This window comes from Helicoverpa armigera, chromosome 9 (assembly GCF_030705265.1).
Source record: "Helicoverpa armigera isolate CAAS_96S chromosome 9, ASM3070526v1, whole genome shotgun sequence".
Lineage (NCBI taxonomy): Eukaryota > Metazoa > Arthropoda > Insecta > Lepidoptera > Noctuidae > Helicoverpa > Helicoverpa armigera.
The window spans coordinates 12,764,885-13,053,242 of NC_087128.1; the positions used below are offsets into that span (position 1 = coordinate 12,764,885).

At 40.6% G+C, this 288,358-nt stretch overlaps 9 protein-coding genes and 5 long non-coding RNA genes across 15 annotated transcripts in view; 6 read left to right on the forward strand and 8 right to left on the reverse strand.

The window, feature by feature from the left end:
• Positions 1-226: 226 nt before the first annotated feature.
• LOC135117310 (uncharacterized) lies at positions 227-818 on the reverse strand. Its single transcript, XR_010276792.1, has 3 exons — positions 647-818; positions 376-438; positions 227-298 (listed from the first exon to the last, which is right to left on the reverse strand). It is a non-coding gene; the product is annotated as an uncharacterized LOC135117310 (long non-coding RNA).
• A 20,053-nt stretch (positions 819-20,871) lies between these two features.
• LOC110379454 (somatostatin receptor type 2) lies at positions 20,872-151,017 on the reverse strand. The gene is made up of 6 exons (XM_064036165.1): positions 150,776-151,017; positions 126,486-126,520; positions 90,956-91,014; positions 38,662-38,698; positions 23,728-23,780; positions 20,872-22,590 (listed from the first exon to the last, which is right to left on the reverse strand). The coding sequence occupies exon 6, from the start codon at positions 22,547-22,549 to the stop codon at positions 21,302-21,304; it is 1,248 nt and encodes a 415-aa protein (XP_063892235.1). The 5' UTR covers positions 22,550-22,590; positions 23,728-23,780; positions 38,662-38,698; positions 90,956-91,014; positions 126,486-126,520; positions 150,776-151,017; the 3' UTR covers positions 20,872-21,301.
• On the forward strand, positions 35,199-36,058 carry LOC135117316 (uncharacterized). Its single transcript, XR_010276800.1, has 2 exons — positions 35,199-35,683; positions 35,857-36,058. It is a non-coding gene; the product is annotated as an uncharacterized LOC135117316 (long non-coding RNA).
• Positions 136,057-141,582, reverse strand: LOC126054839 (uncharacterized). The gene has a single exon (XM_064036122.1). The coding sequence runs from the start codon at positions 141,580-141,582 to the stop codon at positions 136,057-136,059; it is 5,526 nt and encodes a 1,841-aa protein (XP_063892192.1).
• A 44,455-nt stretch (positions 151,018-195,472) lies between the features above and the next one.
• On the reverse strand, positions 195,473-208,513 carry LOC126054325 (uncharacterized). 2 transcript variants are annotated; one of them, XR_010276762.1, is made up of 2 exons: positions 207,954-208,513; positions 195,473-203,799 (listed from the first exon to the last, which is right to left on the reverse strand). It is a non-coding gene; the product is annotated as an uncharacterized LOC126054325 (long non-coding RNA). The 2 variants fall into 2 exon arrangements; XR_010276761.1 differs by having other exon boundaries at positions 207,805-208,513.
• Positions 208,514-214,855: 6,342 nt separating this feature from the next.
• LOC135117325 (uncharacterized) lies at positions 214,856-217,072 on the reverse strand. The gene is made up of 3 exons (XR_010276804.1): positions 216,870-217,072; positions 216,706-216,754; positions 214,856-216,507 (listed from the first exon to the last, which is right to left on the reverse strand). It is a non-coding gene; the product is annotated as an uncharacterized LOC135117325 (long non-coding RNA).
• Positions 217,073-221,572: 4,500 nt separating this feature from the next.
• Positions 221,573-225,652, forward strand: LOC110379457 (brahma-associated protein of 60 kDa). Its single transcript, XM_064036258.1, is given in 8 exon segments — positions 221,573-221,892; positions 223,509-223,629; positions 223,632-223,931; positions 224,063-224,145; positions 224,289-224,792; positions 224,861-224,956; positions 225,040-225,150; positions 225,223-225,652. Coding segments are annotated over 8 exon segments (1,539 nt in total). The 5' UTR covers positions 221,573-221,751; the 3' UTR covers positions 225,406-225,652.
• Positions 225,653-228,400: 2,748 nt separating this feature from the next.
• On the reverse strand, positions 228,401-236,528 carry LOC126054327 (uncharacterized). The gene is made up of 2 exons (XR_007510852.2): positions 236,343-236,528; positions 228,401-228,769 (listed from the first exon to the last, which is right to left on the reverse strand). It is a non-coding gene; the product is annotated as an uncharacterized LOC126054327 (long non-coding RNA).
• LOC126054323 (aquaporin) lies at positions 228,576-231,184 on the forward strand. The gene is made up of 4 exons (XM_049839549.2): positions 228,576-228,717; positions 229,803-230,317; positions 230,549-230,629; positions 230,858-231,184. Exons 1-4 carry the CDS (start codon positions 228,684-228,686, stop codon positions 231,032-231,034), a joined length of 807 nt encoding a protein of 268 aa, XP_049695506.2. The 5' UTR covers positions 228,576-228,683; the 3' UTR covers positions 231,035-231,184.
• Positions 236,529-236,574: 46 nt separating the features above from the next.
• Positions 236,575-250,352, forward strand: LOC110383467 (lens fiber major intrinsic protein). Its single transcript, XM_049839561.2, has 5 exons — positions 236,575-236,678; positions 244,690-244,837; positions 248,247-248,794; positions 249,392-249,472; positions 249,548-250,352. Exons 2-5 carry the CDS (start codon positions 244,825-244,827, stop codon positions 249,674-249,676), a joined length of 771 nt encoding a protein of 256 aa, XP_049695518.2. The 5' UTR covers positions 236,575-236,678; positions 244,690-244,824; the 3' UTR covers positions 249,677-250,352.
• A 4,494-nt stretch (positions 250,353-254,846) lies between these two features.
• On the reverse strand, positions 254,847-257,225 carry LOC110383466 (ubiquitin-conjugating enzyme E2 S). Its single transcript, XM_049839565.2, has 2 exons — positions 256,709-257,225; positions 254,847-255,555 (listed from the first exon to the last, which is right to left on the reverse strand). The coding sequence occupies exons 1-2, from the start codon at positions 256,854-256,856 to the stop codon at positions 255,083-255,085; spliced, it is 621 nt and encodes a 206-aa protein (XP_049695522.2). The 5' UTR covers positions 256,857-257,225; the 3' UTR covers positions 254,847-255,082.
• Positions 257,226-258,372: 1,147 nt separating this feature from the next.
• Positions 258,373-268,842, forward strand: LOC110383465 (uncharacterized). The gene is made up of 3 exons (XM_021344257.3): positions 258,373-258,633; positions 267,780-268,097; positions 268,168-268,842. The coding sequence occupies exons 2-3, from the start codon at positions 267,832-267,834 to the stop codon at positions 268,775-268,777; spliced, it is 876 nt and encodes a 291-aa protein (XP_021199932.3). The 5' UTR covers positions 258,373-258,633; positions 267,780-267,831; the 3' UTR covers positions 268,778-268,842.
• A 7,071-nt stretch (positions 268,843-275,913) lies between these two features.
• On the reverse strand, positions 275,914-277,581 carry LOC110378407 (putative 115 kDa protein in type-1 retrotransposable element R1DM). Its single transcript, XM_021337642.3, has one exon. The coding sequence runs from the start codon at positions 277,579-277,581 to the stop codon at positions 275,914-275,916; it is 1,668 nt and encodes a 555-aa protein (XP_021193317.3).
• A 9,096-nt stretch (positions 277,582-286,677) lies between these two features.
• Positions 286,678-288,358, forward strand: part of LOC126054396 (uncharacterized) — a 5,299-nt gene continuing 3,618 nt past the window's right edge. Inside the window, exon 1 of the mRNA XM_064036123.1 lies at positions 286,678-286,808. Coding sequence (XP_063892193.1) covers positions 286,678-286,808 — 131 coding nt within the window. The remainder of the gene's footprint in view (positions 286,809-288,358) is intronic.

Sequence of the window (288,358 nt, forward strand, 5' to 3'; positions counted from 1 at the left end):
AATACGCAACGCACACCTGCGGACCGCCACGCGGCACAAACAAACTTGAGACTTTGCCACTTTTATTTTCGAAATAGTTTATTGGTTTTATAGTTTATGAAATATTATTTGTACTGATGAATTTTATAATCTAGAATAGCTCGATTGAGTTACAATAAACAAATAATCGTTTACAATTTTTAAATTATTTAATCGACAACCAAACTTTTCACCATGTTTATCAATAAGGTATAAGTAATTGATTTATAAAAAAACTAAAATCTATAATTCGTCTTCCATGTATTGTATCTTCATTTTCCTGCAACAATAAAAACTAGGAATGTAAATAGTTTATTAAAACAAATATGTCTGTTGCGAGTGACAAAAAATACTTACCATATTATTTGTACTGGTATCCGATTGAGTCTGATAATCTGAATTAAATATGCTTTCATTATCCTGCAAGAATCAAAGATATCCAATAATATTATTTTGCAACAGCGAAACTAACGACGATGAAATTTACGTACATAATTTCTATATAACCAACATCAAAAAAAGAGAACCCAATCTATAACATTTTCGCATTAGAATATCATGGGTTAATACTTGTGTATATTACATTTCAATCAGATCATTATAACTAATAAATAAAATAAAAACTCACTAGTATCAAAACGAGTTCGTTGCGCAGGTTGCGCTATATTTTTCGAGCTCCGGCGAGTTTGCGCGGCGCAACAGCGAGCGATACGTCCTCCCTCGATAAGCGCTTGGCGCTGACTAAAGTTGAACACCGCGCGTCACAAGATTTATATTGATTTTTGCATTGTAAACAAAAATTATTTTAAAATATTGTTTTACTTTTAAATAGACCAATTTTTTTTTTCAAGCTTTGTAACAATACCACCTTAATTATTAAATATGTTTTATTTGAATTTGGATTATACTTTCATAGATAAAAAATATAGTTTTGTACGGAAAATTGTCAGTAACTCTCAGTTTTATAGAATTATTTTTGGTGTATTACTGTATGAATTGTAATAAATTGGTGTAAGCAAGCACAAGTACAAGATATAGTTGTATCTTGAACATTTTTATAAATGGTTAAATTGCTATATCCTCGTAGTACTGAAGCATCAAAAGATTCCCAAAAGCAACATTTTATGAAACATCCTTTGCAGAGACAAAGATTTTACTGATGTACGTGGACAAATTAAAATATTTATTGAAAACAGCCCCAAGATAAATGATCAAACTTTCTTAATCTTATTTTTGTTTTTTTTTTGTGACTATATCCAAAGCATAATGACGCATCAAAACTCGTATAAAACTCGAAAATTTGTGATAGCCCTCTTAAACACATTTACCTACTTTGTTTTCGTATAAATGATGTGACTGTTGTGAGTTACTTACAACTATTTGTTTTAGATAAATAATTATGAAATATTTATTTCGGTGTTCAAATAAATTAAGATGTTTGATTTTGTGATATCTCTCATACCATTATATATAGGCAAATTAAGCAAATCAATTTTAGATCTTCATCTGCGTCAAAAGGATTAGTTAACAGTTAGAATTAAAAAAATCTCTTAAAAAAACACAACATACTCGAAGAAAGCAACCATACATCCCGCGATAAGCAGGTAAGCGCCAGCCATTAGTTCCGCCGAAGCAACCTGTTGCCGAGGTGAACGACCCCACACGTCTCGCGTCTCAAGCTTGAGAACCACTGACTCAGCGTCTACCTGCCCAGCACGGGGATTATTTTATACGTATGACTTCTAAAACAGGATTATTGGTTTCGGCATTATTCATGAGAAACACCTGGTGCCTGGATTTGCTGATGTCGTGGTACTTGTCAAAGGATCTTTATATTATTCACTATTTGAAGTTAATATGAAGGTTGTTCATCTAGAAAATTGCCCAGATTGACAAATAAAAACCTGTGTAGTCGCACTGTTAAATACATACATACAACAAAATGAATTAGATATGGCGTCTGACGTCAAATCATATGAGTTAGCTCACCCCCAGGCAAACTAATTCCACATCAAAATAGCTGCTTATCTCGACTAGTCAAATGAGGGTTTAAATTAAAACTCTCATATGCACAAACAAGCTGAACATTTTGACGAGAGCTGATGATATTCACAACAATGGCATGCGTCTGATAAGCGCAGGAATAAAGAACTCCGTCTAGACTGACAATGTGGCCTCATGTGTTTGTACAGATACAGTATATGATAAATGCAGGGTGAGAATGTTATTAAGTGACGAGGTTTGATTTATTCAAAGTATTTTCTGAGCGGTGTACCAAAGTATGTGGATAAAACATACCTACTTAATAAACTTCGGTTGCTATAGGTCCCGTTTTTACCCAACTGCCAACAAGAGATAAGTTTTTAATAGTTTTTTCAGCAACAGTCGTATTTTTAAGCAACTTTAAATTTTACGAATTTTATCTTTCGTCTAAAATCGTAGTTAATACGTAATAAAAGTTCAAAGATCGTCAAAATCTTTATGTAGGTAGTTAGGCGGCGACGTAAAACGTGCAAACTTCAGGAGATTACAATCTGCTTCCAAATTGACTTACTTGTAGATAACAGTTCATAATCCCCGGCTGTAATGTTCGACGCCGCGCCATCTCGAGCCTAAACGTAAGAATCGATTAAAAGTTTTCTATCGATTCCTTGTGAGCACATTAAAATAGTGTTAGCTCTCTCGATCATTAAACAATAAAACTTTTTTATTTAACTTTGTTTTTGTTAAGTTGTAAATTGGAAAAAAAATCTGTGTAAACTTGACGTGTATCTTCGTCAATAGAGAATTCGTTAGAGCTAGATTGCGGCTCATTATGAATATTGGAATCTAAAGTGCCTATAACAAAATGTTGAATTCTTCACATTAATCATAGTCGAGAGCGAGTAAGATTTATTATCCGCTGTCAATACTTTTTTTAACAACAATTAAAACGATATAGTAATTTTAATACTGTTCAATTTATTTTAAGGAGTAGGTATCTAGTTATTGAAAACAGATCTAGGTATATTCTATACGCGTCGCAAGTTTTCCACACCGAGCTCATATACCCGAGAATAGAATATAACTAACTAATATTCCTTCATAAATCAGCAGATAACTCCCAACTAATTCTTATTTATCAGTCGATTGATCTCTCAGAGTTCGTAGATTGCACAGCCACTGCCCCAAATAAAACAAACCCGTCTAGAAACAGTAGCAACTGAGTTAGTGAACAAAAACTATCTATTGGGTCTATAGGCGATAGTCATTGAGTTCATTACTTAGAGAACACTTTCAGCAATATTTCACTAACGCCCGTCCATCAGACAAATTGATCGCTCGGTTTGAGGTCTGGTTCAGGTTAGCTTGTACTTTGATTGTTATTGGCTTCCACAATATTTATGATAAAAATCTGTGTTAGATATGTTATGGACCATGTGATTAATTCGGGCATTATTTATAATGCCCGAGCATTATGAATAATGTCTAGCTTTATCGGGCCAAGTGATTAATAACTATCTTAACTTCATTATTTGTCACATGGCACGGGCATTATTATTTTGCTACATGATAGTTGGGCAATTTGATAATAAAGCTATATTTTATGCGGTGCGAGGGTGGCAGTTGTTCTAATAAATAAATCCTGTTACTTGCTACATATTTTATCATTATTGTTTTAAATTATATGTTCTATTTTAATGGGAAATTATAAGTCTAGCCAGAAAATTATTAATTGGACAATTGTCGTCTAATTTACTAACTCGGCCTCGTTTTTCTTGATCTCATTTTTCTTGGCTCGTTTTTTTATGGTAGAATTTAATTTGGATTCAAAACATTGTATTAAAAACTGAGCTTAGTGACGAAAACGAATCGCTGCCCCTAGAGTGCAATTCAAAACCGCGTAGGCACGGAGGGTTATATTTAGTTTATTTTAAGTTAAATGTCAATAACATTAAAAAAAAATGAAATTAAATATGTTTATATTACTTTGCCCAAAAGGTCACGGACAATATGTATAGTGCCCGGTCAATTTGATTGTTTGAATAATTATTATCAAATTGCACTCTCATATTGGGCATTATTCATAATGACCGGGCATTATGTATACTGCCCAATTTATCACTTGGTCCATAACAGATATACTTAAACGTTAATTTTGTAGGGGTGTTCCTTGAATCCACATGTTACTAAACAGTTTTGACCTTCTTATTCAAGCTACGAAGCAGTACCTATATAATTAATTTCTGAAACCCTCTCTAGAATTAAGTAGATATCCAAGACCTCATGTCATACACAATGATAGGACTCAAATATAGTATTTTATGAGTAATCCAAAGAATCTTCTAAGTGAGCTGTCATATTAAAAACATCGTGAGTTCAATGTAGACAAATATCCAGCTCGTATTAATTAGGCAGTGAGGCGCGGGCGCCGCCGCCTCGCTTCAACTGAGCAATTATTTGAAGCACTCCGCTGATGAAACCGAAGCTACATGATACACAGTCATGGCAAACTAGGAACAGATTTTTTAAAAACTTATTGTCAAAATATAGGCTTTAAAATTAACTAAGCTATGCTAAATGCGTAGGTACTTACTTAGATACGAGGTAGAGCGATCGGGCTAGAATCTAAAATAGATTTTTGCTTTGAGTACTTTGGAACTTTTAAAATCATGACGAAGCGTAAAATACAAAGAGGCTTTATTCATACAGACTGATGCCTAATACTTTTTTGTCTCATCTACTAAGCCCTTGAATCTCTCTTCTGAATAAGCTTCATTTGCATTTAAGTGTTGCAAATATTTAAAAAAAATGGTTGCCCTCTCCTGCTATCAGTATGTCTCGTATCCAGCATCGCGTCTGATCACTCGTCGACAGCGGTAATTAAACCGCACTGTACGGAACCCGCGCTAAACAATAAACCGATAGCTGATCCCTAAAGCCTTTGCCATTCATTACAGCTGATCAGATCGATCTCGCACTTTCAAGACATTTAGACTTTAGACATCGATGTCCGGACATTCGTCTTAACTTTGAGAGAGTTGACAGATAATTAAGTTTAGTCTTCATATTTTACACTCAGACTTTTTCCCATTACTAAGTCCTGTTAGAGATATCTAGTTTGTTTGTTTGAACTCGCTAATCTCAGGAACTACAGGACTGATTTGAAAAAATCTTTTAATGCTAGATAGTAGGTAGATAGCCCTATTTCCGAGGAAGGTGATGTAGCGGAAGCTAGTTATATAAGACTAGCTTTTGCCCGCGACTTCGTTCGCGTGGAATAGTGACTTGCGGCAGATTTATGGTTTGACCAATAGATGGCGGTATATGTCCGGAATAAATTTTATTTTTATTTTTGTATTTCTTTGTAATAAAAACTATCCTATGTCCTTTCTCAAGTTCCTCCAGACTATGTCTGTACCAAATTTCACACAAATCAGTCCATTAGTTTAGGCGTGAAGAAAAGACAGACAGACAGAGTTACTTTCACATTTATAATATTAGTTAGGATGAAATCTTAAGGAGTCAAGTTATTTAGTTATTTACTTTAGAATTAGCAGCTTCAGTCCAGACTTCAAACCAGTCCAGTCCGCATCCACGTTGTTTCAATCCCATCCACATTTATATGCAAATATCTCATACATATGCAAATGAGGACTGCTTAGCTACCCGATCGTCGAGGAAGGAGTTTTGATTTCAGACATCTGTGTCATCACGAGAATAATGTGCTAACGGGATAATACTAATACTATGGAGGTCATATTTCTCTCGTAGTTGCCTGTTGTGCTGCACTAACTTTTGTATGTAGTCTATCGGGTTATCTGCTCATTAAAGTTAACATGGACTGCACTATGTTGGTTCTCGCTATAGTTATTGATAACAAAGGTCACTATTATTCTGCCGGGGCTGCGGGTTGTTCGAAAGAGATACCGCGGCCCTGGTACATAAAAGGCCTATGACGGAACACGACGATTTTAGTCAGTAAGAGTCTGACACTCCCTCACCGCTGCTAACCCACAGCGGGAGGGAGGGGTCATTTGATGATTTTACGTCGCTAAAAAAAAAAATGTCACTATTATTAACTAGCAAGTTTATAAAACTAGTTGTAATCAAGTAATTGAACAGCATCTCAGAAATCGGTTTACAACCCGTACATCCAATATACCCGTAAAGCCGTCTACTGTCCTGCGATTCTATAAAATTCGATCAACAACTCGCGTTTCACTTCGATTCGTAATGTCATTTCATACTTTAGGGGAGGTAGGGGAGGGATGGGCACTTTTTCACATTTATTGCATAAAAAATCAGATTTTACAGATAATCAACTTTTATTGCCATTTCTTATGTTTGGCTAGATAAAATCAAAGAGCTATCCTAAAAATTACAATCAGTTTCAACATTACGAGATATTTAAACGGTTTAAATAAAACCGTCGACACGTCAAAATTTTGTTTAGTCTGACATGCTTTAGTTGGTACTTACGTAGTGTTTAAAGTTACTTTTTGCTTTTTATAGGGTTTATCGTTTATAACATTTTGTCATAATAATTGCGTACTTTTTTGGGTCGGGGGTTTTTTTAAATTTATAATTTTATTTTATTTCATGGTTTTTTAAAGGAGCTCCTTAATTTTTCCTTCTTTTTATGATGGGTTCGCTATATGCGATCTTAGCCAAAGGAAGCTGTTTAACAATCCTCATGACAAACTGGCTCTGGGAGAATTGCACAGATTGAGAAACAATAAAGATGGACCTTTGTTGATCCAGGGTTATATACCATTCCAGGGTTTCATCCGCCACATCCCATTTCCAGCATTAGGTTCTCGTCAATTAGAAACATGAAGAAAACTAGTCAAGACAAATTAAACGAGCCCAAACTCGATGGGTTTACTAAAAGGCAGTTCAGGGTTACGTCTCCTATCTTCATGTCCTAACAGCAGACCAGCTCAGTGGTTTCAGAAGACATTAGTATTTCAAATTTTAGATCCCACATATGCTTGCAAGTAAACTGAGCGTGTAACATTCCTATCACACCTAACAAACGAGCTGATGACCTTGAAGATCTGAACCGATTTCCACCACACATAGCTAAGAACACTCCCGAATGACATTCCTTTTAAACAAAAAAAACCGCATTTCAATCGGATCATCCGTTTGGGAACTACGATGCCACATACACACACACACACACACACACACACACAGACACGTCAAACTTATAACACCCCGTCGTTTTTGCGTCGGGGGTTAAAAAGAATGGTTTGCGACGGGAAATTCCTAAAGATTTAATATAACGAGCAATACAAGAGGTATCAAAAGGTTAAAAAATAAAATTAACAGCTGATAAATATGGAGTCCCTAGATCAAGTTGGCAACGGTACCTGAAACAAGATTCTATAAAGGATTTTTAGCGCAGATTTATAACCTCACAAATTTTCACTGAAGAAGAAAAACAAAAATTTACAAATTATACATTACATGGTATGTCCAAGCCTCCCTACCATAGGGAGCATTGGACACTTTTGACTTAGTTTATAAAAAAAAAATCGGTAAAAAAACTTAAATAAAACGGTTTTATCTTATGTGCACTGAAAACTAAAAAATAAAAAATAGTTACTTACCTGTCAACCTACGTAGGTGGTCCCGGTCATATTAGACTAAAATAAAAACGTGGGGCCCATAAACTATTGCTGTAGTACCTCTTCTAGAGGTATAATAGGTGTGGATTGCATCGACTTACTATAATCGTAACTGGAGATTTTGACAATCAATCATTAATAATAGAAAATACACATACCTTTCATTAGTTTTCTCTTTATAACGATCCGAAACCGCAACAAAATATTTAAGTACTTTTACGAGTGTTTGTTCTTGACAACTCACAGAAATGACAGATAGTCTATGGATGAACACCGTTACCGGTCGGTAACGTAAACTAGCCAATAAAAAAAAACTATGATCAAATCAGAATAAAAGGACCCCCCTTTTATTCGGATTTGATCATGTCTCCCAACTGCCCATCTCTCCCCTACCTCCCCTATAGATAGACAGATTTTGGCAGATCTGTCAAAATCTCGAGTTTAATTTAGTTCAACTTGTCAACACGCTCGATAGTGTAGCGCTAGTGTAGTTTGACAATGTCAATCACGAAACTTTAAGGTAGAATTCCGTGGGTCGCGATTGTCGCAGCCGCGCGCGACAAAAGTCAACCTATGAAAATGTATGGCACCGCTGCCGAGGGCCGCGACAGTCGCGCGCGGACGACGAATTTCGTGAGCCGCTCGCGGCCGTACGCTTCTCAACATGGTCTAGCGCTTAATAACATCTATAGAATTTTAGTAAAACCAGAATTAAATTGTTGACAATGCCGCGAGCAGCTTACGAAATTCGTCGGCCGCGCTGACTGTCACGGGCCTCGGCAACGGTGCCATACATTTTCATAGGTTGACTATTGTCGCGTCCACGGAATTCTACCTTTAGATCGAAGTCGAAGTGAGAGTGATGTCGAAGTGAGTTGTGATATTTTATAGAATCGACATGCTGGTCGCTTAACATGTGTAACCCGGATAATTAAAGCTTCAGGAATGAAACAATGATGACATTAAAATTAAACATTATAATAGAATCCGACTAAAGTTGAAGGATCATAACAAGGCTTCATTGAAGGATATCTGACAGTGATACACAAACAGACAGAACCTTGGTTCTTGAATGAATATGTTATAACAACAGAGTGGGTGACGTTCAAGTCAGAATAACGTAGTAGTCAATGAAAACGCTTGTGAATTACATTACGAACTGGGTAAATAGAAAGACTGTTTTACAATGCATAGGCATCTAATATATCCACGGAACAAAAGTCCATACCTACTGTTATAAGCACCTACAAGTTCCCCAACTACCTACAAATTCCTAGCTGCGTTATAAAATGAACCTTAAAAGCTCGAGCGCTTGATTGTTATTCCAATGCGATAGCGCACAGTTCAGTGACCGCAACCGTGCCGCGGCCATGCTTAGGGTTGCTTCTTACAATTTATTAATATTTAAGTAGGAAAACAAAGTTACGCTTATTTTAAGATAGCCTTTTTTAAAACGGAGTTTTTAAATAAAAAGTAATAACAAGAATATTTTTCTTTAGTTAACTATTGTATTGCCTACTAAAATGGAGTATGGGTACATATTACAAAATATTACCTAATACGTAAGCATAGGTAAGTACTTAAATAAAGCTTTCGTCAAAATCAAAGGCGGTTTTCAACTATTTTTCGAGCACAAGTGCCATACCCATATGGTACAACTCCGTCGAGTGTTGATACATACCTAAAATTGGAACTGTCATTAAGTTGGACCAGAACTATACCTACTTACACTCGAGATGTGTTTTGAGTCAAAAACTCACAATACAGTTCATATAACTAAGTAGGTATCTAAAGTAAAATAAGTACCTAATGATCTCTGTTGTTAAAATCATAAAGTAGATAAGTATCAATTTATTAAAAAAAAAGAATTACTAGATAAGTTCATAAATATAAAATGTTTCTAAATCTTACAATAGTCGCATATAAACCAAAACAACTCAAAATAATCCATCAGTTTGTTAGGTAGCTTAAAAAACCTAATAAAAACCAACAGCACGAAATACCTAATAACTGAGCCGCGTGGGGCTACCGGTAACCCAGCGAGCGGTAGGCATTTATCGCGCGCAGTGACAGAGGCCTGGTAATATATCTTTTTTAATAATATACCTACCACTATTTTCTGTTGTTGAATTTTACACCAGCCTATTTCACGTCACGCAGAACAAATTAAAATGTTAACAGCTTCTTAAGTCTCTTTTTATGTAAAACTAGCTTTCGCCCGCGGTTTCACCCGCGTCCCATAGCCGGATGGTGACAAAAGCTACTCCTAAAACCTTCTCCCGGGTCTAAGTTACCTCTCCTCTAATTTTCAGCCAAATCGGTCATGCCGTTTTCATGTCATGTCGTTTCGACATGTTGTTTCGTTTGTTTTCGACAATGGAAAGCAGGTTTCATTTTTATATATAAGATGATTAAGAAACTCTCAAGTTGTTAAAAAAATCTCTGTATCTACTCAGTACAAGTAAGTTTCTGTAAAGACATGAAGCAGTCGATAGTATTCGGCCAGCGAACTACGTGAGGTAACATTGTACAGAAGCTGTGCAGTGTCACGTACCCGAGCACTTGTTTCCGATGTCGGCTAATTGGCTCTCTTCCACCGAACTAATTCCAATTATATCGCTGGAAATACTACCTTACGAGAACTAATTAGCTTTTACTTCGACAGAACGAAACATGGACACTATATTTTTAGACTTATTTCAACTATTTCATGACACAATTTTGTAGATAGATACTTGTGTATTTTGTGTAAAAATGTCGTGGTGGCCTAGTGGGCAAAGAACCAACCTCTCAAGTATTATGAGGGCGCGGGTTCGATTCCAGGATTTCCAACTTTTCTAAGTTTGTATGTATTTTATTATGTACCTACTCCTCTTATATTCTCTCTTATGAACTCTCGTATGAACTCCCGTATGTACTCTCTTATGAACTCTCACATGAAGTCTCTTATGTACTCTCTTATGAACTCTCACATGTACTCTGTTATGAACTCTTATGAACTATCACATGAACTCTCTTATGTACTCTCTTATGAACTCTCGCATGAACTCTCTTATGTACTCCCTTATGTACTCTCTTATCTACTCCCTTATGTACTCTCTCATGTACTCCTGTACTCTCTTATGTACTCTCTTGTTTACCCCCTTATGTACTCTCTTATGTACTCTCTTATGAACTCTCTTATGTACTCTCTTATGTACTCCCTCATGTACTCCTCTTATGTACCCTCTTACCTTGTGGACCCCCTTATCAATGCTATAAATACGTCCGTGGGCGTCCTGTATTACATCTATGCTTAACCATGATCCCTATGGGATATCATTTTGGGTAGTATTTAAACGCAAATCAAAAAATATCCTTTTTCTATGCAATAAGATTCCGAATTCCCATCAAAATTACTGATTGCACAGCAAAATATTCAACTCAAAATATCACTAAACACACTACAATTTATTTTCGCAGCGTACAGCGTTTTTTCCTAAAGCAAAAGCTTTTTCATCAATGCACAGCTAATAATCTTAATGCACATTATACATGTTAACTCTTTTTTTTTTTAATATAGCTTCTATTTTTATATTATTTACAGCAGTTTTTCTGAATAAAACAGCTTTTTATTAGTCACAGTCATCTTATTATTTATTAATTACGGCATAACGAGATCAGCAAAAAAATATAAAATTAAATACAAAATTGTAATTTATTGAATTATTTATAAGCGTTCACGCTTCCTTTTTTGCCCAATAGGCAACATTTTTAGCTTCTGCAGGTGGCGCCACGTACTTGAGTCGGATCGCAAGTCCGATGATATGCTTGCACATACATACTTTAGTTCTTAAAAAAAATGGGGCTGGTGCATTGTCAGTCATTGTCAGTATTTCCTTTTGGCATACATTTCATATAAGTAGTCATTAAAAGGCAGAACTATCATAATTCAGAATGTTTATAGTCAGAATCATTTTTTGGCATAGTTTTGGAATTTTTATTTTCCTGTAAGAAGCAAACAAGCCTGAAGCATGCAAGCAGGCATGCAGCATGTAAGCAGGCATGCAACATGGAAGTAAGCATGCAACATGCAGCAAGCATGGCTTCTGTCACGGCTCCGGCGCTTCGTGGCTCCGGCGGTCCCATGCGAGCTTATCGTCGCAGATGATTTTCACGCTCACCACCGCAGCTTCGGCTTACTGGCCGGCAGAGCCGGCCAGCCTCAACCGCGTCGGCGAGCGTTAAAACTACCTGCTCCTCAGCTCGCAGGCCGCCTCGCCCCTCCGCGCCTACGCGGTTTTGAATTGCACTCTAGGGGTAGGGCAAACAAGACTACGTGGAGTCGGTTTTGCAGCGATTCGTTTTCGTTACTAGCTTCAATTTTTAATACAATGTTTTTTAATTGAACTCTATCTTACTCGCTCGCGCCACTCTGCACCCCAGTGACGAAAAAGCGCGCGAAGCCGCGAACCTTTTCAGTTAATTTGTTCTGTTTTTAGAAATAATGCAATGTGACATAATTTTTTTGTTATAATAATCATTAAATTTGCCGAGCATGGCTTCTTGAAAATTAAGTCAAATATGATGAATAGGTTTTGTTGTACTTACTGGTTAATATGCGATTGGGATAGTTATTTTGCTATGAAATATGGAAAATTTGCTGTGCAGTCAGTATTAATGCTATGTATGTAGTATTTTTGTACAAGACTAAATTTAACTGTATTGCATTATAATAAAAAAAGCAATGTCATATTGATGTATAATTTCGAATTATCTGCAGTTTGAGTTTTGTTAAACATTTAGTTTATTTGTAGTGAAGTAAGTTATTTGATGTAAAAAATAATATAAATGATGAGTATTTATTGATAGGCGATTATTTATTTGATATGCAATTTATAATATCCCTATCATTTTACTACAGATTGACGCCACTTCTTTGAATGCTATACAATACTACAGGGTAATTAAGTAACTATATTCGAGAGAGCAGTAATTATTAAAGCTTCAAGTATTATAGTAGTGAAACGGGTGCCAACTCAAAGAGACAGCAAAAATCAGAATGAAGCTAATTCAGAGAGCCTAACTTAACGGCTCCAAAACTTTGTCTAGCAAAGACGTCTAGTTTAAATTCATATTAAAATGCGAGTCGCGTCGACATTAATCTCGTTTAAAATACGAGACTAATCTGCCAGAATCCGAGAACAATTAGAGACATAAGTGTCGATAACGCGCCTGCAATGTATAATTCAAAGGATTTCAGTTGGCTGGCAGATACTTCTTATTTGGCAGGAGAGAAAGTTTCTCGTTGAGTCGCTCACACATCGGCGCTCGCTTGAATATGCATGCTACTTTATAACTGCTTGAACGTTTTCTGATGCGCTCTTTTGTATAATCTTTGGCAAGAGATTTTGCAATTTTGCTCAAAATTTGTATACTCATTAAAATATCATTCAGGGCTACCTGTTTTCCTGTACCACCTGTGTGTCGGAGGGACTTCTTCCCGTACCCGGTTAAAGCCTATGTTACTACTTGTATTCTAATGTGTAGTTTATTCTCACAAAAGTTTTCTTAACCTAGCTTATTTTACACATTTGTGTTCCCAGAAAAGTTTCATTTATTTATTTATAGTCATGAAGTCGTATTGGTTTCATGTTTGTTATTTTACGTTATTTGATCATGTGAAGTTGTGTTATGTTCGAAATAAATACGTTATTTCAGGCAGTATAATAATTTATATAATGGCTGTAACATTGTACCTAATATCTAACTATGACGTATTATGTTTGTTTTTCTCAGAAGTGTCGAGTATTGGTTTAGCTTGCTCAAATAAGCCGTGTTAAAGGTAAAATAATATTAACCAAAGGTGTACTGTACAATATAACAAAAATACTAAATTACGTTGTAACTCATGTATTTTGTTTCATACTAATAGAGAAAATAGATTTAAAATATTGATAAGGCATATTCCCATATTTAAAGTTATTATACCTGAGTGTTCTATTAATATTATAATCGTAACAAACAGAAGATAGTTCTCAAGCAAATGTTTAGACATTTACATATTTGGCGGCCATTATTGTGAGCTATTGATGTTTTTATTTATCGCCAATTTATCCATCATACAGCGCGTTAAAGTAGCCACTGAATAGATTTATCTATCTGACGAATTGTAATCTTGTCAGTACATGTGTAAATCTTGTTTACTGGATCACCTATGTTGCTATTTGTGTAAGAACCCAAAACATCACCCTCTTGGAGATGGGTAAGCTACAGGTATACAAACAATATTCCTACCTACTATGAAGTTTTCGTTTCTTGTCCCCTTTCCAAGCCCAAGTATTATTCAGTCGGACTAGTGGTACACTAGTCACACTTCCAAAACTACTAAACATGTATGTATGTATACTTACGTACATTATACAAGTAAGTGTTACTTTACACATAAAATATACTTACGATATTCTCAAATATTTTCTTGACCTTTAATAGGAACAGCAAACATCTTCAAACACTTAACTCGAAGACATAAATAGAAGTTCTTTCCCCCGACTTCGCAAATCATGTAACATGTCAGTTAGTCGGAGTGCGAAGCGACAATTTCGCAATTTTGCATATTCATTGAGCGTTATCGACGAGTCGTCCGGGCCGCCGCCGCTTGTCGCGCGGTGATTGATCACCACTTTTTGTCGCGTCGTCTGTAGGGTGCCCCACCAGTCATGTGGGATCGCCACTTCAATGTTAGTTTTCAAAGTATTATGATGGATATGTTATATCGGCCTTCGGAAAGTTTTGGGCTTTTACTGTCTCTATGTTTCTTTTCGCCTACTCAAGGAAGAATAGTTTTTTTCTAAGCTTCAGTCGATGATAGATTAAGTTTCTTTATCAATTTTAGTATTCTCAGTGCTGATAATTTAGAGCAGTGGTTCTTAACCTTTTTGACATGAGGGACCACTTTAACTAAATTTTGTCTTGCCGGGGACCACCTCATCAGTTTACCTAAATTAGCACTAATTTCTTTATTATTTATTTAAAAAAAAAACTGAATTTTTGGGTGAGTTCTACTCAAAGCCAAACGCATGTCGGCAGTTGTGTAGGTAAGCAAATAATAAAGAAAAACTTGTCTATGTAGTTTCCAAATGCGCGAGCGAAGCGAGCGCGAAATTTTTTTCGGACTTAAACCAAATATTACGTAAAATTTAGCCCAAACGTACTTAACGTTTTGTTTGTTGACAAATGCAAAAATAAGGGCCATAATATAGTTTCTGAATACGCGAGCGAAGCGAGCGCGAAATTTTATCGGACTTAAACCGAATATTACGCAAAATGTAGCCCAAACGTACTTAACTTTTTGTTTGTTGACAAATGCCAAAATAAGGGCATATACTTTCTGAATATGCGAGCGAAACGAGCGCGAAATATTTATCGGTCTTCGACCAAATATTACGTAAAATGGCAATAAAATAACAAATATTACGTAGCCCAAACATACATTTTCATGAATGGGGGGACTAGGTATGACACACCCGATGTACGTCCATGCGAAAACCCCCGCTCGCAATTATAAGTCGATAAAAATTAAGTTAGATAACGTATAGCAACTTCGCGAAGCTAAGCTTCGCGGACCACTTGGAATGCCTCCAGGGACCACCAGTGGTCCGCGGACCACCGGTTAAGAACCACTGATTTAGAGAATTGATCATAAACTATAAACTTTTTTCCAAAGATGCTCCGCAACCATTTGATTGCTAAAATTGGGCATTCAATATCCCCATAACATAGAATGCTCGTTATGATTCAGATCTGTTCAAAAGTAGGACATGTCCCACAAAACATAAAACGTATGGTCCCGCTAACTCCATTCCAACATATTGATGGGGTATTTCAGTTTTTCCGATATGATAGCTGCGAGTCCACGGCGTTCTTTATAGCGATTTATGTCGTAGAGTACCATAACATAGACTATCAAAATATCAGTAGCATGAAACTTCACAGTAATAAACTTGAAAGAGATTTCTTACCCGAGAACTCTCAAAGGGGCTTTTTAATTTAGAAAATATTTGCTTTTCAGATTTTAATACACTTTTGCTTCCATCACATTTTATTACTTTTATCTGAGAAGATATGCAAACTATATATTTACTGCATACTTATAAAACCTTTTGATAAAATCTAGGTACATTTATTTTCTTTATCATGCAAAGGAAAGGGCTTTTATGGGTTCTATTTAGCAAAACTATGCGAGTATACAGGCGGTCCTATATCTGAGGGCACGGCAGTGCCCCAGCCAAGACTCGAGCAAAGCGGGCACGGCCGTACCATCTTTTCTCGAAGCGTTTCGCGGCTATTTCAGCCCTCTGTATCTTCCATATGAACAAAGCTAGGAGTTTAAGTTTTCGACGACCAAGAGTAAGTATTAGAACAAGCTCAGTCTCAAAATTACAAGACATTTGAATAAATAGTTTACGAGTTATGAGCGATCAAAGTTACACCATTTTGTCACTGACTCACTCACTGACCGATCATCAAAAGTCTAAGGTACTTCTAGCAAATTTAGAACCTTCAAATTTGGCACCAAGATAGGTTATTAGCTACATATAAAGGGAAAATTATAAAAACCTTAAAACTTAATAAAAAAATAGGTAACAAATTTATTTATGTACAAAATGTTACTATTTGTTTTATTGTTACGTAGTGTGGTGTATTGTTATTATGTACTAGCCGTTTTCATGCGGTTTCACCCGCATCCCGTGGTAACTACTGCCCGTACCGGGATAAAATATAGCCTATGTTACTCGTGGATAATGTAGCTTTCGAATGGTGAAAGAATTTTTAAAAACGGTCCAGTAGTTTTTGAGCCTATTCATTACAACCAAACAAACAAACAAAGTTTTCCTCTTTATAATATTAGTATAGATTAAATATACATACGTATGAATAAAAAAGCTAGGTTAAAATGAAATGAATAATGATAAAATCTTTCATATTAATGCAGTGCGATAAATACTGCATGCTCGCTCGATAGATGACGTTGTCCTGGTTTCGTTACATAGCTTAGTATAAGTAGGACTTAAAAAAATAAAAAATAATTTCATGTGATAGCGCCATCTACCTCTGAAATAAATCTCTTTTATTCTAAAAGATATTCGATTAAAAAAATCGACAATTTCGAAATTGTTTAGTTTCTTTTAAAAAAAATGTTGTTTACGTGCTACTTTAGGTCTACATATTTAGTTTGTTATATACTTAGAGAAGAAAGAGACCTACAAAAAATAAATTAGATCCCACCAAAAACATTAAATGTAAAAAAAAGCCAATCCTCTACGCAATTCCTCCACCGTAAAAAGTTTTGAGATCGCATAGAAGCCAAGTTCTGTTCAACTTTATTTGTAATAAATAAATCAATATTTTGTGACTATGTCAATAGTTTTGTTCACTTGTCTTGGCCATGAGCACAAGTTAAAAGTCGCTCCTTGAAATAATGTGTAAATACCATTGAATTGATAAATTCTATATGGACATAATTTTACGATTGGACTGATTATGGACTGATTGGAATTTGAGATCACCATAGACTAAACATGCGCCATAGCACATGCAGTTCATTGATGTTGGATGATACTGACTGTCGCGATGTCGGTCATTTAGTAGCAATTGAATAAATTAAAAGTATTTAATTCTGCGATATTAAACTTCATGTTTGACTTTCACCTCTCCAAGATATGCTGTATTATATTTGTAGTTTATTGTGCTCATGGCCAAGTCAATATTATTGTAATGTGAACAAAACTATTGACATAGTCACAAAATATTGATTTATTTATTACAAATAAAGTTGAACAGAACTTGGCTTCTATGCGATCTCAAAACTTTTTACGGTGGAGGAATTGCGTAGAGGATTGGCTTTTTTTTACATTTAATGTTTTTGGTGGGATTGTTATTAACATAAAAGATAAGTATCACTTTGCTTATACATGGTGTGTTTTAGTCCCGAACAAGCGTAATGGGTGATTGTGTATCAAACTATGGCAAGAATATCTTTAATATTAGGCTGTAACGTGACTGTAACAATGTGACATTGTGCTATAAAATCAACCTGTTCTAGACAATTGCTGGTATTAGAACTTCCGTAATTGACACTAGGAACCCTTATCTTTGATGGCCTTTCTTTTGTCCCAACTACCAAAAAGAAGTGACTTCTTCTACGAATTATACTCTCTAAATCAGCGTCCTTAATTGACTATACAAGTTGGTTAGAGGCGTATTTTTTTCCATTTAGGACAAAATGGTTATGAAATCGAAAGTCCGTACGCCATTACAATAAAACTTTTGAGTTCCAAAATCAAATATTCTGTCGGCCTCCGTGCACCCTGTACATTAGCATAGGGCCACAAATTCTGTGCCCTATTATTTATGGCGTGGTCGAAGATTTATGTAATAGCTGGAGTGCTGGAGTGCGCCCTAACGAGTGGAATGTAAGTGGATTCCGATGGGAGCTGCAGGCCGACACGCCGACAGTCCGACACGTGGTACATATGTCGTATGACGTAGTTTATGGACGATCCCTCCGTGATATAGAACTGTTGTTTGGGTGTTTGTCGGTTCTGTGTAGGGGATGAAGGGGGTAATTAAAACCTTTTTGCGAATATGATTTATCAAAGGGTTCGTAGTGTCTGTATTTGGTAGTATATAAATAGTGGTTGTTCTATTTGTCGATACTACCTATATTGTCTATAGTACGCGCCAAATAAACTTGCAATAAGGGTCATTCAACCGCCCTGCCGTCAGGGGCGCATCACCTGTCTGCCATTTTGTAACAATGTCCTTCCGTCATTCCGAATTTGGAATGCGCTTGTCTGCCCATATTTGAACTAAGAACGACTGATCATAATTTTGACCAAAGGTTTGTAATCCTTTGCGACAAGGACGCCTCTTACCACGATACACTTGTATTGATCGTGTTAGCGACACTGCCCATACATTTTTTTCGTATCGTTTTGAAATATTGGGATACATTAGTAGAAGGAGGTGAACAAACTTTATTGCACGCTTATTTGGCGCGTACTATAATAGCTATTTGAATGTAATTTGTGGCAGAAGAAAATACTAGAAACATTATGAACGATATTATGGCTAGACACAATAACATATTATTAGGGGAAATATTCATAATCGTTATAACCTTCCTTGTAACGACAATCCTCATTTGTGAACCGATTGCTAAGCTCATCACATTATCGAGTTATTTACTCGTATAGTCGGAGTTATTCTTATTTGTATAAGTAAGCCTGTCTAGCGTATTCGTCGGAAACATTTATTAGTACAATACGAAAAGCTTTGGTTGTACCTATATTTTTGGCAGGATCTGTTCATTCTGATAATAAAGTCGGAGTATATTTAGGAAATTATGAGGAAGAACCCTGGTCCGCTAGCTCAAGTATAAAGAATTCATAAACTAAACATCTTCCTCCTTGCAGCCACTTTACACAAGTTTAAAAACTCTTCCTTCGCGGCCGGTTTATGAATACTAATGATCTGCCGTTAAACAAGCTAATAAACTTGCCTTCAATTAACTCTGTGATTATTTTAACTTCTGTTTTAATGGGCTATGAAAGAAAAATCATCGTCAAGACAAGAATGAGAAGTTCAAACTTTTGCCATTTGTTTATTCTATTTTGTTTTGACTTCCCAAATTAATACATAGGTATGTTAGTTAGTAAATCTGCCAAGTTTGTATCAAGTCTTGCATACACAGATTCTTTAAAAATCTTTCTTTCTTTCTCCTGCCCTGTTCCCAAATATTACTTGGGGTCGGCGCAATATGTCATTTTCTTCCATTTTCCCCTGTCACTCGTCATACTGACACTCACTCCCTTCCTATTCATATCATCTTTCAGGCAATCCATCCATCTTTTCTTAGGTCTTCCTCTTCCTCTCCATCCATCTACATTCATACATTCATTCCCAAAGAGGGTTGACGTCAGGCAGGCGGCCGGTCGTAAAAACACAATGCCAAATCATATAGATTCTTTAAAAATATAATGTCATTATTTTTCCAGACCAATTAACTTAAAAAAGAGCTTTAAGAGTTTGAAAAAATAAGAGTATCATTTACAAAAACAGCATTCCGGATAGTCTTTGGTGGCGAAATGAGGTCGTAACCCGGAAGGATGACATACGACACAAAAAGGCGCAGAAGACTCACATCTTCATTATTACTATTAAGCTAAGCAGAATCATGTTTTTGAATTCAAGTTAAACTTCAGCAGTCCTTAAATATCTTCTTAGGAGCAAGTTTGCTAGGTAAAGCTAAGTATTTTCGAGTGTCCTAGAGGCAGTTAATTCATAGTTTAAATACTTGTGAAACTCGTGGAAGTACAATGTAGTGTACACCCACGCAATAATACAAGTTCCTATTCCGTGAAAACTACTTATAAAACACAAAACTTGGAATTGGACCGACACATTATTATCTAGTTCTGTGTGAAATTGTATTACAGTGCTACACTCGCAGCGGGAACAGTTTCGGAGTGGAATTACTGTCCCTAATTTAGTGACAAGGGTTCCCACACAATACATTGGGTAAGTCAGTCGGAAAGCGTTATTCTCGCGCTGTTGTATGTTTTGGCGAAGTTCGCGCGGTGGGCGTGAACTCTCGTGCCAGAAATAATAACGTATATTTTTGTACGTGTTAGTTTTATAAACATCTGATTTATGTGAGCGTTAAGAGTGCGGAGCTGGTCAACAGTCATTTGTTAATGTTCCCACGGAGAAGCTGCGGATACATCATCGTGAGACGCCTGCGCCGACTTCCATCAACAGATCTGCTCGCGCCTGACTCATAGCTAGGGCATTGTTTTCTCAGGTGATGTAGCATATACCTACCTTGTGTGAATGTATTGATATCATAATATCGGTGTTATTCGTATAAATACTTACGAATAGAATTGATCTTCTGCATCTATATAAATTTAGATGATTGAGCCACCTTGTTCCTACCAGCCTTGGTTTGGGTAACTAACCTAAATGGCCTGTCGTTTATTTGTGTTCTATCTATATTCAGGCTATACTGCCGAACGAGGTAGTTCGTAACTGCGCTATAAAGAGACTGTTAAACTTTACAACAGCCTAGTCAATGACTCTATCTACATCCCAAGTAGGCAGTCCTAGTCGAATAATATTCACTAGCAAAATATATTCGTACCACTTTTTATTTGAGGTTAGAAGTTGAGAATGGAGAAAAATAATATAACATAAGTACACGAACGTAATTTTATTACAACTGTGACATTATGACAATTTACGAATATTTACACGATATGTACATTTTTTACATCTTAATTACGCAGTATACAAACAGGTAACCTTACATTCGCTATGCGATAAAAAATTACATTTTAGTAAATTCATCGTTACAACCCTAGGCCGAATCGACTCCATACAATTTTGACTTTATACAGAAACAGAACAATTTCATCACAAATCGATCCACACTTCACACTTGACACGAAATATTGAAAGTTGAACCATTAGAAGAGGCGTCGAGGCGGCTCGGCGGCCGAGAGACAGGGCTCGCGTCTCTGCGGCCGGCGCGCCTCGCACAGTCCGCTAGCCTAGTCGATGGACACGATCAGCGTGTCCTCCTCCAGCAGCGCGCTGGAGGGCTCGCGCCGGCGAGAGGCCCGCACTCAGAGCCGCGTGTGCGACAGCCCGTTGGGCGCTATCAGCGGCGCCAGCGTGGCCGGCCGCGCCTCCAGCGCCAGCGCCTCGCTGCCCGCCGCCGACTTGGATGTGAGCGCCGTGGACGCCTCCGAGCGCGAGCCGCCCGCGCCGCCGCCCGCCGACACCCCGCGCGACTCCGCCGCCCGCAGCTGCGCGCGCGCCGCGCCGCCGCCGCGCTTGCGCGGGATCACGCTGTTCTCCACGTGCAGCGTCGCGTTCACGTCCTTGCCGGCGGCGCACGTGCACGCCTTCAGGAAACTCTTCTTGAAATTGTCCGAGAGGAAGGCATAGAGGATCGGATTCATGGCTGAGTTACTGTAGCTGAAGCACGCGGCTACCAGGAACACTGTGATAGTGATGCGGTTGGCGCACTCGTTCGGCGGAGAGTAGATGAGCGCTACTTGGAACGCCCAGTACGGCAGCCAACACAACACGTATACAGCAATCACAGTCAGAACTAATTTGGTCACTTTCCTGTGAGATCGCTTCTTTTCCTTGGACTTGTTCTTGGGGCCGACAGTCTTTAACTTTTGAATAACGAGACAGTAGAACACGAAGATGAGAGTGAGGGGCGCGGCGAAGCCGAGCGCGAACGAGTACAGTGTGAATGACGTCTGTCCCTTGTTGAACTCGCGCTCCGGCCACACGATGTTGCACGACAGTCCGTTGTCGGTGGGTATCAACGTGGTGTACATGAATATGGGCGTCATCACCAGCGCAGACGCCGTCCACGCCGCCGCCGACACGACGCGCGACACAAACGGCGTGCGCAGGCGCGGCGCTGCTATCGGGTGACACACCGCTATGTACCGGTCCGCACTCATGATGCACAGGAATATGGAGCTGGTGAACTGGTTGATGCCGGTGGATATCATGTAGGCCTTGCACATGAAGCGTCCGAAGGGCCAGGACCGCAGCGACATGGTGGTGATGAGGAAGGGTATGCCGATGAGGAAGCACTCGTCTGCGATGGCGAGGTTCACGATGTACATGTTGGTGACGGTCTGCATCTTGGAGTAGCGCAGCACCACGTAGATGACGAGCGTGTTGCCGAGCAGCCCCACCACGCACACGATGGCGTACAGCACCTGCGTCACCACGTACACCACCGGCAGGTTGATGTTGGGGCAGTTCTCGAACGTTCCGTTGTACGTGCCGTTCTCGTCGTACGAGAAGTTGCCTTCGTGGTACATCTCCACGTCTTCCAGCTCCATCGTGACGGATACAGTAGAAGGCTCCGGTGAAAGGTATTTACCTGCAACAACACAACCACTGCTCAGTTCTACAGACGAGTGCACGCGACTGATGACTGACGAATGCCCGGTCAGACATTAATGTTATCAATGGAGTCTGTTGAATGCTCAGGTTACAGGCGTCATGTGATACATAAAATGGGGAAATCCGTGATACAAAAAAATTGTTAATTTTATTTGTTCATACACTTTGTGACAAAGTAAACAAAACTAGTAAAATGTCACAAAGTTTTTCGAACATATGTAATTTAATTTGTTTAGTGAATAGTTCTCATAATGTAGAAATATCTGCATTGAACCAAATATATTTCGTCAATTGCCACCAAAACGTATTTCAAATTGTAAAATGTTTTTTACAATAGGTACAAATTACAGCAGATATCAAAAGCAATTTGAATAAAATGCGATTGTTTTTGCATGAGCAATGTCGATGTTCATCGTGAATTCAATATGAAAGTTCACACGAATGTCGCAGCTATTTTTCATTACTTTAAAAGTGACGTGATTTATCGATGTTTATCGACAATATGATTTCACGTAATGCGGGTATTGTCGGGCCTGGCGGGTGAAGCACGGTCGGTTATGATTGACGCGATTTCATTATAACATGCTACTGAAATGTATTTGTAATGGGAAAAGATGATAGAATGCGCGTGGGACGGACCTACGTCACCGACGGATATTGAACTAATATTATTTCGATATATCTATCTTATTATATAGTTTGGGTATTTTTATTTATGTATGTTAGTTCCGCTTCATGCCTCACAAAAGTTGTATCAAAATTCTTTGGAAGGGTGTCGAATAAAATATGGAGTGTGTCATATTTTTTGATATTGGCAATATCGACTTGGGACACTATTGGACGAGTATTTTCTCGGTTTCGACATTCAAGACTACATTATTTTGATGATGGTTAAGTTGGAATTGTCCAGTTTTTAAGTTATTGTAAAGAGTAGCTTAATGCTACTCTTAGTGAGAGTAGATTAATGCTCAATCCTTCTCCGTGTGAGAGGAGGCCTGTGCCCAGCAGTGGGACGATAAATAGGCTGTAACTAACTAAAGAGTAGCTTAGTTTTCAAGAAACAGTTGACTGTAAGAACTAATAGGTAACGGCTGTCTTTGGTTTGTAAACTTACATTTTGTGTCAGCAAATAATTATTTGTTGAGCTGTCGCGGCACCGCAGTACATCTGTAACAATGATAACGTAACTGTTAGTACAATACTAATATTTATTTCAAGTTTCAATTTTATCAACAATTTATTTCTCTCGTTTGAAACATTTTTATATTTCGGGAAACGACAACGCTCTACCATTTTGAGTTAAAACAGAAAATTCGTTTCTACATGAAAACAATTTTATTTTTCACATGGAACGGTTTGTTCAATCAGTGAAAATAGCTATTGAAATACCAAAAACTTTACTCGTATTTTCATATATTTTTCTTTTTTTCATGTATTGAAAAAAACTGTACCTACGTACAGTTTTTGCACGTTTTTCATTTGTTTTTATGAAAATATTTTTGTATTTCATGCATTCTAAAAATACGCGTAGTCCAGAAAAATCTGTAACGTAAAACTCATTACAGAGCGATGTTTTGTCTGTAATGAAAACATCTCGCCAGAATAATGATGTGTTAAAAGTCCATAAATATCGTAGTCATAACATCGCTTTGAAGCGTCTACAATATGCACCGAAACTAAACGCGCAATAATACCACTTTTACAAAGAAACAGTAATAATTATAAGTTATTTTCTGAATTCGGCTAATTTCATAACAACTCACTCAGCTCATGTGTCAGGCTTACGCTGTCACCGACTATACGACTCATAATATTTTAATTCCCACAGTTCGCATTGCAGTCAAAAGTTGACTTGGCATTTAAATGGCTTGAAATGGTTATTTGGCACTATGGCAATCAATACTGCTCTAAGGAGAACGGATCATTTTTAAGAATATAATATTAACCTTCTGCATTTAAAATGTCTAAGTTGAATACATAACAGTGAGTTCCGAGAATATTCCTGCCGGTTTCCCTTCAGCGGCAGCCTGGAGTCGGCGGCAATCTGTCAAACGCATGTGTTTACTCAAATATGATTAATGCGGGGAAAATATCTAGTTCAGATCTAGGCTGCGTGGCGACAGCGTGACTGCTGCGTGAGCCTTGCGGCGCGAAACGTGACTTGAAAACGTACTTTTATGAATGATTTATTTACTTTGCGGTGAATTTGTTAGAGGATTATTTCATGTTCAGAGAAAATGCTAACGCATGGAAAATAGAGCTTTGAACTATTATTTAAATGTGTAAAATGATGTGCGAAAAATTAAGTAGGCAGATTATTACATCTTTGAAAATATTTTGCTGATAGTGTAATTTTTTGTGATCCCTAGGTCTTAAATAAATCCTTAAAATCTAACAATAGAACTGCGAAACTGTACAAAGATTTATATTTTATTCTGAACACTTTGTGTTTAAACCCTCAAAAGAAGTATCGTCAGCATTCGCGACAAAGACATTAAAAAGCTTTGTTATCTCGCCATACAAAAGATAAAAGACAGCGATACTGACGCCCAAGCATTTTGATAATAACTGTCAAAAATGGGTCAATGAAAAATATATAAAAATGGAACATTCTGATATACTTCGTCGCCATCAGAGAAATTACTTAAGAGGTACTTGAGTTAGGTAAAATAAAGAGAGTCTAAAAGGATCCTTTTAATTCTATCAACTATGGATGTAGACGGGTATTCCAAAATTACTTGCGTATTATAATAAAAATAAGCAAATACATATATCTAAAATACACAATTATGGAAAATTTTCGATTTTTTATCGATTCGAACAAATATAAGTCCTTGCGTTTTATTCGTTTCAATTTTAATACCTACTTTCTTGCATTTCAATACCTATAGGTATTATTCAACAATCAATATATACCAATAAAATCAAGTTCGAAAACAAAACATCTAGGATTAGAACCGGCTGTAACTAACATTTGAGCCAAGGACAAATCCATCTATTATTCCAGCATCCTTAGCATAAACATTACAATTACACGATTTGTGTATTTTCCCGTCAGTAGCGTGTTGCACTTGTCATCGCTATCATTGCGGGCGCAGGCGCATGCGTCGGTGCCAAACCGCTATCATTTGCACCATACAAGTGTTTCCTACTCGCTATCATCGCCTGGCTAGTAAAGAGCAATATTTTGATCTAAACGATACAGCTGCTACTCGAATGCATCAGAAATGCATAATTTATTTTAACAAATTGAATGTTGATTGCTGATTTGTTTACTAAACAATGATAAAAATATCTTTTAGCCATACAAGAAATCAAATATAGAAAAATCTTTAAGAAAATAAGACAAAAAGATCTCGTCAGTGTAGTGTGTAAGTAGGTAATATACTCGAAGGGTATATGGCCTAGAACATAACATTAATGAGTCATACATACACCCAAATAAATAGATAACAGATAATTATATACCATTACTATAAAACGAATTCCCACTAAACAACGAGATGATAGACATAATACATATACCTATTTATAGATGTACAATGTGTATGTATGCGCGTGAGCACGCAGCCGAGCCGCAATAAACGTGATTTGTGCGCAAATTCGCTTTCACTATCAATCTTATTTAAGATCTATAGATTGTATCGTGGGAACACGGAATCTACTGGAATGCCTTGTTTTTGTGCTGGAATGAGAATAACGACTAGAAGTTTTCTCTTATAGTACACAAACGTACAAGTTTCCAGTGAAACAGATTTTGTTTTCCATGAATTTGAAATAACCCCCATTTCAGTTCAGATAAAGTTATTACTGTTATTGCTTATTGCTTATGGCTATTCAAGGGCAAATTAGCTGAACCCAGAGGCGGAGGAGATCTTTATGCATTGAAGTATTACCTAAATAATCATCGAGTCAGTTCTCTTGTTAAATCAGCAATAAATGAGTGAGGGATATATGACTAAGTGCATATTTAAATCTTTGAACACTCCCACAAATTATCGCTTATTGCCATTGTTAAAAGAAACCCAAAATGGACTCGCAAACTGTTTATTATCGGTTTACACCAAGCTCAGATTTTACGAGAGACAACCTTCAACGTCGGTAGCCGGAACAAGAAGAAGGAAAAATCCGTACAATCCTACGGTGTTGCCATCACAAAATTAGTGAGGTGCAAGTGAATTAGTCGATGTGACAAATACTATTATTAAATATTAAAATCGTCTATGTTTTCATAATCTAACATTCGGCTAATCCTGACGTCAAACGCGGCCTCGCGTTTAACAAATCGAAAAAAATAAAAATAAAAGAGAGAGCAAAATGTACAGAGAATTAACGTTAAAATTAACATTGGTTATGGGCACTCTCACCCAAATCGACTCACTCTTATAGCTAATGTCGAGAATGGGCACTCTCACCCAAATCGACTCACTCTTATAACTAATGTCGACTATGGGCACTCTCACCCAAATCGACTCACTCTTATAACTAATATCGACTATGGGCACTCTCACCCAAATCGACTCACTCTTATAGCTAATGTCGAGTATGGGCACTCTCACCCAAATCGACTCACTCTTATAGCTAATGTCGAGTATGGGCACTCTCACCCAAATCGACTCACTCTTATAACTAATGTCGAGTATGGGCACTCTCACCCAAATCGACTCACTCTTATAACTAATGTCGACTATGGGCACTCTCACCCAAATCGACTCACTCTTATAACTAATGTCGAGTATGGGCACTCTCACCCAAATCGACTCACTCTTATAACTAATGTCGACTATGGGCACTCTCACCCAAATCGACTCACTCTTATAGCTAATGTCGACTATGGGCACTCTCACCCAAATCGACTCACTCTTATAGCTAATGTCGAGTATGGGCACTCTCACCCAAATCGACTCACTCTTATAACTAATGTCGACTATGGGCACTCTCACCCAAATCGACTCACTCTTATAGCTAATGTCGACTATGGGCACTCTCACCCAAATCGACTCACTCTTATAGCTAATGTCGAGTATGGGCACTCTCACCCAAATCGACTCACTCTTATAACTTCACTCAAGGAATCGCATATATCGAAATAAATAAATAATCGAATATATGTCTCTTATACAATTTATGTATGGTTTATCGATATTTCCTTCTTATTATATTCAATGTGATAATATGTTTACTCTTTGCAATGTATCTCATACATAATTAATCAACAACTAATATAATTCTCTTTTTAAACTAACCATCTAAATCACTTAATCACTTCACATCTATGTTCAATATTATGTTTGTAAATTTTACAATTCATTCATAGTATAAGTATTATAAGTATAGTATAGTATAAATATAGTATAAATTCATGATCAATTGAAAGATTTAATACAATATATGTCACTTGAATTAATTCTGACCGCTTACTTATTACATGAAACACTTAATAAACGGTTCTATATCATTTTCTATCATCTAAATTGACCTATAACAACGCACCACACATTATCTGCATCTACTCTGAATCACTTGACATTGCATCATGATCATAAACTAGCCAGGGATGTAACCTATCGACAGCAAAGATAGACCTATACGGTTTACAGCCTTCCTTTCGGGTTATAGGGGTGTCTTCTATCTCATAACGATCATTACCGATGACTTTTGAAATTCGAAACGGTCCTACACACTTCGGTAGCAACTTACGACTTTGTCCCGGGTCTGTACGAATATCCTTCTCGACTCTAACTAGATCTCCTAATTTATATTGACTTGGTTTCTTATGAGCCCTATCAAAGCGCTTTTTCTGTTCTTGTTGACTAATTTGAATTCGGGACTCTGCATCGGACCTAATCACATCACGGTCTAAAGGAGAATAGGATTCCGAGACTACTGGGTTCATGAAGGCATCTGAGACGCCTGTTGTTTGGATACCAAATAACATTTCAGAGGGACTACGGCCAGTAGATTTGTTGACGGTATTATTCAGGGACCATTGAATTTGTGGTACGCACAAATCCCATTCATTTTCAGGTTTGCCATGGTTAGTAGATGTTATGGCTTCGACTATAGTTCGATTATACCTCTCTACTTGGCCATTTGCCCTGGGTGAAGCGACAGCGTTCAAAATATGCTTGACACCTCTGTCGTTAATGAAATCTGAAAATTCTTTGTTGGTGAAACTTGTACCACGATCGGATATTATACGACGTGGTACTCCAAACAACGAGAAATATTCGGAGAACACCTGAATAGTTGTACTGCTCTTGACACTTTTAACTGGTTTTATGTATATAAATTTGGTAAAGGCGTCAATTATTACTAAAATATGACAATTTTTCTTCTTACTCAAGGGAAAGGGGCCGCAATGGTCTGTATGAAGCGTATCAAATGGTTTGCTAACTTTAAGTATAGGATGAAGCTCTCCTTCTTTAGCCCCAGCCGGAATCTTATTATGGGCGCAGCTTAGACAAGAGTTGCAATACTTTTTTATAAACCGTCGCATTTTCTTAAACCAATAAATTTGGCTAACCCTATTGTAAGTTTTCTCAAAACCAAAGTGACCGACATCGTCATGATTCATACGAACTACTTGCCATCTCACTGATTTCGGAACCACCCATTTTAATTTAACTTCGTTATCTTTATCGATCACTATTCTATACAAACGTCCATTTTTTATGGTATAATTTTTATGAATCTCGATTACGTCTTTTGTATCGGGATCATTTAAGATGTTAATTATTCTCTGTACTTCTGAGTCCTGTCCCTGAACTGTGGCTAGCCACCCGTCCTCGTCTACAGCCAAAACTTCAACAACTTCGACGTCATCCTTTGATTCTGATATATTTGGGTTGCGTGACAGTGCATCGACATGACTCATCCTAGCCCCATCCCTATGCTCCACAACAAAGTCGTAATCCTGCATCGTTAAGTACCAACGTGCTACTCTAGGTATTAAGTCCTTTTTTATCATTGTGCTGCGTACAGCGGCACAATCCGTGACAACCTTAAATTGTTTTCCCAAAACATACACTCGGAATCTATTCAACGCACAAACTACGGCCAGAGTTTCAAGCTCATATGAGTGCAATTTGCTTTCGTCCGTTGTAGTTTGACGACTGTAATATGAAATGGGATGAAAAGGCTCTGAATTGACTCTTTGCATCAGGATCGATCCTATACCAAGTTTACTCGCATCCGTGTGGATTTCTAATTCTGCTCGAGGGTCATATAATGCTAAAACTGGCCTAGTGGTCAATCTGGTTTTTAATTCATTAAAAGCGTTTAGCTGTGGTTCATCAAAACACCACACGGCATTCTTTTTCGTAAGGCTTGTCAGAGGTCTAGCTATTACGGAAAAGTTTTGAATGAAACGTCTAAAATAGCTGGTGAGGCCCACAAATTGTCGTACCTCGTGAACATTCTTCGGTGTAGGAAAATCAATTACTGCCTGAATTTTAGCTAGTCCTGGGCGAATACCATCCGCACCTATCTCATAACCCAAATAATTTATACGAGTCTGAAAGAAATCACACTTTTTCAAATTTAATCTGAGTTGTGCTGATCTTAACAATTGGAATACCTTTTCTAACTTGTCTAAACCCTCTTCTATTGTCTGAGACATTACTAAAAGGTCATCCATGTATGCTAACGCCAAATCTTGTTTACCTTTCAGCATGGAATTAATAGTACGCTGAAAAACGCTAGGTGCATTAGCCAATCCAAATGGCATCCTTTCAAACTCAAATAGACCATCTGGCGTCGCAAATGCCGTGAAGCGCTTGCTTTTTTCACACAAAGGCACTTGATAATACCCTGAGGTTAAATCAAGGCTTGAGAAGAATTTATTACCTCCTAACCTATCTAACTGGTCCTCAATACGAGGCAATGGGTATTTATCTTTGAGTGTCTTTCTATTTAGCGATCTATAGTCAATACACAGACGTTTATCACCATTTTTCTTACTAACCAGAATAACAGGGCTTGAATAATCAGAAGTACTTTCGCGTATAATACCATTGGACAGTAATTCTTCTACGATTTTATTGAGGTGTTCACGTTCACTTTGGGAAACCCTATAAGGGTTGTATACGACAGGCCTATTATCAGTTAAGGTAATATCCATTTCAGTCAAATTTGTTTTACCTAACTCTGACAAATTCATCGCAAAACAATCTCTATACTTCTCTAATAGATTTAATAACTTTTGTTTCTGTTCTCCAGTCACCATCGCACAAATTTTTACCTCGGCTAAAGGTAAAGGCTCGTACTGTTTGGTTTCTGTAGTGAAACCTATATATTCCGTGTTAATTTCACTATATTGCTGACCGCGAGCTAATAAAGTTCCTTTGGCAATTTCTAAATCATTACCTGACAAATTGACTAACATTAAATAACCTTTGCCTGCTTCGAATTGGAAGAGCCCCGGCAACACAACATATTCATTGTTAGGTAAGATTCGAAGATTGTGTTGAAAAAATATTCCTCCTGAGTAATTATTATTCGTATTGACATCAATAGGCATAATAGTTTTGTGTTTAATAACATTATCACTATCGGAGTATACTTTTATTTTAAAATCAATATAACTCAGATCTGGAGTTTGTATAAAAACTAATTCTTCAGTTGTCTTCAATAGTATCACATTAGGTTTCTCGGTAAAAGATTGACCAACTAAAATTGACATGCTTAAATACTTATCATCTACAACTAGCACCTTTGTCTCTGCCTGAACCGGACCTATTTGTACATTGGCTACTAATTTACCAATTGGCTTCACTGAGGAGTTACCAAACCCCTGTAAAACTGGTAAATTATCGGTCGTCCAACAATCATTTATCAATTTAGCATCAGAATACCGTATAAGAGTACATTTACTCCCTAAATCTACGTATCCGTGCAGCACAGTATCTCCTACCTTGACTTCTTTATAGTATTTAGCATTATTGCTGAGACTATTGGTTATACACATAACACTCTTAGTTTGTTCCGTCGAACTAATATTTTTATTTGCTTCATCATTAATATTACCATTTTTCTTTCGACAATCCTTACTATCATGACCTAATTTAAAACAAATGTTGCATTTCCTAATTGGTTTGTTACATTTTAAACTTATATGTCCTAATTCATTGCAATTGAAACATCTAATTTGATCTGTATTGTTATACAATCTAGTTTGTTCATGTGTAATCTTATTAAGCTGTCTTGAATGTGTAGCAGCTCGGTTACGATTGTGGTTGGGTGGTGTGTTATTTTCGTGCTGTGATACCGTGCGCAAATAGTTGAGGACCTGTTCTGGTTCACTAAACATACAAGCTCCCGCTCCCATTCGTACAAATTTATCATCGATACCATGTATAAGGCAACCGACAGCCTTTTTACCAGCTATATCACATTTATTTATAAGAGCAATTTTGTCATAGTAATAATGTTCTAAAGACTGCCCAAACCTACACCTAAACTTTAACATGTTTGTTAGAAGGTCACCGTAGTTTTCATTTGATGGAAAAGCTAATTTCAATTTTTTAATCCATTCATCCCAGCTATATAAGACTGAGGGCAAACCTTGATACCATTTTTTGGCTAAACCGGTTAACTTGGGTAGAGCATAGTGGCAAATTTGACGGTCATTCCACGAGTAAATTTGCGCACACTCATTAACCTTGTTTATCCAGTTTTCAATTGTCTGACTATTGTCACTAGGGTCAAATTCTGGAACAACACTAAACGAGACCGGAAAGTTGTTTTGTGCCCAGAAATTTGGAGGTACAGGTGCAGAATTACTACTTGGAGTATTCATACAGTTTTGTTCGCGGTTGTTGTTCAATAAACTAATTTCAGGTTGATAACTTATAGCGGCAGGGGTATTTGACTTATTTATTACATTCTGAGACATTAACGGCGGAGTTTGGGTTAATTCCCGATTAACGTTTTTGCTAGGGGACCTATGCTCACAACGTTCAGAGTGCGCGTGTTTTCTACCGTGAGTTTTACGGTTACGAGAATGCTTATCGTCACGCCTACGTCTCCGTCTCCGCTTGCGACGTGACCGACGTTCATTGTCGTCAGTATCACTAAACGTAGAATCTGAATTCGAGTAACTACTACCTTCGACTGAATCGCGCCGCTTTCGGCCAGGCCTTCCCATTGTACTCACTAGTAATGCAATGTGTAAATGATTCAAAGCACAACAAAATATACAACCAAACAAATAAAGGATCACAACAATTTAAACATGCACATCAATTTGTAACAAATAAAAAAACCAACAATCACCAGACAATAAACGTAGCAATTTACATAAAAAAACAAATAAACTTCTATCTATATTGTTCAAATTACTATAAAACGTAAGCAGAATAATGATTTAAATATCTTAATTTTCGAAACACCAACTATTCCAAATCACTTTACGTAGCTTATATGTGGGTAGTTCGAAGAAATAGCAGCTAATACAATCTCCACTTGATAATGTCCAACTCTCGACACTAGTACAGTAATTAACACTTCGCACGTTCGCGCGCCTTTGTTCTTGAGATATCCGAATAGTAACAAGATAATGCTTCAAAGTCTGACCTTTTAAATCCAGGGTCCAGGAGACTGCAGCATCAGGCACGTGGATAAACTTTGTCACTTCTGACTGTTAAAAGAAACCCAAAATGGACTCGCAAACTGTTTATTATCGGTTTACACCAAGCTCAGATTTTACGAGAGACAACCTTCAACGTCGGTAGCCGGAACAAGAAGAAGGAAAAATCCGTACAATCCTACGGTGTTGCCATCACAAAATTAGTGAGGTGCAAGTGAATTAGTCGATGTGACAAATACTATTATTAAATATTAAAATCGTCTATGTTTTCATAATCTAACACCATCTACTTTTATGCCGAATAATAATTTATTTATAGCCACAATATTAATGAAGCAGCCTAATAAAAAGCCTTTATAAAACCTCAAGTAGTTACAAAGCCGTGTATTTGTCACCGAAACGCACATGATCCAACGTCATCCGGCCTCTTTGTGTGCTGTAGTTCTTTTTGTTTCAACTGTTCCCTTTGTAGTGGCTGCCAGTGTAATGTGTGTTTGTAGAGGACTTGCCGCCCTGTGTGCAACTGTAGTTTGCTTCGTCAAGATTACTTTTGGCTCGGAAGTGAAGCTGGGGTTCGTTTGTTTTGGCTGTGGAATTCATCTATTCGGTTGTCCATTTTGTGATTTATTGAGCTTTTTATAAGTAAGCAGTAAATCAAGTTAGTGCCTATATTGTGCTCAATATGAGGAAATAATTTAACTTAATGGCTTATTGGATATAGATCATTATGTTTCCAACTGTCAATATTATCTGTCGTGTTGGAAAATTCTACCCATTATTATTCTACATTGTAGGACTGAAAAACCATTTCAGAGCATCATTAATCTCTCATAGGTAAATCAATACATTCATATAAAAAAAAAAAAATGAAAAATGCTACCTTTACTTAACTTATCAATAACTTCAGAAGCGTGATTTGACTATCAATATCTGATGTCAGCATATTTTATAATATGAAAACATTATTTCTTCAGCATTCTGAAATCAAGGTTGACGCGACTTCTCGTATTAATATTAAATACATATTCGATAGTATGGCCTCGATTATCGGTAAGAAGAGTTTTCTGGACTCCCTGGAGGGTAGTTCGTATTTCGGGTTCTATAATATGGATATCATCTTGTACGGTTTACGATTAGAGTTTTGAAATAAAAGTACTTACCTTTGGTTTGAGTTTGAAGAGCTTTAACAGAAGGTGATAGAAAATTTTGAGAAACAAATCAGAACCTAAATACGCAGACAACAACGATGAATTACGGCATTTTGTTGAAATACAAATATTATTTCCTATTCAAAGTCTACCAGCCATCATCATCCACATTGAGGCAAATTGAAATGTATGCAAACAATGTTCCAGTCTGTGCGATTCCACAAACGTTTGTAGTGTAACAATGTAAACAAATCTATCTAAGAAATCATTGTTATTATAAGGTATTCTGAGAGATACGGCCCTAGAACCATTTGTAAATCAGTGGTTAAGCATAAACTATCAGCAACAAAAATTGCGGACTCCTATTAATAAAAGACATAAATTGAGCATAATAAGTTATTTATAATACGAAATGTAACAATACCAGAGTTCCTAGACGGTCATCCCGTTTCCATTCAGTCCTGATATTTGTTTACCATTTAATTGATCGTATCAGTTTGTGGCACAAAACAACTATCAAAAGGAATATAAAAATAATGTCGTTCCGCTACAAATGTTTACGAGTCAGTCCGAGATAAGGTGGGCGGTCGCGCTCCATTGGGACATAATGGGGATCTGCGCAGTTTGGTCAAACCAACTACATAGTTGGGAACTGATGATTATTTGGTATTACTCACCGAGTTATGAAAGAACAAAGTGGAAATGTAGTTTTAAATACACATATTAAGAATATTAGTTATACCTAAAGGGGAAGCAAAGGAGTAAATATAGAAAGAGGGGGACCTAGGGAACTTTTTTATTGTTTTGTTGTGGTCGTTTTATTTATATACCCAAACTACAAATCTATACTAATATTATAAAGCTGAACCCTCTTATTATAAAACGCGGTATCAAATAAGTATCGGCTTTTGTACTACCTTTAATCCACCTTTAAGTACGACCTTGAAAAAACGTTATTACAAAACGCAGTTTATCGCAAGTCCTATTACTATCTGTAGTACAAAAGATAAACCATCGAGCCCCCTAGTTTAACTACAGTACTTAGTCGACAAACGTCAAATTCCGACATTATTTACTTTTGAGGTTATTTGTTTTGTGATGAAAAAAACGAAAGTGGATATAAATATGTGTGATTTGGAATACTTGGATGTGTTAGAATACTATTGAGAGTGTCCGGGGACCCAACAGAATGCGTCATCGACAAAATCTCTTCAAATTACCTGACGACAATTTTCGATATAAATATCGAATTACGTTTTTCGAAATAATAGTCAATTGAATGCATGATGATAATCCAGGATGATCCTATGATGCTCAACTGGGCTCGCCATAAAGTAAGTAGCCTTTACAGTGCAAGTAGGTTGCCAAAACATCCTAATTAATTGTATAAGAGTCAAAGTTTTTATTATGGATGTTTGTTTATGTTCCACGCACTAACTACCACATAGATTTTGATGAAACTACGAAAATATATCAGATTATCATACAGTCTACTGTTTATTTACAGATTCAAGACTATTTTGGCGTTTTGCACGCCGTATCTCTGCCAGTAATATGCAATGTTTGTAAAAGACTGGAAGCTTGCTAAAATGTACAAAAATGCCTAGATGAGAAAGGGAACAAGATTGTGTGATGAAGAACAGTGTCCAACATGTATCAGTGCATTTGACTATATAAATAGACATCGGAATAAAATATAATTTTCTACTTTTATGTTGTTTCAAATGTTTCATTTTCTTTTGGTAATTTAATGCACGCGATATACTGTGTGTAAGTTATTGTGCACTTAATTTTGAAGAGGTTCTAATTAGATGCATAACGTCTTATTTAATCATTTAAATCGGGATGAAAATAATCCAAATTATTTCTAACCTAAAAACAAAACATAACTCGGATACGCGCATCGCGCTGACGTTCCGTTATACGCGCAAACTCGATAGTTGTTTAAAAGAGAATAATTGGATCATGTATATTGTTAAAAGATACTAGAAATATAAAATTACCTTTAAATAATAAAAAGTAATATTTTCAACTGCAGAGATATTTTTTTTATTATCATAGTTAATTATTTTTCATCAAAATAGACTTAACAAAATAATGTAAAAAGGAACGGCGCATAGAATTCGGAACGATTCAAAGAATGATTTAAATATTTGTTGCTTATAATCTGTGGATATTATTTGAACCATAGACAAATCGAAGTACTAAACAGTCTTCTCTTAGTCTACGTTTTGTAATAAGGATGTGAAGACTATCGTAAGTACCGTAACAAACCAAGACGTCTTCAGTCGGGTTTAAACCACTACTTGCGGAAGTTTTTATAATAAGAGGGGAAGAGTTTGTTTGAACGCGCTAATCTCAGGAACTACTGGTCCGATTTGAAAATTTCTTTCAGTGTTAGATAGCCCATTTATCGAGGAAGGCTATAGGCTACTTTTTATCCCGGTACGGGAAGTAGTTCCCACGGGATGCGGGTAAAACCGCTGGCAGAAGCTAGTACCAATATATGTATGTATAAATTAAAAAATATGATTGAAGTATACATACAAGCGGAATACCCAGCAGCAGTATTTCAAGACCAACACTGTATCAACCATGCCAAGACTCCATAAACCATGGGTTCACCGCCATACATCAGGCCACAGGCGACATTTCTATCAGCCCGCCGTATACACTGACTTATAGTCACTTACGTTAAGCTCTCATGTGTCATGCGCTCCTGGTATGAGCGTGGCGTCCCATGGGGGTTGCGGGAAACTGATGAGGCTTTAAGAAGAGAAAACTTTGTGACCATTTTGATGGTATAATTTCTTCCTACTTTTACTTAAAAAAATAACAGCATTTATATTGATTGCTAATCTGTTTCTCCTATGCTTAAGACAGGGCTTATACAGTAAATATAATTTGAAATGAAAACATTCATATATGCCAGAATATTTTCAAAAACATAACTATATAGAATAGAGCCTACCATTAGCTTTATTATTTTCTGTAATTTCCCAAACTATACTTCGAAGTAAGTTGTTAAAGCTGAGAGAAATGTGGCGAGTAAATTGTGGATTCCGAAAACCGTCTGGCGAAGTCTAGAGTGCCCTAGCAACATTTAACTTATAAACGATGTACGTGATCACTGGCGGGTCCCTAAGGACTGTTCATATCTCATTCCTGAGCTCGTTATCCCTAAAAACTGTAGACGAATATTTGGTAAAAATCACGAAAATTGTTCCATTTTTAGAATTCGCGTGATTTTTATTTTTTGCGGAAAAATATCAGTCCAGGCTCCCAATCGGGTTTAGGCATCGTGCGTTATTTTAACCTACGTGAGTGAATGAAAGCTTGTGTGTGTCTAATGCTCTTTGCTTGTTTTATTACTTTTTCACGCTCTCTCTGTGAATCTTTTATATATTTCTAAATGTCAAGTGACGTAGGCGGATGTTTGTAAAATTCATCGTGTTCAAGTTAGGTGTCGTAACAGTCATGACGTCAATTCATAAAAATAAATAATTACGTTTGTTTACAGAGCAATTACCGAAAGGTACGATTTCACCCACGCAGCCAAACACAATAAATAGTACCTCCCGTAGTACAAGGCGCTGTTTTCTTTTCAATTATACATCCAAAATACAAACTGATATAAAAAGCTGTCGGCTCGACAGTGTTCGGTAGTCTCTTATTGAATTTAAAATGTAATTTCACGTGCAAAGATTTTCGTATTTTTTGTTCCATTCTACGTCGCTTCGTCTCGTACCAATTTCAGAATATCGAGAGGCAGGAATTCAATACATTCGAGTAAAAACAGATGATTTTGAATTATTAAAGGATTTCTATTTAAAGCTTGGGAGAGAATTGGCCTGATTTTCGAGCAAATTGCTTTGTAAACTAGTTTGTTGCTGGCACCGGTAGACCGAGTTGACCTAGGTCTAATTAGTTCGTCTTAAGTTCATCAGAACAAACCAATTTGAGCAATTTTTAATACCCTTGAAGCTTAGAGGAAAGCGCAAGATTTAGGGGCACTTCGTTGTGGCAGGTTAATGCTACCGTTAGGAGGCATTACAATTAATATACGAGTAACTTATTAGGCCGTAAACGTCCTCGACTCATGATGCATGCTCCCCATTAACTGACGATAATAGCCTCACAATATACTTAAGGATTTAGTGTTTTGCACAGAAACCTTCACATTTGATACTTTAGTTCTGACAAGTGTTAACGTTGTTCTTCATGTAAACCATAATAAAAATCTAAAGGTTTAGTTTAAAGACCAATAAAATAGTTTTTTTTTAGTTATAAGGTAATGTTGTTAGGTACTGACCTAGCTATCATCCTCTTTGAAGTCATTACGGTGAAATCTGAAACAAAAGAATACAGTATAAGTTTTATTGTAGAAGCATAACTATTAAGTAAATATTGTTCAAAAAACACTTAGATGAGCATTTTGATTGTATTAATACAGTTTCTGCGGTGAATACTAAGCGCTATTGAGTAGAACTTCGACAGTTGGATTTGATCAGAACATTGAATCTGTGGCCACACGGAGTACCTTATCGAGTTAGCGTTTGCCCAAAATACGATAGAAGAAAAATCTTTTCTTTTTCTTTATCCTATTTTGTTATATATTCATGTTTCGATCATTCACATTATAATATGAAATCGTGACTACATAAAATGAGGGGTTTTATATTTGAAAAACTTTCACATAATTCGTGCATCAAGGAAAAAGCTACATTTATGCTGACCTTTTTACTACAAGACTAACAACAAGACATATTCTTAATCTTTTATTTATAAGAACAGTCTAAACAACTTAATTTCCCTCAGTGGCGATGCATCACAATTTTTAAATCACAACAGAGCGAGCGTGTGCGCAAGTAATTCCCCGAGCGCCGCCAGAGGGCGCCACGGTGCCCGCGCCATGAATAATATTATTCAAATTCGTACTGCGGTCATTATGGTGGCTCCCAGTTCCCACTGTTCCCAGTGTGCTCTGTACTTTACATTCCACTCGTGTATCTGAGGGTTTCATTAAAGAATTCATTTTTGGAAAATTATGGAATATTTTTTAACAGGTTAACGTTTATGGAATTAATAATTTTTTTCCGGTACGAGTTAGCTTGGAATTGGAGTTCTATAAAAATCGCTCGAAAGCAGACTACAAACAAAATTAGGTCGCAAATAATAACTATTTATATCTTCATTTCACAATGTAACATCTAGACCCCTTAGCAGCACTTAGTGAGATATCTATACTGAATTATCTACTGTCTAGCGAGAACACCTTTGTAAGTTAGCACTTACTGAAACTCAAACTCATTTGAGTATTTCCTTTGAGGAAGCTGCAGTTTGCAAGTATATGTGTTTATCTCATAATGATACCCTGCAGACCAATTAGGACACATACGCCACGATAATTGTGACTAAATTTAATTATTTTCTTAGTACTGGATGTAGGTAAACAATAGCTGTTCTGTGCGGTTCCTTCCGGAGGGAATTATTTCCCCCAGCCGGATCAAAAGTAACTTATGCTATGAATATCTACTTAATACGGTTTTGTAATTTTGGCGTGAAAACGCGACAAACAAATGTATTTATACCTAAATATCCGATACCTTAATATATTCATTCGGTGATCATATTATTAGCTCAGGCATATTTCTCAAAACTTCGATCGGGGTTAAAAATAAGTAAAGGAAATAAATTATAGATAGAATCATGTGGGAGGATTATCGGCAACATTTATAATTTTACGAAGAATATACTCAATTCCAAGAATTATTTTACCATTTTAGTATTGGTATAATTCTGAACATTCACTGATTTTTATCATAGGTAAGTTAGGTATAACAGAAGCTAATAAATTACAAAATTAAATTATTTGTGTATTACTTCCAAACAACAGAAATACATTAAACAAACCAATACACAATATAATAAAAGCTCTATACTACTTTTAACAAAAGTAAATGTTTCTATTCTACACAGTCTACCACAGCTAAACATGAACCATTCCAATCGTGCGAAAGTTTCTAAGCCACGCGTCAGTCTTTGAGCTTAACAGTAGGTACTAATTACCTTAATGTTGCTAAAACTTCAGTAACTCTATTCCTAAGTATTCTCGTAGTAGTTGTTAGGATTCCAGCCGTTTCTAAGCCTACCGACACTTGAGAGTAGCTGAACAATTCCGCGGTGTAATTAGCGAGGCTCGCTCATTTGAGGAGAGGCGTCGTCATCGTCATCAATCACCAGTCTGCAGGTGACGGTTGTGTTACAAACTGCTGATATAGGAAGTAAAGGTTTTTAACATTTTCAAAATTATCCAGTACGATAATTATGATACAAATAAAATGTGAATCTGGCGTTAATTCCGTCAAAATTGAATTATTGTTCTCTCCATGGCTTCCGTCATTCACCATAATAAATGCCATTTATTTAATTTTGTTGCCCCTTCCATGTCCCATTAATCCATCCACTACTATTGTATATTCACCATGATCTTAATATGCCTTTATAAAGAAAATGCCACCGTAATAGAAACGCTCCCATTTCACAAAATATTTTAAAGATTCAACGGCAACTAATTATGTAGTTTGGTATAGTACATCTCAATATCCCTAATATCTGGGGTAAGTGCAGCAAAAACTGCACGACATTAACGAGAAAGCTAGCACTCTGTTACAATAGTTAATGATCTGTCAAAGTCTGCGGAATAAAGCTAGTGTAATCGATGTTCGCGTCGTAATTACAAATCGGATCGCTCCTTATCCGCGTCGCATCTATCGCACGTCTCGCGTCGCTCTCGCCGCTAACTCAGCCAACTCCGTCAGTCAACGACCTTAGCTGCTCACTTAGCCCGACCGCCCGGCTTCACTCGCCCTTATTGCAGCCAACTTAATCCATCTTCCTTCACAATCACGATTATTCTTCCCTAAACTCATCCGATCTGAATATAACCACCGCAAACAATTTCAAACCTTATTTTTTGTACCATTAAACTCAATTTCCAACAAAAAATGGTCCCGCCTGGAAAATGTCAGTTAATTTAAAATGAACTTTATAAAAATGAGTGCAAAATTCAATTTCGCAGTGTTAGTGCAAAGTATAAGTTTCAATAAGGGGCCAAGTGCAGGGTTTGCAATAAGAACATTGCCAGCTATGTCCCGTTTGACAAGACTTATTGAAACACAGGATTTTCAGAATTTTCAGAGAAAAAACTTGAACGCTTTATGTTTTATGTGCAAAAGTCTGGAACAAAGTGAATTATTTTTATTGGTCTTCGCAGACGACAGTTTGTCGTTTTAACTTTGTTGAAACAGTTTAACGATATCCATCAGATTTGTTCTTAAATAAATAATTCCGATAGCTGCGAGTTATAGTGAAACTACACCTGGTTCATTACTGTAATAGTATAGTAAATAAAATCATTTACCATTTCGTACATTGCGTCATGTTGCTAGATAAATAGTGATTCAGATTATCTAGCATTTATATTACATATCTTTAGAATAGAGTATGGTAGCAATGCATATCGTAACTGTTTAATAATTACAATCAAGTAAAACCTGGTAAAGCACAAGGCTTGAAGTTACTTCCTTAATTGCTGTAGTGAAATTAGTTAAATGTGTAACTCTATAAAAGTTAAATAGTCATGTAATAATTGACTTATTATTCAGCAATACGTAATGAAGTCGAAATCAGAACTTATTACGACACAAGCCAGGAATCCTCTCCAAATTCTTACAGCGTACGCTGAAGGAGTCGACGCTACAGATTTAAATAAAACCAATACAAATGGCTTTAAAAATGGGCACAATATTCAGATATTGGCACACTCGGCTGAGTCGCGGCACAGCCAGTCTTACTCCCAATATCCGGACAAGAGGCTTATTTCCACGGATATCCGCGAATAAACCCGGATTTCCTTTCAAAGCGGTTTTAATTGGATTTATCAATAATACGTTCTTATTTTCGTCACAAGAATTGGGAATATTTATGAGTACCCAAATAAAGCTGCGTAAGATTTATAATATTTTCAAAGAGAACGTCAGGAATAGGCGCCATATTTATAAATTCAATGGATATTTCATGTGGAATGAGAAATAAAACATTCGATTGTCGAGTATTCAAAAACCAATAATTCAAATCAAGAACAACACTATATTCCACGTTCGATTTATGAAAATTCTCCGTTAGCGAAAATCCGCGTGGTTCGGGCATGATCGGCAATCTTCGTATATCTCCGGCGGAGCGTGGTCGTTGCACATATTTTATTCAGCGTCATGCATGTACAGATTGTGGGAATCTGCGGCCATCTATGACGTCACAACATACGTTCAATGTGAAACATTGTGGAATATCGTAGTTTGAAATATTTCATGTTGCGAATATCAAACATTGGTTTTAAATCAGGAATGTTGACATTCGTACTTTGTGACGATTTAAATTCTAAACGTATTTCCCAAAACTCTTGTTCCGCATGATATTGACACAAAATTACGTTTTTCCGCGCGCACAGAGGGTCTGTCTTCGACAGGCTGCCCAAGAAGATGTCTCAGGCAAGTAAACACGTGACAAAGCGACGGATTAACTGGGCCTTATTTAACATGCAGAACCCATATCAAAAAACATATTATTTGTATGAAAAAGCATAATAAACATAGTTGTTTTGTTATCATAGTTACATACCTACATAAAAATTGAAAGATTTTGTAAGAGAGTTTTTGTAATATTTATTTTGTTGAAGACAAAACAATAATAGATAAAGAAAATACAGCTGATTGAAAGAAATCGCAATCATAAGGCTCGTTGTTTGTTAGCGAATGAAATTATTTCAGAAGATAAATAAATAAAGTGCGTGTAAATAAAAAGTGAAATATTATAATATCGTAGCAAATGGAGCTTATTTTACTTAAAGATATATTTTATAATAACATTAAAGCTTCTGTAGGGTACAACTTGAGGGTCTCGTTCTAATTGAATTTTTATTATTTAATTAGGGAGTATGTATTCACAAAGAGAATAACATTTACAAGTAATTACAACTGAAACTAAGTAATATTTTTGTACTTTTCCTTGAACGTTCCACGTGTTTTTATCTTGGCTTTTATCATAGGATATTAAAAATTAATTTTGTATACCTAGATAGATAGGTATTATATTGGCTGGTTAGGTATTAACCTGCACCTATAAACTACCCCTCGATGTATTGACTGCGCGATGTATTGAATGTTCGATTTAATAACCATTCGATATTATGAATGTTCGAGTATTTAGAATTTCGATTTATAGTGGTCGATCAATTGGCATTCGATTATTTGTCATTCGATTGGGCGTAGTACACCCCTATATAGGTATTCTCTTATGTACTACCCCTATATATCAACTCTTCATATACTAATCCTTATGTACCTACTCATTTACATACCCGAATTTAAAGAGTTCCCAGTCATATTAGATTGCCCCTAACTCTTTTTAAACGTTTACGCAGCCATACTATAAGTGTACACTATCCAAGAGGTTTACCTTTGCAGTTTGTATCCTTCCTGAAGTTGAGTAAACCCTGGTCCTACTCAAATAGGAGCCTATCAGTTGGTCAACATTGCTCACTATGATCACGGCTATAATTAGATAGACGCGAACATTATCGCAATAATATTTACGCGTTGTGCCAACCTGTGAAGTGAGAAGTTTTACACCTTGTGCTATTTTTGTTGTTAAGGTAGGTATTTCGATGATCGAGAGTTTCATTTTGGTAGAATGATTTGATCAGACGGATACGAGTAATAAGAACGTAACTTTTCACCTAACTTTTAATTTAAGAATAATTTTATAAAATTGACTTTTAGGTGCAAATCTTGCGATGAACGCGTAAAATTATCAATATGCTATAAACATAAAAATGACTATCAATTAACAAAACGAAACACGGAAAATGATTTTAGAAAAAAACTCCTAATGGCTAAAACGTTACTCTACAAAAAACACAGTAGGTCACAATGATATCTCATTTATTATTGTAATGTGGTCAATGAAATAGTCATCAAGTCCAGCTGAACAGCCGCGGCCATGTTGCCTCATTAACATAAACCGTTTATGATGGAAAAACGAGATGATGACGAGGGTAGAGATCAGGCCTGGTAACGACCAATAATGACCCGCCACTGCGGGGTGTTGGACCGAGATTATAAAACAATTGAAAGTTGAAGCGAACTATAATACCCTCTAATTCTTCTTGTAGGTCTAATAGTTTTTTGGTGCGACTGCTGGAATAGTCCATAGTTCAAATTCAAGCATAGAGCAATGTACTAAATCTCAATTAGAAAATGTACAACAGTTTTCAGTACCTTCCCCAAGCAATCTCTTTATTATGTGTGTCACATCGTGTCAAAGATAATTTTATGTCAACCCACGTTAAAGAAATTCGATGATCTCCAAAAAACACTTAATTTAATAGAACGTAAAATGTCGGTTATGAAAAACAAGATTAACAAAACGTAATGTATAATGTATATTCACAGGTTTTCCAATCATATAATAATAATAATCATATTTTCGATCTGGAAATTATACAAATCTGTCTTGATTATTCCTAACCTTGAGAAGTTTTATCTAACTTGGAGTGACATCTATTAGGGAATCTTTTGGGCATGTAACAAAAGAATTAGGACTTCTCCAAAGTCTGGAAAGTAGTTAGACATTGATGAAATACCTTTGCAAAGTCTTTTTATATCAATGTAAGAGTGAAACTTAGATGCTTTGTTTTATTTTCCGTTGTTTATCTCCTGCGGTAATCATTTGACGCCTAGAAGTACCTTTGTTTCCATCTCCGAGTGACACAATATTATTTTATGCCTACAAGCCAATTCCGCGACACTGCATCAATAGTGTCGCCCAAACAACTAAGTAAATTATCATCCCTCTATATTTTACTGTTGTTGTGTCAATATAAAATGTTTCCTTCTAAATAACATTTTCATATACTCGGTGGTGAAAGAGGAAAACTCATTAAATTAAATAAGTTCGTCGCGGGACGCTTTGGGTTCGGATGTCGTTACCTATTGACTGCTAAGTGTGTTTGGAAGCTGTTATGTGAAATGTGTAAATAAAATTATTTTGTGATGTTATTTATTCGAATAAATAAAACGTAGAAGTTATCTGAAAGTCAAAGTGATATTTGCGTTTATTTTTATGTGTAATTGTTTATCATCGTATCAACAATACGCTACGTACGTTTTTACCTCCCGACAAAAAAGAGGATATGAAAACTTATACACAGACAGCCATGTGTGTATGTCCGTCTGTGTTTCAGTATTCTCTTATTAAGATCTTGCTAGACTTAGCTAACTTTGCTACAACGAAGTAAAATAATGGGAAGCTCGTATTATTTCTTCCCTTTTATATTAAAACTTTTTGCGACGAGCTTTTTTAGGGTTCCGTAGCCAAAATGGCAAAAACGGAACCCTTATAGTTTCGTCATGTCCGTCTGTCCGTCTGTCCGTCTGTCCGTCTGTCACAGCCGATTTACTCGGAAACTATAAGTACTACAGTGATGAAATTTGATGGGAATATGTGTTGTATGAACCGCTACAAAAATATGACACTAAATAGTAAAAAAAAGAATTGGGGGTGGGGCCCCCCATACATGTAACTGAGGGATGAAATTTTTTTTTTCGATGTACATACCCGTGTGGGGTATCAATGGAAAGGTCTTTTAAAATGATATAAAGTTTTCTAAAAAACATTTTTCTTAAAGTGAACGGTTTTTGAGATATCAGCTCTCAAAGTCGTAAAAAGTATGTCCCCCCCCTCTATTTTTATAACTACGGGGTATAAAATTCTAAAAAAAATAGAGGTGATGCATGCTAATTAACTCTTTCAACGATTTTTGGTTTGATCAAAGTATCTCTTATAGTTTTTGAGATAGGTTGATTTAACTGTAATTTACGGAACCCTTCGTGCACGAGTCCGACTCGCACTTGGACGGTTTTTTTGTTGTTTGAGATTTTACATTTATTATATTTTAATTCAATATTAATATGTGTATTATATTTTCTGTCATCGGCTATCATAGTCTAATGAATGATAAAATAAAAAATTAATTTTAAAACTACACCTTATTTTACAAGTTATACGTAATACCAAACCAAAATAGAACCACGTTAACCACAGACCTTTTAGTTTCAATTTACCAGTTGCGGTCCAAAACTTCACCTTTGTAACAGAGAGGAAACCCAACCCAGATACATAGTTCACTAGTACCATCTACTTCTATATGCAAAATATTCACGGCGTGAGTGTATCTAAGATGATCTTGATGTGAGCACAATGGGGCACAGATTAGCGCATTGTGCTTCCATTGTGACAGATATACGAGGGTCCCGGAGCCCGACACGGCATCATAAGTGCTCTGGAAATATACGCCGACTATGACTCGTTGGTATGCTTGTTTGCTCATATTTTGTCATGTCAACGAGGTTTTTGTGTAAGAGGTATTGTTGTGCGGGCCTTATGAATAACAAGTTGCGGTTTTTGTTGATAATTTAGGTATTCTGCTACATTTGTCAGCAGATAGCTGTTTTTCATATACTCATGGATCTATTCAGTACATCACAGTTTCGCTTAATGTATATTATATTATATTTAAATGGATTCCATGAAAACATAGAAAAGTAGGTACTCACTTTCAGACGTTTCCCTATAAAGATCCGCGCATTTTATAAACATTTACTTGCCATGCATATTGTCTTTGGTTTCGAAATTACCTATAAATATACCTTCTCATTTTCTCATTACCAAGCCAACCACAACTGACTCTAATCTCTTTGATAATGTATTTGAAACACGAACTAATGGGCTTTATTTACCAGTTATTGGAAATTGTCAGCCGGTCAGACAGCGGTGATATTTTGCGGCCGCCGGCCTGGCTGACGGCGGTGTACGGTGCACGTACATGAATTTTTAAAAATACACTTATTGCAATAAATAAGTTAGCTAGTAGGCTCGTGCATTTGCACTTTGGACGCAACCTACATTTGGCAGTGCATTGACACTAACAGATTGCATTCTTCGATGCAAATTATGTATCGTAATTTTTTTATATTTTAGTGTTCAATTAGACGTGGTTTGAATCGGACAACTTGCATTTTTATTTAGATTCATCCCGTCGGGCATTCAGTGACATCATTTTGCACTCCATATTGACATTCCACATTTAAGTGACAATTTGCACTACATTTGCATTGACAATACTTATGTAAGGGAGCCCCCTTACATAGTTTTTTGGTCCTTCGTAACTATTGCAAGTACGATACAGTCCGATACGTTGTTCGATAAGTCGCCGCGCGGGATCTGGGTCGTGTCGCGTCATACCGTGCCACGTGTGTTGCCGTGCAGGAGCATTCGGGGAAGAAACAGCGGTCCAGGGTCCAGAGCGTCGCACTGCACTGCATTTGCATACAGGGAAAGTTCCTGAATTTCAAGTAAGATCGTTCATTATTTCTCTTACGGCTTTGCAATGGAGGGTTTAATCGTGCGTCAAGCGGAGATCCTCGAGGAAATTAAGAGAATCCATTCTAATTTTAAGAAGGATTCAGTGAGCAGGAAGACCAGCGATTACATTCGTAAAAGGCTTGACAGGTTAGATGTACTATGGGCGGAGTGTGAAGAAAAGAACCGTGAGTTGAGTGCAGCAGAGGTGAAAGATCATCAATATTTCACCGGTAGCATTTATGAGGTCATGAAGGGCTGGTACCATGGAACGCGGCAGGAAATTGCAGCGTTCGAGATGAAGACTCTTGCTGGACCGAGTAACACCGGCCGTGGTAAGTTGAACATTGAGTTCGACAATACCCTGTTCGAGACATATGAAGAGGCAGAGGATAAGCTACTCGAGTTACAGCAGTTGCAACAAGCTAACTTCCGTGCATTCACTAGGTTAGTAAATCGAAACCTAAACGAGGTTAAGGAAAAATGGGAAATTGAGGATATGCTTAAGACTGTAGAGTTGCGGTGGTCTGCGATTGACAAACTGCATTTACGAATTGATGGCATATTAGAGGGTAATTCACAGGACTATTACGACGAGTTCTGCCGACAGGAAAATGCGTTCATAAACATAAAACGGGCGCTGAATACGAAATTAAACACTTCCCTACATCAACAGCAAACATTGCCAAAAATTGACATTCCTATCTTTAACGGCAACTATGCTTTATGGCCTACTTTTATGGATCTTTACGTAGAAGCGATTCATAATAATCCTACCATTGCAAAAACCCAAAAAATGCAGCATCTAAAGGGTAGACTTCGCGGTGAAGCGGAAAAGCTCGTGCAGCATTTACACATAGCACCCGAAAATTATGACACGTGTTGGGAAATTTTGAACCATAGATACAATAATAAGTTTCTGTTGTTTACCAAAAATTTCCAGGCATTTATGCGTCAACCTAATTTGCAAAAACAATCGGCGTTCGACCTCAAGCGGTTATATGACACTACCAACGAAACCATAAACGCGATACATAATTTGGGCGTGGATACAAGCTCATGGGATCCAATGCTAGTTTACGTGTTATGCGAGAAATTAGACTCCGAAACGTATTCGGAGTACATGCAATCCAGGTCGGATCCGCGCGAGATACCGACATACAATCATTTCATGGATTTCGTCGAAAATAAGTTTATGGCATTGGAACCACTGCACAGGAAAAAGCCAGAAAACGTCGATAAACCTGCATCAAAACCATATTTTAAGACGCCACATTCGTTCGTAAGAAATTCCAAGTCACAACCCAATAAAAGTTCAGCGAACTACTCTCGAAATTTCCATTTGTCAAACGCTGGACAATTCAGCAAGATTATTTGTCCATTGTGCAATACGAATCATGCATTATTTCAATGTTCTAAATTCGCTGATATGCTGAGTCCGGAAAAAATGGCATTTATAGAAAACAATAAAATATGCAAAAATTGTTTGTATGTGCATACTAAGGGTTACTGTGCATCACAGAAAAGATGCAGAGATTGCAACGAACAACATAACACACTTCTGCACAGTGATATTGTGAAGTCAGCGCAAACGCCCTTAGCAACACAAACAGCACCGAAACCGTCGACATCGACTTCAACGAGGTCAAATAAGAGTCTGCAAAACAACTTCGCATCAAATAATGATGATGAAATATTACTGCCGACAGCATTATTGCAAGTAGCCACAGCTGAGGGTGACTACGTTACACTAAGGGCTCTAGTGGATCAAGGCTCACAAATTACGTTGATAACGGAGAATGCAGCTCAAAGATTGGGCATAAAGCGTCAACAGATGAGTGCAAACATAAGCGGCATCGGTACTTTATCCAACAGAAGCAAAGGAAAGGTCCGTCTGTCATGCAGATCCCTATATAACGACTTTCAGTTTACAACGGAAGCGTTAATCATGACACGAGTAGTAAACAACCTACCTAACGTTACATTTGTTAAGAAACCTTGGGCTCATGTGACAGACATCACACTAGCCGACCCAGATTACAACTTATCTAGGCCTATTGACATACTTCTGGATGCACACGTATTCTCCGAAATACTTATGAATGGCTTGGTCAAAGGGGAAGCTAATGAACCCATGGCGCAACAAACTCGGTTGGGATGGATATTGTCTGGCAACGTCACAAAAACATTTAATTGCAACGTCGTAGTTAATGAAGTGAGCGACCTGTCAAAATACTGGGAAGTGGAAGACATCAATGGAGATGCATGCAATTCTATGACGTCAGAGGAGCGCTATTGTGAGGAGTTCTACACTGCAACTACCAAGCGGTTAAGTGATGGTAGATATGCGGTTCGGTTGCCAATGAAGCCTAATTTTAATCAGTTACTGGGCAAGTCAAAGCCACGAGCTGTAGCACAGTTTATGCAATTAGAAAGGAGATTAGGCAGAGATGACAAACTATCAGATAGTTACATCAAATTTATGAAGGAGTACCTAGAAATGGGACATATGAAAGAGAGCAAACCGGGCTGCAACACGGAATGCTATTTACCGCATCATGGAGTCCTAAAACTGGACTCAGTGACAACAAAATTGAGGGTGGTTTTTAACGCCTCTCAAAAAACTGACACAGGATACAGCCTGAATGACTTGATGGAGTGTGGCCCTAAGCTTCATCAAGATCTATTGACCCTATTATTAGGGTGGCGACTATACAAGTACGTATTTACTGCAGATTGTGAGAAGATGTACCGCATGATCAGTGTCCAGGAAGAAGACCAACACCTGCAAAAGATCCTGTGGAGGGACTCCAATCAGGACCCTTTAAAGGAGTTCCAATTATGCACAGTGACTTATGGCACCAAGGCAGCACCATTTCTAGCTCTTCGAACGCTGAAACAGCTTGCAGACGATGATGCACAAAGATATCCATTGGCAGCTGATGTCATTGCTAATGAGATGTTCGTTGACGACGTCCTAAGTGGCAGCAACTCCATCGAACGAGCACAAGAACTGCAAAAGCAACTCATTGACATGCTGAGTGGAGCGGGATTTACACTACGGAAGTGGTCAAGCAATGTCCCGACGCTGATTGAAAGCTTATCTTCGTCAGACCTTAATCAAACGACAATGCATTTTACAAACGACGGAATGACAAAGGCTTTGGGGGTCCAGTGGAATCCTACAACGGACACATTTTCATTTACAAACAAAATACAACCTGACAACAACAAACGAGTAACAAAAAGAAAGCTACTATCTGAAATCTCAAAAATTTTCGATCCACTGGGCTGGCTGACGCCTTTCACAGTAAAAGCAAAGCTGCTATTTCAAAGCGTCTGGCTATCGGGATGCGAGTGGGATGAAACTTTACCTGACAGCGTACAAGAAGAATGGAAGCAGTTTACGAGCGATTTACACAACATTACCGAATATCAAATACCAAGGTGGCTGGGAGATACAACAAAATCGTTCCAAGTACATGGGTTCTGCGATGCGTCCGAAAAGGCCTACGCATGCGCTATATACTTGGTGACAACAAATGACAAAGACGAGCCTGTGACTAGACTCATCGCTGCAAAATCGAGATTATCGCCTATCAACAAAAAATTGACTCTACCGCGACTCGAATTATGTGGAGCGCTACTACTATCTCGACTTATGAAAAAAGTCTTGATGGCCTTTAAATGGAACAACGTACACAAAAATACATATGCCTGGACAGACTCCATGATTGTACTAGGTTGGCTGCACGGGGACGTCGCAAAATGGAAGTCGTTCGTCAGCAACAGAGTACAGCAAGTGCATGACGTGATTCCAAAACAGCACTGGAGCTATGTCAAGTCCGAGGAAAATGCTGCAGATTGTGCATCACGCGGAATCAGTTGTTCCCAACTATTGCAACATTCTTTGTGGTGGCAAGGTCCCTACTGGATGAAAAATTACAACGAAGATACTTTTCTCGATCTTTGATCTCGCCCTTTTACACATACGGGTGTCGATTTTACTGGACACATCGAAATTAAGGCAAGCAAAGGCCGAAGCGTCAGAACATTGCTAGCATACGTTGCAGTATTTGTTTGTCTAGCAACGAAAGCCATGCATCTAGAACTGGTATCAGAACTCTCCAGTACAGCATTCTTATCGGCTTTCAAACGGTTTTGTGCACGTAGAGGTACGCCACGGGACATGTACAGCGACAACGGCACGAATTTTGTGGGTGCAAATCGAATCCTACGCCAACAATACAAATGCATTATACAAAACATTGACAATTTCGTCTTAGGCAAAATATCAGAAATGGGAGTTCAATGGCACTTCAATGCCCCGATATGGCCTAGCGCAGGCGGACTGTGGGAAGCAGCGGTGAAGAGCATGAAATACCATCTCAAACGGGTCATTGGAGATCAACGTCTGACATACGAAGAATTTACCACCTTACTGTGTCAGATAGAAGCTTGCTTGAACTCGCGACCACTGTGTACCGTTTCAGAGAACGTCGAAGATATCAACTGTTTGACTCCTGGACATTTTCTAACCGGTACATCACTCATGACAATTCCAGAACCCGACATTGACAACACCTACCGTTTAAACACGAGATGGCAAATGGTACAACAACTTAGCAAGGATTTCTGGAAGAAGTGGTCGCAAGAGTACCTTCAACAACTACAAGTAAGACAAAAGTGGAAACGACAGAATACTGACATAAAGAAAAATGACATTGTATGCATCAAAGATGAAAAATTACCTGCAGGAAAATGGGCACTGGGTCGTGTAGCGGAGTTACACCCTGGAAAGGACGGCCACACTAGAGTTGTGACATTACAAACGGCAAAAGGCGAAATTAAACGACCTATTACAAAACTGGTCCCCCTAGTGGAGGATGACGAACAACACAACCCTGACACTGACAGACTACCCAAAACCAGACGAAACCGCGGCAAAGGACTAACCTGGAACAGCTTAGTATGTTATACGCTGATGCTAGTTACAATTTTGATAACACCTACTGTCCACCAAGATATCACACTTACTCAACTGACAAAAAATCAAACACTTTACTTTGACAAGATAGCAGATCTGCAAGAAATTAGAGATGAATGGAAACTGGTATTCTATTACAACATGACAAACTATTGGCGCAATGTGGACACCTTGCAAGAATTCGTAGCTCATATAAAGCAAGCTCGTTGTGAAGATTGGATGATGCAATTCCATGTTCTAGTTAACCAACTTGAACAAAGCACGAGTGAACTGAATTACTATAACGAATTACTGAGGTCCCAGCGAATAATTCAACACAGGTTCAAAAGAGGATTGGTCGACGGAGTAGGATATGTTGCAAATTCGCTATTTGGAGTGTTAGATCAACGCTTTGCAGACCAATACGAACAGGATATCAACACAATCCAACACAATGAAAATCATTTACTCCAATTGCTTAAAAACCAGACAAGTGTTTTGGAAACCGAAAACAACATTGTACAGCGTAACGAAGCAACAATGGTGAAGCAGTTCACATTAATCAACGATCACCTCACGTCCCTAGAGAACAAGACGCTCAAAGATAAACTTGAGACTTCACATGCATTCTACATTATTACATCGGCGATAGCTGCAGAAAGAATGGCCCAAAACTTAAAAGATATTCAAGAATCACTCATCAATACCTTGACAAATATGTATCAAGGACATATGGACGTACATCTATTATCACCAACCCAAATGCAAAGCGAACTAAATAGAATAGCTCGACTACTACCTCGCGACTCTACACTACCTGAAGTCCGTAATGACATTCGAGACATCTACAAGCTGTTCAGAATTCATGCACGCATAACACAGCATTACCTGTTGATGGAAATAAAGGTCCCGATCTTGAGTGATGCCCTATACGAACTTAACAGACTTATTAGCATTCCTCAACGTATTGACATAAATCGGGTAATGTATGTTATTCCCAACTCTGCATTAATAGCATTTAATGCCAACCAATACTCATTTATACCCCTAGACCAGTCTGACATTAATGCATGCCAGAAATTACATGACCAATCTCTCCTGTGCAAACTAAATCACCCTATTTATAACACCGGTGATCGTCACAAATCTATCTGCGACGTACAACTGATTCGAGATAATGAAGAACACAGCGGTTATTGCCACACGGAAATAAAAATATGCGCTGACAAATGGGTCAAATTACATAAGCAAAACACCTGGTTCGGTATTGTTGTGGCACGTGCGAAGTACAATTAGTGTGCGGCACTCAAATGACATCGGAGACATTACGTCACTCGGGTTTGATAACGCTGAAACAAGGATGCACCTTGCAAGGCGATTCATTCACATTGCATGCATATATGGAACATACAAGTAACATTTTAGTGAATGAACCATATGCGATACTCGCGCCCACTATCTCTCCAATTAACAACATAATCAATACTTCGATTCGTAACTCATCGTTGCATATTGAAACGCACGAAGAGAGATTCAAGAAGATTGACACGCAACTACGCTCGATAGAAGAACAGTCTAAGCTAGACATTTTATCCTCTCACGACGTTCATCATTACGTCGCAATCTATGTGGTTGTTACGATTAGCATTGCACTGTTTGTAACATCGCTGTTCCTTTGGCGAAAGATGGCCACCCAAAGACAAGTGGCGGGTCCGCAAGACGCGAGAAGCAGAAGCAGACGAAAAGAAAATCAAGACATCGAGGACAGAACCTGCGAAATCGACAATCGGGACCCAAAAATGTCGTGTGCTAACCCTACCTCAAGTGAAGTGAAATTTGACACTGAAATTCATAGTGACGTGTGCTAATTTATTATTATAGTGATATTACATTTATCTGAGGGCACGGCAGTGCCCCAGCCAAGACTCGAGCAAAGCGGGCACGGCCGTACCATCTTTTCTCGAAGCGTTTCGCGGCTATTTCAGCCCCCTGTAACTTCCATGTGAACAAAGCTATGAGTTTAGGTTTTCGATGACCAAGAGTAAGTATTAGAACAAGCTCAGTCTCAAAATTACAAGACATTTGAATAAATAGTTTACGAGTTATGAGCGATCAAAGTTACACCATTTTGTCACTGACTCACTCACTGACCGATCATCAAAAGTCTAAGGTACTTCTAGCAAACTTAGAACCTTCAAATTTGGCACCAAGATAGGTTACTAGATACATATAAAGGGAAAATTATAAAAACCTTAAAACTTAATAAAAAAATAGGAAACAAATTTATATTTGCGGTTTTTCAAGAACATTGTGTATGAATTTTGACTGCATTGATAACTTTGTTATTTATTTATGTACAAAATGTTATCTACTATTTGTTTTATTGTTACGTAGTGTGGTATATTGTTATTATGTATTAAATATACATACATATGAATAAAAAAGCTAGGTTAAAATGAAATGAACAATGATAAAATCTTTCATATTAATGCAGTGCGATACATACTGCATGCTTGCTCGATAGATGGCGTTGTCCTGGCCTAAATCGCGCTATGGTTTCGTTACATAGCTTAGTATAAGTAGTACTTAAAAAAAAATCAAATAATTACATGTGATAGCGCCATCTATCTCTGAAATAAATCTCTTTTGTTCTAAAAGATATTTGATGAAATGAAAATTATTAGTTTTTTTTTTAAATTTTGTTTACGTGCTACTTTAGGTGTACATGTTTAGTTTGTTATATATTTAGTTAGTTGCATGTAAGTTAATTTAATTTGTTATATACTATAGAAGAAAGAGATACTTAGAGAAGAAAGAGACCTACAAAAAATAAATTAGATCCCATCAAAAACATTAAATGTAAAAAAAGCCAATCCTCTACGCAGTTCCTCCACCGTAAAAAGTTTTGAGATCGCATAGAAGCCAAGTCCTGTTCAACTTTAATTGTAATAATAAATCAACATTTTGTGACTATATCAATTAAATAGTTTTGTTCATATTACAATAATATTGTCTTGGCCATGAGCACAAGTTAAAAGTCGCTCCTTGTAATAATGTGTAAATACCATTGAATTGATAAATTCTATATGGACATGATTTTACGATTGGACTGATTATGCACTGAAGAACTTAGACAAGGACTTAAAAGACTTAGAATTTGAGATCACCATGGACTAAACATCCGCCATAGTACATGTGCAGTTCAGTGATGGATGATACTGACTGTCATTTAGTAACGATTGAATAAACTAAATGTATTTAATTCTGTGATATTAAACTCCATGTTTGACTTTCACCTCTCCAAGATATGCTGTATTATATTTGTAGTTTATTGTGCTCATGGCCAAGTCAATATTATTGTAATGTGAACAAAACTATTTAATTGATATAGTCACAAAATGTTGATTTATTATTACAATTAAAGTTGAACAGGACTTGGCTTCTATGCGATCTCAAAACTTTTTACGGTGGAGGAACTGCGTAGAGGATTGGCTTTTTTTACATTTAATGTTTTTGATGGGATAGACTTTAAATATAATTCTGCATAGTAGTCATAGTTCAATTCTATTTACATTAGTCTTTACTTAACCATTCTACATTTCTTATTTGTTATTGTTGTTATTCATATTGTTTATTTAAGAATTCTTTTTCTGTGTGTGGCAATATGTACGGTGCACGTACATGAATTTTTAAAAATACACTTATTGCAATAAATAAGTTAGCTAGTAGGCTCGTGCATTTGCACTTTGGACGCAACCTACATTTGGCAGTGCATTGACACTAACAGATTGCATTCTTCGATGCAAATTATGTATCGTAATTTTTTTATATTTTAGTGTTCAATTAGACGTGGTTTGAATCGGACAACTTGCATTTTTATTTAGATTCATCCCGTCGGGCATTCAGTGACATCATTTTGCACTCCATATTGACATTCCACATTTAAGTGACAATTTGCACTACATTTGCATTGACAATACTTATGTAAGGGAGCCCCCTTACAGGCGGGTAATCGCAGCTTGCGGTCACATGGTGAGCTTTGCAATTCACTGAGTTATTACTCTGCAATCACAGTTTTTAGAATTTCGTTATACCAGTATTAGTGAGTTAATCTATTGACTGTTATAACGTTGGTATCCTTTTTTTAAATTTACTAACTTGACTACTTACTAGCCATCAGAACTCTTTATCGTACTATTACTTACTGAGATAGTTCTACTAGAATCTTCTGAATAAACAAAACAATAAACATTAATCAAGTAATCCTTAAGGACAAAAGCAGTGTACAACAAAACCTCGAATATAAATTATCTTCAATTCTAACTTAGCTACAGCCTACACTTCATGTGGCTAACGTAGGTACACTTATCCTCACATCACATCACGTAGTATTATCACATATCCAGCGTAATATAATGTTGATACAAATTAGGATGTTAGTGTTTACCTACAAGCTACATTTATTGTCTGGGAGGCGCCATTAGTTATTGTCTGGTCGGTACCTGGGCGAGACAGCGTCTGGCCGAATGTGTCAATGTCGAATTAGATGGCGATTAGCCAGGCGCGCCGAGCGAGGATTATATGTCTTTGTTAGAAGGTACTTTATATGGTCTGGGTTAACAGACTGGGAATACAAGATCATATAAAAGGTATTTGCAGATAGTTTTATGGACGATGGAGTTTTGATTCACATTTTAACAATATACAACTCAGTATGGATGAACACACCGATGCAAACCAACAATAAAATATCCTAGGCAGAACTTTGAACTTTCCAAATGTCTACAAATGCACCATTATACATTTTTGAACAAGAGATTAACTCAGTCCATTAGTCTATGTCTACGACCTGCACTTATCTTAGTCTAATTGAATGCTCTTACTTAGCGTCATTCTGATCTATTAAGCCGTCTAATTCTTCACTTGCTCTTAACATTTCAAGCCGTTTATATTTGAGTAAAATATAGGCACGAGTATTTCTCAGCAAATACCCTACGTTACCTAGTTTAGAGATCCTGTCCACATTAGAGGCGAACAAATGAGAGGTTCTAAGGACGATGATTGAGGTCCGGGCCCCGCACAAAGCCCAGCAAGATTTAAGGGACGCACGGATATATTATCATTACGCTATGATTGTACGACTCCTTTATATGGCGAGCTCGTGAGATCTATGTCGGTTAAACTTATGTATTACATAACGAGATACGCTTTTACAAATATTATTTTTACCCATCTGCGCTTCTGTATTAACCACTACTTATTTTAATGTTTGCTATTATCCCTACTTATTTAAAATTACGAGCAGAGTTCATAAAGTCCACTTAGTTAAAAAGCTATTGAAGTACTCGATCGAGCTCTAACCCTACAAGCGCGTTTACTATTCTGGAATAGAATTTCAATAAAAACTTTGGCGGACAATCTATTTGCTTTTGGAGCACTTTATCGTGGTCGCTTTGGCAATAAGTCACCGTCTGTACAATCTTCTTTTACCGACGAAATTTATGTGCGCACCCACTTCATTGAGGCGCATCTGGGAACATACGCCGCGTCGCTCACGATAAATATTTCAATTTCCGTGCGGTGTCGACGCCGCGTGGCAACCGCACCACAAATATCCCGTGCGGCCCGCAAATGTTCCGCGCGGCCCGCAAATGTTCCGCGAGGACCGCCCGCAGTACCGGGTGCAACGCGCGGCCGCAGTGTGCGCCGCAATGAATTGCTGATCGCCGGAGCATTCGTTTTATACCTATTTATTGGCAATGTATCTCGGATGTGATTGGCTCTCGTTATTAATGGCGGTGAAGCGATATCGCTATCAACTGAGGACAGATGACAACCGATGACTTATAAGTGCATGCTTGAAAAATATACTGATAGAAGTTCAGTCTTTGGTCAACAAAATCTGGTACTTCTAATACTAGCATGACAACAAATAACTCTTTATACTGAAGCTGTTATTTATCAGATGTCAAATATCTATCTCGTGATTCAATTACAGCACGATTTGAATACGATAGGAGTGATTCTATTACTGAATCGAACACATATTATTATGTGAAGAACGAATTTTAGTACCTAACCTAATATTTATTGGTTGGAGACGTTATCTTAGTAGTCAAGGTTTTCTTCAGATGAATTCTTATAATTCCATCCGTATTCTGTCATGGAATAAGTCAAAATAAAAATATTTGATGTGTTCTCCGAAAAACACCAGAAAACCACTTTCAGCATTTATTTGAACTGAAACGTGTCTTAAGTATTCAGGACAAGTTCCTAGAAAATAATGTAGGTACAAGGATTAGAACCTTTACACCTTAACACAACCACCTCAAAATATATTCCATGTTCTGATACAAAGCAATGTTCTCAGTTTGTATCTCTGGTATGATTAATACAGACACGAGTCCTTACAAGGGTGCTATGACAAATTGTACCAATGTGTCTGACATGTTTGTAATACCCATGTATGGAGGAAATATATAATCAAAATTATATAAGACATAACTCACATGTATGAATGATAGGAAAAATATTTAGCGTTCATTCCGTGAAATAATAAATTTTCTTTGCCCTTTCTCAATTGAAATCTCTGCCATCATTTTAAGGCTACATCTACATTTGTTAGACGTGTTCAAAACCAACATCGAACTGATAAACAAAAGCGCACACTATCACAGCTCTACTATACAGTTTCATTTAGGAAAGTCAACAAATTAACGGCTTTCAAAAGCCTTTCTTGTTACCACCGTGTGGCGGTCCCACACGCCGGGAGCTTCAATTTATCGCGCCACGAGGCAGCAATCGCGCGAGCACGGTCGCGCGACGCCGCTCGGCTTCCATTAGCAGGCTCGCAGCTCCCATTATCGGACAAAGGCGTGAAGCGACGCGGATAACCCGCGATAATTAAACCGCCACATTTGTGGGCGCACCTTTACAATACGCTTTTGATGCAGGTAATGCAGGTATTATATGGTTTTACGTCTGTCTGGTAGTTTAGGTTTGATGTTCAGATCGATTCACCTATGTCGATAATTATATAAATTAAATAAGAATTATTAAAAAAACAAAATACCCGACTGCACACTAAAAAAAGAGTAAAACAAGCCCCACAATAATATTTAATTTATAAATATTGATGGAAAGCATCGCAGGCGGGGACCAACAGAGGCTTATTTATAGTCATTTCGGTTGTGCACCATTTAGCAGAATTTTCGTTGGTGGCGGTCAAGGTGGTCCCCGCCTGCGATGCTTTCCATCAATATTTATAAATTAAATATTATTGTGGGGCTTGTTTTACTCTTTTTAGTGTGCAGTCGGGTATTTTGTTTTTAATAATAATTCTTTTATTTATAACTTTTAGCTGTTTTATTTAACGAAAATGTTGTAGATGTAGAAGACTATGTATATGTAAGTACCATTTTAAATTATTTCGACGACATTTGGCTTTAGATTACGAGTGATGTTACTCCGCAACATAAATTTACCGCCAATCTGGACTGTTGGTAGTGAAGAAGAAAAAGAATTAGGTGAGTCATTACTGCTGAAGACCGTCAACGACGCGACGTGTGCCCCTATGCGTGTGCCCGCATTCGGGCTGTATACTCGAGCATATCCCCCTCCGCACCGCGCCGCGCGCCGCATGCCAGGCCACGCCCTATCTTTTTGCTTGCTAACGCATGAGTTGCTTTGCGTTGACGCAGAATTAACATGTTCCCGTGGGAATTTTGAGAAAAAACGTATCCTATATTAATTATTACTCCCGTGATTGAAATGAATCTAATGATACCGCATACATATTTTTTTAAAGGGAAATTTAGAAAAAATATCCCGTGGGACTTTTAGGATAAAATGTATCCTATGACACTCCCGTAATCAAGACAAATCTAACGATACCTCATACATCAAAATCCATCAAGCCGTTTAGGCTACAGGAGGTCACAAAGGAACAGACATACATACATACTTACATACACTCGAAAAACATTACCCTCCTTCTTTGGCAGTCGGGTAAAAATAGGACATTGAGAGACTGTATTGCAGACAAACAAAACAAATGCAAACGTCTGGTATCCTTGATAGCATTGTAAATCCAGTATGTATATAGTTTTCAAACTTTAAACTATCTTCAAACAGCGTACTCATGAAAACGCCTATGAAATTCATTTTCAATGGTAGTACAACTTTGCACTCTTCAATCAACAATAGACTTTGCACCGTTATGATAAGGCCGCTAATCGCTTGTGTCGCTCTCCAACTAGCGTGTATACAATAAAATTGAGCAGTTACGAGGTAAACATTGTTATGAAGTTCAAACACAGAACAATATTTAGAAGCGCTCGATGCAGCGCTGTAGCGAGTGTTAGCGCTGTCGGTGTCAAGTGGTAACGAGAGCTAATGAACATTATCGTCAGCGCTGCAGCGGCTAATTGCGTTAATAGCACAGGTCAGGCCGGCCGGCGCTAATTAGTCATTTGTTCGGCCGTTTATGATGCATGCAGCATATGTCCCGGGTTTGGTGCCAAAGTGTGCTATTGCCACAGGGGCGCAATGGCCGGTATTTGGCATCGGCTTTTATGACGGTTGCAGGGGGGCTCTTTGTGACAGAAAACGTCCGGGAAGTTTTATTGCTAGGCCTATATTGCGCGATAGGAATACTTTTTTATTCCAATTTTACTGCAGTGCATACTTATGACACAGTTTAAAGGCCCCAGTACACGTTGGCCCAAGTGCGGCCAATACACGCCATCACCAATGTGTACACGGGGTATTGGTGCAGGTTGGCGGACATTTGTCAAGGTTGGCGCGCATTCGGCGAGTTGTCGGTTTTTTGGACACACATCAAAGGAATCTTGGCCCAGCTTGGCGTGTGGTGTTTACACATTCGGCCAATGTTTAGTTCGTCACCGGCCGCTGAGGATAGTACCACTTTTGTGTTGCGTGTAAAAATAAATATAGTAGTGTAGTATAGTATAAATATGTAAAGTAGTGTAGTATAATATAAATATATATAATAGTGTCCAAATAAACAGCCGCAGCCATAACTACCTCGACGTCCATCGCAAGTGGTTTTCCAGGCAGCAATGAGCCATGCGCCAATGTGTAAACACCATTTGATCGTGGCCTACATTTGTGCATTGCACAGCTTGGCCCAACACAGGCCAACGTGTACTGGGGCCTTAACATTTTTGGCACAGAGGACCATTTGGTATCACTGTTTATTGGTGATAAAAATATATTTACTTTAAATCATCCTCTCTTCAGTAATAGTTACTTAAGTAAAAATATGGCCAACAAAATCTGACCAGCATGAAATAATGGTAAAATGACTTAGCGTTAATAAACAGACGTCAGTGATACTAGTGTTTCTCTTTGCAAACAGTAATTAAGTAGCAAATATAATTAGCTCAGACTCTAAGTACTCTTACTTTGTGAGGCCACAGATAATGTGTGCAAACACTGGAACTTACTAAATATTTATATAAAATATTTCTATGCTGTAAAGTGTGTTAATTATCCGCTTTCATATTCGTGCAGTTTCACCTGTTAATTTTAAATGCCATTTCATTTAAAAGTAGCTTATTAAATGTTATAATTTGTTGTCGATTTCAGAATTATTTCAATTTCAGAGCGCAGGATTAATATCTCTGTGCATTTATAAGTACATAATTATGTGGTGATCCGTTAAACCCAAAAAAAAACATTTTATGTTTATAGATTTTCATATTAATTTTGACAGATATTTTATACAATAATCTTTTAGCCATCAACCCAGTTCTGAGTGCTTTAAATTATATACAAACAACCAAATGCAAATAAAATAAAATTTAAAGCTAATAAACTCTGAACAATTTCATTCGGAATAAAAACGGCCGTATATCTGTTAGATTATAAACAAAGCTGTAAAACAAACATAATATCCGCAGGTAGCGTGGAGCGCAGCACTAGTGGGTACATCACTAGTGGGTACATCACTAGTTCTGTTTAAACTCATTATAAACTATAAATTGTGCGGCGAGTGGACGGTGATCGATTGTGCCGGGCGCCGCTCACACCGCGCCGCGCCTCCGCCGAGCTCCTAAATATTTAGCGTTATTTCTCGCCACCTCGTATATTATACAACGTTTACATTATTATTTATTAGATTTGCTTTCGGTTGGCGTGCGAGATTCGTCAGTTGATAGATTGGATTTTTAGCTGCGTGTCTGTTTTGGTTTCCCAGTGTTTTGTTTGTGTAGGTGGAAGGAATTCAAGCGTAACATCGCTCCGTGACTCATGTGTTCCAATGTTACCAACATTTGTGACTAAGGTGTCACGTATTCAGCAAGCGTGATGTTTTAATTCCATTATTTATTACTAGAGTAATTTGTCTGGGAAAATTCATTTCCAAGCAATGTTTTCAGTCTATGTATGGTTCTACGTCGGTGTGACAAACGAACATGGACATTAATGTACAACACGTCGCAGGAATACAATCAGTAGCATATAATGGACGCGACAATTAGCCACACTGTCACTACACACTGCCAACAGTGGGGACAACAGTGGGGACATAGGAACATCATCTACATACTAACTAAGAATTTATCATGTGGTTTTGTCACAACTAATTCAAGTTATTATAAGACTAAACAAGAGTAGCGTATGTCTCTCTCTGGCAACATGGAGTGCAGACTATCACTAAATATCAAGTTGGATGCAAATAACATTAAATCTGACACCTAATCTTTCCAAGGGCCATCAAATTGTTTGATATGAGTAGCAGATTAAGGAGATCAGCATTAGACAGTGACTCTATGTAAAAAACGAGCAATCAGCTCTAAAAATAAAAATGAAAGCCGACCACAACAGGTTGGTAGAAGGCAGTTGAATCAAGTCGTATAACGTCGTCAGGGTAGATCGTATACATCTAGCAGTCCACTACTGGACACAATTATATTAAATACAGTTGCTACATTTATTAAAATCAGAGATAATGAATGTACGGATGCATTTCTGCTAGAAACTTCTCTAAGAATAAAAAAGACCTTCAACTTTTTACACGCTTTTTATTAGCTTCACCTGTATGTTTGTTTGTAACCGACTTCTTTGGGCGCGATTTTGACCCACTTTAAACGGCCAGATTTCGTTCAAACTTTGTAGATTTATTGAGGACCGATGACAATACACTAATTTGATAAAATTATTCCATTTTTAACCGACTTCCCAAAAAGGAGGAGGTTACACATACACATCGATTACTCCGAGGTTTATAGACCGATTTACGTGATTCTTTTTTTGTTCGACTTGGAATAGCTGCCAGTTGGTCCCATTTTCATCAGGTCAGAATCTGATGATGGAAACCCTGAGAAATCGAGGGCAACCTTCAAAACTTGTAGGCATACATAGGGTAAAAACTTGACACTTGGGTGTACGCCTAAAAGCACTATTCAACTGTGAAGATTTGGAGCTGACCTGATGATGGAGACCAGAGAGGGTCGAGGGAACTCGACAACTGAATATGTAAACTACCTCGTGTTTGGGCTTAAATTATTTGTATTGACAAGACCTTTGCAACAGTGAAGGTTTGGAGCTGACCTGATGATGGAGACCAGAGAAAATGGAGGGAACTCGACAACTGAATATGTAAACTACCTCGTGTTTGGGCTTAAATTATTCGTATTGACAAGACCTATGCAACAGTGAAGGTTTGGAGCTGACCTGATGATGGAGACCAGAGAAAGTCAAGGGAACTTGACAACTGAATATGTAAAATACCTCGTTTGGACTTATATTCTTTGTATTGATGAGAACTTCCCACTTGTATGGATAGTGACAACTATTCGTATCACTGAAAAGCATTAAATAAATAACCTTTTTACAAAAAAAATAAACCGAGTTCCCAAAACACTAAAAAGCAAAAAAAAAACTAATTTTAGGTGCATCGGCCTAGAAGTCGGTGGCAAAATTAACTTAGTAACATCCATTAGACACCGACTTCTAGGCTTTTCAATTTGCAAAATATGATCTTTGTTAATTTATATAATTTTCATCTATAGTCGATAAGGTAAGAAAATTAATTAAAATTTTCTAGAATTTTTCTCTACAGTCGATAAGGCAGGACTCGATGTTAATTTTTATTTCCAATAATTATCTTTAGCCGTTTTCTCTAATATTGAAATTTTTTTGTATACTAAAGAGAATTTTAATTCTACAAAACAAATAATAGTTTTAAAACAAACTAAAAAGTAGAAAATAAATAATAGTTAAAAAAAAACTAAAAAACACGCTTTTTATAGAAAAACGAACTAAAAAATAGGAAATAAATTTTAATGAATTTAAATTAAGAAAACAGTGTTAAAAATTTCAATGAATATAAATTAATAATAGTGTGAATACAAAAAAAAAATATTTAAAAAAAGCGTGGGGTGCTTTTTAAGATATTATCGAAATGAAAATCACTGTACTCATATCTGTCAATAAAATATTTATAACTATTGACACCATGCACCCCACGCTTTTTTTTAAATATTTTTTTTTGTATTCACACTATTATTAATTTATATTCATTGAAATTTTTAACACTGTTTTCTTAATTTAAATTCATTAAAATTTATTTCCTATTTTTTAGTTCGTTTTTCTATAAAAAGCGTGTTTTTTAGTTTTTTTTTTTTAATACACTGTATCGTGTTTAGGCAGATTAGCCGGGTTCGGATCATATTTGTGCATGTATCGCACAAAGCCACGGGCTGCAGCAAATACATTAAGTAATTGAATCAAATCTGTTACACGTGGATGTTGCCGCTTAACTATAAATAATGGCAATTCGGTTAATGTCGGACATGTTAACGTCAAAGTGTATTGTGAAAATTGTTCAACATAATTTTGTAAAATATGCCTTTCTTGCGATCACTATATTTATTTACTAAGCTTTACACGATTAAGAAAAAAAAAACGTGAAACCGATAAAAATATTTTTGGAACACGGTTATTAATTTGAATATCTTGTAAGACATAATTTAGCATTACAATGAGATAGATTCTGGTTTCATGTAATTTCTTGACTCTTGCTCCAGGGTTAAACAAATACGCCGACTGCTGATCCCTCGCAGGAATCAGAGCCGCGTGGGCGTCGCGGGGGCGTGTGTTCCATAGTTCCACAACCAGGACTTGGTGATACCCCCTCGCTCCTCGAGGAACAACCCGCGTGGGACGACTAAACGCCCACATTAAATATAATAAAATAGATATTTAAATAACATCCGAAATGTTGGCCCACCTAGAGGTCTGTATACCTCCAAGAAACTGAAAGTGCGTGGGAGTAATACGCCCACATTACATCGTAATTTAAAGAAAATCATTCCATCAGCTTGTCGATGTTAATGCTAAAAGAAAAGAAACATTATTATTAAAACCCACGCAATGAAATTGGCATCAGTAAACCATTAGGCATTTGTTTGTATTATTTTTAAATATTTATCCAAAATAAAATAATATAATGAATAAATAATTATAATATTTTAATTTAAAATCGTTGAATAATCGCATAAAATCTCAATTACAAAACTTGAACTCAATTCAGAGCTTCATTGCAAATGATTCGACAACTGTAAGTTCTTACTTCAGTTATATAAACTGATCTGACATTCAAAATGTAAGTATTAATGTAAAACGATTCACTGCGGTCAGAAACGCGGCCAACCAATGCATTTGATTCGACATCACGTTGACTTGATAACTGATATTTAAAATCCTAGTTTATTCAAAGATTTTTACATAGAAGAACTGAAAGTTTAAATAAATCTGCTCCGAAGTAATATAAATGTCCCTAGTTCTTATTCTCCTTCTATTTAAATATGTATTTTAAGTAATAGTAGTTGTACGGGACAGTTTTTTAATCATTTGCTGAGCTTTAACACAACCGGTATTTTCAGGATAGAAATGAAAATACAAAAAAAGTCATTTTACAAAAACATTCAACACACACTTAAAAATAACTCACATACATATGTATTTTGCATATAAATACATACATAGGAAGTTAAGAGTGTTTGCGTACCCGCCTACCGAACCCAGCGGAGCGAACAGTAAACAACTTCTAACAAGCAATTATATTTTTTCACGTTCATAAACTTTGAAAACTTGTAATCAGTGCTTCAGTAAAGGTTGCAACCATCCACTGTAAGTAAGGAAGGTCATATCAATACAAGTTTATAATAATATTCGTAAATATAAACCTATTTTTTAGTATATTGCAGTTACAAAGGTATTAGCCCGGTGAAACTTTGACAGCTTACATGATAATCCACCGCGGTGAGAGCGTCCTCGAAATTGATTTAATCAACAAAATCAGATGCCTGATTGTAATTAATTTGATTGGCTATTACAATTAACCAGATTACCAATTAACTAGGGTCGCAATGACGTATGTGAAATATTGCACAGTCATTAAGGGACTTATAATTTCATAAAATCATCATTATTTTCGTAAATGTAAGTTATATACAAACCTATGGTTGTGTGCATATTTTTAATCTTCAATTTTACTCTAAAACTTCATCATATGGTCGCTTATAAGTTATACATAAACATGTTTCAGTAAATTCAGTAAAAACGGAAATAACTAAGATATCCCGCTTATCGGAATTCGACACAGTATTACAATAGAATGTAATCCGATTGTGGTGGAGGGCGAAGGGATAGTTGTATTTACCCTTATTTGTTACTTTATGTGTATTTCCCTTTCCGCATTCCCCTTGAGATTAGCTCATTTGGTAATTAAATTACTGAAAGTGCTTTTAACCTAATTATTGAGTGAATTCGTTGCAGTATGGTGGTATTATGTTGTCTAAATATTAAATTTTTTTAGCTCTTTCGTACGGATTCCGACATATTTCTTAGTACGCTACGAAGAGCAAGCACGCCTGAGGGAAATATTCGCAGATCGATGATTTATTCTCAACACATGCTAATATCTCAGAGTAAGGAAATGCTATACACGATATAATATAATATAAAAATATTTGTCTATTTTTTCATCATCATCATCATCTCAGCCATAGGATGTCCACTGCTGAACATAGGCCTCCCCCTTTGATCTCCACAGATACCTGTTGTTGTATTTTTTCATATGTCTTGAAAAATTTTACATTATTAACTACGAGATTTACGCATTCATATTATTCTAATGATCTCTAAACGTCGAATTTGTGGACATTACTCTGATTTGAAATTCTGAAAAGCTACAAAGTTTGAAAGTAACCATACAATTCCCTGCAATGTATCATCCTGTAAGTAGGAATGCAAATCAAAAGGCTTCGGTCACGGGTGACATTCCTCCGCACAAAGGTGGACAGATACTGCTGAACAGCATGACGTGGTTATGCAATACTAATGCCACTTCACATGCAATCTCTGTCCAGCGAGATGCACTTTGTATATTTTTCAACATTCTTTTCATTTCAAAACGCTAGATGGTTTTGGATTTTTGGAATCCAGGCTTAAATGGACATGTTTGAGGACCTTTACTCTTTAGTCAGGTAAAACATACACTATGAAATATTATAAAAAATTAAACCGATTTTTAATGCTATAAAATACTATTACAAATGCTATTAATCAAAGAGTGTGTTCGACCTATAAATCCTACCTTCCCTAAGTGAGTCGGTGAAAGTAATATTCAAATAAACCGTCAAGTATTCGTGTTGAACAGTTCAAACAGATCGAACCTTTATCAAAATCACGTTGAGATGTAATTTATTCAGAATATTAACCACTTCCTCAAATGAGGATATTGAAGCGTGATGGAGAGGCAGCCAGCCGTGGCTTCGTTTCTTTCACATATAATGATATTAATGTATGCTCTCCGTTTTATGTCATTAGAAATAAGATCGCTGCCAAATTAATGGACCTTACATTAAAGAAACGACAGTTTAATTGGAATATTAATTTCTTTGAGTAGATCTTCATGAATTATTTCATTTATTTACCTTTTACGTAAATGCCATACTTTTTCCTTACTGAGGATCCCTGACACAGTTTCTCTTTGAAGGTTATTAAGGTGAATGTCGTAAAAAATATTTCACATATTTGACACATTTAGACGAACTAATAAATATATTTTTACGTAAACTTCCTTTATACCTATAGACACTACAGTGACTTACTACAAATACGTGCTATCTAATGACCAGTGTGCCTTCTGATAAAGCTACTAATTGCGACATTATCTGTTGAATCTACCGTCAGCAAACATTCAGTCCCTTTTTACCCGGTTATACATTTATGCCGTGTTTGCATATTTCAAATATAAAATTCCGTCGTTGGGAATTCTTTGCAAATATCCCCGTGGGATAGCTGTGTTCATATTATATTTAGCTGGCAGCACAAACTCGCTCCGTCACCTGGCATTCCTCGCCGAATGTACGGCGTTCGGTATTCATTTGCATACATTCGTAATGTCGGTCGGTATGTGGATGTTATTGTCTCTTACTTCTGCTATTTACATTTTTATTGTTACGATAACGTTTTTGAGTTACAATTTGTTTGTCGTTTTGTTTTGTTGGAACGATATTTTAATATTGTTCGTTTATTTTTGTTTAATAAAAGGCCTTTCTAATTATATCGATCGTAAACGATTAGTGTGTGTTTCTATCACTTACGGCGATTCCTCTCATTAGGTCACATAATAGGCTTAGAACTACGGATTTAAAGTTTAAGTACTTCAACATGGCAAAAAAAATATGGAAAGCTTTATATAAATTAAATAATGATTTTATAGTGTAATTAATTTCACAAAATGCTGCCATCGCAGCGACAAACTACACGCTACCTCGTAATTATTCACATTTAAACAGAATGAGTGATGACATTTATTTTGTTCGTAATAAAATATTTTCGGAGCACATTCATTTCACGGCGACTGCTGGCCTATGATAAATGTTTTAACTTTAGTTCCAGCCCGCGCTGCCGACAAACAAACCGTTTTATGAACTGACGTAGCTGTACATATACTTGTTTAGGGAGAAAAGCAATTAATTCTGATTTACAAACAGTCTATGAAAATAAAATGAACCCTAAGCGGTCTTTCAATTGGGTCTAAACTTTTGCTACGTAAAATCGTAGCACTGCTACGAAATGCTACGAATGTCCATGGCTACGGACTACGAAATATGTAGTTACATTATACGTAGGTAAAGTGCACAGCCTAGTTTGAATGTTAATTGAGATGAATAAACCTAACTAACTGTAATCTACATCCTTATTACGAAACAGTCACCGGGGCATCGTCACTATCTCGTCACTAATCACCGGATCGTGTTATTAAGGCAAAAGGACGCAGGCCTCACAAACTTTCATACAGCTTAGAATTTTGTAATTTACACGAAACCTAGATTAAGAAGAAATTGCCGTGTTTAATATCTTCTTACTTAGTATGCTCTGAAAAAACATACATACACAGATTCTATGTATATTATACTATTAGCTAGATATTTGAAAGAAACCTGTGATTAGTAGTAACCAAAACACACATAATTATAGACTGTAGTAAGTTCATACTGGAGCAGACAAAGGTCAGTCCACTGTGCTGTTATTTAATAAATACTGTAAATAAAGGTCACCATGATTTCCTAGAATATAAGTGATTTGTTTTGTAAAACCTTAAAAGCCAGCGTGTTGTTTTGTTTCAGACTATAGGTACAGGCGGGTAGAGCCAGAAAGTTATTATTTCACAAATATATCATTACACAAAACATTTAGGTGTTTGGAACAGAAATATTAAATTAGACTAAATGGTCAAGACAAAGGTTTAGAGCTCTTAAATTTGTGAATGTTTTGACCAGACTGTTTTACCATCCATACTTCCTTACTATATCTAAGTGTACAGTTATCATAAAGAGGATAGATATGGTTGTTAGTTCGTATTGAAAAGGCCCCTGAACTACTTAACCACTTTGGAATATTCTATCGCTGTTAGGAACTTACACTACCGCCTGACGGCATAGACTATATTCTATCCTGTTACGGGAAGGAGTTAGTTCACTATTTATCTCGGTGAAACCGCGGCAGGAAGCTAGTTCTCAATAAAGGACCTCTGTTGAGCCTACAGCCTCACGTTAGCTTTATGAGTCGTAAGGCTCACGGGCGCTAGCACCGGTAGGTAGGTACACATTACACGAGGAAACATGGCTGACTGAATGTTAAGGCGCAATGGACGGCAAATGTCTGACAGTTAATGTTACTAACATACACTAGGATTAAAGTGGAAACATTACCTTTTGCCCTGGCTTACATTTGTGGCCGAATAAGTGAATATGTTAGTCATGAAATAAAATTACTCATTAAATCAACCTTCACATTAAAAACATTTTAAAAGCTAGATAAAGAGTAGACTAACTCGTTTAAAGAAGAAATAATGAATTCAAAGAAACATCTATCAGTCTATAAACCAATACCTTGTATAAATGTAGTGTTTCTTATTATAAATCATCCATTTTGACGCAGTAGGGCACCCCTATAAGTCCTCTGACGAAGAATTCTTACTTACAATGACCGACATCAACGTCTGCAGACTGTTAGCTTCACAAAATGGAATAATTTACTTAAACTAGACTTTAACCTTCTCGACCTTGAACATTTAACACCTGAAGAGCTCGACAAACCAGTCGTTTCTGTTTATAGTTATTGCTTGTGTTCCTGAATTCGTAACAACTCTTATATTTTCCGAATGACGGTGCACGATAAACTCAAACCGACTGAAATATTTAATGTCACTCGAAATTAAAGCTCTCCTACTTTGACTACAGGAAATATTTTGCAGCTTTATTTTTGCGACGAAACTGCAACATTTTTTTGATACACAACATGACCCACTTTTTTCGATATACAAAAATTCATCTCAAACGTTGCTATGAGAGTGGTTTTCTTACTATTTTTAAAAGTAGCTGAATTCGATGAAGTCTGAATGTGATGAAATCTCTGATCCAGATTAAAATAATAAAATCAATACTTGGTTAACACATAAATATTGTACATTCACAAAAGCCACGCACTCAGAATAATTTTCGCACATGGAAGTAACTCATTTCAATTTAATTATGTTGGTATCGGAAATCAATTACTTCGCTTCCAATAATTTTATTAAAATCCTTTGTCCGAATTAATTTTCACATTGAACTATGCATAGTTAAAGGTTTTATGTGTCCATTTTTGCGTCAAGCATATTTCTACTCGTTTTGGAAAATAATAAACCATTGTGATGAGTTGTTACCCAGAAGAATGCGTTTGAGGTTTATTGCATTTGAACATCATTCTTATTTCATAATGATACACGCATTCAGTTTACGAGACTCTCTTTGAAGATACAAATGCGATAAATGTCAAGAAAATAAACAGCAGTTTTCCTTAGGTATTCTTTTGTAATATAAGCTGAGTATTTCTAACGGTAAGTTTCCACTAAACAAATATATTAATTTCGCAAATGCGATACCAATACGGGCAAATAGTCTGTCAACACGAAAGTACTCAGAGAATTGGCAAAAACTATATTCTAAGTTATTGCTTAAGTTGTGGCAAACTTGTTACTTAATGGGAATAGTGCCAAGTATTAGATGCTAATCTTTTCATCTTTTCGTAAATACTTTGTGCGGTGGACTTAATGGAAAAACCTTTCCAGCTGACGTGTATCAAAGTGCTTCATAATTTTTTTTCAATATTGCTTTTTATATTTAAGTTTCTTGATATTGTTTTAAAGTAAGCTAAGTAGGTAAGTTGCTACTTGCTAGTTTAATCTTAGATTAGGTGAAGTCTACTTAGCAGTGACTTGTAACAATTATTTTGAAACAGTCAATAACGCCCAATCAATTAAGTACTAATTCCAAATCTCTTATTTTGTCATATAAGTGACGTCAACATTATCTGATTGACGTCATAAAGTCAATCTTATTTGTGTGTGAACAAGAATAGATGTTCATTCATTCATTGTTACCGCCGCGAGAGAAAATTGCGTCAAAATTGGAAGTAATAGTAATCTGGGCGATGATTGACTTTTGTTCCTAAATCTCTTACACTCTTATATGAGGAATTTTAAATAAACCTATCTGTATGTGTATAACCTCAAGACAAATATAAAAATAAATATGTGAAGCAGAAAGAAAATATATAAAATACAATAGGACAATTTATAATTTGCGAAACACAATCAAGCAATGCCTGTTGAGTTTTCTTTCTTACAAATCAAGGAATATTAGTTAGTAGTAGTAATACTTTAGGGGGGAAACTTGGGGGAACTCTTTATCGCACACGAACATAATTTTTTCTTTCATGAATTTGAAACACTTGTTAAGAATGAACTTATTTCCAGCGTATTCGTTTAGAATTACGAATATCCAAAACATAGAAAGTATCAGGCGAGTATCGTAAAACTACATCAGCGTTTCAGGTGCTGCGTGCATACGCGAGGGCTCACAATTTAATATTTCACAGATGCAGCACGAGTCAGGGGTGACACGCAACTCAAAATCATTTTACTTCAAAAACTTTTCTTTATATGTAGTTCAATTTTATAATACGAACAAAAATCCCACGAGAACGAAAGCTCCTAAATTATTATCAAATTCTTATAACAAGCAAAATTATGCATTTATAAGGTATCTTATTTACCTCTTGGGAAATTCTTTGAGCTATAGCCTACTAAATTACATAAATCTTAATAAAATAAATCGCTCACATAAGACTCATATATTCGTAAAACTAATATCTTGACTTACCCTAATTTAATTAAAGTGAAATAAGGGCACTATTTGTAAAGATATACAAAAGTAATGAATAGGGATCAGGCTTGAGAAATGGTCGGGATTTGTAGTGAAAAAGTGCGGGTATTCTGTTGTCTGAGCGTGAGTGATGGCAACCCTGGGTACACTGGGAACTGGGAACTGGGAACCGCGAGAACAATGCGAATACCGTTGTTTATGACGCCGCCGCACGCGCCGCTAATTGACTTGATCCCGGCAAAAATAAAATAGTGCGGCGCACCGATACCGAACAGCCGTACATAGTCGTTCTATATTTCAATGTAGGTACTTGTGTTCGTTTAGTTCAGTTATTCGTCTAAATACCTCTTTCTTTGAATAAATACATAGATACTAATGTCAGTGTAATTTACGGTTAGAAGAAAGATTTGCAGTAGAACTAATATCCACAAAAATAAACCAAGCAGATATTAAAATTAAAAAGTACTTGTCTTATAAGCTTATCACGGTCTTTTTTGTCCGCCATTTGAAACAGTTAGTTATCGAAAATGGGATCCCACCAAAAACATTAAATGTAAAAAAATGCCAAGTCTCTCAAAGTCTCTCAATGTCTTTCCATCGTAAAAAGTTTTGAGATCTCATAGAAGCCAAGTCCTATTCAAAATATTTTGTAGTTATAAATCAACATTTAGTAATTGTATCAATAGTTTTCTTTATATTATAATTATAGTGACTTGGCAATGAGCACAAGAAGAAACAAATAAAACGGCATATTTGGAGGAGTTGAAAGTTACACACACCGCATGCTTAAAAATTAATATCACAAAATTAATTTTCTTTTGGTTTATCCGTGTCGTCCCAACCGAATTTCGGCAACGGCAGTCAGTCTTAGTGTACTCTCGATTCATTTACGTTCATAAAGCGATGGCCCGTAAGGTATTCTTAATTATTGTATTGGAGCATGTAGTCGGTAATGACCATCATGATTCACACATAACAAATAATCTGATCACTGGTCTCGTCAGTAACATTTGCACATAATTCCAGGCAGCAAGCAGCTTTTAATTTGTGCTCATTGCCAAGTCACTATAATTATAATATAAAGAAAACTATTGATACAATTACTAAATGTTGATTTATAACTACAAAATATTTTGAATAGGACTTGGCTTCTATGAGATCTCAAAACTTTTTACGATGGAAAGACTGCATTGAGAGACTTGACATTTTTTTACATTTAATGTTTTTGGTGGGATCTCATTTATTTTTTGTAAGTATATTTCTTTCTTTTTTTTAGGTGACCTCATAATTTCTTGGACTTCAGCTACTGCTTTGCTTAGAACCCATTCTCTATCTCTATCTCTTTTGTTTCTTCTCTGAGGCTTCATTACTTCTAAGGTAGAAAAGTCTGGGCGATATATACTTCGGAGTACTAACTAAATAAATATATATCTAGACACACGGCAGTGTGTCCGCCAAGTTCGAGCAAAAAAGGCGACACACCGGCCGTGGGTTATATTACACGAACCATTTCGGGCCAAATTCGACCCCCCTGTAACTCAAAATCTATTTTATTTACGCATATCAAATTTCTAGTATCTGTTGAGACCCCCTCACTTATCTAAAATACAAAATTTCATTAATATACCTATTGTAGGTCTTGAGATATTGACGTCAGAAAATCGCTATTTTTACTATACACTGATTCACTGATTCACTTATTCACTGACTCACTCATCAAAAACCTAGACCACTTCCAATGGTCGTATTGACTTGAAATTTGGCATGGAGGTAGGTCTTTATGTCAAGGTAAAGGGAAAAATCTGAACATGGCCAAGTGTGAGTCGGTTTCAAAATAATGAAGGTGTTTTATACCCGGTGTAAATTTATACCCCTAAGGAACTAAAACGAACTAAATGTATCTATATTTATATAATATATCTTCGAATGGTACAAAGGTTTGTATTTAGTCAAAGTAAAGTAAAAATCTGAAAACGGCCAAGTGTGAATCACTTTCGAAAATAACGAATGTGTAACTTTGATCCACGAACATAATATATGATAACATGACATGTCAGTCAGTTGGTAAATCTAGTCCATTTAGTTAATCTAGTTCATTTCTTTGTAAGAAACATAGTGCATATTAAAAAATCTAAAAAATAGTATAAATGAGACTTTTCTTTAACTAACTTCATCATAAGAAAAAAATAAAATAAACAACCTTACAAAAATAAATGAAATCCCACCCAAAACAAAAATGTGAAAGACTGCCAAGTTCGATAATATGGGAATGCTTCGCCTATAAAAGAAGTGAGATCTGAATAAGTACCAAGTTCCATACACATACCTCAGTTAAAAATAGTTACTTTTTAATGATGATTACTTGGCAAGTTTTAATAGAAAATTAAATACTTGATTCATTGCGTTTAGTAGGTTTATAACAAGGTGTATGAAAACTTGCCAAGTAACATCATTAAAAAGTAACTATTTTTAACTGAGGTATGTGTATGGAACTTGGTACTTATTCAGATCTCACTTCTTTTATAGGCGAAGCATTCCCATATTATCGAACTTGGCAGTCTTTCACATTTTTGTTTTGGGTGGGATCTACTAACTTACAAACTATAACTAAACTAAATAACACGTAAAGTTCTCCGAATATCAATTATCACTACAATATTTTTTAGTTTCGAAATGGTTTTTCATAGACAGATGGCGCTATCAAATGAAAATTATCGAATTTTTTTTGGTATGGCATCTCACAGTTCAGCCTAGGAGGCCGTGTACTGCTTAACCGGACTTTTCCCTGTGGATGCCTAGAATTTAAGGCCTCCAGCCAGGGGCGTAAAACAACTTATAAACTAAGCGACTGCGCTAAGGGTACCCCCTGTGGGGTCGGACCTCGGCTTAGGGCGTCGCTGGGGAGGCAGCAAAGGGACAGGCTGGATCATATGATCATTATTATTAAATGGGGAATTTAAAGCTACTGGCTCAGCTCGCGGGCTGGCTCGATGAGCAAGGGTCGGGAGGACAGAGAACGGGACGTCGCGGCGGACCTCGGCTGCGAGGTTTGTACGAACGCGGTTTGTGTTTGTATAGGGTGCTAGTGAGTTTACTACTCTCTTGGAGGACAGTTATCTCATCGTCAGGTTCTAGAAGGGCATGCCTAGGGCGGCGAATCCTACTGATGCGGGAGGGAGTGTAATTACTGGCTGACACGATAAGTGAGTTATCGTGTTTCTCAGCGCGTTCGAAGTACCGTATGGCGGCACGCTTCATATACTGGCGGATGGTAGGGATTTTTAAGTCGACATGAAGAATCTCATTTCGAACATAATAGGGAGCTCCTGTGATTTTCCGTAAGGCACGGTTTTGAAGGGCTTGCATTCCGTGAAGGCGGCGATGGCTTGCCTGTGCGAACACAGGGCAAGCATACATCATGACGGGGCGTATGCACGATCCGTAGAGGCGTAACTTGGATTTAAGAGATAATTTGCTCTTTGAATTGAGCAAGAAGTGCAATCTGCCGTACACAAAGGCTGCTCTAGAGCGCACCTTACGTATGTGCTCGGCGAATGAGAGGCGCTGGTCTAAGATTACACCTAGATATTTGGCATGCTCCTTCCAAGGAATCGGCCTACCAAACATGGTGACTGACGGGGGCGCGGGAGGAAGCCTACGGCGGGGGCTCGAAAAGAGTATGGCCTGGCTTTTGTCGGGGTGGAGTTCGATTCTCCATAGCCTAGTCCAGACACCTAGGGTGTTGCAATAGGCTTGGAGATGTCTCACTATGGCGGCTGGGCTGCGGCCTGAGCAGTAGATTGCCGTGTCGTCGGCGAATAGGGCTAATTGAACATGCTTGTTCTTAGGAATATCGCTAGTGTATAGCGTGAAGAGGATGGGGGAGAGTACCGAGCCTTGTGGGACGCCAGCTTTATAGGGTGGGCCGAAGAAAGAGTGCCGTCTATGCGATAGCGAAAGGTGCGATTCGACAAAAGTCTCGTAAGATGACGACGAGACGGTCTGGGACACCGAGTTGGTAAAGCTTGTAAATCAAGCCTTTGTGCCAGACTTTGTCGAATGCCTTTGCTATGTCGAAGAGAATCGTGCCGGTGAGTTGGCCACGTTGGAATCCGTGGCTCACACCTTCCACGATGCGGTGGACTTGTTGGACACAAGAGTGATGGGTTCGAAAACCAAACTGTTCTAATGGAATAAGACTCTTTGCTTCGACGTAATCTTTGAGACGCTTATAGATAAGTATCTCGTAGATCTTGCCGAACACATTGAGTAAACTGATAGGGCGATAGCTGGACGGGTCTGATTTTGGTTTACCGGGTTTGGGAATACCGATTACGGTTGCCTCTTTCCATGCCTGTGGGAACAGGTTATGGGTCATGGCGCAATTGAAGATCGCGGTCATGAGCATTACGAGGGAAGCGGGTAGGATTTTGAACACTTTATTGGTTATTCTATCTGGGCCCGGAGCTTTACGGGGTTTGAGACGTTTGATGATCTCTGCCACTTCGTCTGGAGTGACGGGTGGCAAGGGATCGTCGGGGTCTTCTTGCGGTGGTAGGGAGGATCTGCGCTCGACCTCGGCTTCGACCTTTAGTAGGTGAGCCGGGTCGACCGGTTGGGTACTAGGCGAGCATTGAGCCTCGAGGCTGTCGGCCAGACATTCCGCTTTTTCATCGTCCTCGAAGGCGATGGAATTGTCGGGGCGTTTGATCGGCGGGGTGGAAGCTACTTCATCGGATTTGAGTTTCCTTTGAAGCTGCCAGAAGGCTTGATGAGTCGGCTCGAGTTCGCTCAGCGTCTTGTCCCAGCGCGTTTCACGCATCTCAGCAAGGCGTTCCTTTACAGCACGCTGTAAGTTACGCATGTGAGACTTGTTAGCGTCGCAGGGAAAAGTACTGTAGGCACGGACAGCCGCGTTCTTCTCGGTCACCAGAGCACGCACGTCATCCGGGAGCTTGAAGCGATGAAAGCTCGTCGCTTCAACTCTACGTGAACACTTGTCCACGGTGGATTGTACGTGCTCGGTGAACGAGCCGATCGCGCCCGTCATGTCAGCGACTGAGTTGATTTCATCGGGAATTGATTCTAACTGGGCGGAGGAGGATTTCAAGCTTTCGCTTAGCATTCTCCAATCCGTGATAATCTGGGTGGGAGGAGGGCGATCCGGGTCGAGTGGGCCTGAGCGCGAGGCTAGTTCCACAAGAACCGGTCTGTGGTCGGAGGTGAGCTCGTGTAGTACCTCGATCGAATGTAAACGTAAGTTTACGTTCTTGAGGAGCGCTACATCGAGAACGTCGGGAAGGTGGTCGACTATATTAGAAAGTGAGTGGGATGCATCGGAGCGATGACATCGAAGTTGAGGGATTCACACTGATTAAATAGCAACCTGCCTCTTGGAGAGGTAGTGTTGCTATTCCAGGCGGGATGTTTGGCGTTTAGATCGCCTGCTATTATTACAGAGTCGCTCAGGCCTAGTAAGGCTCTGAGATCGTTCGTGAAAAGGATCGGGTCGTAGGACTGAAAGGATGAGGACGTGGGAGGGCAGTAGGCCGATACGAGAGTGATCGACTGGTGCTGGGACATGGCTAGTCGACAGATCGAGGCTTCAATGCAGCTTAAGTCGGGGGGAGTGATCTCTACACAATGTAGCGATCTTTTATAATAGATAAGCGTGCCGCCTTTGTGGCGTGTGATCCTGTCATTTCTAATTAACTTGTAGTTAGCTATATTAGGGCCTCGTACACGCGGCTTTAGGAAGGTCTCTTGTACGAGAAGAATGTCTATCTTATGGGATTGTAGGAAGGCGGAAATCTCGTCGCGTTGGCCGAGAATACCGTTGGCATTATAATAGCCAAGCCTAAGGGAATGGGGTTTAATTTTGGATGTATTATCCATTTCTATTTCCTAAAGTGAGGCAGGTTTTGAACTGCCTGGGCGACGTCTGAATACTCCTGCATAACGGAGTAGAGTTTGATAAGGTCGCCATTGCTGGCGACTATCTCCCTCGAAAGTTGTTGAGCTCTGTCGCTCGTGAATACACTGAACGTGCTCAGTATAACGTTCATAGAACTGAGCGCTGATACTGGGCTAGAAGAGGGCGCGACGGATTTGGATGGCGCTTGCGCTTGCGCGGGCTTGGCGGCTATAGGAGCCGCGGAGGGCGCGGAGGGCGCGGAGGGCGCGGAGGGAAGGACGGGAGGGACGCGAGGTAAGCTCGCGGGCGCCGCGGTGGAATTATTCACCGGGGCGGGAGTTGGCTGGGGCTGAGTTGGCCTCGGGGTTGGAAAGGCTCTCTGATGGTTGAGAGGGTTCCATGGGGAGGGCCGTTGTGGGCTGAGACGCTCGGGAAGTTGAGCGGTAGGTAGCCTCGCTGATGGGCTTTCCCTTAGCTGGCGGGCGTTTGCACGCTTGGCCAGCTTGGGAGACGTTTTTGGGGCCTTTGGGCAGCCGCGGTAGTTGGCGGGATGGCCTGAGGCGCCGCAGAGTACACAGCTCGGAGGCTCGGAGCACAGAGTGCGGTCCTTGGGTCGCGGGCAGTCGGAGGTGCCGTGTTGGCCTAGGCATTTCACGCACCTAGGCTGGGCGAAACAGTTGCGCTGTGAGTGACCCCACAGTTGGCAACGGTGGCATTGGGATACAATGCCAGATCTATTTGGCTTCTCGATTGAGATGCCGGTTAAATTACACACCGATTTGATGTTAAAAATCGGGTGGATTTTGAAGGACACGGCTCGCATACTACGAGCACCATGTCGAAGGCGTGGCCGCTGCGGGCGCGGTGCATCCTATGGACTTGCGTCGCAGGGATGTTTTGTGACTTAAGGTCACTTAAAATGTCATCCGAAGGGATTTCCTTCGGAATACGGGTAATGACGACCCGGAGAGGTTTTTCCTCAGGGAGGGAGTACGTATGGAACGAAATGTTCCTCGCTCTTAGCGCTTTAGTTATTTCCCTATAGTCGTCTGACGTAGGGAGGACGATTTTGATACCGTTGCCGGTATTGGAGGCCGATCTGTAGTTGATCTTACGATCAACACACAGCTTGGACACTTCGGTCCATTTCGCCTTGTCCTGTAAGTATACAGGCGGCGGAGGTTTGCTTTTAGGTGCGCTTTTGGGCTTAGCGGCACCTTGGGAGGAAGCGACCTGCGAGGTCGAGGGTGACGGGGCGGGGGATGCTGTAGACACAGCGGGCGGGCTAGGGAGAGGAGATGCGGCAAGGGCGATGGTCTTGCGCGCCTTGTCGTTGTTTTTGTTCTTTTTCCTCTTACCTCCCAGTACGACGGTGAAGTCTTCGTCGGAGGAAGAGGAATCGGAGGGCTCGGCGGGTTGAGCATCCTCTGGGACGGGTGAGGCAGAGCGGGAGGACGAAGTGTCCATGCATTCGGCGTCGACGTTTGACGCAGGTGCACTCGCCTGAGTTATTTCCATTGTCTGTGAGACAATGGGATTAGAAACAATGGTCGAGTGCAGCTGGGCATTGACCATTGTATTGGGGATTACCGTTTCCGCTAATGCGGCGGTTTTCCCCGAAGAGACAATTATAGGCTCGACAATGGGGCGCGGCACAGCTGCGCCGGCCTCCTTTGTTGAGCCGTTATCTATAACACAATAGCGCGCTAGGCGCGGGTCCTTGATATCAAGGTTACTAATAATGTCGCCATATTTGGCGACGATGTCTTGGTCCTTGAGGAGGACCTCAAAGAAGAACTTAATTACTTCGGTAGTCATTTTCCCGTGAGGGAAGAGGGCTACCGAGCTAAAAGAGGTGGGGGCCTAATTATAAAAACCTAACAACCTATCTCCTATCTCCCCGGGTGGATGGGCCCGGGGATAACCCTCCCTGCCGGGTATAGGCAGGAGGTCAGTACCTATTGGTGAGCCCTAAGCTTGTAAACCGTTCGCCAGTCTTATTGTGCGAACGGGCCCTAGCCAGTCTAGTGCGAAGGGTATAGAGATACCCAACCGACACCAGGTGTGTAGCTGTGAAAGCAAACCAGATGCAAGGCACGACTAGGAGATCCCCCAAGGCCGAAATCCGAGCTCCCGTCCAATTGACTGCCTTGCCCTGAAGGGGTTCGGCGGGTGTGATTGGGTCAACACCCTCTCGGCTTCGTTGTCACCGTATGGTTTCAACCGAGAACCACGAAACTGTGGCTTTTACCCAGAAGGGGTCAACTGAATTTACTTGACACAAACGTTTTAGAAACAGGATAATCGTCCGCCGCTTTGAAAAAAGCAGCTTTAGATTGGTATATTTGTAGTCGGCAGAGCGACTACGGTGAGCGTTACGTCGGGCGTAACAAAGACAAAAGTCGTAAACGGGCGAGCGCGGAGCGACACGTCCGTACACGACGAGAGTCAGAAGTCGAGTCGAATTATCGAATTATTTTTAAGTACTACTTAGACTGCGCTTTGTAACGAAACCATAGCGCGATTCAGACAGGTACAACGCCATCTATCGAGCGCGCATACAATATTTATCGCAATAGAATGGAGTTTTAGCTTTATTAATTTAATGAATTATGAACTTTATGTATTAATTTGTATTAATGATAGTCTATGTATTACATTTATATTATTCTTTTCTATTCTATGTATGTATTCATCCAATTCAATAGGTACTTAAACAACGAACAAAGTTAACAATGCAGTCAAAATCCATACATAATGTTCTTGCCAAACCGCAAATATAAAATTGTTTTGTATGGCATATTATTTTTTAATGTTTTTATAATTTTTCCTTTATCTGTGGCTAATGACCTATCTTGGTGCAAAATTTGAAGTTTCTAAGTCTGCTAGAAGTACCTTAGATTTTTGATGATCTGTCAGTGAATCAGTGAGTGAGTGAGTCAGTGAGTGACAAAATGGTGTAACTTTGATCGACCGTAACTCCTAAACTATTAATTCAATTGGCATGTAATTTCGAACTTAAGCTTGTTCTAATGCCTACTATTATTCACCGAAAACCTAAACTCCTAGCTTTGTCCACGTCGAAGATATAGGGGGGGCGAAACAGCCGCGAATCGCTTCGAGAAAAGATGGTACGGCCGTGCCCGTTTTGCTCGAGACTTGGCTGGGGCACTGCCGTGCCCCCAGATAACAGTGGTATATAAAGTAAAGACATAGGTAGGTACTAGGTAGGTATAGCGATTTAATTCTATTCGGGGGCATGTGTCACGTATTGATTGCCGGTACCTCAGCGTGCGTGTCACACGCGCCAGCCGCGAGATTACGCGGGATGTAGGATGCAGCATCCCACGCGAGTGAGCTAACATGGGCTTAGTGCCAGGGACCGGTGCATGCTGTATAAATATGGGACTTGATGGTGATTAGCAATACATTCCTAATGCAGGAAGAGAATGTCTTGTTCATGAACGAATCTAAGAAGTACTGAAAAAGCTTTCAAAATAGCTAAATTTATGTATGTGATCTACAAGATCATTCAGATAGCCTGTCATAAATAATAACTATAAATAAGATAAATCTAACCACAAAAGTATGGCTTAAATAAACACGGTAGATATATCTTTATTTATGTTTCCACGTGGGAAAATTATTTTCCTCAGAAGACGTTGGAATATTCAACAAAACATACCACATTAGGTGGAATTTATTGCTACCTATCAATCGCTAGCTTCACAACATAATACTACAAATATATTCGTTCCTATATGTTCCTTGCGTGAAAACTAAAGGATTTAGAAAACATCTATCATAGAAGGGTCAAGAGAAGCTAAGCTTAAGGTCGGAAATAATTTTAGGTACGGAAAAGTTATCCTAAAGTGACAACAATCATGAAAGCTGTGATGTTTTGTCGACACGTGTCACAATTCGATTACGTAACATCTATTCACGACTATTTCTATTATATTTATAGAATCATGTATTGGTAGGTACAAAATTGTTAGGTATAAATTGCGAATATACAAATATTCTTAGTAGTTTTTCTTGCCATAGATCATAGATCCAGATTATTGATAGTTTACAAAACTGGTGACACACCTATGTAAACCTTTTATTGTCAAAGAGTTCAACTAACTACTTCTCTTGTCAGGCAATGTTGAAACTTCAATTTTTAAGATGGATTTCATTTCACTTAAAAATATGATTGATGTAGATCACGGAATGGTTATCTCAGTTCATCTCAGCCGAACAATAACCAAATTGTTGTACAAACAGATCATCGTTATAAAGGAAAGGTGAAAGAACTCGAACAAATAGAGATTATCATGACAAACATGCATTAGCGGTACCTCGCCGTACTTACTCTTTGTTTGCTAACATTTCAAACATAAAAGAAAGCGTTTTATTTCAACAACAGTACAACGTCGTCTAAGAAAATAATATTATTTGACATTGTTCATTATGTTCATGATTTACATCGTTGTTTTGCAAATAAAATGCTTCTTCGTTTAAAGTGAATAACGTTTCATTAGCTGCAGATAAAAGGAAATCTTTATTGTTCCTGTATCTATGGTAATATTGCGATAATAATGTTACCCTGGCGAGCAAGAACGTACTTATTTAAATAATATCCCGCTGGTAAATGTCGCGAGTTGTTACTGTTATCTGTTATTTATTGCAATAGTACCATTTAGGAAACTTAAGAAAATTTAAGAAAACAAGATACAACAGTAGTAATAAAGATTTCAATCACCATAAAATAAAAATGAATAGTGAACCACAAATGAGTGCAAACTAGTTGAGTAATAAACACCGCAGTTACTGCGAAGTGCAGTTAAATAAGTTAGCAGACAGTTACGAGAACAACTTGTGAATATTAAATAAACAGATAGTCCAGCTGCCTGACGGTTATACTTGAAAACCACTGCCTTGAGACTTAGTAGGAAAAAAACTGCAATAAACATATTGATGAGTACATTGCCTGTCTTACTGCTGTACAAAGATACTTACCTGCTCACGTAGAGAAGACAGATTGGCAGATTTATAATTTACATACAAGACTTTGTTCTATCATGAAGAAAAACTAAGTGGTTTTAAGTCAGTAAACTTGAACTTGACGTATGTCCGTCAGTAGTACCCCACTCGAAATCTCTTCAAAGTGGGATGCGTAATTTGAAGATTTCTCAGACGCAAAAAAATGCCAAATCACATAAGCTCATGAGGCAAAACCCTGCGGCTAACACGACCAGTCAATATAGCCTTCTATCAGCAAATAGACGTATTTTCGGCGCGTATTAGGTTTTCTCCGAAATGACGCAAGAAGTCGGTCAACAAACTGTTTGCCGTTGGAAGGGTCAGCGCACACGTCTCGGATGACATCAAATACAGTTGTTTTGTTTCACATGTAATTCGATAATTCGAAAGAACTTTTATATTAATGTAGGTAGCAATTAAGTAAGTCTTTGATTTACGGTCAGTTAAAGTTTAAAGAGATAAAACATAATTTTAGATTTGTCTAAGCCGTCAATATTTTAAATTAACTTCTATATGACTACTAAGAAAAATTGTGCAGGAATCAACGCACTAAATTCAGTATTTTAGTCGGCGATACAATCGGAACTCAAGTCTATGAACTCGTTCGCGCGCCTTATTGAGTTACAGACTGTTCGGTCGCTTACCGCCGCGATCTGCCGCCACAGGGCTGTCTAGCTACATTTGTACGATTTACTCACATAATGTTTTTATAAAAAAAAAGATTTTCAGATGTAAGTCTTAAAGGCATGTTTATTAAACAAAAACGTTATTGCTCTTAGTAATTAAAAGCATTACCTAACCATTAAGGCTAGATTAGGTACAACGATAAAATGCATTAGCAATAGTTGATCGTTAGTGAAGAAGTGTCAGCACTCATTAAGTTGATGAATATTACACTAAATACATATAACATGAACACCCGTGTCTCCCGCGGTCGGCCTCACCTAATGGAATAATTAACTAAAACTGAATTACAGATTTGTGCCGATGCCGTATCAAATATCTTCGGTACCCGGACCCTCCGGGCTTCCTTTAATTAACTAATTCATTAAGGTATTCGTGTTTCCTGATCAATTGATCAAAACAGACTTCACGATACAAAATCAATTTGAATTTGACGAAAATGCTTCAAAAAGTTGGCTTTTGGAACTGACTTAAGTACTTATTTTAAAATCGCAGCGGATTTTGTTTGATAAGCTTTTCATTTGCTGGGTTTGTAGCCGCTTTTGTTTGGCAAAATATCAATATCCACAATATGGCTTGACCTATTTATCGAGGCAGTCTTACCAAACAATTCAGTTTCAAGTTAAGCACAGAGCTGCACTCATGAATTTGAATCGTTTCTGATACTTGCATTCACCACAACAATCTGCCCTACCATTAAACGAACAACTGTCTTATCATTCGTCAAATAAACTTGATTGTTGAACCAAGTTAAACAAATATCAATAAAGCGAGCAGTAAACAGCGGCGTGACCTCCCGACCCTCGGCTCCATCCATCAGCTCGCACGACAGCCTCGGCACTCGTAAACGACGCCGTATTTATTCCGCGATAAACCGACTCCAATGCAAATTGCACTCCGAAATACGATGCACCAGTGATAAGGAGGAACTTCATAGCCACTAACGTTTAGCCAAGGTTACTTTCACGATGTTAAATATTATTTCTGTACAGTTTTCATGGAGGAAATAGCTCTTTTGCCTTAGATTTCTTTGACAGAACTTGTCTGACATTTCCACAAATCCTTCAGCAAAAATTTCACAAGTTTAACAACGCTAATAACCTCGGCACGTTTGCTAAATGGCAGTTGTATCTGCTAAAACCGCCAATCCAGTGCTCGAACTACATAATGAAGGGCTTTAAAAACTGTAAAATGGCGTAATGTGTTAGCACAAATTAGCGTCGTTCCGGCCATTAGGCGCTGTTGGCGGTGCGCCCGACTGCCCGGCGGTCGCGCGCGAGGTTCCACCTTACCGCTTAATGTGCACTTTTCATACACATTTACGTTGCAATTTAGTGCACTAGCGCAATGGCCAGAAGTCCCACTGCAGAAATAGGATTATGCTAATAAAGCTGAGCTATAGAGATATTTCTCTATAAAATATACTGAGTATCAGTCAGTCAGCTCACCATCACCTCTGCTTATTATTTTTCTGCCGCGAATTATTCTCCCTTTTCCCTAGGAAGATTTAACGTCTACAGCCTTTCGAAGTTCAAGTTTCCCGTCGATTGATCCCTTGAACTTTCGCCAGTGGTCACCCATTACTCACAAATTCTTACTTGATTGAATATATAGGTCATGACAAAACCCAATGGATATTTCAACAATGAGGCTTTTACCTTACTTTACCATGCGACACCATGACACAGAAAACAGAATGAACCATATTTTTATGGAAATTATCGGATATAGCCAAATGGACGTTCCAGTTCACGGATAACTAGTGGCTTCAAGATATTTATTGATAGAACGGAAAATACCGGATGTTTCGTAACTACTACGAATTGTCAGAAATACAGTTAACTACTGGTAGGAAGCACTACAAGGAAGGACATCGGATTTCACTGAAAATCAATAGTGGACATTATATTAGGTATGTTATCTTTTCTCGTAACATGTTGGCTATAATTGGGAATCCTTCTCGGAACAATCTAGTTATATTCACATCGTGATTTGTATTACAACAATCGCTCATGTGGCCTTTACTTTATCTAAATATTCAGTAACATTTTATATATTATTCTTCCTTATAAAAAGAGATGTATCAAGTTAACTGAAAAGCTAAGTATAAAATAAAGTCATAAAGTGTTTCCTTTTCCTGGCACAAGTAAACACTAAGCATATCAGCCTAATTATATTTGCTGGCGTTTTATACGCTAATATCACTAGGCAGTTAATAAATTCAATATTTTATGTTCTCGCTGAGAACGCTCGGCGACTTGTCTGAGCATTTTATTTACTACTTACATTTATGAGATTACGTTTATTATTCAGGTCTGAAACGCTCCTGTATCGAGGACAAGGTAGGCTCAGCATGGAAAATATTCCGCTATTGGATTATCTAAGTGAAAAGTGATTTGACACAACTTCAGACAGAATAAATCTAAGTTAACGTTAAGTTATGACCCAATTTGTTTAAGTTAAATGGAGACCTGTATCCTGCGACATCTTTTCGTAGAATAAAATTCGAAATGGTTCTTAAAAATATTCTTCCTTACGGCTATTCATAAAATAACAGTTTGACATATGGACGCGCTCGCCGGAGCACATAATGGTTAGCGCACACATTCCGCGTTAATATCTTTTCCGATAATAGAAAGTGTGTTTGGTGAGTTTTTGCGACGGTCGCCGTTGTGCTCGCGGCTTTATCCGCCATATCTTTTACGAGGTAACATGACAAAAGAGCCTTCGTCCTAGATATAATAATATAATTTTTAGAATCTGTTTACGTGACGCTAATATCGGACAGCGCTTTATATCGCTATTTATAGCCGGATATACGAGTTGACGCATCCTTGTTAATAAGCTCTTACGAATATCTACCTTATGACTTATTTAACCGTTAAATGTTCCATTAACATTAAGAAGTTTGTTATGCAGAGATAAACTATTTATCGCGTCATTAAAAGCTACACTTTATGATTTTATTAATCAATTAACTCGTATACTATGTCTAATCCCTTATGCATTATTTAAACGGATTATAATATCGTTTATACCCACAACACTTCATCGAACGCCCCATAAAGTCCTCACAGCATCTCCATGACATTATCCCATGACCGCAGTCTCCCTATGTCGGCGAGAGTCCCGTCGGCTTAAGCTGTGTACAGACGCTAACTAAACTGTCGACTAACGAGTGGCTCACCGTTGAACGTCTCGCCTCTAACCGTAACTAATTAAAGCAGAGAGGATTAGCATGCATTACGTTACGGGAACTGAGAGGTGTAATGTGACAGAGCAAGTCAGCTCAGAAGAACAAGTCTAAGAAGTTTGGAAGCTACATACATATGTACATACGTTATCACGATAATTGATGGTCGTATAATTTTATGGCGGAATAATTGAGAACAGAAGTTATTTTTATGATAGTATTACTTTGCGTTTATGAACTGTAGGATTATACTCTCAAATATTCAGATATCCGAAAATGTTCAAGAATATTGTTATCAATTCACAAAGTTTATGCCACTTAATGGGACAGAAATGGCTCATCATCAACGCATTTCGATACCAGTGATCCTTCTGAACTAAGATAATCTCCGCTCCGCTCAGTTCGCTCTGTTCGCTCAGACAGCGGTGTGCACTCAGCGTTATAGTGCACTTTAGTAGAACAACACGCGCTAATGTGAACTGGCCTTAACGCGGTGATACCATACTGAATGGAGTTTGAAGTCTGTCCCTAGGGCTAAACTACCCGACATTTGTTGGAAGTTGCTTAAACTTCTAGGTTAATTATGCTATTTTGGTACACTTCTTACTCGTTTCACCTTCATTAAACAAACAACTGCACTCTAAAGTCTCTCATATTACCGAAACCGAATAAATAATAAAAATACTGACCCAAATAACTTAAGAGCCGCATTGGTTATTTATAATATTGCTCCCCAAGTTAAATCCCTCCAATAGGTACTCGTATATATCAAAACAACTTTATCCGCAGACAATAAAACATCGACAGCAAATATTATTTTTTCTCGGAAAACTCGGAAGTCGGCAGAAAGTTCCGGCTTTTAACTGAAGATACGTTAAGTGGCCTAAAGTCCGCACCTGAGACGCCCTACAGAATTGAACACGTTTTTCATACTTTGTACCGTTCAATTAAGTTAAAGAATTTAGATGGAATTTTAATGTGTTTCATTATACCTTCTAGCATATCTCATTTCGTTTCCAAATTAAAATTGTTTCGGTTTTCAATTACCTATGTCAAGTTCTACCCAAAACCTGTACAAGGGCGAAAGTCAATGCCTTTTAATACGACTTTTATGGCAGAGACGCGTGTTAATCAAAAAAATCCTGGATGGATTTACATAGTACATATCACGCTGAAAACATACATTAAAAGTACTGAAGCTGTAAAGAGCTCACAAAGTCGTAACGTTTTATGACAGTACATGCGAATACTTTTGCGTGATTGTACCTACTGATGACGTCACGGACATTTGTTATATTTTTCACACACGACTGTATGTAAATCAAGTGGCTACGTGTTTAATTAACGTTCTACTATAAATCTTGTGTTTTACGAGTGAAAATCACTGGAGTAATTAGAGCGGCGTGCTGCGAAGCCGCGCTAGCGAGTAATAGGCAATCATTTCGCCTTGTGCCATGTACATCGCCGCGTCTGTGGGGGGCGGAGCATAGTACTCGGTGTTAAAGCGCCAATCATTAGTTTGTTACTGCAAAAAGTCGTTACTGTTTTCTTACGAACTAGTTGGTGCGTGCGTAAGTACTCCTCAGGTAGGAGCCTCCGAGGCCCTCCAGTCAAGACAGACTCATCTTATTTAACTAATATTCGAAATAAAAATCGCATTTACATTCTGAAGGGCTCTCATAAATGTCAAGAGTCCGCTTGACATTCAAAATAGGTCTCTCTTTGATTTGTCAGCAATTGAGCTCGAGCTAATCTAGTTAGCATTATAACTTCATTTAAGGATTCGACTTGAAAAGGTTTTATTTAATTTGTATACAAGAAGATTGACATTCGAAGAACTAGTCTAATCAAAGGGCATCACTAATGTTTTGAATAATCTAAGCTAAACATAACCAAGATTCAAATTCAAGACGTTCAATCTTTCAGGATTTTTAAGTGACGAGACGGCTCCCTTATTTCTAGTCAAATATTGTAATCATTCACAGTACAAAAAATAAGACACATGAAATCTGTAGGTATGCGGGTATCTATCTAGGCGGGTATCTATCTAGCGGGTAGGTATCTCAAGGACGTCGTACCTATATAATACAGAAGTCCACAAAAACTGTCCAAAACATGATATTATTCAAGCCGCTATTGTGACGAGTCTCTCAACGTTACCGAGAGGGTTCAGTGGTGTATTGTGAGTGAAACCGAATGATTTACTAGTAACTGGGTCAAACTGTACGTCAGATGACGACCACAGACAGACGGACGGACAAACGTGTGTGTTGATAAGTTTGCGGTGGCATGGTAACATATGAACTGATAGTCATGGGAAAGTTTTTGCAAAGGATCCACATCAATAATGGATAACTTTAATCTGATGCGAAAAGAAGAGGAATTCAAATCCTCTTCTTCTCGGAAAGTTAAACATCAATATAATAGTGATACTGATGAACCCAAAGTACTTGACAAATAACTTCGTGAATACTTGAAACCAACCCGCAAAATAAAAAGGTTTTAAAAATCCAAGTAAATAGTCTTATTAGTAGAACTAACTCGCAAACAAATGACTCGAATTTCCTGTGCAAGATAAGTTAAAGTAGTACTTACATCACATTCACAGCTTAGTTCAACAAGTAGAGAGTCCGATGTCTTGTTAACGAGTTAATCTGAAACAAACACAATTACATTTAATATTTGTTTTGTATTGATTATTACGATTCTTTTGTTACAGGTACGCTGACCGCTGAGGGTAAGTACCTTTGTATATTTTGTAACAAATAGCATGAGTGAGCTTTGTGTACTTTCATAATACATGTACATAATTTTATGTAACCAAAAAGCCACTAAAGACAATAATAGATATGATTGTTATGAACATTAAGGTACTTATTTTTTTAGCGACGTTAAAAATCATCAAATGACCCCTCCCGCTGTGGGTGAGGGAGTGTCAGACTCTTACTGACTAAAAACCGTCGTGTTCCGTCATAGGCCTTTTATGTACCAGGGCCGCGTTTTACGAACAACCCGCAGAACATTAAGGTACTTCAAAAGACTTGTTCATATTTCTATCAAACTTCACCAAAATCAAATTCTACCCCAATACATAGTTTAGCCCATATTGGGGTAATTTCCCGCGACCATTGTATCCTGGCTCCGCGCCAGCAGCCAGCAGCCTGCCCAGCCGACATAGATCCCACTCACATAACTTACGCAATAGACTCGAGAGGACTAACTTATCGACTTCCCATTGACCAACAGTTTTACATCATGTGTGACAAAATATGTAGGTATTACTTCAATATGAAGATAAAATTTTGATTCCGCTTTTCGGCAGCTTTGCCTGCTATGCGAAATCGAAAACTGTCTTAGTAGCAGTCCATGCTTTGTGATTAATTAGGTGAACTTACGACTTACTAACGGTGACTTTTGACTTTTGATACTTTTACGACGTTTTAATCTTCGGTCATTAAGAGCGTGTACGCTCGGCGCGCGATGTCAACTTTAGGTAATTCAACGCAAAAAACCGCGCAGACTAGCGTCGCGGCTGTGTGCGTGCCTATCATACTTCACGTATAGTCACACAAACCATTTTGATCCTTTCGAGTGAAATTGGTAGAACAAAAAATATATTATTTAGTAAATAGTTAATAGCGGGAAAATAGTGTAAGTCTATGGATGTCTAAAATATAAAAGCATGAAAATAAGTCGTTAATACTTACACTCTTTTGCAAAAAAATCGGGCACCTATGAAAACCTTTGTTTTGAGCACTTTCTGTATATTACATACAATTTTCAACAGTACTAAATAGTCGACTGATGATTAATGACAATGTTAAGAGTTTCTGTATTCTAACCGATTTCAAAAAAGAAAGGAGGAGGTTTCAATTAGATTGTTTTGTGATTGTTCTCAATTTGATTGTTCTCGATTTCTCAAAGACGCCTGGACCGATTTGAAAAATTGATTGTTTATATGAATGGTCCAGTCCATCCAGACCGAAAAATTGTGGTCAAATAACAACAATTGCCGGAAAGCCAAATATTGGTGAAGAGCTTGGGTTTACCATTGCAAATAAAGTTTTTAGTTATCTATCCTATATGCTTCAAAAGTTATTCGAGATCAAAAGTCAAAATTTGGGTACATCCAAAATGAAAAAAAAAAAAATATAGCTCGATTGGTAACAGACATCTGCAATAAGTGATTTCTAGCCTAAGGAGTCCGCCATATTGGATTTAGACTCGCGACACATTTTTTTTCGAGTTATTCATAGCAAGCCCTTTCATTTGATACCCATATCGTAGGAATGCATTAAAAACATTTTTTTCTCCATCTCGGGTATACCGCCATATTGGATATAGAATCATACATTGTCATTAAAACTGAACATTCAAACAAAACTTCAACTTAATCGATAAAAAAAATATGCTTCAAAATTGAGCTTTAAATAAAATAGTAATGTATCAAGATTTGTTGGTCGCGCTTGAAATGTACTCTATTCTCGGTATCCACGGCAGAGGTTATTCACCCTACGCGATGTGACGGAGCGACACGTCCTCTCTGTGAAGCCTTGCGGCGGTCTGGTTTGAGTTGACTCGCGTGCAGCGTTTTATAGTAGTTTTAAATAATTTATAAAAAATAAAACGAGAGATTAAATTATAATATAAAGTTTATGTTTTAAAGAAAGAGTTATATTACTATAGTAAATAATTGTTATATTAAATTAAGTAAGATAGATAGGTAAAAAAAGCATTTGAAATTCACAATTTTTCACATTGTTAAAATATTTTTTTCTGAAAGATAGAGACCTAAATCAAAAAATGTTTTCAACTAACTATAGGCATGGGGATTTCGTCTATGAGTAAAAAAATAAATATGATTAGATTTGCCACTGTTTTCATGAATTTAAGCTTCGAAATAGACGCTGAACGGGAATTTTATAAAACATCTGTTACGTTATAGGGGTTTTAAGTATTTAAACTACACAAATTGAAATTTATGTTCAATTAACTATATAGACAGTGAAATTGCCTTGCGTTATTAAAAAATAACATAGTTATAGGATAAGTAGTTACTGAGAAACAGTGGTTTGAAAAGTACCATTTTAGGCCAAATGGCGCGCGGTTGACGTACACGCTCTTAATGTTACAATCCTTCGTGGTCAAGTGTTACGCTCACATACAAATAATGAGTATCTGTATACTACCTTTAATTTATTCCTTTATAGACAAACCAATCACAGGGTCAGAATGCGTACTAAACTCGCAAACTTTTCGTTTATTACATTAGTAGGATAAAGGTCACTGTCCTAACAAGTGTGGGTAGAGATACCGACACTCAATCTACTTGTGCTGTATTATCGAAGCTAGACTAAGTTTTAATAATATAAAGTCTCTCGAGTCTGCTCTAACAAATAGGGTGTAATTAATTCCACTATGTTTGGAGCTGGAGGTAAACTTCTGACCGATACCAAGTTCTGAAACACTCATTTATCATGGATCGTCTTATATCGGAGCGCCGAGTAATTGGATTAGATCGCACATTGCTATTTCATCCATTTACATTATTAACTGAATCTATAACGTAAATAGAATCCGATAGCTCGAGGTACGGAGAGTAATCTTCTCACCAATAAAAACTCTTTGCATAAGTAAACATATTACTTTTTTATGCGAATTACTCACATGTGAACAGTAGACAGACATAAAAATAACATTCGTACCTATATAGTAAACAACAGCTATTGCTGTGAAGATGATAATTTCACAGTAACACATGTGCAGCACTCCTTCGCCTAGTCGGAGCGTGTTCGGAATATATAGTAAAAAGTGCCATAAAAAGTACATCAAGTGTATGCATGAACCATACATTACTATGTATGGATGGATGTGTTTGTATGATGTTCGTAAAAGTAAATATTTTATGTAACGAGCCGTCGACAATGGCGCTCACTTGAGCACATAACTACTTCTTAAAATATTATGCTCCTATTCATGCATTACGACTGTTTACTGAAAGGGAAGGTAGAAATGTACTCTCGTAGTAAACCCGAAAAAGTACGGTTTACGATACTACCTCGATACTAATAATAACTATTTGTGAACTCAAAAATTTTAGAGGGCCCATTGCTTTTTTTTCAAAAACTTCCTGTGGAAAAGTTTCTCCACTTTTATCCAAATTGTTCAATACTAAATCGTCCATATAATTGTATCTAAAAAAAAGAAAGGAATTGTGATCGAAATCCAATTTAAGCAGTATAGGGACAGTAACAGTAGCGAACACAACAGATTTCCACTCGAGTGATTCTTCACAAAAGTTGTGAAGGCGAGTGATATGAAGACATAGACATCAGCATTATATTATAGCGTTTAATAGCTCGTAAATAGTAACAGCTTGCCGGACATCGCTAACAATGGACTATTGACCCATTTGAAGTAATGACCGCATAACCTTTGCCTCGAGGCACAAGAGATGCCTCGGTTCAAGGCTGCTCCTCATTCATACTGTCTAGTCAGTTTACTTAATATTCAAGTAATTGAAGCATGTTTTACGCTCTACGGTTAAAGTTTTTTCATCGAGTGTGGACTAAATCGATTGATATTGAATTTTGTGTTTTTGGTCTGACTAAAAGTGATTTTGCTTAATTTCCAAAGCCTATATATAAACATTTATACACAAACATTGAAAATGTTTACACCAAAAATAGACATCCTCAAGCACTAAAAACAACATTTTACAATTAACAGCAAATTGCACAAAACAGAATTTTTACGACGACGATAAAGTAGCAATTTACAGTAACCGTGTATCGTTTCTACGACATAAACGTTGTGTCGTATTCAATACGACATAAACGTTGTCGTATCACTTTCATATTTATTCGCGAGCCTGTAAAAGCGAAATTAACATTTTTACGTTGTTTTGGAGACGAGCGTCACCTTGCTGCGTTTATAACTCAATTAAAGGTTTATTCACACCAGACAAGTTTTTTGATCCTGAATATTTATCTGCATAAGGGCATCGTAAAGTGGAGTGTTTCAGTAATGACGGGTATTGCCTACCGCTAGATAAAACTATGGAGTAGCTAAATTATAACTTGATAAAAGTCAAGAATAAAAACAGTCGATAATGGCTAAAAAATATCGTAAGTTTTTGCTTCAAATTCATAGAAAATATTACAACAACAAAGATGACGCGACCGCATTGCTGGGGGATCTTCACCGGGCCTCAATCACGGGGAACGTGTGACGTGACACAGTGTATCCACGTCATCGTTATGACGTCACTAATGTTTCACGGGACAGCTGACATCTGCTTAATTATTTTGATTTGCTGTGATACCTTGATAGTACAGGTTGGTACTTGATGGGTTTTGTTATGATAACAATAATTTTCTTAGAATCAATTTGATTTCCATACAGGACAACTAGAATTATTGAAGGGCTCAATATTTAGTTTAATAATTTCTAAATATTTCTATCCATCGCGCACGTAGTGCAGATAGTGTTAATCAAAATATGATATCAGTGACAACTGGACCGAACTGTGAGTTAGTTGCAAACTGTTGCAAGTTACGTCGTTCCGTGCAGATGACTGCCGTCTGCTGTGGTCCCGGCTTCGATGCCCGGCCAGAGCTGCCAATTACTGCTGTGCACCGATACAACTTTGTATTGCAGCAACACTACGGCGATACAAACTTGTCCAGCGCCGGCGACGAAATTCACCAAATACTTCAGCAAATTGGAAATTAATTTCTGATCAAGAATTAATGAAAAATTATTGAAAATAGCTTAGTTTGTAAAGAGACAGCAATAAAATAGGTTCACGAAATGAGACTTGAACTTTGAACTCTAACTTTGTAATAGAGTTTAAAGCGCTACATGTTAAGTACGAGACACGGGCTAAGTATGTAATTGTTCGTGAGTGTCGGCGTTTAGCGCCTCACGTGTAGGGAGAGGCTCAAGCGAAGCAATTCAATTAGATGACAATGCTAATAGAACGCCTTGCTGCGACAAAAAGCTCATAATTACGTCAGAGGGACCCAGTTCCCGGAGCGCGAATTATACGAACACCAGAATTTAACAATGATTTACCGTGTGAATAGGACTTTGATGTCGGGACAATACGCTCTAAACCCTGCGGAACGCGTAGACTATTAATTTCAGTATAATAATTGAACATAAATCCTAACTAAATACCGCGGATTCGGTGTTTGTATGGCGGGGCGCCAACAATAGCTAGTTTGGGTCACGACTTGGAATCGCGTTAGTTTGTCGCGAGCGTGACGCCGCCTAACGACCGACTAACTTCGCACATTTCCTATGGGATTTTTTATGCTTCCTATTCACGGGCTATCGTTTACGGTTACCGTCTGTCGTTTAATCGCACAATTTGAGAGCAATGTGGAGTTTTGAAACTATACGCAGAATAACTCCTACCACTTACGTTATGCGAGGAAAAAACATATCGAGTACTTTCATTCTTTCGTTGAGAAGCTTTACTGCTCCTGCACGTAGACTATTTGTCTAGTATCTTTACAGATTCGTGTGAGGCTTTAGACATAAACAATGGCTTATCCCATATCTTGTTCCCATAAGAATACGTCGCAGTCGGCATGGCGGCCCATCCATCTCTGTGGAGCTGCAATTTATCACGCGGCAGTACGAGACACAGTATGATAATGCTGTAGACCTTGTAATTTGTCTGCTCAACCCTCTTTACTTTATTATTCACTTATGCTGTTTACACTGTGTAATGAAATGTTGATGTTAGCATGCGCGCGAAACGTTTATTGCGCCCTGTCGTAAAACATAAGGAAAGCTCACTGCCCTCGCTCACCATGCAATGTCTGACTGTCCATGCAATCTGACTTTACGTTTACCTTACTGTTCAGCAATTGTTATTGAAAATTCACTTAAATCCAATTTAAGAATGCAGTAGGCTTAACTTGACGTTATCTAACTACATTTTTGATTAAGTATGCATAAACAAAATTACATTTCTTTTTACACCTCATTTATTTCTTCAAATAATCAAAATAAGCCGTAGGCTATATCAAACTTGTTTAGTTTTTATGAATTTTAAAGTTGGTACCTACGAAAGTAAAATATATTTACTATTTTTTTCTAGTACATTGAAGTTTTCAAGCAAATACGTTTAATAAAACGACTATAAGATATATTTTAACGTTGTTCTGCGAAATGATAGCAAAGCTTAAAACTTTAGTTTTGTATCATTAATTTTGACGGCGAGTACATTGCCGGAGTTTCAATGGCTGCTTGCTTTAAAAATATTAACTTAATGTCTGTTGTTGTGAATGGCTCCCATCCGCCCACAACACAACAACAACATAACAACTCTATCAAAAGTAACAGCTTTATTGATTCACCAGACAAAACTTTACACTACTTTATGTCTTAAGTTTCATAAAAAATCGCAAGAATACTGAAGTGGGCAACTTGACAATTAGAATGAAAGTCTACATTACTAACTATAAACACATTATATTCTAAATAATTCCAGGATTTGATCATCTCTCTAAACAATACACTGAATACTTTCTACACACATAATATGAGAAGTAAACAAAAGCCTGTTAAATCTTTTGACTTTTAGCCTACAAGTGTGCCTACACGCGCAATCATGAATGGAGGGTCAGAAACATTCTGACATTTAAATCTTGTTACGTCAAAAAGCCGACATATTCCGTTTACTGGAATTATTTGAGCAGGGGTCCCGAATGTCAGGTGAACCCGAACCCTTCCGACAGTTGCCGAGTGACCCCGAACTCAGAAATTATTTGAAAATAGAAGCTTTATTTTTTGCCAGTACGAATATTTCTATCTATGCGTAGGATGTTTTAGGTGATGAATGAAATATGATACAAGAAATATTTAATGGGAATGATTTAAGCTGTCACCAATTTAATTCATTTTGTGTTTCTTAAATAATAGGGTTTGCCCTCAAAATAGTAGATTTGTCACCAAAATGTATCACCAATCAATATAAAATCAATTCCACAATAAATTACCGAAAATCACGGAGATATGGGGTCAAGTACCAAATGAATGGTTTTGTATGTATTATAATAGGTTTGTCCTAAAAGTATTTAAGCAAACTAATTTAAAGAGATCACCAATAAATCATATATTATATCACTAGAACATTTCATGAAGGTCTAAAAATGTATGGTGGTCGTCATCATCCTTTCAACCAAAAGAGTCTACTACTTAACTGGCCATGTGCCTCCCCCAAGGGTCTTAATTTCCACAGGTAGTATAAATATATTTTAATTAAATTTCTAGCTGAATAGTAAATAAAACAATTAAAGTCAAAATAATCAATATTCATTGTTAAAATAACAATCACTGAATAATCAGCGCAGGTTTGGATTTTGAAGGGCGCCCCCTTTTCATTTTCTGGCCGATAAGTAAATTTTCTGGTGGGGGGTTGGCCAGCTTTAAGCGTATGACTAATCCGATAATATGCTTGCACATATAATTTTGTAAAACGCAGGGCAGTTGCATTTTCATGTATCCAAACAATATTGTGCGGTTGACCCACTCTTCATTTGCTGAACCATTGAACTTTGTAGTCATCAAAATCACTCTCCCTTCCCTTCCTCTTCCCTTTGAACATATTTTCATTAAAATTATAAACTGATGTATTAAATTGGTAACGAATACATTATTTTAATAACTGAACGAAATAAAATGTAACTACTGTATTGGTGACAAAATAACAAATAAAAAGGAGTCGCAGTCTGGGATCGATTAATCGATTTATTTGGTGACAGATCTACCATTTTGAGCACCAAGCTATTATTTAAGTAATAAAACTATTATTATAAGAACTAAGTTTATATTCATGTAATGCACTACAATTTTATTGGTAATCCATCTCATATTTTACACATTATATTAACAATAATTTGGTAATTCATACCTGGGAACACTCTTTGTTTATCTGAGAACGAAAATATTTCGTGGCGATAGATCTATTTATTAGGCGATACAACTTGATGACAGATATAAATTTTGGTGACAAAAAATATAGTTCCATATTGAATTTAATTATCTTTTAACTGAGTATTTTATCTAGGAGAAAATACGATAAAGTATGGTTTTTGGTCTTGAACGACGAATTTTTCAATCGTATTGAATCGTATTAAACGTGCCGTTAGCCAGCAAGAGGGTACACCTATGAATACTTTAAGTATCTCTATATCTTAAGTATCTTTGCACATTAATTTGTTAACATATATATCTATCCTTATACAACATTTTATCAAATTGTACTTAGCACCTGTTTACTCCGAAGACTGGCTTAGGTGCAATACAATAAATTAGTAGAAAGTTATTTTATTGCTTTTGTTGAATGGGTGTTTATTTATTTATATTGCAAATAATATCATGAAGACCGTTTTGTTTGACTTCTGTAGTAAGATCATAAAAGGAGAAGTAATAAATTGGACACAAAAATACAAACGGTATACTGTCAGCATTCATTCAGTCAGCAAATCAATTTTACGGTTGTGTTCCTAAAAAAAATATCGTAGATAGATTGTCAGTAAGTAGGTCGGAGAGACTGATAGCTTCAAATAAAATAACTTTATTCAGAGGAACGGGATCTTAATAAATAATTTTGTATTTGATTAGTAGGTATCCAAAAATATAAGAAGCTTCGAAGTAGAGATAATTATTTGGAAAAATATTGAATATCCAGTCTAAGTTAGCTTATTAAAGGCTACTGATACAAATGTTTTTTGAAGAAACGTTTATAAAAAACAACATCTAAAACACTTCATCGCTATTAAATACAGTACATAGTAATAACTACATACTCGTACATACGTTAAAAGCTTCAAAAACTGGCAAAAAATCGCAATCCTTTGGAGACAGAAAGTCCATTAGTGTTTCGCAAGCCAGTTGACATTCACACATCAGTGCGCTATAATACACTCTCACTCGGAAGTGACACAGAGTAGACAGCCGTGACAGAGGGCGCACTCACTCCGCGAACCCATCACGTCTGAGATACCGCCCACACACTCCGGCAGTTCGCGTGTCAGGTGCGCTCATATTTTATTCTACACAAATATTACGTACCAAATCACTGTTGACAAGGACTTATCAAAGAAATGTCAACTTGGTAAATATTATTATGTTCAAGATGTTTAGTTTTTGCTGTGATTACTACGCTGTGTGTATCTTTTATTTTATTATGTTATGTAGGATCTACTTAACTGAATAAGTAACTGCCTAAAACTTAACATTTAATTCCAAAGCTGTATACAAGAGTAGGTATGTGGGTAATAGCCCGTAAAGGTCCGAACTAATGACTTTTAAAGCCTGACATTAACAAGTTTTTTCCCAGTAAACAAGGTTCCACAACAGCGAGTGTTCGCAGAACCGACACTCGTTTGATCGAACAAAGCCGTTAATACACTAACCAATAGAAATTTTAATGAATTTAAGCATGAAACAGTGAAAAATTACAGTTTTATATATTTTGCATTTATGGAGATCGAGCAAAGCTTGGAGATCAATTCGGGACAGACGGATTACCAATATTTGATTGGACTTGTGTGTTAAGCTGGTTCTACTTACATCTGTCAGCCTTTCACAAGCGATTATTGTGAGCGAGTTTTTATGAAGGTATATTGCCCTTGAATACTAGTTACCATGCTGAACGTAATGAAGGAATCCTTAGCTTTACTAACTTTGACTGAGGACTCTTCAAACAATTAAACTTGTTTGCTGAAGTATTTAGGTTTTGAAGCGCTCGTGACCGCCCACACCCATGAAATCTAAATCCTATTTATTTAGACATTCCTCCAGATGATTGGTCGTCAACATCGCCAACATTAGGCTCAGCCAATCTCAAGTTTATTAAAATGGAATGTCGAGATTACAGCTTCCGCGGGAAAACAGCCTTATTCATGTTTAATTAAAAATTCTTTGAGTTTGGTCTGGTGGCGACTTCGCCCGGATTGAGATAACTCTGTGTTTGTTTGTGTAATAAGATCGGCGCGAGTTATAGCGGCGCGTCCGTCAGCGCCTTATCAAACGATCTGGGGTTATAAATAGTTTCACGTGGACTTGTGATACTTGTCTACGTATATAGCCTGAAGGCGCATTAGATACAACTCGATTATCTAGCTAGAAGATAAATAATTATACCTAAAGCGAATATAAAATGAAAGCCCATCTTGTGTCCTTTCGGATAATATTAATTATTCCATTTATAACTCGTGTTATATTGCATGTGGATTGTGGTTGTTAAACTCGATATATCAGGTGCTACACACATTACATACCTCTACATACAATATTACCATAACAATCTGTACTCGACACCAAATACAAGACTTAACTTGTGAGTGAGCGTCTAACAAACCGAAGTTCCCACGTCGCCGCCTCGGTACATGAGAACAGAATTTTACGAAACGCGAACAAATTGAAACGTGTGTGTGAAGGCGCGAGCGACGGTATTATGCCAATTAAAAGTTGTTCACGATGCCTCGCGACGCCCTCACTACACATGTGGAATTCCCCGGCTTCGCTCACTGTGCGAGAATAATGCCCATCTGCATATTGTTGTACTGATTGATCGAAGGTAACTGTGTCACCGCGCACCGTTCATAATGTCGTGTTGTCGAGTTTACTTCTGCCTCGTGTAACATTTTAACGCCAGAAAGGTTCTTGTAAAAACAGCTTAGATTAAATGGTAAGCTTTTTGCCAAAATGGAACTCAGACCCCGGGATTTCCAATTATAGAAGGCGTATTTGCTTTTTGTTGTTGTTTACTTTACAATAATGACGGAAACTTTCAACTAAAAACCAAAACAACTGAAAAACAAAATGAAACGCCTAAAAGCTGAATTTAAAAACACAATGTATCGGAATAGCGACTACAAAGTAAACAATTATTTTATTTAACTGTGACTCGTGTAGCAATAAACTGCGGAAGCGAAGTCGTAAAGACAGAAATCAAAGTGCTGGAAAGATTTCTACATTGTTCCAAGCAATAGCTAATGAAGGACTACTTCACATTGTAGGTATTAGTAGTTATAAATAGGTAAATAATTAGCGGAGGTTCTTGACGGAAGGTTATCATTCAGGTTGATTGTAATAGATTCCTTGGAAGAGGACTTCAAAGCGTCCTCGTGCCGCGGCCTGATGTCGTTGTAATTAATATCGCGTCTAAAAGTAGACTGTAGTCAAAGAAATCTGTCTGTTGCCACGCGGCTGTTATTTACTCGCCGTCAATTCAACAGGAATATTGACAACTGCTAGTTTTAATAGCTTTTATCCTTCAAAGGTTTCATTAAAATTTGCTTAACATTTCACAGTTATTGAAGATTCGTTTTTGCACAGGGACTATAGTACAATATCTACTTATGGATTTGTTCGTGAAAAATATAAAAGGTTACGATTGAGATCATTGATTGTTTGAGTCTGTGCCACTTTCAAGTGATGCAGACTAAACAGACAGACAATCAGACACTCGTACCTACATACATATGTAACGCGCATTATGTACACACAGGTAAAGAAAACACATTAGCTCAGTGTACGTCATACAGCTGTTAGCAACCGACTGTTTGAATACAATGGTCAAATGGAGCCATTGTGTAAGGAAAAAGATGACCAAAAGATTTTACAACGTTATTAAAAAAACATGACCTAAAATCATCACCAAGTTTCACGTAACGTTAATTAATTTTACCTATATGACCTTGAATTTCGAATTCTCAGTGGAGATTAATGTCTTTCCTATCACGTTCGTTTTATTTACAAACTGTGAGTAACAGTGGAGAGGTGAAGCAGCCAGTTATCGATATCGACAGGTCGCACAGCGCATCACTCACGCGCGTGGAGCACAGCGTGCAACATGCATCGTGTCGCCGAGGCGAACACGTCGCGAGTGTTGCTCGTATCGACGGCTTTATTGCTCATATAAAATGTTTTAAGGACATAAACTCGGTCAACTCGGAAGGTTACTTTTGTCGTAAAATTAAAGTGCAAGGTTTTCAACGTAAAAGTTTTTATACTTATTGTTTATGCAGCATATGGTTGTGAATCATATGACCACCAAGTTGAAGAATTTTTATTATCTTTTTATAACTTTAAAGATAACTTCCTTATGAAGCAATAACTCCTAATGTAAACCGTCATGCAATATTCGTCATCGCTCAATTTAACATTATTTCGTGAAACGACGGTATTTATATAAAACGTCAGATATTTTTGTTAACGTTTTAGCTGAAGAGAGTGGCTCCTCAAGCCGCCAAGTGTCGGAACTCGGCGTTTACATTAGCCAAGTTTTTATTGGCGGCACTTGTGAGCGCGACGGTACTCCCGCGTCTGTACAAACACTTGCGGCGGCGACTGTACTTCATTGTCTGCGTTAATGTTTTTATGAAACTCTGTGGGGACAGGGAACTCTTAGTTTTGAGGCTTTCAATAGCTCACGACGTGACGCCGGGACGTGCTCTGTCACGGTGGGGAAAGATGAGTCTTTTGTGGGATCCTTCTAAAAATAAAAAGCCTTTGTAATGACTTATAATCATAATCACTTTCAAAATTAAGTAAAATTTTTCATCATTATTTGTAATCAATCAAGAACAATTTTTTTTTATAGATTTCGATACAAAGTATAAGCATTTGAATTCGATAATTGCTAAATGGGTTAGATGGGCTTGTATCATTATGATAATCTGGGTTTGAGGGACAGTCTGATTTAGAGTTCAATAACATCTTAAAAAATGATTTATTATGTAACAGATAAACATGTTATGATCAAATATTTTTTACAATCTCTTAGGAATTAGTTCTTCAATGGACCGTCTTAATCCTTATGAAAAAGCAGTTCAATATAATTTGGTGTTTACTTTCTTTTCACTGGAACCAGTCTATCCTGAGCCTTCTAACCCAGACAAACGATGTAACGTAATGATTGATGGAACTTAGCGTCGGCAAGCGATAATTAATCAAATAAACAAAAACTATGTACCTAGTTCCCGTAATATAGTACGCTTTAAGTGCTCAAACAAAAGACGGAATCGTATTACGTAATAATATTTGCTTACAAAAATAATTTCCATGAAGTATATTGCACTTATTCAATAATTTAAATCTTCGTAGCATATGCCTACGCTACAGTCGTTGAGGCACACGCGTAGCATCGTAGCGCTACGCGCCTTACAACTAACTAGCTAGTAGCAGTCAACCAGCCGTCCATTTGTGACCACAATATCATGTCAACAAATCCAATTAAATTCAATTTTAATGAACACACATTAGGCTAATGGCAAATCCCTGAACATAAGAGAAAATAAACAGAGCGTTAAGTGTGATCCGGCTATATAATTAACGGAACGAGCAATTATGTTGATTAAAGTTAGGCGTAATGGCGGCACATTAGTGTAGTGTTCCCGCTCATTGACAATCGATCTCACTGGGACAATCCGTTCTGTACTGACGTACATTGTAAGACATTGTCGAGAGTTCTTCCAATAGGTCAAATATTTTTAAAAGCGATATTTGGTTAACTGGTGCATACTTTAAAGTCTGAGAAAACTGAAGCCAAACCTTATTTTTCTTTGTCTTAAAAGTACAAATATTTGTTGAGCTTGCGCAGAAATTCTGCTGGTTGAACGATGTCTCAATGAGCGGGTGTTTTTTGTTTAATATTGGGTTTATCGTAGCGATAACAGTGAGTATACGTGAATCGGCACATTCACTGGTTATTGAATAATAACGTAATCGTAAATACTCTTCAGTGGGCTGAAGCCGCGGTTTATCTCTAATCAATATGAAGCCTCCTCGGGGAGACGCGCCATATGTCGGGGATCCAATGAAAAGATATGTGCCATCACGTGTTATAAGATTTCTCAGAAAATAATTCAATTAAGTAAGGGGAAGTTGATCTACTTATATCAGCTTAACATATTCAATGTATTAAGAAGTTATCAATATTATTTTTTTCAAAATTACTTCAGAGGGTGAGGGTTTTGAGTTTATCCTGGTAAAAAAAATCTAATAGATCATCCCCTTTAGACCACAACGTGTGGACAATGTTATTCGAAGCTATGTTTGAACTTGCCCTTCTGACGTATGTCTACATAAGTACTTATTGAGATTTCCTCATCTCTTCAATGTTATTTGTTCTGCAGGCGTTGTGACAAATCTCATCAGAGGATAGGCAGAACAGCAAGTCTTTGTGTTTAATTGAGACAGCCGAGCGTGACCGAAGCTCTCACGGAAACGCACGAACCTATTACCGAGTATTGAGATATATTGCTTCCAATTTGTGTGTCTGTAGGCCGCTTTATTATATTTACAGAACAAACATACAAATGGAAAGTACGTGATGTTTTTTGTGTGTTATGTTACTTCGTCTCTTGTTTTCCTTAAATTTTCATATCCGTCAAAACGCGATCGAAGTGAATGTACGATTACATTTCTTCACTAACTTTCATAAGTCATGGCGAATATTTTTGAAATTGTGAGTATTTACATATGATAATACATTGAAATTTCTATTATATATGTTTGGTGGCGCACTATAGCAATAAGGTTGAAATGGTGAACGTTATGCCATCATGTAATGGCAATTCAATTTGATTGTTTTACTATCTATCTACACAAAGCATTCAGTAAGCTCAATAATACATAAGTCAATAATATAATCCTCATTAGCTTGTATTCCGCGTGAGCACACGGCTGCAGCCACTTAGCGCAGTCTTAGTAGCGAGTTGCCGCTCTATTTGCGGCTGATAACGGCTGATAACGCGCACTAAGCCGCCTACAGTTAGCTTCATTACGTGCACTTACTACTTAACTTAACTGCCTTCATTAGCTAACAGGATGGTCTCAATTTGAATGTTAAATAGAGGAAGCAAAGTTTGAATGTTCTTAAGATAGAATGAAAAAAACTTCCACTGAAACTGCATAGTAAGTGTGTTAATATTAAAAAAAAATGTTTCATTGAACTGCTAATTACATTGATAGCTGAAATTCGTTGTATAAACGCTGCAATAACAATAGTAGGCAAATTGTTTTAGGAGATTAGAATATTCCACTTCGTTTATTACTCGTACAAAGACCACACGAGAGGGCAACATGAAAACATATTAAGTTTACAAAGCAAACGAACGATTCATCTTGAATCCGGTATCTTGTGTGTGTGTCCGGGCCGGGTCCGGGCCGGGTCCGGGCCGTGCACGATCCGGCGCCGGCCTCCTCCGGCTGCAACTCAAGCAGCTTTATGCAATTAATTGGATTTACGGGTCACGGAACAAATCCCTCACACGAAATTTATTAGACGGAATTCCTCAGAGCTCACAGCTTTCAGGGCCGATTCTAGTTTCCACTTAGAATTTATTTCAAAATTATATTAGGCCTACGAGTTAGTATACTTAGTCATTCAGAAAATTAAGTTATACATTATGTCTTGAAAGTTTTCATCATATCGTAGAACTAGCAAGATATAATCTAACGAACCACAGTCTCTGAACTTTGCTTCTGAGCCTAAAGCATAAATTAAACCTTGCTTAAACAAATATGATTGTCGTTGATAACTTCGCGAGCTTAAGTATGAACATTATTGTCGCTCGTCAAATCAGATGTAGGGCAATGAATTTAAAGGCAATACCGCGCTCGGCTTGTGTTCAGATTAGTGATGTAAAATGAAAAAAAACGATTTGTATTTTTTCACTTTATTGAAAAAAAACATGAAAAAAAACTTTGCATCGTTGTTTTTTTTCTAAATTTGGTTTTTTTTCTAGCCTACTTTTTAGTTCAATTTTCAAAATTTCCCTTTCGTTGAGTTAATATAAATGAATGTTGCCAATATTTTCATGAAATTTGGTTCTGTTTTATCAGAAAAGTACCGTAGATTCAAGAATAAACCTAAGACTCTATTATGTAACCTTAAGTATTAATCTTTAACGGTAAATGCCCTAACAATTTAAGAGTTATTATACTCTTGAAAAAAACAAGGCCCAGAAAAAAAACTGTTTTTTATCTGGTTTTTTTTCAAGGTTTTTTTTCACACTAGAAAAAAAACGGTTTTTTTGCAACACTAGTTCAGATCCGACTGTCTACAGATTAGAGCGCAGAATAGAATCCTAATTTCCCGACACAGTACGTGCTCCGCACACTAGTGCCTGCTGCCAGAAGGATCAGTCGCCAGGGAAAGATAGTAATCTGTTTCTAATTGCTTAAAACTTTGCTAACAGCTTTCCTTACTTCGTTTTCTCGAGTTCGGGTCGTTAATTTCTCTATTTGTTCCTTATAGGAATCGAATACGATTCTCTCTGGCACTGGGTCTTCTAAGTCGTTGATGAAGTTACACTTCTGCAGCCATCAATATCAGTTCCCGCGGTCACGACACTCGCCGTGCCAAACAATACATCGCGTACACCTCCCCTCCTCCCTCCCTCCCCACTCACTCCCCCGCCCCGCGTACTAGGCACCCGCCATTGTTACACTTGTAATTGAAAAGTTACAAAGAAAGTTCAGCGCCTCTGAACAGCAAGGAAATGAAAACATAAAAAATGATTTAGTAAAGTTGTGCTGACCGATACTGAATGTCAACGAGCCTGCATTGTCATTGAAATGCTCCACTGATGCTGATGCCTACAGATATGCAAATGTCAGATATTATCATGCCTTAAACTTTTTGATTATGTAGTAACAAAATGTAAGACGTGACTTGAATTAAGAGTCATTTGAATTTTACTTTGTATCAAAGAGACGTATTGAAATAAATCACCATAATTCATAAATTCGTGCTAGCAATCTTCTTGTTACTCATTGATGTTAAATCAAAGATTGGAAAACTAACTACTAAGCTACTGAGATTTAAGGAGATATAATTTCCATAATTGCAAAAGGCTGCAATCAAGCTATGCATATTCATGATAGCTACGATCTCGGCGCTCATTGGTCGTATTTCATTTCGTGAGACTGTATTGTAGAAATGAACCAATCAGCATGCGTCGCTCCGCACGGATCGCGCTGCGTCATCACATGTGATCCTTCGTTTTATATTTCGGTTAGCTGCGATAAGGGAAGCGAATAAACCCGATCCAATAAGGATCACCGCAAACCGTTCATAAAGTTTAGGTTCGCAGTGAGCCAGTGAGGCAGCTCAGGCAATAGCTTATATATCGCCGTCCATTTGTGACGCCGGCTTATTGCGCAAATACTGAGCCTCGTATATCAGTGTCATGCGACAAAAACTATTGTATCAGCTCCATTCTATTTAACAACCGCTTCTTTTCTCAGCACTCGTAAGAACTGAGTGTTTTCCAATAAATGTAAACTGATAAATGGGATGAAAAAGATATAAAACCTTCCTATTACATATAAACTTAACATTTTACCACATACATATAGTCCTATATAGTACTTATACATTTTAAATATAGTCCTGTACACTTCCACCTTGAAAATATGATGCTAAATCATGCAGATCATGTAGTTGATAGTGAAATGTACTGACAAAGCGACCGGGGACTGTGCGTAATCGGCATCGAGACGTTCTTGGAACTGGCGCGGTACCCTCGCAGCACACTCGCGGTACACTCGCGGTAAATTGAGACGCTAGTGGTTGCTACCAATCGCACGTCTTTGGGGACTCGCGGTAATGAGTTCAGTACTCGGCGGTTGTAATTAACTCGTCGCCCTGCTTCAAGGTGGATGAATTAAACGTGAGTGTGTGAAGTTGTTACCTTGCCTTTTTGTGAACAGTAAAATTTACAAACTGTTTCATCCAACGAGATAACAAAATGATTTACACTTTTCCGGGAACAGCTAGAATCGAAGTTCTTCTTGAAGATTTGTGATTTTGTTTGAATCATCAATTGACATTTTAAACAACATCAGCAATATCATAACTGAAATACTTCATCCCTAAAGGTTGTCAGAACCTCCCACGTGTTTCAGAGACTACATAACTCTAGATTTGTGGAATCGATGGCGGCTGGATGCTCGGGATTCTGACACGCGGTATAAATCTCAAGATATCGGTTTGTCTGTAACTGGGTTGCTGAGGTCAGACGCTGAGCTCGCTGTAAATACTCAGATTAATTCGGTCAGACGGCTGCACTCCACATAATTGCTGTTATTACACAAGATGAAGGACTTCCAATAGTTAACTAGATTGCTATTTCGAGAGTTATGATTTCAACACAACTTTTACTAAGAAAAGGGTTTTGGATTTGTTCTTTAAATGTCTAGACATGAAAGTGGAACACGTCATAAATTCCCTTCCCTTGAGGGAGCTTTTGCCTTTGAAGACACATATTGTCAGAAACACTCATGTTTTCACAAATCTGAGAGTCCCGCGTGGCCCGATCGCATCAACACATCGTGTCTCGCGTCGGTGCATGAAACACAAACAGACTAAAAGCGGCGCCTGCGCACCACAAATATTTATCAATCAAACACTAATGTGTTTTAGATTCCCGTCTGTCTGTGTTGCTAGGCCGGGAACACACGATGTATGTGTGTCAGTCTGTGAACACTAGACGTTGTTGCTAATCTAGCTGTACAGCGATGATAGATTTGTTTTAGAATTTTCTTTCTACACGGTTAGTCGGTACATTTTTGCTTCATTTCAAAACTGAGCATCAAACAACAAACAAAAGAATATCGCCACAACAGCTCGTCTTTTAATGAAATGTCGTTCAGAACTTGTCGGGAAGGAATTAAGAAGCCTCTTGCAAACTGTTGAGCATCATTGCCATTCATAATTCTAACGATTTTCCCAAGTTCACCGGCTTTTAGAAAGTTTTAATGCAAATTAAAACAATTGCTTGTTTGTACCATTTATTGTCAAAGCTCTGTTTAGCAAACATTTAATATTGTACATCATTTGTCTTTGTATTATTCGAGGTTTTGCCGTGTAGGTACAGAAAGCAAATGGGCTCCATCTTTTGTTTTAAAAAACAATTGATAAAAATCAATATAAATTATCCATTACTACTCAATCTTCAAAAGTCATCAATGAATGCATTCACACTGCAAACAATACAATTTGCAAGGTTCGTAGGTGAACACACACGAACATGTCATAATGTGTAATTTATGAGTTTAATTACTTCGAGGGCTCACCCTCGAGGAGGGGAGGGGTGGTCACATGCAACCCCAAGACTTTACCATACGGCCAGACATATGAGTTCAACTGATCGGGAATTTATTTACTTATCTATTATCTTGTATAAAAAATCACTACTACAACTTTATGACCCACTTTTAATATTACCTACCTACTTAACAACCGATCACAATTTCAGTTGGTGACAATAATGACAGTCATATCATAAGTTAGGTAGCAAACACATGTTTGCTGCATGTTTGTTGGCTAGTATACTATACCCAACTAATAATAAACTAGTACTTGGAAAGCTATTGGATTGGTTCTGAGAATCCTGTGAATATTACTGGCCACTTGATTATGAAGATTGTGTATGATTATTGTAATTTGAGCTTGTTATACCATATTATGTGTGACATACTGGACGACCGTTTCTAAGTAAAAAAGTATGTCACATTCATACGAAGGTAGCTGATGACCCTTATATTTATTGCTTTCTTTCAATCTTAAACTTTAACCTACTACAAAGAGTCTACTATAAGTAACATATTAAATTCGTACAAAAAGATTAGTTTAATAAACTTTGTACAAATTATTACTCTCACTGATTATATCATGTACCTAAACGTGAATCATGTTCAGTGTAATTAGTACAAATAAGTTAATTTGTCGCGTGATTACCTGGTGTTTGCTCTGAGTTCAATCTCGGCAGTAAGCGTTACGGTTCGAGGCTCGTGTAAACAAGCGCCGCCATTACCGCGTTTACCGGTTATAATGTAACAGTTAATTTATTCCAACAAGCTGTAGTTTGTAACTCAGCCGGAATTTAATTCGGTCGCGACGACCGATTTTCACGACGATGCCTATCGACGATTTTCACGACGGTGGCACGAGGCATAAGCGATAGAGGGTTTCTTATTTTTGACAGATGCTTTACGATCTGGGTTACAGTTATTTAGTATTGGCACCAAATTGACGAAAACTAGGTATTACTTTTTTCCTAGATACTTCTGCTTTTCTTTTATATTTTATGAAATGTTAAGATTACTATGTAAACCATTTCAGATGATTTATTTTAAAAAACACCAGAAAATCAAGTATTCAGTGCAGACGTTTGAGAATTTCATTAACAGTATAACATCAAACGTAATGAATACTCAACAAATTCATATAATCATACTAAACTAGACCTACGTCTTTCAGCAAGCTACTGATCGCTTTCCGTCCATACCTTCCGACACACATCCCCAAATTATGCTCAGTCGGGGTAGCGCGCCCGCTCAGGCGACGGAGCGACGAGGCTTCGGTTACGTGCGCACTTTCTACTACTACCTACTACTTATAGATAGCTCTGCATATTGTCGGATAACTGAAGTGTTAACCTTTCATTCAGCAAAGGCTTTTAAAGCTGAATAGTTGATTTTAGTTAAATTTTGTTATCTGTTACCTGCCACTCGTAAATTGGGCTATGTTTTGACGAATAGGCCTTAACTACTATATAGCCTGCCACAATTATTATTTATTGGGTAGCAGTCATTATAGCTCCACACATTTATGGATCTATTAATATTGATACATAAGGTGAATTTTAATCCGCTTTTTAACTATCTACAAGTCAATCCTTAAAACCACTCTGAATAATATCTACTTAGAGTTAGCACCAACACTATTGCTAACGAGCAGCGGCAAACGATCCAAAATTCCTACCTTTAAATCCTAATTCACGCAGCGTTTACTGTGGATGGCACATTTCTGTCTGTCTGCAGGTTCCGTCTATCTGCCACGCGACCTGATAGCCTTTTATTTTCTTATAGCTGTGTTTAAACAGAATGCCAACCAACCTTGATTAAGAAACTTGTCGCGTCTTACAAATGTCGACTTTTTACCAGGAAAGACGTATGTTCTTAGCAACAACATTTGTTTTTTTTTTCTCTTTTTCTGGTAATTGGTATCACTGTTTCTTTAAAAAAAAGCAAGGGAAAATGAGGTACTTAGTTTCCTTTAAATCCTTGTACATAAAGATTTGTTATATTATAAACAAAATTATTTAACAAATTAATTTAACTCAAACAATTGTCCAGGAGCAGAAACACAATAGTTTAACAACTAGACCCGTGTAGACAGTAATGAGAATTTAAGTAGTAGGCACTTTTAACAAAGAAATCAAATTACTTGTTTCATCTTTTCAGTCAGTGTAAATATATTTATCTGTGAAAATATCTTATGAGCATCTCAATACAATACAAGTACTCAATAAGAAAATTTAAGAAAGACGGAGCGGCCTCAACTCCTCAACTATACAAATATAATTTATATTTCAGGTAGGTACTGATAATAAAACTTGATAGGTTCGAAAAGCAAATATTAAAGTTTCACTGGATTATCCACACAGTATTGCTAGATTGATTGGCCCACGTCAGTCTGTAGGTAGATAGGCCCGCAACAAACCAAATGCTATTATAGAACTGTCAGCAACAGACTCGCCTTTGACCATCCGTTTTGACACACTGAAGGATATGCAATCAATTCGACTCGACTATATTTCTACTATTAATTACATTCCATTTGCTTAATGGATTAGGGAGATATGATTTTGACTACAAATAAAGTAGTGTGGTGAGCGTTAGAAGAATCAGAACAATGAATTAAAATGTCGTTTCAATTATCTTCGTACAAGACTGAATAATGTAAAGCGGTAACTGAACCGGGCCGTTTCTCCGCGGTTTAAGTGTTCAATAGTAATTAATTCGAACAGGAGGCACTCCAATCAGCCGGGTGCTCCACTCTCAACTAATTCTATTTGCCGACGATGTCCGACAACACTGAGGAGGAACAAGCCTTACCTTCCTCCCTCCCCCCTCCCCGCCTCTCACAGCCGTCGCACCGCGTTTAGTTCCTCTGAAAATTATACGGAACGACTTTACATACAGGGGTTTAAAGATGCGGATGGTACCGGAGGACTTACTAACCTGGCTATGTATATTACGGTCGGTGGAACTCAAAGTAAACGTTTACGGTTCAGAGCCATTCCAGTTCCATCGAATATTCTAGAGCCAGGAGACAGTGTTAGTTAGGTACTTCGGTATAAGCTGATCTGGTCAACTTAGTGGAGTGCAGTCCGGCAACTCTTAAGGGGAAGCGAAGATAATCATCAGCGAATATTAATAAGAATGAAGTAGGTTAGTGATCTAATACATATGTTTTAGAATTATCTGACGTGTGATTTAGAGGTTTAAATGTCCCACATTTGTCCATTTATCATTCAAACAATATTTGTTCGTCCTTGAGACATAAATACCTACCGAAATATTTCAATATTTGTTCAAACTCCTAAGTATTTGTTTCGATTCCAAATCACTGGCATTCTATCTGAAAATTAATTTCACTTGAATTAAATCAAGAGCGCCGTTGAGCCTTTAAATGCGTTCTTAATTTACGAGTTTAATTAATATTATTTAGTGTAGACTCGAGATAATAAGCTTCGATGCTGCAGCGAGAGTTACGTCACTAATTTAATTATGTAATTGTTTTGGATGTAATTTATTTGGATCCAATTAAGGTTGTTACCAAGTTGGAGCGTGTAACAGTGTTGCTTGTTAAGAAGTCACGGTTCACGTTAGGACGCGGTTGAACCGATAGCGAGCACCGCCGCGCTCTCGTTAGCGCGGGAAACTCAGGTTACAAAGGTGCTACTTGCTGAAATTCTCAAACAACTTACTGTCTATGTAAAACTTACATCGTTCGCAAAGTCGTCAAGTGTGATCAACAGCTCAAAACAAATGAGTGTAAGCGGCAAACAGCCGATCAAGTAAGTCAAACTCGAGTGAACACGGTTATCACAACACTCTGGGAGGTCGTAAGCCTAAATCAACATTTGGAAGCAAAAGTGGAAGTTATTGTCGAAAAGCTTCAACAAATACAAGTGAAAAGTAAAATATGACGTCGCTCTCAATCTCGGCTCAACAGGGCAATGTATCACGATGTTTTCAAATCGTAACTTTGTGAGTTCCTTCATCCAATCTGTGTGACGCCAGTAAATATCGTGTTAATCACCCGAGCTGTGGAGCACTCGTAGTCGACTCGTAGCTGAGCACATAATGCTCACAACACAATTTAGATAATTGAAACCGAAGCTTGTTTTCATTTGTAGATTAGTTTAGAAGTGTGCAGGCGGAGATCGCTCCCGTCTCATTTGTTAAGTATTGGTTGCATCTGAGACGTCGCACTGCCGTCAACTGGACCGTTATACTCTTACTGCTCTGCGGTTTACAAATAGAATGAGCACTTTAAAATTCTTTCGACGTTCAATCCCTCTTAGCAAGAAACTGCTCCATGAGAGAAACTCTTCATCGATAAAAGAACAATGGGGCGTAGGAATCGAATAGCGTAAGTCTATAATAGGCCTTCTTAAACACAAGTAAACCTATGTATTACGTTTGACGTTAACCTGATCTACGTCAATTGTGATACAACACGGAACATGACATTCTGTAGATTACAAACTCATACATAACTATAATATTTCAGAGACTTAGTGTTAAACTGAGTGATTACTCGACTCAACAAATGATTTAATTTTCTTTGAATACATTTTCCAGTTCGATGTTTCTCAGTTATTCTTTTATACTTTGTTGAATGAAACAACAATACGAATGCAGCTCACTGTTATAATTTCATAATGAACAAAAATATTTTTCTTTTCATTAAATCATATTTGTTCAGCGAACAGAAATAAGAATTTTAATTAATAAATAGCACCTTTTTTAATAAATTTTTACTCTGGGATTGAAATCTGTTGGAGTGGTAGATATTGTGCTCAAAGAACGAAATGTAATAAGTATTGGTATATGCTAGCATTCACAAAATTTTATGCCGCATCGATTCTATGTAATAATTTTTGAAAAGATACTTATAGAATAATAGAAAACTGTTTTTCAATTGGCCCTTTACAATAACCAAATGCATAACTTATAAGTGGGTTCCTACAGCTCAAGACGATAAACGGTATCTCATTTGTAAATCTATGCTCGTAGTAGGTAGGTACAAGGGGGTTTAGAGATCGTTCCGTTGTTACTGTAGTGAAGCTAAATTATCATAACATGAAGAGAAACAGACGTTCAGTATAGATTACACAACGAGGAAGGTTGAGCACAAATCCCTTGTAATGCATGAACCTCAGCGCGGTACATTACTCCAGCCAGCCGTGATCGCGTATCGAACACATTACACGCGTTTGTTTCAATTATATCGTCACCGCGCAGTGGAGGGTAGAAGGTGAGCTATGAAAGCTGCACAATAATTTCTCGGTCTTATTCTTTTAGCCCCATGTAGGTACACAACTGTATTTTTTACACATTCGTGAATCCAGGAATACTACAATGCTAAAAATGAATTGAATTGCATGAAATTGAAGGTTTGTAGGCCTTACCAAGTAAGATAAAAACAAACCATTATTAATAAAAACCGGCCAAGTGCGAGTCAGACTCGCGCACCGAGGGTTCCGTACAAATCCTGTATAGATAAAAAGCGAGTCTCGCGCCAACCGTTCGTCAGAACAATCATAGTTATGGTAATTTCGTGAGAGTCAAAATAGTTAATATTTTTTATTTTATAATATAACTAAAATAGTAGGCCAGTAACTTGTAAAAGTTATTTTATTAAAGTTATTTATATACAACATTTTATAGTCATCATTCAGAAATCTGATTGAAAATAACTAATTATGTCTTAAAGGTCATTGGGCATATCTCACCCGCTTTGTAAAAAGTGGCGGACATGAATCAAAGTAGTTTTAAATCTTGGAGAATATTATGACGTTTCTTTGAATATAAATATTTTATTAAAACTCCATGGAGACGAATGAATAAAAGACAAGCAGTTTCAGAGGATTGTACAGGTTGCAATGCTAGTTTTTATTGTTAAAGACTTTTCATAAAGAAAGAAGATGCCAATTCGGATGACCAGGATCTGATGAGGTTCTGGAAACCCTGAGAAATCGAGGGCAACTCTTGAATATTGTAAGCACTCATCGAGTCAAAACCAGACATGTGAGGTGTATTTTTGAGGGTACTTGTAAACAGTGAAGGTTTGGAGCTGATTTGATTATGGAGACCACAGAGAGTCGAGGGAACTCCTGAACGGTATGTTGCAACTACCACGTGTTTGGGCTTATTTTATTCGTATTGGCGAAGTTTTTTCCACATAGATAGGTTTAACTGCCATTGTGGGATCGATAGCAAAAATCAGATATAGTTATGGGAACTCCTTTACAATTTATAACGTAACCTTGTGTTGGAGCTTATATTATTTTAGGAGATGAGAATTCACTACTAATGGGATCTTTTATTTTTTTAAACATACATAGAGTTCTCTCAACTTTCTCACGTCTCCATCATCAGGTAAGCTCTAAACTTTCACTGTTTGATAGTATCACCAGACATACATCTGAGAATCAAGTTTTAATCCTATGCATGCCTACAATTTCTGATAGTTGCCCTCGATTTCTCAGGATTTCCATCATCAGATCCTGACCTGATGACAATGGAAATAAACGGCGAGTATACTCTTTCACTACAAAGAATAAATTCCCCATTGAAATGAGGAAAATATTTGATGTTTACACCTGATTTTCTCTAGATTCCCATGGTTCACATAGATGCGACTAATGCCATAGTAAATCAGAGCCTTTATCATTATACTGTGCTATATTTCGTTCGTATCCGCCGTGGGTATGGTTTCCATACTAAGGTGCCCAATGACCTTTGAATGATTTAAAAATTTTCACAGTTTAGAGGCAATTATATTTAAGAAGTGTTTGATATGAATTTCAACTTTAATATCTCTACGCGTTCATGTAAAAAAGGGTAGGTATTAAGTTTATAATTATTAAAAAAATATTTTATGTCGTGTAAGCAAAAATAATATTTTAATATTTTATGTAACTTCAAATTTATCATTTTCGCAATTTTTCCTTTATCTGTACTATATAACGCTGCTTCGTGCCGAATTTCAAGATTCTGAGTTCACGGGAAGTACCTTGTAGGTTTTGATTCCCTAGCGTGTGACGGAAATTCGTCTAAGGTGTCGGTATAACTGCTGTATCTTTTAATCGCGTTAACTTAGAAGTTTGATTTTTTTCACTGCCTAAAGGGACAATAGACCTAGGTATTTGGTATAAATTTCAATTTGATACCTTTATTCGTTCGTGAGAAATAAGGTAGTAAGTTTCATTTTATTAAAATATTTTTTTTTATATTATATAACTAAAAAAATGAGATTTTCGCAATTTTTCCTATATTTGCATTATATGACAATGCTTCATGCCAAATTTCAAGACTCTGAGTTTACGGGAAGTATCCTGTAGGTTTTGATTCCTTTGCGAGTGTCTAAAATTTGTTGAAAATATCGACATAATTGGCTGTATCTTTTGATTGGCTTGGCTTAAAAGTTTGATATTTTCAGAGCTTAAAGGGACAATAGACCTGAGTATTTCATGTGAATTTCAGCTTGATACGTCCACCCGTTCTTGAGATAAAGGGTCTTGACAGACAGACAGACAGACAGACAGACGGACAACAAAGTGATCCTATAAGGGTTCCGTTTTTTCCTTTTGAGGTACGGAACCCTAAAAAATCTGCACCTGCTCTATTGTTCATGATAATCGGAGCGATTGAGATAATTTAGCATGCGGTAGATAAATTCCGATAACAATGTAATTAGTGTATTGATTTGACCTTCTGTATCGATTGCGCTGTGACCTCCGTCCCCTCCCCCTCCCCCCGGCCGACACCCCCCGCCGCCTGCGCCGCAGACGAGACATTGAGATTCATTCCCTAAGTACTGTTTTATGTCCTCCATAGTTTATGGGGACTTTCCAATTGTCTAGCACTATTTCGGCAGAGGAATGACACTTTTATGTGTAATCACCGGAATCGATAACAAAAACTGAATAGTCATAATGAAAACCGTTTTCCATGATGTTATATATCTTACATACATATATCTACTGTTATAATTAATCGACACGAAATATTCTCTCGCTCCTTGCAATATTATATCTATACATACTTAGGCAGATTATTTACCTTTTATGAAATTCTGACGAGGGTCTGACCTACTTTCTGTTTCTATTATTATTGTACAGACAATCATAACTTTACGACTTCATAGCCGGAAGAATTACGCACAGGCGTGTATTATGTTCCTGTATACCTGATACGGTAACATCATGGCCAGGTGTTTTGACAACAACAATGTAAAAATAATTAGATTTCAACTCGAAATAACTTGGAAGAATTATTATTGTGGTGTAAACTCATGAATACTCTACAAAACAGATAAGAATCAGCATTTAAAATGAGACAAACGTTTTATTTTGAGTGACAGATTGTATGTAAAACGGTGTGTTATTATTCGGAATGTTCGTATTTAGGTATAAATAATTCAGTGGGCCACTTGGTCTCACAAACATGTTTACTGCGGTGCACTCAATGCTCGTCTGCATCGTGAATAATGTATCGATGTAGATAAGGGATGCAACCAATTGCAACCGTTTTGTGCATCCGTGTGTTCACAATGAAGATGAATGCTGTTATTCCAGTATGTTTTTACACAAGCCAATAACGAGGATTCGTATAGATCAGTTTGTTTTGCACTTATTTAGGTTGAGACAAAAATACAAACACATTTGGGAGCAAAATGGTCTATTCTTTCAGTCACTGATGTAGCTTTACCGAAAGTACCTGGTCTACATTCCTTTTGATATCGGTAACGAAGGACTTCTCTTTTAAGAATATGTTTCACCAATAAGGGGTTTCCGATACAAAGAGGGATAAAGGAAGTTTAAATTAATATAATTGTTGCGTGAAAAAAAACTGAAACTTAAGAAGATAATAGCATCTACAACCTTTTATAATTAAAGTCGGAAGTAATTCGCTTAACAATAGATAACAATATACTTCGATAAAAAAAAACATCGTTAATCACTTTACTAAGCATTACAACAGTGTTAGCGTCATTATCTGTACATTGATCTGTCACTAATGCACTTATTGCACCAACTATCAAACAGCGAGACTAATGAGTGCACTCAGCGTGGCTCCCACACCGCCACTTAGAAACATGTCAATACAAATAAAAGTTCCGAGCGGGAACACAGCCGTACCGAAGATAAATCGGATGTAATGTGACAGACAATCACACAGTAAACACTTTCACTTGACAGTATATACGGGGCAAGATTATGACAAATTGTTTTCACTCAGGCACTAGTGTGGGAAACGCAGAACACACGATACGCTCCCTTTATAGCCCATCAAATGTAAGTGGACAATGTTTATAGTTAGGTCTATAATCCGGATATAAATAACTTGGCATACGTACTTTTCTAAAAAAAAACTAAATGATACCAAGCGCTTTGAAAATGATCCCCGACAAACACAACTTCAAAGTACCTCTTATGAGCTCGTTATGTAGTGTTCCTCCACGTGTGTAGATAATCGAATAATATCAATAACGATATAAGTTAGTTGTTAGCGTGTATTGAATAATTATCAGTCGCCGTCGCCGACAGTTACACAACTGCTCGCTAATTGTTGCTAACTGTTGCGATTGCTACACTTAGCAACATTATCTGCTGACAGTGCTAACTAACGATATCCGTGTTATTGTCGTGTCGTGGCCTCATCCGATGTACACATCCTAGAAAATTGATTTCTTAATCCATTTCCTTAACATTTTTATACAATCATTGCAGTCCTGACGGTTGTCTCTGGTGAACCAAAACTGTAGTATAGGCACAGAATTGATTGTTACCCAACCATAAAAATGTCGTTTTATTAATGAGTCATACGTTTATGTAAGAACTATAAATCAAACTACAATAACGGTATAGAAATAGCGTATTAACAGAGCTATTAATAATGTAACTGTTAACCGTATGAGGCATCGCGTAGTGTTGTGACTAAGTACAATACGTCACTCAGTGCCGGCTGATAGATGGTCGTGCGGTGGTCACTGTGTACATCGTTGACCTATTTAAATAATAACAAGACGTGGCGACAACCTCATTTGTTTGCGCTTGTTCCATACATACACGTAATAGATAGACCCAAGTCTAACTTGACTGACTTTTATAATATTTTAGTACTCACTTGAAACTCCAAAAGTAAGAACTATTCAGAGAAGTCTAAAAGCTTGTCAAAAATAAATATTTGAAATGTATGTTATTGTTATTTATTTTAAACAATAGACACCATTTTTAACCGACTTCCCAAAAAGGAGGAGGTTCTCAATTCGGCCGGTATGTTTTTTTTTTTTTATGTATGTACATAGATTACTCCAAGTTTATTTACGTGATTCTTTTTTTGTTCGACGCGGAATAGCTGCCAGTTGGTCCGATAGTCATCAGTTCAGGATCTGATGATGGAAACCCTGAGAAATCGAGGGCAACCTTCGAAAGTTGTAGGCATTCATAGGTTAAAAACTTGACACTCAGGTATATGCCTGAAAGCACTATTCAACAGAGAAGGTTTGGACCTGACCTGATGATGGAGACCAGAGAAGGTCGAGAGAAGTCGGCAACAGAATATGTAAAATACCTCGTATTTGGGCTTATATTTTTTGTATTGATGAGAACTTTCCACTTATATGGATAGTGACAAGTATTCGTATCACTAAAAAGTTGTAAATAATTATTTCTTCTTGTTGTTTTCTAATATCTTCACCTTAATTAGATATTAATGTGCAAAAAGCTCTTGGGACCATCTGGTTAAATGAACATTGCTAATTCCTATAGACATGCTAACAAGCCAAATATGAACGTAGGTTTTATAGTGATCCTTCTGTCATATTCATCTTGTGCCCCAGTGTCACAGCGTCCAGCAGAGGGTCTGTAAGGGTTGGGAGGTGCTCGGACGATAAATCTGCAGCAAGGCGATGTCCCTACAGGCGTGAAAAACGCAGCGTAATTAGTTTGCGTTAGAGTAATGGTGGTGTGAAGCTACATGCTCCACATTGATATACGAGCGAGACCCGCAGGAACCGATCTCGGGTACCTTCCAGTTAAATACGTCCTTGAACCTTTATTCGTTATCGCTTTCCACTTTGCGAAATAGTCGGCCGCTTCGTTTCTTAATTATTAGAGCTTTAGTATTGCATGTATCCAAAGATATTGATAACCCTTAATAACATTTTAGTTTTATTCATAGCTTACACAATAGTGAGTAACAATGTAGTTGGCTAATAAACTAGGAAACATCATTTGGGTAAATAGATGACACTATGTGTATTATGATTAGCAGTGTAAACAGTTGACCGTTACTGCATTTTCCCTGTATCCATACAAACTATTAGCAGAGCAGTGCTAATATTTGTTGACTCTAAACTAATTTACCGCGGCGGCCCCTGTGCAGCGCGATAACGCATACATGCACATATTTGCACAGGACTCGTGGAAACGCATAATGTTAGCACTTCACACAATGACCGCGGATAAGTACCGGCTCGAGTGGGATTATGGTTAATGTGGAGATACATTATATTTTATTAATTTAGCAAGTGAGCCGTGATTGCGGCCAGAGAGCCAAGCGAGCTAATCCTGCTTGCTGACTAACGCGTACCGTACACCGTATGGTGTTATCATTCATTAGTTCTATATACGCTTCATAGAAAGAACTTTCAGTGAAGGTAAGACACATAAATGTGTCAGGTTACTCTTACAGAGTAGAGGTAACAAAACCATTGAGCAGAGGTACTTACTCATAACATAAAAATTCAGTCGAAGTCGTAGAAGTACCAATACAATATGACGAGACGAGTTTATTTCCATTGAATATAACATAATTTTATAAAAACTCTTTAATAAAGGAAGCCTTGTTTGTCTTCATGTTATTTTTGGACATTCATAAGAAATGTTATTACAGATGTATTTTGTGGGTATCCCAATGTATTGTTTATATAAATAACAGTTGTCTGACAATAACAAATAGCTTTCATAAAACTGACTCGAGAAGAAGTTATTCGCGGGAGAAGATTCAGTAGCCAGCACACCGATCCAAAGAAAATAAGTAGTAAGTTAGAACATAACTTTATGCTTAAAAGTAAGCATCAGTTATAAAACGTTTCAAAGATATAGGTACGCATGAAACATTCAGTGTGCAAATGATGATGATATTAATTTCCCCCGGGCGGTGTGCTGACCTCCATCAAATACGAGATAAGTTGTAATCAGCAGTTGTAACACGGCATAATTGTGAGCGGTTTGACTGACGGATGAAATGAATCGCGCAGGTACAAACACCGGTATCTGTCTAATACTACAGATTAGCGCATGTAACACTGCGTGAACCTGATTGTAAATGAAAACACCTTTTTACATACTGGAAAAACAAGGCGAAAGAAAGAACCGCGGAGCACATCTTGTGTTTATTTACTTATTTATACAAAGTATAAGTAGGTTGTACAATGTATGTTAGCGGACGTCTTATCACCTTATCAATGAACAAATTCATGGGTGATGTGGACACAAACCTTACACTAACTAGCTATCACTCCCGGAAGCGTTTGCGCAGGTAAGATGTGCAAATATCTCAAGATACAGCCTTAGGCTGTAGTCACATTAGCAATATCGCTGGGAATATGCCGATTAAATTATACTCGAGAGAAACCAGATTATGAAGATATTTGTAATTACCGCGTAACTTTATCAGGACTAATTAAAGCGACCTCAATATATTGGTAAACACTTATTGATTACCCACAACATACTTGACTATTTAGTGTCAAAGTTATTCATGTGAAGGTCTTCGTTTGGCATTTGTTTATCTTTTAATTTCATACAGACAAAAACTCATTTAATTTATTGTAATCTGTGTTTGCCTTACGTAGTGACAGGTGTGAAAAAACATTGTGGGCCTCATTCAAAATATATTCTGTTGTGAGAATGTCACATTTGGCAGCTACAAATAACACGTATGTATGATGGCTTGTTCTTGAAAATAACATTTTAATTTAGTGCCGTGACTTATTATACGACTCATTACTATGTAGGTATCTGGTGGGTCGCGACATTTGCAACAAAATGCCATTAGCCGCACGCACGTGCGCCTGCTGCCAACTGTTCACCGCTACTATCGCGACCTGTCTAGTGTGAACGCTGCCTTATCTAAGACTAGCTTCTGCCCGCGACTTCGTACGCGGATCCTGTCCCTTATGCCAGCGACTACGGGGTCAGCAAAATCAAAGATCTTAATCGTCTGATATTGAATTTTAAGAGGCCGTTGACTTGAAAACAACGGAATACGCATTAGAAAAGTTCCATATATTTAATTTCTGTACTTCAACGGCAAAAGCACAGCAGACTAAACAAAACGCTGAGAACTGAACCGCAATAGACGCGACCATAGGGATAAAAGTAGTGATTCGAATTAGTCCGCATTTAAGTTATGTGTGGCAAAAATATTACACGTATTATTACGTAAAAAACATTAAATAGATGACAAAGTCGTGGTGACTTAGTGGAAGTCGTGGTGGAAGACGCACGCTCATACTTGAGAATTGGTTCTCTACCCACTAAAGGGTAGAGAACCAATCTCTCAAGTATGAGCGTGCGTCTTTGATTCCAGGTCTGGCAAGTACCTGCCAATGCAACTTTTCTAAGTTCGTATGTAGGTTATTTTCTACATATATTTTGGATACCAATGACCGTTATTTGGAAGGCATGTTAAACAGTAGGTTCCGGCTGTCATTGAACTTGGCAGTCGTTATGGGTAGTCAGACCAGTAAGCCTGACCAGTTTTACCAAGGGGTGTTGGGTTGAGCGGGTAACCGGGTTGTGGAGGTCAGATAGGCAGTCGCTCCTTGTAAAACACTGGTACTCAGTTGCATCGTGACTGGAAGTCGACTCTCCCAATTATGTATTGGGAATTACAAAGGCTCTTGAGAATGAGATATAAGCACCGCAGGACATCTGAGGCTGATGACGGGGAGTAGCTACCCGCGGGCTATATATACTGAGTTTTCCAGGGAGAGTATACTGCCCCCATCTCCGGACGGTCGGAGTGAACCATGACGGGGGTAGGTCTCAAGCCTCTGGCTTGGCTTGGCCGTCCAGAGTGGAGTCGCTAGAGCAGGGTTAGTAGCCCTGCTCGGAGAATGCCCCGTGGTAAGTGACCCACAGGGTGCGCGTAATCTGCGTTTAAAATCCGCCGAGGTATTCTCACACTTCAGCCGCTCATGTCCCTGTTGCCCTCTTGTTGCTATTCAGTGACTGATTCCCGGGGGCTTAGTAAGTGAGCTGGCGAAGTCTCCACCTGCAATTTTTACATGTATCTAATACATTGTCATCGGCAGGTGCCATAGTTCCCGTAGTTTCCCCATTCCTAGTCCATTAGCATCCCATCACAATAGCCCAAATAGTTTTCATCCACAGTTAGCAATGGTATAGCACAGAACCGGGGATTGTCTTTTTTTTAACGACGTCCACCGGGGATTGTCCTTGAGTTCATATTTCTATAGTGTATAAAGGGATAATCGTCGGTTTTGTGTCACCATACCTATTTCATGACATTCGTTTCTATACATTTCAAGTGTAGTATTGCTCTTGAAGTTCCACATCAGGTGTTCCAGATCTTGGCTCATCGCTCATGTCTGTCTTTAGACAACAGACCCGTGTCGGCGGCGCGCGTTGTTCCACGCGCTCCTCAAAGAGATGTCAGCAACCCCAGAGGGGCCCAGCAGGGCCAAGGCCTGCCGGGGCTGCGGGTTGTTCGAAAGAGGTACCGCGGCCCTAGCACATAAGGCCTACGACGGAACACGACGGCTTTTAGTCAGTAAGAGTCTGACACTCCCTCACCGCTGCTAACCCACAGCGGGAGGGGTCATTTGATGATTTTTTACGTCGTTAAAAAAAAAAAAAGGTGTTCCAGATCTTCGATGTATATACGTCAATAGAGAGTGCTTATTAGATTGAACCACTTTTGCAAAAACGTCTTATCTTTATATGCTATAGTCTAGCTGGGCTTCTGGGGTTCCACATCAGGTGTTTTACATCTTCAATTTTTATAAGTCAACAGAGAGTGCTTATCAGATTGAACAACTTTTGCTAAAACGTCACACCTCTATATGCTATAGTCTAGCTGGGCCCCTGGAGTTCCACATCAGGTGTTTTAGATCTTCAATTTGTATAAGTCAATAGAAAGTGCTTATCAAGTTGAACAACTTTTGCTAAAACGTCACACCTGTATATGGTACAGAGAAGCTGGGCTCTTGGGGTTCCACATCAGGTGTTCCAGATCTTAAAATTTATTATCTCAGCTGAAAATGCTCATCACATGAAACAATTTTTGCTATGGCACCATTTTGGTATCTCTTATAGTTTTGTTGGTCTGTTGGTGTTCTGCATCAGGTCTTCAAGTTTCGAAGATAAATTATAGCCTATATGTTGACCAGGCTTAATACTGATACAACAAAGAAAAAATCATTGAAATCCGTCCAGTAGTTCCGAAGATTAGCGTGTACAAACAAACAGACAAACAGACATACAGACATACAGACAGAATTTTTTTTTTGGATTTGTGCTCCATTACTGTTTCTAAACCCCACCCAATTATTATTTTTTTAATATATTCAATGTACAGACACAGTTTTTTTACAGATTTATTATATGTATAGATGACAGGTCGTGTAACTACATTAATTCAGTGAAGTTATAAATGCGTAATTATGTTACTTCGAATATGAGTGGCGTAGTAAATTACTTTATACAAGTAGGTCTTTTATACAAATATTGAAATTCGTGAATTAAAAATAATAAAATACCTAGACCGAATAGCAAAACGAATGTTTAGATATAAGCTACTATTCTACAAAACAATTACAATATGTCAAACTGAATAAATAACGACCCCATTACACATAAACATTAGTGAAGCTTTCGCAGAAATGACTACAAACTACAAGTTTCATTGACACATTTACGGTGAGAGCATGAGTCGCGTGTGTGTCATGATGGACGGTGGTCATATTGTCACTCACCGCTGGAGAACTGCAGCGAGTCACTGCCGCGCAATCTGGAACAAACAATATTAGAATTAATTTCAAACTGAAATGAGATGGAATGGGATGCTGTCACACCTACTTGCTTATTTATTGTTGTTGGAAAAGAATTAGCATTGAATACTACGCGGTAGGTAACACATAGAGTGTGAAGTAGTAGATAGATAAATGCATAGTATGCCAACATGAAAGTTTTGTTGTTGTTGTTGTTTATTAAAAAAAAAAAAAAGTTTAAATTAACCAATATTTTACTATAAAAAAAAATATTCAATCATCTATTGCAAAGATCAGCGAACCAACGGTGCCCGTATCGTCCAATAATCATCAATAAGTCGAACAGATCTCATCGCTACCCACACGTTATTCTCGTGTCACAACGATGCGTATTGTTTTCGCACACTTCATACAATTCAACAAATGATCGTGTGAAAGGAAACCGCAGCATTACCAATTTGTTGCGAGTTGCGACCGACTCTTCCCAAAACTGATTTGATTCAGTACCCGAAGACCTGACTGTCTAATTTGTTTATTACATGGCACTTCTGATTTACCTACTTATGAAAACTTGAATTTGTAAGTACTAAGTAAATAAATTGTGTTAAGTTTTTAATAAGTTTGTGGACTGTAAAAAGCTGAAGCATGCAGAAAATTGCTGAGTAACGGCAGTTTGTCATGCAACAATGGAAATAACTCGCGTTTCTACTATTGTAAGTTATTATTTGTGGCTATTTATTTCTCTGTACTTGTAGTAATATGTCCTTGTCGCTCGGGGCGCTTGTTCTACTTGAAAGCTTCTTAAATATACTTGTTACAGATTCTTGGAAATGAGCATATAACTTAATGTTCTTAAAATAATGAGAAATACGTTTACCGTTCAATATGTTTTGTCTGACATAATTTTATAGCAGATGTTGTACCCATTGCTTAATTCTGAACCCAGAGTTAAAAAAATAACCAAGACAAGCTTTTAAACAACACGTCTCTATTCTGTGGATATAATTATTGAATAATGCCGATATTTATTTATGTCCTCGACGCTCGAATGATTCCCATAATAAAACGGAAGCTATTTGTAACATTCGACGTCTGCGAACGTATTTATCAAGGTTATGTCAAAACAGTAGTTAGAGACCGTCTTCATCGGATTTATATTAATTAATGTTCGTTACGACATCGCCGCATGTAGGCTAACTCATAATAATAACGTCCCAAGTCGTGCTGACACCGTCTAGACACCCACTACTCACTGCAAGCATTTTTAACTTTTCTCGTGACGGGTTTATGTTCTTGGAGTTTTAATTAACTAATTGGCTTGATTACGGCCGCACGGAATTCTGTTTTACAAAAAAATTAAATTATAAATTTAAAAAAACCCCCGACCCAAAAAAAAGTACGAAACAATTATGACAAAAGGTTAAAAACGCTAAACTCTATAAAAAGCAAAAAATAACTTTTAACACTACGTAAACTAAATTTTGTCGTGTCGGGGGACCGCTATAATTCATTACTTTAGATACATGTTTTTTTTAAAACGAATGTTGTAATTAGGTAGGTATCATTTGATTTATGTAAGTATTTATGAAGGTAAAAAGCGGTCCCCCGACACGTCAAAATTTAGTTTACGTAGTGTTAAAAGTTATTTTTGCTTTTATAGAGTTTAGCGTTTTAACCTTTTGTCATAATTGTTTCACTTTTTGGGTCGGGGGTTTTTTTTTATTTATAATTTAATTTTATTTCATGCTTTTTAAAGGAGCTCCTTAATTTTTCCTTCTTTCATTTAATTAATTTTATCTTAAGATGGGGTCGCTATATGCTATCTCGGCCAAAGGAAGCTGTTTAACAATCCTCATGACAAACTGGCTCTGGGAGAATTGCACAGATTGAGAAACAATAAAGATTAACCTTTGGACATTCTAGATTTTCAGCAAAAATATAAATCGGTTTATCCGTTTCATTCCGGCATTCCAGGGTTTCATCCGCCACATCCCATTTCCAGCATCAGGTTCTCGTCAATCAGAAACATGAAGAGAACTCGTCAAGACAAATTCAACGAGCCCAAACTCGATGGGTTTACTAAGAGGCAGTTCAGGGTTACGTCTCCTACCTTCGTGCCCTAACAGCAGACCAGCTCAGTGGTTCCAAAAGACATTAGTGTTTCAAATTTCAGATCCCACATATACGTGCAACTAAACTGAGCGTGTAACATTCCTATCACATCTAGCAAACGAGCTGATGACCTTGAAGACCTGAACCGATTTCCACCAAACATAGCTAAGAACACTCCTGACTGACATACCTTTTAAACAAAAAAAACCGCATTACAATCGGATCATCCGTTTGGGAGCTACGATGCCACATACACACACACACACAGACACGTCAAACTTATAACACCCCGTCGTTTTTGCGTCGGGGGTTAAAAACACCCCTTCGTTAGTCGTAAAAATTCAACGAAATATTCACTTGTTTAACAAAAAGTAAAATATCTGATGCAGGAATTCGTAACTGGAATTTTAAAAGTCCATCCATTTCCAAGTGTCCCGGTGCTAGACCGGTTTTAAAATTGTGCACTTTTATGGGTATAACATAAACCCTTCGGCAGTATATTGTGTGGGGGATAGAAAGTCGTGCTCTGTTTGTAGTTCATATGTATGTTTAAGAGATGTGTTCCGCTTGGCGCGCGTCCAAGTCGCGGGGACAACACCGGCCGCCGCGAGGTGCACTCCGCGTCCAGCGACGTACGTAACGTACGACATCACGCAAATAATCCACTTTAATGCTGGGAACTGTGTGAAACATTCCACCAATAAATACAAGAATCAGAACAATACTGTTTGACAGTTGCAAAGAGCCCATTTCCCTAGTTTATTGTTTCCAAGTATTCATAGGCGGCGGCAGACGGAAATAGCGAATGGCTGAAACATTCCCAGAATCTCCGACAAACACAGGTGGTTTATTTCGCATAAATGTCTCAAACCGTCCACTAACAGGAATAATGTGAGATTTATTTGAATGGCTAATGTATCATTGTTATGAATGTGTTTGTGTGTGATCGTCACGTGAGACTACAGAAGTACAGTCCGGCGCGGCCGGGGCTGGGGCTGAGTTACTATACATTCACAGAATAACATATTCAACCTACAACATTTTTCACGTCCTATATCCAGCAACTGCACAATTGCGCATAACAACCGATCTCTTTTGCAACTCCAGTTAAACAGTGTTGCCACTTAAATAGCGTTTCTTTATGCAGATGTGCATACAGTTGAGCCGGCGTGCAGCCTGGCAGTGAAGAGTCGCAGGCGAGGAGCATTAATATTCAAAGGCAGAGTTGAGCAGTAACCAGTAGTGGCCACTCCAGACTTGCGAGCGCTCCCCCTGTGCAGCCGACCAGAGCGACTCGATCGCTTTGAGACTCGCTTTTCTTATACGACGAGATGTCTGGATTAAAGCAACTCCTTATTTATTTTCAGTTTGAATTTCATCGGAAATTTGTACCGATCTTTGTACAGAGGAATGGGAAATATTTTAAAAGAAAATGGAGAGCCTAACAACAGATTTTATTATTAAGCCTAACTAATCGGCTTAGCAAGAATTAGAAAAATAAAACGCTTAGGTATTTAGGCTGATACCTACTTAGCGAAAAATCCTTGATTATGAAATTAATAAAATAAGTAAATTTTACCCTAAATACACCCACTCAAACTAGTCTCGTTTATGGCGTGATATTTAAAGGGTCCTTTGCTGTGAGATGAAATCTGTCGGGAAGTGGGAGCGGCACGTGCGCCAGATTAAGTACCAGTACTGCGATTCTATAAAACTCGATCAACAACTCGCATTTCACTTCGATTCGAAATGTCATTTCATACTTTAGGGGAGGTAGGGGAGGGATGGGCACTTTTTCACAATTTATTGCATAAAAAATCAGATTTTACAGATCATTATCAACTTTTATTGCCATTTCTTATATTCGGCTAGATATAATGAAAGAGCTTTCCTAAAAATTACAATCAGTTTCAACATTACGAGATATTTAAACGGTTTTATTTAGCTCACCCTGTTTTATTATTTATTCTTGGATCAAATTTAGTAATTCAAATTACACCCTCTTCCTGTCAACCGATTGGTCTGAAATTTTGTATACACCTTTAATTAAATCCAATCTTGACAACTCACAGAAATGACAGATAGTCTATGGATGAACACCGTTACCAGTCGGTAACGTAAACTACCCAATAAAAAAAAAAAACAAAACTATGATCAGAAATCAGAATAAAAGGACCCCCCTTTTATTCTGATTTGTTCATGTCTCCCAACTGCCCATCTCTCCCCTACCTCCCCTATAGATAGACAGATTTTGACAGATCTGTCAAAATCTCGACTTTAATTTAGTTCAACTTGTCAACACGCTCGATAGTGTAGCGCTAGTGTAGTTTGACAATGTCAATCACGGTAATTAAGGTAGAATTCCGTGGGTCGCGATTGTCGCAGCCGCGCGCGACAAAAGTCAACCTATGAAAATGTATTTCACCGCTGCCGAGGGCCGCGACAGTCGCGCGCGGACGACGAATTTCGTGAGCCGCTCGCGGCCGTACGCTTCTCAACATGGTCTAGCGCTTAATAACATCTATAGAATTTTAGTAAAACCAGAATTAAATTGTTGACAATGCCGCGAGCAGCTTACGAAATTCGTCGGCCGCGCGCGACTGTCACGGGCCTCGGCAACGGTGCCATACATTTTCATAGGTTGACTATTGTCGCGTCCACGGAATTCTACCTTTAGATCGAAGTCGAAGTGAGAGTGATGTCGAAGTGAGTTGTGATATTTTATAGAATCGACATGCTGTATCGCGGTGTAAGCTTACTCTCACGCCAACTGAACGAGGCCAACATATCGTCTTATCAGTTGTATAGCGTCCCATACACGTGGAGGTGTTTAATACTATACTAAGATCAAATTACAAACGATTGATTCAAATTAGATCAGAGAATGATATAACCTGTCTACGGTTGCCAAAAATATCTAATAGAACTTGAAACATCTGTGAATATTGAGGAGATTGTATCCACCCGTACCTAAGTAAGTGAATTCCGAGTGGCTTGCGGCGCGCGTGCAGTACTAGCATGTTATCACAAAAAGCTCCGTACGTGTGTGCGCGCCCTAACGCGGCCGCTGTCTGGACAGCCGCGAGATTTATGGCGCCCAGACAAAAACTGTCGCCGCCTGAACACTGTGCAGAGGGTCGGTGCATATGCCAACCTTATCGAGACGTCCAGTTTTATAGAAAAAATACTATATTTAGAAAAGTACCACTGTGTAACATTAACTACAATTTTCATATTTATCGGCAATAAAAGCTAATACAAACACAAAAAAACATAGTACCATTTAAATGGCCATAAAGATAATATGCCTCGTTAAACAAACAGATATTAAATACCGCTCACAGTACATCACAGAGCTGCGTGAATTGTGAAATTATATGAAATATTTATTGTACTGAATATTTGAACATACGCATGATTGCCTGAACATTAATAAACAAATTCCGGCGCATTACCTCAACTGGTTAAATAATAACACTGATTTATAATGACGCCGTACAACAATCTATGCAAATTGTATATACAGACAGTTGACGAAACTGGTGTTATAGAATTATAACGATACTGTATTAGGTATTTATTGTAAAATATACCTGCTGCGTATAGATGATAAACATGTAGTTGCCGAAAAAAGGGAAAAATGCCACTTAGTTCTCCCTCGAAACCACGTTAAGATAAGCAGCCGCCAGCCCGCGCCGCACAATGGCCAATATTAAATCTTAGATTAGAAAAAAAAATGTAGGCAGCCATCTTAAGATAACTGAGCCTAGATTAATATCCTTGCTGTACAAAAACGTCTCGAAATACGAAGATGAATAATTTCGGAGTCGGACAGTTTTTGTATTCGTACTGTAGCCCTAATTAGTTTGTGAGCGACGCCGACCAACGCGCAACGTCTTAATTATTGTGACGCCTTCTATTCGTAAAAACTTCTCGACTTTTTGTATTTAAACAGCAACAAAGAATTATGCAAGTTATTTAAATTAAGCTCGGTTTTAAACGGTTTGTAGACTACGCGATTTCTTCAAAATATATTTGTGTCAGCCCTTGCCAACGCCGGTGACATTTGCGCATGAGTCAATAAAATGATCGGTCATGGAGTCACAGGATGGGGTGCGTTCTATTAATGCGCTCGACTGACCGTAACGAGCTCCAAACGTTCGGCGACTGGTCTTCGTACACTGATCGTGCTAAGAAATATTTCCCTAACATTTCTCAAACCTTTTTTCCTAAAATCACTTACTAGAGAGAATGGTACAAATTGCAAACTAGTAGCTAACTTAATCTGTTTTCAATCGTTGACTTCTAAGTGAATCGAATCCGCACGCCTAATTTCCTTCATGAGTAATTGTCTATAATGAACTCATGTGAATGAATGCTCAATTTTCCTTGTGTCGGTGCATTAGCGGCCATTGGCTAAACGAATTAATGAATGAGTTCGGATCTGGTTAATAAATGGCGCATTAATGGCGGAAATGGCCGCTACCCTCCGACCACAATATTGCGAACACGATACTCCAATACATGGGTACATATATAGTCCCTGTATTAATATTAGTTGCACATTATGTGAATGCTGTTCATTACTCGCTCTTCAATTAGCGCTCTCTAACTAATGGGTGCTAAAAGTGAGTACAAATAGGTGCTAAGTGGAATATAGGTAATTTGAGTGTATCAATTTGTGGAATATGATTTTTCTTTGATCAGTAACAAAACTGGAGTTAAACATGTAAAATAGCTAAGAATATTTTTATTTTTTTTTTCAAGTAAGCACAAAATAAGCATGGTTTCTGTTCGCAGCCGGCGGCCGGGGCTCGATGGCGCGTGTTTTGTTTGCGTTGCCCCATTTTTATTGCCCGATTGCCTTTACTGGCTTCACTTTCCTCTGAGAAAGGGAAATATTTCCAATTATTCCATATTGATTCGGCCCTATAAAAATAAGAACGATTTGAGACCGCATTTCGCTGAAAATCTTACAATAAATACACGTAATTTAATACGAAACGTTGTAGGTGTATTTTGTTAAAAATTACTCCTTCAGGGAAACGTTTCTTTTATTTTTTCCTAAAACGCAGAATAGTTGGTTACTACTTGCTAAAACACCTGACACAGAGGGAATTTCCCGAAAGCGATAGAAGGTCCCGATAACAAAAGGCTTCTTTCCCATGTCACCCTGATTGACATATTGTGGTGTTTCACTTTTACCCATTCCTACCTATGTCACTAACTGTGCGAGGTTTCACACGAAAATAAATAGTAATCCTACGATATATGTTTCTTAAACTCAGTGTGAAGAAGGAAAGAAAAAATATCATCGCAAATATATCATCATCAACATCATCCTCCTGCCCTTATTCCAATTTCATTTGGGGTCGGCGCAGCATGTTTTCTTCTTCCATACTCTTCTATCTGCCGTCATCTCACAAGTAACATTCTTTCTTACCATATCTACTTTCACACAATCCATCCATCGTTTTTTTGGTCTTCCTCTTCCAGTATGTCCGTCCACGTTCATACTCATCACCTTCCTCACAACATGACTCTCATTCCTCCGCTTCACATGCCCATACCACGACAGCCGGTTTCCACGCAGTTTTTCTGATACCGGCGCCACTTTCAAACTTCCTCTTATATATTTATCATAAATATATGATTTATGATAAATTCGATTAAAATATGTAAGTACTACATTTTATTCAGGGTCTCTCAAAATTATTGTAGTATTTTGGTTTTTTGTTTCGGCTTACACCTACTTCATTATTTTTGTAAACACATGGCATTGTGAACCAACAAGTTACACCATATAGGAACAAAGAAATACACTTACGGCAACAATTCCGGGATCAGCCGTAAAAGTTATCTTGCCATAAGGATTTAACTGCCCCTTGCTTGAAGGCGCCCGTGCGCGCTTGCCATCAAGTGTAGCTTTAATTACAGGTGTTACTTGTATTAGCGATATTACTGCTAATTGTGCGGGACGGACGTAGCTCAGAAGCAGGTACTATGGGGTGGCTTCGAGACGTTGACGCCCCGTCGGTCGCTGGTTCTTGGACGTCTGGGCGAGTGGACTGTATTTACGATGTGGCGAGAAACAGGAATTTCAGAAACAAGAATACGTTTAGACGGGTTTTAGACTTTCTGCTACTATAGGTTCAGGGATGCCGGTGAAATAATAAGTCTTCATATATTTTTCAGGAGTCTTGAAGGGACGAGCTTCGACGTACTTACCATACTACAATTACACTATTTACTTTTCACTATTTACTTGTTATACTATCAAAAATCTATACCGATGACTACGATTTGTACGGCGGCGCTTGCGCACCGAATGAGCTCGAAACTTTACCGTGACGAGCACCTCGATTTCTCGTCCCTCCGACCAACTCAGTTTTATTGACCTTTCAATTTAACAGCCGTATTACAAACAATTGGTACATGATATCATTGCAGGACACATAGCGTCAGACGCCCCATGAAGTGCGCTACTGAACTATACCACACACACCCTGCATACCTTAAGGGCTGAAATACTATAACCGAATAACTATAAAAAACTATGTGAAATCGGCCCTTAGGTGGAGACTATCTTGAGATAAAAAACAAACTATGGGGGTTATCTCAATACGAAAGGTAGTGTGTGTTAGGGCATTTCATGGGCTATCTGGCGATAGTAATCCTAACAATGTGACCTAAGCCCTAGTATTGTTAATTTGCATGTGAAATGAAAGTCAAAACACAAACATTATTTATTGTTCTGTAACTTAAACTATTGACAATATTTCTATAAATTAAGTTAGTTTTTATACAATGAGACCTAGGCTTTCAGTTAAACACTATTTCACTAATGAAAGTCTAGGTTTTTTGCTATCAAGAAATGTTTACATGGGTAAATCAGGCCTTAAACGGCAGAACTATTAGGTTAATTATACATAATTAGGTAGGTTAAGGTTACCGCTACAAAACTATTACAATTTGGTATCAAAAAATACTATAATTTACAAATTAAAGCACTATCAAAATCTGAACAGAATTCTATAACAATTTAGAAGGAGGGTGCACGTGAAAAACATACCTTGGCGCGGCTCACGGCACTTTTTGCTCATTACCCTCATCACAAAATTGTTAGAGTATAAATAGTTACGCGCATACACGAACACTCAGGCATTATGATTTTGCACTCGCGGCGCACGGATGCGTCTGTCGCGAACATCTCTCCCGCCGTGCGGCAGAGCGTAGGCACTATCACTTTCACTTTCACTATCACTATTTAGTCTATTAAACGATGACACGATGACACGATGTAGGGACTCGAAGCGTTGACCCGTAGCGATGACCCGCAGCGACGACTCGTAGCTCTGGCTCGCAGCGATGCCGCATCTCCGGCGAGCGACGGCGCGGCGATAGCGCGAGAGCGCCGCGACGCCGGTGATGCCGCACTGCCCGGTTACTTAGGCAGCGGCACGAGTTTCTTCGTCGGACGCTTTAGTATGCCACCTGCGGTGCGCACGTCAGCGGTCCGAACTTCACCATCAGCGCCCGGGTAGACGGCCACAACCCGGCCTCGCGGCCAAGTGTTGCGAGGCAGGTTGCCGTCGGCGATGAGGACGGGGTCGCCCAGCTGCAGCGCGGGGCCGCGGGCGTGCGGCTCCCGCCGGTATTGGAGCTCGGGCAGGTACTCGCGCACCCAGCGGCGCCAGAACATGTCGGCGAGTATCTGGGCGCGCCGCCAGTGCTTCTTGCTGTCGATGTCTCGCTCGTCGAACGTGCCGGGGCTCGGCAGGCGTGCCGAGCCGCCCAGCAGGAAATGGTTCGGTGTGATGGACTCGTCGTCGTCGCCGCTCACAGATACGTGGGTGAGCGGCCGGCTGTTGACGACGTACTCGACCTCGCAGAGCAGCGTCGCGAGGACCTCCTCGCGTGGGTGGCGCTCGTGCAGCGTGGCGCCTAGCGCGGTCTTAACGCACCGCACTAAGCGCTCCCAGGCGCCTCCCATGAAAGGCGCGGAAGGCGTGATGAAGCGCCAGGCGATGCCGCGTCGGCTGGCCTCCTCCTGCCAGGCCTCACGCAGCTCACGGTCAGCACCGTGCATGTTGGTGCCGTTGTCGGAGTAGATTTCGGTGGGACAGCCGCGTCGCGCTGCGAACCTGCGCAGCGCCAACACAGCTGAGTCCGCGCTGAGGCTGTGCGCGATCTCGAGGTGAACTGCCCTCGTCGTGAGACACGTGAACAGCGCCACGTATCGCTTGTGATGCTGACGACCGACGGTGACTGACAGCGGGCCGAAATAATCAAGCCCGGTGTATGTGAACGGCCTGCGGTGATGAGCTAGGCGTGTCTTCGGGTGGTCGCCGGTTGCCGGCGTCGGCGCGCGCGCGCGACGTATGCGGCAGTGCAGGCAGCGCGCGATGACTTGCTTGACTGTCGGGCGCAGGCGCACAATCCAGTAGTGCTGTCTGACCTCATTCACGACGAGCTCGGTGCCGCTGTGTTGTAGGCTACGGTGCGTCCAATCTATATATAGCTGTGTAATACGGTGATCGCCGTCTAACACAGGCGGACTCTTCACGCTTTTAGCGACTTTGTCTACAGCAGCTATGCGGCTTCGCAGTACTATAACTCCGTCGTTTAATTCTATGCGCAGCGGGTACAGCCGGCTACTACTTGCGACTGTTTCGTTACTCTCGAGACTGGCTATTTCTTGTTTAAAGGCTTCTTGTTGCACCACACGAACTAACAGCTTCTCTGCTCTTTGAATATATGTCGCGTCCAATATAATAAACTTGCGTGTGTATATTGGGGCGCGCGCAGCTTCGGCGGGCGCGCGGGGCGCTCGCACCGCTCTCGACCAATCAGGATCGTTTTCTTTGTTTTTCTTTGTTCGCTTGTAGAACGTTTTTTCTGTATGTTGTTTTCTACATAACGATATAAACTGTAGTACTCTGGCTGTGGCGCGCAGCAATCGCTCCCATCTTGAAAATCGAGCGGGGTCGGGAACGACGTCTATGAGGTTTGCTGCGCCCGCTTGTATGAGCGTGACTGTTTTTTCCTCGCCTGTCGGTTGACTGTCAGCTGGTGACTCGGTCGGCCATGTCGATGGGTCGTCGTAGAGGAACTTAGGGCCGCGGTACCACTCGTGGTCGGTATGAAAATGCGTCGGGACGTCGCGGGTGGCGGCGTCGGCTATGTTGCTTTTTGTAGGCACCCAGCGCCACTCTTCGACTCTGCTATTTTCCTCTATGGCGGCCAATCGATGTGCGACGAACGGCTTGTACGATCTGGCTCCTTTCCTTATCCATATCAGAACGGTTCTGCTGTCACTCCAGTAGGTCACGGAGGCGGGCTTGACGCTGTGTTCATATATCACTGCGGCTGCGACGCGCGTACCCATCACCGCGGCTTGTAGCTCGAGGCGCGGTATTGACAGCAGCTTCAGCGGCGCCACCTTCGCCTTCGCCATGACGAGGCTGACGTGTACGTTGTTATCACGGGTCGTTGACCTCCAGTACACCGCTGTAGCGTAGGCCTTCTCACTGGCGTCGGTGAACACGTGTACTTGTATTTCTGTAGCCTCGCTGTACCCAGGATAACAGCGCGGTATGTTTACGTTCTTCAGCTGTTCGAGATGACTTATCCACGCCCTCCACTGGCTTGACAGTTCTTCATCGAGAGGTTGATCCCAGTCGACTCCCCGCCTCCAGGCTTCTTGTAGTATTTGTTTCGCTCTGATTGTTATAGGCGAGGCGAGGCCCAGCGGGTCGTACAGCGACATAACTATCTTGAGCGCCTCTCTCTTGGTGGGCGTTTCCTTGTCGAGCAGGCCAGTAGGTAGGCGCGCGAGTTTTAAGTTGAAGCTCAGCTCGTCCGTGTGTGGCTTCCATATCACGCCGAGTACTTTCTCTGTGTTTTCTATATTTCCGAGATTAACAATCTGTGTTGTTTCTTGGCCCGGTACCAATTCACGCAGCACTTCTTCGCTGTTGGATACCCATTTCGTTAGGTCGAAGCGCGCTTTACTATGTATTTCTTGTACTATCTTGATTGTGCGCGTCGCCTCTTCTGTACTTCTGAAGCTATCCAGGTAATCGTCCATGTAATGATTCTTGACTATTGCTTCTACTGCTTCTGGGTGTTCGTTCGCATGGCGTTTAGCATTCCAGTTCTTAGCGAATATTGCTGTACACGGTGAACTTGCTGCGCCGAATATTATTGACGTCATTCGGTACTCTTCCGGCGCCCCCTCCCGCCGCTCTCCTCGCCACAGATATCGGAGAGCGTCTCTGTCTTCTGGCTTTACTTTCACCTGCATAAACATTTCAGTAATATCTCCGGAGACGGCGACGCGGTGACGTCGGAATCGCATCATCACGCCGGGCAGCGACTGCAGCAAGTCCGGACCCGTGAGCAGGTAGTCGTTCAGTGACATCCCTCTTGTCTTTGCTGCTGCGTCGTGAACTATACGAAGCTTCTCCGGTTTCATAGGGTTGAAGACGTCGAAGTGCGGTAGGTACCACGTTCTTCCCGGTGTACGTTCAAGGGGCGCTTTCTCTGCGTAGCCCTTTTCTATTAGTGAATCCATCTGCGCCATATATCTAGTCTTCAGAGCAGGATTCTTGTCGAGTTTTTTCTCTATTGATACGAGTCTATTCATCGCAGTCGCGTAGCTGTCCGGCATCTGTATCTCGTCACTCCTCCATAGCAACGCAGTCTGAAGACGTCCATCTTCCAACTGTACTATACTGCGTTGTAATATATCTTCTGCTCTCTTCTCCGGGTCAGAAGCTGGTCGGCACGGGTTGATGATGAGTGACTCGAGTGCGAAGTATTCACGAAGCTGCTTGTCTATGCTTTCCTCGGCGCCGTTCAGCTGATTGACGTAGTGCACCTGCTGTCCCAGAATCCTAGTGCGGGCTCCGTGCAGCACCCAGCCCAAGGGAGTTAACGATGCTATCGGCTGATGCTGGGGCCCTCTTCTGATGTCTGTTGCTAGGAGCAGATGCCAGTTGTCTTGCCCGATGATAATCTTCGGCGTCCCTGCGTTGTACGTCAGCTGATCTGCCAGATCAAACAGGTGCTTGCAGTCAGCGATGTCATCCTTGCTGATTGACTGCGGCGACAGGTGCAGGCGTGGTATGGTGCGCGCCCTGAAGGGTATCTTCTTCCTATGGCAGGTCGATAGCGTGAGGTCAACTCTCTTCGACATGGGCGTGTCGATAGTCACGTCGCTGATGGCGCCTATTTTCATCGGCTCGACTGGTCCCTCTGCACCGATCATGTCTGCTAGCTCTTCGTCAATCAGTGACACGGTTGAGCCGTCATCCAGCAGTGCGTAGGTGCGTACTTCTCCCGCCGGTCCGGACAGTTGCACCGGAACGATTTTCAGGAACGCTTGATTTGTGTGGTTGCGTGAACTTGCGACTATTTCTTGCGCTTCTTGTGCGACTTCAGTAGTGCTCGCCTTCTTCTTGTAGTGAAGCAGATGATGGTGTGATGCTGTGCAGCCCTCGATTCCACATCTCTTCTTCTGACATCTGTGTCCGTGCTGACGATGGCGGAGGCAGCGGAAGCACAGGTTGTGCTGCTTGGCTAGTTCCCACTTCTTGTCCGCAGAAGCCTTCACGAACTTGTGGCAGTCTAGCGATCGGTGACCATCCATCTCGCAGATGCGGCACTTCGATGCGGGCTTCTTGTCTATAGTGGTGTGTGTTCTCTGCGTCACACGTCTAAGTCCAGTAGCTTCACTGATGTTTTCAGGCGGTGCAAACGCGCTGCAGTAGCGAGCTTGTTCGGTGATGAAGTCGCTGAAGAGACCCAAGTCCGGCGTCGACTGGTACTTCTCAGTATATGTCTTGTACCACTGTACACGTAGCGAGTTCGGTAGCTTCTCTGTGAGGATGCGCATAAGCTCGGCGTTCATGAGGTAGTGTTCCTTTTTCAGCGCTCGCAGTGTGACGATGCCACTTCGTACACGGCTGGCGAAAGTGCAGATGTCCTTCGGTGCTTCTCCGCAGCGTGGCAGCCCGCGCAGTCTGTCTGTCTCCGCTTGCGCTATTGAGTCGGGGCGGCCAAACTGAAGCTCCAACTCCTTCATGATGTCATCCGGCCTGGCGTTGCCGATGAGCTCGGAACTAACTGTATCAAGCGCTCTTCCTCGCAGGCTTCTTCTCAGCCTCGCCGTATTTTCCACATCGTTGAAATATGGTCGCGTTGTCTCATAGATGGCGCGGAACGATAGCCATTCTGTATGCAATCCACTAAAGTTCGGCAGCGTCATGATGACTTTCGATGCAGCAGGGTTGTGGTACACCGGTTTCTCTTCGCTTCTATTCCCGGCTAGCGATGCGATGGCGGAGGTGAGTTCCGTGATAAACGGACGGAGCCCTTCACCCCCTGCGGTATCTTCAACTGGTTTCTTCATTGATGGAAGGGCTTCAGTATCTATGGTCTTCGAGGGGGGGGGCTCTGGCTTGTCCAGGGTACCCCGCAGTCTATGTCCTCCCTCGGCGGCGGCGTCTCTTCCAGGAGCAGTACTTATTCCACGCAGGACCGGATTCACTATAACCGCGGAGGGCTCGGGCAGGTCCAGGGTATCTGGTGGTCTATGTCCTCCCTCAGCGGCGGCGTCCTGCGGGTCTGGTTCCGGAGCTTCCTCCAACCAGGAACGGATGTACTCTTCATTGGAATTTCTATCATCCATATAATCGTCGTCCGATTCTTCCTCGGCCCTCTGAAGTGCTATTTGCGCTAGCTCCAACTTAATCTTCAATAAGTCTTCACGCGCATTTCTAATTTTTCTATTTGATGCCGTCGATCTGTGCGACGGTGCCTTAAGTTCGGTACGGGCGTCAACCCGGGTAGTCAACGGTACAGCTCGGTTGTATGTCTTGTCGCAAGCCTTCAGTGTTCCTTCTGAACTATATTCTTCAGCACTGGTTCCAGGCGGCCTCAGTGATGACGACGCTTCAGTCTGCATCAACGACGACGGCGCTGGTCGCTCTTCACCCCCTCGCGGGGTAGGGGGCGCGGTCGGTCTTCACCTTGCGGGGCAGGGGGCAGGGCGGCGCCTCACTTCCCTCTCAGCTGCGGGGCAGGGTGGTCTTCACCCCCTCGGGGAGGGGCTGCTCACTCCCTCGGTGGTGGTTGGAGAGAACGGCGGCTGGTCGTGCACGATGGGGGGTGTGCGGCGGCCTGGTCTGGCGTCGATGATCCAGGCTTGAGCGGCTCTTCCTTGCGATCTTGTCACAGGCATACTCGCTGTTTACAACTCTTCAGTATCTTCAGCTGAAGTTCCTGGCTCGCTTCCCAGGCGATCCGGGTCGCAAGGACCAAACGGATGTGCGGGACGGACGTAGCTCAGAAGCAGGTACTATGGGGTGGCTTCGAGACGTTGACGCCCCGTCGGTCGCTGGTTCTTGGACGTCTGGGCGAGTGGACTGTATTTACGATGTGGCGAGAAACAGGAATTTCAGAAACAAGAATACGTTTAGACGGGTTTTAGACTTTCTGCTACTATAGGTTCAGGGATGCCGGTGAAATAATAAGTCTTCATATATTTTCAGGAGTCTTGAAGGGACGAGCTTCGACGTACTTACCATACTACAATTACACTATTTACTTTTCACTATTTACTTGTTATACTATCAAAATCTATACCGATGACTACGATTTGTACGGCGGCGCTTGCGCACCGAATGAGCTCGAAACTTTACCGTGACGAGCACCTCGATTTCTCGTCCCTCCGACCAACTCAGTTTTATTGACCTTTCAATTTAACAGCCGTATTACAAACAATTGGTACATGATATCATTGCAGGACACATAGCGTCAGACGCCCCATGAAGTGCGCTACTGAACTATACCACACACACCCTGCATACCTTAAGGGCTGAAATACTATAACCGAATAACTATAAAAAACTATGTGAAATCGGCCCTTAGGTGGAGACTATCTTGAGATAAAAAACAAACTATGGGGGTTATCTCAATACGAAAGGTAGTGTGTGTTAGGGCATTTCATGGGCTATCTGGCGATAGTAATCCTAACAATGTGACCTAAGCCCTAGTATTGTTAATTTGCATGTGAAATGAAAGTCAAAACACAAACATTATTTATTGTTCTATAACTTAAACTATTGACAATATTTCTATAAATTAAGTTAGTTTTTATACAATGAGACCTAGGCTTTCAGTTAAACACTATTTCACTAATGAAAGTCTAGGTTTTTTGCTATCAAGAAATGTTTACATGGGTAAATCAGGCCTTAAACGGCAGAACTATTAGGTTAATTATACATAATTAGGTAGGTTAAGGTTACCGCTACAAAACTATTACAATTTGGTATCAAAAAATACTATAATTTACAAATTAAAGCACTATCAAAATCTGAACAGAATTCTATAACAATTTAGAAGGAGGGTGCACGTGAAAAACATACCTTGGCGCGGCTCACGGCACTTTTTGCTCATTACCCTCATCACAAAATTGTTAGAGTATAAATAGTTACGCGCATACACGAACACTCAGGCATTATGATTTTGCACTCGCGGCGCACGGATGCGTCTGTCGCGAACACTAATTGTTATACACTCCTTGTGTACTACATGGGAAACTGGGCTTATGTAGGTATTTAGTGTTAGGTACTCTCGATGTTTCAAAGGTGGTTCGGTGGCGACCAATCAAAGCTTTAGGTGGCTGGTCAGGCAGATGATGACGTTTCGAACAGTGTAAACTAAAATTAATTTCACCGCTGAATAAAATTCTTTGTCTCATTTCAAATAATAAGCAACTTTTTGAAGTAAGTCCAGGTTTCTAGATTCGGGATTTTTACGTAAATTTTTGGTAAAATCATTTCGACCTACATAACTGAAAATTGGATAGTAAAAATATAATGACGCGGCCTTGCTTTGTTTGTAAATTTAATTAAACATTTATATTTTAGTACACCTGCCAAGCGAAACGAACTCCGACCTTTTATATAGAACAAGAAATCATAAGAAAACTGGATAAATTGAATATTAAATTAAATCGTCCATTTGTAGATAGATTACTAAGGATAACTTTAGTAATAACCTGTCATACGTAATTAACATGTTTTCTATAGCTACTTGTGAAGTGCACCACAGTGCTCCAGCCAACTCAGCTAGCATAGGAACTTTACTTGCAATTAGTTGACAATATTCTAATTTAGCATTCGAAAGCAACATTTAAGTAATCTTAGGTACTAGGACATAGTAGCTAACGAACCTTTTCTTCACTTAATTATATTGTTGACAATAATATTAACTACATGTTGTACACCAAAAACAAAAATACTTATTATTAATTTCCGGTAGTAGTGTGTAGCCGCAACCCCAGTCAGTACATATGTAACATATTACTATGTCACTGTGTGTGTTTGCTCCTCGCAATAATTAGTCGCATCGTGTGTTGGTCACCGCTCCCGAGACTCCCACTTATTGGCCACAACGAACCTAACTATTAAGTAATAAGGATACAACTGACACACTGTGCCTTAATACGTAACAACAGATGTTATCGAGTCCCGTGGGTAATATTCCTTACCACAAAAATCTGAATCAGGTAACTTTTGTCTTACCCTAAGAACAACATAGCCAACTAACTCAAAATTATATCTAGTAAACGCCCGTTGTACTCCATAGTTAATGTTGTTCTAACGTAAAAATATGAAGTCCTGCAGGCATTCACTTTTAAACCAGTAACATATATCGTAGCGGCGGTCATGCGAAGCGAGTTTAAACTAGTGGCGCAGGGTATCTATTTGCTGAAGACGTTTAAATCTTACAGTTTATCGCTGCAGGCCTTCTCCCTGAATACTGCACAACTGCCTGAAACTTTGATTACCTCTCAAACGAAATGAGCACCTTACTGCATGCTCCAAGTACAGGTAAAGATACGGTGATAAAGTCAGATCGCTCATAAAACAGTACAGTTCAAAGGCATCCTGAAATTGTAGCGTCGGTAAAGTGGAACATTTTTAACGAACAGTAATTAAACTCTTCAGGAAATGGACAGCTCGACACAGCTGCGACTGCTGGTGCGTGAAACACCTGTTAGTGCGAGTGCTCCTATTCTCCCAATTGGAATTCTATTCGCTATCATAGATTTGTGTGCTATGCGACATTTTGACCAAATTTGTGCTATACCGTTTACATAGTGCATATTTATTTACGTCCTACATATAGTCTTCTTCTTCTCACTTGGGCTATTTACATTTTCAATGCTATTTTCCTTTTGGAAATTGTGTATAGTAATTTTAATACTAGGATCTTCTCATTTCTTCATGAACTCATTTGTTTGGGTATTTAATATCTAGGAATAAAAATAAACAATGTGAGGATCAACATAGAAGGTTTAATCCTATGAAACCGACACTACAATGGGAGCGTGTCAGACCGCGGGGTTATTGTGAAACAATGCGGGATTCAGCAGACGCTGTCCTGAATAGTGACGTATGTCATAAACATATCATTGTGCCTAATGTCGTTACGCGATAAGCCGCGACGGTGACGGCTTTTATTTTATTGTTTTATCGCACCAAGCTTAAACCGATATAAATACATCGGCTTTGTGATAACACGATTTTAGTCCCGTTGTGTGAATTATTACACATTTTCTGGTCCACACTTGACCTACGCCCACAACTAGTTCTATTTTTTTTATTTTGAGGGCAGTGCAGCCAAATTACAACTTTGTGAAGTTTTGGGTCAACTACCTACTAATAATGAAACACATAATTATGAGCTTCACTAAGTCTACAATAGTAGTAACAGGTATCCCACCCAAAACAAAAATGTGAAAGACTGCCAAGTTCGATAATATGGGAATGCTTCGCCTATAAAAGAAGTGAGATCTGAATAAGTACCAAGTTCCATACACATACCTCAGTTAAAAATAGTTACTTTTTAATGATGTTACTTGGCAAGTTTTCATACACCTTGTTATAAACCTACTAAACGCAATGAATCAAGTATTTAATTTTCTATTAAAACTTGCCAAGTAATCATCATTAAAAAGTAACTATTTTTAACTGAGGTATGTGTATGGAACTTGGTACTTATTCAGATCTCACTTCTTTTATAGGCGAAGCATTCCCATATTATCGAACTTGGCAGTCTTTCACATTTTTATTTCATTTATTTTGTAAGGTTGTTTATTTTATTTTTTCTTATGATGAAGTTAGTTAAAGAAATGTCTCATTTATACTATCTTTTAGATTTTTTAATATGCACTATGTTTCTTACAAAGAAATGAACTAGATTAACTATGACTAGATTTACCAAGTGACTGACATGACATGTTATCATATATTATGTTCGTGGATCAAAGTTACAGATTCGTTATTTTCGAAAGTGATTCACACTTGGCCGTTTTCAGATTTTTACTTTACTTTGACTAAATACAAACCTTTGTACCATTCGAAGATATATTATATAAATATAGATAAATTTAGTTCGTTTTAGTTCCTTAGGGGTATAAATTTACACCGGGTATAAAACACCTTCATTATTTTGAAACCGACTCACACTTGGCCATTTTTAGATTTTTCCCTTTACCTTGACATAAAGACCTACCTCCATGCCAAATTTCAAGTCAATACGACCATTGGAAGTGGTCTAGGTTTTTGATGAGTGAGTCAGTGAATCAGTGAATAAGTGAATAAGTGAATAAGTGAATCAGTGAATAAGTGTATAGTAAAAATAGCGATTTTCTGACGTCAATATCTCAAGACCTACAATAGGTATATTAATGAAATTTTGTATTTTAGATAAGTGAGGGGGTCTCAACAGATACTAGAAATTTGATATGCGTAAATAAAATAGATTTTGAGTTACAGGGGGGTCGAATTTGGCCCGAAATGGTTCGTGTAATATAACCCACGGCCGGTGTGTCGCCTTTTTTGCTCGAACTTGGCGGACACACTGCCGTGTGTCTAGATTCGGCGGCAGTAAGCAGAAGCCACTCATGTTTACTCACAAGTCGCTCGCACCTAATTAACTAGCAATCAATAATCATGTACAATTAGTTACTAATCTGGGTTGGAACATCGCGTACTTTTGCACTCCCAATATTAGTTAGTATCCTGCGTGGTATATCATTATGATAATTATTTATTTGACATCATTCATTTTTAAAAGCTGTCGACTTTTGGAGGCATGCACAATATAGATACATACATATAGATACTACCCGTAATAGTCACAAAATACCCGTTCCAGAATTTTATAAATGGAAACGAGCAACATCCTAAATTCAAAAACAAATCGCGTATCCATTTCGTGTCGTAGAGGTTTTATAATGCCAGGACCATAATAATACCAATACCAACAATGATAATGACGATAGCTTCATTGCGAGACTGAAGAAAATATGGGTACCGAAAGTATAACCTACCTACATCCTTTCGTTCACTGGACCAGTTAATAAGAAGTCGTGTCCCACCAGTACACTATAAATGTCCCATTGATTACGTCCCTGTGTGGACACACAGGGCGTCACATCTATTGTAATGAGCGTGGCGCCCTCTGCCCTCCGCCAGGAAAACACCATGAAGCCACACTAATTACTAGCCTCACTGTATGGACACATACAGAAATCTTACTTCCAACAGTATTGATAAAATCTTACAACACGTTTTGTTTTACGTGAACAAATTATTTGAAATTCATGTGAGCAAGTGATATCGTTATACCCTAAGTCTGAAATCTGTCGAATCCGAATGGACATAAGACCGACGATGTGAGAATAGTTTCTTACTACATCTAGATGACTTTTCCATAAATAAAAGCTTAAGATGGACACTGCGAACTAGAAGAGGAAAATGTCCTAGATAGAGCAAAGTGGAAGAAGAAGATAAGGAAAGTGGATCCCGTCACAAGACGGGATAAACGTTAAGAAGAAGAAGATAGACAAGAACCTTCCTATACACACTTAAAATATATTTGCTGCTAACGTAAGCTGATACTTCTGTATGTGAGTGCGTGGTGTCCCGGCATGCCACAGGTCGTGATTTGATCCGGCGGCCGAGCAATTACAGAGGTCTGTCTGTTTGTCACATGTGCCAGATCACGCGGAATCACCCCCGCTCAACGCGCCCCGCGGCCCTCCCGGCCTGTCCCTGCGACTGGCTTTCATTTGTCTTTTAATGTACTCTTTACTGGAGTAAATCTCAATCAATATAATTTTCCACTGTTATTGGTAATTTTACTACTTTAACGATGTTATGGGAAATTAGTTATAAAATCATAGACTACTTAGGCGTCGTCCTAATTGGGAGCAATCGCGCGATGGCGCGATGCGTTTTTCATCTCACTATCTCACTTGCGAGGTTCAAATAGGACACTCTGATGAAATCTGTATGTTTGAACTCATCGAACGACGAGAACGCATCGTGTCATAGCACAATCGCTGTCAATTAGGACGACGTCTTAGATGAAAAACGCATCGCGCCATCGCACGATCGCTGCCAATTAGGACGACGCCTTACTCTATTCAAGGGTAGTTGGCAAGTATCCGTGCTTTTGTCGGATACATAAAATCTCCATTAGGTGGTAACAAAAGAAAGCTCTCTTTAAATACGTTAAATGTCAAGCATGTCAAATGTTAGCATTTTTTATAATTTTGCCGAGTTAATTCCTATGATTATACCAAACATAAACATAACATCGTTTTTATTCTTATCTACACTCATTCCTAATAATAAATAAAGGATTGCTGAATTCTAAGAAGAAGTACATAAATCGCAACATTTTAATTTGGCATTCTGCTGTTTATTTAACGAGTTTGAGTGTAATTATACATTTTACAAACAGATAACGTTAAATGTTTGACGACTGCGAGATTGTTTGGAGAGCGCCTCTCAAATATTTTTATTGTGTCGTAAAGTATACGAGTCATGTGTAATGTTTCTACATACAGTATATTAAGATGGCATCCTAACTGCGCCTATCTTACAACGGATCAATAGATCGGTATCAGTGATAGATATGAGACATTCATTCACAAGTTGATATATCTTGGAAGTTGCTCGGTTGTGCAAAGGTGTTGTTATCGCTGAGATAATACCGCGGTTATCGTCGGAGGAGTTATGTGAATTAGCGACAAATCTCTATCTCCGGTCACCTGCCCGACTACAGATACGAGTAAATACCTGTTACTTATATACAATATACATACATCATTACATCAGTGTGTTATCTTCAAGGGATTAATCAAAATATATTTGGTGAATGCAATTAAAAATTCATAAGCAATAAAATATATAAGCGCTGTCCAATACTGTCCATAACTTTCGAAAAGCCATGAAAACGTTGAAAAGTGATTAAACATTAACTCAACTGATCAAAGAAGCAAATTAAATGCAAACTAAAAGCACCATAGTGAGTGTCTCGCGATGAAACAATGCGAATGGCCACAAATGCTGAGCCGAGTGCAGCGCGCCGCGATACTTTGCGATAACGCGGGGAAATATGGACATCGCTTCACGGTGCTCACTCAGTTCTCTCTGTTGTTACGTTAAAGCTACTACTATAAATCGCTTTATAATATGAATTTACCATTTAAAAGGGGTGTATAGTGCGAACTAAGAGTTCTATTGTGCACAATTATATGAATTTAATTACGTTGATCTGACAACGGCGTATAGCACAAGAATTACGTTAATTTAAAGGAACAATGTTGTATTTGAGATTTTATAAAACTTTGCAAGATGTCATCTATATTTTTTTTACTTCGGAAAACTTTTCCATAATTTCTCAGGTGTTTAAAACTAAAAAACTCAGCTGGAAAGTTTATTATCTCTTGGATCTCTTTAATTGTAATAACTACTTGCTTTAAGTGAATATTAGTTATGTGAATCAGACTACTTAAGAACGAACACTTTGCATAATACCTATATACCTATTTCAAAATTTTCGTTATTATGTATTATATAAGTATGTATTAAATGTTCAGCCTTCATCTTCTTGCAAAAATATAATTATTTAGTATATTAACATCAAGCATTAATCAAGATGTGGTATATTTATAAGAGGACAATAAAAGTGTTATGTAATGTTAACTAATAACTTCCTACACTATTCCTAGCACTAAAATGGTTGTATATGTTATATAATATATCTAAACATCAGATATTAATATAATTGCTGTTATTACGTAACTGTTTATTGAGTATAATTAACTGTATATTAGTCGGTATGTAACAGATATATTGACGAACTAGATCAGATACAAATTCAATCATAATCAAAGCATACTATAGTGTTTATGTTTGTCGTGAAGATACATGAGTATAATTACAATTCCATAGAGTTGTGGCAGCCATAGGATATTCAAAACCAATTTTCTCGCTAGTTATTCCGAATGTACAAAATTCAATTGAAAGTGGGTTTGATTCAACTTTTTGTATGATTATATTATTATACGATTTAGAATTTAAAATATTGGGATAATGAAAAGTCTGACAAAGTTTTCATCGAATTTTGAGCAAAGTTGTCCAAGTTTCTCGATTCGACTACACTTTAAAGACTTAAAACACAAGTACTGCTTCTTAGTTAGCATCTGCTGTGCAGAAACAAAAGTTTTTTTACACATAAACATTACAGCCGGTGTACCCGAACTGTGTATCATCATCATCATCATCATCATCATCATCATCAGCCTATCGCAGTCCACTGCTGGACATAGGCCTCTCCAAGTGCACGCCACTGAGATCGATTTTCGGCTTCTGTATCATCACAGATATAAATATCTCGTCCAATAGTGTGTGTATACAGGTAAATATTATGCGAAGTGAGATCCTTTCCAATTCGCTATCAGTGGTACAGCGCTAAATGGAAGGCAGTATCACAAGTTGCTTTTTAATTACACTCGGATAACGTTATCAGTCGCTCGATAAACTGCTGTTCTGCGAGTGACACATGTGTGCGTGTGTACACACGGAGCACGCACACAGGCGCGCGGCGCAGCGCCGTGACGAGCTGATAGTCACACTCGAGCGCGTTCGCCACAGCCGAGCAAACTGACTTCACTTACCATACTTAAAGTTTTGTTACTCAGTTTTGAAAGAGTCTCTCTTACTTATTCAGCATTTATCATGAGAACTAATGCCTTATTTGTAAGTAAAATATTTATAGAGCTCAATACTTACTTGAAAGTTTTTCAAAGTTCAAAACTGTAAGTTTATAACACTAAAACGTTTTTACATGTAAGTTCTAAAACGCTGAGAGTCCACTTAGTAACGTAACATTCACTGTACATACATGAATAGTCTAAATCACACACGTAAGATATACTTCGTACGTCGAGTCGAGTAAAGTTTCGCGAGAGCTCCGCTACAGGGCAGACACGAGTGGCCGAGGCGAGCGCTACGCGCCAACTGACGCCGCGGCCCGGCTACGCTCCACCACTTGAATGACTCGTAGCGCGTAGCGCGGGGCTCGTAGACCTGGCTACGAACTACTGTAGAACGCCTACGGCCTGTCAGTCCTGATTTCTAAAGAAAAACACTGTTAATAATAATTCCTCCCTTCACTTTACAAGTATTTAAAAAGTTTTTACTTAATGAAATTATTTAATTAAGAAAATATTCAAGACTACGGAGACTAGATAAGCGCTCAAAACTTTGAATTTAATTACATAAAAACCTTAAATCTTCAAATTAACCTTGGACCCACAGAATTTTTAAATTTAATGAATGTTGGAGGCTCAGATACTTTTTGGTTGTGTACAAGACATGCTTCTTGGCATTTGAGAGCAAGAAATTAATATTATTTCAAACAGGCCCATAAGCATATTTTTAATCTATGAAAACATGAAGTATGTCCAAAGCTATTTCAGTCAAGTATAAAGTAAGCCACATAATGTATGTTCGATAAACTGACTCACGGTAGGTACATATATATAAATAAAGCCACAATAGCCTCTTCCATGCTATTATGTACATAAATCCTTTATCTTTTGATGACAATCTTTCAATGATCTTCATTTTTATAAATCTCCAATACAATGTGGACCCGATCACATAGATGTCTGGAGTGATGTCACAGCCGATCTATTCACGTACCGCTGACTACATATATTATTATAAATAATTGTATTTTGTAGAATGTGACGGACGCCACGCATTAGCCGTGACTTATCGCCGCAATAATATCAAAGTGCGGCTTTTATTTATTTTTACGGTTCATTGATACGATTTATCGTTTCCACATAAAATTGCCAGGAGACTTTCCAAAGGTGATAATTCTTGACTATTCTATTTAAGCATAGTAAATCCTAATAATTTACGAACTAACGTAAAAAGCTACCTTCCTGTGTGCCAGTATGAATGAGTCTCCCGAACATATGGTGAGCGGTTCGATTCCCGCGTCGTGCTCGCTAATGTCGGCCATCAAAGCGCCGCTGTTTATTATTTATTCGTTTGTGCGATTACATATGTTCGCGGATCACTCTCGCGGGACCCATTACACAGCTGTTGATGGATCAGGACACATGCTTGAATGAGAATAACGGCCTATTGCGAAATGTTCACTAAATAAATCTTTGCTATTGTGTTACTTTATAACATACTAGCCGTTTTCCCGCGGTTTCACCCGCGTCCCGTGGTTACTACTGCCCATACCGGGATAAAATGTAGCCTATGTTACTCGTGGATAATGTAGCTTTCGAATGGTGAAAGAATTTTTAAAAACTGTCCAGTAGTTTTTGAGCCTATTCATTACAACCAAACAAACAAAGTTTTCCTCTTTATAATATTAGTATAGAATTTTGAGTTTTGAGTTTTGAGTTAATAATTTGTTCTCAATACTAAGATGTTTTCTTCCTTCAGAACTAACACGTGTATGCCTAATCTGAAGTAAGCTCTAGCTGTCAAAAGTAAACAAAGGGCGTTATTCCGGCGAGATGAGCGAGTAACCAATATCTCAGTGAGATGTAACAACTCGTTAGTGGAGCGCGGTGCACTCGCGCCGCGCCGGTCACACCCGGACAACGATGATAAACTTACACCCGACGCAAAACATTTTGGTTTGGAGCTCTTATACTACAAACCTTAGACCAATGTGATATTATAGATAGACCTGCAGGTACCACTGTATTACTTAGCTGAAATGTATAGGTACTATCAGCATAAAAAGTATCCGCCATTACAAATCATTTTTCTTGGAAAGATCTCGGAATTTACAAAAAGTAAATGATGTTTCCATCAGGTCGGGCGCGGTTCTTACGCTTGTGAAGTGAATTCGGTGTAATGTAGTTATTTGATTAGTGCGAGTGGCTCGCGGCTTCGGCTGAAAGAGAGCCGCCATATTGTGCGCTATCAAAGATCCCGCAAATTGAATAACTCCTCTTTACAATATTATGTATGGGCTCACTTTGCCTGCTCCGACTAAGTACACATCATTTCTAAAGAATGCTGTAGACGAAGTCGTATTATTTCTTTTCAGAATCCCTCAATTTGGTAAACACATGTTTTCACAAGTTTATTTGAGCTTTGTATTCGTCGTCGCGTCTAATATATTAGAAAACTTATGAATTTGGACACGATCGTTACGTACAGACACATCGTGAGCATTCGCTCGGAATATAATGTGACACGTGTTAAGCTTTGTGACTATATGTTGTACTTGTGTAAACTGAAGATGTATGTGACAGGTGCTACAGACTGGACTTGAATAAAGATTTCGATTTGCCTCCACTACAGCTATTATTTACCCTAATTATTCAAGTTATATAGAAAATCTTTTCATTTATAAATATCACCGTCTCATGCGATAAAATAGCCAAAGTGGTTAGTGAAGGGCTATTGTAAAGTAAAACTATTTTACTAATATAATTAGGCATTCTTAGCATCACTTGAAAGGCTGGTTGAAAGCGAAACTATGCAGCTGAAGTGACGCCGACCTGTCCACAGTGATGAACGCGTCCAAAGTTTGAAAGTGTTCAGACATTGAACTTCCTTTTTTTAAAACATGGGTTCCACTTTACTCCTGCATTTATTTTATTGTATTGCTTAATTAGTTAAACTGCAAATATGTATAGTTCTATTGTTTCCAACCATAAAATTTTGAACGTTTGAACTTTGACTTTACATCATGACTCATCTGATTGGACAAAACTCAGAAAACCTAGGTATGTAGGTATTTTGGATAAAGCCAGTTTGGATGAATGGAATGAGTCATTCATCTTGATTACTAAATGCCGATAATATGTTTATCTTGGAACGTGTAACAACTGCCTTGAATGATTGTTTTGGTAATGATGTAATTGTGATGTACCGAGCCCATCAGCAGGAGGCTGAATGACGTCAGATGTATGACGCTGCGCTGACACATATGCATGATGTACTCATGCTACTTATTCACATTGCGGCAACACCATCAACTCACCTATGAAACGTTTGTCACATATTGCGCCTCTCACTCAACGAGAAACTGTTTGTCTTCTTTAATAATATACACAACGTGACCTTCGCTCATGAACCTAGCCATGCCCTTGAGATAAAACCGTCAATCCCATCAATGAAATATTTATATCTGAAAATATATGCAATAAATTACCTGATATGATCACAGCGGCTCAATGTGTCGCGTCTGTTTGTTATTGTCCGTCCCCCGCGTGTCCCCCGTGCTTGTCTGTGACTCCGCTACTCTATGACCCTGAGGTATAGACTAAACATTTTTTCGCGCCATAAATACGTCATGATGGCGGCAAAACTGACGGAAACTATAAATTAGTTTTATTTGATACAGCCGCCTTCAATAACTCCGCGTTATTACCGCTGTGCGCCATTTAGCGCTGTGTGAGCAAAATACTCCGCCCATATTTTACTCTCTCGAATAAATATCATAACATAATAATTCAATGGCCGTGCTCCGAACTTATATAAGCCATAAAATGTCCATTTCTCAAGAACCAACACACATTTAATCATTTTATAAATCTTTAATATTGAAATAGTCATTACTAGAACTCCTAGAAAGAAATATCTATTCGTGGCTCACACTATAAATACTTAGCATACTTTCTTCCATCGGTAAACAGGAATGTAAGTTGTTGTCATGCTCCCCCGACGAGACAGCGATGAGTATCCGAGCAACAATCCTCTCAACAGAAACAATTAAACTGCGATCTGCAAAACTCTCCAAATTAATGATTGTGATTACGTGAGCGCGGTGAGCACAATCCACAACATCGGGGAACTTTATAAAATATCATTTGAAAGCGATTTACTCAACGATTGGGAATTAAATGAATTTAAACGCGCTCCGAACAAATCGCTGTTGAACAGACAGAATTGTTTCCCCTCGCTCCTCGCCGCCCGCCGCCGGCCCGGGGCGCTCCCGGCTTCACTACAATCGTTATTACTTTAAGAAAACTTTCTTGATGTATGATAATATGTTCAGAGATTTATTTGTCTAGGGCTCCGCTCGATTTGTAACGAGAGGAACTGTAAAATACTACACTGTTTGTTCCCCCACCGCCTCTCTAAAACAATAGCCGATTTGAGGTGTTTAGGTGGATTTGGTGATAGGAGGTGACAGAATGACACTGAAATATGTTTATGTTTCACACGTTGGTTATTTCAAAATGTTTTGGAAACTCAGTTATTACAAAAGAAACTTGCAACATCACATGCGATAAACTACCTCTACACTATAGATAAACTTGTATAATCAGCAAGTCCAAAAAAGTCGTGACGTCATCAATTTGGTAGCGGAGTGTAGTGTCAGGCGTGCATGTGGCGGAGTGTCAGAGCGCGCGACACTCCGGCAACTCGCACAAGTTGCCCTCAACTTGATAATCTATCAATGGCGCTAACTCGAACGCATGCACCGACACGCGCTCACACTACACAGGCACTTGCAAAAGATCCGAGCCAGAACATATTAGTCAACAAACGAACTATACCTACTGCACTTTGCGTCCAAAAACGAAACACTTTTGTTACTTTACTTTGAAAAAGAAAAGCCCTTAGGCCTCAGTGCGTCCAATTTCCACTACCAGCTTAGACAACAAAAATCCGAGTATTTGGATTTTTGTATTTCTCATAGGCCTTTTTTCACACTATACACGGACACAAAAACAAACGACAGTGAGTATATTCTCAGATGTAGGTACGTTGTAAAAAGTGAGCGTTCTGCATGTGGTTGTTCGGTGTGTCGGTAAACTGCGAGGGGGTGCGAGAGTAGCGAGGGTGTCGGTGACATGAGATGGAAGGCGCTCCGGCACCCGCTGACACTTGCTCAACTACCCGCCTGATGACGTGCAACGCAGCTACTGATGCAAGCTCTCGTCACCACAGGTGAAGTTATAAAGCAAATTATTAATAGTTTCCTGCATTCGATGCACCGCTTTGCCATTGGGAAAACAGTATAACTTTACGTCAGCCTCGACAAGAATAAAGTTATTAGCAAAAAGTATGGCATTGACACGGTAAATCCAGGTTAATTTCGTTTATAATGGGTTTGAGCAACAATTTTCGCGCTTCACCGAGTGTTGGCGAGCTAATGGCGGTATTTCATGACACTAATGTGTTGTACTGTGGTAGTACTTGACGTGTGATTATGGTCAGGCACGAGCCCACAGGTAGCAGTATCCTAATTACATGTGTTGTTTATAAACACTGATAGATAGACCGCGTAGAACATCATCACACAAATTGTTTATTTGTTGTTGATAGCCTGCTATTTGTATCTCACCAAATGAAACTGCTTTTAATATGCATGCAGTAATTACCAACTTATTTACAAGCGGAATACATGTTCATTTTCAATGAATTCCTCCAGTATGATTACACACCTATTTTAGAAGAAAAATCCGATTAGTTTGTCCTGTTCTTTTCTGTCAGAACTTCTTATTAAACTCATGCCGGGTGCTGAAATGTGATCTTGTTTATGTGATCACCAAGTCTACGCAAATAAATAACCACATTTATGACCTTGTAAAAAAATGTCCGTGACCTTATGAGGTCATACCCTGGTAGATGTCAGTGCGTAAGATGCTAAGCGATGCTTCTTTATAAAGATAAAGGGTAAGTATGTTTCGCGCATCAATGTGACACTTTGACGCTGAACTCACTTCAAGTCACTGCCGCCTACGTAATTCCTTCATGTTATTATACCTATTACATAAGTAGATGGGTTCTTCCCGTGGCATTGCCGTATTTACACTTAAGCAAATCTTTGTAATTTTTTCAATATTAGAATAATTTCGAACACGATTGTTTCCAGGTTACTTCTGAACAATATCGTGAACGTCTTTCTTAGAACAGAATAAGAGTAGAGTGAAGTAAACATAAAGTTGGTGAAAACAAAACAACGTCGCAGCTCGTGACGATGTGAGACAAAGACTGCAGACGGAGGGATCGACTCTAAATAACAACAACATATACTAACTCCGCAACAACTAGCCGATGTTTGGAAAAACTTCGCCTCTAACGTGCTTTATGTGCGGTGTGAGGCGCCCCTACTTCTGTAAACATACGGCTGGACAAGTGACAGGCACACGCTAAGAACGTCGTTCAAGCTCTATGTAAGTCACTCACGTATTAAGGACTGGAAAACGAACTAAGTTTTATATTTCTCTGAAACTTAATTCATTCTTCTTCGGCTTCGATTGAATTTATTACTTTTTGGAGGCGCGTCGTGACGGTATTTACCGCCAAATGTTTCCACATTGATGTGTTGATATTATCTTCGTCAGTCAATTAATAAAGAAGTTTTTCCTCTGAATAGCTTTACTCTATTGTGAGCACAATAGCACTAACTAATGTTATTGTTAAGTGGAGCAGACGCACTATGAACAAGACGAGCGGTTCTCATTACATCGCTGGCGCGGGACCCGCGTGCCGGGGGATCACGGGACCAGACCAGCAATGCAATTAAAATCTTAAGTAATTTCCTAGTAGACATCGAGCTTTAGATAACTGACAGTCATTTGTAGAGACGGGAACTGAGCAGAGACTAGTGCGCTTATTGCGCTCATAAAATATCCTAGATTTAAATCGCAGCTCTAGCCAGTCTGTTGTATCAACTGATCTAGTACGATGTTGATAAATAGAGAATTTGTGTCAAATACGATTTATTATTGCGTTTATTCAGTACTTAAAATGACTAAAATAATCCTGACAAACTGTATACATATTTGTTTCTGAAGTTTTTAAGTTGAGTAGAAAGCAACCAGCTTAAGATTAAAAACAACACACAATCGGGAATCAGGAATAGCATGTACATATATTTAAAGCATAGTGAATTTTATTTACCCGATATCTCAACGACCTCAAACTGAAGTAACTTATAAAAAGTTAATCAGCTATGCAATAGCAGCGTCACAAGCTTTGTCACAAGTTATTACTGAGCTGAACATCACACAAGTAATTAAAAGGTCAGTGACCTGCGGTTACACAGACAGTAAAACAACAGTTTATTATTATAGCTCTCCGTGAATATGTATGAGTGCTCAGATTGTATGTAACGACGTGTGAATACTAACATCACGTATACTTCTGCATATACATATTTCCCGGCGCTCGCTGTGATAACTGACTGAAATCTGCACAATAACTGTCGTTACCTAGTTCAGTACTTTTCAGATAAGTAGGAGCTTAATTTTTTGCACGGTTCCTAGAATATGAAAGCGTCAAAATTATATAAGTGCATATATGTTATTAACTTATTGATGAAAGCGAATGATTACCACATTTAAATACTATTCGGGGTGTCATATTTGCATACTCAGCTTCAGCTGTACTACTCGTCGTGTGCCCGAGGGGCGCGGGGGAGGCGGGGTGAGGTGGGGGTGGATGTTTGAACTCAATCACGTTATCGGCTTATTGCGAAGAATTTTCAATTAAGTGGAGTTAGTATTTATTTATAGTGGGCGAGATAGTGCAGCCTCGCGGTATGTATGCACAGCGCTGTTGAGCCAACATGTTCTGTTGACTATCAATGACGCGCTGTCCACTAGTGCCCGCTAATTACTGCCTCTATCATGCACAATGTTTTACTTTCAATCAGCCATCAACTGAAGGACGTGCTGACGTAACAGATATAAACTCTTTTGCAAAAAAAGCGGGCACCTATACGAAATCTTAGTTTTGAGGAGTTTACGTGTATTTCAAAGGGTTTTAATGATTGTAGTATGTTTCTAGCATCAAAAGGGTTAGCCAAGCATGCGTGAGAGTGTATTCTAAATTTGAATTTTGTACAATTGCTAAGAAATTGGTTAAACCTTGTTTTTAACCCCCGACGCAAAAACGACGGGGTGTTATAAGTTTGACGTGTCTGTGTGTGTGTGTGTGTGTGTGTGTGTGTGTGTGTGGCATCGTAGCTCCCAAACGGATGATCCGATTGTAATGCGGTTTTTTTTGTTTAAAAGGTATGTCAGTCGGGAGTGTTCTTAGCTATGTTTGGTGGAAATCGGTTCAGGTCTTCAAGGTCATCAGCTCGTTTGCTAGATGTGATAGGAATGTTACACGCTCAGTTTACTTGCAAATACATGTGGGATCTGAAATTTGAAACACTAATGTCTTTTGGAACCACTGAGCTGGTCTGCTGTTAGGGCACGAAGGTAGGAGACGTAACCCTGAACTGCCTTTTAGTAAACCCATCGAGTTTGGGCTCGTTGAATTTGTCTTGACGAGTTCTCTTCATGTTTCTGATTGACGAAAACCTGATGCTGGAAATGGGATGTGGCGGATTAAACCCTGGAATGCCGGAATGAAACGGATAAACCGATTTATATTTTTGCCGAAAATCTAGAATGTCCAAAGTTTAATCTTTATTGTTTCTCAATCTGTGCAATTCTCCCAGAGCCAGTTTGTCATGAGGATTGTTAAACAGCTTCCTTTGGCCGAGATCGCATATAGCGACCCCATCTTAAGATAAAACAAATTAAATGAAAGAAGGAAAAATTAAGGAGCTCCTTTAAAAAGCATTAAATAAAATTAAATTATAAATTTAAAAAACCCCCGACCCAAAAAAAGTACGCAAAAGGTTAAAAACGCTAAACCCTATAAAAAGCAAAAAATAACTTTTAACACTACGTAAACTCAATTTTGACGTGTCGGGGGACCGCTTTTTACCTTCATAAATACTTACATAGGTAAATCAAATGATACCTACCTAATTACAACATTCGTTTAAAAAATAAACACGTATCTAAAGTAATGAATTAGAGCGGTCCCCCGACACGACAAAATTGAGTTTACGTAGTGTTAAAAGTTATTTTTTGCTTTTTATAGGGTTTAGCGTTTTTAACCTTTTGCGTACTTTTTTTGGGTCGGGGGTTTTTTAAATTTATAATGGACTAATTGCTGGCAGAAAGTTCGTCGGTGTTTTGAAAAGTTTTTGAAGTGATTTTCAGAAAAATGATAATGCAGTTTTAATTAATGATTAATGTACCTTTTTGAGAGATCAAAACCTTTTCGAAAAACTATGCGTATTTGATAACATTTTCACCTGCTCTAAATGGGCTATACTGATGATTGATGGCAATGCTAAGAGTTTCGGTATTTTAGTGTAAAGCGTTCTATTGTTTAGATATTGTACCCACGTGTTTTAAAATATCGCTTTTTCATAATTAAACACTATTTAGAGGAGTATCAGTACTTTGGGCTGCGACAAAACCAATTTAAAGTAAGCAGTGCCGATCACAACTCGTCTCCTATCGGACTTTGACATTAATAAATACCAAATTTTGTGATAAATGTTAAGATTAACCACATGGAAATTGATGAGGAGGGTTTAAGCTATCTAAAAAGTCTAATTATTGCCGCGTTGAAGCTCTCTATAACTCCATAGGTATCGGGTTACTAAACGATGATTTCGCTGAAAGGGAGTCAAGAATTCAAAAGTATTGGCCAAACGTATGTTTCTTAAGAAATGAGCAGATAGCCAATTATTGTTATGATTTAAGCAGGAAAGTGCTGTAGATGCCAGAAAATCTCGGTGCAGGCAAGTTTATTTAATAAAATGTCAGTGGGTTGAAAACACGCTATTTAAACGCTCAGACTCATAGATCTTCAGAGGTCTACGGAGTTTCCCAAGAGACGGGGTTGTTTAAAAATCAGTGATTACGAGACCTTAAGACCTCGTGCTTATAGTCTATGTGTTATTTTCTGTATTTTGTAGCATTTCAAGACTTTAAAAAATTTCAAAGTCCGATAGGAGACGAGTTGTGATCGGCACTGCTTACTTTAAATTGGTTTTGTCGCAGCCCAAAGTACTGATACTCCTCTAAATAGTGTTTAATTATGAAAAAGCGATATTTTAAAACACGTGGGTACAATATCTAAACAATAGAACGGTTTACACTAAAATACCGAAACTCTTAACATTGCCATCAATCATCAGTATAGCCCATTTAGAGCAGGTGAAAATTTTATCAAATACGCATAGTTTTTCAAAAATGTTTTGATCTAACAAAAAGGTACATTAATCATTTATTAAGACTGCATTATCAGTTTTCTGAAAATCACTTCAAAAACTTTTCAAAACACCGACGAACTTTCTGCCAGCAATTAGTCCAAAACAAGGTTTAACCAATTTCTTAGCAATTGTACAAAATTCAAATTTAGAATACACTCTCACGCATGCTTGGCTAACCCTTTTGATGCTAGAAACATACTACAATCATTAAAACCCTTTGAAATACACGTAAAGTCCTTAAAACTAAGATTTCGCATAGGTGCCCGTTTTTTTTGCAAAAGAGTGTATTTCAAACAATAGCAAAAATCATAGAGTGTGAGAAGTTTTGTGAATGTAGTCGGCACTGCTCCCCGAGCCATATTTAAGAACATAATATAGTAGTGACAGTATTTGGGGAAAGCCCTGGGATTTATGCGCGAAGGGCCCGCGGGTCACGCCGAGCCTGTCTATTATCGTTTATTGCCGCTGCGCGTGTGTGTGTCACACACACACACACACACACACTTCGGACGAAATACTTTTTGATCTTTTTACCATTTACTGAGGTTGTTTATTTGTATGAGTTTAATTCAGAAAGTTAATTTTCACTCATTGGTCTATTATTGTCTTGACGGTTATTTAATGAGGTATATTAAGCAGAGAAGAACCAATGCATTTTTTCTATTTTTTTTTTCAGGTCTTACAATTAAAGTCGAAGGCGGAATATTAAGTCAACTATATTTTCAGTTGTTATTTCACACATTTTATTAATTTAGTGACCACTAACACAATATTTATAGCATATATCGACGAGTGGAACAAAACTAATTTAAAACTACCCTCGCCTGGTTCGAGATCTCGTAGATAACTTTGCTAACAAACAATATAATTAGTTATTGATTAATAGTCCATAACGCCTGGCTGGGCCGCGACCACTACTGTGTTTGTTTATATGAAGCCAGTAAATATATTACTACTCCATCATCATCAATACGTACTCGGCAGAAGCTAATACATAACTAGCTATTATCTGACCTCTCTTCAATTTGACCTCTGAAACTAAACATGGAAGTGTCTATATCAGGGTTTAACCGGATACTGGAGCAAACAGTACCTACTTACGTAAATATCTGAACAGCAAAACTTGTTCAACTTTTAGTATCCCCTGAATTTACTACTAGAGTTTATTTTTCGCTTAAACGAGTGTCACCTTGATGTTTGCAATATGTCGAAGTGTAGTCCACATTGAGTCGCTGCCGACTGTACTCGGCCTGAGAGGAATAAGCGCGCTGATCTCATCGACATACAGATAATATAAGTGAGTCCGAACGACACGCGTCACTCTCTCTAATACATAGCCAGGTGAAGCTTGTCACTATCACAAAATACATAGGTACAGAAGTCAATCTACATACAAAGCGCGTTCGAGTCACGCAGACAAAGGTGTCTATGTGTGCGTGTTCACAGACGCGCTGTCTCAAAACAACTCAAAACAGTGCGAGCGCGGCTGCCGCTTTCTTGAGATAAGCGCGTCACACAAAGGTAGATAAATGTGCACGCGTTGTGATACCTACCTAACTGTAATTTGACTGTAATATTTTTAATTTTAATATCAAAAGAAAAGTAATAATGGAGCAACAAAATTTGTATTATAATTGAACAAGTTGACGGTTGTTTTATACAACAATAAACAGTGAATTGTCGTTTTTTTAGCCTGCCGTATTACCTATAATATGTACCTACTTATTTTCTCATATTTCGATGGTTCGTTTAATAAACGCAGTAGGTAGGTACAGTTAGGTGGGTAGGTAAGCGCCCCGGCGGCGGCCTCTGGCCCAATGCCGTAATAAGTTTTGCTAGTGTCGACCCAGGCGAACCTGCCTACCTACCCTCAAAGATTATTGCTAGCAGGAGTTGATAATTTTTGTGATCATGGCGAGACTATGTTGTAAGGTAGACGAAATAAAACTCGCACATCAAGTTTTCTGTAGGTAGAAGCAAGCTTAGATCAGGGACTGTACCAACCCATTACAGATCTATTTACGAAATAGTACCAAAATATGTACACATAAAAAAAAAATATTTTCAAATTCTCTTTCTAGGATGACAATATCAACTGTGACAACAAAAGGGTTGAAAAAAACCTATAATATTGACAGTAGTACCACGGGTAGTTTTTTCTTGCCCGTGGTACTACCAGACCGCTTGGTAGTACTACGGGAAGAAAAAATTGCCCGTGGTACTACTGGTAGTACTATTGGTAGTACCACGGACAACAAACGTACATACAAAAATATTTTTTCACAAATAAAGAGTAGGGTATATGTATGAATAACAAAATTATAAATTGCGGTTTCTGAAAAACGGTATCTCGTTCAAACAAATTTCCGTGAAAGTGTTTATCAACCTCTTGTATGCCACATTAAATATTTTATTATTATTGGTTTATATTTCATTTTTCCTGTTTTATTCTCAACAATACATCAAATAATTAGATACGAGTACCACTACCACGTTAGTTTTATGCGCATAAAACAGTTGACAACCCTAGCGCGACCGCCGAGTTTAGGCATGAAAAGTGAAGTACATACATGAGATTGACTTCTGTACCTATGTATTTTGTGCTCTGGCCCAATGCCGTAATAAGTTTTGCTAGTGTCGACCCAGGCGAACCTGCCTACCTACCCTCAAAGATTATTGCTAGTAGGAGTTGATAATTTTTGTGATCATGGCGAGACTATGTTGTAAGGTAGACGAAATAAAACTCGCACATCAAGTTTTCTGTAGGTAGAAGCAGGGGCAGAAGAATCAGGGACTGTACCAACCCATTACATACAAAAATATTTTTTTTACAAGTAAAGAGTAGGGTAAGTATATACCTATGTATGAATAACAAAATTATAAATTGCGGTTTCTGAAAAACGGTATCTCGTTCAAACGAATTTCCGTTGAAAGTGTTTATTAACCTCTTGTATGCCACATTAAATATTTTATTATTATTGGTTTATATTTCATTTTTACTGTTTTATTCTCAACAATACATCAAATAATTAGATACGAGTACCACTACCACGTTAGTTTTATGCGCATAAAACAGTTGACAACCCTAGCGCGACCGCCGAGTTTAGGCATGAAAAGTGAAGTACATACATGAGATTGACTTCTGTACCTATGTATTTTGTGTCACTATGTACCTACTCTACGTATCTAGTATCAAACACTTTGCTGATTATACTTCTCAAAATTAACATTTTTAAAATATGTCATAGGTGTAATAAATAAATATTTGTCTTCGTTTCTATTAAAACGATGCGATGCAACAGGTTTAATATGAGACTTTTTTGAGACTTCTTAAGTATAACAAAAATAAACAGGATCACAAGATATAGCTTCTTATGTTGTCCTGCACATAACAACAAGATTTATTTTGATTGCTTATTATATCGGCGTGGAACATAAAATGTCATTATGGCAGCAATAAACAGTTGTGCAGGGGACTGATCGATCCATCCCCCCGGGAGAACTCCTCAAGCCGATGCTCGTAAATCCATGCAGCGAGCTGTTACCCATGTACTGCAATAAGTAACGCAACAAGTACACAAACATCATTACTCAGTCAAACAGTACAGCACATAAACACTGCGAAGGTGAGGCTGTACATCTCGCGGCACTCGATCATAAGGCCGCGCAACAAACTTCGGTACTCGGCGTTTTGCGCCCTCCGACACGTGCCGGGAACTGGGTCACCCACACCATGGAGGATACCACGAATAAACTCGGTACTGACAACTGCAACAGCCGAACACCGTACAAATCTGCCTTTGCGTGGTTATTTAAGGCTTGAATACACGGTCGCCTTAATTGTTTTGTCCAAAAGCAATTTCATTATTCCAACTTTCAATTGACCTACTAAATGTTGTGTGTAATTCGTGTCGTGAGTCCGGCAGAGCCCTCAGTGACACAGTTGTACTTCTGTAGTGTGTTGCCAGGTGTCGCCGCGACCTGACCAGCTCTGGGGAAGAGTTACTGATTGTGATGTTTTGTCAACTGTCTGCAGTAACCCAAATATTGTAATAAATTGCGTTACCCCGCCCCGCCACCCTCCCCCGGGAGCGAGTGACCGGCGCCCTCGTTACTATGCCGATATGATGCACGAATACAGAACCACTCGGCGAGCTTTGTCAGTCAAACTTGTACGTTGTCTAGGTTCACTCTACTTAAATTCACATTCATTTATTTCTGCGAATATGAGTACATACCATTGACTGTTCGCAAATGATGATGAATTGACAAAAACATTTGCTTACACTTTTGCCTAACCCGTCAGGTAAAAATACATTACAGAACTTGATGACAGGGAAGTGGGATGGATATATTCAGCCATATACATTAAAAAAAAAAAAAACAAAATATAATTGCAATATGCAAATCAGGCCCTTTCTAAATATGGGATGGCACTTGACCTAGTAACCTCGCTCCTAAATTAAAAAAGTCATAACTCTTTGTATTTTTACTCGCTTCAAGGATAGGAAATTCTTCATTTAATTGTTGTAAAAATCCATTTTTTCTTCTAAATAACTCGAAACCAGAAGCATATTGTTGTGTAATTTCTGAAATAATAAGCTGAGACAGAGAGACGAGTCCAAGGATGCATTTCTTACCAATGTCAATTTTTCAAGTCAATTCAGATAATGTACCAAGTTCCTGAAAAGCAAGGAAAACAGACAATTTGTTACAGGTTTTCCGAAAGCTGTCCGTTATTGTTAGAAAATTGGCAACGTGCAGCATGCGACCGATATTTTTAATGCGATTCAGTCGTTAACCGCAGAGACCTAATATCTAAAACGTTTTTAAAATCCATGAAAATAAAACTATGATATTTCATTATAAAGTAAGACAGGGTTTAAACCACTGATCAAATATAAAAACAAAAAAAAACACGTTGAAACAGCATGCTAAAGTTATCTTCTCGTAGGAAAGTGTGGCCAAGCCAATTTGTAAAGAAACAGATATTCTGCAACAATGCTTTTAAAACACATTTCTTTAGAAGTTTAGAAGTTAAGTTAAAGTTAAGACGTCACTATTTACTAGCATAACAATAGGACATGCACTCAAAGAAAGGAGTTTATTTTGAACAGATAGTTTGATGAGTCTCATATTTAAAGTACCTAGGCAAAATATGAATAGCTAAGTATGTAGATAGATATTAACTTGTGCTAGCTTCTCCTATGTTCGTCAGAAGTATGCCTTCTGAACATGATCACGCCACACTGTTCCACGTTATTCTGGTGAGGTGTGCGTCTGCGCATCATCGGTAGCAGTAAACACGGACGTTTGATTGATCTCCTCATGAAAATTTTAGTATCGCGTGAGCATTGCACGTAGCGGTGTATTTATTGCGAGTTCCGTACATGTCGTAAATCACGTTGTGTTGTGCTTTATAAATTACCTGAGCCCACACGTGAACTGTTGCGTCTTCATCTAACGAATATAACATTTCGCCAAGACGCCATTCGCTGGACGTTGTTTTCAAATATTTTGGAAGATAGTTTACGTGCGAGTTAGATCAGTGTTTAGTTGCCAAACTCACCTATAAAAACATTCCATAGTGACGCTGACAGATACTGATCATTTCCGTTAGAGCAGGCAAAGTGAACCCAACGCACTATGTGTTAGTGTTTCACTCGCATTCTGAGGTTACTCATTCACTTTGTGTATCTTTACAGGCATAATGTATTAAATGTCATCAGTCATTAAAATGTGAACATATTTCACGTTAGATATGTATAGCAGACGTGAACTAAATGGGCTCCTATACAACAACATACACACGACGGCAGTTCGTGTGGATAGCACACAGGCATCAGCATGTCCGGTGCGAGAAGGATTTCCAATTGACAGACAATTACAAAGCGAACATGTGCGCGCCCGCGTCTGTGCCGTGTGACATACATACAACAACTACTTCTGAAAACAGAATGCGTGTAGACTACAGATTGAGCTTTCTGCAAGTATGTTGTCAGGTGTTCCGCCCCCGACGACGGGATCAACTCACGCACAATCGGCTGTCAAACAGTAAGCCACCACCGCACCGCACCGCACCGCCCCACCGCGCCCGGCCGTCCCTGAATATCAATCGCTTTGTATAGCGCCGCAGGGTTACCCTCTATCGGACACTGATTAACTGATCCTCTAAACTAAGCTATTCATTTCAATATAAAACGGAAGTTTTGCTAAAATTATGTTAATAGAGGTAATTTGATAAAAACTCAGGTTCGACGCGGCCGTCCCGACACATTAATTATTTGAAGCCCATTAGCTAACAATGATTGAATCCCCGTGAGACTAGCCAACTTTTTAAAGTCAAGTTTTATTTCTGGTACCTATCGAACATTTCTGATTTTAAATCCCTCAGCTCATTTTGTAATAAATGAATTAATCAAATAACACAACAGAATAGCTACGAGTTTAGTACATCCACAAAAAAGAAAAAATGAAATCGTAAGAGCGGTGAAAATAAATGAAACGACAATTGTATCGTAATTGAATTCTAAATGAAGTGTTTGTGATCCACTGATGTATGGTTGCGCAGTTACGCAGTTGATGCTAGCTGCTCACCTACCACAAAATACTTGTGTTCAAGAGCACTGGCTAGTAAATACTCGCCTCCGCGGTGGCGTCGCTCGACCGCAGCCGCGCGACGCCACTAGTGCCGCAAGTATTCTGCCTAACTAGACTGCTTTGTGGATGCCAAGCGCCGAATACTTGGACTCACTTCCACTACTTACTCGCCACACAACTAGTTTTATAGGCGTGGGAGAATCCGTGATGCTTGGCACAGGTACTTATTACATAAACAAATCTGAAAGGTCTTTGTACAAAGCTTCTATTAAATACTCCAAGATATTAACTGACGGAAGAAATGTTTGACGCTGAGTGATCCAATATGTCATAAATGTTCAATAAGTAAAGCCTATTACAAAAGTCTCCGAGCTCCGCATAATAAAGGCCATCAATCAAACGTTAAGCAGCCGGAGCGAAGCGCTTAGTTCAACTGTAGGAGCGGCGCCAGCGACTTCATTGTGGGCTCACAATGCCAGCGCGCTGTAAGCCGCCGACTCCGACTTCTGAACGCGCCACTGACTCGCTGAGCCGCTGCTTAAACACGTCTCATTACAAACATCCTCCCTAATATCAGTACCGACAGAGCTGGCCCTGCGATGAAGGCGCTACACTCACAAACATCAAACAAAATAAGGAAGTGTTAGTACTGAAACATTCTTACTCGTTCGAAACCTACATAAGTAAGTATGTACCTACATCTCGCAAATAGGTCTCAGAGAAGCGATGTAACGACTTAGCTAGGAGTTGCTTACACAAGCTACAAATAACAAATCATAACCAACAATAAATAAGTGAAGTTACAGTGATCCAAGTAATTCTTGGCTAAGAACACGCCACCGTCGCGCGACTGGCTCGAGACTAAGATGAGGCGGAAACAATAACTCAGCGGCAACTTGTTCGATACATTATAATTTATCGCGGCGAGAACTTGTCGCGTGTATCTCGTACTAACTGTGTCACCGACTCACTGATCAATGGCCCCACTCGGACTGATGCCTCTCCACCCTACTGCAAACAATGATAACTTGTAACAATCTGCGACTTCCACAGTTTGTGATTGTTCTCCTCTCATGTGGAATGTTTTCGGCATCTCATTCAGAGCAGATAACTGAGACAACGTAACTCGAGTAAACAGTTAAGTGCGCAGAAACTGAAGGCGTCGTTAAAACTCCAATAAACTCGGCGGCGTGTTGTGGAAAATCTCCACAAACAAAGGGTTGTTCTCTGCATTTACACACGTTGAGGCACCATCAGGCATGGGGTCATGGTATTCTTATCACGTAAGCTTTATTATTTCTACGGTTAAATAAATTATAATAGTGATAGTCCATGGTTAGCAACTGTCCAGGTCTGCCCACGAGTACTACAGTCGGTTTCGACCTTCGTGTATTGAATATTTCAGCTAAATGATGACGAGTGTTCTCAGCTTAATTTATCGTCGACTGCTATGTATTTCAGCTAGTTCTAATCTCATTCTACAAATAGCAGATTTTCTATATCAGACTTATAAGGTATCACCTCGAGTCGTATCTATAGGCCCAGACAAATAATAATGAATGTTGGTTGGATAAAGAAGTGGAGATGAAAACAATCCGTGTCTTTGCCCTAAGCTTTTGATTCCATTAAGTTGTTTAATGAACTCTGAATGGAATTAAGCTGCTAAATGAATCAAATCTGTGCAGTAAATCAGTATGAACGCAAGCGACTCGAGTGAGATCGTAAAACTTCGTGAGTGGGAGCCACGCCTCCAGGGGGCGCTCGGCTCGCCTCGGGAACACTCGGCCCCTAATTAATTCGGTAAGAGCAGGAGATCATATTTTTGACAGATTCAATAAAGTGTCGAATTTTCGGTAAACACAACTGTCTTAAAAATTAAGATTTTCTTTATATGTACTAAATAAAGCTGTTTCACTGAAAAATATAGTAATATTAATAAGCAAGGAACCGGAAAATATCAGTAACTCCTATTACATAGCTAGCAGTGAACCAGTGCCGGTGCTCAGGTGGCGGCGCGGATGAGCGGGCGCGGCGACAGCGACCCTCGTCAGACTCCTCCACTGACGATGCTGAGCATACCCGCCTCACGCCTCAATGCCTGTACTTACAGGTACAACATAACTAATGCTTTTGTAAAAGGGAACAATTAAAGTATGGTGTATTAGACTTTTTGAGTTGATGAAATGTAGCGATATTAAGTAGGTTCACATGACACTGACACATGATTCTTCATTTGGGTATTAACCAGTACATGAAAATAACACGCCTATGTATATCTCGCCATTGCCGAATTAGCCTCGTAGCAAGATTAGCAAATGCTACATCCCCCGCGCATTGCGGGACCCCCGAGTGGACAAAACACAGGCTTCGATACAATCGACACCCAATAAATGAATTACAAGTTGTTGTACAACTCTCCCCGCGCCGCTTCCTGTCATCACGACTGGACCTGACCCCGAACTACACAGCTTCCTATAGAACAACCTGAGAGTCCACGAACATTGTGCTCGGTTCACCAGAGACGCCCGAGTACTGTGACGACTTGTTCTTTGTGTACCGCTCTACTGGTAATACTAATGTTGGATAATCCCTATCGATATGTAATAGACATTTGGTCATTAAATATTACTACAGGTGGGTTCTATAACTAGGTCTCATTAAAAGTTTAAAATATTTAGCACCTGAAATCTCTTAATCCTAACAAAGTAAGCCTCCTAAACAAATCAATTATTTCGCAAACTTTACACAAATTCAATCAAAAGAACAATTTTAAATTAAAAAGGATAATGAGTTTGAAAGTTGATTACAGACTTAATGAGTTATTAAAGTGATGGCTAGACGAAGTAATGGATCGCGATTATTATTTTATATATCGATTGAGTTAGTACATCAACAAGTGAGCTGTTGTATTTGTGTGCTCTAACACAAGGTTTACGAGTAGTAGTACGATGCAAGTGCAGAGGTCAGTGAATTCATACGTATAATGTGATGATTGAGGCTTACTATAAGGTTTGAGAGTGTCGGAGCGTCGGCGTCGCGCTAAACCCTTCGAGTGGCGCCATCAGTATGCAAACGTGAGCACTCGTTAATTTTAATAGAATCTGTCTGGCAAGGCACGTGAGCGTCAACATTGTCATCTAAATTACAAGATGTCTATCAGATATTATTATTATTTATTTACATGATACTGAAAAGTGGTTCGTTCGCTTTTAATATTTAAATAAAATGTTTTACTAAGCATGAAAGTTTCACTACGCAACTTCGCATTTTCATCTTCATACGTGTAACAAGACATAAAAAAATAATAGGAGCTACTGATATTGTACTAAAAGTGATTCGCAAAGGAATTATTATTTATTTTAAGTTACAAACAGAATATTATATAATTTTAACTTTATCGGAATAGGTACTTAGACGTAATACCATGATTGTGAATAATGTAGTTTTTAAATAGTGTTTAGTTCTTAGCCGTCGTATTAGGATAAGAGATCCTGTAAAGATAGTTTAAGTAAAAAACACCTTAGTGTTTTTAAAGTTTTTAAATTTTAAAGTTTAATGGGGTCACAAATTAAATACAAATAATTTGAATTTTATTGAAAAAAATCAATTAAGTCAATTAAAAACTTCAAGAGTCATCGTAAGTTTTCTGAAAATATTTTTTACAAAATTGATATTGATCGTGGCGCCACCTACATTGCTATGTAGGAAATATTTGCCCAGTTTGTATCTATGTATGTTCAGCGCTCGGAACGTGCAAGCGTTAGTACAGCGTGGTGAACGTTTCGTGTCGCGTTTCACTCGCCGCAGCAGAGATGGCGCTGCTGACGACTACTCAAATACTTCACTTTTTGGTTAGTTCAAAGACTTTTTAACAATCATATAAATATGCTTTGTTGTAAAGTCAATAAAAAGAAATCTAAGTAGCGAATTTCCACTTAGAAATAAAATAGCATAGATGCCTACCTAGGTGATTTCAATAAAAACGAAATCAGCAGAACGCCCATCTATTCACCCGGTTTCAATTCAAAACGCTACTGGTATTAGTGGCAGATTATCTTAACATAAATTAATGTTTTTAACTATTCTCTTTTAATTTCTATACGACATCGTCGATAGTTACAACACGCTGGCAGGAATGTGGTCGTTTATATGAAACTGTGATATTATACAGTGACAGTCTCATTAGGCGCATTGTCTAAAGGTCATAACCGGCGCGACACATTTTTGGTTGAATGTAAATAAGTAAGCAAATCAGGTCGTACATATTTATTAGGTTGGTCATTATTCAGTAGAGTTTGCATTATAAATTAACCTAGTAAGTGGGCACTAACTGACATTATCTGAGGCGTGATGAGCACTGCTCGTGTCGTTATGGCTGGCCACAACACGCGTGTGTGTGCAGAAGCTCCATGTGAGTGAGAGGACATGTGTACCGCGTCGTGTCGTCAAGCAGTGGCGACGAGAGCACAACACTAGAGCGATGTTCGTGTGCCAGTCGTCAAGCAGTAGGCAGTGGGTCCTCTGCTCACGGCTGTGTCCGTGTTGTGTCGCGTTATCAGGGTGCGAGATGTCACAGCTCAGGGGCTATCGCACGATTTATTATCTGCGGCGATACGACATAACGACTCCACTACACCACCACATGTACACCGAGTCCTCGGTGACTACACTTATAACTAAATATCATAGACAATTCAATTCTTTTGATCCTCCCATGTCACAGCCATTTCGTTAAAGTAGAAATTAGTTTCCTTTTCGTTTACCAGTCGCAAGTAAGTAGCACAAATAACTATCTAGTGACAAACAAACTGATCAGTATTGTTTTACTATTCCAAGAATTCATCATTATGATAAATATATTTGCCTCTGAGACTTTCCTCCTAAACGATAACAACTCTAAGGAATGTGGTGTAAAGTTCCTGCGTTATAAAATCATGTGAAATAGTAAATCAGTGTGCGAGGTCGCGACCCGGCGCGATAACACAATCACTGCGCTGACGTACACATTGACTTACATGATTAATTGGAACAGACTCGACGATGTACTACAATGTCACTCGGCTTGCTATGTTACCAATATACCTACTTGCCTAACATTTGCCTTAATTCTACGGTAGCATCTGTCAATAGGACATACACACATACACTCGTGCACTTTTCCATGGATTAGGACAGCTCCAAATACATGAGATATACATTAGTAAGCTACATGGAGTACACAGCACGAGGGAGCAGTGTCCCGCGCGACACACACGTGTGCTCTTACACATTCATTGTTATTAATACCATTATCTGTGAATCGATGCATATGAATATGCATAAACGCATAATTATGCAAACTTACTTAAATACGGCAGCCTTTTGACTGCCAACTTTCAGTGGTTCGAAAATATATCTATCAACATAAATTATTTTATTGATCGAGATCGTTGATGTTTTTCCAACAAATAGGTACCTACCTAACCTTATAAAATCGACTTTTAATTATAATCAATATAAAGCAGCTTTGTCAATCATCATCATCATCATCATCTCAGCATAGGACGTCCACTGCTGAACATAGGCCTCCCCCTTTGATCTCCACAGATACCTGTTGGAAGCGACCTGCATCCAGCGTCTTTCGGCGACCTTTATAAGGTCGTCTGTCCACCTCGTTGATGGACGTCCTACGCTGCGCTTGCTAGTCCGTGGTTTCCACTCCAGCACTTTTCGGCCCCATCGGCCATCTGCTCTGCGAGCAATATGGCCAGCCCATTGCCATTTGCTTTGTACATAAAACAAATAATGACAAAATTATTTATATGTTTGTAAACATATCTATATTGCAAATGTATGGCATTACGCAGTGAAGGAACAGCAACCGCTCACACAGCTCGGCTCGCTCATATCGCTCGCGTCGGAAGCGGTCAGCGATAAGCAGACGCGTCACGCTTCCTATAGGTACCTGCCTGCTGGGAAGGGATATGATAACCCTCCATGTTGTGGCTGCATCGAGCAAGTTAGTGTGGGAGTTCTAAACAAATGCCCAGTCAATTGCACCAAGTGTAACCGTTACGGAAAGTTCGGTAAAGTTCCACCCATGACCATAGATAGGTGAACAACTGTGGCAAATTCGGGAGCAAAGAAAAGCTCGTAACTCAAAGGTCATAGTCCTCTTCTAGAAACGCATCACGGGCAGACTCTTGCCTGGGGACAGCGTTGGTCCTCAGGACCTCACTGCGCCCCTGCAACAGAACACATACCTATATCATAGCTAGGTATGTGTTCCAACTGCACTATATTTGGACACACTTTATATAAAACTAGATATATTGTGGCCACCATTTTGTAACAGGCGCTTTTTGTAATGGAAAAGAACATTTCGTTATAAGAATCTATCGAATCTATCAACTAATACTAGTCCTGATCACAAGCCTTCAACAACTAACTTTTCACAACAGTTAAACTTTTATTAATTAAATTAATTTGTAATTACCTACTTGAATGAACTGTAGTGGCTTTACTTAGGGCCTACATATACCCCAATACTATGTAGGTATATACTACATATATACAGTACCTTGGAAACTGTCCAAAATAATGAGTGAAAGTGTACTACTGGTTAAGTTACACCATCACAGTTGAAATGAATACAACGACTCAATATATGACGGTATTGGTTCAATATTTAATTCAATATACATAATACGATTTGAAAAGCTTTTCAGGTGGCCACCACAGACGCACTTACTGACAACACCAGAGCTAGTTCATTAAGAGTGCACTGCACTGCTGACATCCACGCTGTTGCACGGACTATCATTACATTATTGTCACAAACTGACAGTTTTTATTGGCGCAGACTCACAGCGCAACTTCAATCATTTGTTTTGAGGTATCGCGAATTCATAATTTGAATGTAATTGACCAACAGTTATGCGATGAGACAAGCAAGCCCCCTTGGTAACGCTCATAGATATTCCATCATCATTCATCACTATGAGTTTATGATTGCCTGCAAACTCTTGTCTGATGTTTGATACACTTTGCTGTAGCCTGCCTGGCAGTCACGGTGGTTCCACCCATTTTATATAAAGCAAGTATAAAATCTAGTACTATATAAGAGTTACAAGTGCGTTATATCGTGCGGTGGTTGCACAATTTGACAGCTACGTGTAAGTTCGTGACTGCGCTGACCGAGTGCACTGGCGGCGACGTCACCGGCGCCCGCGCAGGCACTACTACTCACAAATGCGCTGCCATTGATTGACTATTACATAAGTCTTCCATAAAAACAGAGAAAAAACATATTATTTGACGACAGGATGACAGGCTTGCACCGTGCATACAAAGAAATAACACAAAATATATATATAGGCACCTAAAATCAAGTATACATAAGTATAGAAGTGTAGACCTAGAAAATAAATCCTAAAACAACAGTTTATTAATATTCAGAAATGTGTTAATTTAAATCAAACGGTTTGCTATGAGATGAACGGCGTCCCGCTCAAAGCAACTTGTTTAACCTGTCTCGTAGCACACTCTACTTTTAGATTCATAAAGCTAAGTATAAAGCTTTATCTACAAAGTGTTACCTGCCACGCGAAGTGATCACTGTATTTTTATAGTCTCTGAGCACTGAGCCGCAGTTTACCTCATTGCAATAATTAATGCGGCAATTATGTGTTGAAGCGCGGCAACAGTAGCCGCCACTGTGGCACTGTCCCTTACATAACAACCTGCCCTTTACGTAACAACCTGTGCGCGCTCACCGCCACCGCCGCATACAGCGACTGCCCAAAATAATGCCAACAACTGTACCAATAATATCAATGTTAATTGAAACCAGTTACAATCAGGTTGTCTAGCGCGGGGGGAGGGGAGGGGACTCACGGCAATGTTGTCTACTCAAACATTCTGAAAGTATACGAGGATCGTATGTAAGTTATGTGTAACAATCAATTTAGTTTCTAAAAACAAAAGAAAGAAAGCTCAGTCACGAATCCCGAGGGGGTAGCGCGTGAAACTCCTCGGAACAGGAGCAGGACAGGTGTCAGTGGTAGGGTCTTACATTTGGAGAGTGTGTAGCCGCCTTGAGCCTGACTACATCATGAAGAGTCATTAATAAGCCAACACCCGTCTGGCTGCATTCCTAGGCAGAAGAGTGACAGAAGTGTCTCGCTGCTCCACTTGAGGTCGGAGCTCGGCGGCACTCGGCGGCCGCTACCTGTTGCTCGCTGTGGCTTCCGTGCCACTGACACCTATACACACATTCGGAAAGTTCTCTCGCTTGGATTGCGTTTCGTAAGCTGTGCTGAGGTTACACAGTTCGACATTGCATCCATATTTCGTAATGTGATAACGCCTATTTTCGCACATCATTGTTTGTTATCGGGTTTTGTTTGGAACATTACTTGATAACAGTGCTGCGCTACATGGTTTAATCTGTTGTAATTGTCCTTTACTGAGCAAACATGTTATATATTTTCATCTTCCAAAACCTAGAAGGGAAACTTGGCAAGCAAGTAGTGCTTACACAAAAGTAGTGCTTACGCAAGTAGTGCTTAGTGAAGTAGCATGGGGAAAAGGTCCATGACAGTTATGAGATGAGCTTTGTCATCAAAACAAATCATGGCATTTGATGATGTTTTCGGTGTAAATATAATCCACCTCCTGGAGTTGTTTATATGGATCCAACAACTTGTATATGTCGGAGACTGTCAATAGTACGGACACTAAACGTCACGCAAGCGCGCCCTCTGGTGGCGTTTCCGGTGAAACAACATTTTGGCGCGCTTGCGTGACGTTTAGTGTCCGTACTATTGACAGTCTCCGACATATATAACTGTGTGTGAGTAGTCGCAGGCGACGCTTTCTTCCAACCTCTCGTGTGATCACGGATAGATCACTTCATGAAGTGTTTCTGTTCAGAACATAAATAAAATGAGTACAAAACAATATTGGGTAGCTGTGCTTTGCTTTAAGTACAGTGGAATGTATCGCCTGTATCTGTCAGCTGCTTATCGCCGCCGCCGTCGATAAGCTGCAGATTGTCTAAATAATTAAATGTTTTATGTTAACAGTGGCTACTATAGAGAACCAAATGACGAGGTGGCTACTCGCCATACCGTATTGTATCAGTCTCTAAAAATTGTTATCCTGACTAAAATATCAAGGAAACTGGGCTCCCCTGATACCGGGCATCTACTATGACCTGGTAACAGCCAATAAAAGGGATTATTTAAGTTAATTTACACAGTCAGGGATGCTCTCAAAATAGAGTATATTTTAGTCTAATCTGCTTTTTATACACTGTTTGTTATTCTATTTCTTATATATGTGTAAAGTGTTTTGGTTTGCTAGTATGATATTAATAAGGACTAGGAGCACTTTGAACAAGGAATGAAACAAGCCCTGCGTAAAACAGATAACTAGTACATAGTTAGTCCTGCAACTCATAGTGAGCGCGAAGCCGCCGGGATCAGCCCGCGCCAGTACAAACATCGCGATAACCAAGTTTATCGGAGCCCCATAAAAACGTATCGGCGCCTTATCTGCTGTCACCACTACAGAAATAGAGCAACGAATATTTATACTTAATCACTATAATCGGAAAATAACGAAGAGACACGCCGATAACATTGCGACCTCTGAATGTGTCGGCAATGGTACAACTTAAATGCGACTCTATGACCGTCACGTTAAGGTGTAACATCGTTCGTACAGTGCGGGGCTGTGATAAGACGCGCCCCTTGACCCTTGCGCTTCTCGAAGCCGCGTATCTCAAGAACGTTCTATCGGCGGGTATCGGGGTCGCATCACATGCCTGACGACCTGCTCCTACGCTTGTTATTATTATACAAATACATACTGCTCTCAAGTACACATCTAGTCACGTACCTACTGTACAGTGTACGTACAGATTGGAACCTGTACCGCAACGCAGACTATTGATACAGTCACTGTTCCATTATTCCCGTACGACCGCACTGGCCAGGTATCCTATAATTAACTTAATGAGCCGACTAGCTAATACATTACACATACGAGCAGTTTTCATGAATTTTCATAGAGATGCTTAGTGAACAAAACAACAAGTTTACAGCTAGCAGTCACGCGATGTTCACTGAGGACGCGCCGACACCGAGCCACGAGCTCATCCTGTGCGACTAGCTACACAACCAGAACATGCAACCTCAAGTTTAAGGAAATAAATAAAGAAAAACAGAACTGTTTTAAACAGCAATATATGTGTTGTTGCGTAAGACCTAGCACATCCCTGACCGTGAGCTACAGTAGCACAGCGAGGCGCCTGTGAGCGAGACTCGTCTAACCTAACCGACACAATATAGACATTGTGATATAACTTGTTCCAAACAAGGAGCAGAACACGTCCTCTGCTCGTCTGCAGCAGTAGGCTCCCAGCTGTTCCACTACGTGCGCCGGTCTGTGACGCATGGTCACGAGTGCTCGAGTGAGTGCGCGCCGCGTGCACACCTCACCATGCCTGCCTGTAGGCATGCCACCGGGATGTCCAGATGCTGGCAGAGCACGATTGTTTTCACTGTTATATCAAACATTTCATAATATTTCAAGGCGCATTATGTCACAGAATAGGTATACATATATTGCAATGTTGCAGCGAGTACCTACTACAATTTTGAACAGTTGTCCTTATAGTATACCTAAAAGTTCAAAAATACTAAACCCCGATATCAGAGTAGGTACCTTGTGCATCATTGTTCGAGAATACCTTGCTAAAAAAACACTATAATTATGGTAGAAATGGAAGGATTTGCATACAAAAACAAATGAAACCAATTTGTTCAACATGACTTTGAGGAGTGCTTCTATTGTTTCTTCGGGGGCTGCCAGGTGGAGGCGGCGGCGGGGTGAGGGGTGAGGGGTGAGGCACGGCGTGCACTTGACCAAACATGTATGTGTGTCAGCTGGCTAGCTCACACACCATTACTCCAGTTTGCCGAACAAACAGCGGCGCGGGGGCTCGCGCGGGTTGCCGCCACGTGGCCCGCACAGTATCCACTGCTCACTCCACACTAACTGGCGACTGAGGACCTCAGGAGTTCAGGCCGCTCACCAGCATTGCTAAATATTACATCGTTGAGTGTTTCACAAGCGGTCCAGCGTGTTACGGTGGACAGAATATAACAACACCGAAGGAATTCACATTTCACTTATGGATGTTATGGTAGGCATTAGCTGTGATTTCAAGTCGAGGATATCACCAGACAAAAAGTGTTCTTGTCCCTTACTCGTTTTAACCATAGATAGCGACTGTCCAAGATATTAGTATACTTAACGTCTACCATGTTATTTACTTAAGGCGGCAATTTATCTCTACCTATCTACTTTTAGGATTTACTTTTTTGGCTTTTGAGGATAGGTCGACTCGAGGCAACCCAATAGATAGGTCTAGTTGACTCTAGTCAAAGTGTTATTGTTGTACATTGCACTGTTGCAGAGTATGTGCGGCTGCTGGACGCGATGTGGCGGACACTTGCGTCACGTGTCCGATTCAAATGAGCGCGGCCGGCGCGCCCGCCATTGACTTACAAATGTGCGCTCCCGGCGCCCACTGCGCCTGCGTGAAACTACTTCTTTACCGAGTATACGTCAATCTATTTTATATTGGACAACATTGAACGCTTTTGTATAGACACGGCACGGGAACCTTAGACTTAGACTGAATTATTATACCAAAAGTAGCAGACAAAGCCCAGTCTTCACAGTTTGTAGCATGATTTGTACCTGACAGAAATCTGGTCCGAAATTATTCCAAAACTATAAGAAAAGTATCTGAGCTCATTGTTATCTGGCACCCCTTGGACCGGTGACCTACAAGCGATAAGCGACCCGCTGTCCGCGACACACAGCTATCATCAAGCAGCGAGTGACACGCCAGGCGCGCCACATGTCGCGCCGCGCAGGAAGCTCTGCCACGACCTATAAACGGCCATCTTGAAACACATCCACACCATTACACTGAACATTTGAATAACATCACTACAATGACATTATGAAAAGTGAAACAGGAAATTGATATTGAAAACGATCCAATTTGTGGGTCGCGCTACCCCATCGTCAAACAAGTGGTGTTTGTGTTGTCAGTGCGGGCAGCGGGCGCCGGCCTGCGGGGACACGCGGCCGGACTACACGCCTGCTGTGTGTAGTGCCGCACTTCTTGTTAACGACTGCTTCAATCGATACGTCTAACAAATTCATTCACACATACAAATTGGTTTTATTTCTTATTACTTTAAAAAATAAGGTCTTTTTGGGTAAAATGCAATGGCTCGTCCCTGATTTGTTTGTTTTTTCCGTAGGTAGTGCGTGATACTGAAATACTGAAATGTAAATCTTAAAGACGTGTGCGTATACGAACGTAATGGAGAGGATTTGTATGAAAATATTTAAATAACTCCTCGGTCCTCCACTAAAGATGGTGCGGGACTACTCCGCGAAAAAAACATAATTTCCTCTCAATCATCAAAACGTCGGCATGTCATCATCATCATCAAAGTCGTTCCCCCATAGATTGGGGTGCGTGACCATCATTAGTCACTGTCAGCAATGATGTCGGCATGTACTTAGTCAAAAATTAAAAGATTGCGAGAGTGGTGTCAATATGCCAGTAGGTAGTATCACTATCCGATCCGTTAGAAATAAAACTTAAAGCGACCGAGTTCGCAGGTTATCATAATAATATTGAAAACTTTTTATGAACTGTTCGTAATATCTCCGAGGAAAAAACTGAGATAATGGTCTCCATGCGGCGCACGTGCTCCCGAGCGGCGCACGTGTGTCGCGCACATACGCGACGCGCACTCCGCCGCACAACTCCTCGTTACACCAGGGGAGACATCACCGCACTTCTGCGCGACTGTCATGAACGTAAGCAGCGCTTCAGCAAGCTCGCCGCCACTCGTGTGTGCACTCAACGAGTTCTTGCGTTCCCCACTTCACGACATCACTGCAAAAACTGATACATACGACTACAACTATTTAATAGAGTCAACATATTTAAATTACTAGCACTCAGGGCATTGCTGAAAACGGATGGAAAAAAGAAAATCGAATATTCAATGTTTCGTTGTGAGACTGAATGACAAGCTTGTATTTCATTGGGACTACTCAATTATTCAACGTTACTTCGAAACAACACAGATAATAAAATGAGCCAGAGAGCAGCTTTTATTATTATTTGTGGTGAAGGAGCATGGAGTGAACTTCAGTGTTCCCACAAGTGAACACTTCACCTGAGCAGTTGTTTGCTCCACACACAGCGCCGGCTAGCGAGCACAGGCGAGAGCTTAGCGCCGGCTGCTCACTATCAGTGTTTGTGCGTGTTGTCGATGCACAGAAGGTCCACTGTGCAGTCTGAGTTACAGAACCATTCCCAGACGAGTCATTCCCATTGGCTCCCATTTTTTGATCCCAATAAAATTTGGCGTGGCATCACACAAATAATTGTCTCACATTTTCATTAAGCCCCGGGTGTACCTATGGTTATGGGCTGTTATTTAAACATCTTTCAGTCGTTACGGAACAGTGTGAACAGTTGTCGTTACAGTAAGCCAGTGAGTCTGACAATCAGTCTTACCAAGGGGTACTGGGTTGCCCGGGTAACTGGGTTGAGCAGGTGAGATAAGCAATGGCTCCTTGTAAAGCACTGATGCTCTGTTTGGGAAATCGCATATAATGCTTAACTTCGGTAAAACATTTTTTCCTTTTACAAGTATCTTCTAATAATTGGGTTCAATGGGAATAGCAAATGGGATCCATCTGGATTACATAAAATATCCGAGGAGAATGATTCAACCAGACAACTGTGTCTCGAGCAAGAGAATATGTATTGTGATGACGACGTGTCATCGTCAACCAGACAAGTGTGTCTCGAGCAAGAGAATATGTATTGTGATGACGACGTGTCATCGTCAACCAGACAAGTGTGTCTCGAGCAAGAGAATATGTATTGTGATGACGACGTGTCATCGTCAACCAGACAACTGTGTCTCGAGCAAGAGAATATGTATTGTGATAACGACGTGTCATCGTCAACCAGACAACTGTGTCTCGAGCAAGAGAATATGTATTGTGATAACGACGTGTCATCGTCAACCAGACAAGTGTGTCTCGAGCAAGAGAATATGTATTGTGATAGCGATGTGTCATCGTCAACCAGACAAGTGTGTCTCGAGCAAGAGAATATGTATTGTGATAACGACGTGTCATCGTCAACCAGACAAGTGTGTCTCGAGCAAAAGAATATGTATTGTGATAGCGACGGGTCATCGTCAACCAGACAAGTGTGTCTCGAGCAATAGAATATGTATTGTGATGGCGACGGGTCATCGTCAACCAGACAAGTGTGTCTCGAGCAAGAGAATATGTATTGTGATAGCGATGTGTCATCGTCAACCAGACAAGTGTGTCTCGAGCAAGAGAATATGTATTGTGATAGCGATGTGTCATCGTCAACCAGACAAGTGTGTCTCGAGCAAGAGAATATGTACCTATTGTGATGGCAACCTATCATCAACCACTTCATCACGATGAGGCTCTGGCGCGCTTCTGACTGGTACGCGATCAGTATCGCCTTTACATACACGATTTGTGCCCTTACATTGATACGTATATGTCACCGTAAGATTACAAACATCGTTAGATTACAATCTATCTCGAGAGATTGTAAACTGTCGAATTATTGTGAACCGTAACATCTGATTGCAATTTAACGCATTATTTTTCGCTATATTATAATCTATCGATGAGAAATTGTCAAATTGTCAACTGTCCGAAAGCTCTCCCTGATTGGTCAGTCTTTTTGTAAGATCGACCAATAATCCGTTCTGTTCCCATGGAGTTACCGTAGAGTTAGGAATGAAATAGAGGTGTCAGTTAAATAAAATAAATGCTCTTCAAAAATTCTTCAAGTATTTATTATTTAGTACGAGTATGTAATTAATATTCCTGGCATATGGAGAGAACAAATTGTAACGAAATATTTATTCTTCAAACACAAATTGAAATTGGAAACATATTGATTTCTGACACTTACGCGAATATTAGACATTTATATAAAACTACTTTTACGGATTTTATCGCGGTTATGTTATATTATTTAATCCCGACGTTTAAAACCGACCGCGATAAAATCCGTAAAAGTAGTTTTATTTAAATGAAATTGGAAAATTATAAGAAACTTTTATAAAAAAAAACAAAACAATTAGGTAGTTTACTCATCAGTTTGTCTTCAAACACAAATTCATTCCTAACTCTACGGGAACTCCATGGCAACAGAACGGCTGGTCGTGATTGGTCGATCTTACAAAAAGACTGACCAATCAGGGAGAGCTTTCGGACAGTTGACAATTTGACAATTTCTCATCGATAGATTATAATATAGCGAAAAATAATGCGTTAAATTGCAATCAGATGTTACGGTTCACAATAATTCGACAGTTTACAATCTCTCGAGATAGATTGCAATCTAACGATGTTTGTAATCTTACGGTGACATATACATTGCAATAATGTTTTCAACATTTTCTATACTGTAAATTGTAGTTCTCCAAAAATTAACCTACCATACAACCTATATGTACATATGTTATATATTGCATAGAGCTATACTTAGTGTATATTTGAGAATGTAGAGTGTGGCTCATGAAAGCGCCAGCACTGTAGTGGCGCGGCATCAGTGTGGCCAGAGCTAAGTGTATGGAGCACTCGTCTCGCGCGGCAGTTAACGCAACAGTGCAAGCTATTCACTTTCGCGGCAAACAATCCGGCGCAAGCAATCAATCAAGCGGCGCGCGCGCACTCGCCGTCACGTCACCGCGCCACTGCGCAGCACTGCGCAGAAGCTCATATCCAACACGTTCCCCGTGTGACGTCATCATTACTTACTCTGACTCCGATAAGCATTGAAACTGCTCGGAGAGCAGACTCAGCTTCATCTCATTTTTTTTCGGAATACCGCCAATGTCATCTAGCCGTATTTAAACTTGGCGCGTGTGTTACTGCCCTTAAAACCGTTCTGCGCCCTCACACAAACGCAAACAAAAAGCATACGCAACGATCATTCATTTCATTCATAAAATTGGATTACTTCTGAAATACTACGTCATTACAATGACAAAAAAGCAGTGCATTTTAGCTATTTCCCGTCTACTGAAATTCCAATCGATTATTTACGTATTTTATGTCCTCCTTCTGAAATATGTACAAATACAAATCAACACCTTGTATACATTTAGAGGTGACGACGAGCGATCCCCGCGACACTATTCACAAGTGGAACTTCTGCAATGAGCACAGTATTCGTGTTCAAAGTACTTCAGTAGCGGACATCTGCAGATTTCTTCATGAAACATATTAAATACATATGGCGTGTTGTGTAACACCACTTTATTTCTCTTAAACGATAACTATGTAAGTAGATACTAACTAATGTCGGGACACATGGACATTCGCGACAACGCCAGTCGCCGTCTGATCAATATCAAAAGTTTTTAGCAGACTTTATCATTCATTCAAAATGTTTTGAATTTTTAGTTCACTAATACATAGACAAGCATAGACGCTTTTTGAGTTTAGAATCGTAAAACATAGAAGCGACACCTACGCGATTTCGTAGTTTAAATGTTTATGCCCGCAATAAAACTATGCTGTGTCCTCGTTCGGTCGGCGACAGTTTGTCACAATTGGGGTGACATCATTAGCGAGGGCTGGCCGGGCGGCTCCGCGCGAGGACGCCACCTGTGGCGCGTGCCTCGGCACCTGTGGCGCACACCTCGACACGCCACGCTGCTCTCTCTCACTGTTGCTAACAACTGATCTTTTGCAATTGATGGCACAGCGCTGTACACGTTTCCCTCTCAATCACTCTCATTAATAAACTATTACTTGATACGGATGTAAGACCAATCCAGGAGTGAATATGACCTGAAGTTCTGGTTACTTAGTACAATACATGGTGCACTTACTGCAGTATTCAGCTGTATGATGACATACAAGACGTAGGTACGCATTAAGTAATTAACAATTTCTCGGAAGCGCAAATAGCTGGTGGAGCGATATGTAATGTCCAGTATAACGAGCGGCCGGAGTCGCGGCGGCTCCGTGGTCGCGTCAATATTTACCGCAATAAGCAAAACGCCTGAAACATGACCTCGCACAGCCTTCACTTACAATAAACATAATATCAAATACATCTCCTCCGGTATCATACAACACCGCACTAAAGTTCGCTATTGTGCTATACATCATGCTGATTGTGGCTGAACAACCTTTCTAATCGAAAACTACATAGATAGGTAAATAATAGTATCTAAATATTTATCATTGATTATCAACAGACAAAAATGTTTTGTGTAGTCGCTTTGCTTCTGAGTCGGCCAGGCAGCGCCGGGGCCGGGCCGGCGCGGTCCCGCACTCGAGGGTGTCGTGCCGAGTGCGAGCAGGGCGCGCCGCTCACCACCCTGGCCGCGCCCGCCGAGGTCAATAGCACCGCGCGCCCTTCGCCTCACACCAGCCTACCTTGTACACTTCTGTATTTCCCACAAATAGACAACTTATCATAAGGAATCTAATTCACATTACTAAACATCGCCCAACTTTTCGCAAAGCTCTACAAGAAAGTTACAAACCTACAACTCGTGCTCGTGCACTATCACCAAATGACTTCAAATTAACTCTCAAGTAAACATTAAGAAGAGAGGTATTTTGTGAAATTATCTCTTCTAAAATCTTTTCGCGGAATTAGACACTATGGAAATGATCCCATCAGAAAGTTTATAGACTAGATAACATTTGAGAATAAATTATGCAAATAAATTGAATAAACGGACATCAAGATCGAATCAACTTTCTATCAAAACAACGAACTACTTTAGACGACTCTGCTCGACGAAAATACAGTTCGGTGTTAAGGAATGTTACACAACTCGCAATACTATGTATTTATATTATACAAGATAATTTTGATTTAGCTTTCACCCTAAGAAGCTATGTCATGGAACAAAAGCTAAAAGGTGGTTGTGGCGCAGCGAAGGGGCGCGTGTGACGTGCACAACATACAAGATTTTTTATGTGTGGTGCACAGCTGGTGACTACTTGCAACTTGCTGCGCGTGCTCATGACGACTTCGCGCAACCACCACGCTACTGTGAGGAAGTATGCGAGCAGTGTGCCTACACCTTTATCTAAGCCGAAGCGACATTGACTACTTTTTCCACAAATAATATTTCCAATTCTAATTTATACGCTACGAAATTCATGGCCCTGTTTTAAACATCAGTAACTATCGTAGCAACGGCGTGGCGTGGCGTAGCGTGGCTATGTAAATTATAAAGTAATATTAACCTCCGGACGACTATGTGCTGGAGGTAGAATATTTAATATAAACAGACACGTTTGAAATCGGCAAGTTCATGGCCGAACTACATCATAAATTGTTTCACGCCAGTATCTACTGCTTGGGTAGATACAACATTGCCACTTTGAATTTATTTAGTCTCCTAATGCCGTTGACGTTGAATATTTACCAACTACAAAGCCCAAGCCCTTATAGATGTCACAAAAAAGGATATTAATGTGTGAGGTCCATCAAAAGTGCATCCACGATGCACATTTCTGCGTTATAGGTGTTTGATGTTACTGATGCATCAGATAAAGTAACACTTTCATTAAATTGTTTCTTATTCATTCTCAAAATCCTTGCATTTGTTTATTAGCCTTAGAAGTTGTCAAGTGCAAGCCCTTGGAATGTGTATTGCAGTACTAGACTGGAGCCGCGAGCCGCAGACACCGCGCGGTGACACGCGAGCGCCGCGACGCGCCGTGTCCGCGCGGCCACATTGTACTAACGACCTCATTTGTTTTCAATAAGCTCTAACTAACTAAGCTTTTAGCAATTGAACACAAAATTGAATACAAACTTCTTCTGTAGTCTCTCCTGCGGACGTTGCTTGGTCATGAAAGTTTCTGACGCTTAGAGCACTTACCTAATTAATGCAGGCATTAAACTGCATTCGTAAAGCATTTTAACTTTGTTATTATTGTATACCTATTATATTTAGCCTTAAGCTTGACGTGCATTCACTTTCAGAACAGTAAATCATAGGAAAACCATAGAGGAACTGCGGGACATACATCAGCTTGTTTATCTGTGCAGTCGTAAACGTCTGGCGTGGGCTTTACGAGCGGCGCGTGCAGCTCTCACGAGGAGTCTGAGGTGGCAGCCTCAGCGGCCTCTGCACGACTGTCGTCCAGTGCCACGTGTCGCTATCCACTATGAGTTGTGTACATATGTTTGTGTGATGCATGTCGTGTGACGCGGACACTAATCTAATTGTGTGCGACAGCGGGAGACGGCGCGCTAATTCATTTGCGCGCTCCGTTAAATTAAGCCTCTCCCTCCTACACCGCACGCGGCTCCTGGACACACTCACAAGTAATGTTGCTACGGTTGCTCTCCACTACATGCGCATACTATGAACAGATGTCGGGATCGGTTAGGTGTTGCATTGCGCGCTTGCTATCGATACCTGGAGCGTCGCTGCGTGTCACACAGTCGTGCGGAGCAGCACTTCTGTGTCGGCACAGCGCGAGGGCGCGGGCGGCCCGCCCTTACACTTGTTGTGTTGCGCCCGATGACATTACCTAATTAGTCACACCCTCGGAACACATCGCTTTTCGACCTATTTTGTCACCATGATGGGACATTTTGTACAACAGCTCAGTGAGGCGGCTATTCAATCATTTTGCATTAGGTATCTGCCGTTAGAATACGCTATTTGTGTTGTAAAAGCTGCTGTATCTTAGCTAATTTAAAAATAGATTTTAGAGATTCTGTTCACGCAATATAACATAACGAATTCTTGGTCGGCGGAGTGGCACCGACACCATTCTCACAGACAGTGCGGTACCGCGGCGCGGGCGCACGCCACGCTCGCGCAGAAGTACCAACACGCGCGTCTCCTGCGCACTTGTCCAACTCATACAGAGACGACATCTTATAGTCCGTCACGACTAGGAAGGTCTAGCGACAAATCACGCCGTACTAAAGTGAAGCCACAGCTTGAACTCAGAAAATGCGTACAAGTTGGGTGCGGATCTTCTGTGAGCGCGTAGTGCGCAGTGGGCGCCACGTGGCGGCGCTCGCGTACGCGTGCGTGCCTGCGCGGGCGCCGCGGCCGAGCGATGCCTATCGCACTAGTAGCAGCTAAGCCGATTAATTTGGATCTAATCAATTGTTATCATTATCAGCGAGCTAACGCGCGCTATCACTGGATGTATATCGCGGTTAATTTGATTGTGTCGATGAGTGTAGCGCGATACTTTCCCTCGTCCAGGGGCGCGACACACCGGCGCAGGCGCAGCGGCGCAGGCGCTGATATGAAATTCGAATTAGTGAAAATACAGTTAGAGGCGCCAAGTATGCGGCCGCCGTCCGCGCCGTATCGCGATATGCGCTCTAGCCACGCTCATTCATAAAATATTATGTACATTGTTTTCCTTGAACATTATTTATAGAATTATTTGCGCACCGATAACGAGCTCATAGTTGAAATAATTTTGGTAAATAACTGGTGTTGGTTGTCGGCGTGTTCGCGCCACGTGGCGGAGTGCGACGCACGTGTGCCCTCGCGCAGACCTGTGCCGAGTCAAGGTCACCACCAGCCTCGGCTAGTCCTCTCACATCAGCGCGAGTCACCGAATACACCCTAGTTACCGCTGGCATTCCATGGCATTGTAAGTAAACGCCAGGAATATGTATCGATGTGGAATCGTCCGGTTAGTTTCCAAGTGATCGCATCGGCGGCCTCGCGCGGGTTATCGCGTGACCCCTTATCACCCGCACGCACACACGCGCGCGGCGCCGCCTGCGCATGTGTGCGTGCGCGCTGCGACGCTTGTGTTGCCAGATGTAATTAGAGCAAGAAACTGTTTATTGTTACCCGACCGATACCCGATGGACATCATTGTTATCTGTTGTTTCAATTATGTATATCTCATTAGTAGCAGGCTCTCCGAGGCGAAAGCGGTCATAAATCGGATTGTTGCAATAATAGTTTGATTTATGCATGCGTGCCGGACAGACCGGTCGGGCGGCGTCGGTCCGGCACACAGGCCGCGCCGATCAGCCTCCGGACCGGCACACTGCTGTAGCTCACTCAACACGTGCCGCACTCACACGCATTCTGTATGTGTGTGCATACGCGGTATCTGCTGCCTCACATTCGTGCTAAATTCTCTCTGACTATCATATAGTGTAATATTATTTCAATATTTGCCAATACCAAAATCAACACATTTCGGGATATCCTCGTATACTCACTTGTCCACAAGTTACACAGCAAGTTCTTTATGAGCATGCACCTGATACATACTTCCATTCAACCAAAACATTGAACAAATTAGGATGATCTGAGAATGTCTTCTACAGTAGACGAGATTCTCAAATGATATTCAAATTCGTGGGTGCTGAGTAGCATGTACACATACTACATATGAGACTTATTACATATGTATGATACGCATACGGATGATGTCTGTTCCGGATTCATACAAACGACTGAGCTCGTACGACTGTGTCCACTTAGTAATACGCTAAGTGCCACGGCCTGGTGATAATGACAAAATGCAAAATAAAATGAAGGTTGACGACCCCGCGTGAGTGTTGCCTACCGCTAGACAGTGATGCTGTGCATCCAAGGTCTTTCAAGGACACTTGTCACAGTAGTCTGCAGCCAGGCGTCAGTGCGCACCTGCTCGAGGAGATGTGCGCATTCACGGAATAGTCATTGAACATGAACCGACTTCCATCATTAGATTTATTTATGCTAAAACTGCGATTCTACCGACAAAGAAAATGGCATTTACCCACCGGCTGTAAGCTGAGCCAGGAGTTGATCATTGCATTGTACCTAATTATAATTTTATTGAGAAGTCAGAGGGACGACTTGGAGACATTGAACATGTTGGGTGAGTGGTACGCAGTCGCTGGTCGCGGGCGGCTGCGGGTTCACTTATTATTTCAGCGGAAAGCGAAGGCGGGGCAGATTTCATGAATGATGAGACGCCGCAGGAGGGCGCGGTGCGCGGTCAGGCGGCGCAGGGCGGAGGGGCGGGGGTGCGAGGGGGGGGAGGGTGCTCAGGTGGAATAATTGTCACAATAAACAGTCGGTAATGGAGTGGCGGCGCGCCCAACGAGTTAATTAGTGAAATGACACCCCCCCCCTCCCTTCTCGCGCGCCTCACCCCCGCTCGCACCCGCCGCACGCCACCCTGCCGGCCACTCCTCTGCCGCGCCACACTCGCCTATTAAATTATGTCCAATTGCTTATGATTTTTGGCAACGAATTTTCATTATCGACCTATTTATTGGTTACCCTCCCTACTGACTGAAATAGATATACATATATATTTTATTTAACCAGCATGCCGAAACCGGTTCATTAACTATGGTATATTGGTATACCTCCCACTTTGTACTTTCGAATCGTCAGCACGAAGCACGTTCAGCGATGACGAGACATCAGCTTTCGGTCCGGCGGACAGTAGCAAGTAGCAGGTATATAATCTCGATAGTCAAGGTCACAATAGCTTCAATCTTAGACTGATATAATCAAGAGGAAACATTTTTTTGTTTGTTTGTACCCTATAAGCTCCGAAAGTACTAAAGTATTACTGTTGGATAGGTTACATTCTACCTGAGTAACTATATTTTATCGCGGTATCGGGACGCGGATGAAACTGCGGAAAAACGTCCAGTTCAATATATCGGGTGTGTGTCGTTCAAAATCACATTAAATGAAATGCGTTAATATACTGGTTAGTATAATACTAGTTAGTATAGTCGATTAACACAAAGAAAAAAGAAAAATACGTAAAAAAATCTAACAAAATAAATAGAAAAAAAGCTTGTAAAAAAAAACCTATAAAATGTGCGAAAACTAGAACACCATATAAAAGTCAGTTATTACAAACCACTGAAATTCTCTCTTGAAAACTAACAGCTGTCAACTGATCAAAACATTCGATTGTCCTAACTTTATCTCTGCTTTACACATGATATTCGCCTTAGAATAACATAAGTATGTGCGATAGTTAATGTGATTGTGAACGACACAATATTGTCATTGCGTGTATACATATAATAATGTGTATAGGGTGAATTTATTAATTTGTGTGATATTACACTCCAGCCAACCGTTATAATATGCTGCAAAATGTATTAAAGTACAAGCTAATTAAAGTATCGAATGTACTACATATAATATATTACGTTATATATATGTCCTGCAGTATTTACAGACTAGCGTCGATGTTCGCAGTGTTCGTGAATGCTGTTGTTACTGTTCATGCCACTGACTACTGATGTCATTTTGCTTTCTGGTTTTTGGTCATTTTGTAGTAGAAATGGTAAAACCACATTATAAAAATTGAACTTCCAGAATAACTCGAGTGGAGAGTAGAGGTGATAAATGATATTGAAATATACGAAATACGTATATTCTGTTTATCAGCAAAACAGTAGGTGTTTGTTGTCGATTCCGCAGGGAGCGGAAGGGAATCGCATTCACAGCGATAAGATAACTGGCCGCGTGTAGGGCAGCAGCAGCGGCCGCGGCGCGCCACAGTCGTGCTGCCGCCGCACGGGGCACAGCGCACTACATGCACAGTATGTGAGGCGTGCATGTGTGGCAGGCGGGTAATGGTGTCGCGGACCGGTCGCGCCGTGTGAACCCGCTGCAGGTGATGCCGACAGCTTTCTTTTTGTACAACCTTAACTGTACAAATAAAATACTAGATCTTTTCCAACTGGTTTTACGAACTCCGCCCTACGGGCCACGGTCAGCGTGGCATTTGCATCACGCCACAATACCTCCGTCACATATCTACTGCCCAGCCTCGTGCAAGCAGCAGGCTACGCGGACAGCGACGAGCTCTGATCTGATAACGTTATCAGCGGACTAATCTGAGATGCGTTCATTAAAATATCATAAAGTTGTTGAAAATATTTACCGACACTGCACCGACACAACATCTCAGTGTTACATTACGTTAACAACTATGCGTTTGCTTTCGATTGGACAACTGCATGAAATGCATCAATTTCTGTATGTAATGTCTGTAGGTAGTTGTTGTAACTGGATGTTCTGGTCCCCTGTGGCATGGCGCGGTACAGTTAGGCTGCGCCTGCGCAGGTGGCGCCCCCTGCCTGTGCAGAGCGCGCCACAACCACGCCAATGCTCAAATTGTATATTTTTTAGTAAAGCCATGTACTGGAGCAATAATATTTCAATACCCACTTAAATCCGTTTACATCTCGTGACTTAAGTTCATTCCAGTTTATATTCAATGAATTGGAGGGAGTTTTCAGATCTCAAATATAAGTTTATGATTATTGACCAACCAATATGTGATACTTTGTATATAAAAGGACTTGATTCCTACTAAGCAAGGTAAGCGACTTACAATGAACTTACTACAATTAATTGTTCACACTAGTCAATATATGCTCACGTGTTGGCGACGTGTGTGCGACGTGTGTGCGACGTGTTGCGAGTGCCGAGGGACTGGCACCACTACACACGTACACTTATCTCGGCACTCGTTTAAGAATACCTGTTCCGAGCTGCTCGCCTGTGCGCCGCTGTACCGGAGGCTTACCAACTTACGATCGCATCCAAACTCGATTGCAGTATTTTATGTTCTTTTATATTATTTGCTCGGGTAACTGTAAATCCATTTTATCCATGAACGAAGGTAGGTACGAGTAGCAATGTACTTGAGGTACCTTGATGTTCGCTTCACCGACAAGCTTATCTCACTTTATTAGAGGAACTAAATACTCATATTTATCAGATTGATATAAAAGATTTTAATAATGTACCCAACCTTTTAGTGAAGAGAATTAATGTAATGTAGCCTAAGCTGTTAGAGTGGAGTGCGTTGATGTCTAATGTAGGCGCGCGCGGAGCACTTTGTCGTCAGAGAACAGTCCCGGGAGCATCACGCGCCCTCACCTTGCACCTCGCGCGTGGGGCGGCACTTTGGCAGGAACTTGAGAATCGGGTTATTATCATAATGTATAATTTAATGATAAGTTTTCTCTCGTACAAATTGGTTTCCTTCTGCAACGGTGGCGATACCCGCGACAAGTGACGCTTCGGCTTGTTTTGTGAACAGTCGCTTTATGTGGCGCGCTGTGACGCAACACAGCTGGTATTGTGCAGTGTGCACTCGATATCAATATTGAGTAGCAATCGTATACAAGTTTATTCAAGGAAAACAGTCTTGTTGAGAAATTTTCTTGTGCCTACTCTTATATAGTGCACTACCCGACATGTTGGCTATGAGTAACCGGAGCCTGGACGGTGATGCCTCAACTAGTTAACATTTACAATGTTTTACGTCTTCTTGGTTAGCACAGAACGCGTGCAGCAGTGCGCAGGCGCGGGCGGTGCGTGTCGCGTGAACACTAACTCCGCGGAGAGAGTGATTTTGTTTGACAAGTTCTAATGAGACAGTGATTCCACTAAAGCGATGTTTACGAAAGTTAACATGAATGTTAATCCGTAGCCCGGGGTCGCACCAGTCGCGCGACACACTGCGACACGCCGCAACACGCTGCGACACGGTGTATCGTGTAGCGTCGTTCAACGCAGATCAACGTGTCACCATATCCATCAATTTTGATGTTGTGATGAGACTAGATGGCGCTGCCTGTCATATTTATCAATATTCATATGCGTTGTTTGCGTCGTTCGTAACAATTTTGAGCACGTAAATGTCGATCCTGCGCCTGATCCTCTCTCCGGTCGTATCGGATTGCCGTTCTATAGGGTTTTGAGAGTGAAGGAATAGTGAGTGCACCTATGTCTGCGCAAATGCTCGTGCAATACAATAGGTATGTCCTGCGCAGGTAGGTATCTCCTTAAATGGGAACAGCCGCCGTGGCCGAAATCGGCCGTGGACGCCATAAGGTTTTTTCGCGGTAAGTCGAAAATTGATATTAGAGGTAGAATTTAAACATACCTACATATTCTAAACTGACTCTTTATAAGGGGCCATTTAATCCCCTTTCGGCTTAACGGGTACTTCAATAACAGCCTGTTTACGCCCTGGACATCGCTGTACGTACGGGAGGTATCATTTTAATGTCACCATCACAAGGACTGCGCTGGAATATGGCAAACTCACTGATCACTATGTACTCACTTATGCCTGCGTATTCAGCAGCAGCAGCTTAGACTATATTTCAGCGTACAGTACAGGTGACAGGTGTATTTGGGCATACTCCACATGCCAAATTTAAAGAGCCACTACAGAATTGTTACTATCAAATAAAAACGTGATCAGATGTTGGTAATATTGTAATTACACTACAAGTAGTGTTATTCTCAGACAGCAGCAACTGCTCCTTCAATGCGAGAGTGTCCGGGTTCGATTCCCGGCAGACATGTAGCCACTATATGTAGGTACCAATACTAGCCTGTTCTCTCGAATATCTCTGAAAAACGGTCATCGTCCAGGATTCCGGACTGAACAAGTGAGATCCTCGACGCGCTGCCTCCTCATGGTCAGGCGCGACGATCACTGCTTTTGTTTTCTCAAGGAGATTTAACAGGTTTTTCTTCTCTCTGTCTTAGTACATGTGCCCTAACTATAACATAATGCAATAGCTGCCATTTTCACCGCCAACATAAACGTCCTTTTATCTTAAAATAAAAGTTCACATTGATTTTGCGTGAATCTTCATAAATAGATGTTATAAGAAAACTGACATTTATGTTGTTTATGGGGAAAGCTCCTTTAACACTTACATTCCGTATACTCAACGAGGTAGCGGACAGATTTGATATTTTTACTTGCTCTCTGCAAAAATCACAATGATGGTAGTTTGCCAATGAAAATATTACAATTTTGTACCACACTATTGAATTAGGGAAACCTGTAATGATAGTGATGATGTTGTTGTATAAATAAATAAATAAATAAATGTTGTACGCGTACAAGGTCAATACTTATAATAAAAGTAAATATGTAGTTGTAAGCGGTCTGATTAAAATCATCAGTAGCACACGGAGAGCTTTCCGAATGGCAAACCAGATCAGCTGATACTCCAGTGCTAGTGCTCTAGAGCGAGGGAGGAGCGAGCTGCGTGACGCGGGCGCATGGGCAGCGGTGGTTGTCGCTCGCGGGCGACACTCGCGCTCAAGGCTGTGGAGCGGCGCGCCTGCACCTGCGCGCGCGCACACACACACACACTGCGTCTATTAATAGACGAGTACACACCAGCGCACCGACTGGTTGTGCTTACTCAGTGGCGCTTCCATTTGCAAGGAATTTGATTACTGCGCTGTCACCGCTCCTGCGCCCGCGCCGCCTCCGGCCCGTACATCCACCGCGTGACTCCACTGCATTATTAACGATTATCTAATATTTGTCTATCAGCAGTTAAGTAAGTTACTCGTATCTTGCAGATTCGGTAGAACATCATCAGGCTGCTTAAGTACACATCCAGATGTTTGAGTCATATCAGAGATTCATCGTACCTATGTAGTGGTATAAACGGGCAGTTTCATCCAGTTATAATAGAAGGAACCGCTCCGATTTTTTTAACTCCACAATCAATGCAAACAGGGCCCTTTCCCATAGTAAATCGAATATTGTAGGTAGGTATTCACCCACGAATACTTTCCTAGTTGAATAGGCATGTGTGAATGTTCCACATCGCCTTCTGCAGCACATCGACCAGTCGGCAGGAGGGGGAGGAGGAATAGCGAATGATACAATACGAGTTTATATCACCATTTATTTTATTTATTTACACAAATAAAATATCCACAGTGGTCATCTTCCAACATAACAAACTTATCAGCCATCATAATACTGTTCCTATATACATAGTCTGTCTACTGTAGTTTAACCAAAGTTTATTTCACAATTATCTATGCCAAGAACTAATGCTACAGTTGACAACTGGCAAACACGAGGGTCTGGCCTAGAGTGCCTTACCAGCGATATGTCATTGATACAGTGACAATCTGAATCGGACGCACGTAGCTGGGCATCAATGAGGTGACGCGCCACTCTATACTCTTACGCTAAACACTTTTCTTACAATTTTAATAAATGAGGTAATTTATGAGTAGGGCTGCCATCCGTCCGGGTTTCCCCGGATTTGTCCTCGTTTGGAGGCCGTCCGGGGGCCGTCCGGGCGGGGTTTCAAGAAGTGTCCGGGGAAAACCCGGACACTTTTTATGTGAGGAAGCACCTCATTGAATTTAAGTATATGTTAATAGTAAAGGGATTACAAATTAGGTTCGGGGGAAAAATGCGATTTACGCCAAATGTCCGGGTTTTTAAATGTTTGTCCGGGTTTGGCGAAATTCGTGATGGCAGCCCTATTTATGAGTAACACTTTCGTTTTCGCAGCAATGTAGTGCACGTATACACATGTGTGTCCCTATGTATGTGTGTGATGACTCGGCACAATCAGCATAGTGACACGATATACCTCCGCGAGTTGCTGCCGCCGCTCAAGCGATTCTACTGTTCACACAATCTACACAATATCAACTATTTCACTTACAAAACAGCCACGTTTCCTTGATTTAACATTCTTATACACGAATAACAATTTATCTATTACGTAGTGTTGGCAGCTGTTTGTGATGGCACAATGAGCCGTATGTCCGCGCCACAGTGGCGACAGTCGCGAGCACGGCTCGTCACACACTCGATACCTATTGCCGGTATTATTAACTAGCTCACGTCTAACACGAGTTATCAATGAATGTGCTTACTTAAGTAAAGCCGAGAGCAGTGCTACTCACTAACTTATCTAACACTCATTAGCGATCACAAAGTGCTTCTGATGCTTGACAAAGCTCCCCACATCACTGCAACTAGAAACATTTACACGTCGTCATCACACACAGGCACACAACACCTGTGTAGCTCGTTCTGACATTTCTAGTTTTCAGTATTTGTTGTTATAGCGGCAACAGAAATACATCTTCAGTGAAAATTTCAACTCTCTAACTACATCATGAGATACAGCCTGGTCACAGACGGACGGACGGACGGACAGAGGAGCAAAAACAATAGGGTCCCGTTTTACCCTTTGGGTACGGAACCCTAAAAACAGGCAATCGTAAAAACATAATTTATGTGTACTTACATGTACAAGTACCTACATAAATAGCTTACATAGGTATTTTATTGTTTACACATAAAAGCAGGAGGATGATGACGACGTGTACAAGCACATAGGTACATACGGGTACAACTTTCTTATCCTAAAGCTTGGGTTTCCTAGGAAAGCGGTGCCGTCATATAGCGGCCGTCATATTACGAACGCAAATAGACGGTCGTCTTTACGGTGATGATATGTGGAAAGTTCCACGGCCGTTTTAACACACCGTCATAAACTTTTTGTTAGTTGTATCATACTTACTAACCTTTTATTTAAATAAAACTTAATATTTCTCAAATTTCACGACACCAATTTCTGTTTTAGTTGACTTTTTCTATAATCTTTACTTTTTATATTATATATTGCTTCGTGGTTACGAACGAAATCTATTAAAATTTCGTCGTCCTTGCTGCTCCAAGAGTTGTAACTAATTTTTGACGTTGTTCCGAAAAAAAAAAACACAAATACGTATTAAAAAGGCTTCACCGCTTCAATAAAACGTTCACCAAACTATCTGACACCGTCAAGACGGCCGTCATGCAAATGGCGGCACCGCTTTTTGAAGTTACGGTGTCAGTTACCGCTCTCTAGGAAACCGCCCCATTTTCTTTACATAGACAACGTTCTGGTGACGTCATTCACCGCTGTATTACGGCCGCTATATGACGGCACCGCTTTCCTAGGAAACCAAAGCTTAAGGCCCACGTTGTTCACCGACTATATAAACGTCGGGATTCTTAAAATAACTATTTACTCTTTTTTTTAGAAAAACTGACGTGTATGTTGTCGATGAAAAAGGGCCTCAAATTAATAAATATTGCAAAATGTGTTGTTGTATACCATAATATTGTAAAGAGAGTAGGTACGTATTCAGTATGCGGCTACATAGAGCAACGCGATTCCTAAATGCTAAGTACCTAAGTGCTTGGTTGTAAATTGTTTTTAATTTCTGTCTGTAGTAGCGATTTAAGTATAATTATTTCCAAGTGTAGTATTGGTTTTCAGAATATGAATAAAAATGTACCAGAATGTGAGATGTTAGTTGTCAGTCTGAGTGACATTCGGGTGTCGGGGGTGCAGTCGGATGAACTAAAGCACAATAGATGTGCAGCGTGTAAGTTAGGAGCCGACAAACAAATGACTATCGTTACCTAGGTAGGTATATGTTATAGGTTTTAGTTAGAATTTCTGCGAGCATCGAGCACGCGGCGAGCACGCGGCGAGCACGCAGCGGCGAGCGCGGCAGCAGGTGCCGAGGCGGCGCGGCGGGGCAGTGGCCGTCAGCTGCGCCGGCGCATGGTAATGCGGCGCGTTCATTAGCGCGCCGGCTCACTGTCGCCTCAGTTTTAAAACAAGAATTAAACACCGAACGAGATCTGAAAGCAAGAAAGGTAACGGTACCGGACATAACCAGCCGGGCAGCGATACGCCGCACCATGAATATATAAAGTTTATCGCGCGCCCACGGCCGCCGGGGTCGCCGACCGCCCATCCACCAAATGGACACGAGCCCGTGTGCACTGTTGTCATGTGTGCCCGCCCCGCACCCCGCACCCCGCACCTCGCGCCTCTCACGCACACATTCAACGACTTATGCTGATTTTTATAAATTCCAAACGTCCTTATTTAATAGCCACCTACTTATTGCGTTTTGTTCACAGATGTTTGTTATTTTCATCCCACTTGGTCAAGGTTCGCGTTTGTAGTATTCCAGCAATATAGAATAAAGTGAGGCTCGCGCTGGACAGTGCCGGGGTCCAGCGCGAGCCTCCTCCTGCGGCTCGGCGAGTCGCTCGGCTGCAGCGGCCGCCACTGCCGGGGCTGCTGCAAACACGCACGACCTTATTGTAACAATAAAAGCAAACAATGACCCTTATATACAGAACGTTACAATTTATAAGCTCAAGTGGAATAAATTAATCGTTTCCATTTGTAAAGAATACTACACAGAGTGCGTAGGTACTGGTTTTGAATATAGTGATCGTTACCTATCACATCTAAACTCTACAAAAAATATTATTTGAAACAAAAAACCAGCCTGCATGAAAAAACAATGAACTGAAAAAGCAGAAACCAGCTGACCAATGACAGTTCCACGGCCTCCTCGCTGGATAAGCAAGCGTTCCATAGAAAGTTTTCCAACTGCGATGGTTTAGCTTATTTCTGCCTTTTCAGTTCGTTATTCTTCATGCAGGCGGATTTTACATTCTTTATATTAATTTCTAACTTTTAAATTTTTTAACTTTATTGGCGAAGTAGGTATAATATTCAATTTTATTCACTCTACTTTTAACTGACAAAAAGGAGGAGGTTCTCAATTAGTCGGAATCTTTTTTTATGTTCATCGGCGAAGACTCAAAGACGCCTGGATCGATTTGCAAAGTATTTTTTTTTGTTTGACAGGGTATACTATCCAGATGGTCCATAGTCGTCAGGCCAGGATCTGATGATAGCAACGTCAAGAAATCGGAGGACCTGATCATGGAGACGAGAGAGAGTTGAGGGAACGCCGGGAAGGCATATATTAACTGAATCATGTTTGGGCTTACTCCATATTTGTAACATGAATACTTCCCACTAATCTATACCTAATATTATAAAGCTGAAGTTTTTTTGTTTGAACGCGCTAATCACAGGAAGTACTGGTCCGATTTGAAAAATTTTTTTAGTGTTAGATAGCCCATTTATCGAAAAAGGCTATAGGCAACTTTTTTCCGGGTTGGTACAGAGGTTCCCACGGAGGAGGAGGAGCTGCGGATTTAATTAGCTAGCAAGCCCCGGTGTCAGACTACAATAAACAATGTAGGTTAATGTTTACTAATAAATAAAAGATAGAAATATTACTCTTATTAAATTGAGCCGCATCGCAGTCAGCGGGCATCATGCCCACAAGGCTGTTCAGGAGTAACTCCACTGAGCACTTTCTTGAGTCTGTGCCACTTGTGCCACTTGTGCTCCGTGGTGGTTTCAATACCAAACAGCTCAAATATGTAACTGCCGGTGAGGTTTTCATATTAGCGCCGTTTGAGGTTTTCCGCGGCTGCTCGCCGTACTGGGAAGTTGCAAGGGTATCGACGCAGGGTCGATCTTCAGGTTCAGGTTCGCAGGCGCGTCCCACACCAAAGACATTTCCATCTTCCTATTATTTCATTTTAATAACGATATATACCTACATAATTACATTTATACATATTTTGGAATAAATCGTGGCACTATTAACGTATAAGGAAAGAATAAATTTTAAATTATTAAACATACATTGATTTAAAATGTCATAAAAAAATATCATCTCGTTTTCCGATTAAAGTAAAAACCTCAGCAACAAAAAAATGGCCTAATTTAGTAAATAAACTCGTACCAAAAAATGGGATACCTAACCGCAGTCAAAGGGCTCCTTTTTCTGAGTGATTAAAAAAACCGGCAAAGTGCGAGTCGGACTCGCGCACGAAGGGTTCCTAACCATTATTTATAAAATGGACTAAAAAATCACGTCTGTTGTATGGGAGCCCCCCAAAATATTAATTAATTCTAGTTTTCAGTATTTGTTGTTATAGCGGCAACAAAAATACACCAACTGTGAAAATTTCAGCTCTCTAACTATCACGGCTCAAGAGATACAGCCTGGTGACAGACGGACGGACGGTCGGATGGACGGACAGAGGAGCGAAAACAATAGGGTCCCGTTTTATCCCTTTGGTACGGAACCCTAAAAACTATGATGGTGATGGTTCAGTTAAACTGAACTGTCGTCAAGTGGGCGACGCGGTGACAACGAGACAATACCCACGTCATCACGAACGAAGTGCTCTTGTAGCCCTGCTCAATACGGTGCCTGAAACTGACACGGATTTCAGTGGTGGCCTCATTAGATAACGTTCTCCTGTAAGTGGCATCGCGCAGCAGCAGCGGGTGCAATGTAGCCGTGCTCCCGGAGTACTCCCGGAGTACTCCCGGACTACCAGCTGAGATATCTACAGTGAGGACAGAGTGGAGCGATACACACACATCGTCTTTTGTGTTTCGTGTTTTGTTTAACTTCTTAGTTTTAGAGGCCCATACTATGTATGTTGACTCTCTCCCATGAAAACTGTTTTGAAATGAGGTTTTTAAAATATTTTATGAAATTGTTGATATAAAAAATATACACTTTTAACGGATACGATTATAAAGCCTACTGAAAGGTATAATTTAGAAATCAAACATTCAAGGCAAACTCTAAGTTAAAACCGTTTAGATTCTGAGTTGTGTCGTACAGGCGGCTCTGCCTACTGTCTCCCGTGCAGCTTGCAGGCTGCGTGTGCGCAGCGGTGAGCCTCCAATAACTCATATATTTATAGGTAACGTGTGGTAGCGGCGATTGTGATAAATGGTCCAGCAATGCGCCGCAGGTGCACGGCGCCTGACCTTTGCGGAGCGCCTCGCCCCCCCCTTCGCCTCGCCTCGCCCCGCGCACCCCCCGGCCTCGCCCGCGGCCCACGCGCAGCAAGCCTCCGCCACCCGTTATGACTCCTCTCGTGTGCGCGACTCACCGTTACCCGCAAACTGTATTTTTAAAACCACGTTTTATATACTCGACTAACTAACCATTAATATTTTAATCTTACTTAATATACTGCTTACTGGAGAAAAAAACGAATAATTAGCGGCCAGTCTACACGAAGCTGCGCTTTTTCCATGCCGAGGAAAAACTAACGCGTTGCCTCGTCGGGCTGGTGTCGGCGCTCGCGCACTCGCTGCCGTAGTGATCACACTGGCGCGCTGTACTCCGCACTCACATAACAGTAACCAGCAACTCGCTTTGTGTTCATCACTTTTGAATGTATTTTTTAAGAAATAACGATATGAGGAATACCGGTCGGGCAGCACATACTCGCACATCTTTATATTGTGACCGGGTACCGGCGCAGTGCGGACGCGGCCACTGCAGCGGAGGACGCCTGCAGGCTGACGCGGTGCACAGTCGGGCTGATGACGCCGCGATATCCACGGTCTTGTGTCTGTTTACCTACACTTGAACAAGTTTCATTTCTGCGCAAGCTGTCCTTTTGTAATTGAGTCACGCGGAGATATTTAAGAAAGTGTAAGAATGTTGAGACGGGAATAATATGTGTAGTATTTGTTGGTGTCGGCGACAGAGCGCGGTATTTATAGCGACGGTGCGGCGGTGCGGCGGCGGCACGCAGCGACACGCGACAACAAACACGCGCCGCACACAACAACAACAATGTTGTCTATTAATACGGCACACCGCGCGTCCCGAGTGCGCCCACTGCGCCCACTGCGCCCAGCTCAGCTGTGCTCACTGCACCGACCACAACAGCTTATTCCGCTAAGCATTCTATACAATATTTCATGTATTATACTAATAATACGAGCAGATACAGTGAGCGGAAATGCCCAGAAATAAGGTTAATAATGTTGTAAAAAAACCAACCATTTACATAATAATAGCTTAAGTTTCTGCTTCTCATCGCGAGGCTGCGATTATTATTAAGCATGAATTATTTTTTTACCGACTTCCCAAAAAGAAGGAGGTTCTCAATTCGTCGGGATCTTTTTTTATGTATGTTCACCGATTTCTCGAAAGCACGTAGACCGATTTGCAAAATTATTTTTTTGTTTGATAGGGTGTACCTTCCAGGTGGTCCCATAATCACCAGGTCAGGATCTGATATTGGAAACCCTGAGAAATCGAGAGCAACTTTCGAAGATTGTAGGTGAGGTGTACGTCTGATAACATTGTGCAACAGTGAAGGTTTGGAGCTGACCTGATGATGGAGACGAGAGAAGGTCGAGGGAACTCGACAACTAAGTATGTAAACTACCTCGTGTTTGGACTTATATTATTCGTATTGATGAGACCTTTCCCCAAATGCGGATAGTGACGACTATGCTTGTCACTGAAAAGCCAAAAATAAAAAAAACTTTTTACAAAAAAATATTACAATAATTACAAAAAAAGTCGGTTTGGGTAGTTTAGCTAGGTTTGGGAGTGGGGGGTTTGATTTTTTTGTAAAAAGTTTTTGGAGAATGAATTGTTGTCGCATTGAATATAATAAGATAAGCCTTGTAGTCATGAGAGAGGAGCCGCGCGACGCTGTGCGGCGCGCCCGCAGCCCGCAGCCCGCAGCCCGCAGCCCGCAGGCACGCCGCACAGGTCTCAAAGCACTGTGCGGTTTCATTCTACCACAACTATACTTTCGCTCATACTATTTTATAATAATCGGATTCCCCTATTCAAAGGCTCTAAAATGAATCTATTGAGCTGTAATGTAACACAAAACCAGTTTGATAGCTATTGATTCCAGCAGTTATTTGAATGTTAATTAGCAGCTAAAATTCCAGTTCTATACATACGTAATATATGCAAATTCGTGTTTAGCGACAGCCCAAACGTACAAAATGTAAAACAATACCAGGGACCTTTTAAAATATCGAATCATTGTGTTAGGTTTTCTGTTAGGTAATGATTACTCGTCAACACATGTATAAGTACACTATGAGTATGTACTCCGTAATCCGGCTGCTGAACAGAGCTGTGGCCGAGCTCGCGCCCGCAGACGCGAGCCTCCAGCGAGCGCGGACACCGCACGCTTTTAATTATATATTAAACATGTATCAAGATTAACTTTCTTTTTACGTATAATTATACAAAATATTAAGCAAGTTCGTGACAGACCAGGCGCAGAGTAGTTTTATCTTAAGCTTTATCGAATGTAAGCCTTTGACGTGCAATGTGATAGAATGAATGTTATATAATAGGTACGTATAGTGTACATACACCTAGTGACGAGCGTAGTTGAGCTCGATACTGGCATGACAATCACAAGCGCACTTCTTGGAAAGCTCGCTGTTCCCTGAAGTGGCTTCCCGCCGCGGCAGTGCCAGACCTCGACTCCTCCTCGCCCCTGCAGATACGAACTGTACCTGTGCATATACATAGCTATTATTGAAATACAAACATTTCGACGGTCTTTATTTTTTCTGTATTTTTTAAGGTGCCGTGCAATCAGAATAAATTGGAACCCTTATAAGGTTTGTTGAACCTCAGTCCATCTGTCTGTATGGACCATGGAAATCTAAAAAGTAGGACAAAACCCTTTCTCAGGAACTTGTGGACGTACGAGCTAGTTGTGGATTTACTATCAACTACTACAAAGCCGACGCAATCGAACTATAAATAATAAATAATGTCGGGACACCTTTTCACACACGGTCGGTTAGCCCCATGGTAAGTTATTACTTAACTTGTGTTATGGGTGCTAACACAACTGATAAACTACATATAGCTACATATATACATACATATTTATGAATACATATTGTAACACCCAGACCACGGCCAACAAGCATGCTCATCACAGAACTGTCGACCGTACCAGGAATCGAACCCGGGACCTGAAGGTCCGGCAGTCCGGCATGGTGACCATTGCGCTACCGAGGTCGTCAGCTATACAGCCGATATGCTACTCATTGTCGACATTCGCAACACCACAGGGTACCTCCTGTGACCCAGAAGCTTGGAACTTGCTACGAAGCCCAGCAACACAGGTAAATAAAATTTTACGAAAACCGTTATTTTTACCGAATCCCTAAATGCGCCAGTCCCAACACACAGTAGTTTTACATACCTATTATGTATGTAATATCTACATTTAAAACACATATTTGTGTCAAAACACTGCGTTTATAATCATAGAAAATAAGGACATATACCTAGATAAAGAATAGGTACGTAGAAAGTAATCGCAGTAGCTGTCGTCACTCCCAGTAGACTTCGTAATGAAGAAGCTACACTTGCGCGCAAGTACGTATAAGTGGCATCCATGTGGCTTCAACATAAGGGATGCCAAATGTTTAGCCGATATTACGATTGCTATGTAAACAGTTCTGACAATGTAGTGTGAGTGTGCTAGTGTGACGCACACACATGCAGCCCTACGGCGACGGCAGTGATGTGGCCGGTGTCGCGCAGATAGCGCCGGTCGTTCACTCTGCGCGAGCGCCGCCGGTGCTCCTGCCGCCACTACGCAGCTAACGCAGCCCTGCTCAACTACATCCAAATCTGTTTGTCTCTACAGCGCAATTGAGCAACAACACCACTGCGCCGTGGCAGCAGCTCCGACACCAAACGCTTACATCTCTGCGAAAATGACAGTAAAGTGAAGCAGCTCTTTTCAAAACTGTTCTCAAATCAGATCTTGCAGGATCCTACGATAAAATCTATTATCTTTCTGTAACAACTGCCTATAATTCCAGTCACTACTGCTTATTATTTAAGATAATAATGAAATTGTTGTGTGTATCTAATATCTGTTGTTTGTTCGATGCCTTGATACCTTACCGACGAAGTGTCGAAACTAATTTAGAAAACCGGTAGACAGCACTGCCAGTCTTGTACAAAATAAAGTTTTCAGTTTCTTCACTTAAAGTTTTTACTTCAGCGACAGTGACGCGTACTCGACACTCGGTAGCGATGTCTTCGACACAATGCTGAACGTGCTTGCGTCTTCAGATCATCAAAGGATTTGGATTTCAAGACAGTTCATCATCTGCATAGCTTTCTCCCAACTTTGTTGGGGTCGGCTTCTAGTCTCACTGGATGCAGCCGAGTATCACTGTTTACCTTCTAACTCAACCTGGGCAACTTGAACTGAAAGACTGGCAGTCAGGTTTTCTGGCTTCTGACTACCCTTAACGAACGCATGGTCAAATGACTGAAGGGACCCACTGACTTAACGGATCTTCGAAAAAAAGGAGGAACTCGTCATTACAAGATGGTCACCTATCTGTGAACCGACTGCTCCAAGGGTTTCTGAGCGTTATGATCGATTGATCCTTAATCTGAACTCAGGATTCTATGTAACCAACTACTTTCATCATTTGTGAAGGTCTACAGATGTCGGATGCGTCGAAAACCGCGGAAATATGGCTGACGTTGAGTGGTTGCAACTGTAACGTCTAGGGAGGACCAGTGTTGAGATGATTACAATATTGAACGTGTATGTGACTCTCAAACTTCATGATATTAAATGAAATTGCCTCTGATGCCTGCCACGCCGCTACTGTGATAACGTTTGCAAAAGCTGCACTACACCGGATCGTGCTGTCTGACGGCTAATACACGGTTCTGTTACGTTATGACAACGAAACAGTTTACAGAGTGGTTTAGTTTGTACTCTCTCTCGAGATGTTCAGCGTGTATGGATAATGTACAGCTGCTTCATCAATCAATGGATTAGGATATCGAGTGTGTCCTGCGGCTGGCGACTGTAGTGCTGTGGACACTGCGAACGACAGAAGCGTCTCAGTTTAGAAATGTATATAAATAGCGCAACAATGGTGCGCGCTGTTCTGTGCTAGCGTATCATATTTGTGTTGGATTGCATGCGCTGGATGGCCGATAAAGTGTAGTTGAATGCGAGGGCGAGTCGCGGCCCGCCCCCGGCTTATTAATAACATTATGCTCGATTAGGCATGTCCCTCGGCGCCTGGGGACGACGCACTCCCGCGCGTTACGTCATCGCCTGAAATACGCCCGAGTTTTACACGAAATCGCCGATCGGCGGCCGAGCCACTCCCGGAACGACTCTCTGACACGAACAGAATAAAACCGGCCGGCCGTAGTGCCAAACCCGCGGTCAACGACTCCCGAAATAGATGCACAACGCGCGCACCTATAGGAAATTAAGAACCGGTCCCGACCGCGGGGACACTCCGATGCTATAAAAATTCATTTCGAAAGCTGAATCCACCTGAGCGATTAATTTACTGCGGCTTTCACCGGTCGCGTTATCGAGTCTCACGCGGACAGCGGGCAGCTAACTGCAGGCTCCGCACGACACGCGCCACCTCCACGCCACCACCACGCCGCCGCCACGTCGGCTGTGGCGTGAACAAGCCTCAGTGGGGTGAATGTGATAAATGCTGATATTCGCTATCTGCTATCGGGAGATTCTTGGGACAAGTTTAATGATTTTTTTCTGTAAAATGTTATGTCAATACCTATTGGTATAAACAGAGTTAACATTACGTCAACGTCGCAAAACCTGATAAACAAATTACATGAGGCATTTAACTACATGAAAACGAAATCATAAAGGACAATTATGCGGAAGCCATAAAAGCAATTAATAAGCGCGAAAAAGAGGTAATATCAGATCGGCCAGAGTCGAGTCATGACGACACAGAGAAGACTCGGGCCTTGGCCTACATATTAATATTCAAAGTCAAAACTTTCCACAATGTATTGACTTGGAGGCACCAACATCAGGCCAACGCAGTGGCTTCGCGTACGCCAACACGTCACTTTTGTATATCAACATCTCTAACACCGAGTATTTTGTATCCGTTTGATTAGCGAGGTATCGAATGTGCGAGTGGCTCCATGCAGTGCCAGACACCAACACGCGAGTCGGAGAGCGCGAGCGTGGGGCGCGGCAAGAGGAGCAGCGAGTGCCGAGTTAATGAGTTGAGAACGCGTGCTCATGCCGGCCACGAGGAATGTTAATTAGTTAAGTGGGTTACGTGAGCGCCGATGAGGAAACGCAACAGTGCGCGGATTATGTTGATAACATCGAGTTCGGGAAGCGTTTCTTGCTCCGACCGGCCACACTGTTACGCGTTTCTCATTAGTTACAAGTCGCTACATCAACACTCCGCCGAACTGCCGACTGGGCACCGCCGCTCGGCGCACAGAGGGCGCTACTGACACTGTTGTCATTGCACATTCTAATGTACCTACAGTTTTGGCTGCAGCAAATATGAGTAGCGTACTATTTTCTATTTCTCAAAGAAAGCATGCAAACTTTAAGTTACTTAGCCGAAAACCGGTTGTAGGTAATACACACAAAGTGTAGGCACACACAAAGTGTAGGCGATGACAATGTACGAAATACATCAGAGTTGAGGAAAAATGGCTGAACATTTTACCTAGATCAGCAACGGCGGCGAAGAATCCAATCGTACATCCGAGTGCGGGTGCCGACACTAGCGAGCAGACATACATAGCGACACGTGTGACGTAATGGCGCGCGGCACACCACTGCCGACGACGACCTTCCACGTTTTCTGTAGATTACCGTACGATCCAAAGGTGATGCGCCGAAGACAACGTGCGCACGCGGCTGAGCGGCGTCCGCGCCGACCCGGCTGCGGCGAGCTTCCAGTCAACCGAACCCGGTAAATATAACCGTCGTCGTCGGACCGGTTCCGTAGAATTCCTCACGCCGACCGTAGAACGTGGAGCGCGGACGACATCTTTACCTGACAGTATTAGAAATAGCGGTTAGACTCTAATGCTGCCCGGTAAGATGCGAACCGCCACTCCGATCGAAGACAGCGCTGATGGTGAAGAAGTATACGGTGCGCGGTGCGGTGGACGCGAGTGCGGACGCGTGCTAGCGGCAGCGCGGCTCGGCGCGGACTGGGCCGGGCGGCGGCGCGCGCCCGGCGCTGGGAGCGGCGGAGGCGGCGCCGCGGGCCGCACGCCCCACGCCCGCGACACCTCCTGCGCGCCACTCCAGCGCCACTGCCTCGACTGCCCAGCTGCCTTCGCTGCGCCTCGCCCGCTCTGCTCGCCTGCAAGCAGATCCACCACACTTTACACCAGAAGTTCCCAAACTGTGTTGGGAACCTAGGGGTTCCGTACGAATACAATATCCCGAGTGACTGCGATGCTGTCGTAGATAAGCTAGTGGCAGGCGTTGAGCTGGGGTCTCAATAGATGACCTCTTATCGCAGTCACATGTTACAAAGTTTTATTTCTGTTGCCCCGACGTATGAGAATGCTGCAATTATATAGATATCGACGAGGTATACATAGACATTGACTGCCTACATACCTAATTCAAATGATTTGTTCGTATTCATGATTTATTAATTAATTGTCCTGTTAACTGTCGTTAATAAACTATGTTAATTATATGCTTAACGGATTAACTTTTAAGTTACCTTTAAAAACGTTAGTTAACTTCCGTTAACACCACCGGTCCGCTTGGCTTTGTTATGAAGGGCACAGAACATGCTATAACCTCAGTTTATACGACAGTGTACGAGATGTAGAGCGATGGTGCTGCTCACGATAAATCATTTTGCTTTTGGCGCAGGTAGGTAATTACCTAATACATAAATGACTTTGCACATCTACTTATTCAAAATATTATGAACTAAACACGATTTCGCATTCGCGAGGCGCGTAATTTCGGTTAGATACTTTATATTGCTCTTTAACTCAAAATTACTGAAAGAATTTTATACCGTCATTAAAATTAAAATATTATAATTCTGGCTAGATTTTATCCGTATGCGGGAAGTAGTAAGGAGTGTAAGTGGCAGTCACAGCTCGTTATCTGTAGTTATCGCTGCGCGAGTCGCATTGACTCCTCGCGGCTTGTTATTCTCCGACTTGTGATAACCCCGCTTTATGTAAGGGCGACCTCTGATTTACAATGTCCTACATTTGACTTATTTACATCACCTAACAATAACTACACCAACAACTAAAACTGCCAAGTGCGAGCGAGGATCCAGGGCGTGATAGCCTCTGTGGGCTGGGTCTAGCATCTTAGTCGACCACTAATTATACCTGTTAAACATAATGTTATTGTGCATGTTAGCTCAGCCATTTTAGTCATTTTTAAACCCAATTTGGGGAAAAAATCCTAATGAGCTGATTTTTTGTATAGGTATGTTACGGGAAATTTGATAAGTCTGGGCACTATTAATAATGGCCGGTCTGTATTCATATAATGCCCGACTCAATTGGGCAATGTGATTAACGTGATTAACACCATGATTTATAAATTTTCCCGGCCATTATGAATAAAACTCACCCTATCTTGAGAAAAAAGTAATATAATAGATACTTACGTACGTGAACTGCTGTGTTTTTGTTTATGAAATGAAATCAAAGTACCAAAATTTTCTTAAAAAGGTAACAAAAAATGTACTATTGAACATAGCAGTTAGTATGTGTAATAACATGATAAATTACCTACTACTTACTTTGATAGAAATATTACATATGAAAATCAGTGAAATGAGAATAATCAACAGATATATCCAATAATTAAGGACTGTCCAAGAAACTTATTAACTTTAGAATTATTTATTCTTGCAAGATGAGCTTTTGTGACTTTTGGAAATGCAAAGAATGTTTGATTTCTTTCATTTAAGAACAACGTTTTGAATTGTCACTTCTGCAATTACAATGCTGGAAGCCGTGTCCATAAAAATGAGAGTCTTTTCGAGCACATTCTCCTGACTTATTACGTGAACCACGGGCCGTCGGACATTATTAATAATGGCCGGTCAAAGTAACCATAGGTGTTGGGCGTTATAAATAATGGCCGCCCTTTATTAATAATGCCCAGTTAGTCACTTTGCCCGTAACACAACTCGGCTGGGCAGCGTTCGGGAAACTACCTACGCTTTGTCTTGTCGTCCGACATACCTCAGTGCCTCAAGACGAAAGTCTTCAACCAATGTGTGTTACCAGTGATGACTTACGGCACCGAAACGTGGTCTCTCACTATCGGCCTCATCTTAAAGCTCAAAGTCGCTCAACGAGGTATGGAGAGGGCTTTCTTTTTGGCAGGGGGAAAATCCTCATGGACTTCCCTCCACCTAGGGTTGGTGGAGGGGGTGTGCCGGACTCTTAACGGCTAAAAACCCACCCAGTGTTGCCTTCTATTACCTATTGTCGAGGGCACGGGTATCGCCAATGCATTCTTCCGCACCCCCGACAGGTATTGGTCCGCCAGATGTTCAAATTCGGGCCCCGTCATCCTCTGTGGCCGTCACCCAGCGGCCACAGCAAACTCCACTAAGAGAGGCGCGCGCAACACAACGCCACCGTCTCGAGGCCTGTTTCTGATCGGACGACAGACGCCCTTAGTCTGTCGCCCGCAGGCCGCGCCCTATGGTGGCCGGAGATCAGCCACCCTGCGACGCCTACCACGTCTGCTGCGGGCGCGGAGAGAGGAAGCAGCTTCTCTCTCCCTTTCCGCCGCCTTCCTTAAAACCATCACATCCTCACAAAAGGAGGCGACGTCGTTCCACGCTTCTTCGCTGCCGACCATGCAGGACACGACAGCCGGCAGCGAAAGACTTCCCGCAGTATCTACTGCTGCCGCTGGCCGTTGTCCATGCTGGGCACTCCACCAACGTGTGCAGCGCTGAGTCCTCGCTGCAGATGCCACAGTGGTGGCATTCGGGCGTAGGCTCCCGGCCTAAGCGACACAGGAACTTTTCGAAACACCCATGTCCGGTAAGAACCTGTGTCAGACGGAAGCTGAGGGCACCGTGGCTTCTCTCCAGCCACTCCTTCATAACGGGCCTGACCGCCGCGACAACGGCGTGCAATGCCGTGGGTCGCGCAAGTCGCTGCTCCCATTCCACCATTAACACCTGGGGCCCGATTCTCCTAATTTTACTTAAGCGCCATTCGATTGACGTTCGAATCGATTCGACTGAGATCCAATCCCGACTCGATTACGATTGAAGCGTATGTGGCATTCCGCTATTTTTTCTTTGAAATAAACTTTTTTATCCATTTCTGTCATTCAATAGTGAATCATTTTGACTGCAAATGATTTACGATTGCAAAATGATTGTACAGCAAACTACCGTATAGACCAAAATCATCTAAATAGCAGACCAATCGCACACCAATCAAATGTCAATCGAATACGATTGGTCTTTTATTAGTAGCAGAATGCCCGATATGGTTAAAACTCCTATTACGATCATATTGCGATTCGATTTCTATTCGATTTTGACATTATTAACTTAGGAGAATCGGGGCCCTGGCGGAGCTCTGCCCTGTGCGCCTCAACTTGTCGAGGCACGAGGCACTTACCCTGCTGCACTGCTTCCTGGCGCCATGTATAGAGTCTCTTGCAGTTTTTCTGTAAAATTAACAGTAAAGTTACAGATAAAACCTAAAATAACTGGATTACTTATATATATATGTTACCACGCTACCGCCTTGGGATATTCCTGTAATGATAGCTGTGTTTGTGAATAAATAAATAAATAAATAAATATTTTTTGATTCATTAGATTTAAGTTATACCTACAGAGAATTTATTGACTGTGCTAAAGTGACTTTGTTTATTTTGTTTTTATACAAGTTTTGAGTAATATTATATATCTTAATGTGGTTTATAAAATTGATTTAGTTAATATTTTATTTTTATTAAATTTTTGATAAATATTTATTTTAAGTGACTTATTAATTAAGAAACTAGATGTTAAGATAATATGGTAATACTGTAGTAGTAAATACAACTTGTCCACGATAGGATCCTATCGCGGCGGTAAGGCCCATACTGAAGGAGTGGCTGGAGAGACGCCACGGCACCCGCAGCTTCCGGCTGACGCAGGTTTTTACCGGACATGGGTGTTTCAGAAAGTTCCTGTGTCGCATAGGCCGGGAGCCCACGCCCGAATGCCACCACTGTGGCATCTGCAGCGAAGACTCGGCGCTGCACACCTTGGTCGAGTGTCCAGCATGGGCAACGCAGCGCCGTGACCTAGCGGCAGCAGTAGATGCTGCGGGAAGTCTTTCGCTGCCGGCTGTCGTGTCCTGCATGGTCGGCAGCGAAGAAGGGTGGAACGCCGTCGCCTCCTTTTGTGAGGATGTGATGGTTTTAAAGGAGGCGGCGGAAAGGGAGAGAAGCTGCTTCCTCTCTCCCCGCCCGCAGCAGACGTGGAGGACGTCGCAGGGTGGCTGATCTCCGGCCACCATAGGGCGCGGCCTGCGGGCGACAGACTAGGGGCGTCTGTCGTCCGATCAGAAACAGGCCTCGAGACGGTGGCGTTGTGTTGCGCGCGTAGTGGAACTTGCTGTGGCCGCTGGATGACGGCCACAGAGGGTGACGGGGCCCGCCTTTGAAAATCTGGCGGGCCAATACCTGTCGGAGGTGCGGAAGAATGCTTTGGCGATACCCGTGCCCTCGACAATAGGTAATAGAAGGCAACACTGGGTGGGTTTATAACCGGTAAGAGTCCGGCACACCCCCTCCACCGAGCCCAGGTGGAGGGCAGGCCATGAGGATTTTCACCCTGCCAAAAAAAAAAAACACCTGTCCACGATACAGATAGTTTACACATTTTAATGTACTATAGAATCCTTTTGATTATTGGTTAATTTTAAATTATTTTAGCTCTTCTCGCCTGAAACACAGGATATCCTAGTTCAGGCACGTAAGACTCGGATATAAGCTTATATTTAAGACTCTATGTAATTCATGCTGTAATGAAATATCAATAAAAAAATAATTTAAAAAAGTACTATAGTGAGATCAGTAGGAAATTTGCTGACAAATTCACCATAATTTCTTAATTTTTACTTGTACATACTGTCTGGAACAGTGTTTATGTTATGGACCAAGTGATAAATTGGGCAGTATACATAATGTCCGGTCATTATGAAAAATGCCCAATATGAGAGTGCAATTTGATAATAATTTAAATAATTTTTTTTATTAGTGATCGCAGATCCAAGTCGCTGTGGCCGAAATCGGCCAGGATCAATATATATTTAAATAATCAAATTGACCGGGCACTATACATATTGCTCGTGACCTTTTGGGCAAAGTAATACAAACATATTTAATTTCATTTTTTTTTATTGTTATTGCCATTTAATTTAAAATAAACTAAGTATCAAACGCTATGCTAGGACAAGTAGTCCAATTAGGCAGGTTCTGTCCTGTCCTCGGCTGGACAGAGTTCGGGAAACTACGCAATGTCTTTTCGTCCGACATGAGGTATGTGCCTCAAGACGAAAGTCTTCAACCAATGTGTGCTACCAGTGATGACTTACGGCACCGAAACGTGGTCTCTCACTATCGGCCTCATCTCAAAGCGCAAAGTCGCTCAACGAGCTATGGAGAGGGCTATGCTCGGTGTTTCTCTACGCGATCGAATCCGAAATGAGGAGATCCGTAGACGAACTAAAGTCACCGATATAGCCCACCGGATTAGCAAGTTGAAGTGGCAATGGGCAGGCCATATTGCTCGCAGAGCGGATGGCCTTTGGGGTCGTAAAGTGCTGGAGTGGAGACCACGGACTAGCAAGCGCAGCGTAGGACGTCCACTAACAAGGTGGACAGACGACCTTATAAAGGTCGCCGTCGACGCTGGATGCAGGCCGCCTCCAACAGGTATCTGTGGAGATCTAAGGGGGAGGCCTATGTTCAGCAGTGGACGTCCTATGCCTGAGATGATGAAATATCAAACCACTTAAAATCAGCCGCATGATTTGGATTAATTATGAAGGACTTCTGCCTTAAAAATTTACTATTTTTTGCATTTAAAAGTTAAGGAAAGTCTAAGCAGTTTCAAGCAATTAAGACTTATTATTTGGCATAATTAACATCTTCTCTTAATAAAAGTCAAATGAAAATATCACCGCGTAAAATATAGCTTTTTTATCAAGTTGCCCAACTGTCATGTAGCAATATAATAATGCCCGTGCAATGTGATAAATAAAGAAGTTAAGATAGTTATTAATCATTTGGCCCGATAAAGCTAGACATTATTCATAATGCTCGGGCATTATTTATAATGACTTGCACGATGTTTATTTTTAATATCAAAAATTTTGGCATTAGATTTTTCACTTGGAATTTTGAGTAAAAAAATGTAGAAATTGTAATTAAGCCTGGACGCACACATTCGGGTTCCTGATCAGGAATTCAGATTCGGGATTCAGTGACACTAGCGCACACGTTCCGGTTTTTTTATTCGGAATGTACATTACCAATAGGTACCTACCTACATAAAAAGAAACTATATTGAAAACCCGACATCATGGACGATGACGACTTGATTGCTGTTCCACTTTTACTGGCGATAAACAAGAAAAAGGGGAAGCGTCGTTACTGAATACCCACGTTGAATACACGAAGATTGACTACGAGTAAATTATAATAATAATAATCAATTTTTATTCAGATAAAACAATCCATTATTGTTAGTAAAGACATAAACAGCTTATAATCTAGTGTTAGTACATAAAAACATACATTTAGGCAACACATTAATTTAAAATTGTATATAATCATGTCATGACAAATACACAAAATACAATTAATTAAAACAACCCACACAACTCAACACTACTTCTGGGCACGGTTTGTAGACAACACTTGCGTCTTTGTCCAGTGTTTTAATATGAGGCCATCAGTCCAATCTGCCACAGTCCTCAAAAGACTGTTAGCGCTGCCCCGCACCCGACACATCAGGGATGCGATTCTCTTTCGGATTATAGCGTGAAAGTCATCAATACGCGCCTCCGCAAACATCCCTGATGAAGCGTTTGCTAAGCTGAAGTTCAGTGGCCGATGATGTTTGTGACACAGAAAATGAATACATTCATTTGTTGACTGTACTTTTTGCTTAAAATCGGGTTAAATTATAAAACGTGTCGAGTTGGTGAAAACATAAAAGTGAATAATTTAACTTTCACCAACTGAACACGCATCAAAATCTTGACGTGTCGAGTTGACGAAATGATAAATGTTAAAATTTTGAGTTTCACCAACTGAACACATTCGTGGTGAGTTAAGTGTGTCGAGATGACGAAAGACCCGGCAATCTCAATTGTGAATTGGATTCGTAAGGCGCTATAGGCCCTCTGCGTATAGTCGACCCATAGGCTGCGAGTGTAGAGAGATTGGCAGTACGCTCTGAACAGAGTATTCTTGACATCCCTTGAGCACTTTGCAAACCTACGGATCAACATATTGCTCCTGACTGACAGCGCCCTACGTTCCCTTTCAATGTCATTATTATCAGTCTGCGTAGGAGTGACCCAGTGCCCCAGATATTTCAAAGAAGTGACCCACTCTAAAGCAGTCCCTACAAGTGTAATAGGTGGTACATCATAGCTTTTAGTGCCTGCCTTGATCAGCAGACACTCGCTCTTCTTTGTAAAAGTCAGCAGTGGCGGCCTAGCATCGGGTGGCACCCGGGGCGACTACCTATTGAGCACCCCCAAAAAAAAACGACAAAATCAAATCACAGACCAATGATATAATGTTAAAAACGCGATCTTTGATGATTTTTTGAAAATTTTAGATTTTGTGGCACAAAAAGTTAAAAAGTTAAGTTTTTGAGTTTTGGGATGCAAAAGTACCTAAACAACTGATAAAACAATATTATAAGTAAATTGTAATAGGCAGCTGCTATAATACTTTTGTAATTTTGCCGTGAAAAAGTACTAAAAACTAGCCTACTTTCAATAAACGTTTTTGACTGTGACTTAAAAACGCCACTGTAAATCGAAGGAGCCACGAGCGTAGCGAGCGCGAATTTATTGAACTGAACAGCTTATAAAAAATCACCGTAAAGTAAGCGCAGAATAAATTAGGAACAAAGACGAAAATCGCGAGTGAAGCGAGCGCATTTTTTCTTCTTTAAAGGGGTGACAGTCGACCCCTTAGTCCGGCCTCGATGTCTCGCGCGATTTGAAAATTGCGCAGCGACTGGTAGTGAATCTAGGTTTCGCAGATTAGGATGACACCTTCCGTGACTTGTCCCTTCTGCCCGCGCTATCCTGGACGTGCAGATATGTGCCGAACGAGATGGCACCCCTTTAGATGTGGTGCCCGGGGCGGACCGCCACTGAAATCAGTTCTATGTTGAAAGAGCTAAGAAAGATATATGCATGCACTTGGTTGGCCACAGATTGGTACAAGAGGAGAAATCGTTGGCATAGCGTCGGCTTTCAATAATTGGCGAGAAGTAGCACTATAAAATCAGGAAGATTCGAAGTGAAGACTGCATACGACTGGATTTTTAGTAATTTTTTGCTTCACATACCTATAGACTGCTGAACCATTTATGTCGTCTTTCTTCATTTTTTGGGAAGCTATAACAAAAGTACAACAGTTTTAGAATTGATCACACATATTTTGACTCATTACAAGAATTCATGGGCAATGACATCTAGGGTAGTTGTTTGATTTACTAAAATGTTAGCTTACCTGTGGAACGATATGTTGCAACCATCATAGGATTTACATTTGCAAGTATAAACGCAACACTTTTTCACCATTTTAATAACAAAATAAAATGTTAAATGCTAAATACGCGCCAAGCATATTCAGGGTTACCACAAGAAAAAAAATTAAGGTAAAAAGCTTTTATTTAAATGCGCTAAAAAGAAAAAAATACACTTTGACTATAACTTTACTGTCTTGTAACATTTCAAATGTTCAATTTAAAATATTTGACACAATTTATTATGTTTTAAAAGCTTGTCGTACTCGTCGTAATTTTAAACTAACAAAGTAGGTAAATACGAGTAGGTACTTATATCTCGCGACAAGCTCTTCTCGTTTGTATTCTATGCATAGATATAATATTACTAAACAAGATTGCGCACGCTCAAAATATATATTTACGAAAATGAACTCTATTCTAACGCAATAAGGTACTAAATTGGTTGCATAATACACAGAGGCAAATCCGAGCCGAGAGGGATAGTTCGAACGGAGGCTGTTTGTCTCTTTCTAACACCTTGCCAGCATAAAAAAATGTTGTGATCAAAAGTTTTGTCTTCCCAAAAAACAATTGAATCACATAAAATTTTTATCTTATTTCAACAATTGTAAGTCAACAAATTAATAACAATCGCATTAATGTATTCGTATTTATTATTAAAACATAAACAACATAAATTTTTATTTTGTTTTTTTTTTCTAGCGGTAACCCTGAACCTTCTTGGCGCGTAATCAGCATTTAAAATTTTGTTTATATTTTTGTATTTAATCAATTTAAACTATTTAAATGGTGAAAAAGTGTTGCGTTTATACTTGTCAAAGACGAAGTCAAAGTCAAAGTCAAATCATTTATTTCACTTAGGCTTTCACAAGCACTTATGAAAGTAAGACTTGTAAAAGTGAATCCTATGGTGGTTGCAATATATCGTTCCACAGGTAAGCTAATAATAACATTTTCGTAAACCAAACAACTAGGGTGTCCATGAATTCTTGTAACGAGTCAAAATATGAGTGATGGATTTTAAAACTGTTGTGCTATTGTTATAGCTTCCCAAAAAAAGAAAAAAGGCGACATAAATGGCTCAGCAGTCTATATATGAAGTAGAAATACAAAAAAAACAGTCTTCACTTCGAATCTTCCTGCTTTTATACTGCTAATTCCCGATAATTATTTAAAGCCTTTATTAGTATCTTAAGGTCACAAACTGCGTAAGTTAAAACTTCAATACCAATCTGTGTTTAATAATCTTAGCAAATTCGGATTTGTCTCACATAGCTTAATCTCATAGTCACCCTATTAGAAAGGGACAGACAGCCTCCGTACTAACTGTTTCACTCGGCTCGTTTTTTGGGTTTATATGCGCAGTCCTGTTTACTAATATTATGTCTATGATTCTATGTCTATGGTCATTGGGTACCCATATGGATAAGATTGAAAAAAAAAAAAGGTTATTCGCCATTTTGTAGTGGCGGCCATCTTGAATTTTTATTTTGTAAAGTGCACTGTGTTCTACTTGTCAATCCCTTTCATTTGATACCCATATTGTATAGGTACCTTAACAACAACTAGTCCACCATCTTGTATATTCAGCCATGTTGGATTTAGGATGACGTCACAAAGCTTAACATGCATTGTCATCCAAACTTAAATTTCAGCTCAATCGGTTGAGGGCAAGTGCCTTAAAATTGAGACACACAGACATAGATATGTCACCGTAAGATTACAAACATCGTTAGATTACAATCTATCTCGAGAGATTGTAAACTGTCGAATTATTGTGAACCGTAACATCTGATTGCAATTTAACGCATTATTTTTCGCTATATTATAATCTATTTAAATCTATCGATGAGAAATTGTGAAATTGTCAACTGTCCGAAAGCTCTCCCTGATTGGTCAGTCTTTTTGTAAGATCGATCAATCACGACCAGCCGTTCTGTTGCCATGGAGTTCCCGTAGAGTTAGGAATGAATTTGTGTTTGAAGACAAACTACCTAATTGTTTTTTTTTTTTTTAATATAAAAGTTTCTTATAATTTTCCAATTTCATTTAAATTAAACTACTTTTACGGATTTTATCGCGGTCGGTTTTAAACGTCAGGATTAAATAATATAATATAACCGCGATAAAATCCGTAAAAGTAGTTTTATTTAAATGTCTAATATTCGCGTAAGTGTCAGAAATCAATATGTTTCGAATTTCAATTTGTGCTTGAAGAATAAATATTTCGTTACAATTTGTTCTCTCCATATGTCAGGAATATTAATTACATACTCGTACTAAATAATAAATACTTGAAGAATTTTTGAAGAGCATTTATTTTATTTAACTGACACCTCTATTTCATTCCTAACTCTACGGGAACTCCATGGGAACAGAACGGATTATTGGTCGATCTTACAAAAAGACTGACCAATCAGGGAGAGCTTTCGGACAGTTGACAATTTGAAAATTTCTCATCGATAGATTATAATATAACGAAAAATAATGCGTTAAATTGCAATCAGATGTTACGGTTCACAATAATTCGACAGTTTACAATCTCTCGAGATAGATTGTAATCTAACGATGTTTGTAATCTTACGGTGACAGATACATTGCAATTTAAATCAAAGCTTGTAAAAATTGAGTTGTAATAAAATTCCACCCGAATAAACAAACATACATACATTGCAAGTTAAATCAAAGTTTGTAAAAAAATACAACATGTTCTTTATGTTTTAAGAATAAATGCGAATAAATTAATGCGATGGTTAATAATTTGTTGACTTACAATTGTTAAAAAAATTTAAAAAAATAAGTCATTTAATTGTTTTTCTGGGTAGCCAAAGAGGTCAGCCAGATTATTATCCGAATATCCCGAGAGATTTTGAAAACCATTTTTGTCCTCAAATCTGCATGGGAGGTTTTCTTTTCAAGAATTAAAAAAAATATTTTTATTTGCTGGCAAGGTGTAAGAGCGAGACGAGCGGCTTCCGTTATTTCCATCCCTCTCGGCTCAGATTTGCCTCTGTGTATTATGCAACCAATTTAGTACCTTATTGCGTTTGTATAGAGTTCATTTTCGTAAATATATATTTTGATAGTGCTCAATCTTGTTTGTATATTACGTCTATGGTCGAGACCCAAGGGATTCAGATATCTGGAACGAATTACTATGATTACTGACAATTCTGAAAACCAGGTTTCGTTATACGACCTGAAAATTATATGACGTTGATGAGATATGACTATGACGTTCCTTAATGCGTTCCTTGTATTCGGTACCTAGGTCAGCGCCATCTAGTCATCACTAGCAAAATAATTAAAAAAAAGTTTCTCAATTGAAATCAACGAAACCACATAAATAGGAATATTTGACACATGAATTCATTGACATATATTCTAGCGATAGACAAGAACATCCATACAAATAATTTACCCGCTTACGTCGTCTGTTGATATCTCGTTGACGTATTGTGACATGTAGTCATCCTCATTGATGTTAATTGCAGAAGTGTCGCTCGTGTTTTGCCTACATTTTTCATTACTCAAAAAGTTTATATCTAAGTGAATTCAAAATCATGTAATATATCAAAAAGTTTATTTATATCTAATTGAATGCAAAATCATGTAATATATTAAAACCAGGAACTTATTTTTAGGATTTTTAATATTAATTTTGATGTTTTTTTTCTTAAGAGGGCTATCACAAATTTTCGCGAATTTAATTATTTTTTCTTGAAAGTAAGAACATACCATGACAAAGTGAAGTCTGTTTTCATTGATATTTTACCTACTGCTAGTTTTATGGCACATCTGTTTCTGCACGACTTTCTTAATCCATAATTCAAGATGGCGGGCGGGAACAAATTAATTCATATTTGTAAAATTGAATTATAAATGAAAAGTATGATATACAAGCGTTGTAATAGCATGGACAGCGTGTAATTTTACTAACTTGACTCTCGAATAGTTTATATGTGTAAGTTTATACCTTGATATGTATTTTCTATTTTATAATTGTCGTTTCATAGACATCCATCTGACGCAGGTGTCAAAATCGCTCTGATTTGCCATTTTGGGCACTGCATAGTCTGCTGTGCAGTTCAGTGTGGTAAGCTTTTTGTTCGGAACGTTCTATCTAGTACGTAGTACATATATATCGATGCATGAATTACTCAAGACAATACTTTTGGAGCCTTTATAGTCTGTTTTTTAATCTCGTAGACTAAATTGACACTTGCAAAATGTCAAACTTTCTAATAATTTTGCTAGCTCTGTGGTGCAGTGTTGTACTTACGATACCGGTTCGTTGAATCGTAACTTTTTACAATAAGTCATCTTGAAATAATGGGCTTATCCTTGATGATTACGCATGGCTTTGCGTGGTCAGATATCCCTGGCAGTTTGTAGCACGTCGTACAGCCATGTGTACGTACGTGAATTTTAAATATAAAACTTTGAATGAATATTAAATTCGACTATTATAGATAAAAAGTTACGATTCAACGAACCGGCATCGTAAGTACAACACTGCACCACAGAGCTAGCAAAATTATTAGAAAGTTTGACATTTTGCAAGTGTCAATTTAGTCTACGAGATTAAAAAACAGACTATAGGGTACAAACAAAAAAGTATGATGTACAGAAGTATGGACTTTAATCATCTGTGGTGGTTCATGATCTCGATGGTTCATGGTTGTTTACAACCATAGACAGTAGAGAAGCTAACGTCTGTGTGACATTAGTTGTTATTGACAGTAACGTATCGTGTAATTTGTTTTCATTATAATGTTTTTTTATAACTAATTAATACTTCTATGCGTTAAGAAATATGAGAGTAAACTAGACGTTAAGTATAATATAGAATCCGTGACAAGCATGGCTCAGCGTTTCCCCGGCAGCGGGCCGACTCCCGCTCCGCCGCCAGGCGCCATGCAACCGCAACAACGCTACCCGGGGCCCGCACAGCCCCAGGGGTCTCCGATGCCGCCCAGGCCTTACCCAGGACCCAACTTCCCTGTAAGATGTCAACTTATCCCTTGTACCTACTGTAATCACTTTATGCTCTTCGGCGCCGTCAGTGCCATGGCGTCATATCTAGCTCTTTACAATAAGCATCTTTTTTCTCCCAAGAACATGATATGATATCTCCCAAATACATGATTAAAGAACATTTGTAATAAATTTCTGAAACAATTGTAACATAAATTTTTCAATTTAGCTAAGATCTAAAGCAAAGAGCTGTGCAAATGGTGACCCTTGGATATAAAAACATAAGAAGGGATTGAAGGGTTGGAATGGATTTATTGTTCTCTGGCTGTACCTATCTGTCTCATCAACCACCATAGTTAGGCATTTGATATTTTGACAGTGCCAATAGAAATACATGATATGAAATGTCTGTATTTCTAACCTTAGGTAACAATACCTAAACCAAAATAAAATAAACATTTAAAGGGGCATAAACTGGTGTTGCATGGAAGGCAACAAACTCCATTTTACACAGCACTCACAGCAGCAAATGATAGACTCTTGAAATATTCACAGAATATACCTATAGAGTGTTACATAGAAGTGTTGAAAGTAGATGATAATATGGTGTGAAGTCCCGGGGACCTTTTTCCCATCCCTGGACAAGCCTATAAATAACATAGAACTATGAATCAAATGACAATTGTCATGGATACTCAAGGCAGCCTGACAACAGGTCAGACAGGAAGACAGGAATGTATGTAGTTTTATGAAAAATATTGCTTGATATGCATAAAGTTAAAAGCTATATATCGAGGCCACTTTTGCGTTGGATGTCATTAAGGTACATCAATAAAAAATTGTTGTTGGCCAAGTTTAGCTGCATTTAATTAAAATCGGTGTTTGCAAATAATTAAGATTTCTCTATACATATGTGTGCATTCATCATCCTCCGAGCCTCTTTCCAAACTATGTTGGGGTCGGCTTGCAGTCTAATCGGATTCAGCTGTGTACCAGTGCTTTACAAGAAGCGACTGCCTATCTGACCTCTCAACCCAGGTACCCGGGCAACCCGATACCCCTTGGTTAGACCGGTGTCAGACTTACTGGCTTCTGACCCGTAACGACTGCCAAGGATGTTCAATGACAGCCGGGACGTACAGTTTAACATGTCATCCGAAACACAATCATTGGTGTCTAAGATATACATACTTAGAAAGTACATACAAACTTAGAAAAGTTGCACTGGTACTTGCCTGACCTGGAATCGAACCCGCGCCCTCATACTCGAGAGGTTGGTTCTTTGCCCACTAGGCCACCACAACTTCATTTTATACATATTGTATGTGTCATACCAAATATAAATGTGACATTATGAGTTTTTCTTTTTTCTTGGTTGGAAATCTTGAAATGACTACTAATGGTTAAGGGATTGTCTGACTCTTACTGACTAAAACCCAACATGGGCAACATGTTTCTTAACGGTAACTCTTCGAACAATAAGTTAGGTTGTTGATATAATACGACATATTTTGATTTCTAGATCGTTTTATATTTACGGACGCCATGGTGTGCGACCCTAAAATGTATGATTTTCCAAAATGAACCAATTTGAAAATGAAGCTCGTAAGTTAGGTGAGTGATGGGTGTGGTTGCGTCGGCAGGCTCGCAGCGGGTTCACGCCGCCGCCGGCGGGCGCGGGCGCGGGCGGCGGGCGCGCGGCGGGCGGCGCGGCGTACGGCGGCGGCCCGCGCGCCCGCCCGCGCCCCGCGCCGGCCCCGCGCCCGCCAAGCGCCCGCCCGACGCGCGGCCGCCGCACAAGCCGCTGTACAGCGCGGACGCGTACGGCGGCGGCGCGGCGCCGGGCGCGGCCCCCAAGCGCAAGAAGCGGCTGGCGGACAAGATCCTGCCGCAGAAGGTGCGCGACCTGGTGCCGGAGTCGCAGGCCTACATGGACCTGCTCGCCTTCGAGCGCAAGCTGGACGCCACCATCATGCGCAAGCGCCTCGACATACAGGAGGCGCTCAAGCGTCCCATGAAGCAGAAGAGGAAACTCCGAATATTCATTTCTAATACCTTCTACCCGGGTACATATTATTACTATCTGTTTATGTATAATATTTCTCCCAACACAAAGTGTGATGATGCTATCAATATAAATCATAATCAGTGTATGTTGATGAATTAGAAGGGATATGAAGTGAGGGTTTGCGTACAGGTCAGGGCGACAACGCCGTGCCGTCGTGGGAGCTGCGCGTCGAGGGCCGACTGCTCGACGATACCAAGAACGATCCCAATAAAGTAATACATACCATGTTTACATCTCTTTTCTTTAGCTATTATGTACCTAATAACAATATTTCGATTTGAAGCTTGTGATTATATGACAGTGTGATGGCAACGTGAAGGTAGCGTATAAAGCTTAGTGGCTTGAGGTGTTGCAGGTGAAGCGCAAGTTCTCGTCGTTCTTCAAGTCGCTTGTGATCGAACTGGACAAGGAGCTGTACGGGCCCGACAACCACCTGGTGGAGTGGCACCGCACGCTGACCACGCAGGAGACGGACGGCTTCCAGGTGAAGCGGCCGGGGTACAAGAACGTGCGCTGCACCATCCTGCTGCTGCTGGACTACCAGCCGCTGCAGTTCAAGCTGGACCAGCGCCTGGCGCGGCTGCTGGGAGTGCACACGCAGACGCGGCCCGTCATCGTCAACGCGCTGTGGCAGTACGTCAAGACGCATCGCCTGCAGGACCCGCACGAGCGCGAGTACGTCGCCTGCGACAAGTACCTCGAGCAGATCTTCGGCGCCGCCCGCATGAAGCTGGCCGAGGTGCCGGGCCGCCTGGGGGCGCTGCTGCACCCGCCCGACCCCATCGTCATCAACCACGTCATCGCCGTCGAGCCGCCGCACGACACCAAGCAGACCGCCTGCTACGACATCGACGTCGAGGTGAGTCCGCCCCACCCCGCCCCCGCACTGTCCGCGCCGTCCGCTACAGCCGCCCGCCTCTGTTCCAGGTTGACGATACGCTCAAGACGCAAATGAACAACTTCCTGTTGAGCACGGCCAACCAGCAGGAGATCCAGGGGCTCGACTCGAAGATCCACGAGACGGTAAGTACGCGTTCGTCGTTGCCGTAGCGCGCGTACGTCGCAGCCCTACCCCGATCGCTCATCGCCCGTCCGTCACGTTGCAGGTGGACACCATCAACCAGTTGAAGACGAATCGCGAGTTCTTCCTGAGCTTCAGCATGGACCCGCAGCAGTTCATCCAGAAGTGGCTGGTGTCGCAGTCGCGCGACCTGAAGGTGAGTGCGGGCGGCCTCGAGCCGGCGGGCCCCGGGCGGGCGGGCCGCGACTCACGCGCGTTGTGCCCGCAGAGCATGGGCGGCGCGGGCGCGGGCGGCGCGGAGGAGGAGCGGCTGGGCGCGTTCTACGCGCAGGCGTGGGCCGGCGAGGGCGTGGCGCGCTACCTCACGGCGCGCGTGGCGCAGCGCCGCCGCGACCTCGAGCACGCGCTGCAGCCGCACCCGCCGCCGCACCCGCACCTGCAGCGCCTGTAGCCGCGCCTGCAGCGCCGCCGCGACCTCGAGCACGCGCTGCAGCCGCACCCGCCGCCGCACCCGCACCTGCAGCGCCTGTAGCCGCGCCTGCAGCGCCGCCGCGACCTCGAGCACGCGCTGCAGCCGCACCCGCCGCCGCACCCGCACCTGCAGCGCCTGTAGCCGCGCCTCCTGTAGCCGCGCCTGCAGCGCCAGGGTCTACGGCATCTCTAGTGGCTCCCTAATTAAATCTCATATATTCTCTCCATCCTCGACTTTTATTTCGCAACGCCCGCGGTTTTACGTCTTGTTTAAGATTCTAACTATAAAACTCCCACTTCTTCTTTAATCTCTCATTGTACCGCATAGGTGGAACTCCGCAATATCGGAAAGCTATTCGCAAAAAATCGGACCGGGTGAAATTCTTCTAGAGAGACACAGACACCATGATAATATGTATTTGTTCCACGATACGATAATATCCCTGAGAGTTCTTATTTTTCCTTGCTGCTGCAGCGTGAATGCCCACCGACAGGGCGACTTGTAATATAGCACTGTGATGTGACTGTGCATAGCACAGTTTTTTACTTGTAACGGAATCTTCAACGTTTGCTTTGATCAGGATAATGAACAACGCTGACTCCACTGTTTCGGGGTAAAAAAAATCTTGCCACTTAATTAATGATTTTACTATAGGTAGTTTTTTGTTATACAAGAGTGCAAAGTTGCCATTTAACCGCGGGCTCAATTTTGATGACCCAGCAAGCGAAGGATTCAAAGAAATTAAAAACAAAAGAGCACACGGTGTAAAATCTTTGCACTCGAGTGCAACACGGAACTTTTCATTCCACCTTATCGAGGAAATTACTAAATGCAAAAAAAGAAAATGGCGCGCATGGCAAGTTAAAAAAGTACTATTATTTTTTTTATTTAATTTAAATAATCAATTTAAAAATAAAATGAGGTTAAATTTTTTTCTGAAAACAATAATAAAAATGTGTAGTGGAATCAATATGTATTTGCAGTGGCGTAGCGTGGGTATCTGCCGCCCGGGGCAGTTGTCGATTTTGCCGCCCCTTCCCGTGTATTTTTTTTAACAAGTGTTACTGGCCGTTTGTCATTTTTAACCGACTTCAAAAAAAGGGTTTTTTTGTATCGACGTTAAAAATCATCAAATGACCCTTCCCGCTGTGGGTTAGCAGCGGTGAGGGAGTGTCAGACTCTTACTGATTAAAACCGTCGTGTTCTGTCGAAGGCCTTTATGTTTTATGGTAACTCTTTCGAATAACCCGCAGCCCCGGCAGAAGGGGGAAGTTCTCAAGTAGACTTTTCTTTTATATCTTTGTAACTTGATGTGTGGAAAGTTTTAAAATTCCAAATACGCGAGCGAAGCGAGCGGGAAATTTTTATCGGACTTAAACCAAAAATTACGTAAAATTTTGCCCAAACGTACTTAACTTTTTGTTTGTTGACAGATGCAAAAATAAGGGCATATCGTTTTTTAATACGCGAGCGAAGCGAGCGCGAAATTTTTATCGGACTTAAAACAAAAATCACGTAAAATTTAGCCCAAACGTATTTAACTTTTTGTTTGTTGACAAATGCAAAAATAAGGGCATATCGTTTTTGAATACGCGAGCAAAGCGAGCGCGAAATTTTTATCGGACTTAAACCAAAAATTACGTAAAATTTTGCCCAAACGTACTTAACTTTTTATTTGTTGACAGATGCAAAAATAAGGGCATATCGTTTTTTAATACGCGAGCGAAGCGAGCGCGAAATTTTTATCGGACTTAAAACAAAAATCACGTAAAATTTAGCCCAAACGTATTTAACTTTTTGTTTGTTGACAAATGCAAAAATAAGGGCATATCGTTTTTGAATACGCGAGCAAAGCGAGCGCGAAATTTTTAACGGACTTCAAACAAAAATTACGTAAAATTTAGTCCAAACGTACTTAACGTTTTGTTTGTTGACAAATGCAAAATAAGGGCCATAATACAGTTTCTGAATACGCGAGCGAAGCGAGCGCGAAATTTTTATGAGACTTAAACCAAATATTACGTAAAATTTAGCCCAAACGTACTCGTACTTAGCTTTTTGTTTGTTGACAAATGCAAAATCAAGCGCATACAGTTACGCGCGAAATTTTAATTCTTTTTTATTTAAGACTCAAAACCAAAATTACGTAAAATGTAGTGTCACGTGTGTTTTAAGTACCAAATTTTAACAATAATTAATTTTAAGTTACAATACAATGTTTTGTTATTGTAGACAGTTTTATGTAGCGGCGCAGATACTAGTTGCGAACAATTTTTTTTTATTGGGTAAATTTTGCCGCCCCCTAAAAGCTGCCGCCCGGGGAATGTGCCCCCCCTGCCCCCCCCACGCTACGCCACTGTGTATTTGTTTAAAAAGTCTTGTCAAGATTGTCACAAATGGAGTATTGCATACGACGTTCTAAATTCAAATCACTTTGCTGCTCTAGACTTCTCTAGAGGATATAAATAAAAACGGCTTTAGTACTCTGATATCGAAGGGTAAAACTACTCTTTCCGCGATGGTGGGATAAAAAATATATTTATTTCTAGACTGTTGTCTTATCTTGTTTCAATAATTTGTTCAGTATACAAAACACATAGATATCGTCATTGTTCATCTCGCTACTTGACGCCAGTATACTTACGTTTTTAAGCATTTGTTGTACCAGCACAAATATAACAGCGCAGTTGCCTCATTGAATGTGCAAATATTTACCAAATGTTAATAATGTGGGGTACGTCCACACTATCAACACATACTTTATCATTATAATATCAGTGCCCAGAATAGTACGTACCTACTCGCTGAGTGGTTCGGTACTGTCAAGGTTTAGCTCGGTGTTGAGTGGCTCAGTGTCAAAGACGAGCACCCTCGAGGAGACTTGTTGCGCAGACGGCCTCCATACCGCTATTACCTACTTTCGCGTTATATTGTACTAAACATGTCTGTGCTTATGAGTTGCCGATCATGGTAATGTTGTATATTAAGTAGTCATTGTGTGCCACCGAGGAGTGCACGCGTGCACATTTATTTTGTTAAAAAATATACATTTACAAACAAGTTACCTACTTCAAGATATTCGTACATAATTGTGAAGCCCGTATTATAAATACATAAAACCTGTGTCACTATGATCTCATTCACAACAAACCCATATAAATATCGAGAGGGGTGCGAAAATTAGTGTGCATGCGTCGCGTCGTTCGCCAAACAGTGTGTGAGTCATTCACAGCCGCAGTGCTGCGCCTCCCGCCCGCATGGACGGACACGACGTCGCCTGCTGCCGCTACCGTGAGTGTCGCTGCTACTGCTCCATCATCACGCGGAAACCTCTTCATCTCTCCTGCCAAAGAATATTACATATTAAAAAATTGAGGACGGTTCTCATACAAAGAACCTATGTTTTTGGATATTTCATAGATTATGGTTTCTACGGAAACCGATTGCTAATATCTGACCGGTTTTTATTTATTTAATACTTTTTGCACATATAGTACAATGGCGAACATAACGCCTTAGGCGTTCTTTACCAGTCTACCTTTGGGTGGTTGTGGTTTTTTTTTATTTGCGGGGAGTTTTTGGATGCGCCCTTAAAAAATCCTTCGGCAACCCCTACAATGTTTTTGTTCGTCCCGTAGAAATCTGTGGACACCAAGATAGGAAAACGAGGAGATTAAGATTTTCGCTTCACGTGTCCTAACCATAAATGTTTAAAATTCCAAACACAAAAACCCATTCCATTAAAAAAAATATAAACTCAATGTTTATTTAAGTAGGTACCTAATTATCTAAATACTAGCTTCCGCTCGCGGCTTCGCCCGCTTGGTGATGTGTTAATCCGGGGTACCTATCTACATACAAAATTTCAACCAAATTGGTCCAGCAGTTTTTGCGTGAAAGAATAATATAATATAAACTTGTGCGCATGCTCATTTAGAAGTCAGTGTTTAATTTTAGTCTTTATTAGGTTTCATTTAACACATTCTAAAAAGAGCGGTGTCGCTAAAAAAAACCGGCCAAGTGCGAATCTGACTCGCGCACGAAGGGTTCCGTACCGCCAATGCACCTAAGAAAAGCCCCCGACGGATATTCCTCGGTTATGTATTATGGTAGGTAAGTCTGGGGTATGGTATAACTGGTTAAGTCGGGGGTTTTGAGTTATTTTATTATTTTTCAATAAGATTTTTACCGTCGTGGGTTTTTTCAAAATTTTTAGTTTTGCTTAATTTTGGCATCAGTCATCATCGATCACTATATAATCACCCCCTGATAGGTATTTTGGAAATATATTTCATGTATAGAATTGACCTCTCTACAGATTTATTATAAGTGAACAGTCGTAGCAACGTGTGCGAGTAGAGTATTGTTGTTGCGAGTGCGGCGCTGCGCGTGCGGGCGCTGCGCGCACCCGGGCGGCGCGCTGTGGCGCGTGGCGCTGGCCGAGGCGCTGGGCGCGGCGCTGCTGCTGCTGCTGACGTGCTGCGCCGTGACCGCGCCGTCGGCGCCGGCGCGCGCGCTGGGCTCGGGGCTGGTGGTGGCGCTGCTGGTGCAGTGCCTGGAGCGCGCGTCGGGCGCGCAGCTCAACCCCGCCGTGACGCTGGCGGCGCTGCTGTGGGGGCGCATGTCGCGGCGGCGCGCGGCGGCCGAGGCGCTGGCGCAGCTGGCGGGCGCGGCGGCGGGCGCGGGCGCGGCGCGGGCGCTGCTGGGCGGCGCGGCGCGCTGCGGCACGTGCGGGTCGCTGCCGCCGCTGCCCGCCGCGCTGCTGGAGGCGGTGCTGGCGGGCTGCCTGGCGCTCGCCAACTGCGCCGCCTGGGACGCGCGCAACGCGGACTTGCGAGACTCCTGGCCGCTGCGCATCGGACTGTGCGTGGCCGGCCTGTCGCTCGCCGCGGTCAGTACTTTCCTCCCATGTCTCGTATGACGCGAGTCAATGACTTCAGTGGGTAGAATAGAAACCCATTGAAATCATTGACCATTGTAGAGAACACCGATCGCGAAGGCAAATCCCCATGCGTGACATAATACACACATTACACTATACTTAGGTATACCGCAGAATACCGGATTTTAGAAGTGACAGTCAGTGTTGAGGTTGAGAGAGTAACAACATACAACGTTGCAGGGCGAGCTTACGGGTGCCAGCATGAACCCGGCGCGCAGCTTCGGACCGGCGCTATGGAGCGGCGACTGGGCCGGCCACTGGGTGAGTCCACTCCTTGTTGTGCTGCATACCTACAGACTGATACGCCTCGCCGCCCGTTAGCAAACGTAAACCTACCCTCGCAAGCTACTATACAATACCTAGGTACTGTTGACTTTTGAAAGGGGTGAGTATTTAGGCACCTACGTGAATGAAATGAGACATTCATATATGGTCTTGGTCAGTGGGTCATCTTAGGTGCGGATTTCTTAAGTGTTCTATCGTGTGCAGGTGTACTGGGTGGGCCCGCTCAGCGGCTCGGCGCTTTTCACCACCGCCTACATGTGCGCGTGGAAGCCGCGCTGTGACGTCACGCCGCGCTGCGCCTGCGACGATGCCTCGCGCCGCGGCTCGCGTCACGTCACCGCCGCGCCGCCGCTGCCCGACAAGCCGTGTGCCGAGCCCTAGCGAGCCGCGCCGCGTCACGTCACGTCACGTCACGCCGCGCTGCGCCTGCGACGATGCCTCGCAACGCGGCTCGCGTCACGTCACCGCCGCGCCGCCGCTGCCCGACAAGCCGTGTGCCGAGCCCTAGCGAGCCGCGCCGCGTCACGTCACGTCACGTCACGCCGCGCTGCGCCTGCGACGATGCCTCGCAACGCGGCTCGCGTCACGTCACCGCCGCGCCGCCGCTGCCCGACAAGCCGTGTGCCGAGCCCTAGCGAGCCGCGCCGCGTCACGTCACGTCACGTCACGCCGCGCTGCGCCTGCGACGATGCTCGCAACGCGGCTCGCGTCACGTCACCGCCGCCGCCGCTGCCCGACAAGCCGTGTGCCTAGCGAGCCGCGCCGCGTCACGTCACGTCACGCGCGTCACGTGACGTCACGCCGCGCTGCGCTGCGCCGATGCCTCGCGCCGCGGCTCGCGTGACGTCACCGCTGCGCCGCCGCTGCCCGTGTGCCGAGCCCTAGCGAGCGCCGCGTCACGTCACGTCACGCCGCGTCACGTGACGTCACGCCGCGCTGCGCTGCGCCTGCGACGATGCCTCGCGCCGCGGCTCGCGTCACGTCACCGCCGCGCCGCCGCTGCCCGACAAGCCGTGTGCCGAGCCCTAGCGAGCCGCGCCGCGTCACGTCACGCCGCGTCACGTCACGTCACGTCACGCCGCGCTGCGCTGCGACGATGCCTCGCGCCGCGGCTCGCGTCACGTCACCGCAGCGCCGCCGCTGCCCGACAAGCCGTGTGCCGAGCCCTAGCGAGCCGCGCCGCGTCACGTCACGTCACGTCACGCCGCGCTGCTGCGACGATGCCTCGCAACGCGGCTCGCGTCACGTCACCGCCGCGCCGCCGCTGCCCGACAAGCCGTGTGCCGAGCCCTAGCGAGCCGCGCCGCGTCACGTCACGTCACGCCGCGTCACGTGACGTCACGCCGCGCTGCGCTGCGCCTGCGACGATGCCTCGCGCCGCGGCTCGCGTGACGTCACCGCTGCGCCGCCGCTGCCCGACAAGCCGTGTGCCGAGCCCTAGCGAGCCGCGCCGCGTCACGTCACGTCACGCCGCGTCACGTGACGTCACGCCGCGCTGCGCTGCGCCTGCGACGATGCCTCGCGCCGCGGCTCGCGTCACGTCACCGCCGCGCCGCCGCTGCCCGACAAGCCGTGTGCCGAGCCCTAGCGAGCCGCGCCGCGTCACGTCACGCCGCGTCACGTCACGTCACGCCGCGCTGCGCCTGCGACGATGCCTCGCGCCGCGGCTCGCGTCACGTCACCGCCGCGCTTATGTTTGTATATGTATAAACTGTAGTTCTATGTATAGGAAGCTACTATGAGAGGCCATAAAATGTTGGTAATCATTACAAAGGTTTTTGTTTATCTCTAAGAATATTTTCTGTTAAACTATAAAAAAATAAGAAAAAGCAAGTTTTTATCGTTCGAGATATTATTTTATACTTAATTATTATAATTATTATTTTTAGATCAAGTGCAATATAATAAGCTTACTCGACTTCTAAGATAGCGATCAACATCCTCTCCCAGTATCCTCTCTTTGCAAGGATGGTGATAATGTGTCAAATTCTTTAAAGCACCAGAGCGTTCCTTTTAGGTTAATATCATCTCCCGAGCCTTTTCCCAACTAGGTATATAGGGGTTGGTTTCCATTTTAACCGGATGCAGCTATGTACCAGTGTTTTACAAGGAGCTGATTTCTAATGTGACCTCTCCAACTCAGTTACCTGGGCAACCCAATTGCCCTTGATAATACCTACAGTATTTTTTTAAGATTCATAAAATTTGGCTATGATATAAAGGATAGTGAATGAGCAACATACGAACTTTATGAAATCACACGGCCAGGGTGCCAATCGAGGCTCGGAGGTTAGCATCGAGGCACAAAATAAAAACATACAGGGGCCCGATTCTCCTAAGTTAATAATGTAAAAATCGAATCGCAATATGATCGCAATAGCAGTTTTAACCATATCGGGCATTCTGCTACTAATAAAAGACCAATCGTATTCGATTGACATTTGATTGGTGTGCGATTGGTCTGCTATTTTGGTGATTTTGGTCAATACGGTAGATGGCTGTACAATCATTTTGCAATCGTAAATCATTTGCAGACAAAATGATTCATTATTGAATGACAGAAAAGGATAAAACGTTTATTTCAAAGAATAAATAGTGGAATGCCACATACGCTTCAATCGTAATCGAGTCGGAATCGGATCTCAGTCGAATCGAGTCGAACGTCAATCGTATGTCGCTTAAGTAAAATTAGGAGAATCGCGCCCCAGAAGTCAAGCTTCATACAAAGTGTGCTCACTCAGACACCGCTCACGACACGTGATCTCGGACTGCCTCGCCTCGGTCGGAGACATGCGAGCGCGCCTGTCGTCAACTTGAGACGCGCGTCTATCATATTGTTTGTGCAATGAGAAGACCTACTTTCATACAGAGGCCCGATTCTCCTAATTTTTACCCACGACGGAACGGAGCAGGTATATGCGTTTATAAGGTGAGAGATGTGCGTTTGTGCGTTTGTGTGTTTGTGTGTGCGTTTGTGCAAAGTAATGTTCCCTCCTATCTTCTAAACTAATGATTTGATTTTGATGCGGTTTTCAATAACGTATTTGTGTTCGATGAGTTCATGTTCTTAGACCGGTGTCATGACTGTAACTCACTAGGGGGCGCCACAATATTAGGGCAAAACAGCAAAGTAATGTTCCCTCCTATCTTCTAAACTAATGATCTGATTTTGATGCGGTTTTCAATAACGTATTTGTGTTGGATGAGTTCATGTTCTTAGACAGGTGTCATGACTGTAACTCACTAGAGGGCGCCACAATATTAGTGCCAAACAATGTTGCAATATAATCAAAACGTCTGATTACAATTCTGTTTTCATCAGCAATGTGTACGTGCTTAATGCATGTTCCCAAATAATAAAAATTACGCCAGTAACTCACTAGAGGGCGCTACAATATCAGTGCAAAATAATATTGCAATAACATATTATATAGACTATAATTCGTATATGCTCTCTAAAAAGTCTGAAATAAAATTAAGCAAAATTAAAAATTTTGAAAAACCCCCGACGGTAAAAATCTTATTGAAAAATAATAAAATAACTCAAAACCCCCGACTTAACCCAATTATATAGGAATAACCGTCGGGGGCTGCCTTTTCTATATGAAAATTCAATAATTAATTGAGTGTATTTTATGTCATCGTTAAACATCTACAATTCTTCAAAAATTTTATTCACGACACTAGGAATCCTTTAGCTGGTTTAATGGCAGCCCCCGACGGATATTCCTATATAATTGGGTTAAGTCGGGGGTTTTGAGTTATTTTATTATTTTTCAATAAGATTTTTACCGTCGGGGGTTTTTCAAAATTTTTAATTTTGCTTAATTTTTAGTTAAGGGACATACGATTCACGTTCGACTCGGTTCGACTGAGATCCAATCCCCACTCGATTACGATTGAAGCGTATGTGGCATTCCGCTATTTTTTCTTTGAAATAAACGTTTTTATCCTTTTTTGTCATTCAATAATGAATCATTTTGTCTGCAAATGATTTACGATTGCAAAATGATTGTACAGCAAACTACCGTATAGACCAAAATAGCAGACCAATCGCTAACCAACCGAATGTCGTTGGAATACGATTGGTCTTATATTAGTAGCAGAATGCCCGATATGGTTAAAACTGATATTGCGATTCGATTTCTATTCGATTTTTACATTATTAACTTAGGAGAATCGGGCCCCAGTTCTCTAAGACATAGAAATAGATTAATGTTACCTACTTCAAACATGACGTTACATTCGAATACTCAACTTGTCATGCCCATAAAAACATATAATAAGATTTCTGAAGCCCTAAAAGAAGTAACTAGTAATATACTATTTATAAAAAAGCTCAAACAAATAGGTAGGGTGAGTGGTGGTACCTAAGTCGGAATGGATTTTTGATCAGATAAACAGTGTTGATTTTAAACAATCGTGATACAAAGGGATTTAACTCAAATGCATAAACTGATAAAAAATAAAGATTACTTATGCAATGGGAATACTACTTGACATGACTAAAGCCTACGATAAGGTGCAATTTAAAGTACTTCTAAATAAACTACACGGGATCGGGATACGGGGAAATACTTTAAAATGGTTCGAGTCCTAGGTACTTAAAAGATAGAGAACAAATTATAGAAATAAAATATTATAATAAAAACAATAACGAAATAAATACAACAAATCAGATCAAACCGTAAATCAGTAAACGCCTCTATCCCACAAGGGAGCGTTATAGAACAATCAAACCCAAAATAATCAACGAACCTCGCGTCAAAAAATGTATACCTAATATAAATGAAAAACTAAATTCTCTTATTACTTCAATCTTTAGCTGGATGGAAAACCATAACTTAGAAATAAACTTCCCAAAAACTAAATTAATTACCTTGCACCCCCATCAAAAAGCCCCGATAAAATTAAACTACTCCTACAATAACACAAAACGAATAATAAATAAATAACCAATATAGAACAAACAGACAGCTACAAACCACATTTCCAAAAACATAAAATTCTCACTTATAATACGTCAAGTTTTTCAGGAAAAATCACTCGCGCTTCGCGCTCGTTATTTTTTAACCTGAAAAACTTGACTCCTTCATTTGTTTGCAACGAACCTATCGGAAAATACCCGATAATTTTGAAGCTCGTGTGGTATTCGGGGGATTATTTTTCCGTCCCAAATGTCGGCCACAACCTGTCAGTTTGACGTAGCAACGACCACAGAAAATATTCAAAAAATTATCAGTATAATACCATGTAGGTTGTACCACGTGACGTCGAATGGTGCAATTCTATTGGTCGATATTTGGGTCGGAAAAATAATCACTTATAATACCACAAGAGCTTCAAAATTATCGGGTATTTTCCGATAGTTCGTTGCAAACAATGAAGAGTCAAGTTTTTCAGGTTAAAATAACGAGCGCGAAGCGAGTGATTTTCCTGAAAACTTGACGACTTTATTTGTTTGCAGGAACCTTGAGGGAAATGCCAGATAATTATGAAGCTCGTGTGGTATTCGGGAGATTATTTTTCCGTCCCAAATGTCGGCCACAACCTGTCAGTTTGACGTAGCAACGACCAGAGAAAATATTCAAAAAATTTTCAGTATAATACCATGTAGGTTGTACCACGTGACGTCGAATGGTGCAATTCTATTGGTCGATATTTGGGTCGGAAAAATAATCACACTTACTTGCTTATACATCCTAGAAGTATGCAAATTCGTCTGTCATCACTCTGAATTCTATACTACCCGACAAGATATTCAAAGTAAATGTAGCCTACGACATGGTTCACAACGATATTACCAGCATTAAAATAACTCCCTGGTATTCGGCCTTATTAATTTCTTTTTATCTTTCCCCGTTTTTCATCTTACCCCCACTCACCTTATAGATAACGGTACGGAACTATTTATAAACCAGTCTGACCCGCACTTGGGCTGCTTTTGGTAACATTGATGTGCCAAAATAATTAATAGTATTAATTGTACGTTTGAAGCACGGAAGAAAAAGAACGAGGTTTGAAGGTAACCTATTGTTTCGGAGTGGGTTCTCATTCTCATGTAACTCGTCCCCCTCAAATCTTATAAGTTAGATTCTAATCCAGTCAGAGTGCCGTGTAATGTAATAATATATCGTGAACCTTACTTAACCACGGAACAGTAATATCGCTTAACTGCACAACATTTTAAATTGACAATATGCTTTGCTTTCAATGAAAACCACGTATTTTGTAATCAGGCTTTGTTTCGCTACTCGACGATAGATGGCATAATTGGATCGTGGTAACAATTTGACCTTTTTATAGGTAGCATGATTTCATAGGGCCAAAGACATTAGGTAAACGCACACGTATTTATTAGTCATAGAGTGATGTGCCAATCGTGTCAATAACTAATGAAACAAAATTGGCACTTGTTTAATTGATCGCTTTTTTATGAAATTAAAATACTGCGTAAAACCAACGTAGGTGCGTAACGTAGGTACCTACCTAACTTCCTACCTATATGCGCGTGCCAAATCGAATGAGTTAGATATGTATGATCACACTGCAATGTATACGAGTAGGTAGGTATAAGTAACAGTTGTTTCGGCTCTTATTGTTTGTGATCAATACAGTGATTAAAGTTCAAATCGTATCGCTTGGGGCTATCTCTGTTTACATGTCAAGACAACGTAGTACGAGATAGCGAGACGATACTCATTCGTCTTAATTAATTAAGTTACATTATGGTGCTGCAATTAGTTGTAATAGAACTCAAAGCGATGCACCGCCTGTACCCGGCCTGAGGGGCTCACATCGTGACAACCTGCCGCATCACCTATGTGTCGTATGAGTCTGTGGATCGCGGCCACATCTTACGATTGATCACTACCTACTACATATTTTATTTAAATAAGATTAAAAGTGTGCTTAGTAAGCAAAAGGACATAAACACATTCAGTTAAAAATAGGTACCTACCTACCTAAAGGCGGTTTTAAGTTTCAATTAATAAGTGTGTTTACGTCTGTATCTTAATAAAAAGAAACAATTAGGTACCTATACCGCTTTCGCTTTTCCAGTTAGACTAACCCGAATTATTTATTATTTAGGGTCCCTGAACTCGGGAAAATTCCTTTTGATCGATTCGTATTTTATTTTCATCACCCATCCGTTCCATATTGGGTTTATTTTTTTTTTCTTAAGCTGGGTGGCCTCACTCGGCTTTGCTGAGACACTGAGATATCCCATTATTTATCGAGGCAGGCTACTTTGATGTTGGTGTGCAAAGATAATACTCACCTAGTTCTCTGAATTCCTCTTGAAGTGCAAACAGACAATAGCTTCTTCAGTACCTGCTTTCCTGCTTGATGACTAATAATCGAAAGTAAGTACTGAGATGATGCAGTTACCTACGTAGTAACCATACGAATGACCTAAACGTTATAAAATCATATATTTTTTTGAACAAATGTAAGGAGACGATATTTGTGCAGCCGCATCTGCATTGTGCGCTGAGCGGGTTCCTATTTGTGATCATGACGTAGGTAAGGTATTTTGCGATCTTTCGCCAAACTAAAAATACAGATAAACAGCAATTATCTACGTACAGAGTTCGCTTTTCGGTGTTAACTTCATAGTTCAATTAATAATCCTTACTGATATCTACCTACACCTACATATAGTAGCCAATACCGAAGTTGGAGTTCTGTCGTTTTCCATCATCAGATAAAGTCCAAACTTTCACGGTTATATAAACTAACCCGATGTACACAAAATCAAATTTCGCGAATTTTAAACTAATTGTGTATTAAACATCCGAATGGAGAACCTCATCCCTTGGGAAGTTAGATTGGACATAGATCACGGAATATACCGTAATAATATAACTAACCAACCGTTTTCCCGCGGTTTTGCCCGCGGCCACTGTGGACTTCTGCCCGTACCGGAATAAAATATAGCCTATATTACTCGGGAAGGGTGTAGCTTTCCAACAGTGTTTTTTAAGGTTCCGTACCCAAAGGGTTAAACGTCCCGTTTTACCCTTACCCTATTATTTTTTCTCCTCTGTCCGTCCGTCCGTCTGTCACCAGGCTGTGTCTCATGAACCGTGATAGCTAGAGAGTTGAAATTTTCCCAGATGGTGTATTACTGTTGCCACTGTAACAGCAAATACTGAAAACTAGAATAAAATAAATATTTTGGGTTGCTCCCATACAAGAAACGTGATTTTTTTTCTCATTTTCTAAATAATGGTACGGAACCCTTCGTGCGCGATTCCGACTCGCACTTGGCCGATTTTGAATCTTTGCAGTAGTTTTCGAGTTTATCCATTACAAACAAACAAAAATAAAATCCTCTTTATTTTGTAACATCAGTAAGTACCCGATGGTTGTATATGTGGACAACAATAAGCAGTAACCCGGGGCATGCAATTTGATGAAAATAATCCTGGGTTGTCTTAGTCGTCGCACAGCGCGACTGCTGTGCACGAGATCTCGGGTTCGGCTTTCGAGTCGGGCGAAAATCGCAGCTTCGTCATTTACTTACTTATATGAGATTTAGATAGTAAATACTCACATCATGTTTAGATTTGGTTCTTGATTCATTCGTCATGCAGTTATCGTTAACAAACATGTGAAAGCAAACAGAGCTGTCGATCAACACGGACTGAACATGAAAACTCAATTTGTATTTCTTACCTCTATCTACGACCCAGACCACAAGCGTCAGCGTACCTAAACGTTTACTTACTATTACCTAAGCTTAAACTACTTTCCTGTCTGTGGGCAGTTACTGCTTCATTTTATGAAATTACCTAACTGAAAAAAACATTAATAATTTTATTATAAAATAGACATTTATTCTATAACCTTACAATTTAAATACTTTAAAAAGTACTGTGTCTAACCGTTAGACACATATCTATGGCGTTAGAGTCTGGCGGTAGAGACTAACGCCACAGATAGGTACCTATGTAAACTAATTTAGACTACTAAACTAGAAACGCGCGATTCGTGAACGCACGATGCCCGCATGTCTGAACGCAGCCTAAAACGGGACAATATTACCGTAATTGTTAAGTAGTCTGTGATATTACTAAGCTTCACTGTTCGTCTGTTGGGAATCGTGATAGTTAGTTACGATAGGTGAAATTTTCACTGAAGATGTAGGTATTATTGTTGCCGCTGTAACAACCAATACTGGATAAAATAAATATTTTGAAAATAAACAATTTGTTCGTTTAAAGTTTATGTTACGGAAACATTCGCGGGCGTGCCAGACACCCACTTGTTGTCAAAGCAAGTGCTCAGGAGCCCGAATCTACTAGGTTAGTAATGTCAAAAGTGAATAGAAACTGAATCGCAATAGCAGTTTTAACCTTAGCGGGCATTCTGCTACTAATTTAAGACCAATCGTAAATAACTTGTAGACAATATGATTCAAAGAAAAAATAGCGGAATGCCACATACGCTTCAATCGTAATTGAGTCGTGATTGGATCTCAGTCGGATGTGAATCGTATGTCGCTTAAATAAAATTAGTAGAATCGCGTCCCCAGTTTTGTATTAGGTAGGTATTTTTTTTCTACAAAAATTGTTATACCGTATTATAAGCTATACCTACCTACTTAGGTACCTACACAGGGTATACTCCACTTCTTTTTCTTAACTTAATGCACCGTAAATAATGAAAAGATATTTATGTAGATCGCGTAGGTACTTATCCAGTTTTCGTTAACGAATGTGCCTCCGTTCTACTCAATGACATTGGCCTTGCTTGCGCTGTGGCATGTCGACGTCTCAGCTTGCCGACCACGAACGACTTGTTTATACTCACATACTTGAACGTTGTTTTACGTGAATTTAACACACACACTTTAGATTTCGGCTTCATAGGTAATATTTGTGTGATGTGATAGTCAGGGTGTATAAGTAATATCAGTGTGATGGTTTAGTGACACAAGTGGAGTGCGAGTGCAGGCCGCGGTGCAGGGCTCGCGACACGCGCGCTGCCGGAGCCGCGGAAGTGCCTCGTCGCGCCACTTGTGCGGATTAGTTAATGGTGCTCGTCTGCCTGGCCTCCTGCCTTCATTACCCTCACTATACCTATCTGCGTTTACCTGCAGCTACCTAGGTATAGGTAGCTAAACTGGGCCTACTGTTATCAACCACTTTAACAGATGTTGACGACCGATGTAGGTACACGTAACGATAAGTACATTACATAGCGTCGCTGTGCGTGCAAAAATCGCTATGTGTATTTTTAAGTTTTTCGGTTTTTAATGCCATTTTGATCCTTGTTTCAATGCTTATAAGATGCAAAAACAGATATTTGCCTACAATTTATAGAAATAAAGCTGCAAAAAATAGCTATGTGACGTTAATACATTGAATGTGCGTCTAAAGTCATTATGTTCTTTTAATCACATAGCGAAAAAGTTTTACTTAGTAACTCACTTTCAAATTGCGCCCGATATGTGTTTGCGCAGCACATAGCGATATTTCCCAAACAAGTACGGACTCGTTGATTCCTGTCATTCAGTCTTCGCGCGTCACATAGCTACAATGATTGCCTAAATGTTCGCCAGTGTCGTTTGAACTGTTCAATAGATCACACGCGTCAAAGTTCAAAGTAAATTATTTAATAAATGTACGTGATATTTCTACAACATTAAATTACTAAGTGATTAACAAATAGCGCAAGTAAGTACTGACCATTTTTTTATCTATACTAATATTATAAGAGGAAAACTTTGTTTGTTTGTTTGTTTAGTTGTAATGGATAAAATCAAAAACTACTGGACCGATTTTAAATATTCTTTCACCATTAGAAAGCTATATTATCTAACGAGTAACATAGGCTATATTTTATCCCGGTGCGGGCAGTAGCTCCCAGAGGACGCGGGTGAAACCGCGGGAAAACGGCTAGTTCATTATATAATTTCTGTGTTGTTTAAATTGGGTTTTGTTTGCTAAAATTGTAGTTCTAATCATCTACTGGTTGCACGTTTTTTTCATAAACTGCCATTGACTTAAATTAAAGCTTAAATTAATTAATGACTTAAAGCTAATTGAATATTTGACTGTATGACTAATATTTGCTATTGCTTACTAACGCTTTATGTTTTGCCGCTTTATAGGGACTGAACATGTCTAGATTTTGGAGAAGCAAACACCTTGTGTCCCTATGCGTAGACGATCAACAGCAATCGATACAGCATTTGGCGATGGAGCTAGAAGAAGAATCTTCAATATTATTTCCATCACCCCCATCTCAACCTATTATTGTTCAAGCTGCTGTTGACGAAAACGAGTGTGTGGACGTCGAGATGAGTACTTTGACCGAACTAGTTTGTACTACGACTACGGAATTAACTTCAGGAACTACAGGTACAACTCAGACTCTAATTACCACTACTTGTAATATTAGTGTTCCATCTGATTCGTGCTTAGCAGTACATAATGACAACGAAAGTAACATTACAAACACGCCAGTTCCTTCTGATGTAATGTTACAGTTAAATGAGAAAACTGGATGTTTGGAACCGATATTCGAAAAAGAAAATTTTATATGTATTCAACAAGATGAGGTCGTGGCGTTAAGCGAGAATGAAAAAAGAAAGAAACATCAGACATTGAGACTTTTAGGCATGAATTATACAGGACAGCAAATTATAAGAGATGAAGATAAAATCATAAAACAAGAAGTACTGAAACCGAATAGGAAAATGAGAGATAAACCTTGTGAACATGGAGCGGCCAACATTTCTGAAAGAAGTTTTGCTTGCGCTGCAATACCGGACAAAATGCGTGCAGATATATTTCATTATTTTTGGCAACTCCCTACATGGGATGCTAAGAAAGCGTACATAAACGGCCTTATCCAACCAAGGAAAATAGTTCGCCGTAGAAAATCATCTACAGATGACATTAAAAAGAACTTCGGGTTTGATTGTTATTTACCTGGTCTTGATGGTATTAAACTACGTGTATGCAAGCAGTTGTTTATAGCTACATTGGATCTAAAAAAAGATGTGCTTCAACAATGGGTAAAATCGAATTTTGATATTGAAGTTACAAATTCTGGAGATAATAACATAGAAGAATTCATTCTAATCATCCGTCTACTAGTCGAGTATTGAAGTCTGAATCTGTTAACAAATGGCTAGAAATTATACCTAAAGTACCAAGCCATTATTGTAGAAGCAATAGCACCCGAGTATATGTCGACGATGCCTTCGATTCTTTTAGTCAAATGCATTCCGTGTATAAGGATTGGTGTCAAGAAAATAATCTAGAATCTGTGCAAAGAAAGAAATTTCAAGAGATATTGAAACTTCATAAAATCTCTATTTTTAAACCACGCAAAGATCAATGTGATTTGTGCGTGGGATACAAACAGGGAAACATTTTGGAGGAAATATATACACTACACATTAGGAAAAAAGAAGAGGCATACGCAGCAAAGGCAAACGCAATCCAGGAAATGTCCGAAGATGTCATAGTTGTGTCCATGGATATGCAAAGCGTGCTTCTATGTCCAAAGCTTCTGGTATCAGAGCAGTATTATAAAATGAAGCTAGCACTTCACAATTATACATTTTATGTAAAAAATACTAAAGACGTGTATTTATATGTCTGGCATGAAGGTGAAGGAGGAGTAACGGCAAATAATATAACAAGTTGCATTGTAAACTTTATCGAACAATATTGCAACAATAAAAAGAAAGTTATCCTGATTTCTGATGGATGTGCATATCAAAATAAAAATAAGGTTTTATGCAGTGCCTTAGCAAATTTAAGCGCTATAAGAGAGTTCACCATTGAGCAGATTATTCTAGAAAAAGGGCATACGATGATGGAGGTAGACAGTGTCCATTCCACGTTAGAGAAAAAATTCAAAGCGCCAATTTTCTCTCCTACCGATTACGTGTCAAGGATGAGAGACTGTAGGCCTTCTCAGCCCTACATTATCAACTACCTTGACTACAATTTCTTCAAAAATTATGAAGAAGTACCTGGAAATTTTTCTACAATAAGACCAGGCAGAAAGGCTGGAGATGCGACTGTCAATGATATTAAAGGTCTTCTTTACATCAATGGTGAAGTGCAATATAAACTTCGCCATTCAGATGAATGGGAAGCTTTACCACAAAGAAGACTAAACGCTAGAGAGCCTAGAGCTCCTGCAAGATTATATAACAGCCCCATTAAGATAGATGGAACTAAATTTAACCATCTCCAGAGTCTGAAGCAATATATGCATCTAGATTATCATGTTTTTTATGATAATTTGAGTCATTAATTTACTTTGTAGGACTTTTTAAATATCTTTTTTACTTAAGTATGTACCTCAAGCTACCTAATTAACTTTGTTCAATTGATCTCATTGATTTTTAAGTTTCATTTTTGAAAATATGCTACTGCGCATGTATGTTCATTGTTATTTTTATATTTCGTGTCATTAGTACATAATAATGAATATTTCCTAAATAAATATTGTGATTCTCTTACAAGTGGTGTTTCATTTAATAGCTATGTGAGGCCTAATAGCTTGTACCGAGTAGGCAAATATGACTTTTATTTTTCGCTTTGTGCTCTATCGACACTTAGCGAGTATTTAGGTCTATAATAAAAAACGCTATGTGTAGATATAAGGGTTTTTTATTTTTCCTAGCTTTAATATAATATATTAAACAGCGAAAGAAAAGCTAAATTATGTAAATATGCTATTTCTATTGCCATACAAAAATATGTTGTAATAACTCTAACACATCTTAAGATAATTCGATTTTTGTTTCTCTTGAAAAGTAGATTAAAAACACATAGCGATTTTTGCACGCGCAGCGACGATAGGTACCTGCTAGCTAGCGATACATAAAAAAAAAAAGTATAAGATTTGCCATTCTCCGTTATTATTCGCACACTTGTCGAGGTTAGCTCTTCCTTTCTCTAGCTTATTGTCTTGTCAAGCAGCATTTCTTTCAGGTTTCAAACAGCATTGCTTATCATCGGTATTCAATGTTGATTTGATAAGTAACCTGTGACCTGTAGATTTGGCAGAACAGAGAGCAACAAGTTTGTCATCGATGACAGCGGCAGTGGGCGCGGGCGCCGCCGATAGCGCCGCCGCGGCAGTCGCGGCACAGTCGGCGACGCCGCGCCGAGTCGCACGCACGCACCGCACACATGCCGAGACACGGTCAGTACGAGCGCCACCCGCGCTTTTTCTTATTTAAATATATCCCGCAAGCGTGGTCGCCGCCGCCCACGTGTGCTCGCGATCGCCACTACCGGGGGACCGAAACATCAACACAACTAAATCATTTTAAGCCTGCGAATCTCGTTGATGTCTCTTGTACTGCGGCGGAGTACACTCAGCCTAAACTTCTTTATTGTCATTCAATCTTTGAATCACCCCTTATAGTAACACGAGCAGTACATTATATTTTACGTACCTATAAAATAATTAACACTGTTTACATATTCTGGTGTACACCTACTTTGAATTGGAAACGATACGCACACGTGCGCTGTCTCACAGCGCTTCGCATTGTTTCTTTAGTTTGAAATTAAGCGATTTTTGATCGAGAATAAGCGATAGTTAGGTACACAACGAAACGGCAGCTCACTGTCATTGTCAATGTATTAAACAATTTGAATAGACTATAGTAAGCAAGGCAGCGAGCACGCTGGTGTGCGCGCTGCAGGACTGCTCAAGATAACTGGTCTTACCACTTGTTTGCTTTCATTTATTTTTGGCCTTAACCAAACACAATGACGCAAAAAAACAACTTGAATAGAAATAATACTTAAGTATTGGCTGAATGTTTTTAAGCTAAGTTTTTAAGTATGAAATATTTAAGCTGTTACGATGTAACGGGAACTTTGGCCTTTCCTTATCGTCACTTTTGGTGTTATCGTGGCTGCTATATTTATAACTGACGAGTATGTTCTCGGAGCACTAGCACGGCTTGCGACGGAGCCGCCGCTGTCCGCCGCCACATTAGCATGCCGCGACACCTGCTATGGACATGTTTAATTTAATACATACATAATAAATCGCTTCCGTGCGCATATTCATTACGAACCAATAGTATTATTCAAATATCAAGTTTTCAATATCTCCACTAATATTGTATTTCCTACCTATATGTAGGAACATCTTATATAGTTACTTGCCATATCTGTATGTAGATATAGAAACAATTGGTTTCGTTACACAGCATTCACTTCCAAGTCAGTAGATACGTCAATGTCACCTCACCTGCATACATCCTACCGTTTATGTTTACTATCCTACCGATACGATCATACGACTTCCTGAACAATTGAGTTTTCTAATGGTGACAAAGTCTCGTAGCCTCCATTCTATGACTCGTGTAAGGGCCCCTCGGCCACGGCTACTTGTTGTAGCGATGCAGTCGCGAAGCTGCCGCTAGCTGTGTGCCCTCGCCCACGGGACCAGATTCAGCCGCGATGCAAACGCGATTCCCTCACGTCAATGTTACAGCATTTATTATTGTAAAACATAGGTAAAAATAAAATCCCTCCCACCTGTTCTCGCTCTGATGTCGTCTACAGCATATATACAATCGCGATGCAGCTTCTAATGCGACTCACGCGTTACAAGAGACGCAGTCGCGAGTTTGCTAAGCGCGCCACTGCATCGCTACAAAAAGTCGCCCTGGGGCCCGATTCTCCTAATTTTACTTAAGCAACATACGATTCACGTTCGACTGCGATCCAATACCGACTCGATTACGATTGAAACGTATGTGGCATTCCGCTATTTTTCTTTGAAATAAACATTTTTATCCTTTTCTGTCATTCAATAATGAATAATTTTGTCTGCAAATGATTTACGATTGCAATATGATTGTAGAGCAAAAAATCACCAAAATAGCAGACCAATCGCAAACCAATCGAATGTCGTTGGAATACGACTGGTCTTATATTAGCAGAATGCCCGATATGGTTAAAACTGCTATTGCGAACATATTGCGATTCGATTTTGACATTATTAAATTAACTTAGGAGAATCGGGCCCCTGGGCGAGGGGCCAAATCATTGAATAGTTGACACACTCGAAATTGCTTGAATGCCTTATATAACTAGTTAGTTGGCTGCAACATATTCCATCCCTACTAATATTATAAATGCGAAAGTAACTCTGTGTGTCTGTCTGTTACGCTTTCACGTCTAAACTACTGAACTGATTTAAATAAAATTTGGTACAGTGATAGAGTTGACCTTGAGAAAGAACATAGGATAGTTTTTATCCCGGACTTTTGAAGAATTCTCTTGGAAACGCGATATAACCGAACTATACGCGGGCGGAAGCTAGTATCTACATATATGTCATAATTATGTAGAAAGTAGATAAATATGATGAATGATACCTATGAAAAACTCGATTCTAGTAGGCACTTGATATTTAAACTCAGTTTAAAAATAAATTCAAATTCAAATCTTTATTTGCGTTCCATATGTAATAACATGCGGGTAAATGCAATAACTTATATTTTCCACAAAAAAGTGCAATCGCTTCCACAATCTGCCGCTGTTTTACTGATGTATGGATTCTTGAATTGTCAGTTGCATCGCACTTTGTTTTTGGAACAGGATTTTACAGGATGACTTGATGTCATACTTAATTACTCTAATGTTGAGGCAATCGCCTAGTTCCGGGATGTCATTCGGAGTCCTCTGGATATACGTAGGTACCTATAGTGGAGTCACAAGTTGATCTCCAAAATATGTCCAGGGGCCCGAATCTGTTAAGTTAATAATGTCAAAATTGAATCGCAATAGCAGTTTTAACCTTAGCGGGCATTCTGCTACTAATTTAAGACATTCGATTTGTTTGCCATTTGGTCTATACGGTAGTTTGCTCCACAATCATATTGCAATCGTAAATAATTTGCAGACCATATGATTCATTATTGAATCACGGAAACGGATAAAAACGTTTATTTAAAAGAAAACATAGCGGAATGCCACATACGCTTCAATCGTAATAGAGTCGTGATTGGATCTCAGTCGGATGTGAATCGTACGTCGCTTATACCTAAGTAAAATTAGTGGAATCGCGCCTCTGATCAGTCAGTCTAGGGATGGCTTCGAGTTTCGTCCAAATAACCAATAGAAGTTATTTTTTATCAGTTTTTTTTGCCACTCTGCGGCGTAAATACATTCCCAAGTATTTGGCTGAGTCACTTTTTTGGTAGCTGATTGTTTCGTAGCGAGACCTATAGACAATTCTTCCCCTTCGTAGGGTAAATTTTACGTGGATCGATTTAGTGTTAGATACTAGGTTTTATTTTCCACTTGGACAGCCACTTGATGATGTCTTTTAAAGCATTTTCCAGCGTAGTAGAACCTTCTGAGGTAGAACTGATGCAAGACTCTGGATTTGTTCGACAGTGCTATGTCATGTGCATTAGTGATCTCTGCCCAATTTCATGCAGAAGTCTACTTAGCAATTTTTATTTACTTTCTCTAGTCATTTTGAAGTAGCTGGCAAAAGACTAATTGGCTTATAGGATGTGATTTGATGTGGATATGATGTTGTTGTACATGCGGTAATGTAGCAAGCGTGCACGTTGCAGAGTCGGAGGAGCGCGGAGTGGCCGCGTGGCTGCGGCGCTGGTGGCGCGCGCTGCTGGCCGAGCTGCTGGCCACGGCGCTGCTGGTGTGGCTGGGCGTGGCCGCCATGATGCCGGTGCGCGGGCCCGGCTCCGTGCTGCTGGCGCACCCCGCCATGGCGTTCGGCTTCGTGGTGGTGGGCAACGCCGTTGCCTTCGGGCCCGCGTCGGGCGCGCACATGAACCCCGCCGTGACGCTGGCGGCGCTGCTGCACGGGCAGCTGGGCGCGGCGCCGGCGCTGGGCTACGCGCTGGCGCAGCTGCTGGGCGGCGTGCTGGGCTTCGGCGCGCTGCTGGGCACGACGCCGGCGGCGGCGGCGCTGGCGCCGACGGGCTGCACGCTGCCGGCGCCGCACGTGTCGGCGCTGGCGGCCGTGGCGCTGGAGGCGGCCAGCACGGCGGTGCTGGCGCTGGCGTGCTGCGGCGTGTGGAGCGCGGCGGCGCGCGGCGAGCACGACCCCGCCGCGCCCATCAAGCTGGGCCTGGTGGTCGCCGGCCTCGTCTACGCAGCGGTAACTGCTACCACGAGCACTTCCTAACATTGTCTATTACGGTTATACCTACCCACATGTAAGTGGAGTACATACGGGAGTGTACGTATGTCATGTATAGGAGTATTAACTAAGAGAGTACCCGCATAAGAGAGATTATTTTATTAAAATGACTCAAGACAGATGGCTCCTTCTATTATAAATTAAAGCTTATGTTCGCCAAAACGTTGACGCCTTCGTCGATAACAACACTTAGTCCAAATTTTTGTACTTATGCATTATACTTATTACCTATGGAAAGCTAGCCAGGATAATATCTCCTGTACGATTGCCACACGCAACCCAGATTTTGCTTTACGAAGAGTAGAAAACGACCTCCCAGCGGTGGCTACGCTAATTGAGTTTCCAGAAGCTACTTATTTCAAAGTTTTTTTTTTATTTGATAAGGACAAATGTTGGTCGCATGACTCAACATGACAAAATTGTTTTCACATTTCTCTTTTGATTTGGTCATCTTTGAGGAATAATCGTCAGAGCATCAACCACCCGCCACAAGTAAACGAGGGTTGTGGGCATGGGCACAGAGGCCACTGCGGTTTGTATGTGTGTGTGTTGCAGGGACACGCGACGGGCGCCAGCCTCAACCCGGCGCGCAGCTTCGCGCCCGCGCTGCTGCACTCGCACTGGGACTACCACTGGGTGAGTGTGACGGTGTGACGCCGGTGTGTGTGTGTGTGGGAGGCGCGGCAGTGGGTACAGCGGGGTGTGTTGCAGGTGTACTGGGCGGGCCCGCTGGGCGGCGCGGCGCTGGGCGCGCTGCTGCACCGCTGGGTGCTGACGCCGCGCTCCGAGCCGCCGCGCGACGTCGACCTGCCGCTGCGGGACAAGGCCGACCAGCCCTAGTCACTTTCATCTTCCGTACCAGCTCCATGAACTTCATTGAAAACTTATTGTCGGTACCTACCGTAATCATTGCTTACATTGAAAAAGAACTGTTTAAATGATAAATTATATTTATTTTGCAAATTGGTTGGAAACAACATTTTCAAACGACTTTTTCAAAAGTGAAATCAGATCACCATCTCCTCACCACTTTCGAGTAATTCGAAAAGGACTTCTCATAGCACTCAAGGAAGATATTAGGCCCGCGGAGCATACTGCCACTTTAACCAAACACACTTCGAGCACAACTCGGGCATCCAATATACAGGCTCCGCCTAATTTGGGAAGCTACGCTTCAATAAGACAATTATGTTAATCTTCTATTGTGGTTGTGGTGACAACAATATACCTAAATATAAGGGTTCGGTACCCAAAAACGGGACCCTTTTACTAATTTGTGCCTCGAAGACCTAAAGTTTTGCCATTATCCGGGTGTTCATTTGAAAAATACTGAAACAAAGGCTCAAATGTCTATCGGTATGTGAAAAAGCAAAGTTATAAACTTTTTGAAAGTGAAAAGATACGCGATAAAGTTTGTATGGAATTTAATGTGCCAAAACTGAATCTTTGTAGAATATAGTAATATTATTTTTGTGACTTTATACTTACCTACTAATAAAAGCGCATGTTAGAATAATGTTTACTTATTATGTAGATACCGATTCTGTTTATGAATAGACACTCTATAACCGCTGCAGCTTCTATTATAATCTTGTATTGGGACCCTCTGTAAATGAGTCACATATTTTAGCTGGATATGAGACAAGTGGAAGCCCTCTTCAAGTAAGACAAATTCGCAAGTCCCACTTATCTAGGTTTCACTAGAATTAATTAAGATGGAAAACTAGGCCAGTACAGCCTTTAAAAACTAAAAAAATACGTGTGGCACTCGGGGACTGCCGCGGTAAAGCTATTGCATAGCTTTCTGTATCAACTAACAATGATATCAAAACACTTTATACACCAAGTACAGTCGTTCACTGTTGTAGATAAATACTTATACATACACCTATACAGGGTGTTTGGCGCATGGACCGACACAATTTTTTGGGGGATTCGTGAGGCCATGTACTAGTTTTCACTCATAGACCCAATGTCCTATATGTCACTGTATTCGAGATACGATTTTTTTTGTTTGTTTTTAAAAATTACCGGAACTATCACCTTTAAAACGCTATAACTTTTCAGTCTGTTGTCGAATTTACACCAAATCACTTTCATTGCGTTCTCTGATGTATTATTATTCCAAATAAAACATAAATTCATAGCACTAGATGGAAAAAAAATACTTGTTGAGCTTCCAAAGTCTTAAAAATGAAAAAACGTATGAAAAATGTCAAATTCAAAATTAATTATAAAAAAAAGTAAAAGCTTTTATGAACTTCATTTAATAAAAAAAAAATGCCTACTTAATACCCTTTCCAACGATATGCCACATGGGTGTGAAATCATTAATAATGTCGTCACAAACCTAAAGGTACACATTAACCAGTGCCAGGGTAATGAAAACACAAAAATGTTTTAAAATGTTTTAATTAAATTTAAGTTATAAATTATGTTCAAAATGACTGCCTCTGTTGCGAATGCATGCACGGCATCTTTTCTAATTTCTACAGTCGTCGTCCTCAGTCGCATTTCTGCTTTCATAATTTCAAAGGCGCAATTTATTCTTTCGATTAAAATTTCTCTTGTGGGTACTTCAGTCGCATACACAATTTCTTTGCACGGCCCCAGACATAAAAATCCAAGGGCGTCAGGTCTGGTGAACGTGCAGGCCAAGGAATTGGGCCGCCTCTTCCGATCCATGAATTTGGAAAACAGTTGTCCAAATGTTCTCGCACGTCTCGCTGGTAATGTGCTGGACAGCCATCATTTTGGAAAATAATTGGTTCTCCATCTAATACTGGTAATACCAATTCAGGTAAATCTTCGAGTAAAAATTCAAATAATTTTCTCCGGTCAGGCGCTCTGGTAAGAAATGTGGACCGATCAGGTGTCTTCCAATAACCCCGCCCAAACGTTTACACTAAACTTAGTTTGAAAGGAACTTTGTCTTTTCTTGCGGGGATTTTGTCTTTTGCGCCCAATGGTGAAGGTTGTGGAGATTCACAATTCCCTCGTGATTAAAATTGGATTCATCAGTCCACAAAATTCTTTTAAAAATTTGTATCATCTACGTCCGTATGCATCATAAATCGGCAAAATCGAGCCGTCTCCTGTGATCATCATCTATGAGACCTAGAACAATCCATTAAAGACTGGTAAAAATTCACTTTTGAATGGCAAAACTAACATAAATTTAAAAGATAAAATTAGAAAAATAAAAGTTACTAGGTATTTATTTGAAAAACGAACCAGTAAAGCTACAAGGATATTTGTAAACGTTTAAAATAAGTGTATGGTTAAAACCATTTTAAAATACAAGTTTTTTGGGTGCAAAATTTCAGCACAATAAGGTCGAAGATAACTGGTTCAAAATTTAGTTTTACGATTTCGCCTGATAAAATAAATAAAGTACTTAACGTACCTTGAACAGAAGTGTAGTGATACGCATGCTTTCCATTTTCCCGAAGAACTGACCAAACTTTCCAAACCGACAAGTGAAGTCTTTCAGCTACAACTCGAATACTTGTCGTTGGATCCTCATCAAAAGCTTGCAAAATGCTTTCATCAATTACAACATTATGTTGCCTCACATTAACGCGAGGCTCTTGGAAATTTATGTTTCCAGTCTCCCTCAGACGTCGATAGGTTGTAGCAAACGTCTCGTGGTGTGGTATACGCCGGTTAGGATAACGCTGCTGGTAAATTCTACGCGCTTCACGAGCGTTACAATTAGCGCTGCCATATGCCAACAACATGTCAGCATACTCTTCGTTGCTGAAGTTAGGCATTGTAACAAGCACGGTGAATACACCAACAGTTTAACAGAAAAGTTCAACAAACAAAACTTAACAAAAACAAACTTTAACAAAAAACAACGAAATAGGAAAACGTGAAATACACGGACACTTCCGATAGCAGAGATAGTCAAATCTCGACTAAACAAGGATCACATCATAACAAACTCCAACCCAATGATAGACAAAGACAAGAGATATTTTTCATGCGTAAGAAAGAGACAGGCAGTTTACCTGCCAATTACCTGCTTACCATTGTTCTATCAAACGGGTTCGTTGTTAGAGACGTTAGAGTGCGTGTTCGTTCCTGCTCTGATTTTGACGACATTATTAATGATTTCACACCCATGTGGCATATCGTTGGAAAGGGTATTAAGTAGGCAATTTTTTTTTATTAAACGAAGTTCATAAAAGCTTTTACTTTTTTTTATAATTAATTTTGAATTTGACATTTTTCATACGTTTTTTCATTTTTAAGAGTTTGGAAGCTCAACAAGTATTTTTTTTCCATCTAGTGCTATGAATTTATGTTTTATTTGGAATAATAATACATCAGAGAACGCAATGAAAGTGATTTGGTGTAAATTCGACAACAGACTGAAAAGTTATAGCGTTTTAAAGGTGATAGTTCCGGTAATTTTTAAAAACAAACAAAAAAAATCGTATCTCGAATACAGTGACATATAGGACATTGGGTCTATGAGTGAAAACTAGTACATGGCCTCACGAATCCCCCAAAAATTTTTGTCGGTCCATGCGCCAAACACCCTGTATACTTTCTCACAAACAGCTGATTATGTATTCGTCCGATTTCGGAGCAGCTCGTCTCGATTCGGGCGAGTTCCGTAAAGTCGTACAAATTGATGATGATGATGTCCTCCAAGCCGATTATCGGCTACGGCGGCTGTTCTCATGTAAGGAGATTAGCCAACTACGCAGGACATATTATAGTGCACGAGCGTTTGCGCAAACACAGGTGCACTCACTATTCCTTCACTCTCATAACCCGATGGGACGGCAATCCGACACGACCGGTAAGAGATCAGGCGCAGGACCGACATTTACGTGCTCTCCGATGCACGGGTGTATCAATCACCAGCTTCCAGGCTCCGGGCTGCCTTGTGAAAGTCTTCTAAAACCCACAAAGCGATTTCGGCCCGACTCGGGAATCGAACCCGAGACCTCGTGCTCAGCAGCCGCACTTGCGACAGCTAGACCAACGAATTACAATACGTCTAATCGCACGACACACAGCGCCGGTGTCGAAGACTGCCGAACTGACACGACGTTAGACGATGCACGGCCTTCAAGCCACACCTCCGTGCCCGTCGGAGTGGGGAGCGTGAGGTTTTTTCGTTACGGAATTTCTGGATTTGGTCCCCGCGCTCAAGGCCTGCGATAGAAGCTATGCAATAGCTTAAAAAAAACCTTAAAATTAATAATAATTTACAGCGATCTGTGACTTCCCGTAAGGGAGGGGAACGAGAACAGTTATGGTAAAAATTGATTTATCACGATTTCCGGCAATACTCCGTACATAACTACATAAAATTACTAAAAGGTATGCGAACGGCAGAAACAAGTGTACAACTTCCCTAACTGCCGTAATCTGTATCTTCTGGTCTCAATACATCCTAATGTTGTCAGGAAGACTCCCGCGGGCCCACCGGGGCCAAGGCCTACAGGGGCTGCGGGACTGTGCGATAGTTACCGCTACCCTGGTACATAAAAAGCTTAAGAAGGTTGAGAAGGAACATGATGGGTTTTAGTCAGTAAGAGTCTGACCCCTCACGCTGATAACCCACAGCGGGAGGGGTCATGTGATGATTTCCCATAAAAACAAGATTTTCTGAAAGAGATCGCTCTAACTAAACGATAAGACCTCCTTTAGGTCACCTACTTTAATTGGTTAAGATAAAAATTAAAAATCGGTAAAAAACCTTTTAAGTTAAATGGTTTTACCTTATGTGCATGTAACTAATACACGTTCACCTAACCTATACTTAACTTTGCCATTTGTCTTTTTTCCATAGAACTTAGTTTTGCTAGAAATTATAGTAAACCGTTTTGCCCTTATTAAGAGTCCCCCCCCCCCACCGCTTTGCGACCTCTTCCCACCCAAAAATTATTTTTCCTATATTTTTGTCGTATTTACTTCTGTATTACTTGAAAAAATAAAGGAAATCTACCCTGGCCTAAAAGGAACCGGTTTGTTAATAAAACCAACGTAGTGACATTTTGATATCTATTTTAATAATTAATATTCTAACTAAAGCAATACAAATATCATTATTACAACTATATCTACTTATTACATAGACGGTACACACGTAATTATGTTCCTCGATAAAGCAAAATAATAAAACAAATATCTTTATTTACAATGCCTAACTTGCGCCGAACGTAACAGAAGGGAAATCGTCAATGATCGGTAAAACAATACATACGGTGTGGGGCGGGGAGCGCATCATAACCGCTTGAGCACGCGGCGCGCGGCCGTGCCCGCCTCGCGCCGCTCGCGCTTGGGCTGCGGGCCCTCGCGCGGCGCCTCGCGCGCCTCGCGCGGGCCCGGCGCCTCGCGCGACGGGCCGCTGGCCTCGCGCCGCCGCGGCACGCCGGCCGCGTGGATCTCGGTGAGCAGCTTGGCGCGCGCGAAGTAGTCGTCGTAGCGGTCGCGCAGCAGCGCCGCCGCCTCCGCGTTGAGCGCGGACTCGGCGTTGGGCGCGATGAGCAGGCACTTGACGGCCAGCAGCGCGTGCTCCAGGCCCAGCTCGGGGCGCCAGTCGCGCTTGAGCGTGTTGACGCAGACCTCGCCCGTGTCGGGCGCCACGTTGGGGTGGAACAGCTTGGTGAGGAAGTAAGCGCGCGGCGGCGCGGCCGGGAACTCGCGGCCCAGCACCAGCCGCACGCGGAACGTGCCGCCCGCGTACGGCGTGTCCGCTGCAACAGCCGAGCGTCAGCGTTACTGCACGTAGCCCAAGTGACATTTGTGTGTTTCAACTTAATAACATTTTCAACTAAAACTGCTGTCATAATTACAAGTAGCATATCAAATTGTTGTACAAGAAGCTGTTTCTTGTGGTTTCCACGTTGCTAGGGAACTTCTTCTCGTAGCTGAATAAAATATATCCTCCTTCAACAGGTTTTTTTTTAAATGTTCATTGTTTCCAGTATTACAGCAAACAGAAAAATTTGGAGGAGCGTCAGCTTATACTTAGGCTTCCCAAAAGGAGCTGCCAAGCGCTGGTTTTTAGCTTGAACCCTTGACTCCGGTTTACAGTAAAAGATCAAAATACAATGAAATTTTAACGCTGTGATCATAAAAAAAAGGGAAAAAAGTTTGTCACATGTGGCTATTTACTTTTTAAACAGGGGTCGACTGGGGATACAGCTTTAAAATATTGAAAGAATTTCTCCATTCAGATTAATAGTTTCAGATTACTCCTCAAAACTACAAAAATATAGGTAAAAAAAATTGGTGTAATATAGCAATTTATAAGCCAAGTCTGCAATAATATGTATGTGTTGCTCTGGCTCAGCAGCTTATTTCAAAAGCAAAAATTAAATATTCTAGCTAGTAGATACTAAGCCTAAAGGCGCTGAAGCTACTGAAATGATTTGAAAAATTCTTTCACTGTTGGAAAGTTACTCTTCCTGAGTAACAGAGGCTTTTTCCCCGGTATGAATAGTAGTTCCCACAGGAAATCGCAGGAAACCAGCTAGATTTTAAATGTTTTTTAAACTCCAAGCATCTTATTATAAAACATGGTATTAAAAACTACAGGCTGTATTCAACTTTGTTCCAGACAATGGTTAATACCTAGTATTAATGTACTTTGTACTTTCTTAGGACCATGTTTTACAATAAGGTGGCTAAAGTTCTTACATTTTATTTCACATGTGTCCCAAGATACTAGTGGTAAGTATTTTAAACATTCTTGTACCACTATGTGCAGGAGTCAATGTGGTTGCAAGTGAATATGCAGCAGCTTTTAACCACTAGCGTTTATTACACTAGGATGTTAAGGGATAACAGCAGAGCTGATTGACTGAATTGACTAAATCAATATGCTTGGCACAAGTGAGTACTGACCAGGGCCCTCGAGCTGCGCCACGACGTCGGTGAGGTCGTCCTCGCGCAGCAGCAGCTTGATGCCGGCGGGCGGGCTGGCCGCCAGGCGCCGCAGCTCGCGCGCCACCCCGCGCAGCACTTGCGGACACACGTTCTCCACGTTGGACATGCCGCCTGCTCCCGCGCTACCCGCGGCTCGCTTGTGGCCTGCCGCCTATAGCTGGGCCGCACGAACGACCCACTCAAACCGAGATCGAGTACGCGGGGAACACCATTGCCTTATATTTTGACGCTAGATATCAAGGCGGTTACGGTTTTGAATCGTTAATTACGATAATACATAGAAAGGGGTGATCGTCTGTAATAGGCTATATTTTCAAACGTGTCGAAGTATATTCACAGGTCTTCATTAAAATCCCTAAACCTTAGAAAATTAATGTCGATAAATTGTAAATGTAAACTAAACTAATAACGAATTTGTAGACCATTCATCAAATCAGCTACAGAATAGACAGACAGAGATGCTGACAGATGTCAACATAGATTATACAATACACTTTCATTCCACAGCGTTCCATGCAGTATGGAGGTATTCCAGTATTTCCAATTTTATTATGTAGTTCCAACTTCTTTAAGACAATTTTTGTATTGCAATATTGGACAATATTAGTATAGGTTCAGGAACACCCTAAAGATTGCTCCTCCTTAACTCCGTTGGTGAATGGTGATATACAATAAACTAGGTGTTGCTCGCGACTTCGTCTGCGTGGGCAATATAGAATCGTCAAAATACTACTTATCCCGTAGGTGTATTCTTTCACGTGACAGTATAATTAGGATTACTACTTAGCGGCCCACAGGTTCATCGACCAAGGTTGTGTTGTGGATGTGTGTCATTCATCTAAACAAAAGAAGTAAAGTTTTCCTTGCATCAAGGAAATAGTTATAGTTGGATTTTGATGTGTCACGGCAAACTGACAAACAATTTTGAATCATTCTTCTAAATAATATTCACCATATTTGTATGTTATTTTTTAATTGCACTAAGTGGCGCCATTTTAACCTTAACTATTTTTCTGCTCATTAACTCAAAGGTAAAGCGCAATTTTTCAATGTAAACTTTGATGACAACCCAACTAAATGATAGGCAACTTTCAAATATGAATTCACGCGTCTACAGAACGATTAACAGAAATATTGGTTCGTTGCTGATCCCTTTATGTGATAGCGTTATAATATGTCCTGACCCGACCTATAAGTAATATTCATGCAGAAGTAAATCCGTACTTTTTGAGTTCACTCAGAACATACTTACAGACAATCAGATAAACAGACAAAAATTTAAAAAACTACATATTTGGGATCAGAATCGATTATATGTAGATCACCCCCAAGTATTCTTTAAAAAATATATTCAATGTACAGTTTTAACTTTCCTACGAGTTTATTATATGTATAGATAGGTAAATGTTCTGTGGTCGAGACATTCTAAGCTCGATGGGTCGAGACAGCCATTTTTGAGCATTCGCCTTTCGCTATCAGAGATTTTTTTCTATTTTTTTATACAGTGTCTATAACTCGATAATCTAGTCTATTACTGGATACTCTGTTAAATTATCTATGAAGTCTGTGGTCAAAACTCAAATACCTCTCTTAGTAGTCTGTGCTCAAATATGTCATGTCATGTGTCATTCAGTCAGTGTCATGCGTGAATAGCTATAATGACCTAGCTATAATCTATAATGTGATTTTCGTTCGATTCATGTTTTCTTTCTATTACCTATTGAGAATATAAACAAGTCTTGATTTATTCGTCTCGTTGATTTCCGATGTTCCGGTGTAAAATTAAATTTCCTTGAGACGTTTTCGTTCACCTTTTGTATAATCATATTGCACTTTGTGCAAACTGCATTATTGTGTCATTGCTGTGATTGACAGACGTGTCCGTAAGTTTGCTTTTAATTTTTACTGGTTTAGGTATATAATTAAAAAACCATTCAAAAGCGTGACCGGCGTCGCTCAGTATAGGGTTCCCATTCCAGAGCTGAGTACCTGACCTCCTCAATCTAGTTGCCCGAGCAAACCAATACCCCTTAGCAAGACTGGTTGGTTTTTTCTTTAAAAAACTGAATCAATTTTAGACCTATGTTTGTCTGACCATCTGCGGTTAATCTCAGTATGTAATCATTAAAATTTCTAAGTCCCAAAAACCTTGCACACCCTTTGCTTCACTCCGACCGAGAGATGTGCGTTTGTGTGTGCATTTGTGCAAAGTAATGTTCCCACATATCTTCTAAACTAATGATCTGATTTTGATGCGGTTTTCAATAACCTGTTTGTGTTCAATGAGTTCATGTTCTTAGATAGGTGTCATGGCTGTAACTCACTAGGGGGCGCCACAATATTAGTGCAAATAATATTGCAATAATATTATAACGAATTGTTCGATTTCAATGCGGTTTTCAGCGATGGGTTCGTCAGTGGCGGATTTACCAATAGGCCAAGTAGGCCAGTGCCTAGAGCGGCAGATTTAGAGGGGCAGCAAATTTTGCGATTTTTCTTTACGATTTTTTTATACGAGTACACAATCCATATTGTATAAATAAACGATTTACAGAAGCCCTGTAACATATACTTAGGCTTATATGTGATCATGTATTTTAAAATATTCCAATAGCGTTTCAAAAAATAAAAAATGCGCTCGCTTCGCTCGCGGTTTTTTGATCATTTCTGGTTTACTCTGCGCTCTTTGAGTTCTCAATCTAACAAAAGTTAAAGCACCAAAGTAGCAAAAACAACTGACACTGGGGCACTTGCCCCACCCTGGGCCCTGGCTCTGACCTGTAAGATGTCTGATTAAACAATGTTTTTTTTACTAACTCTAACTAACAACATCAACAATCATATGTACTATCCGTAAGTTATTGCACAAAAAAATTGTCGACTTTGAAAAGAGCGCGATCAAAACAAAATGCACGCTCGAGTTCCCGAACGTGCGCGGTGCGAGCGTCATTTGAAAGCGACCCGTATTCCCTAAAAGAATAGGTGTTATGTGGCGTAGCGAGCCAAGCCGTCCATCTAATCCAAAAAATAATGCATTGAAGGAGATGGAACTGGCAGATGTGATCAAAATTTCGGAAATGCAATTTTATCCTAGTGTAAAAACCGCGCTCGCAATTTTGTTTGCCCAGCCATGTACGAACTGTACAATAGAACAATCGTTTAGCACAGTGGTTCTTAACCGGTGGTCTGCGGACCACTGGTGGTCCCTGGAGGCATTCCACGTGGTCCGCGAAGCTTAGCTGCGCGACGTTGCTATACGTTATCTAACTTTATTTTTATCGACTTATCTATGCGAGCGAGGGCGTTTTTATATGGACGTAAATCGGGTCTGTCGTACCTAGTCCCCCCATGAAAAAGTATATTTGGGCGACATTTTACGTAGTTTTTGGTTTTGAGGCTTAAAAAATAATTAAAATTTCGCGCTCGCTTCGCTCGCGTTTTCAGAAACTGTGTTATTTTTGTATTTGTCAAGAAACAAAAAGTTAAGTACGTTTGGGCTAAATTTTACGTAATATATTATTTAAGTCCGATAAAAATTTCACGCTCGCTCCGCTCGCGTATTCAGAAACTATATGCCCTCATTTTTGCATTTGTCAACAAACAAAAAGTTAAGTACGTTTGGGCTAAACTTTACGTAATATTTGGTTTAAGTCCGATAAAAATATCGCGCTCGCTTCGCTCGCGTATTCAAAAACTATATCCTTATTTTTGCATTTCTCAACAAACAAAAAGTTAAGTACGTTTGGGCAAAATTTTACGTAACATTTGGTTTAAGTCCGATAAAAATTTCGCGCTCGCTTCGCTCGCGTATTCAGTAACTACATGCCCTTACTTTTGGCTTTTGTCCTGTGTGTGATTGTTTATTTTCTGTACCTGAAAATATAAACCTCTCAAATTAAGAGATTAACGGCTCAAGATACAAAAAATCGGAGGGCCCCCGCCCTTCCCCGGGGATAGGTTGACTGCTGCTTTTTTTTTTTTTTTTTTGCGCTGGCAACCCCGGTGATAAGTCGTGAAAAAACGGCTCGCCGTAGTATTATTTCTAAAAAAATATATTATAGTAATGATCTAGCCTAAAACTCATTTATTATTGTGAAATATTGTAAACAAGTGTTGCTTATAGTGTAACTCATGTGTTTTTGTCGTAAATTTTGAAAATACGAAGAAAACTACTCGGTGAACCAGCTGTCAAACGGACGGATTTGAAATCATCAAATAAACTGGGGAGTATTGTGTTTACTTTGTATTATATTACTGTGTTTCTGTGTTTGTACACTAAACAATACATAATACACTGCTCATTGTTATGAGCAACGTCCATACACACACATCGGCTCAGTTACTGTCTCCTTCTGCTTGACAATATTGTGGAAGCAGAATCGACGACGTTAACGTTCGCCCCAGACACACATTCACTTCAAAACCTACTACACAAAGCTACTTTTATCATACTTTTTATATTAACCTAATTTCAAACTCAAATAAGTAATCTATTGTTTACATTTCTGTCCCTATTATTTAATATTCTTGAACTAAATTGCCTAGTCAGTTTTTCTATATTGGTTTATAAGTAACTTATTATCTTTAATCATAATAGTATAGTGATACATATCTATAATTCTCAATAATCTGTTAAACTTCCTATTTGTTTTTAAAACACCCTAGCCTATTAATTGTATATTTTTTCTTTCTGTTTGTTGTAATTGTAAACTATTTTCTTTTTAATCATTTCCAATCTTCATTGCACTTGATCACCCCCTGATTTTGTCCTAAAAAACATAGTTTTCAGCCACTTAGCTGTATACTTTCACATTTCAGATTAAATTGAGAAAGTATCAACAAAATGACGACCCGCAGAGCCACAGCTATCAAAGACTTAGAGGACAAGCTGAGGGCCACCCTGAAAGATCTGGAGACTTCCAAAAAACTATGCGTCCAGCTGCTGCAGGAGAGGGAAGACAGCGAGGTGGAAGTTAAGAACGTTGTTGACAAAAACACTGTCTTGAAAAATGACCTGGCTGAGCTGCATATCCAGCACATGGACCTCCTCGACCAACATAACCATCTACAGCAAACAGTGTCATCATTACACGAATGCAGTGAAACACATCATCTTACATTGAGGCGTATTACTGATCTTGAGCTCGAGTTATGTGAGGCCTACAAGACTATATCCTTGTACGAGTCTGCCAAAGCTAGGGATCAGACATCCGAGACCCTCAACCTATTCACTGAGTTGGTAGGAAGCTCCACAGCAGCGTGCAGCTCGGCTGAAATTATAGATCTGACTGGGGATGTTACCATAGTGCAATGTCCATTGGCTTTAAGTAAAAATAAACTCAAGAAATACATTAAATGTAAAAAAATTATCAGGAAGTACCGTACAGTAAGGAAACAGAATAAGGTAAACAACTGTATGCACCTTAGGAGAGAACGTGTGAATCTAGTACAGCAGTTAAATACTTGTTCCCTTGAACTTGAACAATGCAGAGCTACCTATGACCTGGACATCCAACAGCTACATGACCAACTAACCGTGAAAGAAAACTTGCTTTCATACATCTTCAGTAAATATGAGGATTGTCAAAAGGAACTAAGTGCCCGCTTGCAACAGGCCGGTGAGCTAGTGGACCTGGTGAAGTATAGTGCTGAGAAGTATGAGGCATTGGCCAATAATCTTTCCTGCAACTGTACACAACCTGAAGCAGTACCTGAACCCCGGCTTGCAGCTAATCTGCCTGAACCCCCTCAGTCTGTTGAGGGTTCCCGTAACATCAAGCAATTTAACTCAATTTTATTCACAGACAGGTTTGGTAAAGGTATAGGCTCCTACATTCAACACTCACTCTCTCAATCACACATTGTAACTAGTCACTGTTACCCTGATTTACATTTCAATTATATAATAAAAAACATAATTAATACTCAATTCGATGTTGACTCCACATTAATTCTTTTAATAGGTGATAGTCTTGATTTAATGAAATCTGACATTGCAAATGGTATCAATGCCTTACTAAAACTAGATCTGAAGAATATTATACTTTGTGCATTACCATATTCAGATTGCTCTTCAGATGAACAAAATAAGTATGTTCATAGTTTGAACAATTTCATGTACACTTTGACATGTTGTCATAGCGACAAATTATTGTTTTTTGACACTAACAAGTTTGTTAGTGATTTTTATTTAACAAGGGAATGTATGTATTTCCCTAATAAATATAAAGATCTGATTGCTTCTTTGTTAGCATATAATATTAACAGTGTCATAGATAACAATATGACAAAACCTAGAATAAGCGACGAATCAGTATTGTCTAGTTTACCTAACAATACTGTGATTGAAGATTTAAACTAGCTCCTGAGACAATAGAAAAGCATTGTAGTAACCTTATACTCTTTCATCAGAACATAAACCGCTTTTCTGGCAAAATTTTAGATATTGAATTATTAATTGATAAATATTCTATTGATATAATATGTCTTTGTGAGACATGGTTAAAGCCTGATAAAATGTCATTTAATGTGAATAATTTTGTGGTTGCCAGTGTGTTTAACAGAGTTTCAGCTGAGGGTGGAGGTACAATAATTTTATCTAAGAGTAATTTAAAATTTAAAAATAGATTAGACATTACCTCTGGCTCTGTTGATCGCGTCTGCGAAGTAGCATGTGCAGAGATAGAAAGCCATGTAATAGTATGCGTTTATAGACCACCAGCATCAAATTTTTCGTTATTTCTCGTTCATATGGAGGATATTCTCTCAAAAGTTATTAAAAGTAATAAATTAGTCTATATTTGTGGTGATTTTAACATAGATCTTCTCACTGAATCATCTGATAAATGTAACCTTTTAGCGTTATTTAATTCATTTAATCTTAATTATTTATTTAATGATCCCACTAGAATTACGGCTACTTCTAGTACCTGTATTGATAATATATTTACTAATAACAGTAATATCGAACATTTTTCCTTAATATCTGGTGTACGGTCGGACCACAAAGGTCAGCTTGTTAGTTTTAAAACTAATAAAATAAACTCATTAAATAAGATAATTACTTTTAGACCATTGAACAAAAAAACTTTGCAAAAATTTCAAGATAATACTTCGGATAAATTAAATTCTATTAACATGGACTGTAAAGAACCAAATAAACTATTTAAACATTTATTTAATACACTCTGCCAGGAACTTAATAAGTCATGTCCGAAAAAAACTATTAAAATCACTCATAAATTTAAATTCAGTGAATGGTCTACTAAAGGGATTAGGATAAGCAGGGATGTCCTATATAACTTGTACCACGAAAGGTCATTGACTTCTGATCCAACTTTTCATGACTATGTAAGGAACTACTCGAAGATATTTAAAAGGGTATGTATTTTGGCTAAGTCGAAATCAATTAGTAATAAAATAGCCAAATCAGACAATAAAATTAAAACAGTCTGGAATATTATAAATGTTGAAACCGGCCAAACTAAAATGCGGGATGCTGACCCGCGGTTAGTTATTGATAATGCTGTTATCTCAGATAAGGTAGAGGTTGCCAATGCTTTTGACACCTTTTTTTCAAACATTCCCGTAGAGGTTACCAAGTCCCTTAATTCATCTTCTATATTAGCTGAGACGTTACTTCGACAGAACTTCAGTAGAAATATACCTGACTTCCAATTTCAATATGTCTCTGATTACACGATCAAAAGAGCATTCAAGTCTTTAAATCTAAAAAAGACTGAGGACTTATGGGGCTTTTCTGTCACAGTCATTAATTCCATTATTGAGAGTGTTGCCCCAATACTTAGTGAAATTTTTAACCTTTGCATTGACAACGGTATCTTCCCTGACTTGATGAAACTCAGCAAAATTGTTCCTATCTTTAAATCAGGCTGTAAGAAGAACCCTTCTAACTACAGACCTATTTCAATCCTTCCAGCCTTTAGCAAAATCTTCGAAAGGATCATGCTCGATCAGATGTTAAGACATTTTAATTTAAACAACATATTTCATGACCGTCAGTACGGCTTTACAAAGGGTAGGTCTACCACTGACGCAAGTGCAAGATTGATCACCCAAATCTTAAACGCCTGGGAAGATTCGCGGGATGCTGTGGGCATTTTCTGCGACCTTTCTAAGGCGTTCGATTGCGTTGACCATGACACTCTAATTTGTAAGCTGAACCACTACGGAATTCGTGGTAAAGCTCTCGCGCTCGTCCTTTCTTATCTGTCAAATAGACAGCAAGTAGTGGACGTAAGTGGCTCAACTTCATCTGGGTCATTAGTAAAAATGGGCGTGCCGCAGGGCTCAATTTTAGGTCCCTTTTTATTCTTAGCTTATATAAATGATCTCCCGTATATGATGTCTGTGATCTCTGATATTATTTTATTTGCTGATGACACTTCCCTTGTCTTCAAAATTAACAGAAAGGAATCTAGTCCTATAGACGTAAACGATAGCTTGGTTACTCTGAGCAAGTGGTTTGCCGCGAATAACTTGCTTCTTAATTCCTCCAAAACGAAATGCATTAAATTCTCTTTACCTAATGTAACACCAGTAGGGCTCAACATCGTTCTGGACGATAATAAATTAGATGTTATTAGTCAAACCGTCTTCCTGGGCATCACCATTGACTCTAAATTGCAATGGGGTGCCCACATCTCAGCACTGTCAAAGAGGCTGAGTTCCGCAGCTTATGCAGTCAGAAAAATAAGACAGATTACTGACGTTGCTACTGCTAGGCTCGTGTATTTCGCTTACTTCCATTGCATTATGTCCTATGGCATTTTACTGTGGGGGGCAGCGGCTGACGTAAACTCAATCTTCGTTCTCCAGAAAAGGGCAGTTCGTGCAATTTATGGCCTCGGCCCTCGCGAGTCATTAAGAGAATTATTTAAAGAAATTGACATACTGACACTACCTTCTCTTTATATACTAGAAAATATAATGTTCGCACGCAAAAACTTAAATCAATTTAGTGTTAAAAGTGATATACATTCTATTAATACAAGAAACAAACACAAGCTAGTAGCTCCGAGATTCAGATTAACGAAATCAAATAAATCGTTTTTAGGGAATTGTGTCCGTTTTTACAACAAGCTGCCTAAGTGTGTAACCGATCTCACGGATATAAAATTTAAGAACACTTTAAAATCCACCCTAATTAAAAAAGCTTATTATAAAATTCAAGACTTTGTTGACGATAAAGAAATTATATGGCGATAACTCATCTCTCCATGTGTGGCTTCCCTGGCAATTAAACGACTTTTTCTTCTCCCTTTGCACTGTATAGATTTACAGTTTAAGTTTCTTGCATTGTATAATTCTGTGAGCTTACTATTGTTATGTAATAGACTGTTTGTACTGTGACTATATTACTTTTTAAAAAGAGTGTCTATGGAGTTTCTTGCCGGTTCTTCTCCATGAGACCAACTTTTTGGAACCGTGCAACTAATGTGACGTTTCATAGGTGCCTGCAAAGGCCTATGTGAAATAAAAAGATTTTGATTTTGATTTTTGATTTTGCTGCCCCACCCTGAGCCCAAAGCTGGCTACGCCCATGACTGACTCTCTACGCTGACGATTTCTAAGCTGTTTAGGAGCTAAAGGACTTTTGTGTCCCAAAACTCAATAATTTCGCGCTCGCTGCGCTCGCAGCTTTTTCACTTTACACTGTTTTTTTTTTTAAAAGTTGTTTGTGTATTTTTCTGTTCCAAGACTCAAAAATTTCGCGCTCGCTGCGCTCGCGCCTGTCACTTGACAATAACTTTCAGTCTAATTTCTTTAGGTATCATTGCGTCCCAGATATCACAAATTTCACGCTCGCTACGCTCGCGGCTTCTTCTCTTTGCAGTGGTTTTTTTTCACACTTGTTTGGGTACTTTTGTGTCCCAAAACTAAACAATTTCGAGCTCGCTACGCTCGCGATTTTTTCACTTTAGGGCGATTTTTTTTAACTCGTTCTGGTACTTTACTGTTCCAAAATACGAAAATGTCGCGCTCGCTGCGCTCGCGTCTTTTTCACTTCACACTGGTTTTTATAAAACTAGCTAGCGCTTTATAAGCTTGCACTGATCTGTCTCCAGTTTCTTTATGTAAAACCTAGCAAAATGCACCATGAATGATTTCTACACGATTTTTAAGTACTTCAATTATTACAATTTTAGTCCGTGATTATATTTTGTCGTTTTTTTGGGGGTGCTCAATAGGTAGTCCGCCCCGGGTGCCAACTGATGCTACGCCGCCACTGATCATAGCACCCGAACGAATGAACCGATTTCATTTTAGTTTTTTTTTGTATTACAGGTGTTTTACGGGCGAGTGTTCTTAGACATATTTGATGAAAATCAATTGAGCCGTTTAAAAGTTACAGAGGTTTTACGCTTTAAAGTCGCTGTCAAATAAACTTGTTATGTCAACATTAAACTCTTCGGTGCATAGCGGGTTGCAAAAATAATCTAGTAACTGACAGAAATATCATTAAATTCACAATCATTAGGGGCGGCAAAAATTGAATGGCCTACTAGCGGCAAATTTGTAAATCCGCCACTGGGGTTCGTAGTTGATTGGTGCATGGTTTAAGACAAGTCTTACGATATTTATTCACTAGGGGGCACTGCTGTATTAGTGTGAAACGATTATATTGCAATATTATTAAAACTAAAACGTATCTTTGCGAGATCTTACCTACATATTATACATATAGACTATAATTCGTATGCTCTTTAAAAAGTCTGAAATAAAATTAAGCAAAATTTTACAATTAATACAATTATTGAAGAATTGTAGATGTTTAATGATGACATAAAATACACTTATGAGTATGATTAATTGTTGAAATTTCATATAGAACAGGCAGCCCCCGACGGTTATTCCTCGGTTATGTATTATGGTAACTCTGGGGTATGGTATAACTGGTTAAGTCGGGGGTTTTGAGTTATTTTATTATTTTTCAATAAGACTTTTACTGTCGTGGGTTTTTTCAAAATGTTTAATTTTGCTTAATTTTTTTATCATTTTGTTTCAGATAAAATTAAGACAGTTTCCATGTGCCAGTGGGTTCTCTGGATGCAATAATAATGGTAAAACATAAAGAAGATTCAGAATCGGAAGATGCGGACGCGGCGTGCGAGCCGCGCTTCCGCGTGCGCGTGTGCATGCAGCGCGTGTTCCGCGACGAGCGAGCGCGCGCCTACGTGTGCGTCAGCCCGCGCCGCCGCGTGGCCTGGCTGCAGCGCCGCCTGCGCCGCCTGTTCCGCCTGCCGCCGCACCGCCTGCTCAGCCGCGGCCATCTGCTGCCGCCCGACGAGCCGCTCGCGCTGCTCGACCGCGACGACCCCGTCGAGTGCGTACCGCCCACCCCGCCCGCCCGACGCGCCCGGCGACGTCAATGTTCACTTCATTGTCCTTTCCAGGGTGGTTCCTGTTTCCACGAAAGTCGACACGGTGCCCGCAGAAGACGTTTTGTACGCTCCCGTTGACGCCGTGCCTATGGCTACAGGAGAACTCGAACGCTCGCCGTCGCCCGACCGTGTGGACGTACTCACGGAAACCAAGCGGCAGGCTCTCTTAATGCTGGAACAATACAGTGCAAAACCCGCGTCGGTCGGGCAGGACGCCCCTGATGGGCAGGACACGCCAGACGGACAGGATGCGTCTAGCGCGCCGGACGGGCAAGATGCGCCGGGCGCGTCGGACGATTGCGACGCACCGGCGCGGCCGCGGCGTCGTCGCGTGCGCCGCCGCCGCCGCGTGGCGCCGCTCGCCGGGCCGGCGCCGGGCGAGGGCGACTGGGCGGCGGCGGGCGACTGCATGGCGCCGGGGGCGGGCGACTGCATGGCGCCGGGGGCGGGCGACTGCATGGCGCCGGGGGCGGGCGACTGCATGGCGCCGGGCGCGGGCGACTGCGCGGCGGTGTTGCGCAACGAGCTGCAGCCGCGCGCGCCGCGCGTGGTGCGGCCGCTGCCGCCCGCGGCGCCGCTCTCCTGCCTCGCCTTGCCGCCGCCCATTGCCGACTTCACGTGATTGACCTGAATTATTATTAGATAATGATAAGTATTCTTAATAAAATAATCTTAGTAATCTTAGTTTTTAATCGTTTTTAAGGCTTCATCTTTACATAAACAAAGAGTACCTAAATAATAGGATCCAACATCAATCGCATTTTCCCGATTTGGGGTGGAAGTGTGTATAATTTTATTCTAATAAAACGACACGGTCAGTGGGTCGTCTTAGGGTCCGTTCAGATAGACCGGCTCAGAGATCATCGGCGCGCATTTTTCTTTTCACGAAGACCGGAGTCGGCTCCGATCGGCTGCGTGAGATGCAATTGGAGTCAAACGTCAGCAAGACCGAGAAAAAGTACACGATCGGAGCCGGTCGGCTCCTCTTATTTCACACGCAGTGCGCATGCAAAAATAAACCTTAAATTCTGATGACATTGCATTACATGACTACCTAAAAACGTCATTACAAATCCAATATTGCGGCCTCGGCAAGATTTGGCTCTGGTTGTTTGAAATCCACACATGATATCTATGTGTATCAAATGAAAGGGTTTGCTGAATGGGATACGCCAAAAATTATCGCATGACCGGCCGTCTCTTGCCGACGACATTAATGAAGACGGGCCTGAGATCTAGAACAGATTGGAGAGTTGGCAACAAAGACAATGTTGGCTTGAAGATCAGCAGAACCAAGACCGAATACATGTTCTGCGATTTCGGCGGTCTTTCCAGTCCTGAAACCATAGCACTTGATAACTCACCTCTTCCAATCTGCTCGGTTCGCTTATTCAGGGCGATGGCGAAATAGATCGGACAGTTACGCACAGAATTAACACAGGATGGATGAAATGGCGGCAGGTAACGGGAACAACTTGTGATCCACTATAAACTTGGGGGATTTTTCGTAATTTACCCTTCACGCTCAGGGAATGTACATGAGACAGCTACGTTTTGGAGGAGTATATACCGTGGTATATCTCGCGTGCGAAGGTCACATCCATCGGATTATCTGCCGTCGTATGAAAGAAGGGCACATCTACCATTTTGATCAAACTGAGATAATTGAGATTAAAGTTTTTACCATATTCTGCTTCATAGCGTGGAAACCTATAGCTTAAAAGAAAAAAAAATACTGATGATATATGCGTGAAGGTTAGTACTATTATATTTTTAACTTTTTAGTTTTTATATATAGTTAATTTTAAAATAAATTCAAATTATTCCTTTCAACTTAAAAAAAAAAAAAATTAAAAAATACCACTTACTACAAAGAAATGGCATAATTAACCAAATGTGACCTTTCTTTTTAATATTTCAAGAAAATTAGTCATTGAGTCTGAAAGAAGGGGCACATTTGTCTAATTGCGCTTTTTTAATGCAAATTTACTAAAATTTTTCTACCAAAAAAAGACAATTAATCATGCGAGGAAACTTTAATAAACTATAAAACATTTATTGTCATGCCATTTCTGGTTATCCTTATCCAAATAACTGAAACAAATTTACTTCTAGGACACCAACATTTAAACAAAAAAGAACCTTTCTTAATATTCAATAGTTATTTTTAAATTATTAGGGATCTCATCCAATCTTCAATTTTGGTTAACTAATAGAACTTATAAATTAGAAAGAAAAAGTGCTAATACTTAAACTCAATTACAGTTTTTAGTTAGTTACCTAAGTAAGTATACCTAAGGAAAAGGACATTGCTCTGCGTCCATAGATAGTTGGCCCCGGAGCCAAGAGCATCGGATAATTATGTATTGTATTCTCTATCATTAGTAGATTCCTAGAAGATCTTGTATTTATAGCGGACTAGCTGCAAAAAAGATATATTTCAAAAAAAATATCAGATTTTGAGGTTATAATCTAACCATAACAACGAATATAATGCTACGTACACACGCGCGCCGCGCAGCCCGGCGGGCTGCCCGTCGCGGGCAGGCGGACATTCAAGCTGTTCACACGCGCGCCGTCGTGTCAGTCAGTGCAAGAATGGCGAGAAGCGAGGATCTCGGTGTTGTTGCTGTCATAGCCTTTGGCTTAACTTATTTTTATTGGAAAAAAAAAAACAAAATGATGAACGACGTTGATCATTCCGCCATGTTGTAATCTCCGATCGAAGCGACTTTCTCAGAACGTTGAATGAAGATCCACTCGTCGCGAAAGCGCAGGAGAGACTGACTGCCCGCGCGCGTGTAAACAGTCGCCGGGCGCCCGCACATTCATCCTTTGAACTTTGCCAAAAAACCGACACTCGCCCGATTTGCGGCATTCACGGGCACGGGCGCGTTCACGGGCTCGGGCGTACCGTTTACACGCTCGTGAACGTGACTGTGCCCGTTGAATGTCGATTTGAACGCGCGCGTGTGGACGTACCATTAAATGTAGGTACCTACCTACCTACGATTTTTCATAGCTTTGAGTGATTTTTAAGAAACTGAAAAGTAGGTAATACCTACCTAGATAATTAGATACCTATGCAGTTGTTTTTCTAAAAAGTGGATGAAGTACAAAAATAAAATGACAAGATGACATATAACATTAATAACATCAATGACGGACGACGTGACGTTCACAGCAAAACTAGGGATGTAGTACAACACCACACCAATAATCGATTTTTTCGATTAAGATTTACTGTGGTCTTAAATTATTTCAAACTGTCTATTACATCACCTTTGTCATATAAACATTACAAGTAGGTATTTATGACAATGGTTTATTTTACGCCGAAAAATAAATGTTATTTTTGTATTAATTGTCGTAAAAATTTAAGATATTTGAATGATTGTATAGAAATAAAAAGTTTTGATTACTGTATAATATTATTCTTACTACCTATTTAAATTGGAGTATGACTGCATTCATAAAGTATTCTTATTAGGTTTAAAAGAAAGCACTAGAAAAGAAAACACAATCGATCGATTAATAATTCAATCAATAGATTATTATTGATTGGACATCCCTATTGGACTTCTGACATGACATGACATTAGGCGAAGATGGCGATCTAATTTTATTAGTCGCGTTAAATTCTATTAAAAGTTTATTTTGGAATACAGCTAGTCCGTGATACAGGAGTATTTGCACCTTACATAATAAAATAGGCGATTAATTATCGTATATTCTGATACTCTTTACTACACAGGGCCAATTTGGACATTGTCCTTTAATATTTATATTCTTTTTAATAATAATAGGTTGGACCCAATTTAAAAATCTATAAAATAATCTCTAAATCTCTAAATTACAATATAAAAAATAAGTCAAAATATTCTATATTAATAGAGGTAGTAATAGGAGCATAAAGAAGACGGATCACAATCCATACAAAATTGCCCCACGTCTTATAACAATGTGACGTATCTCAAAAAAAAGATAAAAATGTAAAAAAAAATATGACATACTCTGTAACTTAATTTTTTTACACCTTCATACGAAAAAAATGCTTCAAAAATTGTTCAGGCGCTGTTATGAAAAAATTGTTCATGAGAAAATTTAAGAACCATTTTTTAAATTATGTATATGATTGATAGTGTCTACCTCCCAGGTGGTCCCATATTCATCAGGTCAGGATCTGATGATGGAAACCCTGAGAAATCCAGGGCAACTTTTGAAAGTTGTAGGCATGCGCAGGATAAAAACTTGACAATGAGGTGTATGTCTGATTACACGATGCAACTTATTAAAAAAAAAAAACCGACTCCCAAAAAACACTGAAAAGCAAAAAAAAAAAAACTATTAGGTGCATCGGCCTAGAAGTCGGTGCTTTTCATTGTTTTGGGAGTCGGTCTTATTTTTTTGAGATTTTTTCTAGATCTGTGAGGTACACACTATCAAACAAAAATATAATTTAAAAAAATGGTCTATAAATAGTCTTATGATCGATGTTTTCATAACAGCGCCTGAACAATTTTCAAAGCATTTTTTTTGTATGAAGGTATAAAAAAATTAAGTTACAGAGTATGCCATATTTTTTTTACATTTTTATCTTTGAGATACGTCACATTGTTGTAGGACGTGGGGCAATTTTGATCCATCTTCTTTTGGTTTTCAACCTTTTTTAGGGTTCCGTAGCCAAAATGGCAAAAACGGAACCCTTATAGTTTCGTCATGTCCGTCTGTCACAGCCGATTTACTCGGAAACTATAAGTACTACAGTGATGAAATTTGATGGGAATATGTGTTGTATGAACCGCTACAAAAATATGACACTAAATAGTAAAAAAAAGAATTGGGGGTGGGGCCCCCCATACATGTAACTGAGGGATGAAATTTTTTTTTTCGATGTACATACCCGTGTGGGGTATCAATGGAAAGGTCTTTTAAAATGATATAAAGTTTTCTAAAAAACATTTTTCTTAAAGTGAACGGTTTTTGAGATATCAGCTCTCAAAGTCGTAAAAAGTATGTCCCCCCCCCTCTATTTTTATAACTACGGGGTATAAAATTCTAAAAAAAATAGAGGTGATGCATGCTAATTAACTCTTTCAACGATTTTTGGTTTGATCAAAGTATCTCTTATAGTTTTTGAGATAGGTTGATTTAACTGTAATTTACGGAACCCTTCGTGCACGAGTCCGACTCGCACTTGGCCGGTTTTTTAAGCTATGTTATTAGAGCTTATTCGTCGCTTATAGCTTCGACGTCACAGGCACAACTGACGCGTTTCAATCAAACCCTGCCCTCCTTTCCTCACCCCTAATCGTAAATAATTTAAAGAAAAGGCACAACTGGGTCTTTGTGACTTTTATACGTAAATTAATTGAGAAATACATGGATTATTTATTTAGTAGAAAGAGCACATCTGGCATTTGAGCCTTTTCTTTATGTTATGTTGTAGATGTGCCTTTTCAAAGTAGTTTTTAGTAAAAATCTATATGAAATTATAGTCACATCTACGTATTTGTGCCTTTTCAATAAAATGGTAAATAAATGTGTCTTTTCATCTTATAAAACATGAATATTAGTCTCATTTGTGCCTTTTAAGCCATCTGTATCTCCGTATTCCTTAAAGATAAAATTCTACAAAAAATTGAGCAGATGCGCCTTTTTTTTCTAAATATGTATGTAACTCAATTTTTTTTTAAATGTTAGTTGTGCCCTTTTTTCTTACGACGGCAGTTATGGAGGGTGCAGAGCAGCTCCTAGGTGCTGCCAGCCGCCATCGCGTGGTTTCTGGTGGGTCCAATATGGCTGTGCAAATATCGTAGCTGATTCACTTGATGCAGAGATATCATTCAGGGGGTGGGGGGGAGTCATCTTGAGGTGTTGGGGAGGGGGGTCTTTTGTGGGTCGTTCAAAGTGGTAAAGGTAAGTAAGGGGCCATGGGGGGCTGAGAACTTGTGGGGGGGCGTACGATCTGTGTTAGTAAATCGACTTGTCATATCTTCCTGACACGTTTAAGCCCAAACACGAGATACTTTGGTCAAAATTAAGTTATGTAATGGGTGAAGTTATGTAAAATGGTTGAAGTTGTGTACAACGGGTGAAGTCGTGTACAACAGGTGAAGTTGTGTACAACAGGTGAAGTTGTGTACAACGGGTGAAGTTGTGTCTTACGGTGGAGGATGTGTCCTACGGCTGACGTTGTCCTACCGATGAAGTTGTATACAAGGGGTGAAAATATTTCAAAAGGGTGAAGTTATGTAAAATGGGTATGCCGGCTAGGGTGCGGAGGATGGTTGGCAGTGCAGATTCGTGGGACGCGGTGGTTTCCTTTTGCGAGGACGTGATGTCGCAGAAGGAATCTGCGGAACGGGAGAGGGAGATTTTGACTCCCTTCCCCGGTCGCAGAAGGCAGACATCGCCCTCTTCCGCCCCCCATGAATGGGTTCAAGGGCGAGGGACTTGGGGAAGTTCCCGCCCCTACTCAGAGGACCCGAGGCGGTGGCACGCGCGTGTGTCGGCGCGTGCCCCTGAGGCGATGCACGGGGTAGGGGAACACCTCACTACCCCGCGCAAGAGACGAGGCCCATGCGAGGGCCAGCACTAGTGTGGGGCTGCGGAAGAATCTGGTTCCGGCGGCCCCGCGAACACGTGCAAGGAGGACACAAGGGGGGGGGGGGTTTAGCCGGTAAGAGTCCGGCATACCCCTCCGCCTCTCCCCAGGCGGAGGAAGTCCATGAGGATGTCCCCCTTCCAAAAAAAAAAAAAGGTTAGCTCAGGGTTAGGTTAGGTTAGCTCAGGGTTAGGTTAGGTTAGCTCAGGGTTAGGTTAGGTTAGCTCAGGGCTAGGTTAGGTTAGGTTAGTTTAGGTTAGGTTAGGTTAGGTTTTTTTTTTTGTGGCAGGAGTGGGAAATCCTCATGGACACCCCGAGGGGTAGTGCCGGACTCTTACCGGCCAAAACCCACTCCTGCCGTCCCTTGTTCCCCTGACGTGATCAGGGACCTGTTAAGTCTTTTTGTCTTATGTTTTATCTTAGGTTATTATTTGGTGATACGTGGAATCTTAGATCGTATTTAATATATATTTATATATAATAAATATTGATATATAGCTTGACATAGTTGTATATAGCTTTATAAAGTAGTTCATGTGTATTCTGTAGATATCATATAGTCCCAGTATTTATGCATAATAACATCTCAGTTTTGTATATAATACATTGTCAGTTTTGTGTATAGTTGTTTATAGTATAGTTTCATTATTTGTATATATTAGATTATAAATTTTTGTATATAGTTGTATAAATAAAATGGTAAATATTTGTGTATAATTGTATAAAATAAATAATTTTAAATAATATAATAATGTAAAAAGTAAATTTGTGTATATATGCATATGTAATAAGTTGGCGATCTTATTGTGTACCCCATGCTTACCAGGCCATATTACTTCTAATAAGGTGGAAGCATGGGTCAGGCTTCTTTGTTCCTACGTATGATTTTATTTGCAATTGTTTCGGCATACTCTAAAAATTTTTCTCAAACTTTCCGTTTATTCATTATGTGGCTAATATTTTGTAGGCTCAGCTCTATGTCTAACTCCTGTTCCAGTGTCCACCGTTCTCGCGAGAAGATAGGGCATTCTAGGATGATATGGGGGACAGACTCGATCGCACTGGGGTCGCAGATGCACGATGGGTTCTCCTTACACTTGAAGCGGTGCAAGTATTCGGAGAACCCGCCGTGCCCCGTCAGCACTGTGTTATTACCCACGTGGCAGAATTTTTCTGACGATCCTGTACGCGTCCGCAGCGTCCGGCAAGAAGATCTTTGTGACCCCCGCTGTCGCTCCGTTTCCGTATCTCCGATTCCATTCGCCCAGCGACTCCAATCGGATCTGCCGCTTGACGAATGAAACCGGGCAGAGGTCGTAATCTGGCCTGGTTTTGTTCTTTAAAGCCGCTTCCTTGGCCAGGTGGTCGGCGCGCTCATTTCCCTCCAGTCCAGCGTGTGCCTTTACCCAGAACAAGGATGTAACTTTGCCCTGGGATAAAGCCTCGCTGAGGTTCGCCCTTGCTTCCACTGCCAGGGCGTGGAGGGCACTCTGGTTGGTGACCGTTTGCAGGGCTGCTTTCGAGTCGCTGTATATGCCAAAAGTGCCCTCCCGGCGCCGCAGTATATGCCTGGTGGCTACGCATATGGCCAGGAGTTCTGCCTGGTAGACAGTACAGCAAGACGGCAGACTGAGTTTCGAGGACTTGATCTCGGCCTCTCTATCCCAAAGGGAGAGTGCTGCGCCGACCTTGCCCTCGATCTTGCTGCCGTCTGTGAAGAACCGTATCTCCTGGCTGTTGTGGGTTTCCACATGTGACTGGTCTACCAAACTCACGAACCCCATGGCCGTATGTTTCGCCGGGTGCGGCGTATCCGCGAACGCTACCACCCGTTCCACCTCACGACCAGCCAGCGAGGTCACTCCCTTTTTCATTTCATACAGCGCGGCTGCTTCCTGTATTCTAAGGTCGAGTGGGAGCAACCCCGCCAGCACAAGTGCCGAATGCAGTGAGACGGTGCGGTAGGCTCCACACAGCTTCTGGGCGAATCCTCGCTGGACCGAGTTTAGGTGCTTTTGCACACCGACTTTCCTGGCTGCTGGCGCCCAGGCGCTGGCCGCGTAGAGGATCACCGGCTCCACCGCCGCCATGTATATGCTGCGGATCACCTCGGGGTGTAGACCCCAGCTCACCTTTGCCGCTCTGGCCAATTGTTTGTAGATGTTGATGGCTTTCTTACAAACATTTGCGACGTGCGTGTTGAAGGTGAGCTTGTGGTCCACGGTAAGCCCTAGTATCTTGATTTCTTCGGACATGCCAATGGCGACCCCGCCCATGCTCAGGAGGGGGACATCGTACTTTAGCTTCCTGGTTACGACCATGGCGCATGTTTTGTGTGGCGCAAATTTCAGCTTATTTCTGATGCCCCACCCCCGAACATACTCGAGGGCGGCATTGGCACGTCTTTGGATTTCGAGTGCTGTATCCCCGCTGAAAATGAGGACGACATCGTCTGCAAACGCCTGACAGTAGTCGCCTCGCTGTTCGAGACCTTTGAGCAAGGGATCCAGCACCAGATTCCAAAGGATTGGGCCTCCGATCGACCCTTGCACACACCCCTTGTTTGTGTCCCTGCGGCACTCCACCCCAGCATATCTGACCCGGACACACCTGTCGTTGAGGTAGCTGTCTATCATCCTTCTTATGTTCACCGGGCACTTTTCCTCAGCCAGTCTGGTCCTGATGGCCGGCCACCATGCGCTATCGAAGGCTCCCTCTATATCAAGGGAGACAACAGTGATCAGTTTTTTGTCATTTAATTTCTCCTTGATGTGTTGTATCATGGTGTAGAGGGAGTCCTCGGTGCTTTTTTGTGGCATGAAGCCAAACTGGCGAGTACTAAGCCGCGGGATTAGGTACCATGGTTAGGTTAGGTTAGGTTAGGTTAGGTTTTTTTTTTCTGCTTTTCCCCGTTCATGAGAACAACGGGACCTTATTATTCTAGTTTTACTCTTTCATTCTAGTTCTCGCATTTATGCCTCTCGCACTTTCAAGCGTCATACCTCCTTTCATGCATCATCTTTTTCACTTTGCCGGGTGGGATTCCCGCTAATTTGCCCTACTTCTATTTATAACAACAGGGAAAATAATTTTTTCAAGGGGCTTTATTTACTTAAATTTTACCAAGTATAGGAAATAACAAATTAATGTTTCTTAACTTTACTTTCAATTTGTTTTGGTACAATGTTCTTGTTTTGATTACACTATTTTGATTCTTACGCTCTATACAGTTTTATTTCTTAATTTAGCCTATTACATTGTTTTTTGCTTAATATAACATTAACAAATTAATAATACTATTTATGGCTTATGGCTATGCTCTTATATCTAAAGTAGGCACTTTTCCATCATGTTCCATTTAAACTAATTTTAAACAATATATTTTTAATTTTTAGAACAAGATTTACAATTTTGTTGTTCTGTTTTTTCTATTATAAATGTTGTTGTAACATGTTTTTGGTCTTGAGTTAACTCACATTTTAAACCTTATTTATTACTTGCTGCTATAATAGTGGCAATAATATATATATACATACTTTATATATATTTATTGTCATATTTTCTTTTCCAGTATCTATTTATTTCTTGGTATTTTAATTGTTTTGTTGGGTGCGGTTTGATGTTGTGTGTGTTGTTATTGATATGCTTGTATATAGTCATTATATAGTTAACATATCTGTGTATATATGTTTTTTGTTCTCCGGTTTCCATAGTTTTGTTCTTTCCTCCTAAGTGTTCTCGGTTTTTGTACTCCCGGTTTGAGTTATTGCATGTCTTGTCTGTGTATGTGTTTCGTGCTGTAGTGTGTGTTACGCATCCCACATTTAGTGAGTTAATGGTAAGCAGTGTTTGCGCGGGCCAGGTAATCCCATTTTTGACGTACTGGGCACTGTGCGCTGAATGCATTATGGTCGGTTTTCTGCTGCCTAGAGTGCGAGCAGTTGCAGCACTGCGGTTCGTTTCCTGCAATGTAGTCTGCGCATTTCTCGCGCAGATGCGGTCCGCCGCAGTGGCTGCATCTGTCCACACTTTCGGTGCAAAATTTCCGGCCATGACCGTAGGCGAGGCACTTAGTGCATTGGATGAGAGGAGACTGGTCCTCCACCCTGATCCTTTGCAGGTCAAGGTAGAGGGCTCCGGACTCCGTCATCCTCTGCCATACTATTGGTCTTACCTGGACCACGACGTGGGCTGTTCTGGGGTTTTTTGTCCTTTTTTTATATTTTATTTCAATTTCTTTGTCGGTTTGTTCAAGTCCCCTGAAAATGTTCTCATTTTGTGAGTGTAGCGCCTTAACCATTTCTTCATCATCGCTATCTAAAAAGACATCTTTCAGGACAACTAGCGGGTTTTTATTTTTCATTGGTACCACTGTTAGTCCCTCACCCTGACTTTCTAGCCTGTGCTTAACTTTTTCTAGGTCCTCCACTGTGTCACATCCTAGAATAACGGTCTGGTTTTTGGCCTTTCTGACCTTATTTATTCTTAAACCAGTGGTCCTGGCATCAACCGCCTTTTTCACTCTGGCGAGTACCTCATCAGCAGTCTCCAGATTGCCTTCGAAGGTGACCGCCATAGAGTGAAGTGCTGGCCGGTATACTTGATTGGATGCTGCTACACTGGCGTAAGTCCTAGGATTGGGACTCTGACACGAGACCGTCCCTGTGGCAACCTGGTTGATTTTCTCTTTGGCTATCGCAACATCTCCGGCAATTCCATCGAGCTTATCGCCGAGGGCTTGCTGAGAGCGGCCCATGACTCTGACATCGTCGGTCGTGGTATCAACAGCCGCTCTAACCTCGTCAATTTTGTCGATGATTTTGTCGATGATGTCAGCGCCACCATCGTCACGGAGAGCAGTTTGCTCTTCGAAAGCTGCGGTCATTTTTGACTCAAGGAGGTTGAGTCGTGTCTCCAAGTTGGTTTCAACCTGATCCAGGCGCACCAGAACGTCTTGGTCGTTTCCTGCTAAGGTCCCTTTTGTGTGTGGTTGTGTTTTTGTCCCTGCTTCCAGACATGTCATTCTCCTGCTAAGCTCGTAGAGGACCCGCTGGCCTCTGTCCGAATGGATCTCCAGGTAATTTTTAATATCTTTCCGCATTTGCGGATATTCGCGGACTTTCGAAGGAATATCCTCGAAGGTTTTCATTAACTCCTGGAGGAGTTTGTCGCTTGACATAGCCGCGTAATTGTCCTGGAGTTTCTTGTACGCCTCCATGTTGTCTACTGACCTTCTACTCCGCTCGGGTCTGCGGATGAATGTTTTGGCAGCGTCCTGCACTGCGGGTGGTCCACCAGAGGGGCTTGGTGTGGCATTCTTGGAAGTGCCCGACGTTGTAGGAGTGCGATACATTATTTGTTTGCTTATGTATGTGTGTATTTGTGGTGTAGTGTGTGTTGTATTGTATGTGTTTGGCAAAGGCCTTGCGAGGGAAACGGGGAAAGTTGTCAAGTTTCAACTTAACCCTGTATAGGGGGGTCAGTTCTGATTTATATAACAAATGTATAACAATTGTAAAATAAATATTTTATCTTAAACTAAGTTTTAGGTAGATTCCTAGTTCTACCTAAGTCTATCTTAAAAACTACAGACAGGTCCTTCGCCCCTTATTCGCGTCAACAACCTACGCGCAAAAATAACTCCATGTTTTAGAGGGGGGGGAGGTCAAAGTGAGGGGGTGAGCCTCAACTATATTAAATTACTGCGTTATCTAAGGTTGACGACAGGCGGATTTAATTAAGTTTGAAATTGGGAGGGGGGGTACAAAGAAGGAGGGGTTTCTGTGTGATTGAGATGAAAGAGTAACAAGAGGGAAGCTGTACGAGGAAAACCCCACGTCTCTACGACTCCTGGTTCCCGAGATATCGCGTGTTTTATAAAACCAAGATGGCCGGCCAAAATGGCCGCCAAGTTTTACACTTTAATATCTCTGGAACGAAGCGTCTCTCAGGAACGTGCGATGGCTCGTTGTTCTTCCCTCCGTCCTCTCTGTATGAATCAAGGCTTAATATAAGGGCCCAAAAGTCAAATGTTATAGACGTGGGGAGGGGATGGGGGGGATGCAGAAAGCTAGGGGAAGGTCAGCAAAAGAAACCGCAAGTCCGTACGACGTTCGGAACCGAAGTTATCGCGATATGAAAGTTTGGGCGGAACTGGGCGGGACTCCACCGCCCTCGCGACAATTTCCGCCCCAAATTTCAATCGCAGATTCCTCGAGTTCTAAGCGTCCCACAGACTCGCGCTTTAGCTTGCTGAAAAGGTCTTAGAAAGAGCTATGCAATGGATGGGCTAAAATATTTTTTGGCTCAACCCCCGATTTTATTTTTGCAAAAAACAATGAATTTTGCATGGAAAAGTGCTTAAAATTTAAAAAAATGTAACTAAAAATCTCCAAAAAATTTGCTGCTATTCTAGATGATGTTCCAAATTTTTTGGGATACCAACCTAATTGCTAGGGGTTGTATTTAGCAACCCTCATGTAACCCCTAATATTTAAAAATTTAATATCTTAAAAACTAATATAGATAAAATTGTGAAATTTGGATATGTTGTAAATATCGCTTAATGCTATCAACAGCAATTTTAAAAACAGAGGGTCGTCGCGACAAAATCAAAGTTATAATTTTTTGAAAATATGCAAAATTTTCAAAATTGTATATCTCTTAAACTAGGGCACCTATCTTCAAGCTTGAAGCGGCAGATGAAAGCTCCCAGCAAGGTCTTTTGAGATGGCTGGATTGCGTCCTCCCAAGTTCTGCAGATGCGTGGCTCGGTGGCCACGTGGTTTTTGTTTTTGCCGTGTATTTCCGCCCTAGTGGGCGGAAAAAATCGACAAAGTGATGCAGGATGTAGAACTCGTTTTCAGCTTCAAGACGGCACCAAAAAAGGGGTATGTCACCGCGGTAAATCGGGCAGCGTTATTTTTTAAAGGTAAAATTTTTAGCAAATTTCCACTTTTTTGCACTTTGCACTCGAACGGCTGCACCGATTTTCACCACACTTTCACCCGCGCGTAGGCCTGATTTTTCCGCACAGTTTGGTATGCAACACGATATGTTACGCGAGAAAAATACCACTGGTAGCGATTTTTGAAGGGAATTTTTGCGCGGAGCTTCGCCTGTACACGTGTTCTCGCGGCGGGGGGTGTCCGCGTGACTGGTTAGGTTAGGTTAGGTTAGGTTAGGTTAGGTTAGGTTAGGTTAGGTTAGGTTAGGTTAGGTTAGGTTAGGTTAGGTTAGGTTAGGTTGCAGGGTCAGTTTCCCAGTGTGTGGAAGGAGGGGAGGCTGGTCCTGCTCAGGAAGGAGGGGCGCCCCGCGGACTCGCCGTCCGCGTACCGGCCCATAGTGCTGCTCGACGAGGCGGGCAAACTCTTTGAGCGTGTCATCGCAGATCGCCTCGTCAGCCACTTGTGCAGAGAGGGGCCGGACCTGGACGACAACCAGTTTGGTTTTCGTCGCGGGCGCTCCACCGTAGACGCCATAATGCGCGTGAGAGCCCTGGCGGAGGAGACGGTGTCCCGGGGTGGGGTGGTGTTGGCGGTGTCTTTAGACATCTCCAACGCGTTCAACACCCTGCCCTGGAGCTGTATTCGGGAGGCACTGAGATATCACCGCGTGCCTCCCTACCTCCGTCGCACAGTAGGGGCCTACCTAGAAGGTAGATGCGTCACATATCGGGGACATGACGGTGCCGGTCGGCACCTCATGACGTGCGGTGTTCCACAGGGATCGGTGCTGGGGCCGCTCCTGTGGAACATCGGTTGATGGGTGCTGAGAGGCGAACTCCCGTCGGGCGCCGACTTGACGTGTTATGCGGACGACACGCTTGTCACTGCCCGGGAGCTCGCACAGGGAAGCAGCGTTGATAGCCACGGCTGCGGTGTCACAGGTGGTGAACCGCATCCGGCGCCTGGGCCTGGAGGTGGCCCTCAACAAGTCGGAGGCCATGGTGTTTCATGGCCCCCGACGCGCGCCGCCGTCGGGATCACACATCGTGGTCGGTGGAGCCCGGATAGCTGTCGAGTCCACCATGAAGTATCTGGGATTGGTGCTCGACAGCCGATGGAAATTCGGCCCCACTTCCGGCGGCTGGTGCCCAAGCTGATGGGTGCAGCGGGCGCGCTGTCAACGTTGCTTCCTAACATGGGGGGCCCGAGCGCCGCCTGTAGGCGGTTGTACGTGGGAATCGTGCGGTCCATGGCCCTATATGGGGCCCTGTGGGCGATGGACCTGGCGGCCAGCACTCTAGCCATTCTGCGCAGACCGCAGAGGGCGATGGCCGTCAGAGTCGTCCGCGGGTATCGCACGATTTCCTACGAGGCGGCTTGCGTCCTGGCCGGATCCCCGCCCTGGGACCTAGAGGCTAAAGTACTCGCGTCGCTGTATCGGTGGCGCGAGGAAGAGCGGGCACGGGACTCGAGGCCGGTGCAGCGGCAGATAGCGCAGCGCCGAGCAGAGCTCCGTCAGGTCTTGGTGGCGGAATGGCGGCAGAGGCTTCTGCGCCCTACCGCCGGCCTCGCCACCGTCGAGGCGATCCGGCCAGTGCTCGACGACTGGCTCGGGAGAAGGCACGGCTCCCTGTCGTTCAGGGTGACGCAGGTGCTGTCGGGGCACGGCTGCTTCGGCAAGTACCTGTGTCGCATAGGCAGGAGCCGGACGCTCGGTGCCACCACTGCGTCCATGGCGGGGAGGACACGGCGCAACACACGTTCGTTCAGTGTGTTGCTTGGGAGGAGCAGCGCCGTGTCCTCACAAATGAAGTAGGAGGCGATCTGTCGCTGCCGGCCGTGGTACGGAAGATGGTCGGCAGCGCAGAGTCGTGGGACGCAGTGGTGTCCTTCTGCGAGGACGTGATGTCGCAGAAGGAAGCTGCGGAACGGGAGAGAGATTTCAACTGCCGATCCCGCCCGCAGCAGGCGCTCCGGGCGCCGGAGGAGGGCAGACAACGCCCTCTTCCGCCCCCCATGAACGGGTCCAGGGGCGAAGGACTTGGGGAAGTCCCGCCCCTATTCAACGGACCCGAGGCGGAGGCGCGCGCGGGTGTCGACGCGCGCCTCTGAGGCGTTGCACGGGGGAGTTTAACACCTCACCCCCCCGTGCCCGAGGCGAGGCCCGCAAGGCGGGCCAGCACCAGTGCGGGGCTGCGGAAGAATTTGGATTCCCGCGGCCCCGCGCCCACGTGTAAGGAGGACACAGGGGGGTTTTAGCCGGTAAGAGTCCGGCACACCCCTCCGCCTCTCCCCAGGCGGAGGAAGTCCATGAGGATTTCCCCCCGAGAAAAAAAAAAAAAAAAAGGTTAGGTTAGGTTAGGTTAGGTTAGGTTAGGTTAGGTTAGGTTAGGTTAGGTTAGGTTAGGTTAGGTTAGGTTAGGTTAGGTTAGGTTAGGTTAGGTTAGGTTAGGTTAGGTTAGGTTAGGTTAGGTTAGGTTAGGTTAGGTTAGGTTAGGTTAGGTTAGGTTAGGTTAGGTTAGGTTAGGTTAGGTTAGGTTAGGTTAGGTTGGGTTAGGTTAGGTTAGGTTAGGTTAGGTTAGGTTAGGTTAGGTTAGGTTAGGTTAGGTTAGGTTAGGTTAGGTTAGGTTAGGTTAGGTTAGGTTGGGGTGCCTGTCAGAAAACCTCCCCGTGTGCTCGGCAACTGCTGGTCCCTGTGGACACGTCCTAAGGGAAGAGCAGTCACCGGGCCGGTGCACCCTGGGCACGGACAATAATCTCTTCGCGGGGGGTGGGATAGAGGAGATTGTTGTCCGTGGCTAATTTCGACAGGAGCGGAGGAGTCGCTCCCGAGGGCTCCCTATCTGCACTCTGCAGCAGCAGAGTGCACGACTAGGGAGCGAGGTGGGGTAGATCGCGGGCCGTTGTACAGTCCGCGGTCTACGGGTCTCCGCGGCGTGCTCGTCGTGGTGACCGAGGTGGGGAAGGCCGCAGGTTGCTCCTCAACCTGCGGTATTGGGGCATCCGTGGCGAGGTGCTGAGCCACGGTGCCAAGTAGGTTAAGTTAGTTTTAAGTTAGCCGTAAGTTAAAATTACAAAATAACAAAAAATACAAAAATATATTAGGTTTAGTCTTAGGTTAGTGTCCTAGTTGTAGATACCGAGCAGCGGGCGGTGTATCCTGCACCGGAGGCATCCGCTGGCCTCGGGGGGACTAAATACCCTCCCAAAAAGAGTGGCCGCATCGCCTTGGGGAAGCGATGGGTGTACCACCCATATCGTAAATGGAAATGTCAGATATAGAGTGTGTCTTGTCTTGCGATCCGGCTGACGCCCGGCGCTCGCAGGTATCCGGGCCTGCGAGTGTTAAATTGGTTACCGAAGGACGCGCAGGGTAGGCGACCAGGCCTGTAGCGGATGTGGCTACTGGAAGCACCGATTCTATGTCATGTGACCCGGCTGACAACCGGCGCTCACAGGTATCCGGGCCTGTGAGTGTGAAATTGGCGACCGACGGACGCGCAGGGTAGGCGACCAGGCCCCTGCTGCTGATAGTGCTACTGGAAGCACCAATCTTGGCACGGTCTTGAGCCAGGGGGGCTGCAGACCGTGCAGTGTGGTCCTGTCCGACGGGGAGTCGCGCGGAACTGCCTCCAGATTTTGGAGGAAGCGTCCGCGCGATGAAGTCTCGGACCGAGATGGGTCGATAGGCCTATCCTCAAGCGAGGAGGACCTATCGGCCCCAAAAGTGCCGACAGCTCGGCGGGGCCGAAAACCGGCACCAACAGGAGGGGGGGCCTCTTTGCGGCCGCCGAGGGATTCGCGGGGGCGGTTTCTGCGCTCCGCTACTCCGGCGGCCAGCGAAGAGTGATGTTGGGGTCAGGAGCGAGGACCCTGGCGGCGTGAGCTGTGTTCCCTAGGAAGCACGAAAGCAGAGCTCAACGCCGCCAAAGAGCAGCGGAGGGCGGTCGCGGTCGATGAGGTGACAGAGATGGCCCGACGCGCCCGCGAGCGACGTGCCGCTGGCGGCTTCAGGAGATGTCGGCGGTGGCGTTAAGCCAACAAGTGTTGGGCGGCGTGGATGTCGTCCTGAAGGTTGCCACGCAGTCCGGCAACCTGAAGGGCACATTCACCCGCGCCCTCAAGGAGGCAGCCGCCGACATCAAGGAGGCGGTTGGAGACCTCCTCAACCGAACGGCCTCAGACGAGGTCACTAAGTTGCAGGAGGAGAACAGCCGCCTCCGAAGAGATCTGGAGGATCTCCGGCGGCAAGTGGCTGCGCTGAGCGAGCAGCAGCAGCCACAATCTGCCGCCGTCGCCACTCCGCCCATGGCGACTCCCACTCCCGCACCGGGACCGACAAGCGCGCACACCGACGATGAGGTCGAGCGCATTGTTCGGCTCTGCATGCTCCAGTGCGGGAGCATGATGAACGCTCGCATCGAGGCCATCTCTCGGCGCCTTCCGCAGGAGCCAATCCTCCGGCCGACATTAGCGGCGGACAAACGGAGGACGGAGGAGCCGCCGAGACCTGCGCCTCAAAGGGGAAGCCCGCGGAGGGTGTTGAAAAGCCCGTGGAGGGAACCCCGTCGAGTGTTCAGCCCACGACTGCCGGGTCCAAGGGTGAGACCTGGGCGAAAGTCGTGGGCCGCAAAACCCGCAAAGCCGCCAAAAGGCCGCGGCACCAGCAGCAGCGCGCGCCGCAGTTGCGCAGCCTGCGCGACGGACTGCCAAAAAGACCGGCGGTCGCAATGCGCCGGCGATACGTGCGCCTCGTTCTGAGGCTGTTACGCTAACGCTCCAGCCCGGAGCTGCGGAGCGCGGCGTTACGTACCAGTCGGTGATTGCCGAGGCCAAGGCCAAGATAAAATTGGCAGATCTTGGCCTCCAGTCCGTCACCCTCAGGCAGGCTGCCACGGGTGCGCGGCTGTTTGAGGTGGCTGGTGCTGCGAGCGACAGCGTCGAGAGGCGGACGCTCTGGCCGCCAAAATGAAGGAGGTCCTCAACCCAGAGGACGTCCGGGTCTCCAGGCCAATGAAAACCGCAGAAGTGCGGATTGCTGGCCTGGACGACTCCGTGACCTCTGAGGAGGTGGCGGCGGCCGTTGCTCGTGGCGGAGAGTGTCCGCCGGACAAGGTGCGGGCCGGCGACATACGCGTTGACGCTACCGGACTCGGCGTAGTCTGGGTTCGGTGCCCTGTAGCGTCGGCGAAAAAGATCGCCGATAGTGGCAGATTGCTGGTTGGCTGGGTTGCAGCGAGGGTGAAACTCCTGCAGCCCGGGCTTTGCGGTGCTTCCGGTGCCTGGAGAAGGGGCACGTCCGGGCAAAATGCACCGCCGAGATTGACCGCAGCGACCTCTGTTATCGTTGCGGTCAGCCCGGCTCAAGGCGGCCCAGTGTTCCGCGGCGCCAAACTGCTGCTTGTGTTCGGCTGTGGGGAAGCCAGCGGGACACAAAGTGGGCGGAGGGGCCTGTGGCGCGCCTGCCAGCAAGGCCAAGAAAAAGAAGAGGAGCTCTAAGCCTGCCGGGGAAACCTCGCCACCCCGCAGGCCAGTAGCTCCGCGGCCGACTCCGGCCCAGGACCGTTGCCGAGGGAATGGAGTGTCAATAATAGGGCACCTCCATTTCCTCCAGGGCAACATCAACCACTGTGCCAGAGCTCAGGATCTTCTCCTCCAGAGCATGGCAGAGTGGTCGATTGACGTGGCTGTGGTCGCCGAGCCGTACTTCATCCCCGCCCGTGACAACTGGCTGGGGTGCGCTGACGGTTTGGTGGCCATTATTGGCGGGACTCTGACCGACCCGTCTCGGGGCCGTGGCTGGGTTGCTGCGGTCTCGGGCGGCATCGTCATTGTGGGGGCGTATTTCTCCCCCAACAAGAGTCTCGCCGACTTCGAGGGTTTCCTTGTCGAGTTGGGCGCCGTCGTAGGCCGCCATCACCCTCGCCCGTTCTGGTGCTCGGGGATCTCAACGCCAAGTCATCGGCGTGGGGATCTCCGGTCACTGACCCTCGGGGCGAGGTGCTGGAAGAGTGGGCGGTGACGACCGGTCTGGTCGTCCTGAATCGGGGCTCGGAATACACGTGCGTGCGGCAGCGGGGCGGGTCGATAGTGGACGTCTCGTTCGCTAGCCCCTCTGTCGCCAGCCGAGTCCGCGACTGGCGTGTCGCCGTGGAGGTGGAGACGCTGTCGGACCACAGGTATATCCGGTTCGACGTCTCTGCCCAGACCGCGAGCGGCCGCCATCCAACAGCCCCGATCAACGACGGCCCGCGCTGGGCGCTTAAGTGCATCGACAAGGAACTGCTCGAGGAAGCTGCCTTAGTCCAGTCCTGGATTTGGGAGTCGGCGACGGACGGCCCCGTCGACGTCGAAGCGGTGGCGCTGCGGTTTCGCGGGGCGATGACGCAGATCTGCGACGCGTCCATGCCCGCGTCCGCCAACAGTCCGCAAGGCGCCAGGTGTACTGGTGGACCGCCGAGATTGCGCAGTTGCGCATCGCGTGCGTTGCGGCTCGCCGCCAGTACACACGATACCGGAGACGACGTCGACGGGTTTCCCGGGGAGGACGCGCTGTATGAGGTGTACAGCGCGTCCAAGGAGACTCTGTGGCTGGCCATCGGCGATTCTAAGTCGCGTGCCAGGGAGGAGCTGCTGGGGTCCCTGGATC

Coding starts and splice junctions, on each gene's coding strand:
- LOC110379454 (XM_064036165.1), bottom strand. CDS start 22,549: ATGGAGCTGGAAGACGTGGAGATGTACCACGAAGGCAACTTCTCGTAC.
- LOC126054839 (XM_064036122.1), bottom strand. CDS start 141,582: ATGCAGACTGAAGCGTCGTCATCACTGAGGCCGCCTGGAACCAGTGCT.
- LOC126054323 (XM_049839549.2), top strand. CDS start 228,684: ATGGACGGACACGACGTCGCCTGCTGCCGCTACC. Junction 228,718..229,802: donor CGTCGCCTGCTGCCGCTACC/GTGAGTGTCGCT, acceptor TGTTGTTGCGAG/TGCGGCGCTGCGCGTGCGGG. Junction 230,318..230,548: donor CCGGCCTGTCGCTCGCCGCG/GTCAGTACTTTC, acceptor ACAACGTTGCAG/GGCGAGCTTACGGGTGCCAG.
- LOC110383467 (XM_049839561.2), top strand. Junction 248,795..249,391: donor CCGGCCTCGTCTACGCAGCG/GTAACTGCTACC, acceptor TGTGTGTTGCAG/GGACACGCGACGGGCGCCAG. Junction 249,473..249,547: donor CGCACTGGGACTACCACTGG/GTGAGTGTGACG, acceptor GGTGTGTTGCAG/GTGTACTGGGCGGGCCCGCT.
- LOC110383466 (XM_049839565.2), bottom strand. CDS start 256,856: ATGTCCAACGTGGAGAACGTGTGTCCGCAAGTGCTGCGCGGGGTGGCG. Junction 255,556..256,708: donor GGCGCAGCTCGAGGGCCCTG/GTCAGTACTCAC, acceptor CGGCTGTTGCAG/CGGACACGCCGTACGCGGGC.
- LOC110383465 (XM_021344257.3), top strand. CDS start 267,832: ATGGTAAAACATAAAGAAGATTCAGAATCGGAAGATGCGGACGCGGCG. Junction 268,098..268,167: donor GACCGCGACGACCCCGTCGA/GTGCGTACCGCC, acceptor TGTCCTTTCCAG/GGTGGTTCCTGTTTCCACGA.
- LOC110378407 (XM_021337642.3), bottom strand. CDS start 277,581: ATGCCACAAAAAAGCACCGAGGACTCCCTCTACACCATGATACAACAC.